This window comes from Lithobates pipiens, unplaced genomic scaffold, assembly GCF_037356315.1.
Source record: "Lithobates pipiens isolate NorthernLeopardFrog02 unplaced genomic scaffold, aLitPip1_a1.2 Scaffold_18, whole genome shotgun sequence".
In the NCBI taxonomy this organism is placed as follows: domain Eukaryota; kingdom Metazoa; phylum Chordata; class Amphibia; order Anura; family Ranidae; genus Lithobates; species Lithobates pipiens.
Genome location: NW_027507758.1, coordinates 12,086,154 through 12,323,123, shown reverse-complemented (window position 1 = coordinate 12,323,123; position 236,970 = coordinate 12,086,154). Strand labels below are relative to the sequence as shown.

At 46.4% G+C, this 236,970-nt stretch overlaps 1 protein-coding gene and 1 pseudogene across 1 annotated transcript; both read left to right on the top strand.

Annotated features, from left to right (window-relative positions):
• The first annotated feature begins 885 nt into the window (after positions 1–885).
• LOC143990597 (U2 spliceosomal RNA) lies at positions 886–993 on the top strand (annotated as a pseudogene).
• A 57,092-nt stretch (positions 994–58,085) lies between these two features.
• Positions 58,086–201,349, top strand: KCNK17 (potassium two pore domain channel subfamily K member 17). Its single transcript, XM_077485382.1, has 5 exons — positions 58,086–58,618; positions 128,867–128,981; positions 181,517–181,683; positions 185,053–185,221; positions 200,760–201,349. Exons 1-5 carry the CDS (start codon positions 58,367–58,369, stop codon positions 201,038–201,040), a joined length of 984 nt encoding a protein of 327 aa, XP_077341508.1. The 5' UTR covers positions 58,086–58,366; the 3' UTR covers positions 201,041–201,349.
• The last annotated feature ends 35,621 nt before the right edge of the window (positions 201,350–236,970 follow it).

Genomic DNA, 236,970 nt, shown 5'->3' with positions numbered 1-236,970 from the left:
GGTTGGGAAAATGACCTTTTTTTAATATGGGAGTGGGACGCCGGTACTGGTAGTCGATGGGAGATTCAGAATCAGAGAAAATAAGAATTTTCGTTAATATTGTTTTATTATTGTCATAATAATTACGATTATTCGCTATGATGAAGTTAAAAACCCAGGAAGTCATCACAGCACAGGGGTGGTGGGCACCCCTCATAATGAGCACAGCACAGGGATGGTGGGAGCCCCTCATAATGAGCACAGGGATGGTGGGAGCCCCTCATAATGAGCACAGGGATGGTGGAAACCCTGCATAATGATCACAGCACAGGGATTGTAGGGGCCCCTCATAATGAGCACAGCACAGGGATGGTGGGAGCCCCTCATAATGAGCACAGGGCTGGTGGGAGCCCCTCATAATGAGCACAGGGATGGTGGGAGCCCCTCATAATGACCACAGGGATGGTGGAAACCCTGCATAATGATCACAGCACAGGGATGGGAGGGGCCCCTCATAATGAGCACAGCACAGGGATGGTGGGAGACCCTCATAATGAGCACAGCACAGGGATGGTGGGAGCCCCTCATAATGAGCACAGCACAGGGGTGGTGGTAGCCCCTCATAATGAGCACAGCACAGGGGTGGTGGGAGGCCCTCATAATGAGCACAGTACAGGGATGGTGGGAGCCCCTCATAATGGGCACAACACAGGGATGGTGGGAGCCCCTCATAATGGGCACAACACAGGGACGGTGGGAGCCCCTCATAATGAGCACAGCACAGGGATGGTGGGAGGCCCTCATAATGAGCACAGTACAGGGATGGTGGGAGCCCCTCATAATGGGCACAACACAGGGATGGTGGGAGCCCCTCATAATCAGCACAGGGATGGTGGAAACCCTGCATCAGCTTCTCTGCCTTTTGGCTAAGATCAAGTGTAGTATCTGTTCTTATCAGTTGCCAAAGGAGGCGCTGGTCCATCCCTATTTGAGAGGGTTTGGGCGGCGCTCTCCGATGGTGTAATTTGCATCCCGAAGGATGGTTTCGGTAGGGGCCACGTCGTGCCGCCCGACAGTATACTGGGGGCCGATGCATGGTTGAGTCTGAGCCATCTGGAAGGATGCCCCTGGTGAGGGCGGGTGCTGCCTGGTCGGACCCAGAGGGCCGGGTTCCCGGCCTCTGGTCTGGATTGGGGTAGTTCTAGCCCCGGGCAGTTTTTCGGAAAGGAACGCTGGTTACTCCTTATGGATGAGGGGGAGTACCGGTTAGTACATCCGAATATAATTAGGAAGGAGTGATGGGAGCGACGGTGGAGCCTGATGGTAAAGGGCTCTCGCCAAGCTTCCTGATCTTCATGCCTTCCTGTCTGGGGTGGGGGCTGCTGTGGTCTGGGCCGGGGGTCGGGGGCGGTCTTGAAAGCCTATGGAGTATGTGCCCCTGGAGTGGCAGTCCAGGGGTGCCTAACAATCACTGTGAGTGAGGGTCACTTTGATTTTGGGCACCACGGTCACTGCACCATGACACGCTTTTTTAGCACCTGCCTCTTGGGCCGGGCCTTTTGGCTGGGACCAGAGGAATTTTTTATTCCCGGCCGGAGGGCCTGGTCGTTGTTTCACACAACGACCACCTTTTCACTCTCCTCTCCACTATCCCTTCCCCACTTTTTATTTATTTTCAGTGTGTCTTGTCACGTCTTGTTTTGTCACTTTGCACGTTTGCTGTGATGAGTAGGGTCACAGGTTCTAGGGCCTGTCCTGAAAGTCTGGTGTGGGGGTGGACATGGCCTTCTGGCTTAGTTCACTCTCTGCCTTAGGGTTTGGGGTCTTCCTTCGGGGGAGCCCTACCTAGTATTTGGGTGGGTCAGTTTCGGCAGACCTTCCGAAGAACGGGGTCTGACTGGTTTCGGCCAGGAAGACCAAGTTTTAGGTGTCCTTGTCCCTGTCAGGAGCCTAACGCCCCGGGGGATTCAGGACAAGGTCCTCTGATTTTAGAGGACTTGTGTACCCGTCTGCACTTTTTTGTGTCACTCTTTATGTGTGTGCACATTTTTTATGCACCGGGTGAAGTTTTTTGGAGTGTGTTTTGCACGCCACTGGCTTTCAATAAAATAAAACTTATATCAAGTCACATCATTTATATGAAGATTATTTAGTCACTTTTATGGACTTTTTTAAACAATATTTTTTCACCATATTTTTGCACTTTATTGTAGCACTTTCTTATATGATATTTGGTTTTGTTCATTCCTTAGTTCTGTTTGATATATGCAAGTTTATTAATTGGCACATGGTACATTCAGTGATTGCAATATTTTATTTATGTCACTTTGATACCTATTTTTTTTTGCACATTTGCACTTTAAAGGTATTGCGAATACTAGCACACATTTTATGGCATAAGCGCTGCACTCTTTTTTCTTTATTTTGTTTCTGTGCCCAGTATCTGGGTTATGGTGTTCAGCTGCTGTGTGATGCTATTTTTAAACTGAACACAGATATCGACCTACCTACATTTCCATAAAGACATGGTTTGACCAGTTTGGTGTGGAGGAACTGTAGTGTTCTGTAGAACCCTGACCTCAACCCTACTGAACACCTTTCGGAAGAACTGGTACGCCGATGGCAAGCCAGGTCTTCTCAACAATCATCATCATAAGGACATGGTTTGACCAGTTTGGTGTGGAGGAACTCAAGTGTTCTGTAGAACCCTGACCTCAACCCTACTAAACACCTTTGGGAAGAACTGGTACGGCGATGGCAAGCCAGGTCTTCTCAACTATCATTACCATAAGGACATAGTTTGACCAGTCTGGTGTGGAGGAACTCAAGTGTTCTGTAGAATCCTGACCTCAACCCAACCGAACACCTTTTGGATGAACTGGTATGCCGATGGCAAGCCAGGTCTTCTCAACAATCATTACCATAAGGATATAGTTTCACCAGTTTGGTGTGGAGGAACTCAAGTGATCTGTAGAACCCTGACCTCAACCCTACTGAACACCTTTGGGAAGAACTGGTATGCCAATGGTGAGCCAGGTCTTCTCAACAAACATCACCATAAGGACATGGTTTGACCAGTTTGGTGTGGAGGAACTCAAGTGATCTGTAGAACCCTGACCTCAACCCAACTGAACACCTTTGGGAAGAACTGATATGCCAATGGTGAGCCAGGTATTCTCAACAAACATCACCATAAGGACATGGTTTGACCAGTTTGGTGTGGAGGAACTGTAGTGTTCTGTAGAACCCTGACCTCAACCCAACTGAACACCTTTGGGAAGAACTGGTACGCCGATGATGAGCCAGGTCATCTCAACAATTTTTACCATAAGGACATAGTTTGACCAGTTTGGGGTGGAGGAACTCTAGTGTTCTGTAGAACCCTGACCTCAACCCAACTGAACACATTTGGGAAGAACTGGTATGCCAATGGCGAGCCAGGTCTTCTCAAAAAACATCACCATAAGGACATGGTTTGACCAGTTTGGTGTGGAGGAACTGTAGTGTTCTGTAGAACCCTGACCTCAACCCTACTCAACACCTTTGGGAAGAACTGGTACGGCGATGGCAATCCAGGTCTTCTCAACAAACATCACCATAAAGACATGTTTTGGCCAGTCTGGTGTGGAGGAACTCAAGTGTTCTGTAGAACCCTGACCTCAACCCTACTGAACACCTTTGGGAAGAACTGGTACACCGATGGCGAGCCAGGTCTTATCAACGAACATCACCATAAGGACATAGTTTGACCAGTTTGGTGTGGAGGAACTCAAGTGTTCTGTAGAACCCTGACCTCAACCCAACTGAACACCTTTGGGAAGAACTGGTACGCCGATGGCGAGCCAGGTCTTCTCAACAATTTTTACCATAAGGACATAATTTGACCTGTTTGGGGTGGAGGAACTCTAGTGTTCTGTAGAACCCTGACCTCAACCCTACTGAACACCTTTGGGAAGAACTGGTATGCCAATGGCGAGCCAGGTCTTCTCAACAAACATCACCATAAGGATATGGTTTGACCAGTTTGGTGTGGAGTAACTGTAGTGTTCTGTAGAACCCTGACCTCAACCCTACTGAACACCTTTGGGAAGAACTGGTACGGCGATGGCGAACCAGGTCTTCTCAACAAACATCACCATAAAGACATAGTTTGACCAATTTGGTGTGGAGGAACTCTAGTGTTCTGTAGAACCCTGACCTCAACCCAACTGAACACCTTTGGGATGAACTGGTATACCGATGGTGACCCAGGTCTTCTCAACAAACATCACCATAAAGACATGGTTTGACCAGTCTGGTGTAGAGGAACTTGAGCGTCCTGTACATAGCCCTGACCTCAACCCTACTGAACACCATTGAGTTGAATTGGAACTCTAGTGGCGAGTCAAGTCTTCTTAAAGCGGTGCTCCATCCGCAAATTTTTTTTTTTTTTTTAGAAGTCAGCAGCTACAAACACTGTAGCTGCTGATTTTTAATAAGGACACTTATCTGTCCAGGGAGCCTGTGATGTCAGCCCCTCGAGGCCGATCCGTCCATCAGATCGGGTGCAGGCACCACCATTCTAATTAAGGGAAACTGGCAGTGGAGTCTTAAGGCTTCACTGGCCATTTCCTACTGTGCATGCGTGAGTTGCGTCTTGCTTTGTGAATGGCCGGCTGTGGATATGGGATATGGGGGGGGGGCCTTGCCAAAAAAGAGGATATGATGTCCTGCACCGTGGCCCGGATGGATCGGAAAAGTACAGGCTGTACTTCATAAAGCTAAGGTAAGTTAGAAGAAATTATTTTTTATTTAAGTAGCCAAAAACGAAGGGTGGAGAGGTAGTCTTTCATTTAAGATCACCTCTCAAAAGTGGGTGGAACTCTGGTTTAACCAACACCAGTACCTGACCTCAAAAATATTCTTTTGATTGATTGGACATATTGGAAACAAATTCCTTGAGAGCATACAGTAAACAAAAACAAAAGATCATTTAGACTTTGGGAAGGGGGGGGGGGAAGTGTGGACTGTTGCCAGTTGGAGTAGAGGATGCATCCACGTCAATGAGAGTAAACAATGTCCCAGGCTTGGTGGTCAGTGGGATCAGCCATGAAAGTAAAAAAAAATACATAGCGCCCATAGTCAGTAGGAGGAGGAATAGTGCCCCATCATTGGTATCATTGGGAAGAATAGTGCCCTATCACTGGTATCAGTGGGAGGAATAGTGCCCCATCATTGGTATCAGTGGGAAGAATAGTGCCCCATCATCATTCTCAGTGGGAGGAATAGTACCCTATCAAAGGTAGTAGTGGAAGGAATAGTCAGGGGAGGAATAGTGCCCTATTATTGATGACAGTGGGAGGAATAGTGCCCCATCATTGGTATCAGTATGAGGAATAGTGCCCCATCACTGGTATCAATGGGAGGAATAGTGCCCCATTGATACTGTCAGTGGGAGTAATAGTGTCCCATCGTTGGCGTCAGTGGGAGGAATAGTGCCCCTTCATTGGTGTCAGTGAGAGGAATGTTGCCCCATCATTCGTGTCAGTGGGAGAAATAGTGTCCCATCGTTTTTGTCGGTGGGAGAAATAGTGCCCCATCATTGGTGTCATTGGGAAGAATAGTGCCCTATCACTGGTAGGGAGGAATAGTGCCCTATAATTGGTGTCCAATGGAGGAATAGTGCCCCATTGATACTGTTAGTGGGAGGAATAGTGCCCCATAATTAGTGTCACTGTCATTAGTGCATTACAGTGTCACATTTTGTGGCGACGATGCATTATACTTTTAATTTAGAATTTTGTACTTTTTGAATATGAAATACAACATTTTATTTATTTATTGCCAGGAAAGGACCCCAATAAACACTACATATCGATGTACAGAAGTTTAGCCACACTGTGGATTATATTCGGCCTGGCCTGGCTGGCTCTGGTGCTCAACGTTGTCGCAGAATTAGTGGAAAAACTGATAGAGTGGCGGATGCTGAAAAAGGATGCCGTTAAGGAGGAAACCGCTGTGCAAAAAGTTGAAGATCACCCGATCCACATCCAGCACGGAATCCGGATGTAGGACATGACGTGGAACCTCTCGGAACTCTTCAACAGACGAAATCCTGAGAACTGGAGAAATCGCCGGAGCCAAGTCACCAGTGGACTACAGCTGGAGACACAAAACTTCTAAACATGGCGGCTCCTTCTTCACGTCGTACTTCCAGCAATCTGGGCCTCTCTCTTGCCCTTTATAAAGACATTTTCCTTGGCCATCAAAAAGTTCCCTGCTGGCTCTGGGATTGGAGTTACTGGTTCCTGAACTCTACAAGAATTTGGGCCTCACCCCTTATCCATACTGTATAGACAAGGCCAATAATATAGGACAGTCTGAATATTGGGAAGAGATGAGCGCTTAGCTGAAGTATGGTGGACCAATACAACCAATATTTTGGATGAGAAATGTGAGGAGCGGACTGATTCTACTCCCAATGTTGTGAGAAGAGAACTTTATGGAGTTTCATCTGCTCGGCATATTGTACCAATATGATTATTTTCTCCGAAGCTCTGACAGTTGCACGGTATCATAAGATATCATGTAATATAATACAGAACAATGTAATATAATTTTGTATGTTATATGTATAATGTTCCAGGAAGATTACTATAAGTGTAGATAATGAATGGAGGCTGAATGGGAATTCTGGAATTTGTAGGTCCACAGGCTGCTAAAGTGGCATTTAAAACGACACACGCATGCTTAGCCTCACCTTACATAGAGGTTTCCCAACAAATTGGACAACACTCTAAGCACCAGCGAACAGAGTGATCGCCACTTGGGCCAGTCAACCTTCTGCACACACAGTAGCTGCCCCTGCATGTTTTAATGGATACACACTGTTTATAGCATCCGCTGTAACCATTCTGATCTTTAAAATTGTCTGTATCACTTGCTGCCACGCTCAGACAGGTTTGTAACAGACTAACCTTTACATATACCTGTATCACTCGCTGCCATGCTCAGATAGGAACGTAACAGACTGACCTTTACATATACCTGTATCACTCGCTGCCATGCTCAGACAGGTTTGTAACAGACTGACCTTTACATATACCTGTATCACTCGCTGCCATGCTCAGATAGGAACGTAACAGACTGACCTTTACATATACCTGTAACACTCGCTGCCACGCTCAGACAGGTTTGTAACAGACTAACCTTTACATATACCTGTATCACTCGCTGCCACGCTCAGATAGGAACGTAACAGACTGACCTTTACATATACCTGTATCACTTGTTGCCATGCTCAGACAGGAATGTAACCATAGAAAAAGGGTATCCCACAAATTACACAGGGGGACTTTTAAGGCAACAGCTAAACAGAATATATTTACAAAATAAAGTTTATTTAAGCATTATTAAAATTTGGTGCATACATCACCATGTACCAACATATTAAAATGGTGTAACAGAACTGAATAGGATGAGGGTGTTCTCCTGGTATTGTTCTGGATGTGTTTCGGGATCTGTGAAGAGTGTATCACTCGCTGCAATGCTCAGACAGGATTTTAACAGACTGACCTTTAAATATACCTGTATCACTTGCTGCCACTTTTATATAGGAATGTAACAAAATGACATTTACACATACTGTATCACTCACTGTCAAGCTCAGAAAGGAATGTAATAGACTGACCTTTACATATACCTTTATCACCTGCTGCCACTCTCATATAGGAATGTAACAGAATGACATTTACATATACCTCTCGCTGCCAGTCTCATATAGGAATGTAACTGAATGACCTTTACATATACCCGTATCACTCGCTGCCAGTCTCATATAGGAATGTAACTGAATGACCTTTACATATACCTTTATCACTCGCTTCCACTCTCAGATAGGAATGTAACAGACTGACCTTTACATATACCTGTATCACTTGCTGCCATGCTCAGACAGGAATGTAACCATAGAAAAAGTGTATCCCACAAATTACACAGGGGAACTTTTAAGGCAACAGCTAAACAGAATATATTTACAAAATAAAGTTTATTTAAGCATTATTAAAATTTGGTGCATACATCACCATGTACCAACATATTAAAATGGTGTAACAGAACTGAATAGGATGAGGGTGTTCTCCTGGTATTGTTCTGGATGTGTTTCAGGACCTGTAAAGCAGTGGTCATCAACCCTGTCCTCAGGGCCCGCTAACAGGCCAGGCTTTATGCATTACCTTGGGGAGATGCAGACTAGAATACTGCAATCACTGAGCAGCAAATGATATCACCTGTTATGTATTTCAGTTATCTTGAAAACCTGGCCTGTTAGTGGGCCCTGAGTACAGGGTTGATGACCACTGCTGTAAAGAGTACATCACTCGCTGCAATGCTCAGACAGGATTGTAACAGACTGACCTTTAAATATACCTGTATCACTTGCTGCCACGCTCATATAGGAATGTAACAGAATGACATTTACACATACTGTATCACTCACTGTCAAGCTCAGATAGGAATGTAATAGACTGACCTTTACATATACCTTTATCACCTGCTGCCACTCTCATATAGGAATGTAACAGAATGACATTTACATATACCTCTCACTGCCAGTCTCATATAGGAATGTAACTGAATGACCTTTACATATACCTGCATTACTCACTGCCAGTCTCAGATAGGAATGTAACAGACTGATCTTTACATATACCTGTATCATTTGCTACCACTCTCATATAGGAATGTAACAGAATGACATTTACACATACTGTATCACTCACTGTCAAGCTCAGATAGGAATGTAAAACAGACTGATCTTTACATATACCTGTATCACTCGCTGCCAGTCTCATATAGGAATGTAACTGAATGACCTTTACATATACCTGTATCACTCGCTGGCAGTCTCATATAGGAATGTAACAGACTGACCTTTACATATACCCGTATCACTCGCTACCACATTTAGACAGGATTGTAACAGACTGACCTTTACATATACCTGCCTCACTCGCTGCCACGTTTAGGCTTTAGGTTCATACCTATGCATTTTTAAGTGCATTTTCAATTTTGCAGAAACACAATACAGTCAGTTTAACATGGTTTCCTATGGATCATGTTCACATCTGTGCATTTTATGGAAGGGGCCATTACTTTTTTCAGTTTTTTTTGTTCCATTGACTTCAATGGATCAAAAATGTGTATTGAAAAACAAAAAAATCGGGCCTTAGACAGGATTGTAAGAGACCTTTACATATTCCTGTATCACTCGCTGCCACACTCGGACAGGATTGTAACAGACTGACCTTTACATATACCTGTATCACTGGCTGCCATGCTCAGATAGGAATGTAACAGACTGACCTTTACATATACCTGCATCACTGTTAAAAAAAAAAAAAAAAAAAGAAATGGTCCAGGAAATATTTACAGAAAAGATATTACAACACAGACATAATCAACTATAAAATAAAAAGGGTAAAAAAAGGGGAAAAAAATACACTACATCGCAGAGTTTGGCACACTTGAGGTTTAAGTCAAATCTGATGTTGCAATAGCCATTATTGGCCCTCATAATTGACTTGGTATTCCTGTAGAGCTTCAATAGTCAAACAAGAGCTCCCAGCCACTCATGCAACAGCTTGTGCTTGTTCTGGGCAGAGGGTTGAAGAGTTCCCCTCAATCAAGGGTCTGAGGGGTGTGTTGTTGATGTGCTGGAGTGTTGGGGGGGGGGGGGGGTGGTTGGGTTTGACAAGCCTAGGCTGTTTAGGGTCAGCTTTAATTGGACTCCTGGCAGGGCCCCTGGAAAGGTTGATGGGGCTCTGTAGTTTACGCATGTATTTGCAAATGTGTGCGAACGAAACCCCTGTTTTTAACACATACTGTAAGGATAATTTGGTTGGTTGCAGGCTGGTCGGTAAGTTGAGCTGGGAATTTCTATGGTTTTGTTTTGCATGCTTTGCCCTTCCATATGCGCCTTGCTGCAAAGGCCATTTATAGGCGAGGGCAGTGGCCATTTGTTTGCACCCTTGGAAGGGTTCTCATCATGGCTCTCACTACACTGCACTCCACCATCCAACTCACAAAGGCTGCTCCCTCCTCCACCAGTGGACACACCCTTAATGTCAACTATCCTGTGTAAGCCCTTGTACACACAGTCAGACATTATGATGGAAAATGTCCGATCGGACCATGTTGTCGGATAATCCAGCCGTGTGTGGGCTACATCGGACTGTTTCCGTCAGAATATCCGACTGGCAACGTTTTAGAGCTGGGCTATAAAATTTTCCGACAACATGATCCGATCAGACTTTGTCCGATCGTTTGTAGAGAATTCCGATCGGACAAAGTGCCACGCATGCTCAAATTCCTAGACCAAAGCTATTGGCTACTAGCCTGAACGTAGTCCCGTCGTAACTAAATAACGTCATCACGTAACGAACGATCGGATTTTCCGACAACTTTGTCCGACCGTGTGTATGCAACAGCAGTTTCAGACAAAATCCAACGGATTTTGTTGTCGGAATGTCCGACCCGTGTGTACAAGGGCTAAGGATCCGTAGAACAATGTTTCAAAATCCAGCATATCAGTTACTAGAATGAAATATTAAGTTATTGGCGGCAAGACTTGATATATATAATTTGGTCTCTGATAGATATCACATATCAATATATCTGATATACTGTATATCTCTACTTAGAGGTCTAATGTGTTTTATTAGCTTTCTGGACCGTGTAACATAGGCATGTTTTGGTGTTTAACCAAGTGATATCTTCTCATACATGAGTGTAACAACTTTTTAGATGGGTAACTTTATTACAGCAGGATTTATGGAAAATGTATAGTGTATAAATGTAGAATAAATGTCTAAATTAGCCTCTGGGCTACTTAATGTCTTTATGATGCCTCTGTATTCCTTCTAAGTGGATTGTTCTTTGTCTTTGTCAAATGTGTTGTTTTTCTGGCTGCTTAAAGGGGTTGTAAAGGTTAGTTTTTTATTTTCTAAATAGGTTCCTATAAGCTAGTGCATTGTTGGTTCACTTACCTTTTCTTTCGATTTCCCTTATAAATGTTTTTTTTTCTATGTTTTCTTTGTCTGAATTTCTCACTTCCTGTTCCTCCTCAGTAAGCTGTTCAGTAAGCTGTTTTGGCTGACTAACCACCGCTCGGATGATGGTGAGAAGTTTACTGAGGAGAAACAGGAAGTGAGATATTCAGACAAAGAAAAAAAACATTTAGAAGGGAAATCGAAGGAAAAGGTAAGTGAACCAACAATGCACTAGCTTAGAGGAACCTATGTAGAAAATAAAAAACAAACCTTTACAACCCCTTTAACGCAATCTGATTGTTTTGTTACTGACTTTTGAGTTTTGGGGAAAATAAGGGTGGCATATTGGCATTGTTCCCACTTCCTCGTTCTCTCCACACAGGTTGGGGTTCACCAGACCTCATTATCCTTACACCAGACAAATGATTTTTTTCAGATACAGAAGATAAAGTTTAGACCCTTTGGTCAGGGTTGGATTTTATGGGTGACAAGCCTGGGCTGTTCAGGGTTAGGTTTCATGGGCTCCTGGCAGGGCCCCTTTAAGGGTTCCCACCATGGCTCTCGGTATACTGCACTCCACCATCCAACTCACAAAGGCTACTCTCTATTCCACCAGCAACCATTATGGTATGGTGCAGTGGAGGTCATGCTTTTATCCTTATGGATCTTGTGAGTTCCCACTTGTGGTTTTTAATAAAGTCTGTATTTACAGTATCTCACAAAAGTAAGTACACCCCTCACATTTTTGTCAATATTTTCTTCTATCTTTTCATGTGACAACACTGAAAAAATGACACTTTGCTACAATGTAAAGTAGTGAGTGTACAGCTTGTATAACAGTGTAAATTTGCTGTCCCCTCAAAATAACTCAACCATTTATGTCTAAACCACAGCCAAAAAAAGTGAGTACACCCCTAAGTGAAAATGTCCAAATTGGGCCCAATTAGTAATTTTACCTCCTCGGTGTCATGTGACTCATTAGTGTTACAAGGTCTCAGGTGTGAATGGGGAGCAGGTGTGTTAAATTTGGTGTTATCGCTCTCACTCTCTCATACTGGTCACTAGAAGTTCAACATGGCACCTCACGGCAAAGAAATTTCTGAGGATCTGAAAAAAATGAATTGTTGCTGTACATAAAGATGGCATAAGCTATAAGAAGATTGCCAAGAACCTGAAACGGAGCCAAAGCACGGTTGCCAAGACCATACAGCGGTTTCACAGCATAGGTTCCACTAAGAACAGGCCGCATCATGGTCCACCAAAGAAGTTGAGGTCACATGCTCAGCGTCATATCCAGAGGTTGTCTTTGGGAAATAGAAGTATGAGTGCTGCCAGCATTGCTGCAGAGGTTGAAGGGGTGGGGGGGGTCAGCCTGTCAGTGCTCAGACCATACGCCTCACACTGCATCAAATTGGTCTGCATGCCTGTCATCCCAGAAGGAAGCCTCTTCTAAAGATGATGCACAAGAAAGCCCACAAACAGTTTGCTGAAGACAAGCAGACTAAGGACATGGATTACTGGAACCATGTCCTGTGGTCTGATGAGACCAAGATAAACTTAATTGGTTTAGATGGTGACAAGCGTGTGTGGAGGCAACCAGGTGAGGAGGACAAAGACAAGTGTGTCTTGTCTACAGTCAGGCATGGTGGTGGGAGTGTCATGGTCTGTGGCGGCATGAGTGCTGCCGGCACTGGGGGGCTACAGATCATTGAGGGAACCATGAATGCCAACATGTATTGTGACATACTGAAGCAGAGCATGATCCCCTCCCTTCAGAGACTGGACCGCAGGGCAGTATTCCAACATGATAACCACCCCAAACACACCTCCAAGATGACCACTGCCTTGCTAAAGAAGCTGAGGGTAAAGGTGATGGACTGGCCAAGGATGTCTCCAGACCTTAACCCTATTGATCATCTGTGGGACATCCTCAAACAGAAGGTGGAGGAGCGCAAGGTCTCCAACATCCACCAGCTCTGTGATGTCATCATGGAGGAGGGGAAGAGGACTTGAGTGACAACCTGTGAAGCTCTGGTGACCTCCATGCCCAAGAGGGTTAAGTCAGTGCTGGAAACTAATGGTTGGCACACAAAATATTGACACTTTAGGCCCAATTTGGACATTTTCACTTAGGGGTGTACTGACTTTTGTTGCCAGCGGTTTAGACATTAATGGCTGTGTGTTGAGTTATTTTGAGGGGACGGCAAATTTACACTGTTATACAAGCTGTACACTCACTACTTTACATTGTAGACAAGTGTCATTTCTTCAGTGTTGTCACATGAAAAGATAGAAGAAAATATTTACAAAATTATGAAGGCGTACTTACTTTTGTGAGATACTGTATATAGAGCACTTAGTTGGCGCCCTCTGCTGTTCCCTTTATATATTGCGCACTGCAATCTAACCTCTCATGCGAGACACAGGTGATCATCATGTACTCCTATAGGGTGTGAGCTGGAAGAAAACAACCCAATGTTGAATTCAATTGCTTGGTCACACACATTGCTAATCAGCCAATCACATGGCAGCCACTCAAGGCATTTAGGCATCTAGAGGTGGTGAAGATGACTTGCTGAACTTCAAACTGAGCATCAGAATGGGTATGGAAGTGACTTTGAACATGGAGTGGTTGTTGGTGGCAGACAGGCCGGTCTGAGTATTTCTGGGATTTTCACACACAACCATCTCTCGGGTTTATAGAGAATGGTGGGGAAAAGAGAAAATATCCAGTGAGCGGCAGTTGTGTGGAGGAAAATGCCTTTTTGATGTCAGAGGAGAATGGGCAGACTGGTTCCAGATGATAGAAAGACAACAGTAACTCAAATAACCTCTCATTACACCCAAGGTATGCAGAATACCATCTCTGAACGCACAACACATCCAACCTTGAATCAGATGGGCTACAGCAGCAGAAGACCACACCCGGTGCCAGTCTGGTCAGCTAAGAACAGGAAACTGAGGCTACAATTGGCACAGGATCAACAAAATTGGACAATAGAAGATTAAAAAAATGTTGCCTGGTCTGATGAGTCTGGATTTCAGCCCCGACATTCAGATGGTGAGGTCAGAATTTGGCGCATGGATCCATCCTGCCTTGTATCACCGGTTCAGGCTGGTGGTGGTGGTGTAATGGTGTGGGGGATGGGATATCACCGGTTCAGGCTGGTGGTGGTGGTGTAATGGTGTGGGGGATGGGGTATCACCGGTTCAGGCTGGTGGAGGGGGTGTAATGGATGGTGTGGGGGATGGGGTATCACCGGTTCAGGCTGGTGGTGGTGGTGTAATGGTGTGGGGGATGGGATATCACCGGTTCAGGCTGGTGGTGTAATGGTGTGGGGGATGGGGTATCACCGGTTCAGGCTGGTGGTGGGGGTGTAATGGTGTGGGGGATGGGGTATCACCGGTTCAGGCTGGTGGTGAGGGGTGTAATGGTGTGGGCAATGGGGTATCACCGGTTCAGGCTGGTGGTGGGGGTGTAATGGTGTGGGGGATGGGGTATCACCGGTTCAGGCTGGTGGTGGGGGGTGTAATGGTGTGGGGTATCACCGGTTCAGGCTGGTGGTGGGTGTGTAATGGTGTGGGGGATGGGGTATCACCGGTTCAGGCTGGTGGTGGGGGGTGTAATGGTGTGGGGGATGGGGTATCACCGGTTCAGGCTGGTGGTGGGGGTGTAATGGTGGGGGGGATGGGGTATCACCGGTTCAGGCTGGTGGTGGGGGTGTAATGGTGTGGGGGGATGGGGTATCACCGGTTCAGGCTGGTGGTGGGGGTGTAATGGTGGGGGGGATGGGGTATCACCGGTTCAGGCTGGTGGTGGGGGTGTAATGGTGGGGGGGGGTGGGGTATCTCCGGTTCAGGCTGGTGGTGGGGGTGTAATGGTGTGGGGGATGGGGTATCACCAGTTCAGGCTGGTGGTGGGGGTGTAATGGTGTGGGGGGGATATTTTCTTGGCACACGTTGGGCCCCTTAGTACCACTTGATCATGATTTAATCACCACGACCTACCTGAGTATTGTTGGTGACCAGGTCCATCCCTTTATGACTACAGTGTCCCCATCTTCTGATGGCTCCTTCCAGCAGGATAATGCACCATGTTCAGGGCTGGACTTACCATTGGGCTTGACTGGGCTCAAGCCCATGGGCCTCACCCAATAGGGGGCCCCGCCGAGATACATAGCCGAGTGTACTTGGCTCAACTCCGCTCACAGTCAGGCCCAGTCCCGCTCTATGATGGACATAACACAGGGACTGGGCGTGACTGAGCTGAGCCGAGTACACTCGGCTACTCTCGGCTTCGCTCGGGACTTCAAGAGTACCCAAGAGCCACCGAGATACGCAGGACTCTGTATCTCGGCGGCGCCATTTTTAAACTTCAAGACTGCAATGACAAGGCTGCAAATGACACTGGATAAGGCTGCAGAAGGATGGGCAAGGCTGCAGACGGACACTGATAAGGCTGCATTGATGGGCATTTAAATGTAAGTTTTTTTCCTTAAAATTCCCTTCTAAACTTGGGGTGCTTGTTAGAAAGCCGATAAATACGGTAATGTATAGAAGGTAGGGCCCGAAAGTGGCTCAAGCCCAGGGGACCCCACCACCCTAAGTCCTGCCCTGAACATGTCACAAAGCTCCAATCATCTCACCATTGGACAATGAGGTCCCTGTCCTCCAATGGCCTCCACACTCACCACATCTCATCCAATAGAGCACCTTTGGGATGTGGCGGAATGGGAGATTGGCATTGTGGATGTGCAGCCGACAAACCTGCAGCAACCGCGTGATGATATCATGTCACTATGAAGCCAGGATGTCTCACATAACTAATGTCTTTTGGCCAAGGTGTTGGCAGCTATGTATATTTCTGGCAGATATATACAAGCCTATCTATTTTTAGCGACTTTTCTATTGATATGTAATAAAGTATTCATATTTTATACTCTGTTATCTGGAGGTTTTCTTTGCCTGCGGTGTCCAAATTAGTCCCCATTCAGCGGAAGGTCTTCTTCTTCTTCTTTCTTCTTCTTCTTCTTCTTCTTTCTCTTTCATCTTCTTTCTTCTTCTTCTTCTTCTTCTTCTTCTTCTTCTTCTTCTTCTTTCTCTTTCATCTTCTTTCTTCTTCTTCTTTCTTCTTCTTCTCTCTCTTTTGCTCGCACAACGTTCACCTCTGGAGGGTCCAGGATGGAAGAGGTTACCCGGCCCTGAGATGTGAATGGAAAAAAAAAAAAAAAATGCAAAGCAATCTATTCTGGCTATGAGCTGATAAGAGACAATGCAAACAGGAGTCCCATCTGCTGGTCCCAGGATAATGTCCACTCCTGATTATACTCTGTTTGTCTTACAATGAGCCCAGCCGCTCTCGGCTTAATAGATCTGAGCGAAATCACTCCGAACAGGCTAATCGCTCCCTTCACCGAGCACTGAACACCGGCAAAACGCACGGTGACCCCCCCCCCCCCCCCCCCCGATGTACCGCTAACACCACGACCCACCCATGGCTACGAAATATCCTAATCATTGTAACAAAACAATAATACAATCCCTGTTAATATATAGGGATCAGCCGAAATGCACCATGGGTTCAGTCCAAAGCAGGTTCAAAAAGGAGTTTGGATGCTAAACCCGAACCCCATTGACATCAGTAGGAGCTGCATCTGTTTAAAAATGCTAATTTTCTGGGCAAATAGCCAAGGGGGTGTCAAAAAAATAGTATTGGGGGGGGGGGGTGGTTTATGCCACTGGGGAACATGCAGTGGCTGCTGGTGATTTTTTTTTTTTTTTGCAAAACACCACCCCCCCCCCCCCCGGTGGTGCAGCACTAACAACCCCCCCTAACAACCCCCCCTAACAACCCCCCCCCCCCCACGCGTCTGCTGGTTGGTCTGGCACTTACCTGGATAGATAGATCGAGTGTTTTTATGCAGAACAGCAGAGTCCGGGCAGCGGATCCAGGCTAGCAGGTGTGGGGTCCGTGATGCAGAGAGGACACAGGAGCCACCGCCCATAGGCGCCCGTAACTCACTGCCCGTAGAAGCCCGCAACTCACTGCCCGTAGGAGCCCGCAACCCACTGCCTGTAGGAGCCCGCAACCCACTGCCTGTAGGAGCCCGCAACCCACCGCCCGTAGGAGCCTGCAACCCACCGCCCATTTGAGCCCGCAACCCACCACCCATAGGAGCCCGCAACTCACCACCCATAGGAGCCCGCAACTCACTGCCCGTAGAAGCCCGCAACTCACTGCCCATAGGAGCCCGCAACCCACTGCCTGTAGGAGCCCGCAACCCACCGCCCGTAGGAGCCTGCAACCCACCGCCCATTTGAGCCCGCAACCCACCACCCATAGGAGCCCGCAACTCACCACCCATAGGAGCCCGCAACTCACCGCCCATAGGAGCCCGCAACTCACCACCCATAGGAGCCCGCAACTCACCGCCCATAGGTGCCCGCAACTCACCGCCCATAGGTGCCCGCAACTCACCACCCATAGGTGCCCGCAACTCACTGCCCATAGGAGCCCGCAACTCACCGCCCTTAGGAGCCCACAACTCACTGCCCGTAGGAGCCCACAACTCACTGCCTGTAAAAAAAAAACAAGACTTTACAATCACTTTAAGGGGTTATATAGTGCTTGTTCATAGCTGTGCAATGTATTGGCATGAACTGTCCATTTTTGGTGGCAATCCCAGCTAGGGTTGCCACCTTTTCTTCAAGTGAAACCCGAACAGCAATTTTTTTTTTTTTTTTTTTAAATATATACTATGCAGTACATATATTTTGTGATTAAATAACATTTATAATCATATGAAGTTAATCACAAGATTCCCCTCTTACATCAGAGTCCGCAGAGTTCCCCTTTTTCATCTGAACTTGCAGACTCTGATGTAAGGGAGAACTCTGGGGACTCTAACATAAGGGATGCTCTGGGGACCCTGATTTAAGGGGGAACACTGAGAACACATTACACTCTTGGCTTAGACAACTACAGACAGCAACCCTGCTGGGAAACCAGAGTCTGGTCTGAATAATGTGTCCGGTTTTCAGGGGGTCTGAAACCCATGACACATGATTCAAAAACCGAACTGTCCGGGTTCACCCGGACAGGTAGCAACCCTAATCCCAGCACATTAAAATGCAAAATTGACCAAAGTTACACGGGGGAGGGGCAAGTTGTACTGTCTCCTTCTGGACCAAAACTGCTGGCCCAAGGTTTTCTGGACACAAGTTGGATAGACTTCTTTCCTATTGCAAAACCTGCAAGCGCTGTCCTATCAGTTTTGTATTTGTAGCAGTGTGGAGATCCTATTAAAGAGGAAGTAAACCCTTCTTTGTCTCCCTGCAAAGGTAAAGCATAATGGGCTACTATGCATCGCATAGTAGCCCATTATGTGTCACTTACCTGACACAGGAGCCAGCGATGTCACTGATGTCCCCTGTAGTATGGAGCGTCCATCTTCTTCCGGGTGTCGCTGCTCCGGCCACTCACAGCGCCGGAGCAGCGATGACGTCACTCCCGCGCATGCGCATGGGAGCTGCCACTAGTGGCATATCTCTGTTATCAGCGGCATGCTGCTAATGGCGGTAGTGCACCTGCGCAACGCTGTCTATGGCAAATGCGCCGTAGACAGCAGTGCCTGTCTTTTAGTAAATATCTTCTAAACCGTGTAGGTTTAGGAGATATTTCTTGGACCTACAGGTAAGCCTTAATCTAGGCTTACCTGTAGGTCAAAGTGGTTTGTAAGGGTTTACAACCACTTTAAGAGCTTGCAGGTATTGTAAAAGCCTACAGACTGGAAGCAGCCTGCAGTTACACGTTTCGGCCACTTGGTGGTGCTGCTGTGTCTAACATCAATGTTCAGTACTGAGACAAGGTGGGAGAGATTTACTAAATCTGATGTAGCCAATCAGCTTCAAACTTCAGCCTGTTTAGTAAAGCTTTGATAATCAAACCTGGAAGCTGATTGGTCAGAGGTTGCACACTCTAGTTTTAGCAAATCCCCCCCCCCCCCCCCCATGTGTCTGTAGCACAGCAAAAGCAGACAGAGATAATGAAATATTAATAAAGACATTTTTTAAAATATTCTTCCCCCGTACACTGACATGCCATTCTATAATGGTAACGCTCTATGTGCTCCGGAACATTTGTAACTTATTTTATAGAAATTTGATGAAAGTATAACAAAATATCATTGCGGTAAAAAGCTGCAAGAGGTTTGAGAATTATCCGAAAATATCCAGAGAGGTGAGAATTATCCGATAATATCCGGAGAGGTGAGAATTATCCGATAATATCCGGAGAAGTGGGAATTATCTGATAATATCCGGAGAGGTGAGAATTATCCGATAATATCCAGAGAGGTGAGAATTATCCGATAATATCCAGAGAGGTGAGAATTATCCGATAATATCCAGAGAGGTGAGAATTATCCGATAATATCCGGAAATGTGAGAATTATCCGATAACATCCAGAGAGGTGAGAATTATCCGATAACATCCGGAGAGGTGAGAATTATCCCATAACATCCGGAGAGGTGAGAATTATCCGATAACATCCGGAGAGGTGAGAATTATCCGATAACATCCGGAGAGGTGAGAATTATCCGATAATATCCGGAGAAGTGGGAATTATCTGATAATATCCGGAGAGGTGAGAATTATCTCATAATATCCGGAGAGGTGGGAATTATCCGATAATATCCAGAGAGGTGAGAATTATCCGATAATATCCGGAGAGGTGAGAATTATCCGATGATATCTGGAAAGGTGAGAATTATCCGATAATATCCGGAGAGGTGAGAATTATCCGATAATATCCGGAGAGGTGGGAATTATCTGATAATATCCGGAGAGGTGAGAATTATCTCATAATATCCGGAGAGGTGGGAATTATCCGATAATATCCAGAGAGGTGAGAATTATCCGATAATATCCGGAGAGGTGAGAATTATCCGATGATATCTGGAAAGGTGAGAATTATCCGATAATATCCGGAGAGGTGAGAATTATCCGATAATATCCGGAGAGGTGAGAATTATCCGATAATATCTGGAGAGGTGAGAATTATCCGATAATATCCGGAGAGGTGAGAATTATCCGATAATATCCGGAGAAGTGGGAATTATCTGATAATATCCGGAGAGGTGAGAATTATCTCATAATATCCGGAGAGGTGGGAATTATCCGATAATATCCAGAGAGGTGAGAATTATCCGATAATATCCGGAGAGGTGAGAATTATCCGATGATATCTGGAAAGGTGAGAATTATCCGATAATATCCGGAGAGGTGAGAATTATCCGATAATATCCGGAGAGGTGGGAATTATCTGATAATATCCGGAGAGGTGGGAATTATCTGATAATATCCGGAGAGGTGGGAATTATCTGATAATATCCGGAGAGGTGAGAATTATCTCATAATATCCGGAGAGGTGGGAATTATCCGATAATATCCAGAGAGGTGAGAATTATCCGATAATATCCGGAGAGGTGAGAATTATCCGATGATATCTGGAAAGGTGAGAATTATCCGATAATATCCGGAGAGGTGAGAATTATCCGATAATATCCGGAGAGGTGAGAATTATCCGATAATATCTGGAGAGGTGAGAATTATCCGATAATATCCGGAGAGGTGAGAATTATCCGATAATATCTGGAGAGGTGAGAATTATCCGATAATATCCGGAGAGGTGAGAATTATCCGATAATATCCGGAGAGGTGAGAATTATCCGATAATATCCAGAGAGGTGAGAATTTTCCGATAATATCCGGAGAGGTGAGAATTATCCGATAATATCCGGAGAGGTGAGAATTATCCGATAATATCCGGAGAGGTGAGAATTATCCGATAATATCCGGAGAGGTGAGAATTATCCAATAATATCCGGAGAGGTGGGAATTATCTGATAATATTCAGAGAGATGGGAATTATCCCATAATATCCGGAGAAGTGTGAATTATCCGATAATATCCGGAGAGGTGAGAATTATCTCATAATATCCGGAGAGGTGGGAATTATCTGATAATATCCAGAGAGGTGAGAATTATCCGATAATATCCGGAGAGGTGAGAACTATCCAATAATATCCGGAAAGGTGAGAATTATCCGATAATATCCAGAGAGGTGAGAATTATCCGATAATATCCAGAGAGGTGAGAATTATCTGATAATATCCGGAGAGGTGAGAATTATCCGATGATATCCGGAAAGGTGAGAATTATCCCATAATATCCGGAGAGGTGAGAATTATCCCATAATATCTGGAGAGGTGAGAATTATCCCATAATATCCGGAGAGGTGAGAATTATCCCATAATATTGTGGGAATTATCCGATAATATCCGGAGAGGTGGGAATTATCTGATAATATTCAGAGAGGTGGGAATTATCCCATAATATCCACAGAGGTGGGAATTATCCAATAATATCCGGAAAGGTGAGAATTATCCGATGATATCCGGAGAGGTGGGAATTATCCGATAATATCCAGAGAGGTGGGAATTATCCGATAATATCCGGAGAGGTGGGAATTATCCGATAATATCCAGAGAGGTGAGAATTATCCGATAACATCCGGAGAGGTGAGAATTATCTGATAATATCCGGAAAGGTGAGAATTATCCGATAATATCCGGGGAAATTAGAATTATCCGATAATATCCGGAGAGGTGGGAATTATCTGATAATATCCGGAGAGGTGAGAATTATCTGATAATATCCGGAAAGGTGAGAATTATCCGATAATATCCGGGGAAATGAGAATTATCCGATAATATCCGGAGAGGTGGGAATTATCCGATAATATCTGGAGAGGTGGGAATTATCTGATAATATCCGGAGAGGTGAGAATTATCTGATAATATCCGGAGAGGTGAGAATTATCCGATAATATCCGGAGAGGTGAGAATTATCCGATAATATCCGGAGAGGTGGGAATTATCCGATAATATCCGGAGAGGTGGGAATTATCTGATAATATCCGGAGAGGTGAGAATTATCCGATAATATCTGGAGAGGTGGGAATTATCTGATAATATCCGGAGAGGTGAGAATTATCTGATAATATCCGGAGAGGTGAGAATTATCCGATAATATCCGGAGAGGTGAGAATTATCCGATAATATCCGGAGAGGTGGGAATTATCCGATAATATCCGGAGAGGTGGGAATTATCTGATAATATCCGGAGAGGTGAGAATTATCTGATAATATCCGGAAAGGTGAGAATTATCCGATAATATCCGGAGAGGTGGGAATTATCCGATAATATCCGGAGAGGTGGGAATTATCTGATAATATCCGGAGAGGTGGGAATTATCTGATAATATCCGGAGAGGTGAGAATTATCCAATAATATCCGGAAAGGTGAGAATTATCCGATAATATCCACAGAGGTGAGAATTATCTGATAATATCCGGAGAGGTGGGAATTATCCGGAGAGGTGGGAATTATCCGATAATATCCGGAGAGGTGAGAATTATCCGATAATATCCGGGGAAATGAGAATTATCCAATAATATCCGGAGAGGTGGGAATTATCCGATATTATCCGGAGAGGTGGGAATTATCTGATAATATCCGGAGAGGTGGGAATTATCTGATAATATCCGGAGAGGTGGGAATTATCTGATAATATCCGGAGAGGTGAGAATTATCCAAAAATATCCGGAAAGGTGAGAATTATCCGATAATATCCACAGAGGTGAGAATTATCTGATAATATCCGGAGAGGTGGGAATTATCTGATAATATCCGGAGAGGTGGGAATTATCTTATAATATCCGGAGAGGTGGGAATTATCCGGAGAGGTGGGAATTATCCGATAATATCCGGAGAGGTGGGAATTATCCGATAATAACCGGAGAGGTGGGAATTATCCAATAATAACCACAGAGGTGGGAATTATCCGATAATATCCGGAGAGGTGAGAATTATCCGATAATATCCGGAGAGGTGAGAATTATCCGATAATATCCAGAGAGGTGAGAATTATCCGATAATATCCGGAGAGGTGAGAATTATCCGATAATATCCAGAGAGGTGAGAATTATCCGATAATATCCAGAGAGGTGAGAATTATCCGATAATATCCGGAGAGGTGAGAATTATCCGATAATATCCAGAGAGGTGAGAATTATCCGATAATATCCGGAGAGGTGAGAATTATCCGATGATATCTGGAGAGGTGGGAATTATCCGATAATAACCACAGAGGTGGGAATTATCCGATAATATCCGGAGAGGTGAGAATTATCCGGAGAGGTGGGAATTATCCGGAGAGGTGGGAATTATCCAAATCACATGAAAGCGACTCATCAATTCAATGAATGAATTATGGGTCTGACATGCAATACGTTCAAAAGGTGACGTTTGCCTTTAATTCAGAGCAAAGTTGTCACTGTGGTGGAGGCGGAGCCTGATAGCATTTCCAGTGGGAGGAGAAGATGTTGCAGGAGGATGACCACTCCCGTCAGCATAGTCACTGCTGACTCATAAGCCTATAAGCTTGTCAATCATCAACTAACCACACCCACCCCCTGCTTTGCAAGGCCTCTGTTGCTTAAACCCTCCCATTGTGAGCTGCAGTGTCTGGTAGAGGGAACAGGTGAGACACATATGAAGGAGGATTTGGTAGGGGGGGGGGGGGGATTTTTTCCTTTAGGGGTGAATTTATAAAATGTTTATTAAAAGTATGTGACAAGCATTTACCTACAAATTTTTTATATCAGAAACTTTGACTGTATTTAGCTTTAATATAGTTTTAGTTTTTAGTAGTTTTTGTTTGATCATCAGCTCCATCTAGTGTTGATAATGCAGTATTTTTTCCCGATGAAGGTATTTCAGGAAATATACCACAGTATGGTCACTAGATGGAGCTGATGGTCATCGGAATCGACATATTAAGGAAAAATATGGTCAGAATTCGTAGTGACTGGGCAAATGCTTGTGACATTCATCCGGTGAATATTTCATGAATGGACCCCATAATAACCAGATCCAATACTTATTTAGACCGACATATAAGAGATTTTAGTGGTAATTAAAGACCTATAATACTGGTGTTTACATTATGTGTGCCCACCCGTGTAGGTGGAGTCACTCCCATCAAAGTGTTAAAGAGAGTTGCTAACAGATAAGGAAAGCAATCAGGTGGTTTAACTCTTCATCACCTGGACTGTGGGTGGAGTGATCCTTTAAGAGTGAGCTCATCAGTTTTCTGGAAGTTTGCCGGGACGCATTTGCTGGGCTTGTAGAGGGGTGAGGAGGTTACAGAAATGAAGAGGAGGCAGCCGGCTCTTGTGAGAAGTACCAATAACAGGATGTACATCTGCTACAATTTCTCGGTATAATGTGTCACAAGACCCTCCCATTCCACTTAGGAAGCCCCCCAACTATAAACAGCGAATTCCTTCCTTCCCCGCTCCGCAGAATTCCCATTCCCGAGCCCGGGCCCCATAATATCTGCACCTCCCAGAACTCCACAAACACACAGCCAGCACCGTATGCATTCTATAGACAGTATCTCACAAAAGTAAGTACACCCCTCACTTTTTGTAAATATTTTCTTCTATCTTTTCATTGGACAACACTGAAGAAATGACACTTGTCTACCATGTAAAGTAGTGAGTGTACAGCTTGTATAACAGTGTCAATTTGCTGTCCCCTCAAAATAACTCAACACACAGACATTAATGTCTAAACCGCTGGCAACAAACGTGAGTACACCCCTAAGTGAAAATGTCCAAATTGGGCCCAATTAGCCATTTTCCCTCCCCCCGGTGTCATGTGACTCGTTAGTGTTACAAGGTCTCAGGTGTGAATGGGGAGCAGGTGTGTTAAATTTGGTGTTATCGCTCTCACTCTCTCATACTGATCACTGGAAGTTCAGCATGGCACCTCATGGCAAAGAACTCTCTGAGGATCTGAAAAAAAAAATTGTTGCTCTACATAAAGATGGCCTAGGCTATAAGAAGATTGCCAAGACTCTGAAACTGAGCTGCGGCACGGTGGCCAAGACCATACAGCGGTATAACAGGACAGGTTCCACTCAGAACAGGCCTCGCCATGAGCGACCAAAGAAGTTGAGGTCACGTGCTCAGCGTCATATCCAGAGGTTGTCTTTGGGAAATAGATGTATGAGTGCTGCCAGCATTTCTGCAGAGGTTGTAGGGGTGGGGGGGTGGGGGGGGGGGTCAGCCTATCAGTGCTCAGACCATACGCCACACACTGCATCAAATTGGTCTGCATGGCTGTCATCCCAGAAGGAAACCTCTTCTAAAGATGATGCACAAGAAAGCCCACAGTTTGCTGAAGACAAGCAGACTAAGGACATGGATTACTGGAACCATGTCCTGTGGTCTGATGAGACCAAGATAAACGTATTTGGTGTCAGATGGTGACAAGCGTGTGTGGAGGCAACCAGGTGAGGAGGACAAAGACAAGTGTGTCTTGTCTACAGTCAGGCATGGTGGTGGGGGTGTCATGGTCTGGGGCTGCATGAGTGCTGCCGGCACTGGGGGGGGGCTACAGATCATTGAGGGGACCATGAATGCCAACATGTACTGTGACATACTGAAGCAGAGCATGATCCCCTCCCTTCAGAGACTGGACCGCAGGGCAGTATTCCAACATGATAACCACCCCAAACACACCTCCAAGACCACCACTGCCTTGCTAAAAAAGCTGAGGGTAAAGGTGATGGACTGGCCAAGCATGTCTCCAGACCTAAACCCTATTGATCATCTGTGGGACATCCTCAAACGGAAGGTGGAGGAGCGCAAGCAGTGGTGGCCCGTGCACTGTGGGCGCATGGTTGCCGCCCCCCCCCCCATCCATGCTCCCAGCCCCTTTCAGGACACCGGAAGCATGGATTCCTATGGCAGGGCAGGAGGGGGGGTGGTACTTTTTGAAGCACCTGATTAGAGCTAGAGGCTCTAATAGGCTTCAAAATAGGGTGGGAGAGAGTGCGCCCTGATCCCACCCAATTGTGTGACGATAGCAAATGAATTTTTTGCTATTTTCACACTAACCATCCTCCCCGCCAATTACGAGGCAGGGCGTTAGACCTGTTTCCTGATTGGCCAAAGCGCCAGGCCACCCTATTGGATGCCTGGCGCTTAGGAAGAGGAGCGGAAGAGACACACGCTGGAGCGGAGGTCACCGCCGCTCTGGTGCACCGAGGAGCTGCTGCCTGGCAATAAGTGCCACAATGTCAGAGCTGCGCGCGGGAGGTGGGGGTGCTGCCAGAGCCTCGAGTCGCGAGTGGGGGGGGGGAGTCGGTGGGTACAGTGGCTGCATATGATGGGCACAAATGGCTGCGTTTGACGGGCACAAGTGGCTGCATATACTGGGCACAAGTGGCTGCGTTTGATGGACACCAGTGGCTGTGTTTGACGGGCACAAGTGGCTGCGTTTGATGGACACAAGTGGCTGCATTTGATGGGCACAAGTGGCTGCTTATACTGGGCACAAGTGGCTGCGTTTGATGGACACAAGTGGCTGCATTTGATGGGCACAAGTGGCTGCTTATACTGGGCACAAGTGGCTGCGTTTGATGGACACAAGTGGCTGCGTTTGATGGACACAAGTGGCTGCGTTTGACGGGCACAAGTGGCTGCATTTGACGGGCACAAGTGGCTGCGTTTGATGGGCACAAGTGGCTGCGTTTGATGGGCACAAGTGGCTGCGTTTGATGGGCACAAGTGGCTGCGTTTGATGGGCACAAGTGGCTGCGTTTGATGGGCACAAGTGGCTGCATTTGACGGGCACAAGTGGCTGCATTTGACGGGCACAAGTGGCTGCATTTGATGGGCACAAGTGGCCGCGTTTGATGGGCACAAGTAGCTTCATATACTGGGCACAAGTGGCTGCATATACTGGGCACAAGTGGCTGCGTTTGATGGGCACAATGGCCCAGCCCAGGGACACATTTACAACTCACCTTTCTCTCCGCTACAGAGGAAGCGAATATGCCCCCCCCCCCCCCATGAAACATACTTTGCAAGAAGATGACGCAACAAAGCCTGTTAATGGGATCAGGATTCATGCCTACATCCTGTCCTCCAATAGGGATCTGAGGGGTCTGTGGTGGGGGCGGGGGGCTTATCAGTATCTCCAGCCCATCAATTTGCAAAGCAGGCACCCCTACAGCTGATATAAAAATACAGCTGGTGTGTGTTTTAGGTAATTGCACTTGCTGAACTGAAAAATAAAATAAAAAATGTATTTCTTTGTAAGGTATTAGTGAACCAAAGTGGGGGGGTCAATATTACATTTAGGGGTCATTTTCTGTATGAATATGTTAAAGTGAAAAATCACTGTATTTTTTCACGATTATTTCCTATTATCATCAGCGCCATCTAGTGGCTATAATGTGGTATCTTCCTGATTGAAGTATTTTGGGGAAAAATGTTGCATTATGGCCACTAGGTGGCGCGTATGATCACAGGAAATAATCATATTACACAAAAATATGGCAATTTTTTTTTTTTTTGTTGTTGTTTTGGTTGCAGCTGTGCAAATTTTGTCCCATTCATGCAGCAGTTTTTTTTATGCATAGACCCCCCCTCCCGATAGTGACGAGTCCGTTCAATGAAAAGGCCAAAGGATAGGTGATTGTGTGAAATAAATTGGAGTTATTTAAGACGGATTATCTTCACAAATAGAGGAAATGATCAGATATTGTACTTCCCATGAAAAGAACCGAAAACTCTGACCTTTCTTAATATTTCCCACGGACGGGACCGGCGTGTCACGTGTCAGTTTCATATCTGTAAGTAAAGCTTCCTTTTCTTCTAGGTGTTTCCTGTGAGTGACCTCATCCTGTGACCTCATCTACCGCGCCGCTTTCTGTGTGCAACGCGCACACACACACCAACTCATCCGTTAGCACTGCAATCTGCTGACACAAGAAAATGTATCCAATCAGAACGGCGCTCTTTAAAAATCAAGAAAGTCTCATATAATAAAATGCAGATACTTCACATGCGATTGTCAATTAAGAAAAAAAAAAAAAAAATCACCTTTGAGCTCTGCAGCTTTTGTTAAAATAATCCCAGGTGATCCTGCCATAAAGGTTCCCTTTCTCGGTCACTTCCTTTGATAGGGTGACAACACCCTGTTTCTGTCTCCTAATTGTGGCTCTTGTGTGTTGTCATCCTAACTTCCAGTGGAGAGGTGCAGCATTTATAAAACCACATTCCACACAGCCGACCTGCATGGTGCGACCATAAAGTGCCCATCAAACGGGGCTCCAGTTATTGTCACTTGCACTGTCATTACCCCCCCATGTATTCACCGTTTCCCATTTGTTGCTCTTACGTGCTCCATGCGCATTGTAACAATTGTTTGTTTGTTCCCCGCATGTGACGATTGTTCGTGTGATGTCTTAGTATTGCAACAATTGTCTATTCGTGTCCCACACATTGTAACAATTGGCAGTTTGTTGCCCATGTATTGTTATAATTGCCAGTTTGTTGCCCATGTATTGCAATAATTACCAGTTTGTTGCCCGTGTATTTTAATAATTACCGGTTTGTTGCCCGTGTATTGCAATAATTGCCTGTTTGTTGCCCATGTATTTTAATAATTACCAGTTTGTTGCCCATGTATTGCGATAATTGCTTGTTTGTTGCCCATGTATTGTTATAATTGCCAATTTGTTGCCCATGTATTTTAATAATTACCAGTTTGTTGCCCGTGTATTTTAATAATTACCAGTTTGTTGCCCATGTATTTTAATAATTACCAGTTTGTTGCCCATGTATTTTAATAATTACCAGTTTGTTGCCCATGTATTGCAATAATTACCAGTTTGTTGCCTGTGTATTGCGATAATTGCCTGTTTGTTGCCCATGTATTTTAATAATTACCGGTTTGTTGCCCGTGTATTGCGATAATTGCCTGTTTGTTGCCCATGTATTTTAATAATTAATTACCAGTTTGTTGCCCATGTATTGCAATAATTACCAGTTTGTTGCCCATGTATTTTAATAATTACCGGTTTGTTGCCCATGTATTGCGATAATTGCCTGTTTGTTGCCCATGTATTTTAATAATTACCAGTTTGTTGCCCATGTATTGCAATAATTGCCTGTTTGATGCCCATGTATTTTAATAATTACCAGTTTGTTGCCCGTGTATTGCAGTAATTCCAGGTTTGTTGCCCATGTATTTTAATAATTACCAGTTTGTTGCCCATGTATTGCGATAATTGCCTGTTTGTTGCCCATGTATTGTTATAATTGCCAGTTTGTTGCCCATGTATTTTAATAATTACCAGTTTGTTGCCCATGTATTGCGATAATTGCCAGTTTATTGCCCATGTATTTTAATAATTACCAGTTTGTTGCCCATGTATTGCAATAATTACCAGTTTGTTGCCCATGTATTTTAATAATTACCAGTTTGTTGCCCATGTATTGCAATAATTACCAGTTTGTTGCCCGTGTATTTTAATAATTACCGGTTTGTTGCCCGTGTATTGCAATAATTGCCTGTTTGTTGCCCATGTATTTTAATAATTACCAGTTTGTTGCCCATGTATTGCGATAATTGCTTGTTTGTTGCCCATGTATTGTTATAATTGCCAATTTGTTGCCCATGTATTTTAATAATTACCAGTTTGTTGCCCGTGTATTTTAATAATTACCAGTTTGTTGCCCATGTATTTTAATAATTACCAGTTTGTTGCCCATGTATTTTAATAATTACCAGTTTGTTGCCCATGTATTGCAATAATTACCAGTTTGTTGCCTGTGTATTGCGATAATTGCCTGTTTGTTGCCCATGTATTTTAATAATTACCGGTTTGTTGCCCGTGTATTGCGATAATTGCCTGTTTGTTGCCCATGTATTTTAATAATTAATTACCAGTTTGTTGCCCATGTATTGCAATAATTACCAGTTTGTTGCCCATGTATTTTAATAATTACCGGTTTGTTGCCCATGTATTGCGATAATTGCCTGTTTGTTGCCCATGTATTTTAATAATTACCAGTTTGTTGCCCATGTATTGCAATAATTGCCTGTTTGATGCCCATGTATTTTAATAATTACCAGTTTGTTGCCCGTGTATTGCAGTAATTCCAGGTTTGTTGCCCATGTATTTTAATAATTACCAGTTTGTTGCCCATGTATTGCGATAATTGCCTGTTTGTTGCCCATGTATTGTTATAATTGCCAGTTTGTTGCCCATGTATTTTAATAATTACCAGTTTGTTGCCCATGTATTGCGATAATTGCCTGTTTGTTGCCCATGTATTGTTATAATTGCCAGTTTGTTGCCCATGTATTTTAATAATTACCAGTTTGTTGCCCGTGTATTTTAATAATTACCAGTTTGTTGCCCATGTATTGCAATAATTACCAGTTTGTTGCCCATGTATTTTAATAATTACCAGTTTGTTGCCCATGTATTGCAATAATTACCAGTTTGTTGCCCGTGTATTTTAATAATTACCGGTTTATTGCCCGTGTATTGCAATAATTGCCTGTTTGTTGCCCATGTATTTTAATAATTACCAGTTTGTTGCCCATGTATTGCGATAATTGCTTGTTTGTTGCCCATGTATTGTTATAATTGCCAATTTGTTGCCCATGTATTTTAATAATTACCAGTTTGTTGCCCGTGTATTTTAATAATTACCAGTTTGTTGCCCGTGTATTTTAATAATTACCAGTTTGTTGCCCATGTATTTTAATAATTACCAGTTTTTTGCCCATGTATTGCAATAATTACCAGTTTGTTGCCTGTGTATTGCGATAATTGCCTGTTTGTTGCCCATGTATTTTAATAATTACCGGTTTGTTGCCCGTGTATTGCGATAATTGCCTGTTTGTTGCCCATGTATTTTAATAATTAATTACCAGTTTGTTGCCCATGTATTGCAATAATTACCAGTTTGTTGCCCATGTATTTTAATAATTACCGGTTTGTTGCCCATGTATTGCGATAATTGCCTGTTTGTTGCCCATGTATTTTAATAATTACCAGTTTGTTGCCCATGTATTGCAATAATTGCCTGTTTGATGCCCATGTATTTTAATAATTACCAGTTTGTTGCCCGTGTATTGCAGTAATTGCAGGTTTGTTGCCCATGTATTTTAATAATTACCAGTTTGTTGCCCATGTATTGCGATAATTGCCTGTTTGTTGCCCATGTATTGTTATAATTGCCAGTTTGTTGCCCATGTATTTTAATAATTACCAGTTTGTTGCCCGTGTATTTTAATAATTACCAGTTTGTTGCCCATGTATTGTGATAATTACCAGTTTGTTGCCCATGTATTTTAATAATTACCAGTTTGTTGCCCATGTATTGCAATAATTACCAGTTTGTTGCCCATGTATTTTAATAATTACCGGTTTGTTGCCCGTGTATTGCAATAATTGCCTGTTTGTTGCCCATGTATTTTAATAATTACCAGTTTGTTGCCCATGTATTGCGATAATTGCCTGTTTGTTGCCCATGTATTGTTATAATTGCCAGTTTGTTGCCCATGTATTTTAATAATTACCAGTTTGTTGCCCATGTATTGCGATAATTGCCTGTTTGTTGCCCATGTATTGTTATAATTGCCAGTTTGTTGCCCATGTATTTTAATAATTACCAGTTTGTTGCCCGTGTATTTTAATAATTACCAGTTTGTTGCCCATGTATTGCAATAATTACCAGTTTGTTGCCCATGTATTTTAATAATTACCAGTTTGTTGCCCATGTATTGCAATAATTACCAGTTTGTTGCCCGTGTATTTTAATAATTACCGGTTTGTTGCCCGTGTATTGCAATAATTGCCTGTTTGTTGCCCATGTATTTTAATAATTACCAGTTTGTTGCCCATGTATTGCGATAATTGCTTTTTTGTTGCCCATGTATTGTTATAATTGCCAATTTGTTGCCCATGTATTTTAATAATTACCAGTTTGTTGCCCGTGTATTTTAATAATTACCAGTTTGTTGCCCATGTATTTTAATAATTACCAGTTTGTTGCCCATGTATTTTAATAATTACCAGTTTGTTGCCCATGTATTGCAATAATTACCAGTTTGTTGCCTGTGTATTGCGATAATTGCCTGTTTGTTGCCCATGTATTTTAATAATTACCGGTTTGTTGCCCGTGTATTGCGATAATTGCCTGTTTGTTGCCCATGTATTTTAATAATTAATTACCAGTTTGTTGCCCATGTATTGCAATAATTACCAGTTTGTTGCCCATGTATTTTAATAATTACCGGTTTGTTGCCCATGTATTGCGATAATTGCCTGTTTGTTGCCCATGTATTTTAATAATTACCAGTTTGTTGCCCATGTATTGCAATAATTGCCTGTTTGATGCCCATGTATTTTAATAATTACCAGTTTGTTGCCCATGTATTGCGATAATTGCCTGTTTGTTGCCCATGTATTGTTATAATTGCCAGTTTGTTGCCCATGTATTTTAATAATTACCAGTTTGTTGCCCGTGTATTTTAATAATTACCAGTTTGTTGCCCATGTATTGTGATAATTACCAGTTTGTTGCCCATGTATTTTAATAATTACCAGTTTGTTGCCCATGTATTGCAATAATTACCAGTTTGTTGCCCATGTATTTTAATAATTACCGGTTTGTTGCCCGTGTATTGCAATAATTGCCTGTTTGTTGCCCATGTATTTTAATAATTACCAGTTTGTTGCCCATGTATTGCGATAATTGCCTGCTTGTTGCCCATGTATTGTTATAATTGCCAGTTTGTTGCCCATGTATTTTAATAATTACCAGTTTGTTGCCGTGTATTTTAATAATTACCAGTTTGTTGCCCATGTATTGCAATAATTACCAGTTTGTTGCCCATGTATTTTAATAATTACCAGTTTGTTGCCCATGTATTGCAATAATTACCAGTTTGTTGCCCATGTATTTTAATAATTACCGGTTTGTTGCCCGTGTATTGCGATAATTGCCTGTTTGTTGCCCATGTATTTTAATAATTAATTACCAGTTTGATGCCCATGTATTGCAATAATTACCAGTTTGTTGCCCATGTATTTTAATAATTACCGGTTTGTTGCCCATGTATTGCGATAATTGCCTGTTTGTTGCCCATGTATTTTAATAATTACCAGTTTGTTGCCCATGTATTGCAATAATTGCCTGTTTGATACCCATGTATTTTAATAATTACCAGTTTGTTGCCCGTGTATTGCAATAATTGCAGGTTTGTTGCCCATGTATTTTAATAATTACCAGTTTGTTGCCCATGTATTGCAATAATTGCCTGTTTGTTGCCCATGTATTTGAATAATTACCAGTTTGTTGCCCATGTATTGCAATAATTACCAGTTTGTTGCCCATGTATTGCAATAATTGCCTGTTTGTTGGCCATGTATTTTAATAATTACCAGTTTTTGGTTACTTTTGGTAATATAGTGTATGTGATCCTGCCTTATATGTCAGGAGCAGGGGAATTCATTTTTTTTTTTTTTTTGGTGGGTCATAGGAGACAAGAAATATCCAACTAAATCTTAAAATGTTTTTTTTTTTTTTTTTACTATTTTGGGCCAGTGTTCCAAAAAAAAGCAGTGGATATCAATTATTATTTATCAATAAATAAACGTCTGATTGATCCTGAAAAAACCAAGGTATAATTCTCTCTGATAAATGAAGTAGCTGCAGAGCCGTCCAGATTTATAACATGTGCCTGTGCTGCGCTCAGCCATTGGTGCACAATATATACAGATCCCTTTGTGATGTCAGCAATCAATATTCCAATATCGTAATATAAACAGCATTGATGGAAAGGTCCAGTACTGAGATATACCAACAATATTCTACACTTACCAAGCAAAAAGTCCCCTGCTTGTTTATTTTACTTCATAGAGTTTCAACATTTTTATCAGTGCATTGGCCAATGCCAATCCATTAGTCAGTGCACCAGAGGAGCTTACACTCTAATGTCCCACCACAGCCACATGCTATTATAATTATACATTTATATAGCTATAGCATACAGTGCCTTGAAAAAGTATTCATACCCCTTGACGTTTTCCACATTTTGCCATGTTACAACCAAAAACGTGAATGTGTTTTATTGGGATTTTATGTGATTAAACCGACAAAGTGTCACATGATTTTGAAATGGAAGGAAAATGATAGAAATAAATATGTGAAAAGGGTGGGGGGGGGCATTTGTATGGCGCCCCCCCGGAGTCAATACTTTGTAGCTCCCCTTTTCTCTGCAATTACAGCTGAAAGTCTTTTTGGGGATGTCTCTACCAGCTTTGCACATCTAGAGAGGGATATTTCTGCAGATTCTTCTTTGTAAAATATCTCAAGTTCTGTCAGATTGGATGGAGAGCGTCTGTGAACAGCAATTTTCAAGTCTTGCCACAGATTCTCAATGTGATTTAGGTCTGGACTGTGACTGGACCATTCTAAAGCCTCATACACACGATCGGACTTTGTACAAACTTTCCTGTGGACTTTTGTACAAAGGGCGTAGTCCACAAGTTTGTATTGCATACACACGGCAGGACTTTTTAGGCAACAAACACGAACGTAGTGACGTTTCAATGTACTGATGACACTTCAAAAGAGGACGTTCAATGACTCCAGCGCCACCTTTGGTCAACTTCTGTATTGTAGTCTGATCTTTTGCATTGGTTCTGAGCATGCGTGTTTGTACCTTGTACAAAAGTCCGATGCTTTTGCGTACACACGATCGGACTTTGCTCCATCGGACTTATGTTGTCAAAAAGTTTGTCCGTTCGCACAGCCAACAAAAGTCCGATGAAAACAGAAAAAGTTTGTCCGATGGAGCGTACACACGGTCGGATGTTGCTCCAAGACAGCTAATTTGCATGTTTGTTGTCAAAAAGTCCGACCGTGTGTACGGGCCTTAAGATTGTCCTGTATTTGGCTCCATCCATCTTCCCATCAACTCTGACCAGCTTCCCTGTCCCTGCTGAAGAAAAGCATCCCCACCACATGATGCTGCCACCGCCATGTCTCACAGTAGGGATGGTGTGTTCAGGGGGATGTGCAGTGTTAAGCCTCATACACACGATAGGACTTTGTACAAACTTTCCCTTGGATTTTTGTACAAAGGGCGTCGGCCCTGAACTTGTATTGCATACACACAGCAGGACTTTTTCAGCCAACTTTCACCAAATCATGTGGTTTTTCTGCTCTTTACCGCCACCTTTGGTCAACTTCTGTATTGTTGACTGATCTTTTGCATTGGTTCTGAGCATGCCTGTTTGTACTTTGTACAAAAGTCCTATGGTTTTCTGTACACACGATCAGACTTTGCTCCATCGGACTTTTGTTGCCAGAAAGTTTGTCCGTTCGCACAGCCAACAAAAGTCAGATGAAAACCAAAAAAGTTTGTCCGATGGAGCGTACACACGGTCGGATGTTGCTCCAAAACAGCTAATTTGCATGTTTGTTGTCAAAAAGTCTGATTGTGTGTATGGGCCTTTAGTTTTCCCCACACATAGCATTTTGCTTTTAGGCCAAAAAGTTCAATGTTGGTCTCATCTGACCATAGCCCCTTCTTCCACATGTTTGCTGTGTCCTCCACATGGCTTCTCACAAACTACAAACAGGACTTCTTATGACTTTCTTTCTCCAATGTCTTTCTTCTTGTCACTCTTCCATAAAGGGCAGATTTGTGGAGAGACGACTAATAGTTGTCCTGTGGACAGATTCTCCCCCCTGAGCTGTGGATCTCTGCAGCTCCTCCAGAGTCACCATGGACCTCTTGGCTCTTCTTCTCTGATGAATGTTCTCCTTGCCCGGCCCGGTCAGTTTAGGTGGACGGCCATGTCTTGGTAGGTTTGCGGTTGTGCTATACTCTTTCCATTTTCCGATGATGGATTGAACAGAGCTCCGTGAGATGATCAAAGCTTAGGAGATTTTTTTTTATAACCTAACCCTGCTTTATACTTCTCCACAACTTTATCCCTGACCTGTCTGGTGTGTTCCTTGGCCTTTATGATGCTGTTTGTTCACTAAGGTTCTCCAACAAACCTCTGAGGGCTTCACAGAACAGCTGCATTTATACTGAGATTAAATGACACACAGGTGGACCTTTATTTACTAATTAGGTGACTTCTGAAGGCAATTGTTTCTGCTAGATTTTAGTTGGGGGTATCGGAGTAAAGGGGCTGAATACAAATGCCCCCCCCCCCACACTTTTCACATATTTATTTGTAAAAAAAAAAAAAAATTTAAACTATTTATTTTACTTCCACTTCACAATTATGTGCCACTTTGTGTTGGTCTATCACATAAAATCCCAATAAAATACATTTACATTTGTGGTTGTACCATGACAAAATGTGGAAAATTTCAAGGGGTATGAATACTTTTTCAAGGCGCTGTATGCCACAGTGCCGTACAGAGAACATTGTATCAATAGACCCCCATGGTGCGAATCCGGCCCTAAAGTATAAATAAAACCTAACAATAAACTTCACTTATGTGTGCCATTTTGGTCTGCTTAAATGCAGTATATAATTGAAAACATTGCATTGTATCTGTTCAATAATGCCTCATACACACGATCGGACAATCCGCCGGACTTTGCAGGGGAGGTCCGCCGGACTTTCCGAACGAGCGGACTTGCACACACACGACCACACATGAATGGACTTCTCAGTGGACTAGGTCTGGCAGACAATCCGTCGGACTTTTGGTGGAGGTCCGCCGGAATTCCCAAATGATCGGACTTGCCCAACCATGGAGTAAAGTCCGTTCATTTTGAACGTGACTTCAGGTACGATGGGACTAGAGAAGGAAGTCAATGTCGCCGCCTCCATCAGCGAGATTGACACCTTGCGAGCCCCGTCGCCTGGTATGGGTTTTAAAGTGGTTGTAAAGCCTTACAACATACTTTGACCTACAGGTAAGCCTAGATTAAGGCTTAGCTGTAGGTCCAAGAAATATCTCCTAAACCTACACGGTTTAGGAGATATTTGCCGAAAGACAGGCACCGCTGTCAACGGCGATATGCCGCGAGTGGCGGCTCCCGTGCGCATGCGCGGGAGTAACGTCATCGCGGCTTCGCCAAATGGGAGCGGCGGAGCAGCGAGACCCACCGAGAAGATGGATGCGCCGGACTACAGGGGACAGCGGTGACTTCACTGGCTCCTGTGTTAGGTAAGTGACACATAATGGACTACTATGCGATGCGATGCGATGCGATGCATAGTAGTCCATTATGCTTTACCTTTGCAGGGAATGAAAGAGGAAGTAAACCCATCAGGGTTTACTTCCTCTTTAAGGGTAACCCTTAAACCGTACCAGGCCGCATGCCCTCAACATGGGGGGTGGGCGTTCTTCTTTTTCTTCTTCGACTGTGACGTCATAATGGGCAGAGTCACCATGTGACATCACCTGGTGACCCCACCCCTTATGCCTATATAAGTTTTTGGCCAGGGTTGTCGGGAAGAGGCCCTTGTCCTCATCAACATGGGAACAAGGTGCTTTTGGGTGGGGGGGGCGCCCTGTTCCCCAAAGCACTCCCCCATGTTGAGGGCACGCAGCCTGGTATGGTTAAGGAGGGGGGGCGCTCGCTCATCCTCCCCCCTTTCCTGACCGGCTGGGCTGCGTCCTCAGATAAGGGTCTGGTATGTGACGTCATAATGGGCAGGGTCACTATGTGACATCACCCGGTGACCCTGCCCCTTATGCCTATATAAGTTGTCGGCCAGGGTTGTCGGGAAAAGGCCCTTGTCCTCATCAACATGGGGACTAGGTGCTTTGGGGTAGGGGGGCCCGCAGGTCTCCCACCTGTTCCCCAAAGCACCCCCCCATGTTGAGGGCACGCGGCCTGGTATGGTTCAGGGGGGGGGGGGGGCGCTCGCTCATCCTCACCCCCTTTCCTGACCGGCCGGGCTGCGTGCACAGATAAGGGTCTGGTATGGACTTTAGGGGGACCCCCAAGCCATTTTTCGGTGTAGGGGTTACCCTTGAAACCCATACCAGTCGATGGGGCTCACAAGGTGTCATGGAGGCGGCGAGATTGACTTCCTTCTCTAGTACCCATCGTACCGGAAGTCACGTTCAAAATGAACACATGGACACACAGGCGAGGGCATTGTCCTCTCCAAAGCCGACTCCGGCGGACAATTTTGAGTCAAGTCTTCTTTCAAAGTCACACACGATCGAATTTTCCGGCGGACTCTGGTCCGCTGGACTAAGTCCGCCGGATAGTCCGACCGATCGTGTGTACGCAGCATCAGTGTAAAAAAAAAAAAAAAAAAAAACAGTTGATCCTCCATTAAGAGCTGGATACATTGCTTCCAGTTTTCTTTGTGGACTACAGAACACCTCCCCCTCTATGTTATGGATACGGGGTGGGGGTTGGGTTGTGACAGATATAGTGCAGTGACCTAAAGAGAAGAAGTATGTTACTGGCAGGATCACCAAGGGAAAATAAAGGAACAAGCCCCGAGAAGGAAATCTAATGCAGCCACCACATCTAAAGACAGGGAAGCTACAATGTATCGTGTTTTTTGTTCTTGTTTTTACACTTTGGATACATTTGACTATCATTTGCATAATCTCCTGTCCTGGCGGTGGATATAATGCAGTTTGATGATACAAGACAGATATCAGTCCCGGGAGGGGGGGGGGGGGGGGGGGGCATAACGTAACATGTACATGATTACACAAAGGTTGTATTATGAGCGCCGGGTGCGGGCAGTCTGTGGTTTCTCCCTGATAATATGTATTATTCTATTCACAGAACAAAGAGAAGAAGAAGTAAAATATTCTCTTTCCTTTCTGTTCGAATTTTCAGATGTCGCCGTGCTCTGTGCAACAGCTCTTCCTTTTTTTTTTTTTATAAAAGGGCCGGTTCACACTGCTGCATTTGCGAATTTTGCGCGAATTTGATCCAATTGCGTTGCGAATTTTCGTTTTGAGAATTCTTTATGTTTTCTGGCGATGCTACCGCGATTCTTACGGCAAATATTGCAAATTGGTTGTCAAATTGGGAGGGGATCGCGGTTTTATGTCTGGCCAGCCATATCAAAAAAAAAAAAAAAAAAACGGAATATCGCAGTGATGTGAATGTACAATTGCGTTTTTATTGCGAGTTCAATTGCAGAGCTGAATTCGCATCGCACGCGGATCAAACCCACACAGGACCCCCTTTTTTGTACGCAGCTTAGATTCGCACCGCATTGATGTGAACAGCACCAATGGAAAACGATGCGATTGAAATGTTTTGCGAATTTGGAGCGACCGCGACGGCTCAAATTCGCAATAGAATTCACAGCAGTGTGAACCGGCCCTTCATGAGTTTTAACCACTTCAGCCCCCGGGAAAGATTTGGCTGCTCAATGACCAGAGCATTTTTTTTGCGATTCGGCACTGCGTAGTTTAACTGACAATTGCGCGGTCGTGCGACGTGGTTCTTGAACAAAATTGACGTCCTTTTTTCCCCCCACAAATAGAGGTTTCTTTTGGTGGTATTTGATCACCTCTGCAGTTTTTATTTTTTACGCTAAAAACAAAAAAAGAGCGACAGTTTCGAAAAAAATAAATAAAATGTTGTACTTTTCACTATAATAAATATCCCCAATTGTTTTTTAAAAAAATATGTTTTTTCTCAGTTTAGGCCGATATGTATTCTTCTACATATTTTTGGTTTAAAAAAATAAATAAAAAATTGCAATAAGCGTATATCGATTGGTTTTGTGCAGATCGCCGCCATTACTAGTAAAAAAAAAATAATAATAATAAAAATGCCATAAATAGATCTCCTTTTTTGTAGATATCATCTACAAAAAAGGAGATATATTTGTGGCATTTTTATTATTATTTTTTTTACTAGTAATTGTGGCGATCTGCGATTTTTATCGTGACTGCGACATTATGGCGGACACATCGGACACTTTTGACACATTTTTGGGACGATTGACAATTATACAGCGATCAGTGCTATAAAAATGCACGGATTACTGTATGTCACTGGTAGGGAAGGGGTTAACACTAGGGGGTGATCAAGGGGTTAACTGTGTTCCCTGAGTGTGTTCTAGCTGTAGGGGGAGGGGACTGACTATAGGAGATGACAGATCGCTGTTCCTAGCTATTAGGAACTCACGATCTGCATCCCCTCTCAGAATAGAACAGGGATTTGTGTTTTATACTCACACATGTCCCTGTTCTGCCTCTCGTGCCCGCAATCGCTGGTGGCCGGTGGTCATCGCGACCACCGGTCCCAAGAATTGGCAACCCCGCAGTGCAGCGGATTCATGTGCATGCGCCTGCTATCCCGTTTAAAGGAGCCGACGTACAGCTACGACGGTTCGCGGGGGGCCTGGGGGCACTGTGGGAGGTTGAGAGGCACTGCAGGCTACTATTTTGGGAATATTTATTATAGCAAAAAGTAAAAAATATTGCTTTTTTTCCAAAATTGTCGCTCTTTTTTTGTTCATAGCGCAAAAAATAAAAACCGCAGGGGGTGATCAAATACTACCAAAAGAAAGCTCTATTTGTGGGAAAAAAAGGACGTCAATTTTGTTTGGGTATAACGTCGCACGACCGTGCAATTGCCAGCTAAAGCAACGCAGTGCCGAATCGCAAAAAAAGCTATGGTCAGGAAGGGGTCAAATCCTTCCGGGGCTAATGTGGTTAACTTTTAGACATGTGCAGAGTAAAATATTTCGTTTCGGAATTTCGTTTTCGTTAACTTAATTTATTTAGTTACTCCCGAAATTCGTTTTTATATATTTCGTTTTTCGTTAAAAAATTGCATTCGTCCGAAAATCCACATGAATTACGGTCGAATCTGTCTTGGAAGGCTTATGGTGTCTGTCGAATGTATAAAGAAGATTCGACGGAGCTAACTATATAGCATACTTTAGAACCCTATTAAAGTCTATGGGACTCCAACGTTCAAAATCTAAAGTGCTAATTTTAAAGGCTAATTTGCAAGTTACTGTCCTAAAAAGTGTTTGGGGACCCGGGTCCTGCCCCAGGGGACATGGATCCTCCATCCTTCTTCTGTCTCCTCCACGGAGACACTGCAGGCATTCCGGCGGCTGACGTTTCTTATATACGGAGGGCGGGGCCACCCGTCACCTGACCCCGCCCCCTCTGACGCAAGGGGAAACCTGGGGTTCCCCGTGACGTATGGGTGACCCCGCCCCCCTCTGATGTAACGGAAACCTGCCTGTGTTACATCAGAGGGGTGCGGGTCACCCCTACGTCACAGGGAACCCCGGGTTTCCCCTTGCGTCAGAGGGGGGCGGGGTCAGGTGACGGGTGGCCCCGCCCTCCGTATATAAGAAACGTCAGCCGCCGGAATGCCTGCAGTGTCTCCGTGGAGGAGACAGAAGAAGGATGGATCGCTGCGCTGGATGAGATGAGACATCGCTGGAGAGATGACCGTCCGTCGCTGGATAGCAAGAGTGGATTACCGCCGCTGGAATCTTTTTTTTATTTTTTTATTTTTAATAAAGGAATTTTTCAAAAGTGTGTTTGTTTTATTTAACCATTCCAGATTCTGATAAGCCCCCGGCCCGCAGACCTCCACAACCAACGGCCAGGGTTGTGGGGATGAGGCCCTTGTCCTCATCAACATGGGGACAAGGTGCTTTGAGGGGTCACGGACCCCCAAAGCATCCTCCCAATGTTGAGGGCATGTGGCCTGGTACGGTTCAGGAGGGAGGGGGGGCCGCTCTCTCGTCCCCCCCTCTTTTCCTGCGGCCTGCCAGGTTGCGTGCTCGGATAAAGGGTCTGGTTATGGATATTTAGGGGGAACCCCACGTCAAATTTTTTCTTAAATTTGAGGCAGGGTTCCCCTTAATATCCATACCAGACCTGAAGGGCCTGGTAATTGAATTTGGGGGACCCCCACGCTTTTTTTTTTTTTTTTTTATCAATGACTTTCAATGAGTGTTCTCTGTATTACGGAGCCGACAATTCATAATAGCTGCGAGTGATTTTAAAGGACTTTTTTTCCTGCATAAATGACACTTTGTGCTGGGACAATTCTAAGCACGGGAAACATGCGCCCCTTCACAGGCATACTATAGATACCCCCCCCCCCCCCTACGAAATTTAAAGGAATATTACACTTTTATTGTTTCACTTTAATCATTATTAAAATCACTGCTCCTGAAAAAACGGCCGTTTTTAAAACTTTTTTTTGCATTGATACATGTCCCCTGGGGCAGGACCCGGGTCCCCAAACACTTTTTAGGACAGTAACTTGCAGAATCTTTTCTCTCTGTCAAATCTTTTTTCTCTGTCGAATATTTTCTCTATATAATCTTGGACTAATAGAGGTAAGGTGTTAGGCACATTCGACCACAGGTTCTATAGACACAGATTGTTGTCAGAGTCATGTCGAATCTCCTATTCTATATCGAACTGTTGTAACAATGAAAACGAAAATAAAGCATTTATTTATGTCGGATCTTTTGTTTTTCGGATTTTGTGCTTTCGTTATCGTTTGTCAAAACGAAAACGAAAATAGCTGAAATTCGGACGAAAATGCATTCGGACGAAAACGAATGCACATGTCTATTAACTTTAAGAGAGCAAGTTTTCCAAGGATGAGGCCCTAAAACAATCGGATTGTTGGCCAACAGAGCGTCAGACTTTTGTCTGAAGGGCGTGTGCCAGGAACTTGTCTTGCATACTAACGGCACACAATTGTCGGCCAGCAAACAACGAACGTATTGACGTACTACGTGGAATTTCAGCTCTTGACCGCCACCCTTAGGGCACCTTCTGCCAATGTCATGTTTGTTGAACATTGATTCCGAGCATGCGTGTTTGTACTTTAGACTTTTGTGTGACGGACGTGTGAACAGACGATACGGAAATCTGACAACAGACCGTTGTCTGCCAAAAATGTACTAGCCTGCCATCCAACATTTGTTGGCCGAAAGTTGGACAATTGTCTGAAGGAGTGCACTAATACACACGTAATCGTAATTTTGGTCGGAAAAAGCTCTGATGTTTTTCCCCGAGGGAATTCCGACGGGATTTCGATCAAGCTGTCTTGCATACACACGGTCACACCAAATTCCGACCACCAAGAACGCAGAGACGTACAACACGTACGACGGGACTAGAAAAAGGAAGTTCAATAGCCAGTAGCCAATGGCTTCCGTCTCGTAGTTGAATCTGAGCACGCGTGAGTTTTTGCGCATCGGAACGAACGCATTTTCGGACAGGAACTTTTTCCGACCGAAAAATTGAGAACCTCAAGAAATCTAAAGAGAACCAAGAAAAAAAAAAAAAAGATAAAAAAAGGAAAAAAAAATAAAAAATTGAGAACCTGCTCTCAATTATTCGCTGGCCAAAATTCGGCCAGCAAAAGTCACATGGAGCGTACACACGGTCGCATTTTCCGACCAAAAGCGCTTATCGGTCTTTTGCTGGCCGAATTTCCGATCGTGGGTACGCGGCATTACGGTCGGATTTTAGGCAAACGGTCTGTCATCACACAACCCCCTGCCGAAAAATCCGATGGTGTGTACGAGGCTTTAGACTGGGAGGGGAATATTGGCATCAATGAACACAGAACAGAAATGGGAATTCTTCCAGAAGACTGTATGTGAACTCACTGCAAAGTATATTCCCACGGGCAATACGTGTAAAAGACTGAAAATAAAAACCTATGCGGCTCACGGCCAAAGTAAAAAAAAAAAAAAAAAAAGCTATAAATAATAAGAAAAAAACTTTTAAAAAATATGAAAATGAAAGAATACTTTGATTGTTTAAATGCTACAAAGAAACAGGATATGTAAAAAAAAGTAAATCAAGACCGCAACAATTCAAAACGAACGACAGATTGCAAAAGATAACAGCACAAAACCCAGAAAAATTCTTCAAAATGAATAGTAAAAAAAGGTCAGGTCTGAGCATGTAGGCCCTTTACAAAGGAATCTGGGGTGGGGGGCAAAGAGAAGGCAAATTTATTAACCACTTGACGAGCAGCCGCCGCAGTTGTACTGCGGCAGAATGGCGCGGCTGGGAGAAACTACGTTATGTAACGCCGCTTCACCCTGTGGCCACTAGGGGGCGCGCCCCCCCCCGGCACACCCCCCGAGCCGATGCGAGTGCCCGGCGGGCGGCGGTCACGATCACTGCCAGGTAGACATGTGCGATTAGTTTCGTACGAATCGGAAATACAAATTTTTATGCATACGAATTTTGTATGTAGCTGCTGGTTAGATTTTGGCTTACCGTTACCTTCTGTTCTCCTCGTCTAGGGATGTCCCGTGGTAGATGGCCCAGTAACTTGAGAGACCGACAACAGATCCACTTGAATTCTAAGGATATCGGGGCAGTTGCTGAGGCTGCTTCCGTGATATCCACACTAGGGTTGCCACCTGTCCAGGATTCACCCGGACAGTTCAGGTTTGCAATCATGCGTCCGGGTTTCAGACCACCTGAAACCTGGATACATTATTTAGACTGGACTATGGCTTCCCAGCAGGGCTGCCTGCTGCAGTTGTCTAAGCTGAGAGTGTCTGTTACACTCTCTTTCACACTGCCCAAAGCCAACACTAACAACCCCCCCCAAACACACACACAGACAGGAGACAAGAGAGGGCTCGATCTGCTCCTCTTCCCTCCCACCCTTACCCCTCTGTGTCTGCCCACACTCCAATCGCCAGGGATGTGCCTTAGAATAGGAAAGTAAGTTGGGGCCGGAAATGTGAAATCCAGCAGTCTCAGCTACATCTGGATGAGAGGTGCTGACTGCCAAGGGGTGAGTGAGCTCACCATCCATCCCTGTCTGTGACTAAACTCTCCCCCTTCTCTCTCCTGCCTCTGAGTACACTAAGGTAAATCAGGATTCTCAGAGCACCCCTTACATCAGAGTTCCCCTTTACACTAGAGGCCACAGTGTTTCCCCTTACATCAGAGTTCCCCTTTACGCTAGAGGCCACAGTGTTTCCCCTTACATCAGAGTCTTCTCTGTACATCAGAGTACTCAGTATCCCCCTTAAATATGGGTTCCAAGAGCATCCCTTAGGTCAGAGTCCCCAGAGTTCTCCCTTACATCAGAGTCTGCAGAGTCCCCCCTTACAGTTAAAGGGAACTCAGCAAGTTCAGATGTAAAGGGGGACTTTTGTTCTTAACCACTTGCCGCCCGCCCTATTACAAATTGACGGTGGCAAAGTGGTTTCATAATCCTGACCGGACGTCATATGACTTTACCACGTGATCAGCCGTGTCCAATCAGGGCTGATCACAGTGTAAATGGGAAGAGCCGGTGATCGGCTTTTCCTCACTCGCGTCTGTCAGACGCGAGTAGAGGAGAGCCGATCGGCTGCTCCTCTGACAGGGGGGGGTCTGTGCTGATCGATTATCAGCACAGCCCCCCCGAGGATGCCCACACTGGACCACCAGGGACACCACCAGACCACCAGGGAAAAGGTAATCCTCCCTAGACCACCAGGGATGCCAGTCAGCACAATGGATGCCAATCAGTGCCCATAATGGATGCCAATCAGTGCCCACAATGGGCATCACTGATTGGCATGCATTATTGTTTGGCACTGATTGGCATCCATTAGTACAGTATAACACCAATGCCGCCTATGAGTGCCCACCTGTGCCGCCTATGAGTGCCTACCTGTGCCGCCTATGAGTGCCCACCTGTGCCGCCTATGAGTGCCCACCCATGCCCATCTGTGCCGCCTATCCATGCCCATCTGTGCCGCCTATCCATGCCCATCTGTGCTGCCTATCCATGCCCATCTTTGCCGCCCATCCATGCCAATCCGTGCCAGCTATCAGTGCCAATTTGTGCCACCTATCAGTGTCCATCCGTGTCGCCCATCCGTGTCGCCCATCCGTGTCGCCCATCCGTGTCGCCTATCAGTGCCACCTATCAGTGCCGCCTATCAGTGTCCATCAATGCCACCTCATCAGTGCCACTTCATTGGTGCCCATCAGTGCCGCCTTATCAGTGCCCATCAGTGTAGCCCCATCAGTGCCCATCAATGAAGGAGAAAACGTACTTATTTACAAAGTTTTAAAACTGAAAGAAAATTTTCGGTATTTTTTTATTTGTAGCGCAAAAAATAAAAACCGTAGAGGTGATCAAATACCACCAAAAGAAAGCTCTATTTGTGGGAAAAAAATGATAAAAATTTCATTTGGGTACAGTGTAGCATGACCGCGCAATTGTCATTCAAAGTGCGACAGAGCTGAAAGCTCAAAATTGGTCTGGGCAGTAAGATGTTTAAGTGCCCCCCGGTATTGAAGTGGTTAACTTCATATGATTAGAAATGTTATTTAATAGCAAAATATATGTATAGTTTATACTATAAAAAAAAAAATGCCGCTAAAGTGTTCGGGTTTGACTTGAAGAAAAGGTGGCAACCCTAATCCATCGGTTTCCCACAGTCTATTTTCCATCCCTTTCCACCTATATAATCGCTCTTTAGGTGTGTATAAGTTAATGTCTCATCTCACTTTAACTCTTATATCATATATATCTGTTTAAATTTGAAGAGTCTTTTACAATCCCCCCGCATCTGCCGTGGGAGGAAACCGATGGCTCCTGTGATCTACTGCTTCCTCCTCTGTGGGTGAGCTGATCCCCTCGCTATTTAAATTATTGTAAATCTTCTGTTATGTCATTATATGATTCGCTGCTATTTGATTATTTGAAAATATTTTTATTTATTCTGTAGACTATCCTCCTGAAAAAGCGCTTTGCCGCGAAACCGGTAGAGGAAACTTTTCTATACCCCTCTTTAATAGAAACCTTACGGGGCTACCCGTCGGTAGTTTATTAAATTGTGGTGTATATGATTTTAGCAATATGGAAGTTTTGATGGATTTAATTTTTTTTGCCTTTATTGAATTATTTGTAATTTTTTATAGCCAATTCTTCTATGAATTATTTATTTAGTACCACAATAGTCCCCTCAACAAACATTTTTGGGTGTGGATATCACGGAAGCAGCCTCAGCAACTGCCCCGATATCCTTAGAATTCCCAATTCTTGATAATTATCAATTGGGATGATGGTACTGTTATATGTATTACGTTTTATTTTGTATTTGAGGCTATACTCAGTCTATGGCTAGATCCACTTGAGTGGATTTTATTTTCAAAACGTAGACAATGAAGAGTCTCTTAAATTGGGATCAGAGGGTTGGAAAGGAAGTTCAGGTACTTTAGTGTCAAAGTCAAAATGTTGAAGAACTTTCTTACTTTGATTGCATCCAGAGAATAGCCATTCGCAACTGGATGATCACTCAAGTTGGACAGTCCCTCTCTCACAAGGCCTAGCAGCCAACATGGTGCTTACTCAGGAACAAGTCTCTGCCACCGACGTTGTTGTAGAACGTACACGATAAAGTCTCTGCCACCGACGTTGTTGTAGAACATACAAGAATAAGTCTCTGCCACAGACGTTGTTGTAGAACATACAAGAATAAGTCTCTGCCACAGACGTTGTTGTAGAACATACAAGATAAAGTCTCTGCCACCGACGTTGTTGTAGAACGTACAAGAATAAGTCTCTGCCACAGACATTGTTGTAGAACGTACAAGATAAAGTCTCTGCCACCGACGTTGTTGTAGAATGTACAAGATAATGTCTCTGCCACCGACGTTGTTGTAGAACGTACAAGAATAAGTCTCTGCCACCGACGTTGTTGTAGAACGTACAAGATAAAGTCTCTGCCACAGACGTTGTTGTAGAACGTACAAGAATAAGTCTCTGCCACAGACGTTGTTGTAGAACGTACAAGATAATGTCTCTGCCACCGACGTTGTTGTATAACGTACAAGAATACATCTCTGCCACCGACGTTGTTGTAGAACATACAAGAATACGTCTCTGCCACCGACGTTGTTGTAGAACATACAAGAATAAGTCTCTGCCACCGACGTTGTTGTAGAACGTACAAGAATAAGTCTCTGCCGCCGACGTTGTTGTAGAACGTACAAGATAATGTCTCTGCCACCGACGTTGTTGTAGAACGTACAAGATAAAGTCTCTGCCACAGACGTTGTTGTAGAACGTACAAGATAATGTCTCTGCCACCGACGTTGTTGTAGAACGTACAAGATAAAGTCTCTGCCACAGACGTTGTTGTAGAACGTACAAGATAACGTCTCTGCCACCGACGTTGTTGTAGAACGTACAAGATAAAGTCTCTGCCACAGACGTTGTTGTAGAACGTACAAGATAAAGTCTCTGCCACAGACGTTGTTGTAGAACGTACAAGATAAAGTCTCTGCCACAGACGTTGTTGTAGAACGTACAAGAATAAGTCTCTGCCACCGACGTTGTTGTAGAACGTACAAGATAATGTCTCTGCCACCGACGTTGTTGTAGAACGTACAAGATAATGTCTCTGCCACCGACGTTGTTGTAGAACGTACAAGATAATGTCTCTGCCACCGACGTTGTTGTAGAACGTACAAGATAATGTCTCTGCCACCGACGTTGTTGTAGAACGTACAAGATAATGTCTCTGCCACCGACGTTGTTGTAGAACGTACAAGATAAAGTCTCTGCCACCGACGTTGTTGTAGAACGTACAAGAATAAGTCTCTGCCACCGACGTTGTTGTAGAACGTACAAGATAAAGTCTCTGCCACAGACGTTGTTGTAGAACGTACAAGATAATGTCTCTGCCACCGACGTTGTTGTAGAACGTACAAGATAATGTCTCTGCCACAGACGTTGTTGTAGAACACGTAGGGAAACTAAGCTTGAAGAACACTCGTAGGATACCTGGATCTTTCAGCCAGCTTGGTGATATCCACAAGACCGGATTCTCTTGGGTACCTCAGCCCTTCCAGGCTCTTACTAAGAAACCAACCCATATGTGGTCTTCTTCTGAAGAGTCCTCCCCTGGAATGCTTGAAGTCACTGGGTCTCTCCCAAACTGGAGACGGCACCCAACCACCTCAGAATCCTTCTTTAGTTCCCCTGCCTTGGGCTAGCCAGCCCCGAGACATTAAAATCGGCTGGATCCGCACCCCAGGCCATAGCCTTCCTGGGGGCTGGTCAGGAGGATCAGGACCATGAAGTCAGTACATCATTCTAGACCGGAACCCCCAAACCACGTGACGTCCGCATCTTAAATACCCTCTCACAGAAAGCACAGCGAGAGAGCACCTCCCACTGGGCGGGCTCAGAGAGAGAGTAACTTAAGCACCTAACCAGACCATAGTTCCATGCCTGCCAGAAGAGACAGCGCCCCCTGTGGCCAGGCTGAACATCTCACAGTCCAGTTAGACTGATGCTGAAGTCGAAATTTAGACAATTGTACCCAAACCAAACTGCAGTTTAGGCATAACTTTAACTTTGAAAAACGCATACCGCGTGCTCTTCAGGAGGCGCCTCTACATGTACGAAATACGAAATTTCGTATACGAACTTAGGATCCAAATTCTGTTACAACAGAATTGGACAGAATGTTCGTTAACTACGATTATTCGTTACGATGAAGTTAAAAACCCCAGGAAGTCAGCACAGCACAGGGATGGCGGGAGCCCCTTATAATGATAAATTTATCATAACGAACATTCGTAATTGTTACGAAAAGTTTACGAATGTAAGGAAAATTCATATTTCGTACGAACACAAATTACAAAATACAAATTAATTTAAATACAAAACGGAACAAAACGAAACTAAACAAATTTATTGACGGCGCACATGTCTACCGCCGGGCTCCCATGATCGGCGCTGACACACGGAGAACCAGGGAAAAAAAAATGAAAAAAAAAAACTCTGAGGGGAGAAGAGACAGATCGTCTGTTCATACAGAGTATGAACAGCGATCTGTCATCTCCCCTGCACAACCTCCTCCCCCCCTTCAGTTAGAACACACACTAGGGAACACATTTAACCCCTTGATCATCCCCTAGTGTTAACTCCTTCACTGCCAGTGACATTTTTACAGGAATCAGTGCGTTTTTATAGCACTGATCGCTGTATTAATGCCAATGGTCCCAAAAATGTGTCAAAATTGTCCAATGTGTCCACTATAATTTCGCAGTTATGATAAAAATCCCAGATCGCCGCCATTAGTAGTAAAAAAATAAAAATAATAATAAAAATGCCATAAAACTATCCCCTATTTTGTAGATGCTATAAATTTTGCGCAAACCAATCAATATACGCTTATTGCAATTTTACAAAAATATGTTAGAAGAATACGTATCGGCCTAAACTGAGGAAAAAAAATATTTTTTTTATATTTTTTGGGGGGATATTTATTATAGCAAAAAGTAAAAAAAGAATGCATTTTTTTTTCAAAAATTGTCGCTCTTTTTTTGTTTATAGCGCAAAAAAAAACAAAAAAAAACGCAGAGGTGATCAAATACCACCAAAAAAAACCTCTATTTGTGGGGGGAAAAAAGGACGTCAATTTTGTTTGGGTGCCACGTCGCACGGCCGCACAATTGTCAGTTAAAGCGACGCAGTGCCGAATCGCAAAAGGTGCTCTGGCCCGGAAGGGGGTAAAATCTTCCGGGGCTGAAGTGGTTAAATACTTTCTTTAGTTCTGTGTATACAAAGGAGCATGGGGGGGGGGGGGGGGCTCATGTCCATAATGGGGGTGGTAGTGACACAGCCCCAACTGATCCACAATGGCTCAAAAGTGATCTGGTCCAGAAATATTTAGACAGAATAAAAGGTAGATAAAGCCCCTGGACCAGATGGCATCCGCCCACGGACATATGCGGGAAGTGCCCTATACTTTGGGACATCAGAATTTAGGCATTAGGCTGTGTGTTCTTCTGGGGGTTCTGGGGGGTGACGTTTCTGTGTGTGGGGGTGGGTTATGTGTGGGTGCCCCCATAGAGCAATGTGTCGGTAGTGTTTGGTTGTGGTGCAACAATTTGGACCGCATGATTGTCGGTTGGTTGAATGTGATGGTTTGTATGCATGGTACCAATGGCTGGTGGCCCACCATATACCGCCACATCAGTGTTCAGTGTTCTATGCTTGGATCTCACCATATGGTCACATCCATTGAGTGATGACTACCGCTATGTGTATTAATGATCTATATTATACAGATTATTTATGCTTTAATAGTCCAGATTTACATGTGAAACCCGTCTTTTTCCTGCCTGCGATCCGATGTCTGCCAGACTTGGTCGATGGATCTGACACTATTGACTATATATTGGGTATTGGCTCGGCTCCTTGATTTGCTGGTAGCTTCAATTTTTTCTATTGGCGAGCACAATATTTGTTATAACTCTTTTGTTATTTGCCAAATGTTTACCATGGAAAATGATTTAACAAACTTCAATACCGCCCACTTTCGCCCCTTCCTGCCCAGGACAGTTTTCAGCTTTCAGCGCTGTCGCACTTTGAATGACAATGGCGCGGTCGTGTAACACTGCACCCAAACCAAATTTTTATCATTTTCTTCCCACAAATAGAACTTTCCTTTGGTGGTATTTGATCATCTCTGGTGTTGTTATTTTATTTTTTTGCTAAAAAAACGAAAAAAACGTTTCTGTCATCAAATTTTGTTTTCTCCTTCACAGACGGGCGCTGATTAAGCAGCACTGATGGGCGCTGATGAGGCGGCACTGATGGGCGCTGATGAGGCGGAACTGATGGGCGCTGATGAGGCGTAACTGATGGGCACTGATGAGTTGGCACTGATATGTAGAATTGATGGGCACTGATAGGCAGCAGTGATATGCACGGCTGATGGGCAGCGATAGGCGGCACTTATATGCAGCACTGATAGGTGGCACTGATGGGCGGCACTGACAGGTGGCACTGATGGACACTTAATAGATGGCAGTGATAGGCAGCACTGATGATGAGGTACTGACAGGTGTTACTGCTGGGCACTGATTGACACTGTGGTGGGCTCTGGGAGACTTTGAGGGGCACTGACTGGCAGCTATTAGGCACTGATTGGCACATCTTATGGGGGCTGTGCTGATAATCAATGTGCTGATTATCAGCACAGACCCCCTCCCCCCCCCCTCTGACAGGGAGAGCTGCCGATCGGCAGCTCTCCCTGTCAGCACGAACAGAGGATTGCCGTTTACCTGCACTTCCTGGTTCACGCGGTGATCCTCTGTCAGAGGCTCCTTACCATGATCGGAGATGCGGCGTGGCAGACTGGCACGCCGCACTCACGATCGCCACGTGCCCGCAGACATGTTATTCTGCTTGACGTCATATCACGCCCAGTCAGGATAACAGAACCATTTCCCGGCCATCAATCTGCTATAGGCCGAGCGGGAAGTAGTTAAGCAACTGTAAATTTTATGTGATTGTAATGATGTTCTCTTTAAATTTAACTCCTACATCTAGACACATGTCTGAGTTTCCCTGAAGAAGCAGAGATACGTCTGCGAAACGCGTTGGATGACTCAAGATACTCAAGAATCCTTGAAGCCTTTGCTGGGAACAAGTATCATTACTGACAATATGATTCATGTTGTTCACACATTAAGATACTTTCTTTTATGGAAATGTTTTTATGTATATTTGATCAATAAATATGATATTTTAAATAAAAATACATTGTATCTGTGCTCTCCTCAGTGATAGCATCACATCCTTAAAAGTCCTGGTTCCATATGGGAAAGATAAACTCTTTCCAATTTTTCTCGTATCAATTCGATAGGATGTGATTTGCTGTCCCTAGAACTGTCTTCAAACTCTATTTTCAATGTTTTTATTACAAATTATGTGAGCAGACTGCAGTTCCTCTTTAATAATAAAATGCAATGCCAAGCTGCGGCTTCCAAAGCGAGCAAAGTCCTTTCTTGTAAAAGAAAGGTATGGACTCTAGAGAGATATATAATTCCCTGCCCCCTGTACAAATCATTAGTAGGACCTCATCTGGAATATGAAGTTTAGTTTTGGGCTCCAGTTCTCAAAAAGGATATCGGGGAACTGGAGAAAGTGCAGAGAAGGGCAACCAAACTGATTAGAGGAACTGAATTTATTTTCTCTTGAGAAGAGGAGATTAAGGGAGGATACGATCATCATGTATAAATACATACATGGTCCATATAGTGAACTTGGTGCCACCTTTCTTTCAGAACCAGAATGCACTTTTTCAGCAATCTGAGCTCCAGCAGTTCTTCTACTGGATCAGACTACACAGGCCAGCCAACCCCCTCCCCCACCTCCATAATGAGCCTTCCCTCCTCACCTCCATTAATAAGCCTTCCCTCCCCACCTCCATCAGTGAACCTTTCCTTTCCCACCTTCATCAATGAATTTTCCCTCCCCCACCTCCATCAATAAACCTTCCTTCTCCAGCTCCATCAATGAGCCCCCCCCTACATCAATCAATGAGCCTTCCGTCCCAACCTCCATCAATGAGCTTCACCCCACCTCCATCAATGAGCCTTCCCTCCCCACATCCATCATTGAGCCCCCCCCCCCCCCCCACCTCCATCAATGAGCCTCCCCCGCACCTTCATCAATGAGCCTTCCTTCCCCACCTTCATCAATGAGCCTTCTTTCCCCACCTCTATTAATGAGCCTTCCCTCCCCACATCCATCATTGAACCCTCCCCTGCCTCCATCAATGAGCCTTCCCTCCCCACATCCATCATTAAGCCCCCCCCACCTCCATCAATGAGCCTCCCCTCCACCTTCATCAATAAGCCTCCCCCCCACCTCCATCAAGTAGCCTTCACTCCTCCATCAATGAGCCTTCCCTTTCCCACCTTCATCAATGAATTTTCCCTCCCCCACCTCCATCAATGAACCTTTCTTCTCCAGCTCCATCAATGAGCCTTCCCTTCCCACATCCATCAATGTGCCTTTCCTCCCCCAACCTTTATCAATAAACCTTTCCTCCACACCTCCATAAATCAGCCTTCCCTCTCCACCTCCATCAATGAGCCTTCCCTCCCCACCTCCATCAATGAACCTTTCTTCTCCAGCTCCATCAATGAGCCTTCCCTTCCCACATCCATCAATGTGCCTTTCCTCCCCCAACCTTTATCAATAAACCTTTCCTCCACACCTCCATAAATCAGCCTTCCCTCTCCACCTCCATCAATGAGCCTTCCCTCCCCACCTCCATCAATGAGCCTTCCCTCCCCACCTCCATCAATGAGCCTTCCCTCCCCACCTCCATCAATGAGCCTTCCTTCCCCACCTCCATCAATGAGCCTTCCTTCCCCACCTCCATCAATGAGCCTTCCCTCCTCACCTCCATCAATGAGCCTTCCCTCCCCCACCTCCATCAATGAGCCTTCCTTCCCCCACCTCCATCAATGAGCATTCCCTCCTCACCTCCATCAATGAGCCTTCCCTCCCCCCCCCCTCCATCAATGAGCCTTCCCTCCCCACTGCCATCAATGAGCCTTCCCTCCTCACCTCCATCAATGAGCCTTCCCTCCTCATCTCCATCAATGAGCCTTCCCTCCCCACCTCCATCAATGAGCCTTCCCTCCCCACCTCCATCAACGAGCCTTCCCTCTTCACCTCCATCAATGAGCCTTTCCTCCCCCTCTCCATCAATGAGCCTTCCCTCCCCACCACCATCAATGAGCCTTCCCTCCTCACCTCCATCAACGAGCCTTCCCTCCCCCCCTCCATCAATGAGCCTTCCCTCCCCACCGCCATAAACGAGCCTTCCCTCCACACCTCCATCAATGTGTCTTCCCTCCTCATCTCCATCAATGAGCCTTCCCTTCTCACCTCCATCAATGAGTTATCCCTCTCTCACCTCCATCAATGAGCCTTCCCTCCCCACCTCTATCAATGAGTCTTCCTTCCCCACCTCCATCACCAAGCCTTTCCTCCCCACCTCCATCAACGAGCCTTCCCTCCCCACCTCCATCAATGAGCCTTCCCTCCCCCACCTACATCAATGAGCCTTCTTTCCCCACCTCCATCAATGACCCCCCCCACCTCCATCAATAAGCCTCCCCTCCATCAAGTAGCCTTCACTCCTCAATCAATGCCCTCCCCACCGCCATAAACGAGCCTTCCCTCCACACCTCCATCAATGTGTCTTCCCTCCTCATCTCCATCAATGAGCCTTCCCTTCTCACCTCCATCAATGAGTTATCCCTCTCTCACCTCCATCAATGAGCCTTCCCTCCCCACCTCTATCAATGAGTCTTCCTTCCCCACCTCCATCACCAAGCCTTTCCTCCCCACCTCCATCAACGAGCCTTCCCTCCCCACCTCCATCAATGAGCCTTCCCTCCCCCACCTACATCAATGAGCCTTCTTTCCCCACCTCCATCAATGACCCCCCCCACCTCCATCAATAAGCCTCCCCTCCATCAAGTAGCCTTCACTCCTCAATCAATGAGCCTTCCCTTTCCCACCTTCATCAATGAATTTTCCCTCCCCCACCTCCATCAATGAACCTTTCTTCTCCAGCTCCATCAATGAGCCCCCCCTACCCCCCACATCAATCAATGAGCCTTCCGTGCCAACCTCCATCAATGAGCTTCACCCCACCTCCATCAATGAGCCTTCCCTCCCCACATCCATCATTGAGCCCCCCCCCCACCTCCATCAATGAGCCTCCCCCCCCACCTTCATCAATGAGCCTTCTTTCCCCACCTCCATTAATGAGCCTTCCCTCCCCACATCCATCATTGAACCCTCCACCACCTCCATCAATGAGCCTTCCCTCCCCACATCCATCATTGAGCCCCCCCCCCACCTCCATCAATGAGCCTCCCCCCACCTTCATCAATGAGCCTTCCTTCCCCACCTCCATCAATGAGCCTTCCCTCCCCACATTCATCATTGAGCCCTCCCCCACCTTCATCAATGAGCCTTCCCTCCCCACATCCATCAATGTGCCTTTCCTCCCCCAACCTTTATCAATAAACCTTTCCTCCCCATCTCCATAAATCAGCCTTCCCTCTCCACCTCCATCAATGAGCCTTCCCTCCCCACCTCCATCAATGAGCCTTCCCTCCCCACCTCCATCAATGAGCCTTCCCTCCCCACCTCCATCAATGAGCCTTCCTTCCCCACCTCCATCAATGAGCCTTCCTTCCCCACCTCCATCAATGAGCCTTCCCTCCCCACATCCATCATTGAACCCTCCACCACCTCCATCAATGAGCCTTCCCTCCCCACATCCATCATTGAGCCCCCCCCCCCACCTCCATCAATGAGCCTCCCCCCCACCTTCATCAATGAGCCTTCCTTCCCCACCTCCATCAATGAGCCTTCCCTCCCCACATTCATCATTGAGCCCTCCCCCACCTTCATCAATGAGCCTTCCCTCCTCACCTCCATCAACGAGCCTTCCCTCCCCCCCCTCCATCAATGAGCCTTCCCTCCCCACCGTCATCAACGAGCCTTCCCTCCACACCTCCATCAATGAGCCTTCCCTCCTCACCTCCATCAACGAGCCTTCCCTCCCCCCCCTCCATCAATGAGCCTTCCCTCCCCACCGTCATCAACGAGCCTTCCCTCCACACCTCCATCAATGAGCCTTCCCTCCCCACCTCCATCAATGAGCCTTCCCTCCCCACCTCCATCAATGAGCCTTCCTTCCACACCTCCATCAATGAGCCTTCCCTCCTCACCTCCATCAATGAGCCTTCCCTCCCCATCTCCATCAATGAGCCTTCCCTCCTCACCTCCATCAATGAGCCTTCCCTCCCCACTGCCATCAATGAGCCTTCCCTCCTCACCTCCATCAATGAGCCTTCCCTCCTCATCTCCATCAATGAGCCTTCCCTCCTCACCTCCATCAATGAGCCTTTCCTCCCCCCTCCATCAATGAGCCTTCCCTCCCCACCTCCATCAACGAGCCTTCCCTCTTCACCTCCATCAATGAGCCTTTCCTCCCCCTCTCCATCAATGAGCCTTCCCTCCCCACCACCATCAATGAGCCTTCCCTCCTCACCTCCATCAACGAGCCTTCCCTCCCCCCCTCCATCAATGAGCCTTCCCTCCCCACCGTCATCAACGAGCCTTCCCTCCACACCACCATCAATGAGTCTTCCCTCCTCATCTCCATCAATGAGCCTTCCCTCCTCACCTCCATCAATGAGTTATCCCTCTCTCACCTCCATCAATGAGCCTTCCCTCCCCACCTCCGTCAATGAGCCTTCCCTCCCCACCTCCATCACCGAGCCTTTCCTCCCCACCTCCATCAATGAGCCTTCCCTTCCCACCTCCATCAATGAGCCTTCCCTCCCCCACCTCCATCAATGAGCCTTCTTTCCCCACCTCCATCAATGACCCCCCCCACCTATATCAATAAGCCTTCTTTCCACACCTCCATCAATAAGCCTACCCCCCACCTCCATCAAGTAGCCTTCACTCCTCCATCAATGAGCCTTCACTCCCCACCTCCATCATTGAGCCTTCCATCCCCCACCTCCATCAATAAGCTTTCCCTCCCCACCTCGATCAATGAGCTTTCCATCCCCACCTCCATCAATGTGCCTTCCCTCCCCACCTCCAGGGAGCCCATATTGCCACCGGTCACCCGAAAGCTGAAAGGACAGGCGGAGGGGAGGAGCTGAAAGCCGCCAAGGAGGAGAGGACACGGAGCCGCTTCACCACGCTGCCTGCTGCCTGCCCCACGCTACCTGCCACCGATGGGGTAAGTGCCGTACCAACAGGCAAACAGCGGGCTGGGGGGGAGAGGGGCAGTGCCGCTGGGGGGGGGGGGGTTGGTTGTTTGCAATCCTCCCAAAATAAAGCAGCAGTCACCACTGCTCTATAGTGTGTACTTTTCTCAATTAAAGGCACTAATGCCGCGTGCACACGATCAGACTATCCGGCGGACTTAGTCTGGCGGACAATCCGCCGGACTTTCCGAAGGAGCGGACTTGCCCACACACGACCGGACTTTTCCAGCGGACAATCCGCCAGACTTTTGAAATGAACGGACTTGCCCACACACGGAGTATGTGGATATGGAAAGTTTTACAACCACTTTAAATAAATCTATCTTTTCTGCTTATTATACGGATATATTATTATATATGGGGTGTAGTACTATACACGTAACATCACACGGACTCCGTGTTGGCTGTTGTGGAATGAGTCATCGTGTTTTGTATCAGAAAGAAGAGTCAATCCACCCAGCTCCACCTATTTCCCCAAGCAGGCCCCACCCACCCCCTTTCCTCAGCTTCAACACATTCTTGTTGCTGCTGTCAGATGGAGGGTGGAGGAGAAGTTGCAGACAGTTCTATGAGGAACTTGTGATGTCCCTGATGGTTAGATGTTTAGTGATTATACTGACACTGTTATACAGAAAGGCTCTGCAATCATTGCCTAAGGATGGACAATGGCACCACATTTTTGCATGAAGGGGGTCCATTCTGATGGCTAAAGCAGGGCTTTATTGCTGTCACTGACCGATTGATTGCTGGGCTCTACTGCCTTTACTGACTATGCCTGGACTTTGCGATTGTCACTGACCATGGCTGGACCTTGCTGCTGCCAGAATCCCGGATCCCCATCCTACTGCTGTAAGCCTGAGCGTTGCCGGGTGCCCATCACCCTCATCCTGCTCATCCTTTACTTCTGCTACCTGCTGCTGGGGGCCATTGTCTTCTGGGCCCTGGAGAGCGAGGCTGAGCATGACCTGGCCATCAACTTCCAGCAGGAGAAGTGGGAGCTGCTGAGGAACCACACCTGTATGGACAACAAGACCCTGGAGATGTTCATTTCGGTGAGAGATAGCATAATCCATACGTAAAGAATTCTATGGACAGGGACCAGTGCCCTGCCACTTGCTTATATATAGTTTTTTGAACTCTAATTATATTGATATAATTATTATATAATATAAATCGATAGCCCTTGTACACACGGTCGGAGAATCTGTCGGAATGTGTCCTATCGGACCGTGTCGTCGGATAATCCGACTGTGTGTGGTATGCATCGGACTGATTCCGTCGGAATGTCCGTCGGACCCAATTTTCCAACATGTTGGAAATATTTCCCGACCAACTGGATCCGATCGGACATACTCCGATCATGTGTAGCGAATTTTGATCGGACCAAGTGCCACGCATGCTCAGATCAAATTCCTACATCAAAGCTTTTGGCTACTAGCCTGAATGTAGTCCCATCGTAATGAAATTACGTCATCACGTTCTGAAAGATCGGATTTTTCGACAACTTAGTCCGACCGTGTGTATGCAACAGTTTTGGACAAGATCCGACGGACAAAATCCAACGGATTTGGTTGTCGAAATCTCCGACCGTGTATACAGGGGCATACGGTGGGGGAGGTTGTATCCAGTCTGGTCAAATGAATGGGTGAGCTCTGAATGAACCTTAGGACTGTCCTGTATGTGTTTCTGTGACCCCCTTCCTTATTGTTCAGCTCGAAGTGAACTTTCTGAGTTAAATATATTGTTGTGGTATTGGGGTGATTCTACTCATGTGGTTGGTGAGTTGGTGAGTTGTACCAGGCTAAACTATATTGTAGGGCATGGCTGCCCACTTTTACTAAATAAAACAGAAAGCTCACCTAGACATCCATTGCCCACGCAGGGGTTTCCACCATCAACACAAAAAAATCAACTGAAAATGACGATCCATCTGGCTCCCTTGTTTGCAGCACCCTTGCTCTTCTTGCCAGTCTCTCTGACTATGTTGCCCGGCTCTCCTGGTTCACTTGGCTCTCTTAGCCTTTAAGTACAGCACCTTGCTGCACAGCCCATTCCTTGCCTCTGGATAGGGGTTCTCCTGACACCTGCATAGGAGCCCACCTGACTCCTGGAACAAGACCTTCTGTCTGGGCATCTCTGACCCCTGGGCGAGACCTCCGGTCTCCTGGCTGGGGCTCCTCTGATTCCTAGGTGAAACTTTCTGTCTCTTGGTTCCTGGATGGGGCTCCTGTGACCCTTAGGTGAACCCTCTTGTCTCCTGGATGGAGGCTCCTCTGACCCTTAGGTGAGACCTCCTGTCCCTTGGCTCCTGGCTGGGGCTCCTCTCACCCTTAGGTGAAACCTCGTGTCCCTTGGCTCCTGACTGGGGCTCCTCTGACCCTTAGGTGAGACCTCCTGTCCCTTGGCTCCTGGCTGGGGCTCCTCTGACCCTTAGGTGAGACCTCGTGTCCCTTGGCTCCTGGCTGGGGCTCCTCTGACCCCTAGGTGAACCCTCTTGTCTCCTGGATGGAGGCTCCTCTGACCCTTAGGTGAGACCTCCTGTCTCTTGGCTCCTGGCTGGGGCTCCTCTGACCCTTAGGTGAGACCTCCTGTCCCTTGGCTCCTGGCTGGGGCTCCTCTGACCCTTAGGTGAGACCTTGTGTCCCTTGGCTCCTGGCTGGGGCTCCCCTGACCCTTAGGTGAGACCTCGTGTCCCTTGGCTCCTGGCTGGGGCTCCTCTGACCCTTAGGTGAGACCTCGTGTCCCTTGGCTCCTGGCTGGGGCTCCTCTGACCCTTAGGTGAGACCTCGTGTCCCTTGGCTCCTGGCTAGGGCTCCTCTGACCCTTAGGTGAGACCTTGTGTCCCTTGGCTCCTGGCTGGGGCTCCTCTGACCCTTAGGTGAGACCTCGTGTCCCTTGGCTCCTGGCTGGGGCTCCTCTGACCCTTAGGTGAGACCTCGTGTCCCTTGGCTCCTGGCTGGGTCTCCTCTGACCCCTAGGTGAGGCCTCCTGGCTGGGACTTTTCTGACCCGTAGGTGAGACCTCTTGGCTCCTGGTTGGGGCTCCTCTGACGCCTGGGTGAGACCTTCTGTCTATCAAACTGGGAGCTCTGAGCTATCCTCAGGCTTGAGTATATAGCAATCCTGTACATACTCACACAGGCTGCAGGCCATAGGTGTGCGCAGCCTATTGAATTATGGTGTGCATCCCAAAGCTCAAACACACATGTGTTTCTCTGCAGCCTCAGCTGCAATGGACAGTGAATGAATGGGAAGGTGCTCTGTGCTGAGTGGCTTCCTGTACATTCACAAAATGAAACATAGTAAACATTGTTTACTATGCTTCTCTTATGAATGAACACAGGGAGGGAATGTGTTTGCTGTGTTTGTTTAGAAAAGGAAGGGGCCGGTAAATGAGATATTTACTATCCCCTTCCCCCACTCTCCATTCTGGGAGCGCAACATGGGGGGGGGGGCAGGCAATAGGGGGAATCGGCACAGCACACAGTGATTAGAGTGTGCCCAGACACACCTGGCACACCCCCCTGAGCACGCCTATGCTGCAGGCACCTGGTAATATCCAGACACAGAATTGAGGGTTTCCATCTTGTCCCAATACACTTTGGAACCTTCAAGCTCCAGGTCCCGATTCGGGACTACAAAATCTGGAGAAAACCAAAAACCCAGCTTCCCCTGCTCAGAAACGATAGCCTGAAACGTTTCATGAACCCCTAAAGCAATTCCTGGGTCCTATTCTCCTCCATGTTCACAGTGGCAGGGCATCACACGGTCGCACCCCATACATGTACACAGTCACCCTCGGACACGGGGAGGTCCAAGAGAATGGCATCTCGTCTTATTGCTTCTCTTGCTTTAAAGCTTATAATACACCTTACAGCTTGATTGCTACGAGCACCTACCTGACTGGAGGCAATCGGAATAGGCTGTTAGGTACCGCATGTCTTCAGCTACGGGGTTTTAAAAGCTTTAACCACTTGCCGACCAGCCGCCGGTCATTGTACTGCGGCTCGTTCCCGTCGGCTCGGGAACTCTAGTTTGTGGCCGCTGGCTAGCGGGGGGAGCCAATCGGCGGCCCCTGACCCACCAACCCCTTTAGACCCCTCCTGCGTACCTGACCCACTCATTTCTATAACCCCTCCTCCGCACCTAACCCACCAACACCTGTAACCTCTCCGCTGCACTTGACCCATCAACCCCTCCTTCACACCCAACTGTCGCCTTCCTCTGGATCAACTGTGGGTATAGGATTGGGTATATGGGATTGTATGATAGTTTTTATTTTATTTATTTATTTCTTTTTTGTGTCTATTGTGTCTTTTTTCAATCTGACTAACTATGAAACTACCTCACCACCACTGACTTATCAACTGCTACAATGTATAATCCCTCCTCTGTACCTAATTCACTAGTGGACCCAACTATTAATACCTTTCCCCTGCACCTAACCCACCGACTCTTATGACCCCTCCATCCCACCATTGCACCTGACCCACCAATCCCTATGACCCTTCCTTTGCGCCTGGCCCATGTGGATTTTTTGAGGCACAGGGACCTCGTAATATACTACAGAAAGGGCTGTAGATTGGTTTTCTCTTATGTGACCATTTTACATACAAATAAAGCCTTTCCTTTTTCTGAAAATTGTGAACAATGAGCACTCCAGGAGTCTGTACAGACACAACAGTCAGGTTTCAGCATCCGGTCCATAAGGGGCGCAGTGGTGCCACCCCCCTCCCCCCCCCCTAATTTCCATGTAGGGCAGCACACTCAAAGGGTTTCTATAAAAGCACATGATTAGAGCCAGAGGCTCCAATTGGCTTCAAAAAGGTTGGACTCGGGGAGCAGAGCCCAAACATTGTGATATTAGTGAATCAATATTCACTTCCTGTGTCCTGTCAAATACTGTCCCCCGTCGGATAGTGCCCGCTGTGTACTGCGCAAGCAGATTCCGAAAATATCCGAGGATGAACGGCGCCTGCGCCGTGAGTCCAGGTTCAAGCCCCAACAACCAAGTGGACATAGAGTTAGCATAGAAAAGAGCCGAGCGAAGCGAGGAGGTGCCTGAAGCGCGGCGAGCAGCCCTATGTCCACTTGGATGGTGGGGCTCGCACCTGGACTCACGGCGCAAGCGTCGTCCATCTTCGGAAATTTTCCGAATCTCCTTGTGCTCCGTACTGTGCAAGCGCTGCGCCTGCGCAGTATGGGGCAGACAGTATTCGATAGGCAGACATTTTTGGACAGAACGGGCTTCTCCTCCCGGCCAATCAGGACAGGAGGCGGATCTTAAGACCTGATTAGCCTGGGAGGAAAAGCCGGGAGGGAAGCTGCGACAAATACCCCCCCAATGGCCCCTCCTAGCACAAATCCTCTTCCCTACACCCCCCTACCACAAACTCCCCCCCAATCACCCTTCATATTCCCCCTCCTAGAACAAATCTTACCCCCATCACCCACAAATTTCACCTCCCAGAACAAGTTCCCACCAAATTTCCACTCATAGAACAAACCTTACTCCCCCCCCCAATTATTCCTCCCCATCTGCACAAATTCTCCCTCCCAAATTTCCTCTTTCCCCCCCCCAATATAATACCCTCTAGAACAACTCCCCCCCAAAATAATACCCTCTAGAAAAAATCTCCCCCCCCCTCCCCAAGCCCCATTTCCAACACCCCCAAAATCTTACCACCAAAAGAAAGCTCTATTTGTGGGAACAAAATGATAAAAATTTAGTTTGGGTGCAGTGTAGCATGACCGCTCAATTGTCATTCAAATTGCGACAGTGCTGAAAGCTCAAAATTCATCTGGGCAGGAAGGTGTATAAGTGCCCCCCCGGTATTGAAGTGATTAATCACTACTATTTCTTTATATTGGCTTTTAAAATGTACAAATGCAACAATGTAGAAAAAAAAATCCCTGGATGTTGGACAGGCTGACCTGTAATGATGAGACTTCTCGCAATACTCGCATGATACATTCCTGCGGATTTCCTTTACTGAGTCTTGTCTATGTTCTTCTAGATTCTCTATTCTGGTATCATCGCTCTTTTCTTCTGCTAATCGCGGCTGAACAATCATGACGGTATAAATAGCAATTTTCCAGAGCAGTATTTATTTTTAGTGTTTGATCCCTTCATCTTCTTTAGTTGACTTATCACCAGTGTCAACAAAACGCACAGCGAATTAATCCAATGTTTGTACTATGAGCCATATTCTACTGTGCTAGAAAAAAGAGAAACGGGAGAAGTATTGTATACCGACACGCTATACATGCCTATCTACTGACTACTGGATAAACACAACGCACACGAACAAGTTAAGTTTAATATGGCGAAGCAACGAAAGTCTAAAAAGTATGGAAACTCAAAGCAGCAGATCATAACTTAGACTGAAATTTGGTTGGTTGTTGTGTTTTGCTTATTGGGTAAGCTCAATGACCATGAGGTCCTCCCCCGTTTTATTCCTGGTACCGCTAGTGGTATCTCTCTCACTCTCCAAGAATGAAGCCTTACAATGTTTTGGTTATGACCATGAGGTCCTCCTCCTGTTTATCTGTTGGGTACCATTAGTGGTATCTCTCACTCTCCAGGAATGGGGCTTTACAAGGTTTTGCTTATTGGGTAAGCTCAATGACTATGAGGTCCTCCCCCGTTTTATTCCCGGTACCGCTAGTGGTATCTCTCTCACTCTCCAAGAATGAAGCCTTACAATGTTTTGGTTATGACCATGAGGTCCTCCTCCTGTTTATCTGTTGGGTACCATTAGTGGTATCTCTCCCTCTCTCTCTCTCTCTCTCCAGGAATGGGGCTTTACAAGGTTTTGCTTATTGGGTAAGCTCAATGACCAGGAGGCCCTCCCCCATTTTATTCCCGGTACCGCTAGTGGTATCTCTCTCACTCTCCAAGAATGAAGCCTTACAATGTTTTGGTTATGACCATGAGGTCCTCCTCCTGTTTATCTGTTGGATACTATTAGTGGTATCTCTCTCACTCTCCAGCAATGGGGCTTTACAAGGTTTTGCTTATTGGGTAAGCTCAATGACCATGAGGTCCTCCCCCCATTTTATTCCCAGTACCGCTAATGGTATCTCTCTCACTCTCCAAGAATGAAGCCTTACAATGTTTTGGTTATGACCATGAGGTCCTCCTCCTGTTTATCTGTTGGGTACCATTAGTGGTATCTCTCTCTCTCTCTCTCTCTCTCCAGGAATGGGGCTTTACAAGGTTTTGCTTATTGGGTAAGCTCAATGACCAGGAGGTCCTCCCCCGTTTTATTTCTGGTACCGCTAGTGGTATCTCTCTCACTCTCCAAGAATGAAGCCTTACAATGTTTTGGTTATGACCATGAGGTCCTCCTCCTGTTTATCTGTTGGGTGCTATAATGCCGCGCACACACGAGCGGACTTTGAGGGATTAGGTCTGGCGGTCTTTCCGACTGACTTTCGGCGGAGTTCCGAGGGACTTTCCGAATGAACGGACTTGGCCACTAGGGATGAGCTTCGTGTTCGAGTTGAACGTACGTTCGACTCGAACATTGGCTGTTCGGCCGTTCGGCAAATTCCGAACGTTTTGGCCATTCGCGTCAAAATTCGAGTGACGCGCGCGCGGACCACAATGCACTGCGTTGGCGCAGTGCATTGCTGCCCGATGATTGGCCAAGCATGCACTGTGACCCCGCATGCTTGGCCAATCGCAGCGCCGGCAGCGAGGAGAGCCATGATTGGCCACAGGCATCCTGCCTGTGGCCAATCATAGCTCAGGCTGTGTAGTGCACGCCCCACACTATATAAGGCCGCCTTTAAGGCGGCCTCCTGTAGTGTGTTACTTTGCATCTGAAGCAGTGGGTGTTCTGTGTACCTTCAACACAGTACACACCAATCGTTTTTGGCTGATTTCCTATCTTGCTCTTGTGTAGTGGTTGTTGTCTGTGCCCTGACTGCAGTATACACCACTATATTCACCTCACCTATATAGCTAGTGATCTAGCTTTAACCACTTAACAACTGCCCATTGCCGATTAACGGCTTCAGGGGGGTTGTTTAACTCAGAGAGGCCGTTAATTAACGGCCTCCCAGAATTCTGCTCTCGCGTGCCCCGAGGTGTGCGCACTCGAGAGCATCCGTGACCGCCGGGTCCATAGGACCCGGCGCATCACGGTAAACGGCCGCTCATAGCGGCCGTTTACCACGTGATTGCTCCGTCAAATGACGGAGTGATCACTTGGAAACAAACCGGCGTCATGTTATGACGCCTGTTCCTCCCTCCCCTTTCTGTACCGATCGGTACAGCGGAGGGGAAAGAGATCGGTGTCAGCAGCGATGTGGGCTGCATCTGCAGTGCCCACATCGCTGCTCACCGAATTGAACCCCTCAATTCCCTGCCAATACTCTGCAATACCAGTGCATACTCCGCAGTACCCTGCCATTACTCTGCAGTACCCCGCCATTACTCTGCAGTACCCCGCCATTACTCTGCAGTACCCCGCCATTACTCTGCAGTGCAGTACCCCGCCATTACTCTGCAGTGCAGTACCCTGCCATTACTCTGCAGTGCAGTACCCTGCCATTACTCTGCAGTACCCCGCCATTACTCTGCAGTGCAGTACCCCGCCATTACTCTGCAGTGCAGTACCCCGCCATTACTCTGCAGTGCAGTACCCTGCCATTACTCTGCAGTGCAGTACCCTGCCATTACTCTGCAGTACCCCGCCATTACTCTGCAGTACCCTGTCATTACTCTGCAGTGCAGTACCCCGCCATTACTCTGCAGTGCAGTACCCTGCCATTACTCTGCAGTACCCCCAATACTCTGCAGTACCCTGCTATTACTCTGTAGTACCCCGCCAATACCCCGCCAATACTCTGTAATACCCTGCCATAAATTGCCATACCCAGCCATACTCAGAGATACCCAGCCATACTCGGTGATACCCTGAAATACCCAGCCATAGACGCCCCCCACCCCTCACCGCCCTCCGGTGCTTCTACCAACTCGCCAGTACGATCAAAGCCAGAATCTTTTTTTTATTTTTTATTTCAGGCTTCCCAGCCTAGAGGTGAGATGTGGGGTCATATTGACCCCCCAGATTTCACTGTAAAGAGGACCTGTCACCCCATATTCCTATTACAAGGGATGTTTACATTTCTTGTAATAGGAATAAAAGTGATCAAAAATATATTTTTGGGAAAAAAAATGTCAAACTAAAATAAATAAAGTAAAATGAACAATAAAAAAATAAAATAAAAATTAAAGCGCCCATGTCCCCATGTGCTCGCATGTGCCACACATGTGAGGTATCGCCGAGAATGTTAGAGCGAGAGCAATAATTCTAGTCCTAGACCTCCTCTGCAACTCAAAACATGTAACCAGTAAAAAAATATTTAAAGCGTCGCCTATGGGGATTTTTTAAGTAGCGACGTTTGGCGCCATTCCACGGGCATGTGCAATTTTGAAGAGTGACATGTTTGATATCTATTTACTCAGCATAACTTCATCTTTCACTTTATGCAAACATTGGGCTAACAAGTGGTTAATAATAGAGCTTGCAGTCAGTAGTGTTAGGAGATAGTGCGTGCTGTCTGCGTGCTCTGTACCCAGTACATACCGCTATAATATAGGGCAGGCCCCTACTTTCAAACATCCAACTTACAAACATCTCCTACTTGCAAACGCAAGGAGACAGCAGCAAGTGAGATGAAAAAAGATGGACGACAAAACAAATTATACAGGGGTGATAACCCTTCCCTATGTTTTCCAAAAAGCTTAAAGATAGTTTTTTTGACTGGAGCTACACTTTAAAAATGTACCAGTTGAAAATGACAAACAGATTCAACTTAACACAACAAACCTACACAGTCCCTGTCTTGTTTGCACCGCCTGTATACTGCTGTTCTGAGTATATAGGGCCTGGGGGCCACACGCATTTCCTTTTTTTAATATGGGTACGGGGTTCCCCTCAATATGCGTACAAGACCCAAATAGGCTGGTAATGGGCAGGGAGGGCTACCCATGCCATGTTTCTCAATGATTTTCAACCATATTGCAGGAACCAGATATAACATTAAAACCGCAAGCAGTTTTAAATGGTGTTATTTCCGTTTAATGTCATTTTGTGCAGGGACTGTTCTAAACACGGGAAACACGTGGCACTTCACAGGCATACTACAGACACCCCCCAGGCACCATATTTAAAGGAATATTTCACTTTTTTTTTTTCACTTTAATCGTCATTAAAATCAGTGCTCCCGCCAAAACGGTAGTTTTTAAAACTTTTTTTTGCAGTGACCCATGTCCCCTGAGGCAGGAGGCAGATCGCCAAACCCTTTTTAGGACACTATCTTGCATATTAGCCGTTAAAATGAGCACTTTCCAATTCGAACGTTCGAGTCCCATAGACTTCAATGGGGTTCTAACGTTCGTACCGAACGCGGGGGTCGTTCGCAAGTTCTGGTGCGAACCGAACCGGGGGGTGTTCGGCTCATCCCTATTGGCCACACACAATCACACCAAAGTCCGATGGATTCGAACGTGATGACGTACGACCGGACTAGAATAAGGAAGTTCATAGCCAGTAGCCAATAGCTGCCCTAGCGTTGATTTTCATCCGTTCCGGTGAAAAAATTTGAAACATTTTCTATTTCTAAAGTCCGTCAGATTTTTGGACAGCAAAGGTCCGATGGAGCCCACACACGATCGAATTGTCCGACGCATTCGCTCTGTCGGACCTTTGCTGTCGAAAAGTCCGGTCGTGTGTACGTGGCATTAGTGGCATTTCTCTCACTCTCCAGGAATGGGGCCTTACAAGGTTTTGCTGAGTGGGTAAGCTCAATGACCATGAGGTCCTCCTACTATGGGACGTTCAGCAGATTTCTAAAAAACCTTGTAAGGCTCAATTCCTGAAGAGTCAGAGATCCATATGAAAGGGGTTGTAAAGGTAAATATTTTTTCACCTTAATGCATTCTATGCATTAAGGTGAAAAAACATCTGACAATGCCGGCTCCCCCAGCCCCCCCCCCCCCCTTTACTTACCTGACCCCTGGAAAGTCCCGCACTCGCCCCCGACATCCTCTTTGCCGCTCAGCCTGGCCGCTGATTGGCTAGAGTGGATGGATTAAAAGCAGCGCAGCCATTGGCTCTCGTTGCTGTCAATCACATCCAATGACGCGGCGCGCCGGGGGCGGGGCCGAGTGATACAGTGAGCGGCTATAGCCGCCACCTGTATCATGGGAGTGCGCCCGCAAGTGCTTCTCACCATGCGAGGGAGCTCGCATGAAAGTGAGAAGTACTTGCGGGGGAAAGCCGAGACAGCTGCCGAGGGACCCCAGAAGACCAGGTTCAGGGGGCCACTTTACAACCACTTTAAGTTTATAGTTGCAGCCAAGAAAACATTGGCATAATGTTTCATTTCTGCTACATGCTATATATGCCTATCTAGGGGCTACTAGACAAACACAACTCACATGAACAAGTTAGTTTAGTATGGAGACGCAATGAAAGTCTAAAAAGAGTAGAATATTAGTTTAGTGTCAGTCTAGTGATAGTGTGAGGTAGTGAACAGGACCATCAGTGGTGGCCCGGGCATTAAGGGCGCACGGGCGCAGCCCCCTCTCCCCTGCCACCCCCCTCTACCACCAATAGATAGATTCATGCAATGCATGAATCTATCTATCTATGGCCGCAGCTGCCACCCCCTATTCAGGCGCCCAGCCCCTTTTCGGGTGCCGGTGTTCTGGCAGATAGTGTCCTGCCATCATATAGCGTCCGCCCTGTACTGCGCATGCACAGTACGGGGCAGAAGAAGCTTCCGAAAATCTCCAAAGCTAAACGGCGCCTGCGCTGTGAGTGGAGGTGGTAGCCCCACCATCCAAGCGGACATAGGGTTGTGAAAATTAGACGGCCCCTCGCGGGCGAGCTTTGCTCGCTGCGCTCGGCTCTTTTTTATTCCTACTCTATGTCCACTTGGATGGTGGGGCTAGAACCTGGACTCACGGCGCAGGCGCCGTTCATCCTCGGCCAGTGAATATTTGCTTTTCTAACACTAAACCACCTCTCTGCCAATCAGGTGTTCGGACCTGATTGGCTGACACGACAGGCACTGTGATTGGACGCCAGGCGTCCAATCATAGCAGAAGATGAGTGGAGAGGACGGGAGAAGATATCAAAGAGCTATCCCACCGAGACAGGTAAGTGCAGATGGCGGGCCAGCGGGGGGCACAATTGATGGGCACAGTGGAGGCAATTGATGGCACAGTGGCTGCATTTGATGGGCACTGTGACTGCGTTTGATGGCACAGTGACTGCGTTTGATGCCACAGTGGCTGCATTTGATGGCACAGTAGCTGCAATTGATGGGGCACAGTGGCTGCATTTGATGGCACAATGGCTGCGTTTGATGGCACAATGGCTGCGTTTGATGGCACAGTGGCAGCAATTGATGTGCACAGTGGCTGCATTTGATGGCACAATGTCTGCATTTGATGGCACAGTGGCTGCGTTTGATGGCACAGTGGCAGCAATTGATGGGCACAGTGGCGGCATTTGAAGGCACAATGGCTGCATTTGATGGCACAATGGCTGCCTTTGATGGCACAGTGGCAGCAATTGATGGGCACAGTGGCTGCATTTGATAGCACAGTGGCTGCATTTGATGGGCACAGTGGCTGCATTTGATGGGCACAGTGGCTGCATTTGATGGGCACAGTGGCTGCATTTGATGGGCACAGTGGCTGCGTTTCATGGGCACAGTGGCTGTGTTTCATGGGCACAGTGGCAATTGATGAGCACAATTTTCAAGTTTGTTTGCGCTCCCCCAAAAATTTTGATCACCAGCCGCCACTGAGGACCATCATTCAGCTTTGCATAGTGTGCAACTAGAGTAGGGACAAGGGACAGCTCAGATAGTTTCACAGCAGTGTAGTAAGACTGTGTCAGTAATCTTGACATTAGTGTATAACTAGAGTAGGGACAGTTCAGATAGCGTCAGTGTAGTGACGGTTGAACACCATCTATTTGATTGGGTTACTGCCAATTTAACGCCATTTACCTCTGTGTGCGTTACTGCCAGTTTAACTCCATTTATTTTTGTGTGCGTTACTGCTAGTTTAACGCCATATAGTTCTGTGTACATTACTGCAAGTTTAATGCCATATAGTTCTGTGTGTCACTGTACGTTTGGCGCATTATATTGCAGTATATTATAGTTTATCTGTGGAGTGTATCTGTGTAGTGTGAGTACTCAAATTAAAGTGCACCAAACCCCAATTTACATTGATTAAATTGCATCTACGTACAGATTTCCACTTCTTTTTTACATTTGCTTATAAGTACCGCCACCTCCTTCCCAATAATGTCTGGGAGGACAACAAGGAGAGGCAGACATTCCCTTGGCACTCTTAGGGGGCCAGCAACAAATGTGTCCACAGGCAAAGGTGGACAGTCCTCAGACAGGTCATCATTTCCTCTGTTTAGTGAGTTTGCCTATGCTATCCAGCCACAGCATGCAAAGGAGGTGGTGGACTGGTTTACTAAACCTTCCTCATCCTCCTCTGTCACACAAGCAGAGACAAGTGTGCAGTCCCCTGAAGTTGCCAGAGTGGATAAACCTGCTTCCTTGTCCACATCTATTCCTGCCATAGCCCCAACATCAGCCAAGGAGGAGTTATTTGACCACAGCATCAGCCACTTGCTCCTTGATGATGCCCGGCCATTACTGGATTCAGATGTTGGTTCTGAGGTTGAGGATGACAGAAACATGAGCCTAGAGAGGGGGGAGAACACTGGTAGACAAATTGGCATTCATGTTCCCCCAGCCGCAGGGTATTGCCAAGTTGTCTCCAGTGGCAATGATGATGATGGATGAGATGGAGAAAATGATGATGATGATGATGAGGTCACTGATGCTACTTGGGTTGCCAGATAGAGCAGAGGAGGAAACCGAAGTTGAGGGGTCACAACCCCAAGAAGGCTGACATCAAGTAAGAGTAGAGAGTAGCCACCCCATTCCATCACATTCTGCAGCTGTTATCTCCCAGCCCACTCCTGAAGCTCAGCTGTCTGGGCCTTTTTCAGAAGATTGCACTGTTGCTATCTGCAAACTCTATCTCAGGCACATCAAATATGGCAAAAACACCAGCCATTTGGGCACCATATGTTTAACAAGGCATTCCACGTCCAATTACTCAGCCCGTTGGCAAGAACACCTAAAAGCCACACAAAAAGGGGCACAAATCTGTCCCTCCTCCTCCTTACCCACTTCAGTGCCCCTGCGATACCGAGTCATTACCTCTCAGCAGCCTCCACTGACAGGGATGATGGTATACCACAGGGTGTCCCAGGTCCTGCAGCACATCTGCCAGCAGCACACCACCAGCTGTAGACTGTAGCCAGAAATTTCTCTGCCCCATCTGCTGCAGCGGAAAAAGAAAATACAGTTCCTGCCACCCACATGCCCAGCATCTAAATGCAAGCTTGTCAAAGCTGTTGGCACTCCAACTTCTACCTTTTAGCCTGGTGGATTCTGCCCTGTGATTCCGTGAATTTGCACAATGTGCTGTACCACAATTGCAGGTTCCCAGTCACTACTACTTTTCACGTAAACCCTTTCCATCTCTCTACCATCACCTTGAAGGGCATGTTCTGGCATCGTTGGGCAAGGCAGTCAGCCGTAAAATCCACCTTTTGGTTCAGCAAGCATGGGCAGGGATGATATATTTTGTTCACAGCACAGTGGGTAACGCTGCTTGCAACTCAAACGGATGCAGGACAGGGCTTGGTGCTGCAGCTTGTGCCCCCACGTCTTCATACAGCTGGTGGTGATGATGCCAGACCTATGAGCTCTACCCCCTCCTCCTCCTCCATGCCCTCCTCTGCAGAATTGTCCTATGAACATCAGGTACCCCCTAAGCGTTCAAAGGGCTATTCCCAGAGCCAGGCTAAAAGGTGCCATGTGGTGCTTCATCTGGTGTGTTTGGGGGACAGGAACCACACCAGAGCAGAGATTCTTGCAGCTCTGCAGGGACAGGCCCCGAGGTGGTTCACACCACGGCAGCTGGAGCCAGGAATGGCGGTGTCTGATAATGGTTCAAACCTCCTGTCCGCTCTTAGACAGGGAAAGTCGGCACATGTGCCATGCCTGCCACATGTCCTCAATTTGGTGGTGTAGCGTTTTCTAAGTACGTACCCAGGGTTGCAAGATGTGCTAAAGCTGCCCAGAAGAGTCTGTAGTCATTTCAGGCGATCATACACAGCCAGTGCTCAGTTGGCTGAAATTCCACGGGAAATCCACCTGCCCGTAAACCGCCTGATTTATGACATGCCCACCAGGTGGAACTCGACTTTGTCAATGCAGCAGAGGCTATACATGCAGCAGAGGGCCGTCAATGAGTACCTGTGCGAATACGGCATGACGACCGCCTCAGCTTTTTTTCCCCACGCCAATGGCTGATCATTAAAATGGAGTTCCACCCAAAAATTGAACTTCCGCTTTAAGGGAAGGTGACATTTGGCATGTCATTTTTTTTTGGGGGGGGGGAGCAGATACTTTCTTTTTAGAGGGTCCCAGCTCCCACTTGCTTCTGCCGCACCTGCAGTGTCAAAAAGGAGATCACCTCTTCCCCCTCCCTCTCGGCAATCATCTGGAACAAGTCACAGGTCCCAGATGATTGCCCGGCCAGTCATCGCTCGCGCATGCGCAGTGGGTGTCCGGCTGTGAAGCCACAGCCGAGCGCCCAGAGTTACAATGCCGGCGCGGCAGAAAGGAGGGGGGTGACAAGCGGGGCTTCGTTCCCCCGCATTGCTGGACCCTGGGACAGGTAAGTGTACGATTATTAAAAATCAGCAGCTGCAGTATTTGTAGCTGCTGACTTTTAATATTTTATTTTTAAGCGGAACTCCGCTTTAAGGATGCATGCACTGTATTGTCACCATTTGAGGAGGCCACAAGGATGGTGAGCCATGACAGTGCATGCATCAGTGACGCAATCCCTGTTATGTTCCTATGTCACAGAACACACAGGAGGAGAGAGGGGAGGAGTATCAGGAGGAGGATTCCGGAACTTTCATAGGCTTCAAAGAAGAGGAAGACATGCATCAATCTGTAAGCGATGGCTTTCCAACCCCAGGACCCTTGGGAGTAGTACGTGGCTGGGAGGAGGAAGTTCCAGATGCTGTCATCCTGAGTAAGGATGAGCCGAACACCCCCCTGTTCGGTTCGCACCAGAACCTGCGAACAGACCTAAACTTCGTGTGAACTTTACAACCCTATTAAAGTCTATGGGACTCAACGTTCAAAATCTAAAGTGCTAATTTTAAAGGCTAATATTCAAGTTACTGTCCTAAAAAGTGTTTGGGGACCTGGGTCCTGCCCCAGGGGACATGGATCAATGCAAAAAAAAGTTTTAAAAACGGCAGTTTTTTCAGGAGCAGTGATTTTAATAATGATTAAAGTGAAACAATAAAAGTGTAATATTCCTTTAAATTTCGTACCTGGGGGGTGTCTATAGTATGCCTGTGAAGAGGCGCATGTTTCCCGTGCTTAGAACTGTCCCTGCACAAAGTGTCGTTTTGCAAGGAAAAAAAAGTCTTTTAAAATCACTTTCCATTGTCGGCTCTCGTAATACACACTCAATGAGTGTGCTCTGTATTAGCCGACAATTCATTCATTCATTGATAAAAAAAAAAAGCGTGGGGTTCCCCTAAATTCAATTACCAGGCCCTTCAGGTCTGGTATGGATATTAAGGGGAACCCCGCATCAAATTTAAAAAAAAATTTGACGTGGGGATCCCCCTAAAAATCCATACCAGACCCTTTATCCGAGCACACAACCTGTCAGGCCGCAGGAAAAGAGGGGGGGACGAGAGAGCGCCCCCCCTCCTGAACCGTACCAGGCCACATGTCCTCAACATAGGGAGGATGCTTTGGGGGTCTGTGACCCCTCAAAGCACCATGTCCCCATGTTGATGTGGACAAGGGCCTCATCCCCACAACCCTGGCCGGTGGTTGTGGGGGTCTGCGGGCGGGGGGCTTATCAGAATCTGGAAGCCCCCTTTAACAAGGGGGCCCCCAGATCCCGGCCCCCCTGTTTGAAATGGTAAGGGGGCACAAAAGTACCCCTACCATTTCACAAAGAAAGTGTAAAAATGGTTAAATAAGACAAACACACTTTTGAAAAATTCCTTTATTAAAAATAAAAAAATAAAAAAAAGATTCCAGCGGTGCTAATCCACTCTTGCTATCCAGCGACAGATGATCATCTCTCCGGGGTCCACCGATGGCTGATCTGATCCAGCGACGGGTGATCTCTCAGGTGCGTTACATCAGAGGGGGGCGGGGTCACCCATACGTCACTGGGGAACCCCATGGCTTCCCTCACCAGCGTCAGAGGGGGCAGGTTCAGGTGACGGGTGGCCCCGCCCTCCTAATATAAGAAACGTCAGCGCTGGGATCCCCGCAGTGGAGACAGAAGACGGATGTATGGACAGCGCTGGACTGAGAGATCCCCCGTCGCTGGATCAGATCAGCCATCGGTGGACCCCGGAGAGATGATCATCTGTCGCTGGATAGCAAGAGTGGATTAGCACCGCTGGAATCTTTTTTTTATTTTTTTATTTTTAATAAAGGAATTTTTCAAAAGTGTGTTTGTCTTATTTAACTATTTTTACACTTTCTTTGTGAAATGGTAGGGGTACTTTTGTACCCCCTTACCATTTCAAACAGGGGGGGCGGGATCTGGGGGTCCCCTTGTTAAAGGGGGCTTCCAGATTCTTATAAGCCCCCCGCCCGCAGACCCCCACAACCACCGGCCAGGGTTGTGGGGATGAGACCCTTGTCCACATCAACATGGGGACATGGTGCTTTGAGGGGTCACAGACCCCCAAAGCATCCTCCCAATGTTGAGGGCATGTGGCCTGGTATGGTTCAGGAGGGGGGGCGCTCTCTTGCCCCCCCTCTTTTCCTGCGGCCTGCCAGGTTGCGTGCTCGGATAAAGGGTCTGGTATGGATTTTTAGGGGGACCCCCACGTCAATTTTTTTTAAATTTGATGGGGGGGTTCCCCTTAATATCCATACCAGACCTGAAGGGTCTGGTATGGATATTTAGGGGGACCCCCACATCAATTTGTTTTTTAAATTTGACACGGGGTTCCCCTTATCCATACCAGACCTGAAGGACCTGGTAATTGAATTTAGGGGAACCCCCACGCTTTTTTTTAAATTATTTTTTTATTTTTTATCAATGAATGAATTGTTGGCTAATACAGAGAACACTCATTGAGTGTTCTCTGTATTACGGGAGCCGACAATGGAAAGTGATTTTAAAAGACTTTTTTTCCTTGCGAAACGACACTTTGGGCAGGGACAGTTCTAAGCACGGGAAACATGCGCCCCTTCAAAGGCATACTATAGACACCCCCCAGGTACGAAATTTAAAGGAATATTACACTTTTATTGTTTCACTTTAATCATTATTAAAATCACTGCTCCTGAAAAAACGGCCGTTTTTAAAACTTTTTTTTGCATTGATCCATGTCCCCTGGGGCAGGACCCGCGTCCCCAAACACTTTTTATGACAATAACCTGCATATTAGCCTTTAAAATTAGCACTTTAGATTTCTCCCATAGACTTGTACAGGGTGTTCCGGCTTTTCAAATTTGCAGCGAACAGCCCAAATTGTTCACTGAACAGGTGAACAGGCAATGTTCGAGTCGAACATGAGTTCGACTCGAACTCGAAGCTCATCCCTAATCCTGATTGACCCCAAGGAGTCTGCTTCTCAAGCCTTGGGCAAATTTGAGGCGCATGGGCAACCTCATGCTTCAAATCCTGCGAAAGGACCCAAGAATACGTGGCATAAAGGAGGAGGATGATTACCCTCCTTGACCACCGTTATAAGGGAAAGGTTATAGAACTCACCCCATCCCCACAGAGAGTGCAGAAGATAAAATCTCTTGAGGACACGTTAAAGAGGATTTTATGTAACATTTTTCCTTACTCCAGTAGGTTGCAGTGGCGTTAAAAATGTAGCTTTGAGTCTTCTGTTGGTCAAGAGAGGAGCGTTGGAGAAGGCGTCCGCCTAAGTGAGGCATTTCGGAATTTTTTTAGTCCTCGCCGCCCAGGGCTGTCAGCTTCCACATCTCATCGGCAGAGTCTGCATCACATGGTGGTCGATTACCTTTGGGCCAAAACAGAGATGGAAAGCTTTACAGCTGACGATCCACTGAATGGGTCATGAGAATAGACCACTGGCCAGAACTTGTCCAGTGAGCTACTGAGTTGTTGGGCTGCCCTTCATCCAGCGTGCTTTCAGAACGGGCATTCAGTGCTGCAGGAGGTCTTGTTACTGATCATAGAACGCGTCTGTCCACAGACTCCGTGGACCGTTTGACTTTTAAAAAAATGAATCAGTCCTGGATTACCAGCTATGAAGCCCCTGATGCCGATGTCACTGATTAAGTCTTTTTGGGGATGTGGAATCTCTGCAGGACTTCGAGGCTGCCTAGCTTTGAGGGTGTTCAATCATTTCATTTGTAAGAATGTTTTTAGTATAGGTTTCATGGGCACAATTAACACCAAAGGACCAATTTTTCTGCACCTGTTTGACAGGTGCATATCATTGCAATTTTTTACGGCAAGGCCAATTCTTCCTTTCAAGAGTACCTCTATAGAGTTATGGTGAGAAGGCGCCACCGACACCCAAAGACCAATTTTTAGGCACTCGTTACTTCTATCCAAAGTCAAAGTGACACCAGAATGCATCCAAAAAATCTCTACTCTTGTTCCCAGTGCACTACATTGTGGCCTCGTCATACACACAGTGGCTCCCCAGCTGTTGCTGAGCAAAATAAAGGCAGCTTGTAGGGAAAATGTCATTTTTATGGGCTTTATAAATGCAATTATTGCTGCAGCATATTTTAGACATGGTACAGATCTGCCACTTTACAGGTAGACTAAGGGGACCCCCCATGCACTATATTGGAAGGAATTTTTCATTTTTATGCTTTCACTTTAAAAATAAAAAAATCACGGCTTATTTAAAAATGACGTTTTTCACAAACTTTTTTTTTTATTGGTACATGTCCCCCCAGGGCAGGACCCTGACCCCTATAACCATTGTATGCTCAATTACTTGCATATAAGCCTCCAAAATGGGCACTTTTGATTTTTGACATTCAGGTCCCATTGACTTTAATGGGGTTCGTTATTCGTGTCCGAACGTTCGCGGTGTTCAAAAGTTCTGGTGCGAACTAAACAGGGGTCAGTTCATCCCATCCCTAGTTGCAATTAAAATGTACAAATTACAAGAATAAAGTATATTCTTAATTAACTTTTTGATTTTAATACTTTTTAATATAATAAACATATGACATTAATAATGGAGTCTGTGCTCATTCCTGAGGTTACCCGCACCTTAAATGTTCCGTACTTTTCTACTTTTTTTATTACAGGGAGGTCCTCATCAGCCTTCTGCTTCACCTTCATTGTGTAGGCTAGGGGTTTCCAAACGTTCTAAACAACGGGGGCCAGTTTACTGTCCTTTGGACTTTAGGGGAGCTGGACTGCGACCATTGGGAGTAGAAATTGTCCTGGTGTCACTGGGAGTAAACCGTATCCCATGGTTGGTGTCAGTGGGAGGAATAGTGCCCTATTGTTGGTATCAGTGACAGGAATTATGCCCCATTGTTGGTGTAGAAGGAAGCTTTGTCATTGGTGTCAGTGGGAGGAATAGTGCCCCATCATTGGTATCAGTGGGAGGAATAGTGCCCCATCATTGGTGTCAGTGGGAGGAATAGTGCCCCATCATTGGTGTCAGTGGGAGGAATAGTGCCCCATCATTGGTGTCAGTGGGAGGAATAGTGCCCCATCATTGTTATCAGTGGGAGGAGTAGTGCCTCATCATTGGTGTCAGTGGGAGGAATAGTGCCCCATCATTAGTGTCAGTGGGAGGAATAGTGCCCCATCATTGTTATCAGTGGCAGGAGTAGTGCCTCATCATTGGTGTCAGTGGTAGGATTAGTGCCCCATTGTTGGGGTCAGTGGTAGGATTAGAAGAAAAAAAAAGGAAAAATTTCCCCAAAGTGGGGTTTTTTAGGCAGCAAAGTAGAATAATTGATGCAATGTTAAATGAAAAAATGATTTATTTATAGTATCAAAAAGCATGACAGGATCGTTAAAACAACATGAGCTCCAGTAGGAAATAAGTGCTAGGATTAGTGCCCCATTGTTGGGGTCAGTGGGAAGAATAGTGCCCCATTGTTGGTGTCAGTGGGAAGAATATTGCCCCATTGTTGGGGTCAGTGGGAAGAATAGTGCCCCATTGTTGGGGTCAGTGGGAAGAATACTGCCCCATTGTTGGGGTCAGTGGGAAGAATACTGCCCCATTGTTGGTTTCAGTGGGAAGAATAGTGACCCATTGTTGGTGTCAGTGGGAAGAATAGTCCCCCATTGTTGGTGTAAGTGGGAAGAATAGTGCCCCATTGTTGGTGTCAGTGGGAAGAATAGTGCCCCATTGTTGGTGTCAGTGGGAAGAATAGTGCCCCATTGTTGGGGTCAGTGGGAAGAATAGTGTCCCATTGTTGGGGTCAGTGGGAAGAATACTGCCCCATTGTTGGGGTCAGTGGGAAGAATACTGCCCCATTGTTGGTTTCAGTGGGAAGAATAGTGACCCATTGTTGGTGTCAGTGGTAGGAAAGGTGCCCCACTGTTGGAGTCAGTGGTAGGAATAGCGCTCTATTGTTGGTATCAGGGACAGAAATTTTACCCCACTGAAGGAATAGTGTCATGTATCAGTGGGTGGAAAAGTGCCCCAAGGGCCCGATAAAGGCAAGCAAAGGGCCGTATCCATCCCCTGGGCTGGAATCTGGAGACCACTGGTCTAGTCAGTAGGATGGGGAGGACGTCCTTTACTAAACTGTACTGCTTAACTGCATTGGAGGCCAAGGAGGTCTGGTGGGGCCCCGGAGGTCTGGTGGGACCCTGGAGGTCTGGTGGGACCCTGTAGGCCAAAGAACTGACTGAACAGAATTACGTATTTTATCGAGTTCCACTTTAAACATTTGAAAGTGAAAAGTTTTTATATCTCATTTACAAGACAAACATCTTTGTTTTCCTGGTCCGTCAATGAACTCGGGGTAATGAGTGTAAGGTACGTTTCATATCTCTGTATCTTTTTCTTGGAACTATAATTGTGGAACCCAATTACTTTGATATAAAACCATAAAAGAAAATTCCAGCACAGCAGAATAATCAGATGAAAAGAAATTCGGGTGTAGGAGTTAATATTGGAATCGAAAATAATCTTAGAAGATAAGGAACTGATTACACAATGAGAAACGCAAAAGCCGCGGCGTGTTTGTTGAGACGATGTCGGCGGGTGGGATCTGACCGAGGAAGGAGAGGAATATATTTATTCTCTGGGTGGAATTCTGTTGTTCAAATGCATGATAAACCTCAGCTAAACATTTGTATTTTTAATAGGGGTGAGTTGTTAAAAATTCATCTCTCAGGTTAGAGCTAGTGATGGCCGAACAGTTGGCCCGGCGGTCGTTTCGCGGCGAATTTCGGCTGTTCGCGGTCCGCCAGTTCGGCGGACTATTGGCGTCGTTCGCCCGGCGGACTTCCGTGTTTTTACTGTGTAAAGGAACTTTGACCTGATGACACATCCATCATGGGGTACAGGACAGCCAATTGAGACATGACAGCACATGGACACTTGGACATTCCCCCTAACCTATAAATACACCCGATCCGGCGGCCATTTTACATTCTTTCTTCTGTCACTATAGGGAAAGGTTGCTGTGTGGAGTAGGGAGAGATAAATCGCTAGCTATTTGGTACACAAAAGTTCTTTTCAGGACTGGTATAGGTGTTAGGTGTATATAGGTTTGCTGTGCTACTGATTGTTGCAGCAGCCTGAGTGTCTTTTGTCAGTTTAGAGAAAGAGACAGGACGCTGTGTGCTGCTATTTTAGGGACAGCCAGATTAGTCATCATCATCATCATCATCATTAGCTGTTACTATCAGGTCCACAAAAGAGCTATTCGAGTAACAAGTAATTGTTCCAGTCTCCTCTTTTTTGCCAGTTTGTATAGGGACAGAAAAGAAGCAGTGTGTCAGGCAGTGAGGGTCAGTTTAAAGAGTTGCTGTTACTATTAGTTCCACAAAGGTTCTTTTCAGGACTGGTATCAGTGGTATGGTAATAGGCTTGTACACGTATAATATTCTTTCTTCCAAATATAGAAAGAATATTATACTTGACTGCTGCCCTTCTGCTGCAGTCTGCTAATCATTCACAACTCACTTGTTCCACAAAGCTCTTTATCAGGACTGGTAACTTGGTCTGTGTAGGGTGCTACAGTACATAGGGTTGAGTGCGGTACAGTCTGCTGTTCTGTAAGGACCGCTATCGGTCCACAATAGATAGGGTTGAGGTGCACCACTGCTGACCGCTGCCCTATACTGCAGCAGTCCTTCATTGGTATAGGGACTGATGTACAGTCTGCTAATCACTAACACACAACCTGCTTAGTCCACAAAAGTTCTTATAAGGACTGGTAACTTGGTCTAGGGTGCTACAGTACATAGGGTTGAGTGCGGTACAGTCTGTTGTTCTGTAAGGACCGCTATCGGTTCACAATAGATAGGGTTGAGGTGCACCACTGCTGACCGCTGCCCTATACTGCAGCAGTCCTTCATTGGTATAGGGACTGACGTACAGTCTGCTAATCACTAACACACAACCTGCTTGGTCCACAAAAGTTCTTATAAGGACTGGTAACTTGGTCTAGGGTGCTACAGTACATAGTGTTGAGTGAGGTACAGTCTGCTATTCTATAAGGACTGTTATCGGTCCACAATACATAGGGTTGAGGTGCACTACTGCTGACTGCTGCCCTATACTGCAGCAGTCCTTCATCGGTATAGGGACTGATGTAAAGTCTGCTAATCACTCACACACAACCTACTTGGTCCACAAAAGTCCTTGTAAGGGCTGGTAAGGTATATAGGGTGCTACAGTACATAGGGTTGAGTGAGGTACAGTCTGCTGTTCTGTAAGGACCGCTATCGGTCCACAATAGATAGGGTTGAGGTGCACCACTGCTGACCGCTGCCCTATACTGCAGCAGTCCTTCAGCAGTATAGGGACTGAGGTACAGTCTGCTAATCAGTCACACACAACCTACTTGGTCCACAAAGGTCCTTATAAGGACTGGTAACTTGGTGAAGGGTGCTACAGTACATAGGGTTGAGTGAGGTACAGTCTGCTGTTCTGTAAGGACCGCTATCGGTCCACAATAGATAGGGTTGATTTCTAAAAATGAATGAGGCATGGATCTCGGAGGAATTCAACACATGTGACCAGTAGACCATGTATATGACTATAAACTATTTTTTTAATCAAGCACACAGACCTTCTTTCTTCATTTGGCTCACTTCCTTGCCCCAAAAAAGCACACCGTACTATATGCCCCTACCCTCCTCTTTGAAGAGGTTGAGCGGTGTCATATTTCTACTGGGGCTGCTTATGAGGGGATCACACCATCCCTGTGCTGTGCTGACTTCCTCCTGGGGGTTCTTATTATGAGGGGATCACACCATCCCTGTGCTGTGCTGACTTACTCCTGGGGGTTCTTATTATGAGGGGATCACACCATCCCTGTGCTGTGCTGAGTTTCTCCTGGGCCTGCTTATTATGAGGGGATCACACCATCCCTGTGCTGTGCTGAGTTTCTCCTGGGCCTGCTTATTATGAGGGGATCACACCATCCCTGTGCTGTGCTGACTTACTCCTGGGGGTTCTTATTATGAGGGGAATCACACCATCCCTGTGCTGTGCTGACTTACTCCTGGGGGTTCTTATTATGAGGGGATCACACCATCCCTGTGCTGTGCTGACTTCCTCCTGGGGGTTCTTATTATGAGGGGATCACACCATCCCTGTGCTGTGCTGACTTCCTCCTGGGGGTTCTTATTATGAGGGGATCACACCATCCCTGTGCTGTGCTGACTTCCTCCTGGGGGTTCTTATTATGAGGGGATCACACCATCCCTGTGCTGTGCTGACTTACTCCTGGGGGTTCTTATTATGAGGGGATCACACCATCCCTGTGCTGTGCTGACTTACTCCTGGGGGTTCTTATTATGAGGGGATCACACCATCCCTGTGCTGTGCTGAGTTTCTCCTGGGCCTGCTTATTATGAGGGGATCACACCATCCCTGTGCTGTGCTGACTTACTCCTGGGGGTTCTTATTATGAGGGGATCACACCATCCCTGTGCTGTGCTGAGTTTCTCCTGGGCCTGCTTATTATGAGGGGATCACACCATCCCTGTGCTGTGCTGACTTACTCCTGGGGGTTCTTATTATGAGGGGATCACACCATCCCTGTGCTGTGCTGACTTCCTCCTGGGGGTTCTTATTATGAGGGGATCACACCATCCCTGTGCTGTGCTGACTTCCTCCTGGGGGTTCTTATTATGAGGGGATCACACCATCCCTGTGCTGTGCTGACTTCCTCCTGGGGGTTCTTATTATGAGGGGATCACACCATCCCTGTGCTGTGCTGAGTTTCTCCTGGGCCTGCTTATTATGAGGGGATCACAACATCCCTGTGCTGTGCTGAGTTTCTCCTGGGCCTGCTTATTATGAGGGGATCACACCATCCCTGTGCTGTGCTGACTTACTCCTGGGGGTTCTTATTATGAGGGGATCACACCATCCCTGTGCTGTGCTGAGTTTCTCCTGGGCCTGCTTATTATGAGGGGATCACACCATCCCTGTGCTGTGCTGACTTACTCCTGGGGGTTCTTATTATGAGGGGATCACACCATCCCTGTGCTGTGCTGACTTCCTCCTGGGGGTTCTTATTATGAGGGGATCACACCATCCCTGTGCTGTGCTGACTTCCTCCTGGGGGTTCTTATTATGAGGGGATCACACCATCCCTGTGCTGTGCTGACTTCCTCCTGGGGGTTCTTATTATGAGGGGATCACACCATCCCTGTGCTGTGCTGACTTCCTCCTGGGGGATCTTATTATGAGGGGATCACACCATCCCTGTGCTGTGCTGACTTCCTCCTGGGGGTTCTTATTATGAGGGGATCACACCATCCCTGTGCTGTGCTGACTTCCTCCTGGGGGTTCTTATTATGAGGGGATCACACCATCCCTGTGCTGTGCTGACTTACTCCTGGGGGTTCGTATTATGAGGGGATCACACCATCCCTGTGCTGTGCTGAGTTTCTCCTGGGCCTGCTTATTATGAGGGGATCACACCATCCCTGTGCTGTGCTGACTTACTCCTGGGGCTGCTTACGGTGCTGCTGTCAGTGCTGTATATCACAGTGCTGGTGTGAGTGCTTAATGTCACGCTGCTGCTGTCAGTGCTGTATATCACGGTGCTGATGTCAGTGCTTAATGTCACGCTTCTGATGTCAGTGCTCTCTATCACGCTGCTGCTGTCAGTGCTGTATATCACGGTGCTGATGTCAGTGCTTACTGTCACGCTTCTGATGTCAGTGCTCTCTATCACGCTGCTGCTGTCAGTGCTGTATATCACGGTGCTGATGTCAGTGCTTAATGTCACGCTTCTGATGTCAGTGCTCTCTATCACGGTGCTGCTGTCAGTGCTGTATATCACGGTGCTGATGTCAGTGCTTAATGTCACGCTTCTGATGTCAGTGCTCTCTATCACGGTGCTGCTGTCAGTGCTGTATATCACGGTGCTGATGTCAGTGCTTAATGTCACGCTTCTGATGTCAGTGCTCTCTATCACGCTGCTGCTGTCAGTGCTGTATATCACGGTGCTGATGTCAGTGCTTAATGTCACGCTTCTGATGTCAGTGCTCTCTATCACGGTGCTGCTGTCAGTGCTGTATACCATGGTGCTGATGTCAGTGCTCTCTATCACGGTGCTGCTGTCAGTGCTGTATATCACGGTGCTGATGTCAGTGCTTAATGTCACGCTTCTGATGTCAGTGCCCTCCATCACGGTGCTGCTGTCAGTGCTGTATATCACGGTGCTGATGTCAGTGCTTAATGTCACGCTTCTGATGTCAGTGCTCTCCATCACGGTGCTGCTGTCAGTGCTGTATATCACGGTGCTGATGTCAGTGCTTAATGTCACGCTTCTGATGTCAGTGCTCTCTATCACGGTGCTGCTGTCAGTGCTGTATATCACGGTGCTGATGTCAGTGCTTAATGTCACACTTCTGATGTCAGTGCTCTCTATCACGGTGCTGCTGTCAGTGCTGTATATCACGGTGCTGATGTCAGTGCTTAATGTCACGCTTCTGATGTCAGTGCTCTCTATCACGGTGCTGCTGTCAGTGCTGTATATCACGGTGCTGATGTCAGTGCTTAATGTCACGCTTCTGATGTCAGTGCTCTCCATCACGGTGCTTCTGTCAGTGCTGTATATCACGGTGCTAATGTCAGTGCTTAATGTCACGCTCCTGATGTCAGTGCCCTCTATCACGGTGCTGGTGTTAATGCTGTATGTCACGCTGCTGATGTCAGTGCTGTATATCACTGTGCTGTTGTCAGATGACTCTATCACGGTGCAGGTGTCATTGCTGTATGTCACGCTGCTGGTGATCATCTCCTGCACCCTCTTCTTTGCCTACCCTGGTCCCTGACCTTCCCTCTCCTCCATTGCCTTCATGCGCTCCACAGTCCTGAATTGTCAGAACAATTTCCCATATAAAAAAAGAATGCTTGTAGTTGTCGATCCCAGATTCACCTCATACATGTATTATGTCATTGGCCATGTGGTGGGACTATGTTTGCCCAGCTAATAATTATTTTGTGGCTGCAAATTTGACCTAAATGTTTGCAAAGTTCACCTCCCATTGAAGTCAATGGGGCCCGCCGCGAACTTTCTGTTTCGCGAACTATCGGCCGCGATCGCGAAACGTCCCGTCGGAAGTTCGTCCATCACTAGTTAGAGCAGCTTTTCTCAACCTCTTTACCTTAGATCAGTGGTCCTCAACCTGGGAGGGGGGGGGTTGGGACCACCTCGGGGGTCGAATGACGATTTGCCAGGGGTAACCGAATCCTGGGCTGTTCCTGAAGCCCGCACCGCTCTCCCAGTCTCTTTGCTGGGCTGTTCCTGGAGCCCATGGCTGCAAAATTTCAGAATTTAGAATTTCCGTATTTAGAATTTCCAAATATTCTAATTTCTGACTATTCTAATTTCCGAATATTTGAATTTCCAAATATTTGAATTTCCGAATATTTGAATTTCCAAATATTTGAATTTCCAAATATTTGAATTTCCAAATATTCAAATTTCCAAATATTCGAATTTCCGAATCTTCGAATTTCCGAATCTTCGAATTTCCAAATATTTGAATTTCTGAATATTCAGCAAACGGGTTTCCGTTAATTCGGATATTTCCGAATTAACAAATTTGTTGAGACTCTATCCTCTCTATCGTAACTGGCTATATATGTTATATATCTGTAGAATACCCAAATAATACTGTATTTAATGTACATTACTGTATATTCGAAAGATATCGTCCTCATGACTTTGTAATCATTTCTTGAATGTTCCAAATAAAACTTTTGTAAACAAAAAAAAAAGAAAAAAAAGAATTTGGAATGAAACTAATTGCACGTGTCTATTTTAGCAAATTACTTTTTTATTATGATCATTATTTATTATTAATTTGTTCTGTTACATTGGTTTAGATGCGGCATTCGTTATTTCAGATAATTCGTAACTTTAGATAAATTAGTATTCGTTATATTCACTAACAGCCAAATTTGAAAGGAAATTCCAATACCTATAATTTAATAGTTAGTTAGTTATTATTATTAGTTAGTTATTATTGGTTCGCTATTATTAGTTCGTTAGTTATTTTGAATTTTCGGATTTTCTTTCTTATTTTTGAAAATTTACAAATTCAGAATTTCTGAAAAAAACAAAAACAAATGAAACTAACAATTTTTTAGACGGTGCACGTGTCTAATGTAAAATATCCAGACTTGGAATTCTTTAAAATAATCTCTGAATTTTTAATGAGCTTGCAGGAATTTTTGTAGTTTTTGGATGAAGTTTGAATCCCTGGCAAGTGCCATCGCCTGGTGATGGACGGTCCTGCTGGGAAGATGACCAGACAAGGTCAGGAAGTATCAGCTTCTCGGAAAACCTCTCATTAACAAGAAGGGAATTCCGGCTGACAAGCGCGCGGATCTCTCGGTTGTTGCGTCGGATGTCCTTCAGCTCAGCGATACAGAAATAGATTCAGTAAGAGGCTTCTTCCCTCAGGAAATCGGGGGGATTCCGGAACTCCACATCCAGCAACATGGAGAACAAGTGACTCCATATGGGGTGCAGTGATCTTCCACTGTTTGTGCTTTATGTCTTAGGTTTTTCTTTTTTTTTTTACCATTTTTGTAACTTTTTTAATTTTTATTTTATTCAGAATGTGTTGAAAATCACTGTTCTATTCCAAGTACCGTATATTAACCACTTCAGCCCCGGAAGGTTTTACCGCCTTCAAGCCCAGGCCATTTTGTGCGATACGGCACTGTGTCGTTTTAACTGAAAATTGTACTGTCGTGCGACGTTGTAACCAAATAAAATTGATGTCCTTTTTTTTTTTTTTTTTTCCCCACAAATGTAGCTTTCTTTTTGATAACCTCTGCGGTTTATATTTTTTGTGCTATAAACAAAAAAAAAAAAAGACTGGCAATTTTGAATAAATATTTTTTATTCAATTATTTTATTTTATATATATTTTTTTATTTTGAAAAAAATATATATATTTTTTTACCTGCTGCTACAAAACATATCCAATAAAATAACAATGTAAAAAAAGTTTATTTATTCATCAATTAAGGCCAATATTTATTCTGCTACTTTTTTTTTTTTTTGGGTTAAAAAAAAATCAGAATAAGAGTTTATTGATTGGTTTGCGCAAAAGTTATCTTATCTACAAACTATGGGATAGATTTAATTTTTTTTTTTATAGTAATGGCGGCGATCAGCAATTTTTTTATTTTTTTTTTGTGGGACTGTGACATTACGGTGGACAAATCTGACACTAGGTGACACTTTTTGGGGACCAGTGCTTAAAAAAATAAAAATAAAAAATGCACTGTCACTGTACTAATGACTCTGGCAGGGAAGGTTTTAACATCACGGGCACTCAAAGGGTTAAATGTGCGCCTAGAGGGTGCTTTCTAACTGTGGGGGAGAGGTGCTTTGACTAGCGGAAAACAGAAATCTGTGTTTCTGCTTATCAGAAACACAAGATCTCCATTTTCCTCCCTCACAGAACGGCGGTCTGCCTCTCTTCAGAACGGTCGGCGGGCACCGCATCCTCTGGACCCGCTGATTGGCTCCCGCTGTGTCCAATCACAGTAGGAGTGGGTTGCCGGTGGTGCGTGCCCCAGACCCCGTGCACGAAATCATGTTACAGGTCCTTTATTTTGCGCAGGAGAGCCGCATTGCCGCATTATATCTCCGTGGGGCAGTCCAGAAGTGGTTAACAGCAGATTCTTTTCTATTCTATTCTATCCTTTATGTTAACATAAAGAAAAACAACACAATGAATTCATTTTTTTTTTTTTTTATGAAAATAAGTCTTCTACTATACTCATAATTCCCCATTTACACCGGAGCGACATTGCCACATTGCGTTTTTCACTTGTTTTTTTTTGTAGATCGTCTTATGGAATGAAACCATTCATTATGAATGCACCTCCCATCAGTGGCGGCCCATCTATAGAGGGTGCACAGGTGCCGCCCCCGTCCATGCGTCCGGCTCCCTGAGCTACATATTAGTGGCGCCAGACTATGGATTCCAATGCGGCAAAGTGTTTTTTTGAAGCTTCAAAAAAGGGTGGGCTCGGAGCGCAGATCCCACCCAGTTGTGTGACAATAGCGAATACATTTTGTTTGCTATTTTCACACTAAATTTCCTCCCCGCCAATCAGGCGACAGGTCATAAGACCTGTTTTCCGATAGGCCAAAGCAGCAGGCGATCCTATTGGACGCCTAGAGCTCTAAGGAAGAGAGAGGAGACACACGGGAGGAAGCTCCTGGATGAGCGCACACGGAGCCGCTGCCTGCAACCCGCCGCCAGAGTAAGAGAAAGTAGACATGCGCGAGGAAGCCCCTGGATGGACACTGGAGCCACTGCCTGCACCCTGCCAGCCCAAGGAAAAGAGAGGAGAGACACGGGAGGAAGCTGCTGGATGAGGACACACGGAGCCGCTGCCTGCACCCCGCCGCTCGAGGAAGAGAGAGGAGATACACGGGAGGAAGTAGCTGGATGAGCGCACACTAGAGCCGCTGCCTGCACCCCACTGCCTGCACCCCGCTCCCCAAGGAAAATAGAGGAGACACACGTGAAGAAGCTGCTGGATAAGTGGAAATCGGAACCACTGGCTGCACCTCTACCCCTGAGGAAGAGAGAGGTGACACATGGGAGGAAGCCGTTGGATGAGCTGGCATTAGAGCCGCTTCCTGCACCCCGCCGCCTGAGGAAAATAGAGAAGACACACGGGGAGGAAGCTGCTGGATGAGCTGACACTGGAGCCGCTGCCTGCACCCCGCCGCCTGAGGAAGAGAGAGGAGACACACGGAAGGAAGTTGATGGATGAACGGACACCAGAGCTGCTGCCTGCACCTCACCGCCCAAAGAAGAGAGAGGAGACACACGGGAGGAAGCCGTTGGATGAGCGGACACCAGAGCCGCTGCCTGCACCTCGCTGCCCAAGGAAAATAGAGGAGACACACGGGAGGAAGCCGCTGGATGAGTGCACACTGGAGCCGCTGCCTGCACCCCGCCGCCCAAGGAAAATAGAGGAGACACACACGGGAGGAAGCTGCTGGATAAGCGGAAATCAGAACCGTTGCCTGCACCTCTCCACCCGAGGAAGAGAGAGGTGACACATGGGAGAAAGCCGCTGGATAAGCAGACACTGGAGCTGCTGCGTGCACCTCGCCACCCGAGGAGGAGAGAGGAGACACACAGGAATAAGTCGCTGGATGAGCGCACACCGGAGCCACTACCTGAACCTCGCCACCCGAGGAAGAGAGAGGAGACACATGAGAGGAAGTCGCTGGATGAGCAGACACCGGAGCCACTGCCTGCACCCCGCCACCCGAGGAAGAGAGAGGAGACACACGGGAGGAAGCCACTGGATGAGTGGATACCTGAGTTGCTGCCTGACTCCCTGCCGCCTGAGGTAAATAGAGGAGACACATGGGAGGAAGCCGCTGGATGAGCACACACACCGGAGCCGCTGCCTGCACCCTGCCACCCGAGGAAGAGAGAGTAGACACACAGGAGGAGGCCGCTGGATGGACGGACACCAGAGCCACTGCCTGCACCTCGCTGTCCGAGGAAGAGAGTAGATACAGGGGAAGAAGCAGCTGGATAAGCGGACACCGGAGCTGCTGCCTGCACCTCGTCACCCGAGTTAGAGAGGAGACACACGGGAGGAAGCCGCTGGATGAGTGCACACCGAAACCACTGCCTGCACCCCCCCACCCGAGGAAGAAAGTGTAGACACATGGGAGGAAGCCTTTGGATGGATGGACACTGGAGCCGCTGCCTGCACCTCGCCACCCGAGGAAGAGAGAGTAGACACATGGGAGGATGCTGCTGGATAGACGGACCCTGGAGCCGCTGTCTTCACCCCACTGCCCGAGGAAGAGAGATAAAACACATGTGAAAAAGCGACTGGATGAGCAGACATCTGAGCCGCTGCCTACACCCCGCCACCCAAGGAAGAGAAAGTAGACACACACGAGGAAGCCCCTGGATGGATGGACACTGGAGCCGCTGCCTGCACCCTGCCGCCCGAGGAAGAGAGAGGAGACTCACCGGAGAATACCGCTGGATGTGCACACACCGGGGTCACTGCCTGCACCTCGCCACTCGAGGAAGAGAGAGGAGACAGACGGGAGGAAGCCGCTGGATGAGCACACACAAGAGCCACTGCCTGCACCTCGCTGCCTGAGGAAGAGAGAGGAGACACGCGGGAGGAAGCCGCTGGATGGACGGACACCGGAGCCACTGCCTTTTCCCCCCCCACCCAAGGAAGAGAGAGGAGACACACGGGAGGAAGCCGCTGGATGAGCAGACACCGGAGCCACTGCCTGCAACTCACTGCCCGAGGAAGAGAGAGGGGACACATGGGAGGAAGCCGCTGGATGAGCGGACACCGAAGCCGCTGCCTGCACCTCGCCACCTGAGGAAGAGAGAGGAGACACACAGGTGGAAGCCACTGGATGGAAAGACACCAGAGCCGCTGCCTGAGGAAGAGAGAGGAGACAAACGGGAGGAAGCCGCTGGATGGACGGACACCGCCGCCCGAGGAAGAGAGAGAGAGCCGACACAAGGCGGGCGGACCGTGCTGGAGGATATCACAACCCGCCACCTAGATGGGGTAAGCCCCCCCAACTGAGCCACTGGAGGGGGGGTTTAGTGCAGCGCCGCCAGCTGCCCGTTGTTTGCCGACCTCCCCCAAAAGAAAAAGCCACCAGCTGCCACTGCCTCCCATTGCTCCAAAAACATGCCAAAGAAGCTCAAGTACCAATTTAAGCACTTAGAAACATGCACTGGTGCTTAGATTCAGCTTTATGGACTTTGGAAAATGATATCAAAGACATTAGGCAAGCCATACACAAATTCTTCTGCGATAACGATAATGAGGAAACAGCTCCGGTCACACAATGGGAGGCCCACAAATGTGTCCTAAGGGGAAAATTCCTTGCTTTAAAAACCTCCTGTAAAAAGGCCCATCAAGCCAGAACCACAAACTTGATCCAAAAAATTAAAGCCCCTAGAGCTGGCTCATAAGCAGACTCAAGCCCAACAAACATACCACGACCTTACACAGACCAGGGAACTCCTACTTGCAGAATTAAACCACAAAATGAAACGTGAATTTGTTTTACAACAAAAACTATTTTATGAATTTGGGAACAAAAGTGGAAAATACTTAACCAAAGCCATTCAAGCGAACAAAGCACACACCAACATTCATACTATTACTGACCCTCAAGGTAGGGATAAAGTCACGGCCCCAGATATAGCATCCCAATTCGAAGCATACTACTCCATACTACTCCAAACTATATACAACCTCAGTACGCAATCAGCCGGTCCTACCGCAAACAACACTAAACGCTCCCTTATTAAGAAATATCTAAAAGAACACTGTCCTAAACTCATTGACAAAGAAGATGCCTACCAATTAGAAAATCCCATTTTGGAAGACGAACTCAAAAAAGCGATCAAACAGCTAAAAGCCGAAAAAAGCCCCGGCCCAGACGGGTTTGCAGCCACCTATCTTAAAAACCTTTACAGATGTACTTACTGGCCCTTTCCTCAAGGTCTTTAACTCCCTCTCTTCCTCCACACTCCCCTTCCACAGCCTTCTCGAAGCACCCATTACAGTCATACCAAAGGAAGGAAAAGACACAACATCAGTTACTAACTACAGGCCATTTTCCCAATTGAACGTCGACATAAAACACTTTGCCAAAATCTTTGCCAACCGCTTGCTTCCTCTCCTACCATCTCTAATAGGAAAAGACCAAGTTGGTTTTATTCCGGGACGAGAAGCAAGAGATAACACTACTAGGGTCATAAATGTCCACCACTGGATGACCACCAACAAACATAAAGGGTTCTTCCTATCATTGGATAGAAGGCGTTTGACAGATTGGCCGGCCTGGGACTACATGGGAGCAGTATCAAGACACTTAGGACTTCAAAACTGGATGTTCAACTCAATCATGTCCCTATATACAACGCCAACTGCTAGAGTCCGGATTAATGGCCATCTGTCAAACGGCTTCTCCGTAACCAATGGGACAAGGCAGGCATGCCCACTATCCCCTATTCTTTTGGTACTAAACCTGGAACCACTCTTAAATTGCCTCAGGAACAACGACGACATCAAAGGTATACCCATAGCGGATCGCACTTATAAATTAGCAGCTTTCGCTGACGACATTTTACTCTCCCTAAACGAGCCACATATATCAATCCCAAATTTATTGAAAGATTTCAAACTCTTCCAGCACCTTTCTAATTTCAAAATCAACTTCACAAAATCCCACGCCCTTAGTATCACCATTCCACGAGAGATGGTTACACATTGCGAAAATAATTTCCCCTTTCAATGGCGACACGATGCGATTAAATACCTAGGGATCTTCCTAACAGCGAACCTTTCAGATATTTTCACCAAAAACGATCTACCCATTCTCAAAACTATATCTGATGATCTTAAAAAAATTGAACAAACCACAATTTTCCTGATATGGCCACGCAGAAATTTTAAAAATGAATATCTTACCTCATATTTTATATATCCTACAAACTATCCCCATTAAACTCCCCCCCATCCTTCTTCCTATCTTATAGAAGGATATGTACATGATTTTTATGGAAGCAAAAACACCTGAGAATTACAGATGACCTTCTAACACGACCCAAAAACGAAAGGGGGCTTTGGTCTTCCAGATCTCAAGGATTACTACTGGGCCTGCCGTCTTTCCAGAACTGTTGATTGGGCACTACATAGTCACTGCAAAGATTGGGTTAGACTAGAAAACTCACTGCCCCCTTTACCATTACGATCGGCACACTGGTTGTCGCCTAACCATATCCCCACCACACTCAAGGAACATCCTCTTAGCCCTTGTACACACGGTCGGACATTCTGATGGAAAATGTCCGATAGGACCGTGTTGTTGGATAATCCGTCCGTGTGTGGGCTCCATCGGACTGTTTCCGTCGAAATATCCGACCGACAAAGTTTTAGAGCTGGGCTATAAAATTTTCCGACAACATGATCCAATCGGACTTTGTCTGATAGTTTGTAGAGAATTCTGATCGGACAAAGTGCCACGCATGCTCAGATCAAATTCCTAGACCAAAGCTATTGGCTACTAGCGTGAACGTAGTCCCGTCGTAACTAAATTACGTCATCAGGTTCCGAACGATCGGATTGTCCGACAACTTTGTCCGACCCTGTGTATGCAACACCAGTTTCGGACAAAATCTGTCAGACAAAATCCAATGGATTTTGTTGTCGGAATGTCCGATCGTGTGTACAAGGGCTAATTGACACTCAGTTGTTTCAGGGAAACTTGTAAAAAAATTGCACATTTCTTCCATTCCTGGACCCTTAAGCCCCATACACACTATCAGTTTTTCTGCTGAGTTTTTCCTTCAGGTTTACCAAAACCATGTAGTGCAAGGGCCGGCCTGATTGCATACAAATTGAAACTCTTAAAGTGGTTGTAAACCCTTACAAACCACTTTGACCTACAGGTAAGCCTAGATTAAGGCTTACCTGTAGGTCCAAGAAATATCTCCTAAACCTATATGGTTTAGGAGATATTTGCCCAAAAACAGGCACCGCTGTCTACGGCGCATGCGCCGTAGACAGCGGCGCGCAGGCTCACTGAGCGCGGCATTCTCAGAGACGGAGCTGCCGCGCGTGTCGGCTCCCGTGCGCATGCGCGGGAGTGACGTCATCGCGGCTTCGCCGAATGACAGCGGCGGAGCTGCGAGACCCCACCAAGAAGATGGATGCGGCGGACTACAGGGGACAGAGGCGACTTCGCTGGCTCCTGTGTCAGGTAAGTGACACAAAATGGGCTACTATGCGATGCGATGCGATGCATAGTAGTCCATTATGCTTTGCCTTTACAGGGAATGAAAGAGGAAGTAAACTCATCAGGGTTTACTTCCTCTTTAAGGTTTGACCTCATATTATATGGTTTTGGTAAATCTGAAGGAAAAATTCAGCAGAAACACTGATAGTGTGTATGGGGCTTTAAAGTAGTTGTACACCTTGTACAACCACTTTTACCTACAGGTAAGCCTTAATATAGGTGCTGGAAATATTTCTTAAAACCTCCACGGTTTAGGAGATATTTACAAAAAAGGCTTGCGCCGATGACTACGGCACTTTAGAAAGGGCAGATTGTGCCGTTTCTAATAGGGGTCATGCTGTGACGTCACGAGACTCCGGCCAGTCACTGAGCCGGAGTTTGAGGCCCCGGAAGGAAGAGGGGTAAAGATGGACGCTTCCTGCTAGTGGGAACAATGGAGACATTGTGTGCGGGCTTTGGTTTCAGGTAAGTGACACATAATGGGCTACTATGCGATGCATAGTAGCCCACTATACTTTACCTTTGCAGGGAAATAAAGGGGAAATAAAACCCACCGGGGTTTACTTTCTCTTTAACTTCTATAAGACTCAACCCTGCCTTTGTCCATGGTATGTCCGCAGAATTCCTCACAAATCAATAGCAACACCCAGGAATATTAACACATCAGTTTTTTAACCACTTCAATACAGGGCACTTTCGCCCCCTTCCTTCCCAGCCCAATTTTCAGCTTTCATCGCTCTAGCGCTTTCAGTGACAATTGCGCAGTCATGCTAAACTGTACCCAAATGACATTTTTATCATTTTGTTCGCACAAATAGAGCTTTATTTTGGTGGTATTTATTCACGACTCCATTTTTTATTTTTTGCGATATAAGCGCAAAAAAGCGGAAATTTGGAAAAAAAACAATATTTTCTTTTTTCGATTTTAAAAGAAATCCAATAAAATCAAATTTTGTCATAAATTTAAGCCAAATGTATTCTGCTACATGTTTTTGGTAAAAAAAATTCCGTTAAGTGTATAATAATTGGTTTGTGTGATCACGGAAATATGTACGCAAATGATCATGTACATATGTGTGCAGGTGATCACGTACATATGTGTGCAGATAATCATTGGGACATGTGATTTTAGTGGGACATATGTGGGGGACATGTTTTTATTATTAGGGACATGTGTATTTATTATTTGGGGCATGTGTGTTTTGGGGACATGTGTGGGGACATTGTGTTTACACTGTGTGGTGATTTGTGTTTACACTAGACTGGTGATCAGTGAGTAAAAAGCTGTAAAAAACAGCTCATACTCACTGATCATCAGCCGGCTGCAGCGATCTGCTCTCCTCTCCTCAGCGATGACTTCTGTGTGAGGAGAGGAGGGGCCTATTGCCTAGCAACCGGCTGTTTGTTTACATCACATGACGGCCGTGATTGGAAACGGCCGTCATGTGATCAGGAGGGCCAATCACAGAGCCCTCCTGCCGATCCGAGATGCGCCGTGTCTGGGTGACACGGGCGCATCGGGATCGCGCCGCTGCGCGAGCACGCGCGCGATCCCGCTCCTTCTGATGGACGTTCCTGAACGTCCTATCAGAAGTAGACGGCTCCCACCCGGCCGTATATGTGCATTGGCCAGGTGGGAAGTGGTTAAGGATGGCTCTCTCCTAGAACGTCCTACGTTAGTGCCTACTCTCACCAACAACCCTCTCCCGCTCTGGACCTACATTCATATCCGTCACTTCCTACAAAGAGATCAATCGTGACGCCTCCATTTCACGATCCTTCACTCCGTTTGAACACTTATGCTCCCAAACTAGCCCCGAACAACATTTGATCTCCAGTATCTATACCATGCTATTTGCAGATATCTCCCCTAAGGCTGGAAAGTCTTACACCACATGGAAAAAAGACATACACTTAGCCCTTGTACACACGGTCGGACATTCTGAGGGAAAATGTCCGATAGTACCGTGTTGACGTATAATCCGACCGTGTGTGGGCTCCATCGGACTGTTTCCATCAGAATATCCGACGGACATAAGTTTTAGAGCTGGGCTATAAAACTTTCCGACAACATGATCCGATCGGACTTTGTCCGATTGTGTGTAGAGAGTTCCGATCGGACAAAGTGCCACGCATGCTCAGATCAAATTACGAGACCTAAGCTATTAGCTACTAGCCTGAACGTAGTCCCGTCGTAACTAAATAACGTCATCACGTTCTGAACGATTGGATTTTCCGACAACTTTGTTCGACTGTGTGTATGCAACACCAGTTTCGGACAAAATCCGTCGGACAAAATCTGACGGATTTTGTTGTCGGAATGTCCGACCGTGTGTACAAGGGCTTAGCCCTTGTACACACGGTCGGAGATTCCAACGGAATGTGTCCTATCGGGCCGTTTTGTCCGATATTCCGACAGTGTGTGGTCTCCATCGGACTGTTTCCGTTGGAGTATCTGACGGACCAAGTTTTCCAACTTGTCCGTAAAATTTTCCGACAAAATGCTCCGATCAGACATACTCCGATCATGTGTAGCCTACTCCCACGGACAAAGTGCCACGCATGCTCAGATCAAATTCCTACACCAAAGCCATTGGCTACTAGCCTGAACGTAGTCCCGTCATAACGAAATAACGTCATCGCGTTATGTACAATTGGATTTTCCGACAACTTTGTCCGACCGTGTGTATGCAACAGTTTCGGACAAAATCCGTCAGACAAAATCCAACAGATTTGGTTGTCAGAATGTCCGACCGTGTGTACAAGGGATAAGAGTTATCAGACGTCCAATGGGAACATATGTTCATGATTGCCCATAAAGGCTCCCTAAACGTCTCCATTCAAGAAAACAACTACAAGCCCCTGACTCGCTGGTACAGAGCCCCCAGCGATTCTAAACAAGCACAATCCTTCCTATACCAACAAATGCCGGAGATGCGCCGGACAACCAGGCACCTTGTTACACATCCTGCGGTCATGCCAAGTTAATCCAACCATTTTTGGTCGCAAGTCCGAGAACTTACAGAATGGATATCCACATAGGCTTTAGATCATGCTCCAACCCAATGCCTCTTTCATCACTCTGATATACCAGCACACCATTATCGTAATGCCGCGTACACGCGGTTGGACTTTCCGACGCAAGTGTGCGATCGGAGCTTGTTGTTGGAAATTCTGACCATGCGTAGGCTCCGTCGGGCAGTTTCCATCGCACAAAATTCGAGATCCGGTTCTCAAATTTTCTGACGACAAAATCAGTTTCTCGTAAATTCCGATCCCGTGTAGACAATTCCCGACGCACAAAGTGCCACGCAATGCTCAGAAGAATCAAGCAGAAGAGCAGCACTGGCTATTGAACTTCATTTTTCATGGCTCTTCGTAGGTGTTGTACGTCACCGCGTTCTTGACGTTCGGAAATTTCCGACCAACTTTGTGCGAAGTCATGGGCCCATTGGGACCACTTCCGAACAACCAACAGATATCTGACATTAATGAACTAATACCTTACCATGATCTGACCATCCAAGATAAACACTTACTGATTACATCACGCATCCCCCCCCACCCCCTATTTTCTCTTCTTTTCCACAAGGCATGGGCCTCCCACCCCTACCCAAAGGATGAGTTCGGGAGACCCCAATGTCGATGCTTTCCATTTACCACTTTTCGGTACCAGGTGTCTAATACACCTAATTCCCACCACCCTACCAAGATATCTCACCGTAACCACTTAACAATTGCCGGAGACTGAGGGCATAACCACTAACCTACCAATCCTCCTGACCTCCCCACTCCATTCCCACCCCCCTCCTCGCCTCGTTTTACCCCCCCCCCCCATACCTTCACCTCTCTGTCTTCCACCACCCACTAAGACCCCGATTTACTACTTGTTGCTAATCGGATGTTCAAGACGGAACACCCAGTTGGCAACATCATATTCCTTTGGATTGAATTACCATACAAATGCCCCCACACACCACTATTCACGCATTCGGAACCTCCCTTGACTATTTTTTTTTTCCACAAGACAGAAAGACGTGCTATGGCATTTAGTAATATTTACTCTAAAGTTGAATTACTGTTGATCTTTTTTTTACCCTGCATAACACTTAATCTTCCTCTGGATTTTAAACCGCTTACACAAAAGAGTGCCCCCCCCCCCCCCGGGTGCTTCTACCGACTCACCGATTCCATCGATGAGTCAGAGAACAGATTCGACGACCACAGACGGTGACCGATAGAGAGTCTCTATGATCTGTTCGGAGGCGGGGCACGATGTTGTGATGTCACGCCCGGCCTCTGCATTAAAAAAAACGGCGCCGTCGCGGCTGGGAAGATCATTTTTTTTTCATTTATTTTAGACTTCCCAGCCTAGAGGTGAGATATAGGGTCTTATTGATCCCCCCCCTGTAGGACGATCAGGAACGTCCTTGACTTTGTGCAGTGATATCTGAATGATGCCTGCAGCTACTGACATCATTTAGATATTGCCGTTTTCAGCCGGCGATTCCCTGCACCATAAGAACGATCGTAGCGGCTGTTCCGCCGATTGATCATTCTTACGGGTGGCGTCCCCCCCCCCCCCGGTGCTTCCACCGACTCACCGCTTCCATCTGAGAGTCGGAGAACAGATCCGACAACACAGGATGGTGACGATAGAGAGTCTCTATGATCTGTTCGGAGGTGGGGCACGATGTTGTGAGGTCACGACCGGCCTCTGCATAAAAAAAAAATCGTTTTTTAAAAATTTATTTTAGGCTTCCCAGCCTAGAGGTGAGATATGGAGTCTTATTGACCGCACAGATCTCACTGTAAAAAGAACAGATCGTGTCATATTCCTATTACAAGAGATGTTTACAAAGGAATAAAAATTTTCACTTTTTTTTTTTTTTTTTTAAGTGTCAAACTAAAAAAAAAAAAAAAAAAAGTGAAAATTTTTATTCCTAAGTGTCAAACTAAAAAAAAAAAAAAAAAGTAAAATTAACAATAAAAAATTAAAATAAAAAATGAAAGCGCCCCTGTCCCCATGAGCTCGCACGCAGAACCAAACGCAAGTCCCGCCCACATATGAAAACGGTGTTCAAACCACACATGTGAGGTATCGCCCAGACCGCTATAAACAAAAAATTGCAACAATTTTGAAAAAAAAAGCAATATTTTTTACTTTTTGCTATAATAAATATCCCCTAAAAATATATAAATATATTTTATGTTATATATATTTTAATATAAATAAAAAATGTTTTGCTTTCCTCAGTTTAGGCCGATACATATTCTTCTACATATTTTTGGTAAAAATATAAATAAATAAATCGCAATAAGTGTTTATTGATTGGTTTGCGCAAAAGTTATAGCGTTTACAAAATAGGGGATAGTTTTATGGCATTTTATTAATATATATATTTTTTTATTAGTAATGGCGGTGATCAGCAATTTTTATCGGGTCTGCGACATTATGGCGAACACATCGGACACTTTTGGCGCAATTTTATGACCATTCACATGCGATCAGTGCAATTAAAAATTGCGTGGTCATGCGGCGTGGGTCCCAAACAAAATTGACATCCTCCCCCCCCCCCCACAACTAGAGCTTTCTTTTGGTGGTATTTGATAACCTCTGTGGGTTTTTATTTTTTGCGCTATAAACAAAAATAATTGCGATAATTTTGAAAAAAGCACAATATTTTTTACTTTTTGCTATAATAAATATCCCCCAAAAATATAAATATATTTTATATTATATATATTTTAATATAAATATATAAAAAAAATTTCCCTCAGTTTAGGCCCATACATATTCTTCTACATAATTTTGGTAAAAAAAAAAAAATCGCAATAAGCGTTTATTGATTGGTTAGCACAAAAGTTATAGCGTTTATAAAACAGGGTATAGATTTATGGACTTTTATTAATAATTTTTTTTTTTTTTTATTAGTAATGGCGATCAGCAGGGATTGCGTTCACGAAGCTCCCGGTGGGCGCACGACCGCAAGCCGCCTTATAAAGGGCAATGTACAGGTACATAATTCTGCCTGTACGTGCCCTTCTGCCGGCATATATCGGTGTGAGGTGGTTGGGAAGCAGTTAATGAGTGAAATAAGTATTTGATCCCCTATCAATCAGCAAGATTTCCGGCTCCCAGGTGTCTTCTATACAGGTAACAAGCTGAGATGAGGAGCACTCTCTTAAAGGAAGTGCTCCTAATCTCAGCTTGTTACCTGCATAAAAGACATCTGTCCACAGAAGCAAGCAATCAGATTCCAATCTCTCCACAATGGCCGAGACCAAAGAGCTGTCCAAGGATGTCGGGGACAAGATTGTAGACCTACACAAGGCTGGAATGGGCTACAAGACCATTGAAGCCCTTTGGCATCAACTCAATTCACCATGTTTGGAGGAGGAGGAATGACCCAGAGAACACCATCCCCCACCATCAAACATGGAGGTGTAAACATTATGGTTTGGGGGTGTTTTTCTGCTAAGAGGACAGGACAACTTCACCGCATCAAAGGGACGATGGACGGGGCCCATGTACCATCAAATCTTGGGCGAGAACCTCCTTCCCTCAGCCAGGGCATTGAAAATGGGTCATGGATGGGTCTTCCAGCATCACAATGACCCAAAATACACAGCCAAAGCAACAAAGTAATGGCTCAAGAAGAAGCACATTAAGGTCCTGGAGTGGCCTAGCCAGTCTCCAGACCTTAATCCCATAGAAAATATGTGGAGGGAGCTGAAGGTTCGAGTTACCAAACATCAGCCTCGAAACCTTAATGACTTGGAGAGGATCTGCAAAGAGGACAAAATCCCTCCTGAGATGTGCAAACCTGGAGGCCAACTCCAAGGAACGTCTGACCACTGTGACTGCAAACAAGGGTTTCTCCGCCCATTTTGTACGAATCGAAAATTAGTTTGAATTTCCGAAATACGATATTTTATGCATACGAATTCCGTACGAAATACGAAATTTGGTTTTACGAACTTCGGATCCAAATTCATAATGAAAATTTGTAATTGTTACGAAAAGTTAACAAACCTAAAAGTTAAAAACCCCAGGAAGTCAGCACAGCGCAGGAATGTTGGGAGCCCTATTGGGAATTTCTATGCTTATGAATTTTATACGAAATTTCATTAACGAATTTTGGATCCAAATTAACAGAATTGTGACTGGTGTTTTGTTCACCAATCAGAGGAAGTCCGCACAGCACAGGGATGGTGGGAACCCCTCATAATGGGCACAGTGGGTGTACAGACCTGGGAACTCAGCACAGGGATGGTGGGAACCCCTCATAATGGGCACAGCAGGTGTACAGACCCGGGAACTCAGCACAGGGATGGTGGGAACCCCTCATAATGGGCACAGCAGGTGTACAGACCCGGGAACTCAGTACAGGGATGGTGGGACCCCCTCATAATGGGCACAGCAGTTGTACAGACCTTGGAATTCAGCTCAGGGATGGTGGGAACCCCTCATAATGGGCACAGCAGGTGTACAGACCCGGGAACTCAGCACAGGGATGGTGGGACCCCCTCATAATGGGCACAGCAGTTGTACAGACCTTGGAATTCAGCACAGGGATGGTGGGAACCCCTCATAATGGGTACAGCAGGTGTACAGACCTGGGAATTCAGCACAGGGATGGTGGGAACCCCTCATAATGGGCACAGCAGGTGTACAGACCCGGGAACTCAGCACAGGGATGGTGGGAACCCCTCATAATGGGCACAGCAGGTGTACAGACCCGGGAACTCAGCACAGGGATGGTGGGACCCCCTCATAATGGGCACAGCAGTTGTACAGACCTTGGAATTCAGCACAGGGATGGTGGGAACCCCTCATAATGGGCACAGCAGGTGTACAGACCTGGGAATTCAGCACAGGGATGGTGGGAACCCTTCATAATGGGCACAGCGGGTGTACAGACCCGGGAACTCAGCACAGGGATGGTGGGAACCCCTCATAATGGGCACAGCAGGTGTACAGACCTGGGAATTCAGCACAGGGATGGTGGGAACCCCTCATAATGGGCACAGCAGGTGTACAGACCCGGGAACTCAGCACAGGGATGGTGGGACCCCCTCATAATGGGCACAGCAGTTGTACAGACCTTGGAATTCAGCACAGGGATGGTGGGAACCCCTCATAATGGGCACAGCAGGTGTACAGACCTGGGAATTCAGCACAGGGATGGTGGGAACCCCTCATAATGGGCACAGCGGGTATACAGACCTGGGAATTCAGCACAGGGATGGTGGGAACCCCTCATAAAAACCTGGACATGGAGGATGCACAGAGCTCAGTAGCTGGAGGGCCTGTGTGTCCATCTGAGTCTGTGCCAATACCCAATGTGTCTCCCCAGTCTGTGCCAATACCCAGTGTGCCTGTGTCCTCCCAGTCTGTATGTAAAGTTTCAGTTGCCAAGAATGTGTCCAATCCTTCTGTGTCTTCTAAAATTGCAGAGGCAGCAAGAGGTGCTGAGGCTGGTGCGTCAGGTGTGGTGCCAGTCCCCCTCCCCCGACACTGCAGGGTTTCTATTGCAGATCGTGGGGTGCAGAAGAGTGGGGAAAATAGTGGGGAGGCTGGCCTGGTGGTAGATAAGGGAAGGGAGAGTGGGGGGGAGGGGGTTAAAGGGGAGGATAGGTGTGGGGAGGCTGGTTGTGGTTTATCCAAGGATGATATGGAGTGGTTGGAGGATAGGAGGAGGAGGGGCAAAAGAAGGAAAAAAAGGGGTCCAGTTCCCTTCAATCCTAAAGTTTTGCCTTTAGAAAATAAGTTTAACCCCTTCCCGCCGAGCGTATGCAGATGTGCGCACTCGGCTTCCGGGGGGTATACCGGGATGATGCCCACACCTGCAGGCATCATCCCGGTACCGTTTTTTTCAGCAGGCGATTGGCTATCCAGGCATAACAACCGATGCGGCTAAAAGCCGCTCGGCTGTTATGCCGGAGGAGCGGGAGGGGACGTCCCCCCCCTCCCGCCGCCTCCCGCCGCTGTTACTGGTGCTCCCGCTCGATCGGGAGCACCGATTCAAATTCCGCTGCCTCCGGCTGCTGGGCAGGGACTGGAATGAAGCCGTAATCGGCTTCGTTCCAGTATCCTAATAGTAAACACGGAAGTGACGTCATGACGTCACTTCCCATTTACTCGGCTGCCAATGGCGCCGGTTTTAAAAAAATTACTGGTATTCAGAATCGCCGTTTTCGGCGATCTGAATACATTGAAGTGTAAAGGAGGGGTGGGGGGTCTTTTAGACCCCCGATCCCTCCATAAAGAGTACCTGTCACCACCTATTACTGTCACAAGGGATGTTTACATTCCTTGTGACAGCAATAAAAGTGATCAATTTTTTATTTATTTTTTTAAAAACAATTTAATCATTTGAAAATAAATAAAATAAATAAAAAAATAAAAAATGTTTTTTTAAAGCGCCCGCCGTCCCCCGCGAGCTCGCGAAGCAAAGAAAACGCATACGGAAGTCGCGCCCGCGTATGTAAACGGTGTTCAAATCACACATGTGAGGTATCGCCGCGATCATCAGAGCGAGATCAATAATTCTAGCACTAGACCTCCTCTGTAACGCTAACCTGGTAACCGTAAAAAAAGTTTAAAGCGTCGCCTATTGAGATTTTTAAGTACCGTACTTTGTCGCCAATCCACAAGTGCGCGCAATTATAAAGTGTGACATGTTTGGTATCTATTTACTCGGCGTAACATTATCTTTCACATTACGCAAAAAAATTGGGCTAATTTTACTGTTTTTTTTTTTATTCATGAAAGTGTCCCTTTTCCCAAAAAGTTGCGTTTAAAACACCGCTGCGCAAATACTGTGTGACATAAAATATTGCAACAGTCGCCGTTTTATTCTCTAGAGTCTCTGCTAAAAAAATATATATATATAATGTTTGGGGGTTCCAAGTAATTTTCTAGCAAAAAATATGGATTTTAACTTGTAAACACCAAATTCCAAAAATAGGCTTAGTCATGAAAGGGTTAAGGTCCTGTCGGACGATGATGATGATTGGGACTCGTTCAGTTCAGCGTCCTCCATGGATGATGAGTGCCAGGGCGCAACAAAGCGTGCTAGTTCTCCAGGGAGAGGGAGTAGTCAAGCTAAGAAACGTCTGCCTCAACTACCCTAAGGCCGCGTACACACGGGCGGACTGTATGGCCTACTTAGTCCGCCGAAACACATTTCAGCGGACAGTCCGCTCGTGTGTGGGCTTCAGCGGACTTTTTCAGCGTGCAGTCTGGCGGACTAAGTATTTCGGAATTTCCGTAATTCTGTCCGTCATACTTTGGTTTCAGCGGACAATCCGCTCGTGAGTAGGCTAGTTCGACGGACTAAGAATGGCGCATGCTCAGAAAGGATTTACATGGCGGAAGGTTGCATTGCTGTGTATTGGACTTCCTATTTCTAGTCCCGTCGTACGTGCTGTACACGTCATCGCGCAAGCTTTCGACGGACTGTTTGTGCATCCGTGTGTGGTCAAGTCCGTTCATTCGAAAGTATGACGGACTAAGTAGGCCATACAATCCGCCCGTGTGTACGCAGCCTAATGGCAGTTCCCACTCTGATAAAAGTGGCAACCATTAATGTTGCCAGCTCAAGATCAGTAAGTGCTCTTCATATGGCCTTATTTTTGCTCAGCGAGTTTGATGCTGACATTTTGTTTTTACAAGAGACCCATCTGAGTAGTCTGGCTGATATACATCTGGCAAAGAAGGAGTGGAGACGTGGTCCCTCATTTTGGTCTCTTGCGGCCGAGCCTTACAGCGGGGTTGCAGTCCTTTTTTCTGGTATGGTAACGTGCCGGCGGGTAATTGAGGTAGAGATTGGGAGATGCATGGTCTTGGACGTCTCTGTGAGGGGGCAGGACCTGCGCCTGATTAACATCTATGGTCCCCAGACGAAGTGGGACAGGAGATGCCTCTTTACAAAGATTAAGCCTTTTCTTTTTACGGCCCAGCAGATTATTTTTGGAGGCGATTTCAACACCATTACTAGGTCTAAAGACAGGAGAGGTTTCAGAGATAAGCTGGGCTGTGACACTCTTTTTCTCAATGCGATAGTTAGGGAAGCAGGTCTGGTAGATGCGCACATTAAGCGTTGCCCAGACAGCACAGGGTTCACTTTTCAGAGAGGTAGTAGTCAGAGTAGGATAGATAGGTTTTTTTTTTAAAGGGAGACTCTGCTTTTTTGGCACCTGTGTCACGTACCTGGTGGAAGGAGCCCGGAGTGCAGGGAGCGGCCTCTTGTAAGCCTCTGGCTCGAGATTCCCTGAGAGTGGGAACAGGGACTCTAGAGGTCAGAGGGCACAAGTGCCAAGCAGGTGATGGTAGGTTTGGCCCTGGAGCTGGCGTCAGACAGAGGCGGGTGCAAGCAGGTGGTTCTGGAACAGCTGGTGAGCAGTCAGCGGCTGGCAGCGGGTACAGGTGATCGTACTGGAGCGGCTGGCAGGCAGGCAACAGGCAGCAGCGGTCACAGATGGCAGACTGGAGCGGCTGGAAGGCAGGCAGCAGACAGCAGCGGTCACAGATGGCAGACTGGAGCGGCTGGCAGGCAGGCAACAGGCAGCAGCGGCCTCAGATGGCAGACTGGATCAACTGGCAGAACAGCAGGGTCAAACACAGGCCGGGTCGTCAACGGGCAGGCAGCAGAAGTAGAAAGGAGAAGGCAGAAGCGTGGTCAGACAGTCCGAGGGTCAAGGCTGGCAGCAAGCAGGAGTAATCAGGAACAGGCCGGGTAGAACAGAGCAGGAACAATCAGGTCAGCAGAGGTAAGTCACAGGAACGCTGTAGACTGGACAGCACCGGGGCACTAGAACGGGTTCCTTAAGAAGCCCTCTGGGCGCCAAGAACGGTCGCACGGCGTGCCCGCGCGCGGCCACGTGAAACCGTGCAGCCGTTCGTGACCCCGCGCACCCGCGTACGCACGTTCGCAACCTTGCGCACCCGCGTGCGCCCGTTCGTACCTGCTCGCACCCGCGTGCGTCCGTTCGCGCCAACGCGCGCCCAGGGAAACCTATTAGCGCTCAATGAAGGGATTCTGTGAATAGGTCTTCCATGGGCCGCTGGATTTCGGGGACGACCATGACATTGCCCCCCCCCCCCAAGGGGCAGCCTCCGGATGCCCAACTGAGCCATTTTACCCGGATGGGCCCTCTCAAAGGCGAGAATCAGTCTTCTGGCGTGAATGTTAGATTCAGGTTCCCAAGAATTTTCTTCGGGTCCGTACCCCTTCCACTTCACCAAGAATTGAACTTGATTACGCCTACGCCTACAGTCCAGGATAGATTCCACCTCGTACTCGACTTCACCGTCGATGATTACAGGTTCAGGTGGAACAACCCTCCGGCTGTCAAAGGGATCTGGGACGGCTGGTTTGAGCAAGGCTACATGAAATACGGGGTGAATCCGGAACGATTCTGGCAGTTTCAGCTTGAACGCCACGTCATTTATCTTCTTCACGATTGGGAAGGGACCCACAAACCTTGGCCCCAACTTCTTAGTAGGACAGGCCATCTTTAGGTTCAACGTGGAGAGCCAAACTTGGTCCCCGACTTTGAGTTCAAGCTCCCCCCTTCTCTTCCTGTCAAAAACCTCTTTGTTATATCTCTGGGTTCTTGTCATGGTCTCCTGCAGCAGTCTGTTATTGGAGCTGAAAAAGTCAATACTCTCCTGAACCGCTGGTACCGGGCTTTCTGGCAGGTCATTGGACAGAAATGAGGGATGGAAGCCGTAGTTAGCGAAGAACGGGGACTGACTTGTGGCAGAGTGGATGGAGTTGTTGTAAGCAAATTCTGCTAATGGGAGCAAAGGAGCCCAGTCGTCCTGAGAAAATGACGAGAAGCAGCGCAGATACTGCTCCAGCGTCTGGTTCGTCCGTTCCGTTTGCCCTTTGGTCTGTGGGTGGTAAGCAGATGAAAGACAAAGATCGATCTTCAGGGCCCTACAAAGTGCTCTCCAGAACTTGGACGTAAATTGCACTCCCCGATCAGAAGTAATATTTGCAGGAACGCCATGTAGCCTCACTATTTCTTTAATAAATACCTCGGCTGTTTCCGCAGCGGAGGGGGTGCCCTTCACTGGCAAGAAGTGGGCCATCTTGGTTAGCCTGTCCACTACCACAAAGATTGTGGAGTAGCCTTCTGATGGTGGTAGCTCCACGATAAAGTCCATCGATATCATCCGCCAAGGCCTCTCTGGGACAGGTAATGGTTTCATCAGACCCCAGGCCCTGGACTTGTTGCCTTTGTTCCGGATGCAGGTGACACATGCCTCCATGTACTTTTTACAGTCAGACTTCAACTGGGGCCACCAAAAGGTTCGCTGAACCAGTTCGGTGGTCTTAAGGGCTCCGAAATGGCCGGCTAGCGGGTGATCATGGCATGAACTGAGGACTGGCACCCGGGTCTCCTGGGGAACAAAAATTTTGTCTTCATACCAGAGAAGTTCGTCTTTGGCCAGAAGCGGGACGTTAGGTGGTGGAGCAGCACCAGCGGAAGCCTGCTTGATCAGAGACAGCAGATCTGCTTGAAGGAGAAGAAAGTTCCCTGAGGTCAGAATGGTATCTGGATGGGGAGAAGTCTCGGGCTCGTTGAACATTCGGGACAGGGCGTCCGGTTTGGTATTCTTTGACCCCGGGCGATAGGTTATATGGAATGAAAACCGGGAGAAGAAAAGAGCCCATCTGGCCTGACGTGGCCTCAACCTCTTGGCGGACTTCAAATATTCCAGATTTTTATGATCTGTGTAAATAAGGATTGGGTGTGTGGCCCCCTCCAGTAGATAGCGCCATTCTTCGAGGGCCACTTTGATGGCTAATAGCTCCCGGTCTCCGACGTCGTAATTCGCCTCTGCTTCGGATAGCTTGCGGGAAAAGAATGCGACTGGGTGCAGACGGGACCTAAGCCCATGTCTCTGAGATAGAACCGCCCCAACCGCAATCTCAGAGGCATCGACCTCTAGCATATAAGGCCGGGTCGGGTCAGGATGCTTGAGAATAGAGGCCGACACAAACAAGTTCTTCAGAATGGAGAAAGCTTCCTGAGCCTCTGGGGACCATTGGAACTTCAGGCCCTGCCTAGTCAGTCTCATGATGGGGGCTATAATAGTAGAAAATCCTTTAATAAATTTCCTATAAAAATTCGCAAATCCGATGAATCGCTGGACCCCTTTTCTCTCAGTGGGAGCGGGCCAATCACGGATGGCGGAGATCTTCTGAGGGTCCATCTTGATGCCGTCTACGGAAATTACCAGCCCCAGAAATTGAATGCTTTGTTGTTCGAAAGTACATTTCTCCGGTTTGGCATATAGCCCGTGAAGTCGGAGTCGGGATAGTACTTTCCTGACGTGTTCCCGGTGTTCTGCCAGGGAGGAGGAGAAGATCAGGATGTCGTCTAGATAGGTAATGACGAACAGGTCTAGGTAGTCTCTGAAGATGTCGTTGATTAAGTGCTGGAATGTGGCGGGGGCGTTACATAAACCAAAGGGCATGACCAGGTACTCAAAATGCCCGAAGCGAGTACGGAAGGCAGTCTTCCACTCGTCGCCATCACGGATGCGGACCAGATTGTAGGCCCCCCAAAGATCCAGCTTCGAAAATACTGCTGCAGACCCCAGTCTTTGGAAGAGTTCCGGCACAAGTGGTAAAGGATAACGATTCTTAATAGTTATCTTGTTAAGGGCCCGGTAGTCAACGCAGGGGCGCAAAGTTTGGTCCTTTTTCTCCACGAAAAAGATTCCCGCACCCGCAGGTGAAGTAGAGGGACGTATAAATCCCTTCCTTAGATTATCATCCAAGTAAGTCTTCAAAGCCACCAACTCCGTCTCTGATAGTGGGAAAATTCTCCCAAAGGGAATTTCTGCCCCTGGAAGTAATTCTATAGGACAATCATATGGCCTGTGAGGAGGTAAGGTCTCTGCACCCTTTTTACTAAACACATCCAGGAAGTCATGGTAGGCAGGAGGTACAGCTCGACGGGTTTCTGCGTCAACTTCCAAGCAGAGCAACGAGGAGGAGGCCTGGTCGGTTCCCGACAAGCAGTGCTGGAGACAGTAAAGTGAGAGGAATTTTAATTCCCCAGTGGACCAGTCAATCTGGGGGTTGTGTGCCCTTAGCCAGGGCATGCCGAGAATGATAGGGAAGAGGGGGGAAGTAATGACATCCAGACAGAGCAACTCTTGGTGGATCCCGGCAATGGAAGTCAATAAGGGCTGAGTCTCCCGGGTTACAGGACCGGATTTGAGAGTAGAACCATCGGCCAGATGTATAGAGAGTCCCTTTGCCCTGGGCCGAAGAGGAATGTTATGTCTTGAGGCGAAAGATAAGTCCATAAAGCCACTGCAAGCTCCCGAATCAATAATGACGTTGGTCTGGACGTTCCCTCCTGGTAGCTGCAAGGAAATGGACACAGTCAGATGGGAGGTAGTGCTAGGAAAGTCAGACGTAAGGGCAGGAGACACGGAGAGGCACTTACGGAGCTTGGCAGGGCAATTGCGCACAAAATGTCCAGACTCTCCACAGTATAAGCAGAGGTTTCCCACCCGACGGCATTGGCGTTCTTCTGGCGTCAAGGAAGGCCTAAGTAGGCCCAGCTGCATGGGTTCGGGGAGATCCTGATTCGTCGTGGTGGCAGCGGGAGAGGCAGGATGAGGAGAGCTGGGGACCCGAGGAAGCATCCACACTGGACGAGGAGTTGTTGAGGACCGCTCCAGACGGCGTTCCCTTAGCCGCCTGTCAATTTGGATAGCGAGCTCCACCAAGGCTTCTAAAGTCTCTGGAATGCCCACTCGGGCAAGCTCGTCCTTCAAGGGTTCTGATAGGCCCATACGGAACTGATAGCGTAATGCCGCATTGTTCCAATCTGTGTCGGAACTCCAGCGTCGGAATTCCGACACATAGTCCTCTACAGGTCGGCGGCCTTGCTGTAGTGAGTGCAGGGCCGCTTCAGCGGTGGCGGTTAATTGTGGGTCTTCATATAACCGCGACATGGCCTGAAAGAAGATGTCCAGGGTTTCAAGGGAAGGATCCTTCTTTTCTAGTAAGCGGTGGGCCCAGGACTGAGGTTCGCCGGTTAGTAGAGAAATGACATATCCCACCTTGGTGGCCTCAAGGGAAAAGGTCCTGGGCTGGAGAGCGAAGAAAAGTTCACAGGAATTGCGAAAAGTCCGGAATTTTCCACGATCTCCAGAGAATCTCTCGGGTGTAGGCACCCTAGGTTCAGGGGGCAGCATCACCACAGAAGGGGTAGCAGAAGTCCCGGAAGCAGCTGGAGAGGAAGTAGACAGGGCCAGGACCCGTTCCTCCAGCTGACTATAGCCCTCCTGTAAATTCTTCACCGCTTGAGTGAGTCCTGCGAGGTGGCGGCAAAGTTCGTCCATAGGAGAGGCTCCCTGCGTGGGCTCAGACATGGCTGTCCAGTACTGTCACGTACCTGGTGGAAGGAGCCCGGAGTGCAGGGAGCGGCCTCTCGTAAGCGGTGATCGTACTGGAGCGGCTGGCAGGCAGGCAGCAGACAACAGCGGTCACAGATGGCAGACTGGAGCGGCTGGCAGGCAGGCAACAGGCAGCAGCGGCCTCAGATGGCAGACTGGATCAACTGGCAGAACAGCAGGGTCAAACACAGGCCGGGTCGTCAACGGGCAGGCAGCAGAAGTACAAAGGAGAAGGCAGAAGCGTGGTCAGACAGTCCGAGGGTCAAGGCTGGCAGCAAGCAGGAGTAATCAGGAACAGGCCGGGTAGAACAGAGCAGGAACAATCAGGTCAGCAGAGGTAAGTCACAGGAAGGCTGTAGACTGGACAGCACCGGGGCACTAGAACGGGTTCCTTAAGAAGTCCTCTGGGCGCCAAGAACGGTCGCACGGCGCGCCCGCGCGCGCCCACGTGAAACCGTGCAGCCGTTCGTGACCCCGCGCACCCGCGTGCGCACGTTCGCAACCTCGCGCACCCGCGTGCGCCCGTTCGTACCTGCTCGCACCCGCGTGCGTCCGTTCGCGCCAACGCGCGCCCAGGGAAACCTATTAGCGCTCAACGAAGGGATTCTGTGAATAGGTCTTCCATGGGCCGCTGGATTTCGGGGACGACCATGACAACCTGTGTGTCGGGCAGTGGAGTTTTCTGATCACTGTATTCTGTCTGTGACTCTGAATGCCTCAGACATGCCACCTAGGGGGAGGGGTATCTGGAGATTGAATTCGGCCCTCCTGGAAAACGAGAGAGTAAGACAATCCTTTGAGGACTTTTTTCAAGCACAGGTAACGATCCTAGACTTTTGCAACAGCAAGTCAGAATGGTGGGAGCTTGTAAAACAGCGGACTGTTAGGCTTTTCAAGGCCATAGGAAGAAAGAAGCAGCAAGATAAGTATATCACCTACCAGCGTTTGCGGAGGAAACTTGACCGCCTTGTTTCGAATGGAGGAGATTGTGGGGCGATCTCTGAGGTGAAGCTCCTCCTTAGGAGACATGAATATGACCGGCACACCTCTTTGGTTCAGGAGAGGGATTACGGGAAATACCATTCGCCTGACCCTTACCAGAACTGTAAACAGAGCGTAGCAGTTAAGACGGTCCATGGCCTGAAGGACAGTACGGGCTCTCTGACGAAGTCTAGGTCAGGGATCCTGGAGGTGGTCAGGTCATACTATGACGATCTCCTGGGAGGAAGGAACCTTGATCGGACAAGGATGTTGGGATTTTTGGACTCTACACCAGGACTGGAAAGTAATGTTCCTTTGATGAATTTGACAGATGAAATCACTGCAGATGAGGTAGTCCAGGCTATTGATAAACTGGACATCAAGAAAACGCCAGGGCCAGATGGGTTGACAGCTGAATTTTATAAACGTTTTAAGACGATCCTGGCTCCCTATCATGCGGAGGTTTTTAATGGCTGTTTGTATGAGGGTTCTCTCCCTCCCTCCATGAGGCAATCTGCAGTGATCCTTCTGTCAAAGGGTAAAGATCCTTCGATGATTGAGAATTGGCGCCCCATTAGCCTTCTTAATGTCGATAGAAAGATACTGGCAAAGATTTTTTTCTGGCGATTATCGCCAGTGGCAGGCAGTTTGTTATCCCACCACCAGCACTGTTCGGTCCAAGGTAGAAGCACTTTCTCAGCAGTGTTAGCTGTCCGGGAGGCTTTGGAGCATTGTAGGGCTGCTGGTTGGGGTACATTTTTGCTGACATTGGATCAGGCTAAGGCCTTTGATCGGGTTAATCATGAGTACTTATGGCTCCTTCTTGGCAGATATGGCCTGGGGGGGGGGGGGGGGGTTTATTGATTGGCTCAAGATTTTGTACAAAGGGGCTGAAAGCTTTCCTCTGGTTAATGGTTGGGTCGGGCAACCCTTTGTGGTCGGCTCGGGTGTGCGTCAGGGGTGCCCATTGAGTCCTCTGTTATCTGTGTTTGCAATCGACCCCTTCATTAGAAGGCTGGAGAATGGGCCATTGTGTGGGGTACCTTTGGGCATCGCTGGTGAGCCTCCTTTGAAGGTTGTGGCCTATGCTGATGATGTTTCTGTTTTTGTCTCTGGGACTGGGGAGGCGCAGGAGGTGGTCTCAGTGATAACGCAGTATACAGAGGCATCAGGTTCAAAGGTCAACCAGGACAAGTGTGAAGCTTTCTGGATGGGCGTGGAAGGTGGGAGCTTTGTTCTCCTGGATGACTTCCCGGAGCCCCAGCAAAAAATTTGAGTTCTAGGTATTGAATTTGGCCCAGGTGACTATGGTCATGCAAATTGGATGAACAGACTGGAGAATGCCGATGCCAAGGTGGCAAGCTGGAAAGGTTGGCAGCTTTCCTTGAGGGAAAAGGTTGATCTGATCAAGACTTACCTGATTCCGATTTTTCTATATGTCAGTTTTGTTTGCGTTTTGCCAGCTTCTCTCTATACCAGGGTCTATACTTGTTTCTTCCAGCTGTTATGGGGGAACAGAATAAACCTTGTCAAAAGGAATGTGACTTACCTTTCTAGGCGGGAGGGTGGTCTAGGGATGATCAACCCTGTAGTCTTTTTCTCTCTGATGTTTGTGAAGTACAATCTTGGTAACATGTTGGCAGAGAGACCGCCTGGGTGGGTTGGTATTTTCCAGTCCTGGTTTAGGCCCTTGGGGCTAAATGACTGGGAAAATGGTGGGCCAGTGAAAAGCCTGAGGGTCAAGCATAATAAGCTCCCGACTTAGGTTGCCCCGTGTTTGAAAATACTTCGGCAGTGGCAAGTAACGGCAGGAGAAGTCAGATCTCTTCCAAGGAAACTTCTTGAGAAGCGGATCATGAGCTCTGTTTTTTGCGAGCCACTGGCCTTGAGGGATTGCCCAAGCCTGGTTTTGGGGGTGGGTTTGTGATTGATTAATTTGGAGAGAATCCCAATGAAGTTTAGGGATCAGGCTTGGCTTGCCTTTCATGGAAAACTATATGTGAAGGGCAACTTGAAGTTTCTTTCCATGAGTGATCGGGGCTGCCCGAGAGTGGAGTGTGGAGGAGTGGTGGAGTCCATGGATCACTTTCTACTTCAGTGCCCTTTTAATATAGAGGTGTACAAGAGGGTGGGGAGGGCTCTGAGTATACCCTTCCTCCCCCATATGAGTTATGCAGAGTGGGTGTATGGGGCTTTTCAGACTCATCTGGATTATGATTTGGAAACACTTTTTTTAGTTAGTTTAGTAGTCCGTTATTTCACGTGGAGTGCACGGTGTCAGGTATCCTTACGGGGTAAAATCCTCCCTGTGGAAGTGGTGGTGCAGAACATTCTGGGTGAGGTTGGGAAGATTCGGGGTCTTGAGAAAGACAGGTGGCAGCAGGAGGCCTGGATAAAGGCGTGGAGGAATATCAGGGCTCTGTAGCGGCTGCCTGTTGATCTCGGGGTGTGCGGCTTTCTTTGTATTCTTCTTTCACTCCCCTAGATTTTCAGATCAAATATGATTTTGATAAAAGGCTACATGCATGGTGATGGTGATGTTCCTTAGTCTGGCTCTCCCATAGGGATTATGTAATGTGCAATTTGTTTTGCACTGTTTATTTTGTTCTTGTTCTTTCTGGTTTGTATAGTCATATTCAATTATTTAGTAAATATGTTTTATTTATTTATTATGGTTTTATTGTATATAAGTTGTTGTTTGTAACATTTTCAATAAACAAAATGAACCCCTCATAATGGGCACAGCGGGTGTACAGACCCGGGAACTCAGCACAGGGATGGTGGGAACCCCTCATAATGGGCACAGCAGGTGTACAGACCCGGGAACTCAGCACAGGGATGGTGGGAACCCCTCATAATGGGCACAGCGGGTGTACAGACCCGGGAACTCAGCACAGGGATGGTGGGAAGCCCTCATAATGGGCACAGCCGGTGTACAGACCCGGGAACTCAGCACAGGGATGGTGGGAACCCCTCATAATGGGCACAGCCGGTGTACAGACCCGGGAACTCAGCACAGGGATGGTGGGAAGCCCTCATAATGGGCACAGCGGGTGTACAGACCCGAGAACTCAGCACAGGGATGGTGGGAACCCCTCATAATGGGCACAGCCAGTGTACAGACCCGGGAACTCAGCACAGGGATGGTGAGAACCCCTCATAATGGGCACAGCGGGTGTACAGACCCGGGAACTCAGCACAGGGATGGTGGGAAGCCCTAATAATGATAAATTCATCATAACGAACTTTCGTTATTTTTAACGAAAAGTGTACGAATCTAACGAAAATTCCTATTTCGTACGAATCCAAATTGAATTTCATACACGAAACAAATTTTTGGACGCCGCCCATGTCTACCACCAACTACTAAGTCATGTTCTGCGAAGGGGTCAAATACTTATTTCACTCATTAAAATGCAAATCAATTTATAACTTTTTTGAAATGCATTCTTCTGGATATTTTTGTTTGTTATTCCGTCTCTCACTGTTATAATAAACCGACCGTTTAAAATTACAGACCGATCGTTTCTTTGTCAGTGGGGCAAACGTACAAAATCGGCAGGGGGGGGGGGGGGGTCACATACTTTTTTTCTCTCACTGTATATTATTCAGTGAACATTAGTTAGGATTAACAGTAGTTTCCAAATTGCAATTTTTTCTCGTTGCAGTCGCCGCCTCGTTCCCACTTATCGATCGCCTTTTTTCACAATTAACTGGCGATTGTTAAGAACAAATCACAGGCGGGTCAGTGCGGTACGAGTATAATAAAAAATGTCACATATTTCAGCTTACTAAGTCATAGTTGTGGTTGCCGCCTTCATTTTTTTTTTGGAACTGAGAACATTTTCACCAACTGCTTATCCTTCCAAAAAAATGCCGTGTCCTTGTCGCTTCTGATGAGCTAAACTAAAAGAGCAAACAATGTTATCTATTGCTTTTGTAAACTTCTAATCTGGAGAACAATCATGTAATGGAGATGAACAAAGGCAGGCATGTTTGAATTTCAGCCCCTGACCGTGGCTTCCTCCTTAGCATAGGCGTGCATAGTTGCCAACATTGTAAAACAAAAAATTCGGGACACTTTTTTGGCAGTGGGCGGAGTCGTAGTATAATCAGGGGGCGGGGCATGCGTTTATAGGTGTGGCATAGGAAAAGGTAAAAATGCGGCGCGCGCAGCCCCCCGATCCTACACCACAATAGCAATATGTGTTTTCCAGAGTTTGACAATCAGCAGATAAAGATACTCCAAATACCTGGTGTTGGCGCTTCAATCATCCCGGCGCCATGATTGTTATGGTGTCAGGATGATTGAAGCGCATTATTTCTATTATTACATTGTAATATGAAATGAAATCATTCAACTCACCATAATGCCGAATCAGTGGTAGCCCTGAGCGCGTCACTAGCCACGTTGCCTGCCACCAGATGCCATCAGGTGTCCCAAGCGGAGTCTGTCCTTACATCAAGTGCCCCATCAGAGGTACCTTCCTCACATCTGTGTCCATCAGCGGAGCCCCTCCTTACATCTGGTGCCCCTCTGACATCCACAGACCGCCCCCCCCACATCCTGCATAGACCTGCCCCCACATACTCCACAGACCGGCCCCCACATCTCCAGACTGGCCCCCGACATACCACTGGCCCCCAACATCCACAGACTGGCCCCCTGACATCCACAGACTGGCCCCCCGACATCCACAGACTGGTCCCCCACATTCACAGACTGGCCCCCCACATTCACAGACTGGCCCCTGACATACGACTAGCCCCCACATTCACAGACTGGCCCCCACATCCACAGACTGGCCCCCACATTCACAGACTGGCCCCCGACATACCACTGGCCCCCACATCCACAGACTGGCCCCCACATCCACAGACTGGCCCCCCACATTCACCGACTGGCCCCCACATTCACAGACTGGCCCCCGACATACCACTGGCCCCCACATCCACAGACTGGCCTCCCACATCCACAGACTGGCCTCCCACATCCACAGACTGCCCTCCCACATCCACAGACTGGCCCCCACATCCACAGACTGGCCCCCACATCCACAGACTGGCCCCCGACATACCACTGGCCCCCACATTCACAGACTGGCCCCCACATCCACAGACTGGCCCCCACATCCACAGACTGGCCTCCCACATCCACAGACTGGCCCCCACATCCACAGACTGGCCCCCACATCCACAGACTGGCCCCCCACATCCACAGACTGGCCCCCACATTCACAGACTGGCCCCCACATTCACATACCATGACTGTCACTGGCCCCCGACATACCACTGGTCCCCACATTCACAGACTGGCCCCCGACATCCACACACCATGACTGTCACTGGCCCCCGACATCCGACTGGCCCCCGCCCCGACATCCACATTGTAGACTGGCCCCCGACATGCCGCCATTGCCGCACGCAGACATTTAACTGTGGCGCCGCCCACCACCCTTTACACTCACTGACACAAACACACACTAGCAGCGGGGGTGGGCGGCGCCACAGGTGTAGACCAACTTCTGGTCTTCTTAAAAATGGCGGCCGGTGGAGACATTGTCTCCGCCGGCCGCCGACCTCTAGCGGCCGGCGGCAAAAAAACAGGAAATTCCATTTCCCGGGACAAACCCAATTTCGCGGGACATTTCCCGGGACAAAATTAATTCGGGACAAATGTCCTAATCGCGGGAATGTCCCGCGAAATTCGGGACAGTTGGCAACTATGCGCGTGCGCACACAGGGTGTGCCAGGCGTGCCTGGGCACACCCTAATCACCAATTGCGGTGCCAATTGCCCTTGCTTCCCGGTGCCCCTTGTTTCCCCCTCTTCCAGTGCTGCCAACTTCCCTTCTCGCCTCTTCCGGGGGGATGTTTCAGTATGGATGAATGAACACAGTGAGTGATCTGTACCAATCACTTTTGTGTTCATTCTTATCTGAAGCATAGTAAGCTTCGGTTTGTGAATGAACAGGAAGCCGCGCAGCACAGAGCACTCCCCATTCGCTCACTATCCAGTGCAGCTGAGGCTGCAGAGAAAGGGACTGGGGAAGCTCTCCCTTTCTCTCGGTTTAGACCCCTGTGAAGATCCCAATGAAGATCAGTAGGGGGTCTGAGGAGGATCACTAGAGGGGTCAGAAGGAGGCCAAAAGAGGAAATGAAGGGAGTCAGAGGGGGATCAGCATGGATTCAAAGGAGGATCACCAGGGGGTCAGAAGGGAGTTAAAAGGGGGTCCAATAAAGATCAGTAGGGGGTCTAAGTAGGATCTGTAGGGGGGTCAGAAGGGGGTAGGAAGGGAGCCAGAGGGAGTTAGAGGAAGACCTGTAGGGAATCGGAGGGAAATCATTAGGGGGTCAGATGAAGATCAGTGAAGGGAACAATGCACCTGCAAATAATGTAGAACATCTCAAATTCACTGCAAATACAAGCTGAATGCACATGAAAACATTCTGCATTTGTTCATCTACACCAGGGATAGCTGTTGCAGAACTACAAGTCCCATGAGGCCTAGCAAGACTCTGACAGCCACAAGCATGACACCCCAGAGGCAGAGGCATAATGGGACTTGTAGTTTTGCAACAGCTGGAGGTCCACTAATTGCATATCCCTGGTGTACACAATAAGTGTTTTTTTCCGAAGTATAATTTTTGGAGATACATTCAAAGTCAGGGAATGAGATAGTGATGTCGTACAGGTACGTCCCCTTTAAAATCGCGGCATTGTGGGCACGCGCGCCGCGCATGCTCCATGACCACGCCCGCGGTCCTGCAGACTCGATGTCCCCCGCTTGTCCCACGATTGTGTCATGGAGTGTAAGAACGGGGAGATGACTATGTAAACAAGGCATTTCCCTGTTCTGCCTAGTGACAGGACAGAGATCTACTGCTCCCTGTGATCAGGAGCAGTGATCTCTGTTATGTCAGTGGTAGCCCATCCCCTCTACAGTTAGAATCACTCCCTAGGACACACTTAACCCCTCGATCGACCCCCCCCCCCCTAATGTTTAACCCCTTCCCTGCCAGTGACAATTACACAGTAATCAGTTCATTTTTATAGCACTGATTGCTGTATAAATTACAACAGTCCCAAAATAGTGTCAAAAGTGTCCGATGTGTCCGCCATAATGTCACGATAACAATCGCAGATCGCCGCCATTACTAATAAAAAAAAAACAACATAATAAATATGCCATAAATCTATCCCCTACTTTTGCGCAAACCACTCAATAAACGCTTATTGCAATTTTTTTTTTCTCTTACTTAAAATATGTAGAAGAATACATATCGGCCTAAACTGAGGAAAAATGTTTTTGTTTTTTATATATATATTGTTTTGGGGGATATTTATTATAGTAAAAAGTACAAAAAAAAATATTTTTTTGTTTATAGCGCAAAAAATAAAAAACGCAGAGGTGATAAAATGCCACCAAAAGAAAGCTCTATTTGTGGGGAAAAAAAGGACGTCAATTACGTTTGAGTGCAAACGTCGCACGACCGCGCAATTGTCAGTTAAAGTGACGCAGTGCCGAATCGCAAAAAAGTGCGCTGGTCAGTGGTCAGGAGGGGGGGGGGGGTAGTAAATCTTTCCGTGGGCTGAATCGGATAAGTCATATGGCTAATTGCATATTGCAAAAACGTGGCCGTGCCAGTAAATTTTGGGTGCTGTGTCAGTAAAATTTCAATCAGGTAGGTTGGCAACACTGCCGGCCGCATGTCCACGGGCCGTAGAAATTAGATCATCAAATTGTGTGGCGGGACGTGGCCAGATCTCTGGATGGGGTATAACAATAGGAGCGTTGTGTCCCCAGGACGGGGTGTTGTGTCCCCGGGACGGGGTGTTGTGTCCCCGGGACGGGGTGTCGTGTCCCCGGGACGGGGTGGTGATATGTTGTTTGTTGGAAGGATTCACAAAGGACGGATCATAAAGTGCAGATCTTATCTATCTTTTATCAGCAGCGACCTCATCAGAGTCCCGCTTCCTGCTTCATTCCTCATCTCATCTATTATCTTTCATGATAAACATTTTGCTTCCTGATATTGTGAGAAAGTCAATCTGATTAGAAAAACAAACAAAAAAAAAAAAAAAAAAAAAAAAACAGAATATTAGATAGAAATAAGACTTAAAGTGTATTTCCACTTTTGCAACTGAATTGGGGGGTAACACCATCACCTACTTTGTAACAACCTCCGGGGGCCCCCAATTGGTCAGTCGTCTTGCACTACTTACCCCATCCAGGTCGTGGGGTGGCTTCCCAGCTGCTTCTCCTCCTGGCCAATCGGGTCTTAAGACCCGCTTCCTGATTGGCCCAGGAGGAGAAGCAGGATGACAATAGCGAATGTTCATTCGCTGATGTCACACAAGTGGGCGCGCGCCCCCCGAGCCCACCCATTTTGAAGCCAATTATGCCCCCGGATTTTCCGACCACAAAATCCATCTGATTTTTTTTTCCAACCACAAAATCCGTCTGATTTTTTTTTTCCCGACCACAAAATCCATCTGATTTTTTTTTTCCCGACCACAAAATCCGTTCTGATTTTTTTTCCGACCACAAAATCCATCTGATTTTTTTTCCGACCACAAAATCCGTTCTGATTTTTTTTCCGACCACAAAATCCGTTCTGATTTTTTTTTCCGACCACAAAATCCGTTCTGATTTTTTTTCCGACCACAAAATCCATCTGATTTTTTTTCCGACCGCATAATACGTCTGATTTTTTCCGACCACATAATACGTCGGATTTTTTCCGACTACATAATACGTCGGATTTTTTCCGACCACATAATACGTCTGATTTTTACTGACGGATTTTGTCCGAAACTGGTGTCGCATACACACGGTCGGACAAAGTTGTCGGAAAATCCGATCGCTCAGAACGTGGTGACGTTCGTTGTGTACAACGAGACTACGTTCAGGCTAGTAGCCAATAGCTTTGGTCTCGTAATTTGATCTGAGCATGCGTGGCACTTTGTCCGTCGGAATTCTCTACAAACGATCGGATTAGATTTTTTTTTTTGTCTGGAAAATTTTAGATCCTGCTCTCAAATTTATTCCGTCGATATGTCCGACAAAAAAAGTCCGATAGAGCCCACACACGATCCGATTTTCCGACAATATAATCCGATTGGACCTTTTCTGTCAGAATTTCCGACCGTGTGTACAGGGCATTAGAGTCTCAGGCTCTAATCACAAGCTTCAAAAAAAAGCCCACGCCTAATGCCGCGTACACACGACCGGTCTTCCCGACAGAGTTTCGGCAGAGGTCCGACAGGACTTTATGAACGAAACGGACTTGGCCACACACGACCGGCATAAGTCCGTTCATTTTGGATGTGATGATGTAAACAGGACTAAACAAGGAAGTTCAATAGCCAGTAGCCAATAGCTGCCCTTGCATCGTATTTGGTCTGTCGGACCAGCACACGGACGAACGGTTTGCACGCTAGAAAGCCGAGTCCATCGGACAGATTTGAAACATGTTTTATTTCCAGGTCCGTCTGACTTTTGGGGAAAAAAATGTCCGCTGGAGCCCCACACACGATCGAATTGTCCGACAGATTCCGGTCCGCCAAGACCAAGTCTGCCGGAAAGTCCGATCGTGTGTACGCGGCATTAGAAGTTCATGCGTCCGTGAGTCTTTGGAATGGGTTCACATAATACAAAGCGCTCTGTGATTGGGCAGAAGGGGAGGGGGGGTCTGCGACTCTGCAGGTGAAGGAGCTGAGACTAGAAGGTCCATCATCAGAGCAACACCACCATAGAGATAGAGAGATAGATATACTCCGGAGCTTTGTATAACTGTCAGATGAAATTAAAGTCATAAATCCCTCCACTGACACCAATAATGGGGCACTATTCCTCCCACTGACACCAATAATGGGGCACTATTCCTCCCACTGACACCAATAATGGGGCACTATTCCTCCCACTGACACCAATAATGGGGCACTATTCCTCCCACTGACACCAACGATGGGGCACTATTCCTCCCACTGACACCAATGATGGGGCACTATTCCTCCCACTGACACCAATAATGGGGCACTATTCCTCCCACTGACACCAACGATGGGGCACTATTCCTCCCACTGATACCAATGATGGGGCACTATTCCTCCCACTGACACCAATAATGGGGCACTATTCCTCCCACTGACACCAACGATGGGGCACTATTCCTCCCACTGACACCAATGATGGGGCACTATTCCTCCCACTGACACCAATGATGGGGCACTATTCCTTCCACTGATACCAATGATGGGGCACTATTCCTCCCACTGATACCAACGATGGGGCACTATTCCTCCCACTGATACCAATGATGGGGCACTATTCCTCCCACTGACACCAATGACGGGGCACTATTCCTCCCACTGACACCAATGATGGGGAGCTATTCCTCCCACTGACACCAATGATGGGGCACTATTCCTCCCACTGACACCAATGATGGGGCACTATTCCTTCCACTGATACCAATGATGGGGCACTATTCCTCCCACTGATACCAATGATGGGGCACTATTCCTCCCACTGATACCAATGATGGGGCACTATTCCTCCCACTGATACCAATGATGGGGCACTATTCGTCCCACTGACACCAATGATGGGGCACCATTCGTCCCACTGACACCAATAATGGGGCACTATTCCTCCCACTGACACCAATGATGGGGCACTATTCCTCCCACTGACACCAATAATGGGGCACTATTCCTCCCACTGACACCAATGATGGGGCACTATTCCTCCCACTGATACAAATGATGGGGCACTATTCCTCCCACTGACACCAATGATGGGGCACTATTCCTCCCACTGACACCAATGATGGGGCACTATTCCTCCCACTGATACCAATGATGGGGCACTATTCCTCCCACTGACACCAATGATGGGGCACTATTCCTCCCACTGACACCAATGATGGGGCACTATTCCTCCTGTTATTGGCCACAGATGCTAAGTAATCTTTTTGCTCCCACTGGATCTAGTCCGGCCCTCCTAAAGTCTGAAAGACGGTGAACTGGTCCCTTATGTAAAGAAGATTTGGATACCCCCCCACTCTGGCAGTCGGTCACCATCCACCCAAAACTGGAAAAATCGCGATTCTGGGTGGAAAGACACTTGGAATCTATTCTAAATCTTTGATTCATAAGGAAAATGTCTTTCTCATAAAACCTTTGTCCAGCGGGAATCATCCGCAGTCTGCCCTGCCATAAAGCCTGCATGTAATAAAAGCTCGGGAGGTAATTAGGCGGCTCAGCTGGGGATATTTGTAAAGGAAATAAATAGACTGCAAATGAAAACTATTTATAATGGCTGGAAAATCAGCGTGGGCGCGTCTCTGCCGCCCTCTGTAATTAAAACCCGAGAGAACTGTCTCCAGCGACGGGCAGGTGACATCAGTTCCATGACAAGCCGGACGCACACACGGCCGCCTGCGCTTCTGTCTATTCAATTAAAATTCAAAAATATTGGAAATTCGAAAACAATTGGAACACTCGAAAATGTGAAATAATTAGAATATTCGAAAATCCATAAATTCCTAAAAATTCAGAAATTTGAAGAAGAAGAAAAGCGGAAATTCGAAAAAAATCAGAAATTTTAAAAAAATCTGAAATTCGGAAATTCGAGAACCCGAAAATCTGAAGTAATAACTAACTAATAATAACTTTTTAACTCATTCGATACATTGTTTTAATTTCTTGTTTTGTAACCTTCAATGGTTGTTACATACTGTAGGAAAATGTCCAGTGACATAAACATAAAATACTCAATAGGGGCAACAGCGACACCTGCATTTCAAAAGTGGGTATTGCATACAACAATGTCCTATTTCTCTCCATTGGCTACTTCTATGTCTATACTAGGGATGAGCTTCGAGCAGGGGCGGACTGACAACTCATGGGGCCCCCGGGCAATAGGAGATTATGGGGCCCCCAGGCAATCAGAGATTATGGGGCCACACAGTATACACAAACACTATACAATCACACAGTATACACAAACACACACACACACAGTATACAATCACACAGTATACACAGACACATTTCTATTGGCTGAGAAGGTACTGGAGAGGTGGGGCAGATATAATCTCTGGATTTTTAGACCAAAAGGATGGCGGTAAGGGACATTTCAGAGACGGATGTAAAAAATACACAAATTTTTACATACTGTCCCTGGTTTTACTGAGGTTGGCAACCCTGATGGGGCCCCCTAGTGGCATGGGACCCTCGGGCAGTGCCCGAGTGGCCCAATGGTTAGTCCGCCCCCGGCTTTGAGTTCGAATCGAACTCATGTATGACTCGAACATTGCCTGTTCGCCTGTTCCCCGAACAGCGAACATGTTGGGGTGTTCGCGGCAAATTCAAAAAGCTGCGGAACACCCTATACAAGTCTATGGGAGAAATCTAAAGTGCTAATTTTAACCACTTGCCGCCCGCCCTATAGCAAATAGGCGGCGGCAAAGTGGTTTCATAATCCTGACCGGACGTCATATGACGTGATCAGGATTATGAGCCGCTGCGCGCCCCCGGGGGCGCGCATCGCGGCGATCGTTGTTCAAGGGTGTCAGTCTGACACCCGGCAACTACGATCTCGGTAAAGAGTCTCCGACGGAGACTCTTTACCACGTGATCAGCCGTGTCCAATCACGGCTGATCACAGTGTAAATAGGAAAAGCCGGTGATCGGCTTTTCCTCACTCGCGTCTGTCAGACGCGAGTAGAGGAGAGCCGATCGGCTGCTCCTCTGACAGGGGGGGGGTCTGTGCTGATCGATTATCAGCACAGCCCCCCTGAGGATGCCCACACTGGACCACCAGGGACGCCACTAGATCACCAGGGATGCCAAGGACAAGGTATGCCACCCTAGACCACCAGGGATTGCAATCAGTGCCACAATGGATGCCAATCAGTGCCCATAATGGATGCCAATCAGTGCCCACAATGGGCATCACTGATTGGCATGCATTATTGATTGGCACTGATTGGCATCCATTAGTATAATATATTATAATAAAATGGCGCCTATCAGTTCCAATCTGTGCCGCCTATCAGTGCCTACCCATGCCCACCTGTGCCGCCTACCCATGCCCACCTGTGCCACCTATCCATGCCAATCCGTGCCAATTTGTGCCACCTATCAGTGCCCATCCGTGTCGCCCATCAGTGCCACCCATCAGTGCCGCCTATCAGTGCCACATATCGGTGTCCATCAATGCCACCTCATCAGTGCCACTCCATTGGTGCCACCTCATCAGTGCCCATCAGTGCCGCTTATCATTGCCCATCAGTGTAACCCCATCAGTGCCCATCAGTGAAGGAGAAAACTTACTTATTTGCAAAGTTTTGAAACTGAAACAAAAAAAAACATTTTTTTTTCAAAATTTTCAGTATTTTTTTATTTGTTTAGCAAAAAATAAAAACCGCAGAGGTGATCAAATACCACCAAAAGAAAGCTCTATTTGTGGGAAAAAAATGATAAAAATTTAATTTGGGTACAGTGTAGCATGACCGCGCAATTGTCATTCAAAGTGCGACAGCGCTGAAAGCTCAAAATTGGTCTGGGCAGGAAGGTGTTTAAGTGCCCGGTATTGAAGTGGTTAAAGGCTTATATGCAAGTTATTGTCATAACAAGTGTTTGGGGACCCGGGTCCTGCCCCAGGGGACATGTATCAATGCAAAAAAAAGTTTTAAAAACTGCAGTTTTTTCGGGAGCAGTGATTTTAATAATGATTAAAGTGAAACAATAAAAGCGTAATATTCCTTTAAATTTCGTACCTGGGGGGTGTCTATAGTATGCTTGTGAAGGGGCGCATGTTTCCCGTGCTTAGAACTGTCCCTGCACAAAGTGTCGTTTCTGCAGGAAAAAAAGTCTTTTAAAATCACTCCCGGCTATAATGAATTGTCGGCTCCCCGTAATAATACAGAGAACAGTCATTGAAAGTGATTGATAAATAAAAAAAAAACTGTCAGGCCGCACGCAAAGAGGGGGGGGGGGGGGGATGAGAGAGTGCCCCCCCTCCTGAACCGTACCAGGCCACATGCCCTCAACATTGGGAGGATGCTTTGGGGGTCTGTTGATAAGGACAAGGGCCTCATCCCCACAACCCTGGCCGGTGGTTGTGGGGGTCTGCGGGCGGGGGGCTTATCAGAATCTGGAAGCCCCCTTTAACAAGGGGACCCCCAGATCCCCCACCCTGTTTGAAATGATAAGGGGGTACAAAAACACCCCTACCATTTCACAAAGAAAGTGTAAAAAATTGTTAAAAAAGACACACACACCGTTGCAAAAGTCCTTTATTAAAAATAAAAAAAAATAAAAAAAAGATTCCAGCGGTGGTAATCCACTCTTGCTATCCAGCGATGTATGATCATCTCTCCGGGTTCCAGCGACTGGTGATTTCTCCCTCCAGCTCAGCGCATCCATCCTCTGTCTCCACCGGAGGCACTGTGGGAATCCCGGCGACCTGCCGCTTCTTATCTGAGGAGGGCGGGGCCACCCGTCACCTGACCCCGCCCCCCTCTGATGCAAGGGGAAAGCCCGACTTCCCCAATGACGTGCGGGTGACCCCGCCCCCCTCTGATGTAACGGAAACCTCAAAATTCTACAAACAATCCCCCATAATGACAATGTGAAAGAAGATTGTTTGAAATCTTTGCAAATTTATTAAAAATAAAAAACGAAAAAAATCCCATGTACATAAGTATCACAGGCTCCTCCCATGTACAGAAGTATCACAGGCTCCTCCCATGTACATAAGTATCATAGGCTCCTCCCATGTACATAAGTATCACAGGCTCCTCCCATGTACATAAGTATCACAGGCTCCTCCCATGTACATAGGTATCACAGGCTCCTCCCATGTACATAAGTATCACAGGCTCCTCCCATGTACATAAGTATCACAGGCTCTTCCCATGTACAGAAGTATCACAGGCTCCTCCCATGTACAGAAGTATCACGGCCTTTTCTCAATACTTTGGTGAAGCTCCTTTGGCACCAATTACAGCCTCCACTCTTGGTGAGTATGATGCTACAAGCTCGGCACTCCTATTTTTGGGCAGTTTCTCCCATTCTTCTTTGTAGGACCTCTCAAGCTCCATCAGGTTGGATGGGGATCGTCGGTGCACAGCCATTTTCAGATCTCCCGGGAGATGTTCAATCGGGTTCAATTCTGGGCTCTGGCTGGGCCACTCAAGGACGTTCACAGAGTTGTCCCATAGTCACTCCTTTGTTCTCTTGGCTGTGTACTTAGGGTTGTTGTCCTGTTGGAAGATGAACCTTCACCCCAGTCTGAGGTCCAGAGCGCTCTGGAGCAGGTTTTCATCAAGGATGTCTCTATACATTGCTGCATTCATCTTTCCCTCGATCCTGACTAGTCTCCCAGTTCCTGCCGCTGTTAAACATCCCCACAGCATGATGCTGCCACCACCATGCTTCACTGTAGGGATGGTGTGGGCCAGGTGATGAGCGGTGCCTGGTTTCCTCCAGACATGACACTTGCCATTCAGGCCAAAGAGTTCAATCTTTGTTTCATCAGACCAGAGAATTTTGTTTCTCATGGTCTGAGAGTCCTTCAGGTGCCTTTTGGCAAATGCCAGGCGGGCTGTCACGTGCCTTTTACTGAGGAGTGGCTTCCATCTGGCCACTCTACCATACAGGTCTGATTAGTGGAGTGCTGCAGAGATGGTTGTTCTTCTGGAAGGTTCTCCTCTCTCCACAGAGAAACGCTGGAGCTCCATCAGACTGACCATCGGGTTCCTGGTCACCTCCCGGACTAAGACCTTTCTCCCCGATCGCTCAGTTTGGCCGGGTGGCCTGCTCTAGGAAGAGTCCTGGTGGTTCCAAACTTCTTCCATTTACGGATGATGGAGGCCACTGTGCTCATTGGGACCTTCAATGCTGCAGAAATGTTTCTGGTCCCTTCCCCCGATCTGTGCCTCCATACAATCCTGTCTCGGAGGTCTACAGACAATTCCTTGGACTTCATGACTTGGTTTGTGCTCTGACATACACTGTTACCTGTGGGACCTTCTATAGACAGGTGTGTGCCTTTCCAAATCATGTCCAATCAACTGAATTTACCACAGGTGGCCTCCAATCAAGTTGTAGAAACATCTCAAGGATGATCAGTGGAAACAGGAGGGACCTGAGATCAATTTTGAGTGTCATGGCAAAGGCTGTGATACCTATGTACATGGGAGGAGCCTGTGATACTTCTGTACATGGGAGGAGCCTGTGATACTTCCGTACATGGGAGGAGCCTGTGATAGTTATGTACATGGGAGGAGCCTGTGATACTTCTGTACATGGGAGGAGCCTGTGATACTTCCATACATGGGAGGAGCCTGTGATACTTCTGTACATGGGAGGAGCCTGTGATACTTCTGTACATGGGAGGAGCCTGTGATACTTATGTACATGGGAGGAGTCTGTGATAGTTATGTACATGGGAGGAGCCTGTGATAGTTATGTACATGGGAGGAGTCTGTGATAGTTATGTACATGGGAGGAGCCTGTGATCGTTATGTACATGGGAGGAGCCTGTGATACTTATGTACATGGGAGGAGCCAGTGATAAAGTGTTACTTTGTATCTCTGTCTCCTGTCTGATCAATGTTTATAAACAAAGTTACTTTGTATCTCTCTATCTACTCTCTGATCAATGTTTATAAAAATGTTACTTTGTATCTCTCTATCTCCTGTCTGAAAAATGTTTATAAACAATGTTCTTTGTATATCTCTATCTCCTGTCTCATCAATGTTAATAAACAATGTTACTTTGTATCTCTATCACCTGTCTGATCAATGTTTATAAACAATGTTACTTTGTATCTTTCTATCTCATATCTGATCAATGTTTATAACCAATGTTACTTTGTATATTTCTATCTCATATCTGATCAATGTTTATAACCAATGTTACTTTGTATCTCTCTATCTCCCATCTGAACAATGTTTGTAAACAGCCTTTTTGTGACTGCAGCAGCTTCTAGTGCTGCTGTATGTACAAAGCAACTCCCGGCTTTCATTTTAATAGCTGGTAAATAACAAGAAGCGGGTGGAGGGGAGTGTGGCAGTGGGGCAGAAGGATTAGATGTACTGCACATGCCCAGTGTCCTCAAATACATAAGTAGTTGTATTGAAATGGGCAATTCATTGTTGGCAGTCCCATCCCATATCTGTGAAGAAGATGGTAGTAACCCGGGCATTCTGTTTTGCAGGGTATTATCAACGCATACAAGAATGGCATCAATTTATTGGGTAATGATAGCGGTCAGGAGACCTGGGACTTCAGCGGCTCCTTCTTCTTCTCGGTAACGGCCATAACCACCATCGGTAAGTTCCTGCGACCACCATTATATTTCCATCACAACCTTTGGAAGTGCATTTCTAAAATAAATTCTCTACCTGTTTGCGCATCAAAACTGCATGTAAATTCTTCCTTGCAATGGGGCAAAAATTGAATGTTCTCAAAGATATTGTCTGCAGATAAACTATTGGAGAAAATAGTGCATTGTGGCCACAAGATGGCGCTGAGAAGCAAACCTCTTTTGTATGTTAGCCATCGCCATCTAGTGGCCATAATGTGATATTTTCACCATTCACATATTCGATCTGCAGAGAATTCATGATGATTCGGTGGCTGATTGGTGTGCGCAGCCAGTGCCATCTTAAGAGCATTATAGGCCCCCGGGCAATACAGTGCACTGGGGCCCTGTCTACACAATCACGCACAAGAATAAAAATGCTAATTATCAAAATAAAGCTATCTTGATTGGTGCTTCCAACAAAATTTGTGTTTAAACATTAACACAATGTTTGGACAATATAACACGAGATTGAAAAGGAAGAAATTGAAAGACTAGAAACTACAGATTGAAATGGGACAGTACAAAAGAACTAATTATGTGTAAGCGGGAGATATTTGTAATCTGGCAGTGCTGGGGACTTCTGGTCACCCTAGGCTAGTGGCCAGCAGGACCCACAGGTCAGTGGCCACCAGGACCCACAGGTCAGTGGCCAGCAGGACCCACAGGTCAGTGGCCTGATCCCAGCAGGACCCACCAGCTGCGGACCTGTGGGTCCTGCTGGCCACTGACCTGTGGGTCCTGCTGGCCACTGAGCTGTGGGTCCTGCTGGCCATTGACCTGTGGGTCCTGCTGGCCACTGACCTGTGGATCCTGCTGGAAGCTGGCTGCGGACCTGTGTGTCCTGCTGGCCACTGACCTGTGGATCCTGCTGGAAGCTGGCTGCGGACCTGTGTGTCCTGCTGGCCATTGACCTGTGGGTCCTGCTGGCCATTGACCTGTGGATCCTGCTGGAAGCTGGCTGTGGACCTGTGTGTCCTGCTGGCCATTGACCTGTGGGTCCTGCTGGCCATTGACCTGTGGATCCTGCTGGAAGCTGGCTGCGGACCTGTGTGTCCTGCTGGCCACTGACCTGTGTGTCCTGCTGACCATTGACCTGTGTGTCCTGCTGGCCACTGACCTGTGGGTCCTGCTGGGCACTGACCTGTGGGTCCTGCTGGGCACTGACCTGTGGGTCCTGCTGGGCACTGACCTGTGGGTCCTGCTGGAAGCTGGCTGCGGACCTGTGAGTCAAGCTGGCTGCAGACCTGTGGGTCCCGCTGGCCACTGACCTGTGGGTCCTTCTGGGAGCTGGCCACTGACATGTTGGTCCTGCTGGGAGCGGACAATAGCCTATGGGTCCTGCTGGCCATGGCATGTGGGTCCTGCTGGCCTGTAGGCCGTGGGCAGCACCCAGCAGCATTTACAGGCCTTGGGCATGCTAAATGAGGTGTATGGGGGGGGGCAGATCGATGGGATGATTGATCCTGTGGGGGTGTCAGGGTCTCTCACCTCAGCTTGCTCGGCAGCCTCAGTGCTTAGCAGCAGCAGGACAGGTCCTCTCTTCCTCCTTCTCCACGGCTTCTTCCAGTCCTGGGGGGGTGGGTGATGATGTTGCTCCTGGCCGGGGGAGTACTGTTACTGTACCACCAGCCAGCAACGGTGCTCCCAAGCCAGCCACGTCACGTGGTGTTTTTACACAGTGTCCAGCCAAGCAGAGGCACTGGGGCAGGCAAAATATCCTGGATTCTGACCGTGGCGATGGGAGTTGTAGCACGCGGTAGGCTGGCTGCGCTGCTCTCCTCAAACTGACTCCACCCCCCAGGAGCAGGGAGCTTGAGCACGCAGCTGCCGCCACAGATAACAACTCCCGTAAACAACAGCTGCGGCCGTCACGCGACGTCACCGGACAGACTGCCACTCAATAATGAGTCATTCAGTGATCAGCTGGCAGACAATCGGACATTGTTCCAGTTATGCAAAAACAGTACAGCACTTAATGTGGGGGGGCACATGGGGGGGGGGCACAGAGTAAAATTGGGGGGATCGTGGCCCCATCAGGCCCTACACTGGTGACGCCATTGCACAGCACTGGCACAATGTGGCAGCGAACTTTGTGACATCTGAATGATGCTTGGCTGGGGTCGCTGGGCAGGAGGGGCCCCCCAGGCAAATGGGGCCCCCGGGAAACTGCCCAGTGTGCCCAATGCGAAAAGATGGCCCCGTGCGCAGCCTTTTGCATTAGGGTGTGCACCCCAGAGCACAAACACACATGCAGCAGAGCAGTGGACAGAGTCAGTAGAGCAAAGAGTGGTATCAGTAGGGCGGTTTTTTATTTTTATTATTATTTTTATTACTTTTTTAAAAAAAATTTTGAAAGCCCCGTTATGGGGCTTTGGTGAAATATTAAGGGTCTAAACAGACCCCCGATGTCTCACTTTTGAGACAGATAAAGAAAACTGAGGACAGAGATTCCCCAGTCCCTTTCTTTGCAGCCTGCAGTGAACACCGTTTACTATGCTTCAGTTAAGAATGAAGACAAGAGCGACTGGTGCAGATCACTCACTGTGTTCATTCAGAAAAGTAAATATTTACCAGCCCCTTCCCCCGCTACTGAGAGAAGAGAAGGGAAGCTGGCAGCATTGCAGGGGGGGGGGGGGCGGAAGCAGGGGGAATCGTCACAACACTGGATGATTAGGGTGTGCCCAGGCACAGCCGGCACACCCTGTGCTCACGCCTATGCAGTGGCTTCTATGCTTTCCGAGTCACTGACTCAAATCCAGTATGCAAGTTAGATGCTCTCACCTTTCTGACTTTAGCCGATTCGCGCCCGCCCTATAGCCAAAAGACGGCTACAGAGCGGATGCTAACTGCCGGGAGGGCGTCCCTGGACGTCCTCCTGTTTACTTCCCTAATGCGCACCGGCGCGCATCGGGGAAGTTCTTTGTTGGCCGTGTCCCTCGGACACAGCCAATCACAGATCGTGCTAAATGGCCAATCACAGTGGCCATTTAGCACTCGATCGGGCTATCCAATGTGAGGTGATCTCATATGTAAACATATGAGATCATCTCTCATCGTCGGCTCCCCTCCTCACACAGAGACAGCGTGTGAGGAGGGAGAGCGTCCGTGCTGCAGCTGCAGCGTCTGTGACTGACAGTGAGTGTACACACACACAGTAAAACACACACACAGTAAAACACACACACACATGCCCACCTGTCCCCAGTGCTACCTATCAGTGCCATCTGTCCCCTGTGCTACCTATCAGTGCCATCTGTCCCCAGTGCCACCTGTTAGTGCCATGTGTCCCCAGTGCCACCTATCAATGCCACCTGTCCCCAGTACCATCTAACAGTGTCATCTGTTTCCAGTACCACCTGTCCCCAGTGCCACCTATCCCCAGTGCCATGTGCCACCTGTCCCCAGTGCCACGTGACCCCAGTGCCGCCCATCCCTAGTGCCACGTGTCCCCAGTGCCACCTGTCCCTAGTGGCATGTATTCCCAGTGCCACCTGTCAGTGTCACATGTCATCAGTGTCACGTATCAGTGCCACCCGTCAATGTCACGTGTCATCAGTGCCACATATTAGTGCCATCTATCATCGGTGTCAGGTGTCATCAGTGCCACGTATTAGTGCCATCTGTCATCAGTGCCACGTATTAGTGCCATCTGTCATCAGTGCCACGTATTAGTGCCATCTGTCATTAGTGCCACATCAGTGTCACGTGTCATCAGTGCCACAGATTAGTTCCATCTGTCATCGGTGTCAAGTGTCATCAGTGCCACGTATTAGTACCATCTGTCGTCAGTGTCACATCAGTGTTACGTGCCATCAGTGCCATGTATCAGTGCCATCTGCCATCAGTGTCACGTCAGTGTCACGTGTCACTGTCCTGGTGCTCCAGGGCCTTCAAAAGTGTAATAGGTAGTCAACAAGTTAGATGTGTAATTTATGTTCCTAGAACACATGATGGCGCTCCCTGCATGTTGGGCCTCTCTATGTGGCCAGGCTGTGGAAAAGTCCCACACATGTGGTATCGTAATACTCAGGAGGAGTAGCAGAATTTAATTTGGGGTGTCATTTGTGGTATACACATGCCATGTGAGAGAAATAACCTATTACAATGACAATTTTGTGGGGAAAAAAATAAAAAACAAAAAAATCTTGTGGGAAAAGATGACAACATCAAAAAGCTCACCATGCCTCTTACTAAATACCTTGGAATGTCTACTTTCCAAAAAGGGGTCATTTGGGGGGTATTTGTACTTTCCTGACTTGTTCGGGTCGCAAGAAATGAGATAGGCCACCAGTACATCAGATGTGATCAATTTTTTATGATTCGCACCACAGCTTGTAGACTCTCTAACTTTTACAAAGACCAAATAATATCCACTAATTTGGGTTATTTTTACCAACGATATGTAGCAGTATAAATTGTGGCCAAAATTTATGAAGAAAAATTAATAATTTGCATAATTCTGTCACAGAAACAAAGAAAAATTTGGGTTTTTTTTCAAAATTTGCGGTCTTTTTTCATTTATAGTGCAAAAAATAAAAACCCCAGAGGTGATCAAATACCACCAAAAGAAAGCTGGGGACTTCTGGTCACCCTAGGCTAGTGGCCAGCAGGACCCACAGGTCAGTGGCCACCAGGACCCACAGGTCAGTGGCCAGCAGGACCCACAGGTCAGTGGCCAGATCCCAGCAGGACCCACCAGCTGCGGACCTGTGGGTCCTGCTGGCCACTGACCTGTGGGTCCTGCTGGCCACTGAGCTGTGGGTCCTGCTGGCCATTGACCTGTGGGTCCTGCTGGCCACTGACCTGTGGATCCTGCTGGAAGCTGGCTGCGGACCTGTGTGTCCTGCTGGCCATTGACCTGTGGGTCCTGCTGGCCATTGACCTGTGGATCCTGCTGGAAGCTGGCTGTGGACCTGTGTGTCCTGCTGGCCATTGACCTGTGGGTCCTGCTGGCCATTGACCTGTGGATCCTGCTGGAAGCTGGCTGCGGACCTGTGTGTCCTGCTGGCCACTGACCTGTGTGTCCTGCTGACCATTGACCTGTGGGTCCTGCTGGCCACTGACCTGTGGGTCCTGCTGGGCACTGACCTGTGGGTCCTGCTGGGCACTGACCTGTGGGTCCTGCTGGGCACTGACCTGTGGGTCCTGCTGGAAGCTGGCTGCGGACCTGTGAGTCAAGCTGGCTGCAGACCTGTGGGTCCCGCTGGCCACTGACCTGTGGGTCCTTCTGGGAGCTGGCCACTGACATGTTGGTCCTGCTGGGAGCGGACAATAGCCTATGGGTCCTGCTGGCCATGGCATGTGGGTCCTGCTGGCCTGTAGGCCGTGGGCAGCACCCAGCAGCATTTACAGGCCTTGGGCATGCTAAATGAGGTGTATGGGGGGGGGCAGATCGATGGGATGATTGATCCTGTGGGGGTGTCAGGGTCTCTCACCTCAGCTTGCTCGGCAGCCTCAGTGCTTAGCAGCAGCAGGACAGGTCCTCTCTTCCTCCTTCTCCACGGCTTCTTCCAGTCCTGGGGGGGTGGGTGATGATGTTGCTCCTGGCCGGGGGAGTACTGTTACTGTACCACCAGCCAGCAACGGTGCTCCCAAGCCAGCCACGTCACGTGGTGTTTTTACACAGTGTCCAGCCAAGCAGAGGCACTGGGGCAGGCAAAATATCCTGGATTCTGACCGTGGCGATGGGAGTTGTAGCACGCGGTAGGCTGGCTGCGCTGCTCTCCTCAAACTGACTCCACCCCCCAGGAGCAGGGAGCTTGAGCACGCAGCTGCCGCCACAGATAACAACTCCCGTAAACAACAGCTGCGGCCGTCACGCGACGTCACCGGACAGACTGCCACTCAATAATGAGTCATTCAGTGATCAGCTGGCAGACAATCGGACATTGTTCCAGTTATGCAAAAACAGTACAGCACTTAATGTGGGGGGGCACATGGGGGGGGGGCACAGAGTAAAATTGGGGGGATCGTGGCCCCATCAGGCCCTACACTGGTGACGCCATTGCACAGCACTGGCACAATGTGGCAGCGAACTTTGTGACATCTGAATGATGCTTGGCTGGGGTCGCTGGGCAGGAGGGGCCCCCCAGGCAAATGGGGCCCCCGGGAAACTGCCCAGTGTGCCCAATGCGAAAAGATGGCCCCGTGCGCAGCCTTTTGCATTAGGGTGTGCACCCCAGAGCACAAACACACATGCAGCAGAGCAGTGGACAGAGTCAGTAGAGCAAAGAGTGGTATCAGTAGGGCGGTTTTTTATTTTTATTATTATTTTTATTACTTTTTTAAAAAAAATTTTGAAAGCCCCGTTATGGGGCTTTGGTGAAATATTAAGGGTCTAAACAGACCCCCGATGTCTCACTTTTGAGACAGATAAAGAAAACTGAGGACAGAGATTCCCCAGTCCCTTTCTTTGCAGCCTGCAGTGAACACCGTTTACTATGCTTCAGTTAAGAATGAAGACAAGAGCGACTGGTGCAGATCACTCACTGTGTTCATTCAGAAAAGTAAATATTTACCAGCCCCTTCCCCCGCTACTGAGAGAAGAGAAGGGAAGCTGGCAGCATTGCAGGGGGGGGGGGGCGGAAGCAGGGGGAATCGTCACAACACTGGATGATTAGGGTGTGCCCAGGCACAGCCGGCACACCCTGTGCTCACGCCTATGCAGTGGCTTCTATGCTTTCCGAGTCACTGACTCAAATCCAGTATGCAAGTTAGATGCTCTCACCTTTCTGACTTTAGCCGATTCGCGCCCGCCCTATAGCCAAAAGACGGCTACAGAGCGGATGCTAACTGCCGGGAGGGCGTCCCTGGACGTCCTCCTGTTTACTTCCCTAATGCGCACCGGCGGGCATCGGGGAAGTTCTTTGTTGGCCGTGTCCCTCGGACACAGCCAATCACAGATCGTGCTAAATGGCCAATCACAGTGGCCATTTAGCACTCGATCGGGCTATCCAATGTGAGGTGATCTCATATGTAAACATATGAGATCATCTCTCATCGTCGGCTCCCCTCCTCACACAGAGACAGCGTGTGAGGAGGGAGAGCGTCCGTGCTGCAGCTGCAGCGTCTGTGACTGACAGTGAGTGTACACACACACACACACACACACACACAGTAAAACACACACACACATGCCCACCTGTCCCCAGTGCTACCTATCAGTGCCATCTGTCCCCTGTGCTACCTATCAGTGCCATCTGTCCCCAGTGCCACCTGTTAGTGCCATGTGTCCCCAGTGCCACCTATCAATGCCACCTGTCCCCAGTACCATCTAACAGTGTCATCTGTTTCCAGTACCACCTGTCCCCAGTGCCACCTATCCCCAGTGCCATGTGCCACCTGTCCCCAGTGCCACGTGACCCCAGTGCCGCCCATCCCTAGTGCCACGTGTCCCCAGTGCCACCTGTCCCTAGTGCCATGTATTCCCAGTGCCACCTGTCAGTGTCACATGTCATCAGTGTCACGTATCAGTGCCACCCGTCAATGTCACGTGTCATCAGTGCCACATATTAGTGCCATCTATCATCGGTGTCAGGTGTCATCAGTGCCACGTATTAGTGCCATCTGTCATCAGTGCCACGTATTAGTGCCATCTGTCATCAGTGCCACGTATTAGTGCCATCTGTCATTAGTGCCACATCAGTGTCACGTGTCATCAGTGCCACAGATTAGTTCCATCTGTCATCGGTGTCAAGTGTCATCAGTGCCACGTATTAGTGCCATCTGTCGTCAGTGTCACATCAGTGTTACGTGCCATCAGTGCCATGTATCAGTGCCATCTGCCATCAGTGTCACGTCAGTGTCACGTGTCACTGTCCTGGTGCTCCAGGGCCTTCAAAAGTGTAATAGGTAGTCAACAAGTTAGATGTGTAATTTATGTTCCTAGAACACATGATGGCGCTCCCTGCATGTTGGGCCTCTCTATGTGGCCAGGCTGTGGAAAAGTCCCACACATGTGGTATCGTAATACTCAGGAGGAGTAGCAGAATTTAATTTGGGGTGTCATTTGTGGTATACACATGCCATGTGAGAGAAATAACCTATTACAATGACAATTTTGTGGGGAAAAAAATAAAAAACAAAAAAATCTTGTGGGAAAAGATGACAACATCAAAAAGCTCACCATGCCTCTTACTAAATACCTTGGAATGTCTACTTTCCAAAAAGGGGTCATTTGGGGGGTATTTGTACTTTCCTGACTTGTTCGGGTCGCAAGAAATGAGATAGTACATCAGATGTGATCAATTTTTTATGATTCGCACCACAGCTTGTAGACTCTCTAACTTTTACAAAGACCAAATAATATCCACTAATTTGGGTTATTTTTACCAACGATATGTAGCAGTATAAATTGTGGCCAAAATTTATGAAGAAAAATTAATAATTTGCATAATTCTGTCACAGAAACAAAGAAAAATTTGGGTTTTTTTTCAAAATTTGCGGTCTTTTTTCATTTATAGTGCAAAAAATAAAAACCCCAGAGGTGATCAAATACCACCAAAAGAAAGCTGGGGACTTCTGGTCACCCTAGGCTAGTGGCCAGCAGGACCCACAGGTCAGTGGCCACCAGGACCCACAGGTCAGTGGCCAGCAGGACCCACAGGTCAGTGGCCTGATCCCAGCAGGACCCACCAGCTGCGGACCTGTGGGTCCTGCTGGCCACTGACCTGTGGGTCCTGCTGGCCACTGAGCTGTGGGTCCTGCTGGCCATTGACCTGTGGGTCCTGCTGGCCACTGACCTGTGGATCCTGCTGGAAGCTGGCTGCGGACCTGTGTGTCCTGCTGGCCACTGACCTGTGGATCCTGCTGGAAGCTGGCTGCGGACCTGTGTGTCCTGCTGGCCATTGACCTGTGGGTCCTGCTGGCCATTGACCTGTGGATCCTGCTGGAAGCTGGCTGTGGACCTGTGTGTCCTGCTGGCCATTGACCTGTGGGTCCTGCTGGCCATTGACCTGTGGATCCTGCTGGAAGCTGGCTGCGGACCTGTGTGTCCTGCTGGCCATTGACCTGTGTGTCCTGCTGGCCATTGACCTGTGGGTCCTGCTGGCCATTGACCTGTGGATCCTGCTGGAAGCTGGCTGTGGACCTGTGTGTCCTGCTGACCATTGACCTGTGGGTCCTGCTGGCCATTGACCTGTGGATCCTGCTGGAAGCTGGCTGCGGACCTGTGTGTCCTGCTGGCCACTGACCTGTGTGTCCTGCTGACCATTGACCTGTGTGTCCTGCTGGCCACTGACCTGTGGGTCCTGCTGGGCACTGACCTGTGGGTCCTGCTGGGCACTGACCTGTGGGTCCTGCTGGGCACTGACCTGTGGGTCCTGCTGGAAGCTGGCTGCGGACCTGTGAGTCAAGCTGGCTGCAGACCTGTGGGTCCCGCTGGCCACTGACCTGTGGGTCCTTCTGGGAGCTGGCCACTGACATGTTGGTCCTGCTGGGAGCGGACAATAGCCTATGGGTCCTGCTGGCCATGGCATGTGGGTCCTGCTGGCCTGTAGGCCGTGGGCAGCACCCAGCAGCATTTACAGGCCTTGGGCATGCTAAATGAGGTGTATGGGGGGGGGCAGATCGATGGGATGATTGATCCTGTGGGGGTGTCAGGGTCTCTCACCTCAGCTTGCTCGGCAGCCTCAGTGCTTAGCAGCAGCAGGACAGGTCCTCTCTTCCTCCTTCTCCACGGCTTCTTCCAGTCCTGGGGGGGTGGGTGATGATGTTGCTCCTGGCCGGGGGAGTACTGTTACTGTACCACCAGCCAGCAACGGTGCTCCCAAGCCAGCCACGTCACGTGGTGTTTTTACACAGTGTCCAGCCAAGCAGAGGCACTGGGGCAGGCAAAATATCCTGGATTCTGACCGTGGCGATGGGAGTTGTAGCACGCGGTAGGCTGGCTGCGCTGCTCTCCTCAAACTGACTCCACCCCCCAGGAGCAGGGAGCTTGAGCACGCAGCTGCCGCCACAGATAACAACTCCCGTAAACAACAGCTGCGGCCGTCACGCGACGTCACCGGACAGACTGCCACTCAATAATGAGTCATTCAGTGATCAGCTGGCAGACAATCGGACATTGTTCCAGTTATGCAAAAACAGTACAGCACTTAATGTGGGGGGGCACATGGGGGGGGGGCACAGAGTAAAATTGGGGGGATCGTGGCCCCATCAGGCCCTACACTGGTGACGCCATTGCACAGCACTGGCACAATGTGGCAGCGAACTTTGTGACATCTGAATGATGCTTGGCTGGGGTCGCTGGGCAGGAGGGGCCCCCCAGGCAAATGGGGCCCCCGGGAAACTGCCCAGTGTGCCCAATGCGAAAAGATGGCCCCGTGCGCAGCCTTTTGCATTAGGGTGTGCACCCCAGAGCACAAACACACATGCAGCAGAGCAGTGGACAGAGTCAGTAGAGCAAAGAGTGGTATCAGTAGGGCGGTTTTTTATTTTTATTATTATTTTTATTACTTTTTTAAAAAAAATTTTGAAAGCCCCGTTATGGGGCTTTGGTGAAATATTAAGGGTCTAAACAGACCCCCGATGTCTCACTTTTGAGACAGATAAAGAAAACTGAGGACAGAGATTCCCCAGTCCCTTTCTTTGCAGCCTGCAGTGAACACCGTTTACTATGCTTCAGTTAAGAATGAAGACAAGAGCGACTGGTGCAGATCACTCACTGTGTTCATTCAGAAAAGTAAATATTTACCAGCCCCTTCCCCCGCTACTGAGAGAAGAGAAGGGAAGCTGGCAGCATTGCAGGGGGGGGGGGGGGCGGAAGCAGGGGGAATCGTCACAACACTGGATGATTAGGGTGTGCCCAGGCACAGCCGGCACACCCTGTGCTCACGCCTATGCAGTGGCTTCTATGCTTTCCGAGTCACTGACTCAAATCCAGTATGCAAGTTAGATGCTCTCACCTTTCTGACTTTAGCCGATTCGCGCCCGCCCTATAGCCAAAAGACGGCTACAGAGCGGATGCTAACTGCCGGGAGGGCGTCCCTGGACGTCCTCCTGTTTACTTCCCTAATGCGCACCGGCGCGCATCGGGGAAGTTCTTTGTTGGCCGTGTCCCTCGGACACAGCCAATCACAGATCGTGCTAAATGGCCAATCACAGTGGCCATTTAGCACTCGATCGGGCTATCCAATGTGAGGTGATCTCATATGTAAACATATGAGATCATCTCTCATCGTCGGCTCCCCTCCTCACACAGAGACAGCGTGTGAGGAGGGAGAGCGTCCGTGCTGCAGCTGCAGCGTCTGTGACTGACAGTGAGTGTACACACACACACACACACACACACACACACAGTAAAACACACACACACATGCCCACCTGTCCCCAGTGCTACCTATCAGTGCCATCTGTCCCCTGTGCTACCTATCAGTGCCATCTGTCCCCAGTGCCACCTGTTAGTGCCATGTGTCCCCAGTGCCACCTATCAATGCCACCTGTCCCCAGTACCATCTAACAGTGTCATCTGTTTCCAGTACCACCTGTCCCCAGTGCCACCTATCCCCAGTGCCATGTGCCACCTGTCCCCAGTGCCACGTGACCCCAGTGCCGCCCATCCCTAGTGCCACGTGTCCCCAGTGCCACCTGTCCCTAGTGGCATGTATTCCCAGTGCCACCTGTCAGTGTCACATGTCATCAGTGTCACGTATCAGTGCCACCCGTCAATGTCACGTGTCATCAGTGCCACATATTAGTGCCATCTATCATCGGTGTCAGGTGTCATCAGTGCCACGTATTAGTGCCATCTGTCATCAGTGCCACGTATTAGTGCCATCTGTCATCAGTGCCACGTATTAGTGCCATCTGTCATTAGTGCCACATCAGTGTCACGTGTCATCAGTGCCACAGATTAGTTCCATCTGTCATCGGTGTCAAGTGTCATCAGTGCCACGTATTAGTACCATCTGTCGTCAGTGTCACATCAGTGTTACGTGCCATCAGTGCCATGTATCAGTGCCATCTGCCATCAGTGTCACGTCAGTGTCACGTGTCACTGTCCTGGTGCTCCAGGGCCTTCAAAAGTGTAATAGGTAGTCAACAAGTTAGATGTGTAATTTATGTTCCTAGAACACATGATGGCGCTCCCTGCATGTTGGGCCTCTCTATGTGGCCAGGCTGTGGAAAAGTCCCACACATGTGGTATCGTAATACTCAGGAGGAGTAGCAGAATTTAATTTGGGGTGTCATTTGTGGTATACACATGCCATGTGAGAGAAATAACCTATTACAATGACAATTTTGTGGGGAAAAAAATAAAAAACAAAAAAATCTTGTGGGAAAAGATGACAACATCAAAAAGCTCACCATGCCTCTTACTAAATACCTTGGAATGTCTACTTTCCAAAAAGGGGTCATTTGGGGGGTATTTGTACTTTCCTGACTTGTTCGGGTCGCAAGAAATGAGATAGGCCACCAGTACATCAGATGTGATCAATTTTTTATGATTCGCACCACAGCTTGTAGACTCTCTAACTTTTACAAAGACCAAATAATATCCACTAATTTGGGTTATTTTTACCAACGATATGTAGCAGTATAAATTGTGGCCAAAATTTATGAAGAAAAATTAATAATTTGCATAATTCTGTCACAGAAACAAAGAAAAATTTGGGTTTTTTTTCAAAATTTGCGGTCTTTTTTCATTTATAGTGCAAAAAATAAAAACCCCAGAGGTGATCAAATACCACCAAAAGAAAGCTGGGGACTTCTGGTCACCCTAGGCTAGTGGCCAGCAGGACCCACAGGTCAGTGGCCACCAGGACCCACAGGTCAGTGGCCAGCAGGACCCACAGGTCAGTGGCCAGATCCCAGCAGGACCCACCAGCTGCGGACCTGTGGGTCCTGCTGGCCACTGACCTGTGGGTCCTGCTGGCCACTGAGCTGTGGGTCCTGCTGGCCATTGACCTGTGGGTCCTGCTGGCCACTGACCTGTGGATCCTGCTGGAAGCTGGCTGCGGACCTGTGTGTCCTGCTGGCCATTGACCTGTGGGTCCTGCTGGCCATTGACCTGTGGATCCTGCTGGAAGCTGGCTGTGGACCTGTGTGTCCTGCTGGCCATTGACCTGTGGGTCCTGCTGGCCATTGACCTGTGGATCCTGCTGGAAGCTGGCTGCGGACCTGTGTGTCCTGCTGGCCACTGACCTGTGTGTCCTGCTGACCATTGACCTGTGGGTCCTGCTGGCCACTGACCTGGGGGTCCTGCTGGGCACTGACCTGTGGGTCCTGCTGGGCACTGACCTGTGGGTCCTGCTGGGCACTGACCTGTGGGTCCTGCTGGAAGCTGGCTGCGGACCTGTGAGTCAAGCTGGCTGCAGACCTGTGGGTCCCGCTGGCCACTGACCTGTGGGTCCTTCTGGGAGCTGGCCACTGACATGTTGGTCCTGCTGGGAGCGGACAATAGCCTATGGGTCCTGCTGGCCATGGCATGTGGGTCCTGCTGGCCTGTAGGCCGTGGGCAGCACCCAGCAGCATTTACAGGCCTTGGGCATGCTAAATGAGGTGTATGGGGGGGGGCAGATCGATGGGATGATTGATCCTGTGGGGGTGTCAGGGTCTCTCACCTCAGCTTGCTCGGCAGCCTCAGTGCTTAGCAGCAGCAGGACAGGTCCTCTCTTCCTCCTTCTCCACGGCTTCTTCCAGTCCTGGGGGGGTGGGTGATGATGTTGCTCCTGGCCGGGGGAGTACTGTTACTGTACCACCAGCCAGCAACGGTGCTCCCAAGCCAGCCACGTCACGTGGTGTTTTTACACAGTGTCCAGCCAAGCAGAGGCACTGGGGCAGGCAAAATATCCTGGATTCTGACCGTGGCGATGGGAGTTGTAGCACGCGGTAGGCTGGCTGCGCTGCTCTCCTCAAACTGACTCCACCCCCCAGGAGCAGGGAGCTTGAGCACGCAGCTGCCGCCACAGATAACAACTCCCGTAAACAACAGCTGCGGCCGTCACGCGACGTCACCGGACAGACTGCCACTCAATAATGAGTCATTCAGTGATCAGCTGGCAGACAATCGGACATTGTTCCAGTTATGCAAAAACAGTACAGCACTTAATGTGGGGGGGCACATGGGGGGGGGGCACAGAGTAAAATTGGGGGGATCGTGGCCCCATCAGGCCCTACACTGGTGACGCCATTGCACAGCACTGGCACAATGTGGCAGCGAACTTTGTGACATCTGAATGATGCTTGGCTGGGGTCGCTGGGCAGGAGGGGCCCCCCAGGCAAATGGGGCCCCCGGGAAACTGCCCAGTGTGCCCAATGCGAAAAGATGGCCCCGTGCGCAGCCTTTTGCATTAGGGTGTGCACCCCAGAGCACAAACACACATGCAGCAGAGCAGTGGACAGAGTCAGTAGAGCAAAGAGTGGTATCAGTAGGGCGGTTTTTTATTTTTATTATTATTTTTATTACTTTTTTAAAAAAAATTTTGAAAGCCCCGTTATGGGGCTTTGGTGAAATATTAAGGGTCTAAACAGACCCCCGATGTCTCACTTTTGAGACAGATAAAGAAAACTGAGGACAGAGATTCCCCAGTCCCTTTCTTTGCAGCCTGCAGTGAACACCGTTTACTATGCTTCAGTTAAGAATGAAGACAAGAGCGACTGGTGCAGATCACTCACTGTGTTCATTCAGAAAAGTAAATATTTACCAGCCCCTTCCCCCGCTACTGAGAGAAGAGAAGGGAAGCTGGCAGCATTGCAGGGGGGGGGGGGCGGAAGCAGGGGGAATCGTCACAACACTGGATGATTAGGGTGTGCCCAGGCACAGCCGGCACACCCTGTGCTCACGCCTATGCAGTGGCTTCTATGCTTTCCGAGTCACTGACTCAAATCCAGTATGCAAGTTAGATGCTCTCACCTTTCTGACTTTAGCCGATTCGCGCCCGCCCTATAGCCAAAAGACGGCTACAGAGCGGATGCTAACTGCCGGGAGGGCGTCCCTGGACGTCCTCCTGTTTACTTCCCTAATGCGCACCGGCGCGCATCGGGGAAGTTCTTTGTTGGCCGTGTCCCTCGGACACAGCCAATCACAGATCGTGCTAAATGGCCAATCACAGTGGCCATTTAGCACTCGATCGGGCTATCCAATGTGAGGTGATCTCATATGTAAACATATGAGATCATCTCTCATCGTCGGCTCCCCTCCTCACACAGAGACAGCGTGTGAGGAGGGAGAGCGTCCGTGCTGCAGCTGCAGCGTCTGTGACTGACAGTGAGTGTACACACACACACACACACACACACACAGTAAAACACACACACACATGCCCACCTGTCCCCAGTGCTACCTATCAGTGCCATCTGTCCCCTGTGCTACCTATCAGTGCCATCTGTCCCCAGTGCCACCTGTTAGTGCCATGTGTCCCCAGTGCCACCTATCAATGCCACCTGTCCCCAGTACCATCTAACAGTGTCATCTGTTTCCAGTACCACCTGTCCCCAGTGCCACCTATCCCCAGTGCCATGTGCCACCTGTCCCCAGTGCCACGTGACCCCAGTGCCGCCCATCCCTAGTGCCACGTGTCCCCAGTGCCACCTGTCCCTAGTGCCATGTATTCCCAGTGCCACCTGTCAGTGTCACATGTCATCAGTGTCACGTATCAGTGCCACCCGTCAATGTCACGTGTCATCAGTGCCACATATTAGTGCCATCTATCATCGGTGTCAGGTGTCATCAGTGCCACGTATTAGTGCCATCTGTCATCAGTGCCACGTATTAGTGCCATCTGTCATCAGTGCCACGTATTAGTGCCATCTGTCATTAGTGCCACATCAGTGTCACGTGTCATCAGTGCCACAGATTAGTTCCATCTGTCATCGGTGTCAAGTGTCATCAGTGCCACGTATTAGTGCCATCTGTCGTCAGTGTCACATCAGTGTTACGTGCCATCAGTGCCATGTATCAGTGCCATCTGCCATCAGTGTCACGTCAGTGTCACGTGTCACTGTCCTGGTGCTCCAGGGCCTTCAAAAGTGTAATAGGTAGTCAACAAGTTAGATGTGTAATTTATGTTCCTAGAACACATGATGGCGCTCCCTGCATGTTGGGCCTCTCTATGTGGCCAGGCTGTGGAAAAGTCCCACACATGTGGTATCGTAATACTCAGGAGGAGTAGCAGAATTTAATTTGGGGTGTCATTTGTGGTATACACATGCCATGTGAGAGAAATAACCTATTACAATGACAATTTTGTGGGGAAAAAAATAAAAAACAAAAAAATCTTGTGGGAAAAGATGACAACATCAAAAAGCTCACCATGCCTCTTACTAAATACCTTGGAATGTCTACTTTCCAAAAAGGGGTCATTTGGGGGGTATTTGTACTTTCCTGACTTGTTCGGGTCGCAAGAAATGAGATAGTACATCAGATGTGATCAATTTTTTATGATTCGCACCACAGCTTGTAGACTCTCTAACTTTTACAAAGACCAAATAATATCCACTAATTTGGGTTATTTTTACCAACGATATGTAGCAGTATAAATTGTGGCCAAAATTTATGAAGAAAAATTAATAATTTGCATAATTCTGTCACAGAAACAAAGAAAAATTTGGGTTTTTTTTCAAAATTTGCGGTCTTTTTTCATTTATAGTGCAAAAAATAAAAACCCCAGAGGTGATCAAATACCACCAAAAGAAAGCTGGGGACTTCTGGTCACCCTAGGCTAGTGGCCAGCAGGACCCACAGGTCAGTGGCCACCAGGACCCACAGGTCAGTGGCCAGCAGGACCCACAGGTCAGTGGCCTGATCCCAGCAGGACCCACCAGCTGCGGACCTGTGGGTCCTGCTGGCCACTGACCTGTGGGTCCTGCTGGCCACTGAGCTGTGGGTCCTGCTGGCCATTGACCTGTGGGTCCTGCTGGCCACTGACCTGTGGATCCTGCTGGAAGCTGGCTGCGGACCTGTGTGTCCTGCTGGCCACTGACCTGTGGATCCTGCTGGAAGCTGGCTGCGGACCTGTGTGTCCTGCTGGCCATTGACCTGTGGGTCCTGCTGGCCATTGACCTGTGGATCCTGCTGGAAGCTGGCTGTGGACCTGTGTGTCCTGCTGGCCATTGACCTGTGGGTCCTGCTGGCCATTGACCTGTGGATCCTGCTGGAAGCTGGCTGCGGACCTGTGTGTCCTGCTGGCCACTGACCTGTGTGTCCTGCTGACCATTGACCTGTGTGTCCTGCTGGCCACTGACCTGTGGGTCCTGCTGGGCACTGACCTGTGGGTCCTGCTGGGCACTGACCTGTGGGTCCTGCTGGGCACTGACCTGTGGGTCCTGCTGGAAGCTGGCTGCGGACCTGTGAGTCAAGCTGGCTGCAGACCTGTGGGTCCCGCTGGCCACTGACCTGTGGGTCCTTCTGGGAGCTGGCCACTGACATGTTGGTCCTGCTGGGAGCGGACAATAGCCTATGGGTCCTGCTGGCCATGGCATGTGGGTCCTGCTGGCCTGTAGGCCGTGGGCAGCACCCAGCAGCATTTACAGGCCTTGGGCATGCTAAATGAGGTGTATGGGGGGGGGCAGATCGATGGGATGATTGATCCTGTGGGGGTGTCAGGGTCTCTCACCTCAGCTTGCTCGGCAGCCTCAGTGCTTAGCAGCAGCAGGACAGGTCCTCTCTTCCTCCTTCTCCACGGCTTCTTCCAGTCCTGGGGGGGTGGGTGATGATGTTGCTCCTGGCCGGGGGAGTACTGTTACTGTACCACCAGCCAGCAATGGTGCTCCCAGGCCAGCCACGTCACGTGGTGTTTTTACACAGTGTCCAGCCAAGCAGAGGCACTGGGGCAGGCAAAATATCCTGGATTCTGACCGTGGCGATGGGAGTTGTAGCACGCGGTAGGCTGGCTGCGCTGCTCTCCTCAAACTGACTCCACCCCCCAGGAGCAGGGAGCTTGAGCACGCAGCTGCCGCCACAGATAACAACTCCCGTAAACAACAGCTGCGGCCGTCACGCGACGTCACCGGACAGACTGCCACTCAATAATGAGTCATTCAGTGATCAGCTGGCAGACAATCGGACATTGTTCCAGTTATGCAAAAACAGTACAGCACTTAATGTGGGGGGGCACATGGGGGGGGGGCACAGAGTAAAATTGGGGGGATCGTGGCCCCATCAGGCCCTACACTGGTGACGCCATTGCACAGCACTGGCACAATGTGGCAGCGAACTTTGTGACATCTGAATGATGCTTGGCTGGGGTCGCTGGGCAGGAGGGGCCCCCCAGGCAAATGGGGCCCCCGGGAAACTGCCCAGTGTGCCCAATGCGAAAAGATGGCCCCGTGCGCAGCCTTTTGCATTAGGGTGTGCACCCCAGAGCACAAACACACATGCAGCAGAGCAGTGGACAGAGTCAGTAGAGCAAAGAGTGGTATCAGTAGGGCGGTTTTTTATTTTTATTATTATTTTTACAATATTATTTTTATTACTTTTTTACAATTTTTTTTGAAAGCCCCGTTATGGGGCTTTGGTGAAATATTAAGGGTCTAAACAGACCCCCGATGTCTCACTTTTGAGACAGATAAAGAAAACTGAGGACAGAGATTCCCCCGTCCCTTTCTTTGCAGCCTGCAGTGAACACCGTTTACTATGCTTCAGTTAAGAATGAAGACAGGAGCGACTGGTGCAGATCACTCACTGTGTTCATTCAGAAAAGTAAATATTTACCAGCCCCTTCCCCCGCTACTGAGAGAAGAGAAGGGAAGCTGGCAGCATTGCAGGGGGGGGGGGGGGGGCGGAAGCAGGGGGAATCGTCACAACACTAGATGATTAGGGTGTGCCCAGGCACAGCCGGCACACCCTGTGCTCACGCCTATGCAGTGGCTTCTATGCTTTCCGAGTCACTGACTCAAATCCAGTATGCAAGTTAGATGCTCTCACCTTTCTGACTTTAGCCGATTCACGCCCGCCCTATAGCCAAAAGACGGCTACAGAGCGGATGCTAACTGCCGGGAGGGCGTCCCTGGACGTCCTCCTGTTTACTTCCCTAATGCGCACCGGCGCGCATCGGGGAAGTTCTTTGTTGGCCGTGTCCCTCGGACACAGCCAATCACAGATCGTGCTAAATGGCCAATCACAGTGGCCATTTAGCACTCGATCGGGCTATCCAATGTGAGGTGATCTCATATGTAAACATATGAGATCATCTCTCATCGTCGGCTCCCCTCCTCACACAGAGACAGCGTGTGAGGAGGGAGAGCGTCCGTGCTGCAGCTGCAGCGTCTGTGACTGACAGTGAGTGTACACACACACAGTAAAACACACACACAGTAAAACACACACACACATGCCCACCTGTCCCCAGTGCTACCTATCAGTGCCATCTGTCCCCTGTGCTACCTATCAGTGCCATCTGTCCCCAGTGCCACCTGTTAGTGCCATGTGTCCCCAGTGCCACCTATCAATGCCACCTGTCCCCAGTACCATCTAACAGTGTCATCTGTTTCCAGTACCACCTGTCCCCAGTGCCACCTATCCCCAGTGCCATGTGCCACCTGTCCCCAGTGCCACGTGACCCCAGTGCCGCCCATCCCTAGTGCCACGTGTCCCCAGTGCCACCTGTCCCTAGTGCCATGTATCCCCAGTGCCACCTGTCAGTGTCACATGTCATCAGTGTCACGTATCAGTGCCACCCGTCAATGTCACGTGCCATCAGTGCCACATATTAGTGCCATCTATCATCGGTGTCAGGTGTCATCAGTGCCACGTATTAGTGCCATCTGTCATCAGTGCCACGTATTAGTGCCATCTGTCATCAGTGCCACGTATTAGTGCCATCTGTCATTAGTGCCACATCAGTGTCACGTGTCATCAGTGCCACAGATTCGTTCCATCTGTCATCGGTGTCAAGTGTCATCAGTGCCACGTATTAGTGCCATCTGTCGTCAGTGTCGCATCAGTGTTACGTGCCATCAGTGCCATGTATCAGTGCCATCTGCCATCAGTGTCACGTCAGTGTCACGTGTCACTGTCCTGGTGCTCCAGGGCCTTCAAAAGTGTAATAAGTAGTCAACAAGTTAGATGTGTAATTTATGTTCCTAGAACACATGATGGCGCTCCCTGCATGTTGGGCCTCTCTATGTGGCCAGGCTGTGAAAAAGTCCCACACATGTGGTATTGTAATACTCAGGAGGAGTAGCAGAATTTTTTTGGGGTGTCATTTGTGGTATACACATGCCACGTGAGAGAAATAACCTATTACAATGACAATTTTGTGGGGAAAAAAATAAAAAACAAAAAAATCTTGTGGGAAAAGATGACAACATCAAAAAGCTCACCATGCCTCTTAGTAAATACCTTGGAATGTCTACTTTCCAAAAAGGGGTCATTTGGGGGGTATTTGTACTTTCCTGACTTGTTCGGGTCGCAAGAAATGAGATCGGCCACCAGTACATCAGATGTGATCAATTTTTTATGATTCGCACCACAGCTTGTAGACTCTCTAACTTTTACAAAGACCAAATAATATCCACTAATTTGGGTTATTTTTACCAACGATATGTAGCAGTATAAATTGTGGCCAAAATTTATGAAGAAAAATTAATAATTTGCATAATTCTGTCACAGAAACAAAGAAAAATTTGGTTTTTTTTTCAAAATTTGCGGTCTTTTTTCATTTATAGTGCAAAAAATAAAAACCCCAGAGGTGATCAAATACCACCAAAAGAAAGCTCTATTTGTGGGAAAAAAAGGAAAAAAATTCATTTGGGTACAGTGTTGCATGACTGAGTAATTGTCATTCAAAGTGTGAGAGCAGCGAAAGCTGAAAATTGGTCTGGGCAGGAGGGGGTTTTTAAGTGCCCAGTAGGCAAGTGGTTAGTAATGTGCATGCTTGTGCTGAGACAGTGTGCCAGGGCCCGGGACAAGGGGTGGGCAGGAGGGACAGCTGCCCTGGGCACTGTGGTGTCATGCAAGATGGGGGGGGGGGTGTGACACAATGAGGTTGGGGGGGAGGGAAATTGTCTTTGGAGTAGGAATTTGAGGGGATTTGTGCTGGGAGGGGGAATTTGGTGGGCAGCAGGGGAAAATAATTGTTCTAGGAAGGGACATTTGGGGAGGGGTAGTAGGAGTGGTGAATTCAGGGGGATTTGTGTTGGGAAGGGGTATGGGGAAGAATATTCAAGCTAGCAGGGGGAATTGTGGGGGGGGGGGGGGGGTTTGTGCTGGAAAAAAGTAATATGGTGGGTGGGAGGGGATTTGTTCTAGGAAGGGATTTTTTTTTGGGGGGGAGGAGTGGTTTATGTTAGCAGGGATGATTAGAGGTATTTGTGGTAGGAGGGGAAATTCGGGGGGGGGGATTTGTGCTAGGATGGGGGATTGGGGAGAACTTGTTCTGGGAGGGGGATTTCGATTAGAGGGGGGGGGGGGGATTTGTGCTGGTGGGGGGGGGGGGCGGATGGATTTGTGCTGCGGGCATATGGGAAATAAGAAAATTTGAGCTGGGGGGGGGGGGGGTTGGGGGCAAAGATTTGTGCTGGGAAGTGGATTTCAGCGGGGGGGGGGACTTGTATGGGGGTAAGAATGCAGATTGGTGCTTGTTTTTTCTTTGGGGGGGGGGGCTTGCTGACACATAATGCTCATACTTCTTGTGGGGGGGGGGGCAATTTGGCATATTTGCCCTGGCCTCTAGATGACCTTGTCCCGGCGCAGTGCCCCTTATATTACGGAAACCAACGTTTTTGTTTTTTTTAGGAGGAGTTAGACAACGGTGGCCGTCATATTTGTCCCAGTATAGGTTTCCTTACTGTTCTAAAGAAGCAGGAAGGTTGGCATTGCTTCTGAAAATGCTAGATCCCTGGTTTCCATGCCAATCCATTAATCTTCAGTATTTTGTGACCCAGAACAAGAAGGTAGCATAAGAACTTTGCATTTAGTTTTCTGAACTGTGTAATGATAATAATGTGCAGTAGGTGGCAGCATTTAACTACCAGAAACCACAAATGTTGCTGAAAAGTTGAGACGGGACGGGGAACTATAATTCATATTTTCTACCACTGGGTGCCGCCATTCATTTTTTTCAATTTTCAGTACAGTATTTATACAAATACACTATATTGCCAAAAGTATTGGGACGCCTGCCTTTACACGCACATGAACTTTAATGGCATCCCAGTCTTGGTCCGTAGGGTTCAATATCGAGTTGGCTCCGCCCTTTACAGCTATAACAGCTTCAATTCTTCTGGGAAGGCCGTCCACAAGGTTTAGGAGTGTGTCTATGGGGATGTCTGACCACCTATGTTGGACGAGAAGGCCTGCCTCGCAGTCTCTGCTCTAAGTCACCCCAAAGGTGTTGAGGTCAGGACTCTGTGCTAGACAGTTCCAAACTCGCTCATCCATGTCTTTATGGACCTTGCTACATTTGTGAGGTCAGGCACTGATGTTGGACGAGAAGGCCTGGCTCACAGTGTCCACTCTAATTCGTCCCAAAGATGTTCTATTGGATTGAGGTCAGGACTCTGTGCAGGTCAGTCAAGTTTCCTCCACCAAACTCGCTCATCCATGTCTTTATGGACCTTGCTTTGTGCGCTGGTGCACAGTCATGTTGGAACAGGAAGGGGCCGTTCCCCAAACTGTTCCCACAAAGTTGGGAGCATGAAATTGTCAAAAATGTCTTGGTATGCTGACGCCTTAAGAGTTCCCTTCACTGGAACTAAGGGGTCAAGCCCAACCCCTGAAAAACAACCCCCACACCATGCACAAAGCAAGGTCCATAAAGACATGGACTTGATTATAAACTCCATTCTCTGAAAGTTTTAGTATTGCCCGTGTCAGCCAGTCAGGTTCCAACTATATTTGTCCTACAAGAAATCCTTGAGGAAGTCCTTCCTAGGACGTAACGCGTAAACCCTGGTGGACGCATTGAAATGAATATGTTTTGGCTTGTCGTGTGACTTTCTGTGTCGCATAAGAAGTCAGAGCAGTGTGAACCAGGGCTAAGACTGCTCTAATTCAATAAGAATGACGAATTCAGAGGGGTTTTGAAAGTCCAGTAATAACCCAAGTTGTATGAAAGCCATATGGAAGTCATATCAATTCTTAAGCACGTCGCAATGCAACGCTGCACTGGAAGTCACGTGACCTTGGTGTCGCAGTCTGACATGTGCAGAAGTATGTGAAACAAATTCAATTCGAAAATATCGAATCGATCGGAATTCTTTTTGAAGAGTAGCTGGTTCTATTCTATTCTATTCTATTCGAAATTACAATTTTGGAAAATATGGTTATATTCTTTTTATTGTATTTTCTATTCTATTCTATTCTATTCTCATCTATTATTTTCTATTCTATTCTCATCTATTATTTTCTATTCTATTATTTTCTATTCTATTCTTTTCTATTCTATTCTTTTCTATTCTGTTTTATTCTATTCTTTTCTTTTTGAAATTTGAATTTCTGAAGACAACTATATTCTATTATACAATCGGCAATAGTCAGCAATATGTTTACATTTTTGAATTTGTTTTTGAATTCAGATTCGTTGCTGAATTTGTGTAGAATTAGATTCGCATTCGGATAATCTGTTATTTCGGATCCGTGTCCTTGTGCGCTGATTCGCGCCGCCGTGCCTTTGCCTACGCCGACTCGCGATCCCTGCATTATTGCGCCTGGGGATGCGCCTATTTCCCTGATACGGACACTCAGGGCCGAACCTGGGCGGGTGCCCGGGGGGGCACCGCGCCCAGGCGCCGCAAGCTGCCACAAAGTGTCCTAGCAGTCACTTACTGTTACATTCAAAAGCAGCGGCGCTGCCCCGACTCCCTAGGCCCTTACTGCACCGCCCGCTGGACTATCTAAGCCCCTCCCCTTCATGACATTGTCAAAAAGGGGCGGAGATTGGATGACCTTAAAATGATGCCCCCCCCCCGAAAAAAAGTTCTGTGGACGCCCATGCAAATTCCCTCAGTAATGTGTTTTTTTAATGCACATACCTGCAGAGTTATTAAAGAGGAACTGCAGTCGGCTCACATAATTTGTAATAAAAACATCTTTGCCATTCAGAAGCTTCGCTCCAACCACTTTGCATATTATTTCATATATACCGGTACTGTGATTCTCTACTTGCCAAATATGCTGCAGAAATCTCCCTCCGCTGAGTCTGGCTGCAGCCATTTTAACTGTGGGCAGCTGAATCTGCTGCCTGTTCACTTCCTGGATTTACACAAAGGCACACACCCCCCCCCCCCCCAGCTTTGCAGCTCTCATTGGCCCTCTTATGACTCACCCCCTCAGAGAGAGAGAGCTGTGTATGATGTCATAATCCTAGGCTAATGACCAGACAAGAAACAGGAAGTGGGCTGTATAAAGGGATTTACTGGCAGAAAAAAAAAATGTTTTACTATCCAAAGTTAAAACAACAACAAGAGCAGAAGATTTAATAGATGGCAAGATGAAAAAATGACTGAAGGTTATTATTGAAGCTTAAATTATTAAAGATTAGAAAACGGAAAATTGATGTCAAATACTTACCGTAATTTTCCTTTCCTGATGGACTCCATGGCAGCCTACGTGTGGGGTTTAGTCCCGCCTCCATTACCCTATAGGACGACACTCCCATAAATCTTTGCTCCCTGCCACAGACCGTGTTCGGTAACTATCCTACTCCAGCCATTTGGGAGGGAACTCCTGCTGCCATGGAGTCCATCAGGAAAGGAAAATTACGGTAAGTATTTGACATCAATTTTCCGTTTTCCTGACAGACTCCATGGCAGCCTACGTGTGGGAAATAACTCGCCAAGACACACCCGGGTGGGCAAAAATGCTGCTTAACCACTTGCAGACCGGACCAATTTGCTGGTCAAAGACCAGACCACTTTTTGCGATTCGGCACTGCGTCGCTTTAACTGACAATTGCGCGGTCGTGCGACGTGGCTCCCAAACAAAATTGACGTCCTTTTTTTCCCACAAATAGAGCTTTCTTTTGGTGGTATTTGATCACCCCTGCGGTTTTTATTTTTTGCGCTATAAACAAAAATAGAGCGATAATTGTGAAAAAAACGCATTATTTTTTACTTTTTGTAATAATAAATATCCCCCAAAAATATATAAAAAAACATTTTTTTCCCTCAGTTTAGGCCGATACGTATTCTTCTACATATTTTTGGTAAAAAAAATCGCAATAAGCGATTATTGATTGGTTTGCGCAAAAGTTATAGCGTTTACAAAATAGGGATAGTTTTATAGCATTTTTATTAATAATTTTTTATTATTTTTTTTTTTACTAGTAATGGCGGCGATCTGCGATTTTTATTGTGACTGCGACATTGTGGGGGACACATCGGACATTTTTGACACATTTTTGGGACCATTGTCATTTATACAGCAATCACTGCTATATAATGCAGTGATTCCTGTGTAAATGACACTGGCAGTGAAAGGGTTAACCAGTGGGTGGCAGTGTAGGGGTTAAGTGTTCCTAGGGGCGTGTTACTAACTGTGGGGGGGTTGGGCTGTCATTTAGTGTACACTGATCTCTGCTCCAATCACATGGAGCAGAGATCAGCGTCACTAGTTGCTAGGCAGAATGGAGAAATGCTGTTTATACAGCATTTCCTCCATTCGGCCGCTCCGTGAGACGATCGCGGGGATGCCCGCGGCGATCGAGTCCGCGGGTCCCACGACCGGACTCACGGGGGTCCCGACCAGCGCGATGGCATGGCGGCAACGAATATTGGACGTACATGTACGCCAATATGCCTGCCCGTGCCATTCTGACGACGTACATCGTCGTGCGCTGGTCGGGAAGTGGTTAACAAAGATTTATTTGACACCTTCAACCGACAAAACTTTAACTCCAAAATCAACTGAGGATAAAGCCGCCGGCTCAACACAATAATGAGACATAAAGGTGTGAATGGAAGACCACGAGGCCGCGCTGCAAATCACGTCAGGAGCCACGTGGCGAGAGGCTGCCCACGAGGTAGAAAAACTTCTAGTCCAATGCGCCGTCACCGCCTGAGGAGGAGCCAAGCCCTTTTCTCTGTACGCCCGCTGGATCGCTTGAACTATCCATGCCGCAATTGACCTGACTGATGCTCTAGTGCCCTTGTTCTTCCCACAGAACAGAACGAACAGGAAGTCCGACTGCCGGAACGGAGCTGTAGCTTCCCAATAGAGCTTTAATGAGCGCCCAACATCAAGAGGATGAATTTCCGAGGAATCCGAGGATCTGAATAAGGGTAGAGAGATTTCCTGATTTTCATGAAAAACCGAAGTGACCTTAGGGTTTGACCCCCAACATTGGAACTAGGACCACTCTATCCAGAAAAAAAGTTAGGAAAGGCTCCTTGACTCCTAGAGCTTGAATCTCTGATACTCGTTTCGCCGAGGTGACCGCCACCAGCAATGCAGTTTTCAAAGTGAGTTCTCTGATGGAAAAACCCAGCAGTGTTAGTGGAACATTCCCTAATGTTCCACTGCCCCCCCCCCCCCCCCCCCGGCAGGTAACCCACAAAAAGTACCTTCTCCGAGAGGGCTGGCCACTAGCAGGCGGTGAGGCATCCACAGGATCCATCAGGACTGGGGATACAACAGTCTCAATTAGCCACAGAAAACAGCTGAGGAGGCAGAGATAAATTAACCATAACAGAGACACATACCTAAGGCCTCTTTCACACTGACGTCCCGTTCAGGTCCTCCTGTCAGTTTTTCAGGCGGACCTGAACGGGTGCTCCATAGAGCTCTATGGAGCGTCGGATGTCAGCGGTGACATGTCCGCTGACATCCGACCCGCTCCGATCCGAAAAAGTGTAACGGAGGAAAAAGCTATTTTTCCATCCGTCTGCGGATCGGATCGGGTGACGACGGGCTAGGGTTGCCACCTTTTTTTCAAGTCAAACCCGAACACTTTAGCGGTGCACAGCATTTTTTTTTGCACTATAAACTATACATATATTTTGCGATTAAATAACATTTCCAATCATATAAAGTTAATCACAAGAGTCCCCTTTTACAATGGAATCCGCAGAGTTCCCTCTTTATATCTGAACTAGCAGAGTTCCATTACACTCTAAGGGGGGACCCAACAGACTCTGATGTAAGGAAGAACTTTGGGGACTCTGACATAAGGGATGCTCTGGGAGCCCTTATTTAAGGGGGTACACTGAGAGCACTGATGTAAGGAGTGGACTCTGATGTATGGGGGAACACTGTGGCCTCTGGTGTAAATGGGAACTCTGATGTAAGGGGTGCTCTGAGAACTCTGATTCACCTTAGTGTACTCACTCAGAGGCAAGAGAGAGAAAGGGGAAGAAGACTTCAGTCACAGACAGGGATGGATGGTGAGCTCACTCACCCCTTGGCAGTCAGCACCTCTCATCTAGATGTATCTGCGATTGCTGGACTTCAGATTTCCCACCCCCACTTTCATTTTCTGAGGCAAAGAGCCAGGGATTTGAATGTGGTTAGACACAGAGGGGTAGGGGTGGGAGGAAGAGAAGCAGATCGAGCCCTTTCCCCTCTCCTGTCAGTGTGGGGGGCGTGGATTGTTAGTGCTGGCTTTGGGCAGTGTGAAAGAGTGTAGTAGTAAATAATAAATAAATTGCGGCGCTCACCATAAAAGAATATCTAATCAATAGTACACTAAAAAAAATATAAATAGAAAGTGCAATAAATGTGAATCACCTCACAAAGTGCAAATAGTGCAATTAAATAAACGCAATTCAAGTAATTGCTGCGATAATATATGTGCTCATATAATATATATATGTCCAAAATGCAAAATCCGAGAACATAAAAAATGTGCAAAAAACAATTTTAAAAGACACAGTAAATACATAAATCATAAATGTTCATAAATTCCCGTTCATGCAGATGCTTTGTGAGCTATAAACAAAGTCCATGCATAAAAAGTGCCTTCCACGGTGTGTACTGATCCAGTGAATCAATTCAGTGCCAAGCCAGTGCACCACCTGTTTCCCCCAGCCTCTCACCTCCAATACTTGATAAAGAAGCACAATTTAAAAGCCAGAGCTATTTCCTCCACAATCATCCAGTGGCTAGTATCCAGCTGACTTTTTCTTTCCCAGGTTCTCCACCTCTCACATAAGTAAAGAACAGAAGGACAAGGGGGCTCTCATGTGTAGTATCCAGATGAAACGATTTTAATAACAAACAATAGTAACTTACAGTTCAGTAAAAGACAGTGAGTAGATGTAGTAACAATCCGAACTTCCGGTCTCGGCCGCGACCGGAAGTAACAAGTCCAATACCACAGCTCCTTCCCTGACGCGTTGCGTCACGATCACATGACTTTTTCAAAGGGTAATGGGAGTGTGGTAAGTACGGAGCTATTTATTCGATCAGCGCCGTCGCCATGGTAATCACGGCGGCGCCGTCGCAGGTCAATGACGAATGACCATCTTAATACTAATAGATAATAATAATATCTTATTCTAAACAACATTCGACATTGCAACAAATTAAATTTAATCATATTCTAGACATTTCAGATTACTAAATAACACATTAAAAAAAAAAAAAAAAAAAAAAAATGACATCTAGTGTTAAAATTATAGATCATATTATCTCCCATATAATATTAAATGGAGAGTGACATCTTGTGGTTAAATTCCGAATTTCACTTTTTATATAATTCTACATGGAAAAAATTCCAATCCATATAGACATTTAAATAAAATTTGCTAAAATACATGTATATAAAAAGGATACTTTTAAAAATCTATAATAATTCTCCTTTAATATATAAAAATATAAAAAATATATATATAAAATATAATTAAAAAATATTGTCAAAGACGGGTTATCAAAAAGAAAAATCATCAAAAAAGAAGAAGAAATAATTCGGAAGCACCCCCCCCATTTTTTTCCCTTCTATTACCATCATCGCTTACATGGGTGTCTCCTTATAAATGTTTACCGAAAAAAATATATATATAAAAAATATATATATACACAGACTTAAAATATGAATGAAGCCATACAGTATCATCTACAAATACTAAAAATATATAAAATATTAAGTATATAGTACAAAAACTAAAACCGAAAACGGAAATAATTATTAAAAATTAGAAATAAAACAATTGAGATCAAACTCAACATTATGGCCTAACGGAGTCAACGTGCGGAGCTCGTGTATCCAGCGGGATTCAGCCTGACTGATTTTGATGACTTTATTGTCGCCCCTCCAATGTGGTTTATACTTCTGAATGCCACATATAATTAGTGATGAGGGGTCTTTTTGGTGGAACTTAGCATAGTGTCTAGACAAGCTATGTTTGTCGAAACCTTTTTTGATGTTCTGGACGTGTTCTCTGAGTCTTTTCCATAGCTGTCTCTTTGTCCTTCCCACATATTGAATGTGACATGGACATTCCAAAACATAAATTACCCCTTCACTATAACAGGTGATTAAGTCATCTATCTTATATTCTTTTTGTGTTACTGTAGAGATGAATGATTTCTTTTTTTGTTTTTCATTTACATGCCTACATGCGTAGCACCTTTTACATGGATAAAAACCTTTACCTTCAAAAAAAGAGAAAGGTTTTTTGGGGGGATCAAGGACATTTTTTGCCAAATTGTCCCTCAATGTAGGAGATCTTCTATATACAAACTTGGGCATTTCAGGTAAGATATTTCGGAGATGTCTATCTGTTCTGATAATCTCCCAATGTTTTCTTATGATTTTTTCTATTTGTTTATACTGGATATTGTAATCCATGACTATGGGTATTAGATCTTGTTTTTCTGATTTGGTGACATTATCTTGTATTAATTTTTCTCTATCAAGTAGTGCCACACTTTTTATTTGGTCCTCGATGAAGTCAGTGTGATACCCCTTCTGGATAAATCTGTCCCCAATTAATTTTGCCTGTGTAAGGAACATTGATTCATTGGTACAGTTCCGTCTTAGCCTAATCATCTGTCCCCTAGGTATATTATCAAGCCATCTACGATGATGGCAACTGTCCATGGGTAAATAGCTATTTCTGTCCACTATTTTAAAATGGGTACAAGTATTTATTTTATTGTCTTCTTTCTCAATCACCAAATCTAAAAAATTAACTTTCTCTTCACTGACCTCCCATGTTAGTCTAATATTTTTCTCATTCGTATTTAAATTAAAACAAAAATCATTAAGGATCTCTCTCTCCCCTGACCAAATTAGAATGATATCATCTATATATCTTTTATATAGTACAACTTGTTTAGGCAGATTTCTATATAGCGTTTCCTCTTCCCACTGGGCCATAAATAAATTGGCTACGCTCGGTGCGTATTTAGCTCCCATAGCGATACCGCATATTTGTTTAAAATAACAATTGTTAAACCAGAAGTAGTTTGACTCCAATCCAAAACGCAAGCAATCAGTAATAAATTTTCTTTGTTTGCATTTAAGATTACTAAAATTTCTAAGACCCCATTTAGTGGCTTCTATTGCCTGCTCGTGGTTAATAATAGTATATAAAGAATTTACATCAGCGGTAACTAAATAAATAGGGCCATTATCTAATCTGATTTCATTTAGTAATTGAATAAGATGTTTCGTATCTCTCAGAAACGCTTTGGTCTCCTTTACAATGGGCTGTAGAAAGAAATCGATATATTCTCCTAGTCTGGAACAGACCGAATTGATGCCATTCACTATGGGCCTACCAGGTGGCTTTGTATCGTTTTTGTGAATCTTCGGAATGGTATAAATGACCGGCACCCTACAAGTGTTGGGCACTAAGTATTTCGCTTCTTTCTTATTCAATAGACATTTATCAAGGCCTTTCTGTATAATTTTGGACAGATCCTTTTTATATCGTAGGGTGGGGTTACTAAGCAACTTTAGGTATGTAGTCTCATCTCCTAACTGTCTATACAGTTCTTCATTATAGTCATCTTTGGACTGTATCACAATAGCCCCACCCTTGTCCGCTTGTCTTATAACAATGTCCTTTCTGGATTCAAGTTGTTTAATACCTTTCCGAATGTCCCCAGGATCATATACTTTCTTGATTTTCAATTCTTGTATATCGTTTAGAACCATTCTCTTGAATACTTCAATATGCCCATCATTTACCACTGATGGATTAAAAAGGGATTTGTTTCGTAGATACGAATATTGTGTGCCGTTCTGCTCTGGAAGTTTCGTACCTCTTCCAAGTGCTGAGTCAGTCAGCATGTATTTCTTTATATTCATGCTCCTGATAAATTTATTGATATCTACATAGGTATTAAACCTGTTCCAATTTCTTTTTGGAGCAAATTTTAACCCCTTATCCAACACTTTAATCTCTTCTTTTGTCAAAACGGCTCCACTAAGGTTAATAATACCCTCTCCTATCGTTCTCTTTTTCTTTTGTTTTTTGACTCCGGATCTACAACCTCTTCTCGTTTTTCGTTTTTGCCGTTTCTTCTGTCCTGTTTCTCTGGAGATCTCTTGGGAGTTTTGTTTACTTGTGGGGCCTCTTTTTCCTGATTTTTCTGATATTCTTGTTTCCTGGGGCTCCTGTTTTCCCTGGATATCGGAGGGTAACGATCTGGTCTCCATGGAGTCACATCTTGATCGTGATATCGAGGGGGATCCCACCGACGTTGATCTAAAAAATGATGATATGGGGTCTTTTCATAATTGTATCTTTGAGACTGATGATATTGACGTGTGGGGGTTCTATTATCTTCATAACGTCTTTCATCATTGTATTTGCTCAATTGTTCGTATCTATTGTGAACCGGCACTGCATAGTGCTCCGATTGGGGAGATCTTTCTCTTCGTCTTGTATATTGATGATGGTAATTTTGGGGAGATCTGTCTCTTCTATCATAATGGGGTGTATATCCACGTGTTTCTTCCCTTCTCTTCTGATGATTTACATATTGATATCTAGTTTGATTCTCCTCATGATACCTCCTTGGAGGAGAAGAAGATCTTCTCCTATAATGAGGAGATCTATAAGGTTTCCCTTTAAAATTATTGTCTTTAAAGTAGTTGTTATTGTGTCCATTCCTTTTCCAGAATGGCTTCTTCCAATTTTTTCGATTCCCATTCCCGCCATACCTTTTCGTCGGTGTGGCATATCTAATTTGGGAGGTTTGCGGAGGGACTAATTCTTCTATTCTGTTTATTTTCGTATCTTCTTTAATCGGAGAGCTGCTGTTAGAATTAATGACAGGTTCTTCTATTTTTTTCTGCCATTTGAATACCAAGTCATCATTAAAATCCTTTATATCCCTCTGGTATTTTCTCTTTTTTCTTGCAGCTGTTTCCTTATCCTTTTGTTCTAGGTCATTATTCAATTGTTTTGATAAAGCAATAAACTCTGGGAGGTCCTTCAGTGGCTCAAGATTAGTTCTAATGTCTCCCACCATTTTCTCTATTAGTCTAATCTTTTTCTGTTTACGTTTTATTAAGAAATTCAGCAGCTCCAGACCTTTATCATTAAAAAAGTGGAACCATTCATCTAGAGATTCTTTATCAGTTAGGCCATCATTCATGGGAACATCCCATCTAAGCCTTCTTGGGACTATTTTTTCTTTAATGTATTTTTCATGGGTCACAATGTCCCACCATGCATTAATTTTCTTATCCATCAAATGTCCCATTTTTCTAAAGGAATTTTCAATAGACCCTATATTGTTAACTTCTTGTTTTTCAAAAAATTCATCTACATTTAAGGTTCTGCTATTTAAAAAATTAAATACTTCCATGGTGTGCTGCACTAGGGAAACGAGATGATGTGCAAATATATAATTAGAGGGTACTAGTGCGCTTCACCTTACTAATCTATGTATAACAAATCAAAAAATTTTTTAAATCATATTAAAGTATGGAAGCAGCCTGCAAAAATAGTGATCTCCACACTACTAGTGATACAGTAAATAATAAATAAATTGCGGCGCTCACCATAAAAGAATATCTAATCAATAGTACACTAAAAAAAATATAAATAGAAAGTGCAATAAATGTGAATCACCTCACAAAGTGCAAATAGTGCAATTAAATAAACGCAATTCAAGTAATTGCTGCGATAATATATGTGCTCATATAATATATATATGTCCAAAATGCAAAATCCGAGAACATAAAAAATGTGCAAAAAACAATTTTAAAAGACACAGTAAATACATAAATCATAAATGTTCATAAATTCCCGTTCATGCAGATGCTTTGTGAGCTATAAACAAAGTCCATGCATAAAAAGTGCCTTCCACGGTGTGTACTGATCCAGTGAATCAATTCAGTGCCAAGCCAGTGCACCACCTGTTTCCCCCAGCCTCTCACCTCCAATACTTGATAAAGAAGCACAATTTAAAAGCCAGAGCTATTTCCTCCACAATCATCCAGTGGCTAGTATCCAGCTGACTTTTTCTTTCCCAGGTTCTCCACCTCTCACATAAGTAAAGAACAGAAGGACAAGGGGGCTCTCATGTGTAGTATCCAGATGAAACGATTTTAATAACAAACAATAGTAACTTACAGTTCAGTAAAAGACAGCGAGTAGATGTAGTAACAATCCGAACTTCCGGTCTCGGCCGCGACCGGAAGTAACAAGTCCAATACCACAGCTCCTTCCCTGACGCGTTGCGTCACGATCACATGACTTTTTCAAAGGGTAATGGGAGTGTGGTAAGTACGGAGCTATTTATTCGATCAGCGCCGTCGCCATGGTAATCACGGCGGCGCCGTCGCAGGTCAATGACGAATGACCATCTTAATACTAATAGATAATAATAATATCTTATTCTAAACAACATTCGACATTGCAACAAATTAAATTTAATCATATTCTAGACATTTCAGATTACTAAATAACACATTAAAAAAAAAAAAAAAAAAAAAAAATGACATCTAGTGTTAAAATTATAGATCATATTATCTCCCATATAATATTAAATGGAGAGTGACATCTTGTGGTTAAATTCCGAATTTCACTTTTTATATAATTCTACATGGAAAAAATTCCAATCCATATAGACATTTAAATAAAATTTGCTAAAATACATGTATATAAAAAGGATACTTTTAAAAATCTATAATAATTCTCCTTTAATATATAAAAATATAAAAAATATATATATAAAATATAATTAAAAAATATTGTCAAAGACGGGTTATCAAAAAGAAAAATCATCAAAAAAGAAGAAGAAATAATTCGGAAGCACCCCCCCCATTTTTTTCCCTTCTATTACCATCATCGCTTACATGGGTGTCTCCTTATAAATGTTTACCGAAAAAAATATATATATAAAAAATATATATATACACAGACTTAAAATATGAATGAAGCCATACAGTATCATCTACAAATACTAAAAATATATAAAATATTAAGTATATAGTACAAAAACTAAAACCGAAAACGGAAATAATTATTAAAAATTAGAAATAAAACAATTGAGATCAAACTCAACATTATGGCCTAACGGAGTCAACGTGCGGAGCTCGTGTATCCAGCGGGATTCAGCCTGACTGATTTTGATGACTTTATTGTCGCCCCTCCAATGTGGTTTATACTTCTGAATGCCACATATAATTAGTGATGAGGGGTCTTTTTGGTGGAACTTAGCATAGTGTCTAGACAAGCTATGTTTGTCGAAACCTTTTTTGATGTTCTGGACGTGTTCTCTGAGTCTTTTCCATAGCTGTCTCTTTGTCCTTCCCACATATTGAATGTGACATGGACATTCCAAAACATAAATTACCCCTTCACTATAACAGGTGATTAAGTCATCTATCTTATATTTTTTTTGTGTTACTGTAGAGATGAATGATTTCTTTTTTTGTTTTTCATTTACATGCCTACATGCGTAGCACCTTTTACATGGATAAAAACCTTTACCTTCAAAAAAAGAGAAAGGTTTTTTGGGGGGATCAAGGACATTTTTTGCCAAATTGTCCCTCAATGTAGGAGATCTTCTATATACAAACTTGGGCATTTCAGGTAAGATATTTCGGAGATGTCTATCTGTTCTGATAATCTCCCAATGTTTTCTTATGATTTTTTCTATTTGTTTATACTGGATATTGTAATCCATGACTATGGGTATTAGATCTTGTTTTTCTGATTTGGTGACATTATCTTGTATTAATTTTTCTCTATCAAGTAGTGCCACACTTTTTATTTGGTCCTCGATGAAGTCAGTGTGATACCCCTTCTGGATAAATCTGTCCCCAATTAATTTTGCCTGTGTAAGGAACATTGATTCATTGGTACAGTTCCGTCTTAGCCTAATCATCTGTCCCCTAGGTATATTATCAAGCCATCTACGATGATGGCAACTGTCCATGGGTAAATAGCTATTTCTGTCCACTATTTTAAAATGGGTACAAGTATTTATTTTATTGTCTTCTTTCTCAATCACCAAATCTAAAAAATTAACTTTCTCTTCACTGACCTCCCATGTTAGTCTAATATTTTTCTCATTCGTATTTAAATTAAAACAAAAATCATTAAGGATCTCTCTCTCCCCTGACCAAATTAGAATGATATCATCTATATATCTTTTATATAGTACAACTTGTTTAGGCAGATTTCTATATAGCGTTTCCTCTTCCCACTGGGCCATAAATAAATTGGCTACGCTCGGTGCGTATTTAGCTCCCATAGCGATACCGCATATTTGTTTAAAATAACAATTGTTAAACCAGAAGTAGTTTGACTCCAATCCAAAACGCAAGCAATCAGTAATAAATTTTCTTTGTTTGCATTTAAGATTACTAAAATTTCTAAGACCCCATTTAGTGGCTTCTATTGCCTGCTCGTGGTTAATAATAGTATATAAAGAATTTACATCAGCGGTAACTAAATAAATAGGGCCATTATCTAATCTGATTTCATTTAGTAATTGAATAAGATGTTTCGTATCTCTCAGAAACCCTTTGGTCTCCTTTACAATGGGCTGTAGAAAGAAATCGATATATTCTCCTAGTCTGGAACAGACCGAATTGATGCCATTCACTATGGGCCTACCAGGTGGCTTTGTATCGTTTTTGTGAATCTTCGGAATGGTATAAATGACCGGCACCCTACAAGTGTTGGGCACTAAGTATTTCGCTTCTTTCTTATTCAATAGACATTTATCAAGGCCTTTCTGTATAATTTTGGACAGATCCTTTTTATATCGTAGGGTGGGGTTACTAAGCAACTTTAGGTATGTAGTCTCATCTCCTAACTGTCTATACAGTTCTTCATTATAGTCATCTTTGGACTGTATCACAATAGCCCCACCCTTGTCCGCTTGTCTTATAACAATGTCCTTTCTGGATTCAAGTTGTTTAATACCTTTCCGAATGTCCCCAGGATCATATACTTTCTTGATTTTCAATTCTTGTATATCGTTTAGAACCATTCTCTTGAATACTTCAATATGCCCATCATTTACCACTGATGGATTAAAAAGGGATTTGTTTCGTAGATACGAATATTGTGTGCCGTTCTGCTCTGGAAGTTTCGTACCTCTTCCAAGTGCTGAGTCAGTCAGCATGTATTTCTTTATATTCATGCTCCTGATAAATTTATTGATATCTACATAGGTATTAAACCTGTTCCAATTTCTTTTTGGAGCAAATTTTAACCCCTTATCCAACACTTTAATCTCTTCTTTTGTCAAAACGGCTCCACTAAGGTTAATAATACCCTCTCCTATCGTTCTCTTTTTCTTTTGTTTTTTGACTCCGGATCTACAACCTCTTCTCGTTTTTCGTTTTTGCCGTTTCTTCTGTCCTGTTTCTCTGGAGATCTCTTGGGAGTTTTGTTTACTTGTGGGGCCTCTTTTTCCTGATTTTTCTGATATTCTTGTTTCCTGGGGCTCCTGTTTTCCCTGGATATCGGAGGGTAACGATCTGGTCTCCATGGAGTCACATCTTGATCGTGATATCGAGGGGGATCCCACCGACGTTGATCTAAAAAATGATGATATGGGGTCTTTTCATAATTGTATCTTTGAGACTGATGATATTGACGTGTGGGGGTTCTATTATCTTCATAACGTCTTTCATCATTGTATTTGCTCAATTGTTCGTATCTATTGTGAACCGGCACTGCATAGTGCTCCGATTGGGGAGATCTTTCTCTTCGTCTTGTATATTGATGATGGTAATTTTGGGGAGATCTGTCTCTTCTATCATAATGGGGTGTATATCCACGTGTTTCTTCCCTTCTCTTCTGATGATTTACATATTGATATCTAGTTTGATTCTCCTCATGATACCTCCTTGGAGGAGAAGAAGATCTTCTCCTATAATGAGGAGATCTATAAGGTTTCCCTTTAAAATTATTGTCTTTAAAGTAGTTGTTATTGTGTCCATTCCTTTTCCAGAATGGCTTCTTCCAATTTTTTCGATTCCCATTCCCGCCATACCTTTTCGTCGGTGTGGCATATCTAATTTGGGAGGTTTGCGGAGGGACTAATTCTTCTATTCTGTTTATTTTCGTATCTTCTTTAATCGGAGAGCTGCTGTTAGAATTAATGACAGGTTCTTCTATTTTTTTTCTGCCATTTGAATACCAAGTCATCATTAAAATCCTTTATATCCCTCTGGTATTTTCTCTTTTTTCTTGCAGCTGTTTCCTTATCCTTTTGTTCTAGGTCATTATTCAATTGTTTTGATAAAGCAATAAACTCTGGGAGGTCCTTCAGTGGCTCAAGATTAGTTCTAATGTCTCCCACCATTTTCTCTATTAGTCTAATCTTTTTCTGTTTACGTTTTATTAAGAAATTCAGCAGCTCCAGACCTTTATCATTAAAAAAGTGGAACCATTCATCTAGAGATTCTTTATCAGTTAGGCCATCATTCATGGGAACATCCCATCTAAGCCTTCTTGGGACTATTTTTTCTTTAATGTATTTTTCATGGGTCACAATGTCCCACCATGCATTAATTTTCTTATCCATCAAATGTCCCATTTTTCTAAAGGAATTTTCAATAGACCCTATATTGTTAACTTCTTGTTTTTCAAAAAATTCATCTACATTTAAGGTTCTGCTATTTAAAAAATTAAATACTTCCATGGTGTGCTGCACTAGGGAAACGAGATGATGTGCAAATATATAATTAGAGGGTACTAGTGCGCTTCACCTTACTAATCTATGTATAACAAATCAAAAAAATTCACAGCACTTGGAAGAGGTACGAAACTTCCAGAGCAGAACGGCACACAATATTCGTATCTACGAAACAAATCCCTTTTTAATCCATCAGTGGTAAATGATGGGCATATTGAAGTATTCAAGAGAATGGTTCTAAACGATATACAAGAATTGAAAATCAAGAAAGTATATGATCCTGGGGACATTCGGAAAGGTATTAAACAACTTGAATCCAGAAAGGACATTGTTATAAGACAAGCGGACAAGGGTGGGGCTATTGTGATACAGTCCAAAGATGACTATAATGAAGAACTGTATAGACAGTTAGGAGATGAGACTACATACCTAAAGTTGCTTAGTAACCCCACCCTACGATATAAAAAGGATCTGTCCAAAATTATACAGAAAGGCCTTGATAAATGTCTATTGAATAAGAAAGAAGCGAAATACTTAGTGCCCAACACTTGTAGGGTGCCGGTCATTTATACCATTCCGAAGATTCACAAAAACGATACAAAGCCACCTGGTAGGCCCATAGTGAATGGCATCAATTCGGTCTGTTCCAGACTAGGAGAATATATCGATTTCTTTCTACAGCCCATTGTAAAGGAGACCAAAGCGTTTCTGAGAGATACGAAACATCTTATTCAATTACTAAATGAAATCAGATTAGATAATGGCCCTATTTATTTAGTTACCGCTGATGTAAATTCTTTATATACTATTATTAACCACGAGCAGGCAATAGAAGCCACTAAATGGGGTCTTAGAAATTTTAGTAATCTTAAATGCAAACAAAGAAAATTTATTACTGATTGCTTGCGTTTTGGATTGGAGTCAAACTACTTCTGGTTTAACAATTGTTATTTTAAACAAATATGCGGTATCGCTATGGGAGCTAAATACGCACCGAGCGTAGCCAATTTATTTATGGCCCAGTGGGAAGAGGAAACGCTATATAGAAATCTGCCTAAACAAGTTGTACTATATAAAAGATATATAGATGATATCATTCTAATTTGGTCAGGGGAGAGAGAGATCCTTAATGATTTTTGTTTTAATTTAAATACGAATGAGAAAAATATTAGACTAACATGGGAGGTCAGTGAAGAGAAAGTTAATTTTTTAGATTTGGTGATTGAGAAAGAAGACAATAAAATAAATACTTGTACCCATTTTAAAATAGTGGACAGAAATAGCTATTTACCCATGGACAGTTGCCATCATCGTAGATGGCTTGATAATATACCTAGGGGACAGATGATTAGGCTAAGACGGAACTGTACCAATGAATCAATGTTCCTTACACAGGCAAAATTAATTGGGGACAGATTTATCCAGAAGGGGTATCACACTGACTTCATCGAGGACCAAATAAAAATTGTGGCACTACTTGATAGAGAAAAATTAATACAAGATAATGTCACCAAATCAGAAAAACAAGATCTAATACCCATAGTCATGGATTACAATATCCAGTATAAACAAATAGAAAAAATCATAAGAAAACATTGGGAGATTATCAGAACAGATAGACATCTCCGAAATATCTTACCTGAAATGCCCAAGTTTGTATATAGAAGATCTCCTACATTGAGGGACAATTTGGCAAAAAATGTCCTTGATCCCCCCAAAAAACCTTTCTCTTTTTTTGAAGGTAAAGGTTTTTATCCATGTAAAAGGTGCTACGCATGTAGGCATGTAAATGAAAAACAAAAAAAGAAATCATTCATCTCTACAGTAACACAAAAAGAATATAAGATAGATGACTTAATCACCTGTTATAGTGAAGGGGTAATTTATGTTTTGGAATGTCCATGTCACATTCAATATGTGGGAAGGACAAAGAGACAGCTATGGAAAAGACTCAGAGAACACGTCCAGAACATCAAAAAAGGTTTCGACAAACATAGCTTGTCTAGACACTATGCTAAGTTCCACCAAAAAGACCCCTCATCACTAATTATATGTGGCATTCAGAAGTATAAACCACATTGGAGGGGCGACAATAAAGTCATCAAAATCAGTCAGGCTGAATCCCGCTGGATACACGAGCTCCGCACGTTGACTCCGTTAGGCCATAATGTTGAGTTTGATCTCAATTGTTTTATTTCTAATTTTTAATAATTATTTCCGTTTTCGGTTTTAGTTTTTGTACTATATACTTAATATTTTATATATTTTTAGTATTTGTAGATGATACTGTATGGCTTCATTCATATTTTAAGTCTGTGTATATATATATTTTTTATATATATATTTTTTTCGGTAAACATTTATAAGGAGACACCCATGTAAGCGATGATGGTAATAGAAGGGAAAAAAATGGGGGGGGTGCTTCCGAATTATTTCTTCTTCTTTTTTGATGATTTTTCTTTTTGATAACCCGTCTTTGACAATATTTTTTAATTATATTTTATATATATATTTTTTATATTTTTATATATTAAAGGAGAATTATTATAGATTTTTAAAAGTATCCTTTTTATATACATGTATTTTAGCAAATTTTATTTAAATGTCTATATGGATTGGAATTTTTTCCATGTAGAATTATATAAAAAGTGAAATTCGGAATTTAACCACAAGATGTCACTCTCCATTTAATATTATATGGGAGATAATATGATCTATAATTTTAACACTAGATGTCATTTTTTTTTTTTTTTTTTTTTTTTTTTTTAATGTGTTATTTAGTAATCTGAAATGTCTAGAATATGATTAAATTTAATTTGTTGCAATGTCGAATGTTGTTTAGAATAAGATATTATTATTATCTATTAGTATTAAGATGGTCATTCGTCATTGACCTGCGACGGCGCCGCCGTGATTACCATGGCGACGGCGCTGATCGAATAAATAGCTCCGTACTTACCACACTCCCATTACCCTTTGAAAAAGTCATGTGATCGTGACGCAACGCGTCAGGGAAGGAGCTGTGGTATTGGACTTGTTACTTCCGGTCGCGGCCGAGACCGGAAGTTCGGATTGTTACTACATCTACTCGCTGTCTTTTACTGAACTGTAAGTTACTATTGTTTGTTATTAAAATCGTTTCATCTGGATACTACACATGAGAGCCCCCTTGTCCTTCTGTTCTTTACTTATGTGAGAGGTGGAGAACCTGGGAAAGAAAAAGTCAGCTGGATACTAGCCACTGGATGATTGTGGAGGAAATAGCTCTGGCTTTTAAATTGTGCTTCTTTATCAAGTATTGGAGGTGAGAGGCTGGGGGAAACAGGTGGTGCACTGGCTTGGCACTGAATTGATTCACTGGATCAGTACACACCGTGGAAGGCACTTTTTATGCATGGACTTTGTTTATAGCTCACAAAGCATCTGCATGAACGGGAATTTATGAACATTTATGATTTATGTATTTACTGTGTCTTTTAAAATTGTTTTTTGCACATTTTTTATGTTCTCGGATTTTGCATTTTGGACATATATATATTATATGAGCACATATATTATCGCAGCAATTACTTGAATTGCGTTTATTTAATTGCACTATTTGCACTTTGTGAGGTGATTCACATTTATTGCACTTTCTATTTATATTTTTTTTAGTGTACTATTGATTAGATATTCTTTTATGGTGAGCGCCGCAATTTATTTATTATTTACTGTATCACTAGTAGTGTGGAGATCACTATTTTTGCAGGCTGCTTCCATACTTTAATATGATTTAAAAAATTTTTTGATTTGTTATACATAGATTAGTAAGGTGAAGCGCACTAGTACCCTCTAATTATATATTTGCACATCATCTCGTTTCCCTAGTGCAGCACACCATGGAAGTATTTAATTTTTTAAATAGCAGAACCTTAAATGTAGATGAATTTTTTGAAAAACAAGAAGTTAACAATATAGGGTCTATTGAAAATTCCTTTAGAAAAATGGGACATTTGATGGATAAGAAAATTAATGCATGGTGGGACATTGTGACCCATGAAAAATACATTAAAGAAAAAATAGTCCCAAGAAGGCTTAGATGGGATGTTCCCATGAATGATGGCCTAACTGATAAAGAATCTCTAGATGAATGGTTCCACTTTTTTAATGATAAAGGTCTGGAGCTGCTGAATTTCTTAATAAAACGTAAACAGAAAAAGATTAGACTAATAGAGAAAATGGTGGGAGACATTAGAACTAATCTTGAGCCACTGAAGGACCTCCCAGAGTTTATTGCTTTATCAAAACAATTGAATAATGACCTAGAACAAAAGGATAAGGAAACAGCTGCAAGAAAAAAGAGAAAATACCAGAGGGATATAAAGGATTTTAATGATGACTTGGTATTCAAATGGCAGAAAAAAATAGAAGAACCTGTCATTAATTCTAACAGCAGCTCTCCGATTAAAGAAGATACGAAAATAAACAGAATAGAAGAATTAGTCCCTCCGCAAACCTCCCAAATTAGATATGCCACACCGACGAAAAGGTATGGCGGGAATGGGAATCGAAAAAATTGGAAGAAGCCATTCTGGAAAAGGAATGGACACAATAACAACTACTTTAAAGACAATAATTTTAAAGGGAAACCTTATAGATCTCCTCATTATAGGAGAAGATCTTCTTCTCCTCCAAGGAGGTATCATGAGGAGAATCAAACTAGATATCAATATGTAAATCATCAGAAGAGAAGGGAAGAAACACGTGGATATACACCCCATTATGATAGAAGAGACAGATCTCCCCAAAATTACCATCATCAATATACAAGACGAAGAGAAAGATCTCCCCAATCGGAGCACTATGCAGTGCCGGTTCACAATAGATACGAACAATTGAGCAAATACAATGATGAAAGACGTTATGAAGATAATAGAACCCCCACACGTCAATATCATCAGTCTCAAAGATACAATTATGAAAAGACCCCATATCATCATTTTTTAGATCAACGTCGGTGGGATCCCCCTCGATATCACGATCAAGATGTGACTCCATGGAGACCAGATCGTTACCCTCCGATATCCAGGGAAAACAGGAGCCCCAGGAAACAAGAATATCAGAAAAATCAGGAAAAAGAGGCCCCACAAGTAAACAAAACTCCCAAGAGATCTCCAGAGAAACAGGACAGAAGAAACGGCAAAAACGAAAAACGAGAAGAGGTTGTAGATCCGGAGTCAAAAAACAAAAGAAAAAGAGAACGATAGGAGAGGGTATTATTAACCTTAGTGGAGCCGTTTTGACAAAAGAAGAGATTAAAGTGTTGGATAAGGGGTTAAAATTTGCTCCAAAAAGAAATTGGAACAGGTTTAATACCTATGTAGATATCAATAAATTTATCAGGAGCATGAATATAAAGAAATACATGCTGACTGACTCAGCACTTGGAAGAGGTACGAAACTTCCAGAGCAGAACGGCACACAATATTCGTATCTACGAAACAAATCCCTTTTTAATCCATCAGTGGTAAATGATGGGCATATTGAAGTATTCAAGAGAATGGTTCTAAACGATATACAAGAATTGAAAATCAAGAAAGTATATGATCCTGGGGACATTCGGAAAGGTATTAAACAACTTGAATCCAGAAAGGACATTGTTATAAGACAAGCGGACAAGGGTGGGGCTATTGTGATACAGTCCAAAGATGACTATAATGAAGAACTGTATAGACAGTTAGGAGATGAGACTACATACCTAAAGTTGCTTAGTAACCCCACCCTACGATATAAAAAGGATCTGTCCAAAATTATACAGAAAGGCCTTGATAAATGTCTATTGAATAAGAAAGAAGCGAAATACTTAGTGCCCAACACTTGTAGGGTGCCGGTCATTTATACCATTCCGAAGATTCACAAAAACGATACAAAGCCACCTGGTAGGCCCATAGTGAATGGCATCAATTCGGTCTGTTCCAGACTAGGAGAATATATCGATTTCTTTCTACAGCCCATTGTAAAGGAGACCAAAGCGTTTCTGAGAGATACGAAACATCTTATTCAATTACTAAATGAAATCAGATTAGATAATGGCCCTATTTATTTAGTTACCGCTGATGTAAATTCTTTATATACTATTATTAACCACGAGCAGGCAATAGAAGCCACTAAATGGGGTCTTAGAAATTTTAGTAATCTTAAATGCAAACAAAGAAAATTTATTACTGATTGCTTGCGTTTTGGATTGGAGTCAAACTACTTCTGGTTTAACAATTGTTATTTTAAACAAATATGCGGTATCGCTATGGGAGCTAAATACGCACCGAGCGTAGCCAATTTATTTATGGCCCAGTGGGAAGAGGAAACGCTATATAGAAATCTGCCTAAACAAGTTGTACTATATAAAAGATATATAGATGATATCATTCTAATTTGGTCAGGGGAGAGAGAGATCCTTAATGATTTTTGTTTTAATTTAAATACGAATGAGAAAAATATTAGACTAACATGGGAGGTCAGTGAAGAGAAAGTTAATTTTTTAGATTTGGTGATTGAGAAAGAAGACAATAAAATAAATACTTGTACCCATTTTAAAATAGTGGACAGAAATAGCTATTTACCCATGGACAGTTGCCATCATCGTAGATGGCTTGATAATATACCTAGGGGACAGATGATTAGGCTAAGACGGAACTGTACCAATGAATCAATGTTCCTTACACAGGCAAAATTAATTGGGGACAGATTTATCCAGAAGGGGTATCACACTGACTTCATCGAGGACCAAATAAAAAGTGTGGCACTACTTGATAGAGAAAAATTAATACAAGATAATGTCACCAAATCAGAAAAACAAGATCTAATACCCATAGTCATGGATTACAATATCCAGTATAAACAAATAGAAAAAATCATAAGAAAACATTGGGAGATTATCAGAACAGATAGACATCTCCGAAATATCTTACCTGAAATGCCCAAGTTTGTATATAGAAGATCTCCTACATTGAGGGACAATTTGGCAAAAAATGTCCTTGATCCCCCCAAAAAACCTTTCTCTTTTTTTGAAGGTAAAGGTTTTTATCCATGTAAAAGGTGCTACGCATGTAGGCATGTAAATGAAAAACAAAAAAAGAAATCATTCATCTCTACAGTAACACAAAAAGAATATAAGATAGATGACTTAATCACCTGTTATAGTGAAGGGGTAATTTATGTTTTGGAATGTCCATGTCACATTCAATATGTGGGAAGGACAAAGAGACAGCTATGGAAAAGACTCAGAGAACACGTCCAGAACATCAAAAAAGGTTTCGACAAACATAGCTTGTCTAGACACTATGCTAAGTTCCACCAAAAAGACCCCTCATCACTAATTATATGTGGCATTCAGAAGTATAAACCACATTGGAGGGGCGACAATAAAGTCATCAAAATCAGTCAGGCTGAATCCCGCTGGATACACGAGCTCCGCACGTTGACTCCGTTAGGCCATAATGTTGAGTTTGATCTCAATTGTTTTATTTCTAATTTTTAATAATTATTTCCGTTTTCGGTTTTAGTTTTTGTACTATATACTTAATATTTTATATATTTTTAGTATTTGTAGATGATACTGTATGGCTTCATTCATATTTTAAGTCTGTGTATATATATATTTTTTATATATATATTTTTTTCGGTAAACATTTATAAGGAGACACCCATGTAAGCGATGATGGTAATAGAAGGGAAAAAAATGGGGGGGGTGCTTCCGAATTATTTCTTCTTCTTTTTTGATGATTTTTCTTTTTGATAACCCGTCTTTGACAATATTTTTTAATTATATTTTATATATATATTTTTTATATTTTTATATATTAAAGGAGAATTATTATAGATTTTTAAAAGTATCCTTTTTATATACATGTATTTTAGCAAATTTTATTTAAATGTCTATATGGATTGGAATTTTTTCCATGTAGAATTATATAAAAAGTGAAATTCGGAATTTAACCACAAGATGTCACTCTCCATTTAATATTATATGGGAGATAATATGATCTATAATTTTAACACTAGATGTCATTTTTTTTTTTTTTTTTTTTAATGTGTTATTTAGTAATCTGAAATGTCTAGAATATGATTAAATTTAATTTGTTGCAATGTCGAATGTTGTTTAGAATAAGATATTATTATTATCTATTAGTATTAAGATGGTCATTCGTCATTGACCTGCGACGGCGCCGCCGTGATTACCATGGCGACGGCGCTGATCGAATAAATAGCTCCGTACTTACCACACTCCCATTACCCTTTGAAAAAGTCATGTGATCGTGACGCAACGCGTCAGGGAAGGAGCTGTGGTATTGGACTTGTTACTTCCGGTCGCGGCCGAGACCGGAAGTTCGGATTGTTACTACATCTACTCGCTGTCTTTTACTGAACTGTAAGTTACTATTGTTTGTTATTAAAATCGTTTCATCTGGATACTACACATGAGAGCCCCCTTGTCCTTCTGTTCTTTACTTATGTGAGAGGTGGAGAACCTGGGAAAGAAAAAGTCAGCTGGATACTAGCCACTGGATGATTGTGGAGGAAATAGCTCTGGCTTTTAAATTGTGCTTCTTTATCAAGTATTGGAGGTGAGAGGCTGGGGGAAACAGGTGGTGCACTGGCTTGGCACTGAATTGATTCACTGGATCAGTACACACCGTGGAAGGCACTTTTTATGCATGGACTTTGTTTATAGCTCACAAAGCATCTGCATGAACGGGAATTTATGAACATTTATGATTTATGTATTTACTGTGTCTTTTAAAATTGTTTTTTGCACATTTTTTATGTTCTCGGATTTTGCATTTTGGACATATATATATTATATGAGCACATATATTATCGCAGCAATTACTTGAATTGCGTTTATTTAATTGCACTATTTGCACTTTGTGAGGTGATTCACATTTATTGCACTTTCTATTTATATTTTTTTTAGTGTACTATTGATTAGATATTCTTTTATGGTGAGCGCCGCAATTTATTTATTATTTACTGTATCACTAGTAGTGTGGAGATCACTATTTTTGCAGGCTGCTTCCATACTTTAATATGATTTAAAAATTTTTTTGATTTGTTATACATAGATTAGTAAGGTGAAGCGCACTAGTACCCTCTAATTATATAAAAGAGTGTAGTAGACACCCTCAGCTTATACAACTGCACTCAGCAACCCTGCTAGGAAGCCATAGTCTGGTCTGAATAATGTGTCCGGGTTTCAGGTGGTCTAAAACCTGGACACAGGATTCAAAACCCGAACTGTCCGGGTGAATCCTGTCGTCATCCGATCTCCCATAGGGGAGAGCGGCGCTGTGACAGGTCCGTCCCTGCGCAGTGTGCAGAGACGGAGCTGTCATCTCCCTGCTCAGCGGGGATCGGCAGAGTGATCCCCGCTGAGCAAACGGATATCCACGGGGCGGATCAGAACTGATCCGTCCCGTGTGAAAGGACCCTAATGCTGAAGAACCAGGGCTCAGGAATGGCACTGTCAGGTTTCACAAACATCCCAGAATCACTACAAGTTGTTTTTTTGTTTTTAAAACTGCCGCCGTAATGACGTCACGAATTTCGTCATGACAATGCTAGTGCGCATGTGCGATGCCCGCAACGCGCATGCGCGAACCAAGCCTCGTCCTCGCGCCGGGCCCGCGCATGCGCAGAACGACCGAGCGGCGAACGAGGTAGTAACTGGGCGGCTGGAACGCAAGGAAACCAGCCGCCCAGGAGCAAGCCAGATACAGCGCACAGCGCTGAAGGGGGAAAGAAAAACACTGCAAAAAAAAAAAAAAGGAAGAAATACCCAGAAATGACACAGAAAGGCTGCCATGGAACAAACAAACAGCTCACCACTCCTGTAGACGGACACCAGCCGAGGTAGGTCCCCACACATGCCGGACTTCTGAGAGGAGGGGGGGGGGGCAAAAGTCACCTGCTAGTAGCTAGGCTCACGACTAACACGCGGCTTCACCTGTCAGTGACCAGGCATACACCTCTTCAGCGCCTCTTCCATATTCCCCTTTTCCATACTCCGCTAGTAGCTAGAGCTTATTGGAAATATGCGACTCCAAGTCGCTCGGCCGGTCCGTATCGCAGAAAAAAATGCAAGTCTTCAGGGTAAAAAAAGACACATGCTAGGTCCTATGGAGGAGGACAAAAAAAGAACACGGCCTCTGGCAGGGAGCAAAGATTTATGGGAGTGTCGTCCTATAGGGTAATGGAGGCGGGACTAAACCCCACACGTAGGCTGCCATGGAGTCTGTCAGGAAATACAATTTTAGCAAGGCGAGGGGTCAAGTTCCAGTTGGGCTACAAGGATATAGATTTGAAATACTTCCCACAAACCGCCGTCATTGTTCATCGGTACTTTGGCGTGGAATACCTGCCAGACAGCTGCCAGAACCCCGGTATTTTCTTCAACGGCAGGCGGTCCGCTTTCACATAAAAGAGGTCTCAGCGGCGAATTCGCCACAAGATCACTTTTACCGGTGGGCTGTAGAAATTTTTAAACGTCGCCTATGGAGATTTTTTTTAAAGGTAAAAATTTGTCGCCATTCCACGAGCGGGCGCAATTTTGAAGCCTGACATGTTGGGTATCAATTTACTTGGAGTAACATTATCTTTCACAATATAAAAAAAAAAATATATATATATATATATATATATATATATATATATATATATATATAGGGCTTATACATTTACTGTCTTATTTTTTTAATTAAAAAAAAGTGTTTTTTTTTTTCCAAAAGAATTTCACTTGTAAGACCGCTGCGCAAATACAGTGCGACATAAAGTATTGCAACGACCACCATTTTATTCTCTAGGGTGTCTGGGGAAAAAAATAAAAAAATAAATGAAAAAAATGTATTGAGATAGGAATTAAAGTGTCATTAAACCCAGACTATGAAAAACTCTCATTCCATGCTACATACCAGAGTGTGAATACTAGACATGCGCACACTGAAATATTTCGTTTCGGGGTTTTCGTTTTCGTCCGAAAAATAAATGTATTTAGTTACTCCCGAAAATTCGTTTTTATTTATTTTCATTTTGTTAAAAAAAATGCAGTCGTCTGAAAATCTGAAATAATTAAGGTCGAATCTGTCATTGAAGGCTGATGGTGTCTGTCGAATGTTCTAAGAAGATTCGACGGAGCAGCTGAACTGTACGGCGCCGCGATCGTAAAACATTTCCGGTCGAATGTTCCGCCTACAAGCTATAGTAGAATTCCAATGTTGTATGACACTAGTAATAATTATATTTATTAATTATTATTACTAGTCAACCAACATTAGAATTCTTCTATAGCCTATGGGTGGAGCATTTGACCATAAATGTCCACTCGCGGCGACTGCTTCATCGAATCTTCATGTCGCATCTTTTCTCTCTATGTCGAATAATCTTGGACTAATAGAGTTAGGCTAGGCACATTCAAATCTTTTCTCTCTATGTTGAATTTTTTCTCTCTGTGTTGAATTTTTTCTATGTCGAATTTTTTCTATGTCAAATCTTTTCTCTCTATGTCGAATCTTTTCTCTCTATGTCGAATCTTTTCTATGTCGAATCTTTTCTCTCTATGTCGAATCTTTTCTCTCTATGTCGAATCTTTTCTCTCTATGTCAAATCTTTTCTATGTCTAATCTTTTCTATGTCAAATCTTTTCTCTCTATGTCGAATCTTTTCTATGTCGAATCTTTTCTCTCTATGTCAAATCTTTTCTCTCTGTGTCGAATCTTTTCTATGTCGAATCTTTTCTCTCTATGTCGAATATTTTCTCTCTATGTCAAATCTTTTCTATGTTGAATCTTTTCTCTCTACGTCAAATCTTTTCTCTCTGTGTCGAATCTTTTCTATGTCGAATCTTTTCTATGTCGAATCTTTTCTCTCTATGTCAAATCTTTTCTATGTCAAATCTTTTCTATGTCGAATCTTTTCTATGTCGAATCTTTTCTCTCTATGTCGAATCTTTTCTATGTCGAATCTTTTCTCTCTATGTCAAATCTCTTCTATGTCGAATCTTTTCTCTCTATGTCAAATCTTTTCTATGTCGAATCTTTTCTCTCTATGTCAAATCTTTTCTATGTCGAATATTTTCTCTCTATGTCGAATATTTTCTCTCTATGTCGAATCTTTTCTCTCTATGTTGAATCTTTTCTATGTCGAATCTTTTCTCTCTATGTCGAATCTTTTCTCTCTGTCAAATCTTTTCTATGTTGAATATTTTCTCTCTATGTCGAATATTTTCTCTCTATGTCGAATCTTTTCTCTCTATGTCAAATCTCTTCTATGTCAAATCTTTTCTCTCTATGTCGAATCTTTTCTCTCTATGTCAAATCTTTTCTATGTTGAATATTTTCTCTCTATGTCGAATATTTTCTCTCTATGTCGAATCTTTTCTCTCTATGTTGAATCTTTTCTATGTCGAATCTTTTCTCTCTATGTCAAATCTCTTCTATATCGAATCTTTTCTCTCTATGTCAAATCTTTTCTATGTCGAATCTTTTCTCTCTATGTCAAATCTTTTCTATGTCGAATATTTTCTCTCTATGTCGAATATTTTCTCTCTATGTCGAATCTTTTCTCTCTCTAATGTCGAATCTTTTCTCTCTACGTAGAATAATCTTGAACTAATAGAGCTAAGGTTAGGCAGATTCGACCACAGGTTCGATGGACACAGATCACTATTGTCAGCGTCATGTCGAATCTCCTATCTATATCCAACTGTTGTCACAACGAAAATGGAAATAAAGCATTTGTTTGTCGGATATTTTCGGTTTTCGGATTCTGCACATTCATTATCGTTTGTTAAAACGATAACAAAAATACCTGAAATTCGGACGAAAATGCATTCGGACGAAAACGAATGCACATGTCTAGTGAATACCCACAAAGCCACTAAAGCATTTGTTTGGTGTAGAATGAAATATACCTGGTTCCTGCCTTCAGCTGTCCCTTCCATCTTCTCTGTGTCCCCACTGCAGGTTGATATTGTACAGAGCAGCGGGTGTCCTCTTCTGAGCATGCTCATATTTCAGTTCCTTTCTGAGCTCTTCATTTGCTCCTTTTTCTTACCCAAGCAGCCCATGTGACTATAGAATCACATATGCGGGCGCATACACAGTGGTAAACAACACTCTCCTCTCTTCCTCTCCCATCCTATTGCTAAACACTATTTCCCCCTCACAAATAGAGTTTTATTTTGGTGGTATTTAATCACCTCTGCATTTTTTGCGCTATAAATGAAAAAAGATCATCAATTTTGAAAAAGATACAAAAACAGTATTTTTTTACTTTCTGCTATAAAACATATCCGATAAAACAATTGAAAAAAAAAAATCAAATTTCTTCATAAATTTAAGCCAATATGTATTCTGCTACATGTAGCAGGACTGAGATATTGCGGCAGACAGTCAGACACTAACTGATACTTTTGACACTTGTTGGGGACCAGTGACACTAATACAGCGATCAGTTCTAAAAATATGCACTGTCACTGTACTAACACTGGCTGGGAAGGGGTTAACATGCAGGGGCGCTCAAAATCCTGGAGCTCCCGCAGCAAAGGCACATGATATAATTGGTCACGAATTAATAAAGCAACACATTTTTGACCCAAGAAAACCTTCTCCTCCTGTTCCTGGACTGGACTGGGGTCAAAGCAATAACTCCAAGGCCAATAATAAATAACACGTTATCTCCTCCAATTCCGCAACATGGCTGGTTGGTGAACGGCCGTTCAGAAACGAACTGAAAAGCGCGAAATGAAAAGTGCGAATCAACACCCTCCAAACTTCTACCAACACAAAATTAACAGAAGGAGCTCAAAGGGTGGCGCTAAAGAGCTGAAAAACCACGTAGTACGTCATTACGTTCGTGTTTGTTGGCCCGAAAATTCCTTGCCGTTTCAATGCAAGACAAGTTCCCGGCCAACGCCCTTCAGAAAAAAGTCCAAGGTGTTGTCTGTGGAAAATCTGATCCTGTGTATGAGGCTTAAGAGGATTTAAAAGAACAAAAACAAAATCCAGTGGCATGATATATATATGATTTATGTGTACGAATTATGGCAACTAACACTTCTCTGTTTAGTGTCACTTTAAGAGCTCTTTGAATAATAATAATAATAATAATAATAATAATAATAACAATAATAATAATAAAAAAAGGCATAAAAATATCTGGGGAAAAAAAAGGTATTCAGGCATTTCCATTGACACTAAAGGAAGCCAAAACATCTACAGACATTCAAATGTTTCCCTAAATCTGCCACTTTCTGTCCTCAATTGCTCACATAGAGCCGTAAAGGTCTTCTTTCTTCCATAACTAAAAGAAAAACTGTTGTGTTGGGGGTTGGGTGGTAAAAAAAATAAAAATATCCTGAAACCCCATGCATAGACATTGCTTTCATTAATTGGATGTGGTGTAATCAGATCTGCGGTGGGGATCCGGGGTGGAAGCTCTGAGGGACTCAAAGTCATCTCTGATCTCTTTGTAGAGCTTTACTTTGTGGACGGTCTAACACTGTGTTTTCTTTTTCCTCCACTTGGAAGGTTACGGGAATCTGAGCCCCAACACGGTCGGAGGTCGCATCTTCTGTGTCTTCTTTGCGCTATTTGGCATTCCACTGAATGTGATCCTGCTGAACCGTATCGGCCAGAAGATGCTCTATCTGGTCCATAGATATGCCAACTTCCTGGGGACAAAGATCCAACGCAAGGTGAGAGAGTGTGGTGCCGTTTCTATACTAGATGGCTTTTCCAGGAAATTGTAGTTCTCAGATTGTCCTGGATATGGGCATATGTGTTATCCAACCATTCTTGGAACCCAGGAACCACCATCCATGAATCAATGGTGTCAGGGAAAGTTATCTGAGAGGCAGACATTTCTCATTGCTCAAGAAGCCCCCAGCAAGCTCTGGAGGAACTCTACAATTCCATGGAAGCCTGGGTGAGAAACCCTCAGGGTTTCTCAGCCAAGGTTCCATGGAATTCTAGAGTTCCTCCAGAGGTTGCTGGGGGCTTCTTGAGCAATGAGAAATGTCTGCCTCTCAGGTAAGTGTCCCTGACACCATTGATCTTTTTAGCTATCTGTAAGGGGGGTAATTCTTCCCAATGGCCATAAATGTAAGGAGCGTTCTTCCCTCTGACCATCACACTGATGTATCATGAGTTGTAGATATAATCTTTATTAGCAGAGGGTTCGGTGAGAAAGTTATTTCAAGGGTTCCTCTGTGTTGAAAAGGTTTAGAAAGATTTACATGAGTTTTAGAGCAGAGGAAGATTCTAGACATGTGCGATTCATTTCGTTAAAAGTTGAAATTCGGACAAAATTTTCATTATTTAAGTATCTGAATCTCCGAATTACAATAGTAACAGATTTCAACAAATCCAAAATTTTAATGATACAACAAAATTAATTTGTTACATTTGGATGTTTGAAGCATGCAGGGGGTCTCTAAGTGAGGTCATGGGGGCGTGGCCACCCTGTGATGTCACCAGTAGACCATGCCCCCACGTTTTCCTTCCAGTAGAGGAGAAGCGGCTGTCATTCGGTGACCGACCGTGTTCCTTGGGCGGCAGGATTTTCTTCCTGGCCTGCCAAGCTGCATGCTCAGATAAGGTTCTGGTCAGTGGTGGCCCGTCCATACAGAGTGCAGGGGCATCGCCCCCCCCCCCCCCAATCCATTCACCCGGTCCCTAATCTGCATGCAGGGTGCCGAAAGAATGTGTAGAACTGTTGCTGGCTTTGTTGGGCTTACCAGGTATCTGCACATTCATGGGACCCCTCACCAATGGCATCCTGGGTCCTGGAACAGATGATGCACCCGAACATTTTTCTTCCAAAAAATTTTTCCCTCTCCACAACGCGGGGCCTCTTGTAGGAAGACGAAACAGGTGCAGACTCCTCCCACTGGCTCCTCTATTTGCGCAACTTCGCAGGCTTTTTCCAGGGCTCCTCCCACGCTTACACACCAACAGTGAATGTCCTTTGCCTTTCTCAAAATGGCACAGTCCAAAAAAAAAATGTCCACCCTCTATTCCATACACTCACATGTATACAGTTCTTTCCGTTGCAAGAGGTAACGATAAATCCCAGACGAGCCCCCACGTGTAGCACTGACCCCGAAGGAGCGGCTGGTTTTGTTGGGCTTACCGTTTACCGTTTAATATTCGCTATTGTCTTCCTGATTCTTCTCCCGGCCAATCAGGAAGCAGGTCCTGAGACCCGTTGGCCAAGAGGAGAATTGATCCTATTGGCTGCCGAGGAGGAGGAGACGCAGAGAAAGCCGCCCGTGAAGCCAAGGAGGAGGAGATGGCAATGCGTCGTTTTAACTGACAATTGCGCGGTCGTATGACATTATACCCTAACAAAATTTACGTCCTTTTTTCCCCACAAATAGAGCTTTCTTTTGGTGGTATTTGATCACCTCTGCGGTTTTTATTTTTTGCGGTATAAACAAAAAAAAGAGCGAACATTTTGAAAAAAAAAGCAGTATTTTGCTATAATAAATATCCCCAAAAAAATTATAAAAAACAAATTTCGTCCTCAGTTTAGGCCGATATGTATTCTTCTACATATTTTTGGTAAAAAAAAAAAGTTAATTGATTGGTTTGCGCAATAGTTATCTCGTCATCAAAATAAGGGGATAGATTTATGGCATTTTTATTATTATTATTATTTTTTTTTTATTTATTAGTAATGGCGGCGATCTGTGATTTTTATCGTGACTGCGACATTGCGGCGGACAGATCGGACACTTTTGACCCTATTTTGGGACCACTGGCATTTATACGGCGATCAGTGCTGTAAGAAATGCACTGATTACTGTGTAAATGTCACTGGCAGGGAAGGGGTTAAACACTAGGGGGGGGGGATCAAGGGGTTAAGTGTGTTCCCTGGGCGTGTTCTAACTGTAGGGGGGATGGGCTCACTAGAACATGCCAGAGATCGCTGCTTTCAATCACAGGGAGCAGTAGATCCCTGTCATGTTGCTAGGCAGAACAGGGAAATGCCTTGTTTATATTGGCATCTCCCTGTGCTGCCTCTCTGTGTCACGATCGTGGGCCACCGGCGGACATCGAGTCCGTGGGAGCCGCGAGCACGCTCCCGCGGCGTGCACGCGCCCGCTAGCTGCCAATGATGCAGCGGCGGGCGGGTACGTTGTTTTGCACACCCGTGCCACTTTACCTGAGCAGGTAAGTATAACATGATCGTTTTTTGTTTTTTTTAACCACTTGCCACATATACCGGTCGGCAAGTGGTTAAAAAAAAGAAACAATCATGTTATACTTGCCTGCGGTGTGTAATGGTTTTGCACAGAGCCGCCCGGATCCTCTTTTTCTTGGGTCCCTCGTCGGCACTCCTGGCCCCTCCCTCGTGTCGGGGTGCCCCCACGGCAAGCAGATTGCTATGGGGGCACCCGAGCCATTCAGACAATGGAGCTGTGGTTTGGCCCCCCGCCCCCTCTGTCTCCTGATTGGCTAACTGACTTTGATTGACAGCAGAGGGAGCCAAAGGCTGTGTCTCAGCCAGTCAGGAGGGAGAGTCCAAGATGGCCGAGGCACTGGTGCACATCGCTGGAACCCATTCGATTTTAGTCGACTAAAACACACAACTAAAACTAAAGGGGCATTACAGTCAAAAGAATATGACTAAAACTAAAACTAGATCGAAATTCAACGTAAAAATTAACACCTGTGTCCCAGCCAAAAAGCTTTGTTCAAATCTATAGGGCCCATTCACATCATAACACGGTGCGCTGCAGCGCATGCATTGTCCTGCATTGTGGTGCATTGAATTAGGCAGCGCATTCAAAATGAACGGGCTGTCAACGCACCTACAAATTACAGGTCCTGTGTAATTTTTTTTTTTTAAGTGAAGTACAGTACAGAGCATATGGGGGGGGGGGGTGTGTGTGTGTGCTGCAGCGCACTGTAGATGTGTGTTGGGGCCCAATTACCTTTGCATTTGCACCACAACACACACCTACAGAGCATTGCCATGCGTTATAATGGACTTATAATGGACCTCACCCACGTCTGAGTCCATCCACCTTAACACCGAGGTCTCTGGTTGTGTCTTACAGAAAATGGTGAAGCTCTTCTCCAGCTCTTGTGCGTTGTTTGCGGGTCTCCTCCTCTTCTTCCTGCTCCCCCCTATTCTCTTCCAGTGGGTGGAAGGCTGGACATACGAGGAGGGCTTCTACTACTCCTTCATCACACTCAGCACCATTGGCTTTGGAGACTACGTCATCGGTAAGTACAGAAAAACGAGGTGATTGTATTTATGATCCAACAACAATGGTAATGGGGGGGGGGGGGTGCGAGGTGTGGCCGTGGTTTTGGTGACATTTTGGATGTGGGAACATCTTATTTTAGCCCTTGAAGCAGAACTTAAGCCTGATAGACCTCTTGTCTAGTGTTGCAACGTCCACAAGGTTTCTTGCCAACACCTTGGCCTGGTTTCCTTCTGGGTTCTACATCTTTGGCCCATCTTGGTTGACCACCCTGGGAGGTGTGTGGGAGTTAATTGATCCTAAAAACGAGGCATGTTGGGTCTGTTTACATTCTAAAGAAGTTTGCCAACAGGAAGGTTAGAAGATTTTATTGTAGAAGAGATATAAGTTTCAACATTATCACGGGGGTGCGAGGTGTGGTCGTGGTTTTGGTGACATTTTGGATGTGGGAACATTTTATTTTAGCCCTTAAAGCAGAACTTAAGCCTGATAGACCTCTCGTCTATCGTTGCAACGTCCACAAGGTTTCTTGCCAACACCTTGGCCTGGTCTCCTTCGGGGGTTCTACATCTTCGGCCCATCTTGGTTGACCACCCTGGGAGGTGTGTGGGAGTTAATTAATCCTAAAAACGAGGCATGTTGAGTCTGTTTACTTCTAAAGAAGTTTGCCAACAGGAAGGTTAGAAGATTTTATTGTAGAAGAGATATTATAGGTTTCAACATTATCCCAGTACAGGTCTCTCGGAGTCTCCAGTTGGTGCACACTTTGCTTTGTAGCAACCTCACAAAGTCTCTCAGCATTACCTTCTCTGAGATACCCCAAGGGGAACACGTTCCCCGTCTTGTTTCCTCAGAAGAGGACTCCATTCTTGGTCACATGGTGGTCCTATTTGCTTCATAGCTCCCGGAGAACAAGTCTTCTGTCTCTGTGACCACCTCTCTGCAGAACTCCAGACCACCTCTCCATTCCAGCATTCTGCAGTTAGCGGGCAAACAATACATCTGCACGCATTTCTTTGCATCTGATCATGCCCATGCAAGCTACAGTACTGGTGGGAAGTGCCGGTTCTATGAGCAGGCACCCGCCCACCTCTTCGCTGTGACATGCCCCGACACTGTAGATCCAGCGGTTTCCCAACTTAGCAAGGCCATAATCACCTCTGTAGAGCAGCGGTCTTCAAACTGTGGCCTGGGGGCTATATGCGGCCCTTTGCCTGCTTTTATGCGGCCCTTAGGCACACCTCCCAACTTTTTGAGATGGGAATGAGGGACACCTATCAGCAAAAGTATGCAGGGATAGGACACACCCCCTTGCCACGCCCCCCTTAAAGGAGAATTGTACAAAAAAACAAGATTGGTTAAACCCACAAGTGCTTTTTTACCACTACTATTCCTTTATATTGGCTTTTGGAATTTACAAATGCAGCAATTTAGAAATCAGATGAAAGGTTTAGCGCTGGGAAACACTTTTTGATAAATAAAAAGTGCATTTTATATACAACTATATAGATCAGAGCAAAATGAGGGACAAATGAGAAGGAATGAGGGACAGAGGGACATTGTTCCAAATCAGGGAAGTCCCTCCAAATCAGGGACAGTTGGGAGCTATGCTTAGGGAATTATTCCCCCCCCCCTCCACTGGTCGGCAACTATGGGGCATAGTTCCTGACACCAACAATGGGGCACTAGTCCTCTCACTGGCACTATTACTCTCATTGATGCCAATGATGGGGCACTATTCCTCTTACTGACACCAATGATGGGGCACTATTCCTCTTACTGACACCAACGATGGGGCACTAGTCCACACACTGCCACCATTGATGGGGCATTAGTCCTTTCACTGACACCATTGATGATGGGCACTATTCCTCCCACTGACACCAATGATGGGCACTGAAATGGATAAGAACTATAAATTAGTTCTTGGTTATCTGCTGCTATTTCTAATTAAAAAGTATAAATGTGCATGCACATTAGAAGTAAACACTTTCTGAGATACGTTCAGTTCAGGCTACTTCTAAATTCTGATTTATTGGTGGGCGGTGTTGATATTTTATACAGAAAGATACGTCATTGATATGTCAGTCTAATTGGTACATCTTATTGGTTACAATACAAGAGAAATGAAGAAACTTGATGCTTGAAGTTTGGTTGACGCTGGTTCCCTTATCTCAAATGAATTCTTCTAACGCGGGGGATGTAGGGTATAGACGCCATCTTGGCTCCGAACAGAAAGTCAATCTGTATATTACATAATAAGTAAGGAGCATGGGAACATGTATACACATAAGCAAATAGACATTTTCTGATTATCATTATGTACATTGGATTCCTTAACAGTCCCCCCTAAAATGGCTATTTTCTTCTGTCCCTCATCTAAAGGTCCTACTCACCTGGCCCATTCTCCTCAGCAACTCTTTTTAAGCTGTATATAGAGTTGGGCAGCAACTAGTTCACTACCCCCCTCGATACAGCTGGAGAAGGGCAATCAGGTGCTATCTACCCCTATAACCCTAGAGGATTGTGAGACTTTGGACAGGGAGTGACTGTAGAGGTGTGAAGGGTTTGTCATTCTCCATCATAAGAGGGTCCTCTTCTTCTTGGTGGAGAAATGTAGGTGGGCTGTTGTCTACAGCCTTGCTCATTAACTTCTTTACGAAAGGTAGAATACAGCATACAATCGGGGCTAAAAGAACCAGGATTATTAGTACCGTTACCCCTATCTGGGCGAGCACCTTCTGCCACCCACTCATCCAGCTAAAATATTGATCCCATGGGTCTGTAATACCGGAGTTCTTCTTCAACTCCAATGACAAATCTTCTCATTTCTTTATAGCTAAAGTTACTTTACCATTTGGGCCGGTATTATCAGGAATGTAGGTGCAACAGGTTCCCATTTTTTCTATGATTTTACAGACACTTCCTTTCTCAGCTAACACCATGTCTAAGGCCATCCGGTTCTGGAATGTCATGTAGGAAGTGGGGGGGGGGGGGGTAACTGGTCAGCAATTCCCTGGAGGGCATCTTTAGTGTAATTCACGTATCTTTGTTGGTTGTAGTTTATGTAATTGATCCAATCTACATTCTTGTTCACATTTATTATGGGGATCAAAGACTCAAAACCAACTTTTACCTGATCCCTGGCTTTGAATTCATCAGGGACCCCCCTTGGGACCCCTATAGCATCTATGTACACATGAGGGTCAAAGCTTCCGGAGAGAGCTGCTCGCTTCCTCCTCTGACTGTGTGCTGGGTCAGTGTATGTATCAGGGGTATCTTCTGCTAGGATATGGAGGGGCATAATCACCTTTTCAAGGGCACATTCACCGGTCCAGATACCCTCTAATCTGGTCCTATGTTTCAACCCACTGTCCCTCCCAGGAACCACAATTCTGGCCCCAGTAACTGTCTGTAAAACACACATATATATCCTTACCATCAGGGATGTCACTGTACCAATGGCATTGCCATAAAAGAGTCAAACGGACAAGGTACTATGTCACAGTAATCAAAGGTAAAGGTGGTCACATGTGTTCCTGAAGAGTTGTACCAAAATGTAATTATGTTATCATTTTTTTGTGATGACCACCTCCTGGGCCTCCCCCCTAGACCAAACAGAAAAAGGATATGCAGCATGGTCGTCATGAAGTGGGCGGGATCTTGTCCTTGGGGGTGGAGCTTTCTTGCAGTGGGAAGCATGTATTCAGGTATTCTTCCCGGCCAATTCGACTGAGGTGGCTGTGGTCAGCAAAACTTGGAATGGACCATCATATCTGGGTTCAAGAGAATGTTTTCTCACAAATTTCTTTACCAGCCCCCAATCTCCAGGCAGTAGTTGGTGTGTTCCTGTATCTAATTCAGGATCTGGAATGGAAGAAAACACCTGGACATGCATTTGGGTTAATTCTCGTGATAATGCGGTTACATAATTAGTCAACACATCAGATTGCAACTGTAACTGTTGTGGAAAGTGACAGCCAAGTCTGGGGCTGAACCAAACTAAATTTTATAAGGGGATAGGGCATGTTACCCCCGGGGTGTGTGTCTGACACTGAACAGGGCAGTGGGCAAACTGTCTGGCCGACTCATGTTAGTCTTTTGGGCCATCTTTAACATCCTGTTTTTCTAGTGTCCCTTTTATCCTTTCTACCTTCCCGCTACTTTGAGGGTGGTAAGGGGTGTGTAGAGCCAACTGAACCCCCAGTGCTGCCCTAATCTTTTGTAAGGGTTGCTGTGAAGGCTGGGCCTGATCGCTCTCTATCACCTCTGGGACCTCAAATCTACATACTATCTCACTCAGTAGTTCCTTAGCTGTGATCCTGGCAGTCATGTCCACCTCCACTAGGGGGCGTATTCGAATCTGTCACTCCTTTGGCATTTGGGAGTGATCAATTTGTATCCTCTGGAAGGGGTATAGAGCTTTTGCCAGGCGCTTCTTCTGTGCCTTTTCTGTACATTCTGGGTTACATTTGTTGCAGATAGTGCATGATCTGCAGAAGTTGTTGGTCAATGAAGTAACGCATAAGTTCATAAGAGTCTTTGTCAAGTGGGCAGTTCCATTTCCCCATTGCACCATGGCTGGGTACATACTCCTGGGTAGACAAGGCTTCTTGTTGCACTCGAATAGTCCATCTCTGAGAGTTCCTCCTCTCTGTTTCCAGCTTTCCTTCTCATCCGGACTTGCTGCTTCCTGTAATTATTTCAGATAAACTCTGTCCAATGGGAGAGTCTGTAGGATAAGCACGGAATGGTCTTCTTCTACCACCCTGCTGTCCACTTCCCGTGGACCACTGGCTGTCTGTTTGGCAGCTGAATCGGCTAGATTGCCTCGAGCTTCCTTCGAGTTGAGTTTGTTGTGTGCTTTTACTTTTAGAATAGTCACTTGGGTTGGGAGAAGCAGGGCGTCCAAGTCCTTGATGGCTGAGCTGTTTCACAGGTGTTCCTGCAGCCATCAGGAACCCTCTGTCCTTCCAGATAACACCAAAATCATGGACAATGCTGAAAGCATATCTTGAGTCCGTATGAATGTTGGCTCTTTTTCCCTCTGCCAATTTACATGCTGTAGTAAGTGCCTCTAGCTCTGCCACCTGTGCAGACATCCCCGGCGGTAAGGTTTCAGTTTGGAGAACCGAGTTTTCAGCGGTGACCTGGATCCTGCAGGGGTATTTCACTCACGGTGGGGAGATGCGTGGTTTCCAGCCGCATTAGTTCGATGCAGTCATGGGGTGACAAGTCAAGACTTGACTCCTCCTCCTTTCCCCCCTCGAGAAGTGGAAGAAGGGTGGTAGGTTTCAGTGTTTGACAACGTAATAGAGTAATGCTGTCTAGAAGGTAGGAACACAGGAGTCTCAAGTGTCTGGCAATGGACAGATGTTTCGGCTGGATCTTGGTGGAGTATGGGAGCAATGTCATGGGGAGCAAGCAGAACGAGGCAGAGTCCGAGAGCCAAGTCCAAAGTTTTGTCAAACAAGGCTTGTACAGCAAAGACAGCTCACAGACACGATGGGCCTCCTCTTGTCCAGCCGACAGGAATAATATCCTATAGGGCATTGGCAGATGCCGTGTGATTGGGCGAGTACACCTGTAGCATGTCCCAGATGTTCAGATACAAAGGGCTTGAACGTTTTGTCGTAGTTTGTCGTAGTCTGCGAGCCCTAGCGCCAGAGATGGTGTGCTTGAAGGCCTCAAAGTTGGATATTGCTTCAGGAGACATCTGGAAGGGGTCTGCTTTCAGGGTATCATACAAAGCTTGTATCAGTAGGGAGCCTTCTGGAATCCATGTTCTGCAATAGGAAATTAGTCCAAGGAAGGAATGAAGGGGCTTCTGGCCTTGTGGCAGTGGGATGTCAGAGATTGCTTTCACCCTGTCTTCAGTGAGGTGTCTTGTCCCATGGGACAAGACAGTGTCCAAGAACAATTACAGATGTTGAGCACCACTGCAATTTGGGCTTTGAGGTTTTGCAGCCCTGTTTGGCAAGATAGCACAACTGGCTTTCTGAGGTGACTTCAACAGTGGGTAAGTCATCTGCACAGTGGAGAAGGTCATCAACATATTGGAGGAGAGTCACTTCCAGGTGATCCTCTTGTTATGTGTCAAGGATGATAGCCGTAGCATTTGCAAACTAGCTTGGAGAGTTCTGTGCCCCTTCTGGCATAACTGTTTAGGTACGTTGCTGTCTTTTCGTGGGTGAATGCAAAAGGTACCAGCAGGGGGGGTGAGGGTGGACACTGAAGAGAGCGTTTGCATGGTCTACCACTGTGAGGTACTTTGCAGTCAGGGACACCCCTGCAAGTAGCTGGTTCTCTTTTAGGGGTTCTCTTCTTCCTAGAGAACAGAGGTGTGTTACATGGAGATGCGCAGGGTGGGCTCCATCTGACACGAGGGCCTTGACATGCTTCAAAATAGCTGCAGATTGAGCTAACTTTAGGGGGGTTATTGTGGTTTCCGGGGCAATGATGCACCCTCTTTGAACTTGACTGAAACTGGTGGCACCTTTAAGTGACAGTTGTCTTCCGGTCCTGTGGATCATAGACACGCAGGAATTCTGTCAAGTACTTCTTTTGGTATTGAACTTGGAGTTATTGCTCCATAAAGTGTCATCAGGAGAGGCAGAGAACACAAAGCAGATGAGTCTTCCAAGGATAGGGGAGTATGTAACTTCACCCCCCCATAGGTGTGAAAATGATTGACGCCTGTAGTCTGGACAGCACATCAGCTCCTAGTAGATTCAAGGGACATGTAGAGGACACCACAAATCTGGTAAGCAAATTAGGAAATGTCCCCACTTGGAGAGGCTCAGTGAGTGGACTGGAGCGGGGCACCCCATCCACTTCCACGCAGGAAACATCAATAGTGGAAAGGAAAGAATTATCAGGCAGGTCCTCAGCCCTCAACACACTCCTGGCTGCACTCATGTCAATGAGAAAAGTGGTAGGTTTTCCTTGTATAGGTAACGTGACCTTTGCTAGGGGTCCCCCAGTCTCATTTGAGGACACTGTCATAAGGGGTGACACGGGTTTTCTCATTTCCTAGCATGAGTTGGGGCGTGGTGGTGGAGGTTCATGTCCACGTCGCCCTTCGGCGGGATCCCTGTCTTGTCTCCGATGTCTTGGGGCTCTGCATACTCTTCTGATGTGACCCCGCTTCCCACAGTTGTAACAGATGATCTTTTCCCTGGTATTGGGCAGTGGTGGTGGACGAGTGTAGGCGGGATCTTCGTCTTGTGTTACCATGAGGGGCGTTGTTTTTTTTCCTTTTTGGTTTTCTATCCCTCTGGCCACCAACAGTAAATCGGACATTTTCATTGAGCGATATTCAGGGTGGGCCACCATCAGGCTTTTTCTGATATCCTCTCTGAGTCCTGAGACAAAAGCAGATGATAACGTGTGTGTGCGTGTGTCTTTTCATAGAGGGAGAAGCCCAGATCATCAAAGGCCTGTATGAGTCTAGCATGATACTTCTCCACAGACTCCCCTTTATCTTGGGCAATATCTTGGATTGTGGTGGTCTGATCTGCCAATTTCTCCTTTGCCCAGTCGCGGAGTTGTGCACAGAACTCCACGCCTGAGGTGTAGGAAGTGGCACTTGTCAGGCAGACATCATAGTAGGGCCGCCTGCATAACTGGCCAAAAGACATGTCCTGCTTTAATTTGGCATAGGCTGATCAAGTCTCTCCAGGCAGCTTAATAAGTTTCTTGTATCTGCACTATCCTGCGGTAGAAGGGCATTGGCTGTTTCTCTGGGTCAAGCAAACTTGTCACTAAGGTTGCTGCTTGTGATGGGGTAAAAGCGACATACATCACCAGTGCCCCTTCTGGTAACCGAGACTGGTGTTGGGGCAGGGGCTGAGAATGGGCACTGTTTCTCATGGTTGTCAGCATATGTTTGAGATCCTCTCGGAACTGTGAGTCCGGAGCCAGATTAGGGGTTAAATCAGCAGGTGGCCTTGCTGCCTGTTGTTGGTCTTCCCACTCGGACGCTTCTTCATCATTAACATATCCGGCCTGTGAAGGTAGTGCTTCCATATTAGGGAAGACAGGTGTGTGGTAGGAACCATCCTGGTTTAAAAGGGAAGAACTGGTTATATGCCATGGCTGGGCCTATTGGGTGTACCAAGATGGCCGCCGGCAGGAAGTGCACCGGGCTGTGCCTGAAGTGAGGGCTTGGGTGTACCAAGATGGCCGCATGGGAGTGGTCACAGTGGGTTGTGTTCGGGTTGGGGTGGCGAGAAGGGAGTGGGCGTTAGGCGGATAGCAGGGTTGTCCCTCTCCTCCTTCGTTCCAGTTTTTGTATATGGGGGCGGTACAGCCACATTATCAACTCTGTGATACACATACATAGTACAATTTGCATCTTTCTTGATTTCCTCTTCTAATATCACATTCTAGCATTCCCTTCTCTCTCTCTCTTTTTTTTTCTTTCTTTCTTCGGACGGCTCAAGAGGAGAATACAGGCAACAAATTGGTTAATACTCCTCTGACTGCTGTCTTATCAAAGAATTCCTAGGGTGGGGGCTCGCATCCCTGCGAGAGATCTGTCTCCTCGCACACTCCCGACTGTTCCAGGGTCAAAACTAGCACGTCAGAGGTGGTGTGGAGCAGTGGCTTATGGCTCAACTGAATCTCCAACCCTCTTCGTGTATATCAAACAGTAATGGACAAATACACACACAGTACAGGACATGACACCTGACACTCTTTGAACTGCAAAGATAGCTCTCGGGAAAAGCTCACCTGAGTCACAAGACTGCCAAATTCCAGCTAGCCTTCTTTCAAACTGCCCTAATTCACAGTTTGAGATAAACCCTCAGGAAAGCTTTCCCGAGCAGAACATTCATAGACGGTTGCAAGGCTGCCACTTCCGCAAGCCTTCTTTCAAACTGCCCTAATTCACAGCTTGAGATTAACCCTCAGAGGTCCTACACAGCCAACCTCGAGTAACCCCGTCTATAAATGCCTGCAGAATTCCACCCCACCACTAGAGGTAGAATCTAGGGGTGAGGATGGACACACGCCTGCAGCTGCACTTTCAGTCTGCTAAATTTGCAATCCTTCAGAATGACAGACACTGAACAGATAATAGTCAGCAGAAAACCATTAGCAGGTTCGTTAAAACAGCTTCAGGCGAGAAATAAGTTACCTGCCTCTTTGAACAATCGAAAGGAGCCAACAAGACAAAATCAACCAGCCAAACCAGAGAAGTCGTACAAATGGTAAGGATAAATATGCTTACCGTACTGTTAGGGCTGCGCGCTTAACCCCCTTCTCTGATCTGGCCAGCCGTTCAGTCCTGGAATGCGGTCTCCCTTCGATTGTGGCCTGAAGCCCCACGTTGGGCGCCAGTTGAAATGGATAAGAACTATAAATTAGTTCTTGGTTATCTGCTGCTATTTCTAATTAAAAAGTATAAATGTGCATGCACATTAGAAGTAAACACTTTCTGAGATACGTTCAGTTCAGGCTACTTCTAAATTCTGATTTATTGGTGGGCGGTGTTGATATTTTATACAGAAAGATACGTCATTGATATGTCAGTCTAATTGGTACATCTTATTGGTTACAATACAAGAGAAATGAAGAAACTTGATGCTTGAAGTTTGGTTGACGCTGGTTCCCTTATCTCAAATGAATTCTTCTAACGCGGGGGATGTAGGGTATAGACGCCATCTTGGCTCCGAACAGAAAGTCAATCTGTATATTACATAATAAGTAAGGAGCATGGGAACATGTATACACATAAGCAAATAGACATTTTCTGATTATCATTATGTACATTGGATTCCTTAACAGGCACTATCCCTCCTACTGAGACCAATGATGGGGCACTATTCCTCCCACTAATACCAATAATGGTTCACTATTCCTTCCACTGACACCAATGATGGGGCACTATTCCTCCCACTGACACCAATGATGTGGCACTATTCCTCCTACTGAGACCAATTATGGGACACTATTCATTCCACTGACACCAATGATGGGGCACTATTCCTTCCACTGACACCAATGATGGGGCACTATTCCTTCCACTGACACCAATGATGGGGCACTATTCCTCCCACTGACACCAATGATGGGGCACTATTCCTTCCACTGATAACAATGATGGGGCACTATTCCTTCCACTGATACCAATGATGGGGCATTATTCCTTCCACTGACACCAATGATGGGGCACTAATCCTCCCACTGACACCAATGATGGGGCACTATTCCTCCCACTGACACCAATGATGGGGCACTATTCCTCCCACTGACACCAAATGATGGGGCACTATTCCTTCAACTGATATTGACGATGGGGCACTACTTCTACTATTGATACCAATGATGGGGCACTATTATTCCCCCCAATACCAATGATGGGGGTTAGTTTACTCCCACTTACGCCAGGACATTTTCTTCCCCCTCTGGGCACAGTCCGGCCCCCCTAAAGTCTAAAGGACAGTAAACTGAACCTTTGTTTAGAAAGTTTGGAGACCCCCTGCTGTAGAGAATGCATCTGTGTTTAAGGAACGAATAGGAGTCCGATCAAGTTGGAGTACCGCACCCCCCGTTTGAATCCGGCACTATTAGAATGACTGGAATGCCTTACATCTTGATCCTGTAGAGTATACAAATAAGGAGTTTTAGGGCGTAGATCAGGGAACACAGATGTTTTGGAACTACATTTCCCATGATGCTCATGCACTCTGCAGTGTAGTTGAGGATCATGGGAAATGTAGTTTGAAAACATCTGGTGTGCCAACGTCCGCCATCACTGTCCTAGAGCATGCACTGCCTCCACCAGAGGATCTCTGTACACGGAGACAAACCTATCCATTTTGTTGTTGAATCAGCCACCACATATGGTGCCCTTTACCTGAGACACAGGTCCTTGATTACCTCTTGGTGTTGGGACAACTCGGTGGGGCCGGGCACCGTAAATATCACCCCTTCCACATCACTACACTACAAGACCCACCACTATGGTATAGAAACAGGGCTGGACTGGGACAGAAATTTGGCCCTGGACTTCATCCAGACCGGCCCACTTACATCAGAGTGTCCCATCAGCACCCCCTTACATCAGAGTGTCCCATCAGCACCCCCTTACATCAGAGTGTCCCATCAGCAGTCCCCTTACATCAGAGTGTCCCATCAGCAGTCCCCTTACATCAGAGTGTCCCATCAGCAGCCCCCTTACATCAGAGTGTCCCATCAGCACCCCTTTACATCAGAGTGTCCCATCACCAGCCCCCTTACATCAGAGTGTCCCATCACCAGCCCCCTTACATCAGAGTGTCCCATCAGCACCCCCTTACATCAGAGTGTCCCATCACCAGCCCCCTTACATCAGAGTGTCCCATCAGCAGTCCCCTTACATCAGAGTGGCCCATCAGCACCCCCTTACATCAGAGTGTCCCATCAGCACCCCTTTACATCAGAGTGGCCCACTGAGCCATCGGCCCACTGGGAAACTCCCGGTAGTCCCAATGGCCAGTACATGCCTGTATAGAAAGAAATCTGCTAATCTGCGCAGCGACACAGGCAGGATTAAAGATATGAACCAAGCAGGGGGCTGAGAGTTCTCTAGCTTGAAGCTTCTGGAAACCACCTTTCCTCACTCAAGCATCCAATATGCCCACTGACCAAGAGTCTACAAGCAACCCCCCCCCCCAAAAAAAAAAAATTTGGAAAGTAGAGACACCCCTTCATGCCCATAAAAGACTTGTCTGAACTCTTGTGGATCTTGGAAGTGCCAGCAAATTAATTTCAAGGCTTGACTTTGGCTTTGGAGTTTTAAACGAATTAAATAAAACCCTTCTTGACCTCCAATGAGAGATGAGGCTTCCTAGACTGAACCTTTAGGCTTCTTCGCTTGGGGTTGATGGTTGCTCTTGATTCGCTTACCTATTTATCCATTTGTCAGTGTCCAAATCCTCCTGTAGGTGGCAGATTGACCCGACAGTCAATGAGTTTCCCGTGTCCCTCAATGTGCTTCAAGAAATGGAGCTTACGGAAAGTATAAACATCTCACTTTTAGAATAATAAGCGTATATAAATGAAGGTCCAAATTCTTTAGCAGCCTCCCGTCCAATGACGTACCTGCCAGCGATTCTGTAGCCGGTAAAACGTAGTCAGAGTAGCTAATGAGCCACTGGGTTACTTTTACGGTTGGAGGTACCTCCCCCCCCTCTCGCCGCCCCACCACCACCTTTTAAGGATTCGACTGGCAGCCTCAGGGTCTGGACGCACAGTGAGAAGAACGGATGTCGTTCCTCCCATTGCGTGATGTCAGAAACCGGAAATGACAACGGATTTCATCACTTCCGGTTTCAGCTTTGTGTTTACTTGGCTGATTACCGGGCCGGTGAAGCAGCCGATCAGACCGATCTGTGTCTGAATGGCTGCATTGAAGGCAAGAGGACAGATCTGGGTTCTAATAGACCCCAGATATCTCCATAAAGAGGACCTGTCACGGGCCATGCTATCACAAGGGAGGACAGATCTGGGTTCTAATAGACCCCAGATATCTCCATAAAGAGGGCCTGTCACGGGCCATGCTATCACAAGGGAGGACAGATCTGGGTTCTAATAGACCCCAGATATCTCCATAAAGAGGACCTGTCACGGGCCATGCTATCACAAGGGAGGACAGATCTGGGTTCTAATAGACCCCAGATATCTCCATAAAGAGGACCTGTCACGGGCCATGCTATCACAAGGGAGGACAGATCTGGGTTCTAATAGACCCCAGATATCTCCATAAAGAGGGCCTGTCACGGGCCATGCTATCACAAGGGAGGACAGATCTGGGTTCTAATAGACCCCAGATATCTCCATAAAGAGGGCCTGTCACGGGCCATGCTATCACAAGGGATGTGGTTCATCCCTTGTGACAACAATCAAGTTGATAAAAAAGAATTAAAGAAACAAGGTAAAAAATGTTTGTTCAAATGAAATAAACAATAAAATTAGAAAAAAAAAATGTAATTGCCCCCATCCGCTCATGCAGAAATGCGAATGCATACACCAGTCCTGCGCGCATAAGTAAACAACGATCGCACCACACATGTGAGGTGTCGCCACAAATATCAATTCGAGAGCAATAATTTTAGCACTAGACCCCCTGTGTAACCCTTAACTGGTAACCTGAGATTTTTATGTATCGAAGTTTGGCGCCATTCCACGGGGGGATGCAATTTGAAAGCATGACATGTTTGGTATCTATTTACTCAGCGCAACATCATCTTTAAAGCGGTTCTTCACCCTAAGGGGAAGTTCCGCTATTCTGATCCCTCCCCCCCTCCGGTGCCACAATCGGCACCTTTCAGGGGGGAGGGGGGTGCAGTTACCTGGATAATCCAGGTAACTGCACACACTTCCGGCCAGACCGCCGCAGAACCCCCCCCCGTTGTGTTCTGGGAAACACACAGTTCCCAGAGACACAGCGGGGACCATAAGAGACGCGCAGCGCAAATCGCGCATGCGCAGTAGGGAACCGGGCAGTGAAGCCATCGTGCTTCACTTCCCGATTCCCTGACAGAGGATGGTGGCGGTGGCAGCAGCGAGACGAGCGATCGCTCGTCATCTGCCGCCGACATCGCTGGAACCTGGGACAGGTAAGTGTGATTTTATTAAAAGTCAGCTGCTGCAATATTAGTAGCTGCTGACTTTTAATATTTTTTTTTTTAGGTGCAGCTCCTCTTTAATATTTTACCAAAAAAAAATTGGGTATTATGTTTTTGCGCATCTAAATTCATCAAAGCGTATGTTTTGCAAAAAAAAAATTGAGTTTGAAAAAGCTCTGTGCAAATATCGGTCGACATAAAAATATGCAACACCCATCATTTTATTCTCTAGGGCCTCTGCTTAAAAATATATAATGTTTGGGGGTTCTAAGTAAGTTTCTAGCAAAAAAATAAAAAATGTTGTTTACGTGTAGGAGAGGAATGTCAGAATTGGTCAGGAGTGGAAGCGGTTAATAGGTTACCCACCTTTCACAATGGCTACCCATTATGGCAGCATTGCATCACACCTTCATGGTTTTGGGAGGGGGGGGGGGGTTTCTTGATGGCTTAACCACTTAAGCCCCGGACCAATGTGCAGCCAAAGGACCAGGCCCCTTTTTGCGATTCGGCACTGCGTCGCTTTAACTGACAATTGCGCGGTCGTGCGACGTGGCTCCCAAACAAAATTGGCGTCCTTTTTTCCCCACAAATAGAGATTTCTTTTGGTGGTATTTGATCACCCCTGCGTTTTTTATTTTTTGCGCTATAAACAAAAATAGAGCGACAATTTAAAAAAAAATGCAATATTTTTTACTTTTTGCTATAATAAATATCCCCAAAAAAATCTATAAAAAAACATTTTTTTTTCCTCAATTTAGGCTGATACGTATTCTTCTACATATTTTTGGTAAAAAAAAAAAAAAATCACAATTAGCGATTATTGATTGGTTTGCGCAAAAGTTATAGCGTTTACAAAATAGGGGATAGTTTTATAGCATTTTTATTAATATTTTTTTTTTTTACTAGTAATGGCGGCGATCAGCGATTTTTTTATTGTGACTGCGACATTATGGCAGACACATCAGACATTTTTGGGACCATTGTCATTTATACAGCAATCAGTGCTATTTAAATGCACTGATTCCTGTGTAAATGACACTGGCAGTGAAGGAGTTAACCACTAGGGGGCAGTGTAGATGTTATGCATGATGTTATGTGTTTTTTTTTTATTGTAGGGGGGCGTGGCCTGGCATGTGACGTCACTGATCGTCCTTCCCTATAACAGGGAACAGACAATCGGTGACAGCCACACTAGGAAGCACGGGGGAGAGGTTTGTGTACACAGACCTCGCCTCGTTCTTCAGCTCCGTGACCCGATTGCAGGACACCAGCGGCGATCGGGTCCGCTGGTCCCGCGGCCATGGTCATGGAGCTCAAGACCGGGTCGGGAGCGCGCCGCCGCCTGCGCACTCCCGACCCACGGCTGGGCACTTAAAGAATCACGTACAGGTACGTGATTGTGCCCAGCTGTGCCATTCTGCCGACGTATATCAGCGTGAGGTGGTCCTTAAGCAGTTAAAGAAACTGCAACACATAAGGCCAGTTATCTGTATTGGACACTCAGGCCGAAATATCTCAGTTCTCACCAATAAGAACCTCTTAAAGCAGGGGTCTCCAAACTTTCTAAGCAAAGAGTCAGTATCCTGTTCTTCAGGCTTTAGGGGGGCCGGACTGTGGCCACTAGGTGTAAACCAAGTCCCATCATTGGTTTTATAGGGAGGAACGGTGCCCTATTGATGGTGTCAGTTGAAGGAATAGTGCCCCATTGTTGGTATGAGTGGGAGGAATAGTGCCACATAAATGGTGTTAGTCGGAGGAATGGGGGCCTGTCAATGGTGTCATTTGGAGGAATAGTGCCCCAAGGGCCACATACAGGCAAGCAAAGGGCCACAGTTTGGAGATCACTCTCTTAAAGGAAGAACAGAAATAACGCCTCTTAGCGGACTGAAATGCTCATCTGGAAAAAAAATTACTTTTCTTCTTTTTTTTGTTTTGTTTTAGGAAGAGACCCCAACAAGCAATACCCCAACTGGTACAAGAACGTGGTGTCGCTGTGGATCCTTTTTGGCTTGGCATGGTTGGCTTTAATCATCAACCTATGTATTAATCTCCTGGAGAACTGTAAAAAAGTCGGCCAGTGTTGCAAAGTAAAGCAAACCTGTCCAATGGATCAGGAACTGATAGAGATCACCCAAAATGGACACGTTGCTTCAAGACTGAAAGGGGCCGAGGACTCACGATCGTCCACCGCGAGTGACACTAAACCCGAATCACCTGACTGACGGGGGAGGGGGGTTAACGACCTTGATGTCAAATGAGAACAAAATTATCCCTGTACTCAGAACACTTCAAATGGTGTGCCAAATTGCAGAGTCCAGAGTGAAGGATATCAAACCGAGGATATGTAGCACTAGGTCTGGATCTGTGATGTCCATGAAAAAGGATTCCCGACAACACTTCCAAGAACAAAATACACGGCGCCATGAAAAATGTAAATGCCGAGCAGAATTTATACCATTGCTTAACGTTGTTTTGTAAAGGAAATTTCTTAAAAAGTTGAAAATATATTAAAAAGGGGCCTATTTATGGTTCATTATTTATTATTATTATTATTAATATACGGGATTCATATAGCGCCAACAGTTTACGCATGTGGTTTACAATATAAAAGGGAGACAATACAGTTATAATACAATAAAAAAACAAGTGGATTAAGAGGACCTTGCTCAGAAGAGCTTACAATCTAATAGGGTGGGGCAGGTGGTACAAAAGGTTGTAACTGTGGGGAATGAGCTGATGGAAGTGGTAAAAGATTAGTTGGAGACATGATGGGCTTCCCTGAAGAGATGAGTTTTTTTTTTTCGGGGATCGCTTGAAGGTCGCAAGAGTAGGGGATAGCCAGACAGGTTGAGGTAGCGAGTTCCAGAGGATGGGGGAGGCTCTGGAGAAATCCTGGAGACGAGCATGGGAGGAGGAGACGAGAGAGCTTGAGAGTAGGAGGTCTTGAGAAGAGGGGGGAGGATGGTTTGGGTGATATTTGGAGACAAGATTGGTGATGTAGATCGGGGCAGAGTTGTGAATGGCTTTGTATGTTGTTGTTAGTATTTTGAATGTAATTCGCTGGGCGATTGGGAGCCAGTGTAGGGATTGGAGGAGAGGGTTGGCAGACACTGAGCGGTTGGTAAGGTTTATAAGTTTATGTAGATGTTTACTTAATGGGAATTCTAGTTGCATTCTAGTTACATAGTTTGTAAGGTTGAATAATGGCACCTGACCATTCAGTTCAACCTGTGTGGGTGTCTGTATGTATTATGTTTCTCCCACTCCCTATATCCATGTATATTGTGTTCACTAAGATGTTCATCTACGTTTTTTTTTATTTTTGACCTGAGATATTTGTACATTGCATTTAAGTCTCCTCCCAAACGTCTCTTCTCCAGGGAAAATACGTTTTAATGTGTATACCTATTCCTCGTAACTGAGGTCATCCAGTCCTCCATAACTGAGGTCCACCATCCTGCACAACTGAGGTCCTCCATCCCACACATCTGAGGTCCTCCATCTCGCACAACTGAGGTCCTCCATCCCGCACAACTGAGGTCCTCCATCTCGCACAACTGAGGTCCTCCATCCCGCACAACTGAGGTCCTCCATCCCGCACAACTGAGGTTCTCCATCCCACACAACTGAGGTCCTCCATCTCGCACAACTGAGGTCCTCCATCCCGCACAACTGAGGTTCTCCATCCCACACATCTGAGGTCCTCCATCTCGCACAACTGAGGTCCTCCATCCCTCACAACTGAGGTCCTCCATCCCGCACAACTGAGGTCCTCCATCCCACACATCTGAGGTCCTCCATCTCGCACAACTGAGGTCCTCCATCCTGCACAACTGAGGTCCTCCATCCCGCACAACTGAGGTTCTCTATTCCTCATAACTGAGGTTCTCCATCCCACACAACTGAGGTCCTCCATCTCGCACAACTGAGGTCCTCCATCCCACACAACTGAGGTTCTCCATCCCACACATCTGAGGTCCTCCATCTCGCACAACTGAGGTCCTCCATCCCTCACAACTGAGGTCCTCCATCCCGCACAACTGAGGTCCTCCATCCCACACATCTGAGGTCCTCCATCTCGCACAACTGAGGTCCTCCATCCCGCACAACTGAGGTCCTCCATCCCGCACAACTGAGGTTCTCTATTCCTCATAACTGAGGTCCTCCATCCCGCAAAACTGAGGTCCTCAATCCCTCATAACTGAGGTTCTCCATCCCTCATAACTGAGATCATCAGTCCTGCAAAACTGAATCCTCCATAACTGAGGTCCTCAATCCCTCATAATCGGTGTCCTCAATCCCTCATAACTGAGGTCCTCCATCCTGCATAACTGAATCCTTCATCCCCTATAACTGAGGTTCTCCAGCCCCCTTATTAGTTTTGTTGCCCTTCTGTTCTCAATCCAGTTCTAGCACATCCTTCCTGAGGACTGGTGTCACATTCAGTACCTAATTGGAGACTTATTATGAGGTTGGCCTCTCTTGTATCTCCAGCCCAGGTCCCGCTAACAATCATTAATTCACGACTGGACTACGCAAACTCGCTTTACATAGGATTACCACAATATCAACTTGCGCGATTACAACTGATCCAAAACACGGCGGCAAGGCTGATAACAGGAAAAAAAACCTGGGAATCCATCTCTCCTTCACTGAGGAGCTTACATTGGCTAACCGTAAAAAATCGGATCACGTTCAAGACCCTTTGCCTCACCCACAAATGCGTGCATAGAGAAGCTCCGCAATACCTAATGGAGAAAATAAATCATTACACACCAAACTGCAGTCTTCGATCAGCCAACAAAAACCTCCTCCTCGTGCCCAAAGCCCGGTATAAATCCAAGGGGGATCGGAGATTCGCTGTCCAAGGGCCTCTGCTATGGAATGCTCTACCAATCAACATCCGCCTGGAAGAAAATCACCTGGCTTTTAGGAAAAAACTCAAGACCTTCCTCTTTTAGCAGATGATCAAAGCTCGCCACAGCGCCTAGAGGCGATTCAGTTCGCATTGTGCGCTATATAAGTATTTCATTCATTCATTCATGGAACAGAGGGTACCAAGGGACAGGAGGAACATGAGTGAAGGCAGGTGTTGAAAGGAGCGCTTGCAGCAGGTGACGCAGTCCCAGGCAGGCTGGCAGAACATCAGTAGTGATGGACGAACTTCCGACGGGACGTTTCGCGAACGCGAAACGCGAACGGACACAAACGTTCGCGAAAACGACCGTTCGCCGCGGGCTCCATTGACTTCAATGGGAGGCGAATTTCGCAAACCTTTAGGTCGAATTTGCGGCCACGGGGTAATTATTAGGGGGTAGCACGTAGTCCCACCACCTGGACAATAGCATAATACATGTATGAGGTGAATTTGGGATCGATAACTACAAGCATTTTTTTTTTATTTGGGAAATTGTTCTGACAATTCAGGACTATGGAGCTAATGAAGGCAATGGAGGAGAGGGAAGGTCAGGGACCAGGGTAGGCAAACAAGAGGGTGCAGGAGATACAGAGCACTGACAGCAGCACCGTAATACAGAGCACTGACATCAGCACCGTGACATACAGCGCTGACAGCAGCTCCGTGACATACAGCGCTGACAGCAGCTCCGTGACATACAGCGCTGACAGCAGCTCCGTGACATACAGCGCTGACAGCAGCTCCGTGACATACAGCGCTGACAGCAGCTCCGTGACATACAGCGCTGACAGCAGCACCGTGACATACAGCGCTGACAGCAGCTCCGTGACATACAGCGCTGACAGCAGCTCCGTGACATACAGCGCTGACAGCAGCTCCGTGACATACAGCACTGACAGCAGCTCCGTGACATACAGCGCTGACAGCAGCTCCGTGACATACAGCGCTGACAGCAGCACCGTGACATACAGCGCTGACAGCAGCTCCGTGACATACAGCGCTGACAGCAGCTCCGTGACATACAGCGCTGACAGCAGCTCCGTGACATACAGCGCTGACAGCAGCTCCGTGACATACAGCGCTGACAGCAGCTCCGTGACATACAGCGCTGACAGCAGCTCCGTGACATACAGCGCTGACAGCAGCTCCGTGACATACAGCGCTGACAGCAGCTCCGTGACATACAGCGCTGACAGCAGCTCCGTGACATACAGCGCTGACAGCAGCTCCGTGACATACAGCGCTGACAGCAGCACCGTAAGCAGCCCCAGGAGGAAGTCAGCACAGCACAGGGATGGTGTGATCCCCTCATAATAAGAACCCCCAGGAGGAAGTCAGCACAGCACAGGGATGGTGGGAGCCCCTCATAATAAGAACACCCAGGAGGAAGTCAGCACAGCACAGGGATGGTGGGAACCCCTCATAATAAGCAGCCCCAGTAGAAATATGACACCGCTCAACCTCTTCAAAGAGGAGGGTAGGGGCATATAGTACGGTGTGCTTTTTTGGGTCAGGGAAGTGAGCCAAATGAATTAAGAAGGTCTGTGTGCTTGATTCCAAAAATTGTTTATAGACATATACATGGTCTACTGATCACATGTGTTGAATTCCTCCGAGATCCATGCCTCATTCATTTTTAGAAATGTGAGGTAGTTAACACTGTGGTGAGCTAGGCGAGTACGCTTATCGGTCACAATCCCCCCTGCTGCGCTGAACGTCCTTTCGGACAGGACACTGGATGAGGGGCAAGCCAACAGTTCGATTGCAAATTGGGCAAGCTCTGGCCAGAGGTCAAGCCTGCCCACCCAGTAGTCTAGGGGTTCATCACTCCTCAGAGCGTCCACATCGGCCGTTAACCCAATGTAGTCGGACACCTGACGGTCTAGGCGTTCCCTGATGCTGGATCCGGATGACACCTGTCGATGGGTCGGCTGAAAGAATGACCTCATATCCGAAGTCACCAACACATCTTCAAACCGGCCTCTTCTTGCAGGCGCTGTTGGATTGGTACCCGCAAATCCTTCTCTGGGAGTGGGAATTGCTCCTCTGCCAGCGCACGCAAAAGCAGAATGCAGCATTTCTCGAAGCAAGGCCTGGAAGTGCTGCATTCTGACAGCCCTCTGCGACGGCGGTAACATTTCCGCCATTTTGTGTTTGTACCGGGGGTCTAAGTACGTTGCCACCCAGTACTGGTCCTTGACCCTCATGCTTTTTATACGGGGGTCCCTATTAAAACACTGGAGCATGAAGGCCCCCATTTGCACTAAAGTGGAAGCGGTGTGGTGGCCTGGCTCCTGCTCATCATCCAGGATAATGTCGTCCTCTTCATTCTCCTCTCCCCATCCTCGCACAACAGGGATCCCAGAAAGGTTTAAAGCATGCTCTTCTTGCTCCTGCTCATCCGCCCCGGCACCATCCTCCTCTGACTCCTCATCAGACTCCTGTTGTTGACTTGTCTCAGATAGAGTAGCCCCCCCTGGGAATTCATCCAGCATTGCGACTTCCTCATCTTCCCGCTCCTGCTCCTCCACAGCCTGATCAATGACACGACGCAATGCACGCTCCAGAAAGAAGGCATAAGGTACCATGTCACTGATGGCGCCATGGCTGCGACTGACCAGTTTGGTGATCTCCTCAAATGGCCGCAGAAGTCTGCATGTGTCGCGCATGAGCAGCCACTGGCGCGGTGAAAAAAAACCCAGCTCCCCAGAACCGTTTCTTTCGCAGAGTTCATACAGGTAGACGTTAACTGCACGTTTCTGCTGGAGCAGCCTATCAAGCATATAGAAGGTTGAGTTCCATCGCGTCGGGCAATCGCAAATAAGACGTCTGACCGGCAGATGGTGTCGCCGCTGAATGTCAGCAAGGCGAGCCATGGCCGTGTAAGATCTTCTGAAATGGGCCGAGATTTTCCTTGCCTGCCGCAAGATGTCCTGGACCCCAGGGTATTTGACAAGGAATCGCTGCACGACCAAGTTTAAGACGTGTGCCATGCACGGCACGTGCGTGATTTTGCCCTGTTTCAATGCGCTAAGCAGATTGGCACCGTTGTCACACACCACTTTACCAACTGTCAAATTGAGCGGTGTTAGCCACTCATCTGCCTGTGAACGCAAAGCTGAAAGGAGTGCCGGGCCAGTGTGGCTCTTTGCTTCCAGGCACAACAGACGCAGCACGGCATGGCAACGTCTCACCTGGCATGTGGAATAGGTTCTGGGGAGCTTGGGCGGTGCAGTGGAAGAGACGCTAGCAGCGGAAAAGGAGGAGGCAGCTGAGGAGGAGAGGGAGGAGGATGGAGTAGGAGGAGGAGAAGAAGAGTCAGGCCTGCATGCAATCCGTGGCGGTAAAACCAAATCTACACGGGTGCCACGGGTTACATGCTTGACGGCCGTCAGAAGGTTCACCCAGTGGGCAGTAAAACTGATATACCTTCCCTGCCCGTGTTTGCTAGACCACGTGTCTGTGGTCAGATGTATCTTGGCACCGACACTGTGTGCCAGAGATACATTCACTTGCCGCTGAACATGGCCATATAGCTCTGGGATGCCCTTCTCTGAGAAATACTTCCTTCCTGGGACCTTCCATTGTGGTGTTCCAATGGCCACAAATTTGCGAAAGGCCTCCGAGTCCACCAGTTTATATGGCAGTAGTTGGCGGGCTATGAGTTCTGACAAGCCAGCCGCCAACCGTTGGGCAAGAGGGTTATCCGGCGTCATCATTTTTTTACGCTCAAACATTAGGCCCACGGAAGCCTGCCTTTTTGCAGAAAAATGTGAGCTTGGCGTGATGGAAGGTGGAGTGGAGGACAATTGTGAGGAGAGAGGAGAAGGAGAAGTAGAAGACGAGGCTGGACGGTGAGAGCCTGCAGTGTGGCTTTGTGTGTTCCGTTGCTCCCACTGGGCTCGGTGATGGCTGCTCATGTGCCTTCTTAAGGCGGTCGTCCCTAGGTGAGTATTGGGCTTACCGCGACTAACGCGTTGACTGCAAAGATTGCAGATGGCAACGCTATTGTCAGCAGCGGACACGTTAAAAAAAGCCCACACTGCGGAGCCATGTGCCGGTGTCCTGGGAGCGCCAGATGTGACCGTACATGGTCGATGACTCGCTCCTGATACATTTGCAGTCTGCTTTGTCCCTGCTGTGCAATGTAAGTCATTGCTGCTTCTCCTCCCTATCTGCTGGTCCATATCTCCCTCTGAACTCCCCTCCTCTTCCTCTCTTGTGGGCACCCACGTGACATCACTAGACACGTCATCATCAACGTCACCTTCCCCACCGCTATAAGTAGAGTAGGCAGCAACACCGGGGACCAACCTCCTCCTTGGGCTGATCTGGGTACTGGCGTCAGACTGCTGAGTAGCGCTTGTTGCTACCTCCTCTTCCTGATCCAATACCAAGAGTGGCTGCGCATCAGAAATGTCCTCTTGATATGGATCGGAAAATAATTCCAGTGACTCAAGCGGAAGGTATGTGGTGGTGGTGGTGGTGGTCGTGTTGTTGGTGGTAGTGTCTTTGGGGGTGCACATAGCAGAGAGTGAAGAAGAGGGTGCAGATCGAGAGGATGAGGAGGGTGCAGAAGAGTAAGGCTGAGCGAGCCACTCAACCAAGTCTGGTGCATCCTTTAAAGTAATTGAACGCACCTTCTGCAACTTCCCACTTTGGCTCAAGCCTGTTGCTCCTGCCCTACCCCTACCACCCCTGCGGAAGGGCCTGCCTCTTCCTCTGCATGTCATTTTTTAAATGACCCTGTGACAAAACTCTTAGTCCCTATACCGCTGAAGGACTGCTGCAGTATAGGTGAGCGGTCAGCAGTGGTGCACGTCAACCCTATCTATTGTGGACCTATAGCGGTCCTTACAGAACAGCAGACTGTACCGCACTCAAGCCTATGTACCGTAGCACCCTATACCAAGTTACCAGTCCTTATAAGAACTTTTGTGGACCAAGCAGGTTGTGTATTAGTGTTTAGCAGACTGTACGTCAGTCCCTATACCGCTGAAGGACTGCTGCAGTATAGGGCAGCGGTCAGCAGTGGTGCACGTCAACCCTATCTATTGTGGACCGATAGCGGTCCTTACAGAACAGCAGACTGTACCGCACTCAAGCCTATGTACCGTAGCACCCTATACCAAGTTACCAGTCCTTATAAGAACTTTTGTGGACCAAGCAGGTTGTGTGTTAGTGTTTAGCAGACTGTGCGTCAGTCCCTATACCGCTGAAGGACTGCTGCAGTATAGGGCAGCGGTCAGCAGTAGTGCACGGCAACCCTATGTATTGTGGACCGATAGCGGTCCTTACAGAACAGCAGACTGTAACGCACTCAGGCCTATGTACCGTAGCACCCTATACCAAGTTACCAGTCCTTATAAGAACTTTTGTGGACCAAGCAGGTTGTGTGTTAGTGATTAGCAGACTGTACGTCAGTCCCTATACCAATGAAGGACTGCTGCAGTATAGGGCAGCGGTCAGCAGTAGTGCACGGCAACCCTATGTATTGTGGACCGATAGCGGTCCTTACAGAACAGCAGACTGTAACGCACTCAGGCCTATGTACCGTAGCACCCTATACCAAGTTACCAGTCCTTATAAAAACTTTTGTGGACCAAGCAGGTTGTGTGTTAGTGTTTAGCAGACTGTGCGTCAGTCCCTATACCGCTGAAGGACTGCTGCAGTATAGGGCAGCGGTCAGCAGTGGTGCACGTCAACCCTATCTATTGTGGACCGATAGCGGTCCTTACAGAACAGCAGACTGTACCGCACTCAAGCCTATGTACCGTAGCACCCTATACCAAGTTACCAGTCCTTATAAGAACTTTTGTGGAACAAGCAGGTTGTGTGTTAGTGATTAGCAGACTGTACGTCAGTCCCTATACCAATGAAGGACTGCTGCAGTATAGGGCAGCGGTCAGCAGTAGTGCACGGCAACCCTATGTATTGTGGACCGATAGCGGTCCTTACAGAACAGCAGACTGTACTGCACTCAGGCCTATGTACCGTAGCACCCTATACCAAGTTACCAGTCCTTATAAAAACTTTTGTGGACCAAGCAGGTTGTGTGTTAGTGTTTAGCAGACTGTGCGTCAGTCCCTATACCGCTGAAGGACTGCTGCAGTATAGGGCAGCGGTCAGCAGTAGTGCACGGCAACCCTATGTATTGTGGACCGATAGCGGTCCTTACAGAACAGCAGACTGTACTGCACTCAGGCCTATGTACCGTAGCACCCTATACCAAGTTACCAGTCCTTATAAGAACTTTTGTGGACCAAGCAGGTTGTGTGTTAGTGATTAGCAGACTGTACGTCAGTCCCTATACCAATGAAGGACTGCTGCAGTATAGGGCAGCGGTCAGCAGTAGTGCACGGCAACCCTATGTATTGTGGACCGATAGCGGTCCTTACAGAACAGCAGACTGTAACGCACTCAGGCCTATGTACCGTAGCACCCTATACCAAGTTACCAGTCCTTATAAAAACTTTTGTGGACCAAGCAGGTTGTGTGTTAGTGTTTAGCAGACTGTGCGTCAGTCCCTATACCGCTGAAGGACTGCTGCAGTATAGGGCAGCGGTCAGCAGTAGTGCACGGCAACCCTATGTATTGTGGACCGATAGCGGTCCTTACAGAACAGCAGACTGTAACGCACTCAGGCCTATGTACCGTAGCACCCTATACCAAGTTACCAGTCCTTATAAGAACTTTTGTGGACCAAGCAGGTTGTGTGTTAGTGATTAGCAGACTGTACGTCAGTCCCTATACCAATGAAGGACTGCTGCAGTATAGGGCAGCGGTCAGCAGTAGTGCACGGCAACCCTATGTATTGTGGACCGATAGCGGTCCTTACAGAACAGCAGACTGTAACGCACTCAGGCCTATGTACCGTAGCACCCTATACCAAGTTACCAGTCCTTATAAGAACTTTTGTGGAACAAGCAGGTTGTGTGTTAGTGATTAGCAGACTGTACGTCAGTCCCTATACCAATGAAGGACTGCTGCAGTATAGGGCAGCGGTCAGCAGTAGTGCACGGCAACCCTATGTATTGTGGACCGATAGCGGTCCTTACAGAACAGCAGACTGTAACGCACTCAGGCCTATGTACCGTAGCACCCTATACCAAGTTACCAGTCCTTATAAGAACTTTTGTGGACCAAGCAGGTTGTGTGTTAGTGATTAGCAGACTGTACGTCAGTCCCTATACCAATGAAGGACTGCTGCAGTATAGGGCAGCGGTCAGCAGTAGTGCACGGCAACCCTATGTATTGTGGACCGATAGCGGTCCTTACAGAACAGCAGACTGTACTGCACTCAGGCCTATGTACCGTAGCACCCTATACCAAGTTACCAGTCCTTATAAAAACTTTTGTGGACCAAGCAGGTTGTGTGTTAGTGTTTAGCAGACTGTGCGTCAGTCCCTATACCGCTGAAGGACTGCTGCAGTATAGGGCAGCGGTCAGCAGTAGTGCACGGCAACCCTATGTATTGTGGACCGATAGCGGTCCTTACAGAACAGCAGACTGTAACGCACTCAGGCCTATGTACCGTAGCACCCTATACCAAGTTACCAGTCCTTATAAGAACTTTTGTGGACCAAGCAGGTTGTGTGTTAGTGATTAGCAGACTGTACGTCAGTCCCTATACCAATGAAGGACTGCTGCAGTATAGGGCAGCGGTCAGCAGTAGTGCACGGCAACCCTATGTATTGTGGACCGATAGCGGTCCTTACAGAACAGCAGACTGTACCGCACCCAAGCCTATGTACCGTAGCACCCTAGACAGACCAAGTTACCAGTCCTGATAAAGAGCTTTGTGGAACAAGTGAGTTGTGAATGATTAGCAGACTGCAGCAGAAGGGCAGCAGTCAAGTATAATATTCTTTCTATATTTGGAAGAAAGAATATTATACGTGTACAAGCCTATTACCGTACCACTGATACCAGTCCTGAAAAGAACCTTTGTGGAACTAATAGTAACAGCAAGTCTTTAAAATTATCCTCACTGCCTGACACACTGCTTCCTGCCTGTCCCTATACAAATTGGCAAAAAAGAGTAGGCTGGAACGATTAGCTGGAACAGCTCTTTTGTGGACCTGATAGTAACAGCTAATGATGATGATGATGATGATGATGAAGAAAGACTAATCTGGCTGAGCTGTCCCTAAAATAGCAGCATACAGCGCTCTGTCCCTTTATCTAAACTGACAAAAGAAACTCAGGCTGCTGACCTAACACCTATACCAGTCCTGAAAAGAACTTTTGTGTACCAAATAGCTAGCGTTTTCTCTGTCCCTACTCCACACAGGATCCTTTCCCTACAGTGACAGAAGAAAGAATGTAAAATGGCCACCGGATCGGGTGTATTTATAGGTTAGGGGGAATGTCCAAGTGTCCATGAGCTGTCATGTCTCAATTGGTTGTCCTGTAACACATGATAAACGTGTCACGAAAGGTTAAAGTTCTTGTATACATTAAACACGTAAGTCCGCCGGGGCGAACGACGGAAAAAGGCGTTCGAACCCGCGGACGGCGAAAGTCGGAAATTCGCCGCGAAACGACCGCCGGGCGAACCGTTCGGCCATCACTAAACATCAGGACAAGAACCGGAACTGTGCACGGGGATCCAGCCGAAGTTAAAGGGGCACTCCACCTGAGAATCTAGGCTTGTCAGAGTTCCCAGCAGACTTGAGACAGGAACTTGCTCTGGTGAGCAGAGCCTATTACATATGATGGCCAGGTAGGCACTCAAAAATGATGTGGGAACCCAACCAGGAACAGAAGCGTGGTCACAACAACAGCTGAGGTCAGCAGCAGCCGGGCAGCGAGGTACAGAATAAAAAGGCAGAGACGTGGTCAGGAACAGAGCCAGGGTCAGGAACTGGCGACAAGAAGAAGCAGGATTTAGGTTAGAGGCAAGATGGGTCAGCAACAAGAGAACAAGCAGAGTCATAGGAGGTGTGTGCAGCCTTTTGCATTAGGGTGTGCACCCCAAAGCTCAAACATGTGTGCGTGTGTGTATGTATGTGTGTATATATATATATATATATATATGTGTGTATATATATATATATATATACACACACATACACACACAAAAACACTTTTTCGTCTTCAATTCCTCCAGAGAGCCCCCCCCCCCGTGTATAACATGGATTCGTATTTTTAGCCCCAAGTGCATTACTTTTAATTTTCCTACATTGAACACCATTTGCCGTGTAGTTGCCCACCTCCAGATTTTATTGAGGTCTCCTTGTAAAGTTACTATACCTTGTTGTGAGGTTATTACCTTGCTAAGCTGAGATTGAACTATTTATATCGACCTATATGTCATTTATGAACACGTTAAACCGAGTTGGTCCTAGGACAGCGCCTTGGGGTACCCTGCTTACAACTCCAGACCATTCACACTATTTATCACCGCCCTTTGGATGTGCTCCTGTAACCAGTTTTCTATGCAGGTACATACTCTAAAGTCTTTGCGAACAGACTTCAGTTTTGTAAATTAACCCTTCATGGGGTACATAAATGGGCATAAAATGTTAACCGGTTAGTCTGGCAAGAACGATCCTTCATAAATCCATGCTGGTTACCACTAATGATACTATTTTTGTCAGAAAATTCTTGGATACAGTCCCTTATCATCCCGTGCAATAGTTTACATACTATTGATGTTAGGCTGACTCGCCTATAGTTTTCAGGTATGTATCTCAGCTCTCTTTTGAATATTGATACCATGTTAGCTTTTCACCAATCAGTTGGTACTATTCTGATCAGTAAGCTGAACTACATTTTATTGATACACTTTACAGCCTAGCTCAAACAAACGATGTCCCTCACTAATACGTGAGGCCGCTAGTAGTGCTGCATAAACTGTATGTAGCTGAGGCTACATATAGCATACTGTACTGTGTTCCGGGTTTGAGCCGAGACTTCCTGTCTCATACCCAGAACACAGTAGAGTCCATCACAGCGGCGCTCAGCCATTCACAGAAAGCAATGTATTCTATCAATGAATACAAAGCTTCCTCTGATTGTGTCAGGGCTGGGCTCAGCCCTTCCTTCTCTGAGCTGACAGCTCAGCTGTCAGCTAATTGCCAGCACCTATCTCTCCACAGTTATGATATCCTGCTCGTCAGTCCTGCCGACTTAAGCTGTCCAGTCCAGAGGTTCTCTGTCTTCTCCTTGGTCAAACATCACAGAAACTATCTCCTGCAATCCTGTTGAAGACTTGCTTTGCTGACATCCCTTCTGGCTCCAGATCCTGCTTGCTGTTCCACTACATTGATCCCTGACTTCTGGCTTGGCTGACTATCTGTTCTGGTTGCTGAACTTTGGCTGTGTTTTGACTACGTTTGTTCTTTTTACTTTTATTATTAAATAAGTGTGATTTAACTGCACTTCTGTCTAAGCCCTTGTACACATGGTCGGAGAATCTGTCGGAATGAGTCTTATCGGACCGTGTCATCAGATAATCTGACTGTGTGTGGTATGCATCGGACTGATTCCGTCCGAATTTCCGTCCGACCCAATTTTCCAACATGTTGGAAATATTTCCCGACCAATTGGGCCGGATGGACCTAATCCGATCATGTGTAGAGCATTTTCATCGGACCAAGTGCCACGCATGCTCAGATCAAATTCCTACATCAAAGCTATTGGCTACTAGCCTGAATGTAGTCCCATCGTAACGAAATTACGTCATCACGTTCTGAAAGATCGGATTTTTCGCCAACTTGGCCCGACCGTGTGTATGCAACAGTTTCGGACACAATCCGTCGGACTAAATCCGACGGGCAAAATCCGACGGATTTGGTTGGCAAAATCTCCGACCGTGTGTACGTGGGCTTAGTCTGATTTCATGGTTTCTGACAGATTGGCAGAGTCAGAGGTTGTGACATCATCAGCCCGCCTCTCTGACTCAGCCGATTCTCCAAAATGGCTGAGCACTGCTGTAATAGATAACATGACAGGAGATCACATGACAATTGCACACAATAGATGGCTCCCATTCATTGTATACTACTGTGTTGATCTCTGTGATTGCTCACCGTGATCGCATGGTACAGACAGGGCCAATCGCAGCCCATCTGTACCTTGCGATTAGCTGTGGCCAATCACAGATAATCACAATAGTAAACACTGAATGAATAGATTTCATTCAGAAAAAAAAAAGGTTGCTTACAACAGTGAAATTCACTGTTATAAGCAATCATAGTGTTTAAAAACAAAACACTGATCACCTTCCTAGAGTAGTAAAGTGTTACGATGTTAATATTTCTCTGGTCACAGTATGTAAAGATAAAAAAAAAAAAATGCAATAAAAAGAAAACAAAATAATATTTATAAATGTAAAAAACCACACCAGTTACATGATGACGCTTTACTGCACTGGTGACAGCAGTGTTAACTTAGTCAACGAAAACGTTTTTCATCAAAGATTTTGTCAGCGGCATTTTTACAGAAAACTAAACAAAAAGTACAGCACTTTTTCGTCTACTGACAAAAACTATGACGAAAATCAGATCCTTTCTCATTAATGAATGAAACTGTGAAGCAGGGACGTTTACCCTCGTGAACTACTTCCGGTTTTTCGTGGTGCTCCGCCTACTTCCACTATCCGCTCCCAGCAAGCAAGCACACCATGACAAGACGACTGCCAGCAGGGCCGAAACTAGGGAGGGGGGCGGAACGTGCCCCTGGCACCACACAGAGGGGGGGGGGGGGCGCCACTGCAACCTCCACTCCCTGACATGTCAGTTCTCCGCCATGGCTTCTGGGTCTCTATGCTCCCATTGCACTGACATTCACTCTCTGCCCCGATAATATCTGCCCTCTGCCCTGGTCCCGTGGCTCATCTATTTTCTTTGTTTTGGTCTTTTTTGTCCCCCCCCCCCTCCACACCTGTTTGCTCTCTTATCTCCCCCACGCCGACAGTTCCAGCTACACAATTACAGAAGGCCTGAGGTCTCCCCCCAGACTACCATCTGTCCAGAGCACACTGAGCAACGGTGCATTACAGACCTGGCATCTAAGGCACTGCAGATTACAGGCCATCCCTCAGACCACCATCCAGCACTGTGCAGCATTAAAGGCCTCCTCTGAGCAGTGGCATCCAGGGCACTGTGCATTACAGGCCATCCCTCAGACCTGCCTGGGACCACCGTCCAGAGCACTGTGCAGCATTACAAGCCCCCTCAGACCACCGTCCAGAGCACTGTGCAACATTACAGGCCTCCCAGGCCACCATCCAGAGCATTGTGCAGCATCACAAGCCTCCTCAGACCACCATCCAAAGCACTGTGCAGCATTACAGGCCTCCTCAGATCACACTCCAGAGAACTATGCAGCATTACAGGCCTCCTCAGACCATCATCCAGAGCACTGTGCAGCATTACAAGCCTCCCCAGAACAACATCCAGAGCACTGTGTATCATTACAGGCCTCCTCAGACCACCGTCCATATCACTGTGCAGCATTACAGGCCTCCTCAGACCACCATCCAGAGCACTGTGCAGCATTACAGGCCTCCCCTCAGACCACCATCCAGAGCACTGTGCAGCATTACAGGCCTCCTCAGACCACCGTCCAGAGCACTGTGCAGCATTACAGGCCTCCTCAGACCACCATCCAGAGAACTGTGCAGCATTACAGGCCTCCTCAGACCACCATCCAGAGCACTGTGCAGCATTACAGGCCTCCCCTCAGACCACCATCCAGAGCACTGTGCAGCATTACAGGCTTCTCAGACCACCATCCAGAGAACTGTGCAGCATTACAGGCCTCCTCAGACCACCGTCCATATCACTGTGCAGCATTACAGGCCTCCTCAGACCACCGTCCAGAGCACTGCGCAGCATTACAGGCCTCCTCAGACCACCATCCAGAGAACTGTGCAGCATTACAAGCCTCCTCAGACCACTGTCCAGAGCACTGTGCAGAATTATAGGCCTCCTTAGACCGTCCAGACTGGGTAAATCTGAATGTGTGAGTTTGTTCAAACCGTAATACCATAAATGATAACAGATAATAGATGATAATAGATTTTGTTTTTTACTCCAGGAGTATATAATGAGTTTTTAAATTCAAGAAAATGCTTAAATAATGCATTATTTAACTGAACACATTCGATTTTAGTTGACTAAAAGGATTTTAGTCGATTAAAATGTACTGGAGATTTAGTCGACTAACTACGACTAAAACTAAAACAAATGCAGGAGACTAAAATGGGACTAAAACTAAAATTCCATTTTAGTCCTAAGACTAAAATTAAATTGAAATTTGCTGGCAAAATTAACACTGGGTGACAGTATGTAAAAAAAAAAATAATAATAAAAATTAAAAAAAAAGAATTGTGAAAAAAAACTTTTTTTTTTTTTTTTTTTTTACATTTCTTCATTTTCAAAAAAATTGTGACAAAAAATTACAACTTAAAAAAACGCGCCATACCTCTCTCTAAATACATTGGACTGTCTGGGGGGGGGGGGGGGTATGTGCACTGTCCTGGCAATTTCGGGCCTCAAGAAATGAGATCGGCCGTCAGTATTGATTGATTTTCAGATATATATACAGTGGTGTGAAAAAGTGTTTGCCCCCTTCCTCATTTCCTGTTCCTTTGCATGTTTGTCACACTTAAGTGTTTCGGAACATCAAACCAATTTAAACAATAGTCAAGGACAACACAAGTAAACACAAAATGCAATTTGTAAATGAAGGTGTTTATTATTAAAGGTGAAAAAAAATCCAAACCATCATGGCCCTGTGTGAAAAGTGATTGCCCCCTAAACCTAATAACTGGTTGGGCCACCCTTAGCAGCAACAACTGCAACCAAGCGTTTGCGATAACGTGCAATGAGGCTTTTACAGCGTCCTGGAGGAATTTTGGCCCACTCATCTTTGCAGAATTGTCCTAATTCAGTTACATTAGAGGGTTTTCGAGCATGAACGGCCTTTTTAAGGTCATACCACAACATCTCAATAGGATTCAGGTCAGGACTTTGGCTAGGCCACTCCAAAGTCTTCATTTTGTTTTTCTTCAGCCATTCGGTGGTGGACTTGCTGGTGTGTTTAGGATCATTGTCCTGCTGCAGAACCCAAGTTGGTTTCAGCTTGAGTACACGAACAGATGGTCGGACATTCTCCTTCAGGATCTCTTGGTAGACAGCAGAATTCATAGTTCCTTTTATCACGGCAAGTCTTCCAGGTCCTGAAGCAGCAAAACAGCCCCAGACCATCACACTACCACCACCATATTTTACTGTTGGTATAATGTTCTTTTTATGAAATGCAGTGTTCCTTCTACGCCAGATATACTTGGACACACACCTTCCAAAGAGTTCCACTTTTGTCTCATCGGTCCACAGAATGTTGTCCCAAAAGTCTTGGGGATCATCAAGATGTGTTGTGGAGAAATTGAGACGAGCTTTGATGTTCTTTTTGCTCAGCAGTGGTTTTCTCCTTGGAACTCTGCCATGCAGGCCATTTTTGCCCAGTCTTTTCCTGATGGTGGAGGCATGAACGCTGACCTTAACTGAGGCAAGTGAGGCCTGCAGTTCCTTGGACGTTGTTGTGGGGTCTTTTGTGACCTCTTGGATGAGTCGTCGCTGCGCTCTTGGGGTAATTTTGGGCGGCCGGCCACTCCTGGGAAGGTTCACCACTGTTCCATGTCTTCGCCATTTGTGGATAATGGCTCTCACTGTGGTTCGCTGGATTCCCAAAGCTTTGGAAATGGCTTTATAACCCTTTCCAGACTGATAGATCTCAATTACTTTCTTTCTCAATTGTTCCTGAATTTCTTTGGGTCTCGGCATGATGTGTAGCTTTTAAGGATCTTCTGGTGGACCTTACTGTGTCAAGCAGCTCCTATTTAAGTGATGCCTTGATTGTGAACAGGTGGGGCAATAATCAGGCCTGGGTGTGGCTAGAGAAATTGAACTCAGGTGTGGACAACCACAGTTATAGTATGTTTTAACAAGGGGGGCAATCACTTTTTCACACAGGGCCATGATGGTTTGGATTTTTTTTCACCTTTAATAATAAACACCTTCATTTACAAATTGCATTTTGTGTTTACTTGTGTTGTCCTTGACTATTGTTTAAATTGGTTTGATGTTCCGAAACACTTAAGTGTGACAAACATGCAAAGGAACAGGAAATGAGGAAGGGGGCAAACACTTTTTCACACCACTGTATATCCCATAGTTTGTGGACTTCATAACTTTCCTACAGACTAAATAATATTCACCGATTTTAACTTATAAACAACAAATCTCAATAAGAGATTAAATACCACTAAAAGAAAGCTGTTTTTGTGGGAAAAAAAAATGATAAAAAATGTCATTTGGGTACAGTGTAGCATGACCGCGTAATTGTCATTCAAAGTGTGACAGCGCTGAAAGCTGAAAATTGGTCTGGAGCAGGACAGGGGGTGAAAGTGCCCGGCGTTGACGGGGTTAAGAGTAGGAAGAATACCGATCAAAACAAAAAGATAATTATACAAAATGAGATGTCAACAAGAAAGCCATTGGCATTAAACGTTTCCTTTATTAAATGGTTTCTTTCTGTTAATTCATAGATCATCCTAATGGAAAATTCCATCGCTGTGTTATGAAGTGATGCATGGCAGGTCCAGCTCTATCCTCACAGCAACTCTTTGCACAATAACGAATATAATAACAGATGATCCTCGGGAAGCTCCAATCCAATCTTCTTCGCCTTTCATTGCACACAATGGACCTCGTTCAGTTCCCCGGTGTTGCCGTGCGGTGTGAAATTGTTCTTGAAAAACATCTCGGAGGAGAGAAAGTCAAGGAAAACATTCCAACGTCCTCTTACGTAGAAAGGAAAGTTACAGAATGTGCTGCAAAACAAAGCAATGCTGGCAAGAGGTTCAACCCCATCTCGGGGCAAATATTTATAACCCCCCCCACCCCATCTTCCCATACCCCCCCCCCGCCCAACACGTCCTGCAGGTTTTCATTTCTTTACATTGCGAAAAAAATACTCACCCAAGACCACCAATCAGGTCCTTCACCAGCACTGTTTCCAGGTTTGGGGGAACTGCTAATCCTGTTCTGCCAAAAACTGTCCCCCATATCGGATGGTGTCCGCCCCGTACTGCACAGGCCCAGTACGGAGGACAAGGAGACTCCGAAAGTCTCCGAAGATGAACGGCGCCTGCACACTTGCTTGTACCTTCTGCGCTGAGTCCAGGTTCAAGCCCCACCATGCAAGTGGACATACGGTATGCACTTAGTAACAGGGCCCCTTGCGGGCTCGCTTCGCTCGCCACGTTTCGGGCACGGCCTCTCTTCGCTCTGCAATTTTTTATTCTACCTCTATGTAGCCAATCCCTTCACTGGCTTTCCCTCCCCCACCGTGTAAAATTCAAAATGCTAACCATAACATACAAAGCCATCCACAACCTCGCCCGCCATCTACATCACCAACCTCATCTGCAGATATCGCCCAAATCGTCCCCTCCGCTCCTCCGAGGACCTCCTGCTTTCTAGCTCCCTTGTTACCTCCTCTCATGCTCGCCTTCAAGACTTCTCCAGAGCCTAGGGTTGCCGCCTTTTCTTCAAGTCAAACCCGAACACTTTAGCGGCACAGGGTACATTTGTTTTCGTAGTATACACTATAGGATTATAAAAGACCCGGGACACCTTTGGGTGCCCCCAAGGAGAGTGGTGGTAATGCAGCATGCTGCGGCAAACAGTGGGTGTGGCCAAACTGCCCTTTGTGACATCATTCCCCCCCCCCCCCAGTGATGCCAAACCTGCCCCCCCCCCCAGACAGCGGCCTGCAGCTCCCGAATAGGAAACAGATTTTCGGGTGACTAAAGTGGAACCTTGGTTAACGAGTAACGCAGGTTAATGAGCGTTTTGAAAGCCGATCAATTTTTTAACTTTGTTTTTTTTTAATTCTGACTCGGTTTGCTAGCGTTGTCTAGCAAAACGAGGAGAATTCAAGCTAATGGGGTGTGCAGTACCACATTTCGCCAGAGGTGCGGGGGGCACCAGTGAAACTTGGATCAGTACGGAACTGTTCTGAGCCGCTTGGAAATACTCGGAACCACTTGGAAATACTGAGTTCCCGAGTTTTTCCGAACCTTACGAAGGCTTTCCGAGTTCAGCCGAGCTGTCTCCAAGTATTTTCGGCGCCCCCCCACCTCTGACCACATGCGGTATTGCATGTAATAGAAGTCAATGTAGAACGAATTATCTTTGTTTCCATTGACTTCTATGGGGAAACTCGCTTTAATATGTGAGTGCTTTGAAATACAAGCATTCTCCTGGAGCGGATTATGCTCGTAATCCAAGGTTCCACTGTATCTCAGTTACTTGGGGAGCCACAGCCCAGTCTAAATAATGTGTCCGGGTTTCAGGCAGACTGAAACCTGGACACAAGATTCCAAACCCGGACTGTCCGGGTGAATCCTGGACAGGTGGCAACCCTACCAGAGCCTCTCCCATCCTCTGGAACTCCCTGCCCCAGTCTGTCCGCTCAGCCCCTACCCTGTCCACCTTTAAGCCCTTGTACAAACGGTCGGAGATTCCGACAACCAAATCCGTCGGATTTTGTCCGAAACTGTTGCATACACACGGTCGGACAAAGTTGTTGGAAAATCCGACGTGATGACGTTATTTCGTTACGACGGGACTACATTCACGCTGGTAGCCAATAGCTTTGGTGTAGGAATTTGATCTGAGCATGCGTGGCACTTTGTCCGATCGGAGTTCTCTACACATGATCGGAGTATGCCCGATCGGAGCATTTTGTCAGAAAATTTTACCAACAAGTTGGAAAACTTGGTCCGTCGGATACTCCGACGGAAACAGTCCGATGGAGACCACACACAGTCGGAATATCCGACAAAACGGTCCGATCGGACACATTCCGTCGGAATCTCCGACCGTGTGTACAAGGGCTAAGAGTTCCCTGAAAACTCATTTATTCAGGGAAGCCTATCCCACACCCACCTAACTGTCCCCGAGCCACCCCCCCCATCAAATCATTCTCTGCAGCTATTACCTTTTGTACCACCACCCCCTCCCTTTAGAATGTAAGCTCTATGAGCCGGGCCCTCCTGTACCTTTTGTTACATAGTTACATAGTTACATAGTTAGTCAGGTTGAAAAAAAGACACAAGTCCATCCAATTCAACCTTAAAAACAAATAAATAAAATAAAAAATAATCGTACAATCCAGATACCCAATTTTATGCCCACAATTGATCCAGAGGAAGGCGAAAAAAAAACCCAGCAGAGCATGCTCCAATTTGCTACAGCAGGGGAAAAAAATTCCTTCCTGATCCCCCAATAGGCGATCGGATTTTCCCCGGATCAACTTTACCTATGTTAGTACCTAGTTATATTATGTACCATCAGGAAAGTATCCAAGCCTTTCTTAAAGCAATCTACTGAACTGGCCAGAACCACCTCTGACGGGAGTCTATTCCACATTTTCACTGCTCTAACTGTGAAGAAACCTTTCCGTACTTGAAGCTGAAATCTCTTTTCCCCTAGACGTAAAGAGTGCCCCCGTGTCCTCTGGGTTGACCGTACAGAGAACAACTCAACACCAAGTTCACTATATGGACCCCTAATATATTTAACCACTACAGATCCGCGCTATTGCCAAATGACGGCATTAGCGCGGACCTACATTTCCGGGACGACGTCTATTGACGTCGTCCCGGATACGAGCGGCCTGCGCGCCCCCTGAGGGGCGCGCGCGGCACGCTCTGTGATCGGCGAGTCCGTGAGAATCGCCTGATCACCGATCCGTGCAAGGGGTCGATCCCGACCCCTTATCACGTGATCAGCTGTCAGCCAATGACAGCTGATCATGTGATAGAACGGAGCCAGTAATCGGCTATTATTCCTCCTCGCGCTGACAGCGCGAGGAGAGAAAAAAAAAGCCGATCACCGGCGGCCGTGATCGGGACATCAGTCCCGATCACGGCCAGCAATACAGCTGACCACCTGCCCCCTGCCAGTGCCCACCTGCCCACCGCCGTGCCATCCTGAATAAAAGTAAGTGCCCCCCATCAGTGCCCATAGTGCCCACAGTGCCACCTACAGTGCCACCCACAATGCCACCCACAGTGCCATCCAGCAGTGCCACCAACAGTGCCACCCACAGTGCCCACAATCTGCCTCAAAGGTGCTGCGACCCAGTGCCGCCCATCAGTGCCCAGCAGTGCCGCCCATCAGTGCCCAGCAGTGCCGCCCATCAGTGCCCAGCAGTGCCACCTATCAGAGCCACCTATCAGTGCCACCTATCAGTGCCCATCAGTCCCATCTATCAGTGGTACCTATCAGTGCCCATCCGTGCCACCCATCCGTGCCACTTATCCGTGCCACCCATCCATGCCATCTTATCTGTGCCCATCTTTGCCCATCAGTGCCGCCTTATCTGTGCCCATGGGTGCCGCCTTATCTGTGCCTATTAGTGCCGCCTTAACTATGCCTATCAGTGCCCACCAGTGCAGCCTATCAGTGCCCACCAATGCAGCCCATCAGTGCCCACCAATGCAGCCCATCAGTGCCCACCAATGCAGCCATCAGTGCCGCCTAATCAGCGCACTTCAATGAAGGAGAAAAATGACCCGTTTGCAAAATTTTATAACAAACTATTAAAACATGATTTGTTTTTTTTTTTTGCATCTTTTTTTGTTTGTTTAGCAAAAAATAAAACTCCGAGCTGTAACTAAATACCACCAAAAGAAAGCTCTATTTGTGGGAAAAAAATGATAAAAATTTCATTTGGGTACAGTGTTGTATGCCCGCGCAATTGTCATTCAAAGTGCATCAGCGCTGAAAGCTGAAAATTGGTCTGGGACTGAGGGGGGTTTAAGTGCCCAGTAAGCAAGTGGTTAAACATGTTAATCATATCCCCCCTTCATCTCCTCTTCTCAAGAGTGAATAAATTTAGTTCCTCTAATCTCTCCTCATAGCTGAGTTCCTTCATGCCTCTTATCAGTTTGGTTGCCCTTCTCTGCACTTTCTCCAGTTCCCCGATATCCTTTTTGAGAACTGGTGCCCAAAACTGAACGGCATATTCCAGGTGAGGTCTTACTAATGATTTGAACAGGGGCAAAATTATATCTCTTTCTCTGGAGTCCATACCTCTCTTAATACAAGAAAGGACTTTGCTCGCTTTGCAAACAGCAGCTTGGCATTGCATGTTGTTATTGAGCTTATGGTCTACCAAAACCCCCAGATCCTTCTCCACTATGGATTCCCCCAGTTGTACTCCCCCTAGTATGTATGATGCATGCATATTCTTAGGCCCCAAGTGCAGAACTTTACATTTATCAACATTAAACCTCATCTGCCACATAGTCGCCCAATTAGACAGTGTATTGAGGTCGGCTTGTAAATTGGAGACATCCTGTAAAGACGTTATTCCACTGCATATCTTGGTGTCATCTGCAAAGACAGAAATATTACTTTTGATCCCAGACCCAATATCATTTATAAAGATGTTAAAAAGTAAGGGTCCCAGCACTGAACCTTGGGGTACACCACTGATAACCTTAGACCATTCAGAGTAAGAATCATTAACCACTACTCTCTGAATTCTGTCTTCTAGCCAATTTTCTATCCATTTACAAACTGATATTTCCAAACCTGTAGACTTTACCTTACACATGAGCCGTGTGTGGGGAACTGTATCGAATGCTTTTGCAAAATCCAAGTATACCACGTCCACCGCCACCCCTCTGTCCAAGGTTTTACTTACCTCCTCATAAAAAGAAATCAGATTTGTCTGACAACTTCTGTCTTTCATGAATCCATGCTGTCTGTTGCTTAAAGTGTTTTTGTTCAGCAAGAACTCGTCTATGTGGTCTTTTATTAAACGCTCCAGTATCTTCCCAGCTATAGAAGTTAGGGCCGGTTCACACAGCGAGGCGAGGCGAGGCGACACGGCTCGCCTCGCCTCGCTCCCGCAAGTCGCCCCCGTTCTGTACAATGGAACCGTTCTGAGAGGAGCGACTCGAGTCGCTCCGACTCAGAAAAAAGGTTCCTGTACTACTTCGGGGCGACTTCGGGGGCGACTTGCATTGACTTCTATACAGAAGTCCTCTGCAAGTCGCCGCTGAGCTCCCCGCAGGTCGCGGCGAGGTAAGTCGGAGACGCCTCGCCGCGCCTCGCTGTGTGAACCGGCCCTTAAGCTAACAGGTCTATAGTTACTTGGTAAAGACTTTGATCCCTTTTTAAATATAGGCACCACGTTCGCCCTGCGCCAATCCAGTGGGACTATTCCCGTCATTAATGAGTCCCTAAAAATTAGATACAATGGCTCTGAAATTACAGAGCTCAATTCTTTTAGGATCCGTGGGTGGATGCCATCAGGGCCAGGTGCTTTATCCACCTTTATTCTGTCTAAGTATTTCTGGACCATATCACTTTTGAGCCATTGTGGATCATTTGGGGCTGTGTCACTACCACCCCCATTATGGACATGAGCTCCCCCATGCTCTTTTGTGTACACAGAGCTGAAGAAAGTGTTTAATAAATTAGCCTTCTCTTTGTCCCCAGTCACCAACTCTAGATTGTTTTGCAAAGGGCCTACATGCTCAGACTTGACCTTTTTACTATTAATATATTTGAAGAATTTTTTGGGGTTTGTCCTACTATCTTTTGCAATCTGTCGTTCGTTTTGAATTTTTGCATCCTTGATTTCCTTTTTACATATTCTGTTATATTCTTTGTAACATTTAAATGTCACTAGTGATCCTTCATTTTTATATTTTTTAAAAGCTCTTCTCTTACAGTTTATAGCTTTTTTAACTTTGGCCGTGAGCCACATAGGTTTTGTTTTTAGCCTTTTAAACTTATTGCCCATGGGAATATACTTTGCAGTGAGGTCCCAAACAGTCTTTTTGAAGAATTCCCATTTCTGTTCTGTGCCCATTGAAGCGAATATTCTCTCCCAGTCTAAGTCCTGGAGAGTAGCCCTCATCCTTGGAAAATTAGCTCTCTTGAAGTTAAGTGTTTTTATCTTACCCGTATGTATTTCTTGTTTAGCGCTAACATCAAAGGAAATCATGTTATGATCACTGCTACCCAGGTGTTCCTTTATCTGGACATTAGTAATAAGCTCCGCATGGTTTGAGATGACCAGGTCCAACAGAGCTTCATTCCTAGTTGGGGCCTCAATAAACTGGACCATAAAATTGTCCTGTAATAGGTTTATCATTTTTTGCCCTTTAACTGTCCCAGCAGTGCCATTACTCCAGTCAATTTCTGGGTAGTTAAAATCCCCCATTATTATCACTGTCCCAGCCCTTGCAGCCCTTTCCATCTGTGCAAGGAGCTGAGTCTCCACCTCCTCATTCACATTGGGTGGTCTATAACAAACTCCAACGATTAACTTTGAACTACACCCATCTAAATGCAGTTCCACCCATAATGCTTCGGACTCATCACACTCTCCATCCACCAGGTCCTCTTTCACACTTGCTTTGAGATCACTTCTCACATAGAGACAGACCCCGCCACCTTTCCTTTTTACCCTGTCTCTCCGAAAGAGTGCATAGCCAGGAATATTAATAGCCCAGTCATGTGAGGATTGAAGCCAAGTTTCAGCAATACCGATTACATCATAGCTCTCCTGATGCACCACAGCTTCCAACTCACCTATTTTGCTTGGCAGACTTCTGGCATTGGTGAATAAACACTTTAATGCATTATTACATTTTGCTCTGGTGTTTTTCATATTATTTTTAGTAGTACAAATTGCACTATAGTTTTCAATGGCTGTTTGCAACATGGGAAATTTCTTGTCACCTGCCATATCCCACCCCCCATCTATCCCCATTCCACCCTCCATTAATGTCTGACCCCTAACTGACCTGTCTGCCCAATGTACTTCTGGTTCACCCCCCCCCCCCCCTTTTGTATTGTACTGTAATTATGTTGTCTCCCCTATACATTGTAAAGCGCTGCGTAAACTGTTGGCGTTATATAAATCGTTATTAATAATAATAATAATAATAATAATAATGTAGTGATGACACTTTGGACAAAGTGTCATTCATGTACAAATTTAGTTTTTGCCTCAGAACAGTAAAGGGGTTCTGAGGGTTAATTGTGTAGGTTTAACTTTGACATCAGTTTGGCTGGGCTGTGTTAGAGCTCTGCCTGGTGTTGTGTACAGTGAGGTACACATGACAGGCCCAGAACTAGGCCTGGTTGGACGTTTTGGGTATCAGCTTCCCCGGAGCCAGTCAGTGGGTGCGCCGGGCCCCACTGAGGAGTCTGGGGAAGGGTAGTTAAGATGTTGAAGTCACGTGTTCTAGGTTGGTTCGTGAGGCCCTAGCGGTCTGTTCCTGATTCTGGAGCGGGGTGGCCCCGCGAGGGGTCCCGGTCACGGGAGCATTTGACGCTCCGCAAGATGCTTCGGTTGGCTAACCCCAATAGACCCGCCTGGTCTAGGGTGAGGATCCGTCTGTTCCAGAGTCTCGGAACCGGCTGGTCCGAGGTGCAGTAACTGAGGGAGGATTCAAGGCGTCCGGGTGCGCTCTTGGCTTGGAGGGGCACCGCAGCTCGTGTAAGTGACTGGGGGAGGACTCTTTGGAGGAGGGCCAACAAGCTGGCATCCCGAGAAGTGCCTGGTTGCTGAGTTGCGAAGGACATTGACGAATTCTCGCTTTTTTCCAGTACTGTCAAGGAGACAGAGAACGTTCCAGGTACTGAGGAAAAAGGTTCCTGTTCACTTCTGTTACCAGTTACTCAAGGCCAAAGATTTCACAAGCTCTGGATCAAAGTGCTGACTGCCATAATCTCTGGCTAGAGATTTGTTCAGCCTTGAAGCGCCCAGCTGCGAGTGGCTACTCTCTGGGTGGTATTAGAGACTTTCTGATATTAGCAGTTCAAGGTGCCTGAGCTTCTTCACCCTTGCCCTCTGTTCCCATACGAGACTGTGTTGTTGGATGTTACCCCTGCAAATAAAAACCTTTTCTAAAGGACTTTTATGGTGTCAGCGTCCAAAGTTGTTGGGTACTAACTCTGGGAACAGAACCCCTAGACGTGGAAGAACCAGCCAAGCGGAGGTAACCGGTAAGTCCAAAAGTTAAGGCCGCCCTGCCAAGGGTTATGGCCGCTACATCTATGTCCACTTGGATGGTGGGGCTTGAACCTGGACTCAGCGCGCAGGCGCCGTTCATCTTCGGAGACCTTTGGTGTCTCCTTGTCCTCCGTACTGAGCAAGCGCAGTACAGGGCGGACACTAGGCGACGGGGGACAGTATTCAACACAACACTGGCTCTGGTTGGTCCCCAGCAGTTCCTTTTCCCCCCCGACGTTGCTGCTATAGACTCTTCTTCTGGATCCTGAGAGAACCACCAGTCAATGGATTGCCAATAGGAAGAGTTCATGTCAGGCAGACAGAAGACATGGGACAGGAAGGCCATATCACTGCTGCTTAGGTGAGTAAAAAGGGTGTTTATATATATACATTTTTTTTTTTTGCAATGCCAGGATTGTGGAGGGGTAGATAGCAGAAAGTCCACAAATAAGCTTTGAATAAGCTATGTGTTTGTTAGGTGTTTCCCATTGTTCTATTGTGCCTTAAAGTATTATGGGATGTGCACGTGTATTTGCTGTGAGGAGGGAGGGGGGAATTCCTCCAACAGCTCTCCCTGCTGATTGGACAGTCTGCTGATGAGAAGTTGGAATATCTCTGTGTGCCTGTGTTCAAATAAAACAGTTCATGTTCAGCAGCCAAAAACGAGTACTGCTTAGTTTGTGGTTGCAAGCGGTTGGAAGATCTGATATCTATATTCAGACTGAAAGGAAGAGGTATATGATGAAAGCATTTAAGTGGACGTTTCGTTACAATGTGCCTTCTGAAGGCAATTGGCTCCACTAGATTTTAGTTAGGGGTATCGGAGTAAAGGGGGCTGAATACAAATGCACGCCACCTCACATATTTATTTGTACAAAAATGAGAAAACCATTTATAATTTTCCTCTCACTTTACAATTATGAGCCACTTTGTGTTGGTCTATCACATAAAATCACAATAAAATACATTTACGTTTTTGGTTGTAGCATGAGAAAATGTGGAAAATTTCAAAGGGGTATGAATACTTTTTCAAGGCACTGTATAACAGCTTAAACTCTTGTGGGAAGGCTGTCCACAAGGTTTAGGAGATGTGTCTATGGAAATGTTTGACCATTCTTCCAGAAGTGCATTTGTGAGGTCAGGCACTGATGTTGGACGAGAAGGCCTGGCTCACAGTCTCAGCTCTAATTCATTCCAGAGGTGTTTTATAGGGTTGAGGTCAGGACAGTCAAGTCCCTACACCCCAAACTCGCTCATCCATGTCTTTATGGACCTTGCTTCGTGCACTGCTCCAAATCATTTGGTGGAGGGGGGATTATGGTGTGGGGGGTTGCTTTTCAGGGGTTGGGCTTGGCCCCTTAGTTCCAGTGAAGGGAACTCTTAAGATGTCAGAATACCAAGACATTTTGGACAATTTCATGCTCCCAACTTTGTGGGAACAATTTGGGGTGACCCCTTCCTGTTCCAACATGACTGCTCACCAGTGCACAAAGCAAGGTCCATAAAGACATGGATGAGCGAGTTTGGGGTGGAGGAAACTTAACTGGCCTGCACAGAGTCCTGACCTCAACCCGATAGAACACCTTTGGGATGAATTAGAGTGGACACTGCGAGCCAGGCCTTCTCGTCCAACATCAGTGCCTGCCCTCACAAATGTTCTTCTGGAAGAATGGTCAAACATTCCCATAGAGACTTCTCCTAAACCTGTTAGATTGGTGTTGGTTCCCCCTAGTGGTCAAACTAGTTCAATGTGAATAAGACTTTGTGTTGTTTCACATTAAAGCAAAGACTGTGCAGGAAGTGACTTCAATGATTTCATGGAATAGACTCACTTACCCACAGTGATTACTTATCTAACCAGGAAGCTAAGTCACAGAACTGCATGTTGGGTAGGAAATAAAAGGCCCAGCGCGGCCATTTTCTTTCTCTTCCGCCTAGGGTTGCCACCTTTTCTTCAAGTCAAACCCGAACACTTTAGCGGCGCACAGCAATTTTTTTTTTTATATAGTATAAACTATACGCACATTTTGCAATTAAATAACATTTCTAATCATATGAAGTTAATCTCAAGAGTTCCCCTTTACATCAGAGTCCACAGAGTTCCCCTTTTATATCTGAATCTGCAGAGTTCCCCTCTTACATCTGAATCCGCAAATCCCCCCTTTTACAATTGAATCCGCAGAGTTCCCCTTTACATCAGAGTCCATAGAGTTCCCCTTTTACATCTAAATCTGCAAATTCCCCCTTTTACATCTGAATTCACAGAGTTCCCCATTTACATCTGAATCCGCTGAGTTCCCCTTTTACATCTGAATCCGCAGAGTCCCCCTTTTACATCTGAATCTGCAAATTCCCCCTTTTACATCTGAATCCGCAGAGTCCCCCTTTTACATCTGAATCCGCTGAGTTCCCCTTTTACATCTGAATCCGCAGAGTTCCCCTTTTACATCTGAATCCGCAGAGTTCCCTTACACTGTAAGGGAGACTCTGATGTAAGGGATGCTATGGGAACTCTGATTTAATGGGGAACATTGAGAACTCTGATGTATGGAGAGGACTCTGATGTAAGGGGGAACACTGTGTCCTCTGGTGTAATGGGGAACTCTGGTATAAGGGGTGCTCTGAGAACCCTGATTTAAATTTGTGTACTCAGTCAGAGGCAGGAGAGAGAAGGGGAGAGACTTCAGTCATAGACAGGGATGGATGGTGAGCTCACTCACCCCTTGGCAGTAAGCACCTCTCGTCAAGATGCATCTGGGACTGCTGGACTTCATATTTCCAGCCCGCACTTTCCTTTCCTGAGGCACAGCCCTGGAGATTGGAGTGTGAGCAGACACAGAGGGGTAAGAGTGAGAGGAAGAGGTGCAGATCGAGCCCTCTCTCCTCTCCTGTCTGTATGTGGGGGGGGGGGGGGGGGGGAATTGTTAGTGGTGGCTTTGGGCAGTGTGAAAGAAAGTGTAACACACACTCTCAGCTTAGACAACTGCAGCCAGCAACCCTGCTGGGAAGCCATAGTCCAATCTAAATAATGTGTCTGGGTTTCAGGCAGTCTGAAACCCGGACACATGATTCCAAACCCGAACTGTCCGGGTGAATCCTGGACAGGTGGCAACCCTACTTCTGCCCGGGACGTGAGACCTGCCTGCAGGGACCTGTGGGCGTGTGTTCGGAGGAGCCTGCTTGGCTAGGAACGGAACGGAACATAAAGCCACCAGAGAAGTTTACACCACAGCGTGCTGGATCAGCAGCGTGATCGGATCGGAGGATCCAGAACACCTGAAGGAGTCAACCGAGGATTCCCATCTTGCGGAGCGCTCATCTTGCGGAGCGCTGCATCGTGATGGTGCTGGCTGGAAGCGGGATTTGAGATCACGGGAGCGGAGCGAATCCAACAGTCCAGGCCTGGTGTGGTGAGAGAGCTGTTGCCCAAGATTTATCAAACACTGAGGTGCATATTGCTTCAAAGTGTTGCTGAGAACTGCAGTTCTACGGACCGGTCTCATTTAAACCCATGGATTTAAACAGTTAAAAAAAAAAGGCATGCCGGGAATGCTAACTGCACATTGGCTGTGCTCTCAGCCAAACTATCAAACCATCCAATTATTGGTGTCATAACAAATCACATGTGCAGCACCATAGCAGTTGAAGATTAAACAGAGGCAGAGATGGCAGCTTCCTTGGCTGAAAACGATAGGGGAGTTTACTTCCACTTTAAGCCCCGGACCATTTTTCTGGCCAAAGACCAGACTACTTTTTGCAATTCGGCACTGCGTCGCTTTACCTGACTATTGCGCGGTCGTGCGACATGACTCCCAACAAAATTGATGTCCTTTTTTTCACACAAATAGAGCTTTCTTTTGGTGGTATTTGATCACCTCTGCGGTTTTTATTTTTTGCGCTATAAACAAAAAAAGAGCATCAATTTTGAAAAAAATGCATTATTTTTTACTTTTTGCTATAATAAATATCCCCCAAAAATGTATAAAAAAACAATTTTCCTCAGTTTAGGCCGATACGTATTCTTTGTAAAAAAATTGCAATAAGCGATTATTCATTAGATAGTTTTATGGCATTTTTATTAATAATTTTTTTTTCCTAGTAATGGCGGCAATCAGCGATTTTTGTCGTGACTGCGACATTATGGCAGATACATCGGACATTTTTGACACATTTTTGGGACCATTGTCATTTATGCAGCAATCAGTGCTATACAAATGTGTAAATGACACTGGCAGTGAAAGGGTTAACCACTAGGTGGCAGTGTAGGGCTTAAGTGTGTCCTAGGGGCGTGTTGATAACTGTGGGGGGGGGGGCGTGGCTGTGTTTTTGCACATCACTGATCTCTGCTCCAATCACAGGGAGCAGAGATCAGTGACAGTGTTACTAGGCAGAACAGGTAGATGCTTGTTTACTTTAGCATCTCCCTGTTCTTCCTCCCTGTGAGACGATTGCGGGTATCCCCGCGGCGATCAAGTCCACGGGACCCACGATCCGACTCACGGAGGCCCCGACCACGATCAGACTCACTGAGGTCCCGGCGGCGTGCACGTGATGGCATGGCGGCAAATTTAAAGGGACGTACCTGTACGCCCATTTGCTTGTCTGTGCCATTCTACCGACGTACATCGGCGTGCGCCGGTCGGGAAGTGGTTAAATAGACGGTGTTTAACCAGGCCTCAAAGCCTTTACTCCATTAGAAACTAAACTACGGTCCAGTGGCATCCTCACAAGAGGGAGGCTACAAGTGTGTTGCCTAACCAAGTTTACAGTTTATCTACCACTTCACGTTACTTTATCATCTGCTTACTCACTGGAATACAAATACTGCAGTATAATACGGCTAGCTAAAGAAAGAAGACAAGAGACTATACCATTCATTATAAGGCCTTCTGATTCTGTTACTCTAATCTCTACATTGCACAGCAGGGGGAGCTCTTGAGTATATGTACTGTATGGTATTGCTCTTTTTAGTGCTTGCTAGTGTACTGCAGGTTTGGTGTGTGTTTGTGCGGCTGTACTGGAAGTGGGAAGGTGCTCATTGTTAAGGTGTTATCACTCTGAGCATTAGTCCCGCCTCCTGCATTCATTGCTGAGGGAAGTTTTGAGTGAAGTTTATTTGCATACATTTAAGTTTAACTATAACTATATTGCTATCGGTGGGTTGTTCCTGGTTATTGGCAGTGGCGTTGTTATGGGGGTGCAGGGGGGGCCGCACCGGGTGACACCTGCCAGTGGGATGATACCGGGGCCACCGCCCGCCGCTACACACTGTATTATATGTTTATATTGCAAACTGTGTGGGGGAGCGAGGCTGCCTATAACACTCCCTCGTCAGGCTAAGCTGTCACTTGGCCCCTCTGGGATCTCCAAAATCAGTCCCGAGGCCGGGGTTGGTGGGTGGAACTGGGGGTGTGGCTGCCTCCTCCACTCCTCCCACAGACTTCTTCATCATGGCTGATCCCTCAGCTGAAGGAGATAGAGGCGAGGACTGGGTCTTCATCTCCAGGAATGATTCTGTAAGTTACTGCACAGCGCACACTATCACTGCACAGTCCTGATCTGCCCTATGGCACCTCAACCTGCCCTATGCCACCCAAACCTGCCATATGCCACCCCAACCTGCAGTGGCGTAACTAGAACCTTCAGGGCCCCGATGCAAGAAACCATGAAGGGCCCCCCTGAACCCCAGCCAGGGCCCTTCTCTTCGAGTCCGGCGGTGGAACTCCAGGGCGTGGTCACAGGTATGACCTTTGTGAGCCCTGTAGTTCCACCACTGGTATCAGTAGTTTTTTTATTATTTTTTTTTAATTTTTAGGTGCCCCATTGGGGGACTGTCCCTAGGCAGGATGGGGTCCCCGTCCCCAGAAGAGATGAGGCCCTTTTCTCCAGGGCAGATGAAGTTACTGCTCCCAGGTGAGAAGGGGTCCCGGTCCCCAGGGGAGGTGGGGGTCTCTGTCCCTACGTGAGAAGGGTCCCTGTCCCCAGGGGAAGATGGAGGGGGTATGTAATGGTGTGTGGGGGATGGGGTCCTCTCACTCACCATGACCAAGCTGCAGGCCGCGCACTCATCCATGTTGGCCTGGGCTCCATCCAGTGTGCTGGATGGACGATCAGCATATCTCCCACAAAGACCTTTCATCATCTGTGTATGACGGGGGAGGAGGGGGGCTGGCAGACAAGCCTGCAGTGTCCTCCGGGGAGCTCTCATAGGGCTGCACTGCATCTGTGTTTACCCGGGAGAAGTATGCAGTGCAGTGTGGGCCGGACTCATGGGGGGGCAGGACTCTGGCTGGGGAGAACAGACATCGGACTGAGCGACAATGCATGGAGCAGGAGAGGGGTACTCTGAGGAGCCGGCCGAGGACACAGGTCATGGGGGGAATGCACAACTAAAGAGCAGCCAGTGCGATAGTCGAGCATGGAGCTCTGCTAGTCACCCTCCACCTCCAGCCACCCGTGTGCATGGTGCAAAGGTACCCCTAGCTGCCTATGCTGCTGTCGGCCATATGTAGAGGGGGCTGCATGGGGCCCCTGCATCACAGGGCCCAGTTGCGGTCGCAACTGCTGCACCCCCTATAGTTACGCCCCTGCCAACCTGCCATATGCCACCCCAACCTACCATATGCCACCCCAACCTGCCATATGCCACCTCAACCTGCCTACTACCACCCCAACCTGCCATATGCCACCCCAACCTGTCCTATACCACCCCAACCTGGCCTATACCACCCCAACCTGGCACTATGCCACCCCAACCTGCCCTATACCACCCCAGCCTGCCCTATACCACTCCAACCTATCCTATACCACTCCAACCTATCCTATACCACTCCAACCTATCCTATACCACCCCAACCTGCCCTATACCACCCCAGACTGCACTATGCCCCCCCAACCTGCCCTATGCGACCCCAAACTGTCCTATGCCACCCCAACCTGTCCTTTACCACCGCAACCTGCCCTATATCGCCCCGACCTGCCCTATGTGACCCCCAAACTGCCCTATGCGACCCAATCTGACCTATGCCATCCCAACCTGCCCTATACCACCATATACTATGGTTTACAGGGGCCGTGCCCTGTGACTATGCGGTGCCTGCAGGGCGCTGGGCAGGATGGGGGGGGGGTGCCACTGGTTATTGGGTTTCACACCAACACTGTTCCACAGCTGTGTCAAGTGGGTAGAGCAAATTCATTGGGGGGGGGGGGGGGGGTGAAAGGAAGAGTACAGGCCCAATCAATTGCCAGCAGCTCCTACGGGGGTAAGTGCTATATATATATATATATATATATATATATTTATTTATTTATTTATTTTTATATATTTTTTTTAATGGCCAATGTACTGAAGCCTCAACATTTGCATTGAATGTGATGCTGGGACGGTAATGCTTCAATGGCAACAGTAGGGCTGATCGCGCCAGCGGGATCTTTGGTGACTCTTCCCCTACTGGGCACCGATACAGAATATGTTGGCGTCGCGGAGTGAAATGAATGTTAATAACTGCGGATGACACGCAGAGCTCTCGCTCGGAGCGTTGGAAAAAGACAAGATATCTGGAAGGACCGGATCTGAGATGAGCGGGACAAGGGGGTGTTGTAGGAAAATTCCTGATCTGAAGAATTGCCAATCAGACAGCCAATATCAATATCTGTGAAGCTACATCCACTCTGCCAAGGGTTTGCCTCATCCCGGCACAGACACAGCACAGGACTGAAGGGCGGTGATGTAATAACCCTTTCTAAGGAACTTCGTAGGTGAATGAGGTTATGAATAAATATTACTCCGTGTGAACAGAAGGGCCCATTGTCACCTCTAATGAGCTGATGGAATATTCCACTATTCCTTTCTAGACTGAAAACTCCGAAATCAGTGGTGGGCAAAGAAGGGTCACAAATATTCAAATTCTAATTCTAAGGCAGGAGGGGAGTTTCTAAGCGGGAATGCTGATATATGGGGATCCTGATCTAATAGGGGGGGTCTCTAAGGTGGGGGGGGGTTGATATAAGGAGACTCTGATCTAATTGCTGCCCTTGTTTTCTAAGGTGAGGTCTCTGATCAAAGGGGTCACTGATCTAATGGGGGGTCTCTAAGGGGGGTGCGAATATAAGGGGACTCTGATCTAAGGGGGGTGCTGATATAAGGGAACTCTGATCTAAGGGGGGTGCTGATAAAAGGGAACTCTGATCTAAGGGGGGTGCTGATATAAGGGGACTCTGATCTAAGGGGGGTGCTGATATAAGGGGACTCTGATATAAGGGGGGTGCTGATATAAGGGGACTCTGATCTAAGGGGGGTGCTGATATAAGGGGACTCTGATCTAAGGGGGTGCTGATATAAGGAGACTCTGATCTAAAGGGGGTGCTGATATAAGGGGACTCTGATCTAAGAAGAGGGATTTCTAAGGGGGGTGCTGATATAAGGGGACTCTGATCTAAGGGGGGTGCTGATATAAGGGGTCACAGATCTAATGGGGGGTCTCTAAGGGGGGTGCGAATATAAGGGGACTCTGATCTAAGGGGGGTGCTGATATAAGGGAACTCTGATCTAAGGGGGTGCTGATATAAGGGGACTCTGATGTAAGGGGGTGCTGATATAAGGGAACTCTGATCTAAGGGGGGTGCTGATATAAGGGGTCACTGATCTAATGGGGGGTGCTGATATAAGGGGACTCTGATCTAAGGGGGTGCTGATATAAGGGGACTCTGATGTAAGGGGGTGCTGATATAAGGGAACTCTGATCTAAGGGGGGTGCTGATATAAGGGGTCACTGATCTAATGGGGGGTCTCTAAGGGGGGTGCTGATATAAGGGAACTCTGATCTAAGGGGGTGCTGATATAAGGGGACTCTGATCTAAGGGGGGTGCAGATATAAGGGGACTCTGATCTAAAGGGGGTGCTGATATAAGGGGACTCTGATCTAAGAAGGGGGATTTCTAAGGGGGGTGCTGATATAAGGGGACTCTGATCTAAGGGGGGTGCTGATATAAGGGGACTCTGATCTAAAGGGGGTGCTGATATAAGGGGACTCTGCTCTAAGAAGAGGGATTTCTAAGGGGGTGCTGATATAAGGGGACTCTGATCTAAGGGGGGTGCTGATATAAGGGGACTCTGATCTAAGGGGGGTGCTGATATAAGGGGACTCTGATCTAAAGGGGGTGCTGATATAA

What these genes read in the sequence shown, in the direction of transcription:
- KCNK17 (XM_077485382.1), top strand. Translation starts at nt 58,367, where the DNA reads ATGGCTGGACCTTGCTGCTGCCAGAATCCCGGATCCCCATCCTACTGC. An exon ending in GGACAAAGATCCAACGCAAG is followed by an intron (nt 181,684 to 185,052) that starts GTGAGAGAGTGT and finishes TGTGTCTTACAG; the next exon opens with AAAATGGTGAAGCTCTTCTC. An exon ending in CTTTGGAGACTACGTCATCG is followed by an intron (nt 185,222 to 200,759) that starts GTAAGTACAGAA and finishes GTTTTGTTTTAG; the next exon opens with GAAGAGACCCCAACAAGCAA.